Source organism: Podarcis vaucheri, assembly GCF_965113315.1.
Source record: "Podarcis vaucheri genome assembly, chromosome: 5".
Classification (NCBI taxonomy): Eukaryota; Metazoa; Chordata; class Lepidosauria; order Squamata; family Lacertidae; genus Podarcis; species Podarcis vaucheri.
In genome coordinates this window covers 82,386,668-82,594,940 of record NC_138763.1, presented here as the reverse complement: position 1 = coordinate 82,594,940, position 208,273 = coordinate 82,386,668, and the positions used below count along the sequence as shown (strand labels likewise).

At 43.7% G+C, this 208,273-nt stretch overlaps 1 protein-coding gene and 8 long non-coding RNA genes across 20 annotated transcripts; 4 read left to right on the top strand and 5 right to left on the bottom strand.

The window, feature by feature from the left end:
• Positions 1 to 27,617: 27,617 nt before the first annotated feature.
• SH2D4B (SH2 domain containing 4B) lies at positions 27,618 to 121,172 on the top strand. Of its 5 annotated transcripts, none has more exons than XM_082222477.1 (8): positions 27,618 to 27,841; positions 57,523 to 57,682; positions 58,710 to 58,857; positions 69,282 to 69,429; positions 76,860 to 77,070; positions 80,559 to 80,686; positions 113,888 to 114,108; positions 120,027 to 121,172. In XM_082222477.1, the coding sequence occupies exons 1-8, from the start codon at positions 27,814 to 27,816 to the stop codon at positions 120,117 to 120,119; spliced, it is 1,137 nt and encodes a 378-aa protein (XP_082078603.1). In that variant the 5' UTR covers positions 27,618 to 27,813; the 3' UTR covers positions 120,120 to 121,172. The 5 variants fall into 5 exon arrangements, with proteins under 5 accessions (XP_082078603.1, XP_082078602.1, XP_082078606.1 ...); XM_082222476.1 differs by lacking the exon at positions 27,618 to 27,841 and adding an exon at positions 34,197 to 34,505; XM_082222479.1 differs by lacking the exon at positions 27,618 to 27,841 and adding an exon at positions 57,164 to 57,181.
• On the bottom strand, positions 33,887 to 34,192 carry LOC309532310. Its single transcript, XR_014219731.1, has 2 exons — positions 34,073 to 34,192; positions 33,887 to 34,035 (listed from the first exon to the last, which is right to left on the bottom strand). It is a non-coding gene; the product is annotated as an uncharacterized lncRNA (long non-coding RNA).
• LOC309532376 lies at positions 36,983 to 68,273 on the bottom strand. 2 transcript variants are annotated; one of them, XR_014219828.1, is made up of 3 exons: positions 68,116 to 68,273; positions 47,282 to 48,604; positions 36,983 to 37,024 (listed from the first exon to the last, which is right to left on the bottom strand). It is a non-coding gene; the product is annotated as an uncharacterized lncRNA (long non-coding RNA). The 2 variants fall into 2 exon arrangements; XR_014219829.1 differs by lacking the exon at positions 36,983 to 37,024 and adding an exon at positions 40,555 to 41,242.
• Positions 81,928 to 101,039, bottom strand: LOC309532343. 3 transcript variants are annotated; one of them, XR_014219785.1, is made up of 4 exons: positions 100,909 to 101,039; positions 93,520 to 93,671; positions 84,127 to 84,352; positions 81,928 to 82,056 (listed from the first exon to the last, which is right to left on the bottom strand). It is a non-coding gene; the product is annotated as an uncharacterized lncRNA (long non-coding RNA). The 3 variants fall into 3 exon arrangements; XR_014219786.1 differs by having other exon boundaries at positions 84,127 to 84,349; XR_014219787.1 differs by lacking the exon at positions 81,928 to 82,056 and adding an exon at positions 82,567 to 83,103.
• On the top strand, positions 101,172 to 110,258 carry LOC309532341. The gene is made up of 3 exons (XR_014219782.1): positions 101,172 to 101,296; positions 105,494 to 105,542; positions 109,494 to 110,258. It is a non-coding gene; the product is annotated as an uncharacterized lncRNA (long non-coding RNA).
• Positions 121,173 to 128,403: 7,231 nt separating the features above from the next.
• On the top strand, positions 128,404 to 130,325 carry LOC309532816. The gene is made up of 2 exons (XR_014220036.1): positions 128,404 to 128,880; positions 129,507 to 130,325. It is a non-coding gene; the product is annotated as an uncharacterized lncRNA (long non-coding RNA).
• Positions 130,326 to 130,754: 429 nt separating this feature from the next.
• LOC309532361 lies at positions 130,755 to 141,666 on the top strand. Its single transcript, XR_014219813.1, has 2 exons — positions 130,755 to 131,630; positions 141,516 to 141,666. It is a non-coding gene; the product is annotated as an uncharacterized lncRNA (long non-coding RNA).
• On the bottom strand, positions 137,247 to 169,599 carry LOC309532353. Of its 5 annotated transcripts, XR_014219799.1 has the most exons (5): positions 169,410 to 169,599; positions 143,866 to 144,053; positions 143,300 to 143,387; positions 141,392 to 141,601; positions 140,718 to 140,912 (listed from the first exon to the last, which is right to left on the bottom strand). It is a non-coding gene; the product is annotated as an uncharacterized lncRNA (long non-coding RNA). The 5 variants fall into 5 exon arrangements; XR_014219800.1 differs by lacking the exons at positions 140,718 to 140,912; positions 169,410 to 169,599 and adding an exon at positions 137,247 to 139,489 and having other exon boundaries at positions 143,866 to 144,807; XR_014219801.1 differs by lacking the exon at positions 169,410 to 169,599 and having other exon boundaries at positions 141,392 to 141,635; positions 143,866 to 144,807.
• Positions 169,600 to 184,128: 14,529 nt separating this feature from the next.
• LOC309532373 lies at positions 184,129 to 188,863 on the bottom strand. Its single transcript, XR_014219825.1, has 3 exons — positions 188,803 to 188,863; positions 187,785 to 187,885; positions 184,129 to 184,356 (listed from the first exon to the last, which is right to left on the bottom strand). It is a non-coding gene; the product is annotated as an uncharacterized lncRNA (long non-coding RNA).
• Between the last annotated feature and the right edge of the window lie 19,410 nt (positions 188,864 to 208,273).

The window sequence follows — 208,273 nt, the reverse complement described above, 5'->3', positions numbered from 1 at the left end:
AGAGATCCTGGTGCAGCCAAACTGAGGTCCACCAACATGGGCAGTTGTGCAGAGACAACACCTCAGCTCTGCTCCCCTTTTATTCTTTGCATGCTGATTGCAGCATCAGGGCTCGATGAGGCTTATGACCCTCACCTGTTCCAAGCCTACTCCAGCAGAGAAATCACACATTTCCTCCCAGAGCTAGTGAGCTGGCTGTGGGTCCTGGCCTGCCTCAGAGTTCTGGAGCATCCTGCCTGCTGTTCCCTATGCCTCGCAGCCCGCTGTGTTCATGGGTCCTGCTGCTCTGGTTTCCAATCCCCTCATGATCCTCCATCACCCTGTGAGTACTTCTGACACCAACCTCTCCTTCCCCATCCCCAGCTTGCCCTGGTATGTCCTTGTCCGGGCTACACCCCTTGTCAGTACACCTTTCAACCGATGTCAGCGACTGGGCTCAATAACTGGTACTGTCCCGACTGGGCTAGGCAACTGGAGCACTTTCAGAGACCTTCCAATCCTGGAAAGCAGGTTCCAGTGCACTGGACCCACAACTGTGCATTGTGAGCACCAGACTCAGCAGAGTATAAATAATGTGGAAGCTACCTGTGAAGCATAACTTCTTTTATATCTGATAGCTACTACAAACTAAACAAACTACTGGCTTGCATGAGTGTTACCTCTTCCACTCAGCCATCTAGTCACTACATAGATAAGACTCTCTCCACATACAGAGTCAGGCAGTCAGTCAGGAGCGGAAGAGAAGTGCAGTTTTCACCCCCTCCTTTCTCAAAACATCAGATCAGGAGATTCTCGCAATGGGAGGGGGTGAAATTATCAACACCCCTCGCCCAGATCCTCTTCCTCATCTCTGTTGTCCTGCCAGGTCACGACATCCATATGCATGTATGAAGCAGGCCTTTGACTGACAAAGTTCCTCCCACCTTGCTTGCCAATGTTTTAATGAAGCAAGTCAGCTTTCACCCGTCTAGAATCATCCAGATGTTTTGGACTACAACTCCCATCTGCCCCGGTAGCACGGCTGGATGGGAGCTGTGGTCTAAAACTGCAAAGGTTGGTGAAGGCTGAGGTAGGTAGTGCTTTCCCCACTGCTGTTCATTTGTTTTCCCTGTCTTTCTTTATTTGAAAGGATGAATTAGCAAGAAGTTATTAAAGATCTAAAATGCTCTCCTAGTTATAAGGCTTCCAATATAAGCCAAGCAACAATGATTAAGTTCTTACTGTTTTGTTTTGCTTTTTACAGAGAGGGATGTAATGTAATTATATGCTGCTATGAAAACTAAATTTAGGAGCAGAAAAGTAGACACTGTTGCATAATCACTCCTTTGAATGCTGCCTGATTTTACTCACTCTCCTCAATTACTTATGCCAAAAGGTGTTTTGACTGGGTCTCTGTACTCAAAAGAAAGGGGGGCAGAAAACAGATCAGGGCTGAACTAGAAGTTTCACAGCAGACCGAAACCTATGACTGTAATTGTTACCAAACATCTAAATGGTGGTGTGGTGGAACTTGGCTCATGAGAAGTAGCAAGTGTGTAGCATTTCAGTCTCCTTCACCCACTGCTTTCCTCCCTGGACACTCTCCCTCAGGCTCTCTACCCTGCAGTGTGGCTAATGGATCCGGATGGGAATATTAGATAAAACTGGGTCAGGCGCAATACATTTTGCTGCCTGAGGGGAAGCCAAAAATGGCTCTCTGCCCTCCCATCGCGTCAAGTTGCATAACCGCAAGCAAAGTTATTTCGGTACCTGAGGGGAAAAAGAAAATCCCACAAACACTTCTCCTGGCTGTAAAAATACAATTACAACAGATTAAATAACTAACCATTTGCATCTCTCTCGTGACACCCCAAATCTGCTGCCTGAGGCATCTGCCTCATGCTGTCCAGTGGTGAGTCTGGCCTTGTAGGTGGGTGGGAGGTGGCAGGAGAAGGTGAAGAAGCCCCCTCACTTTTTCTCCTCTGCAGACCATGTCCTCTCCTAATAGGTTTTGCAGCAGTTCAGTGACTGGGGTTCATAGACCTGTACCTGCTGTTGTATCTGCTAGTTTAGCCCTTAGGCAACATGACACACACACAAATACAGTTTGAGCACTTGCTCAGGGCGCTGTGGGAAATCACATGTTCTCGAAATGCCCAGGGCTACCATGAATAGTTTTACAATACTTGTTGAGATCTGCCACTGTGTTTGTTTCCATATTTTGGGTGCTACATTTCTATGTCTATGCTCTGAGAGTACATCTACACTCCAAGTGTATATTCATTTTATACCAGATCAGCTGTCATGGCTTTCCTCAAGGAATCCTAGAAACTGCAATTTGGTGATGGAATAGAAACTGCTATTATATTCCAACTCTCTCATGTAGAACTATTTTCCCCATTGTTCCCTGAAGGGGCGGAATGACCCTTTTATCTCTAGTGGAATGTCCCCTCCCTAAGCATATTATTTCACTAGGTGTAAGAGGCAAGTACACCTTTGAAAAACAGGAAACCCGAGCTGAAATGCATAGGCATGGCTGTTTGAAAGTCACTGAAATTTCCGTTGGATAGAAACTAAGCGGTTTCCAGCTGTAATGCTTTAAGAGATATGAAAAAAAAAGGTTTCACAAATGGGTAAAAGTTTAATGGTAAGGATTTGCTGAAGTAACAAATCGAACTGGAATACAAAGAAGGGAGGTATGAGGAGGTCTGAAGAAATAAGTGTATGGAAGTTATGTTATTGAAAATTAATGTATGTTTTTAACTGTTTTTTATTTTGTATGTTTACTTTTCTTTTTTCTGTTATATCTTAAAAACTTTCAATAAATATCTTTTTTTTTTTTAAAAAAAAGAAAGTCACTGAAATTTCCAATTTCACAACTCAGATTTTTCAACATAAAGTTTCAGATGAGAATTTGTCTTGTGAATGTGAAGCTGAATGTAAAATTTTATCTCAGAAGCTAAAAGGCACATGCACCAGACTTGTGGGCATCTCTTGAAGCAGAGGTAAGCTCTGCCAGTGGGTAAAATGAGGCAGCTGCCTCAGGTGATGGAGGCTGAGAGGCAGAAGTGTTGAAGGACCAAAGGTGCATGCTTAATGGCCGACCCTGCACTTCTTAAGCCTGCTGCCCTTGGACGCGGTGAAGAAATCTGTCCCATCACCAATGTTTAAGAAAGATACAATTGCTGCTCATGTTGGCTTCTGCACAGAGTGTGTGTGATTTTTTCCTTTCATCCCAAGGAGCAAAATGTCTTGGGTCAAACCTGGCTTGATTGTTTGGTAAGCATTTCATTATGAGCGGTCACCAGTCAAATACTATATGCTGTGACACTTCAGCAATTGTCACCATATTGTCAAATATTGGAAGCATCAACTATAGGATAAAGGTAAAGGTAAAGGGACCCCTGACTGTTAGGTCCAGTCGCAGACGACTCTGGGGTTGCGGCACTCATCTTGCTTTATTGGCCAAGGGAGCCGGCGTATAGCTTCCGGGTCATGTGGCCAGCATGGCTAAGCCGCTTCTGGCGAACCAGAGCAGTGCATGGAAATGCCGTTTACCTTCCCGCCAGAGCGGTACCTATTTATCTACTTGCACTTCGACATGCTTTTGAACTGCTAGGTTGGCAGGAGCAAGGACCGAGCAACGGGAGCTCACCCTGTTGCAGGGATTTGAACCGCTGACCTTCTGATCGGCAAGCCCTAGGCTCTGTGGTTTAACCCACAGTGCCACCCGCATCCCTTAACTATAGGATACCAGATACCAAATAGTCAGAAAATACCTGGACATTCAGAAAATCAGGCTTTAAAAAGTCAAATTATGGAGGGTAGGTGAACCAGTGACTAATAGCCTTCATACCTAAATGAAACTTCCAGCTTTAAAAGCAGATACATCTGTTTACCATTACTGGGGAGTAAAAAACAGAACGGGGTGCCTTTATTTCCTGTTCATGGGCTTTGTGGCACATCTGACTGATGATTCTTGGAAACAGGATGATGGGGTAGTTGGGCCTTTTGCCAGATACCATTTTTTATGAAGAACATTCAGCATCTAAATTCACCAAACGAAGCTTTGAGAAGATAGTTTTGGGAGCAATTGCATTTCAGCTCTAAAGAAAATGGAGGGTTCTGTGTAAGCCCATTTGCTGAGCACGATGTTTCTGCAGCACAATAGCAAACAGGAGGTAAAGTGTAGGAGTGGGAGCAGAGGGTAACTATTATAGAGGATGAAACCAGAGCTCATGATCACACTTCCAACACATGCATTAAGCACTAAGAATGATTATTTTGTGGGACCTCTTTCTTCTTTTTCTTTGGCTGTCATATCGCAGGGGAGGACAAGCAGGCAGAATGCACAACTATTACCATATAAGCAGCTGAAAGTCACCAAGAATAGCACCTTGAACAGGTTTGCTGCCTAGAAATTGTGTGTCTTGAGGCTGAGGATTCTTCAGTAGCTGAGACCATCTTCTCCAATTAAACAGGGTGAAACAATTCTTCTGGAATACCAGCAGTAAAAAAAGCAAAATGTCTGCTTATGTGTATGAGGTCTCAAGTCTCCCTGCATTTTGAACAACCCCAAGTGTGATGGCATCAGTATTTTATAGAATGTAATTTAAGCTTATTGCTGTCCCTTCTCAAAAAGGGACATAACTGAGAAAGATGCAGAAAGGGCTCACTATCATCTAGGAGTTTTAAGCACCTTTCCCAAGGAAAAGCTAGAGATCAAAGATTTTTAGTGTAGAGTGGGGAAAGTAAAAGGGACATTATAGATACTGATTTGGGCTGGGCTTTATGATTGCATTTTTATTATAGCGTACATATTGCTCAGTGCATTGGTAGCCCTTTCAGAACAAAAATAATTAAACAAACAACTTACAAAATTATAATGTGCAGAGAATTAATAAAAAGAGATTTTTCTCTTCATCTCAGGATCATAGGACCTTATCACCTTTCCCATTTGGGGTATGGAAGGACAGGCTGGCTCCCTTGGCCTGAAAGTGAGATGAGCGCCGCAACCCCATAGACTCCTTTGACTGGACTTAACCGTCCAGGGGTCCTTTCCCTTTTCCTTCTTAGCTTGGTCCCTGTTTGGGGATTCAGCTTGTGGAATGGGGAAGTTGTATCCAGCCCATTAAAATCAATGGACATCATAATATTGGGTTCATTAATTTCAGTGGGTCTACTCAGGGTCTACTCACCTTGAGCAGGGCTAATGGTGGATACAACACAGAGTTTTAAAGCATATATCTTATTGTCCTTTGCCTTCTTTTCACACTGAATTTATGACCAGCCTTGGAATACTTACAAGTGGTTATCTAGAGGCATGGCAACACGGCAGTTGGGAAGCTAAAGAGAGCCAATGCTTGTTGATTGCTGGGACGAACAACAATTTCAGCTTGAGAGGTGAGAATCATCCCTGTTGCAGGGGAATTGTAATTTCCGATGATGAAGATGACAAGTGTTTCAAGAGCAAAGAAGTGACGAAGAGGAATCTGTGCAGGGAGCAGTTTTGATCTGACTTGAATTTAGCTCTTGTCGGGAGGGGTGTACACGATGGTTCAAGGTGCTGGAAGCTGTGAAATGCTCAGCCTGTGTTGATTTCCCCCTCTAAGTGGTGAATCATTCCTTTACAAGGCCCTCATGTTGCCTTTTTCTCAGACTTGTCACAACATTATTCTGAGCCTGACTTGTTGATGTGTTGAGAATGTTACTGAAGCAGCTCAGAGCATCTTTATCAAAGGCGTAAGCATCCTTTGCAACAGCATGTTGGCCAAACTCCCATTCTGAAGACATTTTCCCTAGTGCATTACATTTGCAGTCCTCCTTTCCCCTGCTCATCGGAGCAGGCTTTTCTGAGGCAGCCCAGCAGCTGAGATTTCTTCTTGCATCTGGCTGTATTTTTTTGTTCCCCAGAACTACTCATGGCCATACTAATAGGAACCTTGCTATATTCTCAAATGACTTTTGTGTGAAATTGTCATTGTTGTGATGTCCTTAGGGTCAGAGTTGACACTGCAAGAACATTCGCTTCCACTTGTTGCACTGTTGAGATCATAGAATCATAGAATCATAGAGTTGGAAGAGACCACAAGGGCCATCGAGTCCAACCCCCTGCCAAGCAGGAAACACCATCAGAGCACTCCTGACATATGGTTGTCAAGCCTCTGCTTAAAGGAGACTCCACCACACTCCTTGGCAGCAAATTCCACTGTCGAACAGCTCTTACTGTCAGGAAGTTCTTCCGAATGTTTAGGTGGAATCTTCTTTCTTGTAGTTTGGATCCATTGCTCCGTGTCCGCTTCTCTGGAGCAGCAGAAAACAACCTTTCTCCCTCCTCTATGTGACATCCTTTTATATATTTGAACATGGCTATCATATCACCCCTTAACCTCCTCTTCTCCAGGCTAAACATGCCCAGCTCCCTTAGCCGTTCCTCATAAGGCATCGTTTCCAGGCCTTTGACCATTTTGGTTGCCCTCCTCTGGACACGTTCCAGTTTGTCAGTGTCCTTCTTGAATTGTGGTGCCCAGAACTGGACACAGTACTCCAGGTGTGGTCTGACCAGAGCAGAATACAGTGGCACTATTACTTCCCTTGATCTAGATGCTATACTCCTATTGATGCAGCCCAGAATTGCATTGGCTTTTTTAGCTGCCACGTCACACTGTTGGCTCATGTCAAGTTTGTGGTCAATGAATTTTGTTCTGTTTGGTATCGCATCTCACCTGTAACCTCCCAGTGATGTTATATAAGGATTGTATCCTGTTCCTGTGCATAGTTTGATATTACGAGATATTACTGCCCTGTCTTTTGGGATGCCTAGCCACGGTCTTTCGGCTCTATGCCATTCCTATATGATTCGCCACTTGGTGGTGGTAACTTTACCTTCTCCTGTACTCTGTTCCTCAGATTTGTAGGGATGAGTTTATGCAATTGTGTATAGCATGACTGGTGTGGAAGAAGAAATCCAAACATAAAAGGGGCACAACCCTGCAGAAGTTAGTCATCATAACCAAGGCTCAGTCCACATGAAGCCATGTGGTAAAACCATTTACGTGTTCAGACCCAGAAACCTCCCTCCTAAATAAATTCACACTTGACTCAAATTTTTGGTTTGGTTTTTGGCAGAATTTAGGCCACAACTTTATTGATTACAGAAAGTGACTGGTTGCATAGGCTCTGGTTTGACTAGCTCCCTGCCATGCAGGTAGTGCTGACCCAGGGCACCAGCATAGGTCAGCCAAGGGTGAACTCCTGGATAAGCAGAAAGCTGGGAACAGGCTATCTCCACCACCCAAATGTCCCCCGGACTCAGGCATGGGCACAACCCCCTCTCAGGGTTGACCAAACCATCAAGTCCCTGGATTCCTTTAACAGAATACCCTACACATAGGGATGGCGAGAGCGTTGTCCCATGCCTATCACCTGAACCAGAGCCTATCCACAACCTTACAAGTTATGACGATTTGCTACGTGGCAGGTGAAACCCAAATGTCAACAGCCAATCAGCGAAGGGGGGAAAACTCCTGCCGTGCCCCTGTCCCAATGACAGACAACACACGACGGCATAGCAAGGTCAAGCGCAACAAGCCCTAAAAGTAGGGAGAGGTGGGCGGGTGTTCCGATGCACAAGCCGAAAGAGGAAGTTCTGGGTCACGTGCATGGGCATAAATTTAGAATTTTTGCTTAATGGTTGCCATCAATTTGATTTTAATTAATTTTTATAATGAAACGTTTTTAGAATGTTGCATTATTTTATTGTTGTTAGCCGCCCTGAGCCTGGCTTTGGCTGGGGAGTGTGGGATATAAATAAAATGTATTATTTATTCCAGGCCTTTGGTCAGGGCGCAGCCTGACTCCCTCCTTTGGCAATCTGCACAGAATAAATAGGTCCCTCGAACTGTTTGTACTGCGTCCCATTGGCCAAATTGTACCCAGATTCAAGGGACCTACCAATTGGGTGTTGTGGCTTATGAATTGTACCCACCCACAATACATGGGGTCGGTTGTCCAGGTCTCCCCACAATACGTGTCCTCTTTAAGGGAGGACCCGATTTCTGAATCATTGCCTGCAAGTGTCAGTGACTATCTGTTCCTACCAGGACCAGAGATGGCATGCTTCTGAATATCACTTGCTGGGGAAGAACCGTGGGAGAGGGTTATTTTGTTCTGCTATTGTCTGCTTGTGGAGCTCCCAGGGACATCTGGGCAGAGGCATAGGATGGGTGGGGCTTTGAGGGTGATTGCCCTGAGTGCATTTTTTGGGGAGATCTACTGCTCAAGCTGCCCTCCCTGAGCCAGCCCTGTGCCGCTTTGTGAGGCTGGGATCAGCCTCACAAAGTGGCTCAGGGCTGGCGTCGCTCTGGTGGCATCAGCAGCAAGTGCTGGGCTGGGCCCTGTTCACTCCCTGGTGTGAGTGCCCTGGGCACCATGAAAACATGCTGCACCCGGGAGTCCAGTAGGAGAAACAGGATGCTGTTCTAACAGGGCTTTGGGACTGATGCAGCAAGCATACCTTTCTAATGTTGACTGTGCCCCTTCAGACAACAAACTCTTCAGGTTTTTGCGTGTCTGTGTGGAATATTTGAATATTCCTCCTTGGAAAAAAGAGCATGATGATGAATCCTCTCTGATGTGTTGTGTTTTTTGATGTGGAGCAGCCTTCCCCAGCCTAGTGCTCCCTAGATGGTTTGGACAACATCTCCCACCATCCCTAGCATGTGGAAGGTGTGTGCATGTGCAGAGTGATGCAGTGGTTAGAGGAGATCAGAGGAGATCTGGGTTCAAATGGCCACTCAGCCATGAAGCTCACAGGGTTGTTGTGGGGATTAAATGAAGGTGGTGAAAACCAGGTACACCATCTTGAGCTCCTTAATGGAAAGGTGGGATTAAATAAATAAACAGAGGAATTCAATGGAATATCCTTCACCTAACATCTGAAAGGAGAACTTGCCAGGGGCAACTTTTACTGCATGATCTGTGGTGTATATAGACCAGCCTTACCTTTATAGCACTTAAATTCATTGTTGCTGAATCGTCTTCCATTGCTATCAGTGTAGCACATTCAGTGCCAGATTGTGGTTCATATATTTTGGGGAGTGAACAAGAATTGATTGTGCAAGTGGTAGCTGAAGTCTTGGATTTGGAAAATTTCCCTTGACATGCCTTCTAGCAATGCTGCAATTTGCAGAATGTAAAGTTGACAGCACACCAAGCACAGTTCCCAGGGCAGTGTAGCTGTGCTACACCAGGCCGACACCAATTCCCATATCTTGTCATTGCAACTTGTTATAGGTCAGATCCCCAGTGGCATTTGGGTGAAGCATGACAAATTAAATGGATGTTAACAGATGTCTTGCATATTGCCTGCTAGTGTACATTTGTCTAAGGAAACCACTGGACAGTGGCTGAGTAGTCTATGGTCTCAGGGCACAGCCACCTGGTTGAACCTAAACAGACCTGAGTTGGGTCAGTTAGCAGACCATAGGAAGGTCCATGTGTGATGCCTTAAATTCTGGGATGGAAAAAAGACAGGATGTAACTATTAATAATCACATTATAATAGCCTAGCTTGGATCCATGTTCTGTGTGGAGAATACAGTGTTACCTTGGTTCTCAAACGCCTTGGTTCCCAAATGCTGAAAACCGGGAAGTAAGTGTTCTGGTTTTCGAACATTTTTCGGAAGCTGAATGTCCAATGCGGCTGTCAGCTATTGTTTCCAGGGCACCTGCACCAATCAGAAGCTGCACCTTGGTTTCTGAGCATTTTGGAAGTCAAACGAACTTCCGGAATGGATTAAGTTTGGTGCTTTTGCTATTTATTTTGCATTTTTATTTTTGAGGCTCTTTCGGTTAATTTGTTTTTGTGACTGTGTGGAACCCAGTTCAGCTACTGATTGATTGATTATGTGACTGCAGAAATGGATAAAAGCCCCCCATCCAAACAATGACTATCATCAGTGCAGGTAAGATTTTTTAAATTTTTTTTATCATCTACAATACTGTCTTATTTATTTTATAGTATAGTACATTATTGCTTTTGTTTTATGGATCAATGGCCTCGTTAGATAGCAAAATTCATGTTAAACTGCTGTTTTAGGGGTTGTTTTTAAAAGAAAGTCATTTTGCATAACTTTCTATGGGAAAGTGAGTCTTGGTTTTGGAACACTATGGTTTTGGAATGGACTTCTGGAACGGATTAAGTTTGAGAACGAAGGTACCACTGTAAAGGCAAGAAATATTATGATGAATATTATATCACATTTTACATTATTTATGCACAATCCCAATAATACTTGTTATTGCTCTGTAAGGTAGACTTGTGTTGGACTTGCATGTTATAGGTGGTGTTGTTGCCAAGAAGCTGACCTTGTTGTTTTAGTTATTTCTTTAGCACCTTGACTCTGAAATCTGGAGTTTGCTGGGAAAGTATGCAAAGTAAGAACTTTATGTATATGAGGCAAGAAAGTTGCTGTGCAAGCTGGCTGACCTCTAACTTTGTAAATCAATAGGAAGACCTCACACTGACTATGCATTAGTGCTTGAGTTCCCATGAAAATGCAAATGTCTTCCTGCCTGCCTGAACTGTAAGCTAATCAAACTATCCAAGACACATCAGAGTAATAAGGAACTGCCCTACTGGTAGTCACAGAACCACTCATTAGCATCACTTAAGGATTAGAACCCTCCACTGTGCAGGATGGTAGGTAGGAGAGGATATATTAATTGCCCTTTATCCCTCCACGTACCCATGGGTGTGGGTTGAACTGAGTTTTAAAATCCCACCCAGCAAAAATTAAAAGCATAGGAATTAGGCTGAAGAACTTACTTTGAGCAAGTCCAGCTACGAAGTAAGCTGGCTCCCCTTTCTTACCCCGCTTAACAAAGTATCAGGCACCAACTTGTAAAGTAAGTTTTAAAATATGATTTACAGTCATACCTTGGGTTACAGACGAGGTTACGGACCTGCCGAAACCTAGAAGTACTGGAGCAGGTTACTTCCGGGTTTTGGGAGTCGCACATGCGCAGAAGTGCTAAATCGTGCTTTGCGCATGCGCAGAAGCACCGAATTGCAACCCATGCGTGCGCAGATGCTCTGCTGTGAGTTGCGAACGCTGCGGGTTGCGAACATGCATCCCGCACGGATCATGTTCGCAACCCAAGTGTCAACTGTACTTACTCTTGCCTTGGCTCACAGCAATGACAGCAGTAAAAACTTATATTTACAGTATAACAGAGGCATGTCTGCAACCATTACTGCCCCAAGAAGGAGAGAGAGGAGAGAGGAACAGGAAGTACTATATGCTCCTTCTTCTCCAGTGGTCATCACAGTGATAGTTCCAGAAAGTGCAGCCCCACAAAGGGAGCCCCTGGAGGTTTGACCTGCACTCGCTGTCCCATTGTTAGCTTCCCTCTGGTTGTTTGTTGGCAAGGAGTCAAGGCATTTGACCTCTAAGACTTGGTCAGGTACTGCCTAAGTCAGTGACGGCCAAACTTGGCCCTCCAGCTGTTTTCGGACTACACTTCCCATCACCCCTGACCACTGGTCCTGTTAGCTAGGGATGATGGGAGTTGTAGTCCCAAAACAGCTGGAGGGCCAAGTTTTGCCATCACTGGCCTAGGTAATCCCTAGTGGCCTGGTGCTTAGGACAAACTCATTTACTGTTACTCCTTGGAGAAGAATTGCTCTCCGTTCCTCCCACCTTGGGATATCCATGCTTATATTTCTCTCTCCACCTTCCTTTCCCAGCTTTTACACAGGCAGCTATGATGCACGGAAGCAACATTCATTTCTATTTGAACTCTACTCTCTGTGTGCATTCCTCTATGGTGTCTGTAAATACACTGCCTGCATAAACAACCTTCTATCTGCGTATTAATCTCTGTCTTTTGTAGTAAACTGTACACTTTCCGATTCTAAGCTTTGTTTGCCATCTCATTGCTGAGGACCCCTGAATATGCCATTTACTTCTGGTATACAGTGGTACCTCTGGTTACGTACTTAATTCGTTCCAGAGGTTGGTTCTTAACCTGAAACTGTTCTTAACCTGAAACACCACTTTAGCTAATGGGGCCTCCTGCTGCTGCCTTGCCGCCAGAGCACGATTTCTGTTCTCATACTGAAGCAAAGTTCTTAACCTGAGGTACTATTTCTGGGTTAGCGGAGTTTGTAACCTGAAGCGTATGTAACCTGAAGCGTCTGTAACCCGAGGTACCACTGTACTGTGACTCTTGAGTTAAAGACCCCAAAACACTTGTTTATCCTGTGTACTTGAAAAGTATAATACATGTGGATGAGGACTAGTGACTGAAGGATGATAGGGAAACAAGGAATGTACATGAGTAAATGCAGTCAAATGTATTTAGGCTTTGTTTTGGTTGGGGATGAGGACTGAAAGGGTTAAGATAAAAGGTATTCTGGAGCAAGGCACTGCAGGGAGCTTTGCTGAATTCTATTCCCGAATGCATCTGAGTATAGCAGCAAGCATTATCAGAAAAAATAAGATAAATTCTGCTTCTTGGCAATTAGCCCACTTATAGCTCAAGGGGGAAGTGGCAGCGCAGATGTTTGTTTCTATTGGTCCACATTTATCTCTATCAGGTTCTTCGGAGTCGGGCTTGGCACTCTGGATGTCAGATTCAATTTATTACTATGTCTCTCCAAAGATTCTTTCTCACGATTAGGTATGTAATCTATTAATTACATTTTTGGAGAGGGGGGAAAAACCACACACCCCACCTACATTGCTTCTTACTACACTTTTCTTCTTCAAATAGAGATCACTTGTGGTATTGTCTTTCCTCTGCTATTCACACAGATTGTGTATCACAGTTGCGACAAAGCCGTCTCTGCATATGGATGATCATGCTGCAAAGTTAGCTATGAACCTTCTCCCTGACATTCTAATTCTGTATGCTTGTGGGGGGCATTCAAACCATAACTGTAGTCTCGAATGACACAACCCAGAGAGATGGTCTGCTCCAAGTATCACTAAGGGAGAATTCCTAAATTTGGTAAAACAGGATAAATTATGCTGGTGCAGCTTAAGATGGTGTAAAATACAGTGGTACCTCAGGTTACATATGCTTTGGGTTACAGTCTCCGCTAACCCAGAAATAGTACCTCGGGTTAAGAACTTTGCTTCAGGGTGAGAACAGATATCGTGCTCTGGCAGCGCAGCTTCAGCAGGAGGCCTCATTAGCTAAAGTGGTGCTTCAGGTTAAGAACAGTTTCAGGGACCTCCGGAACGAATTAAGTACTTAACCCGAGGTACCACTGTATGACAGATCCAGACTCTGTTCAGAAGTGGAGCTACAGCCAGCCTATAAAACAGACATTTGCATACACCACTATTTGGGCCAGCATACCATGACCAAGTGGAACAGAGTTTGGCTCTAACAGAGCAGGGCCGGCCCACACATGAGGTAAGATGAGGAGGACGCCTCAGGCGGTAGGATTCACAGGGGCAGCAGATCCAGCTTCTAAGCATTACCTCAAAGCAACAGCTGTGGCACAATCCTTGGAGACCAGATGTGCCCACCCCATGCCACCTCTATGGTGGCCTCTTGGCGAATAGGAGGTGTTGCTGGTCTCCCCCCAGCCTTATTCCTGATGTACCTAACAGGTACACCGGCTTGTTGCAGCGGGATATTGAGGGGGCCCGGCCCTGTAATTGATTTTTTTTTGGGTGGGAGAGGGGACAAGGTCCCTCAGCCCCCCTAGCTGGCACCCCTGGTTCCTGATGTAGATCTTCATCCACCCTTCCTTCCCTGGCTGGCAGGTGTGTGTGTGTGTGGATTTTTTGTGGTATGCCTCAGATGCCAAAATACTTTGTGCCAGCCCTGCAACACGGTAAGTCCCCCCCGTGCCTGGTCTTGCTCCAGCCACTCCCCTGGAGCACCCATCTTTCACAGCTTACACTGGTGTAAATTTTGTCAAGCTCAGCTTAGCTGGCTGGGCCCTAGCTGAGCCAGGATAGGGGAGTTATGCCAGTGTATCTTCAGCTGAAATGGGGCTGGGGGATTACGCCAGCATAGCCCGGCTGAGATGGGGACCCACCAGCGAAGCCAGAGATCCACCACATCTCAACTTGTCCATCCTGAGGGTGAGGCTTGCACCTGAAGTCTGTGTCAAATCCATTCTATTCCTAATGACTTGGTTGCTCAGATTCTTGTTGGTGTTGCAAAATAACAAAGAATGCTCCGAGCTCCGTATGAGGAGAGCTGACCTGTATTCCGTAGCACGTGTTATTTTATTCTCTGACTGTGACAGAAGGAGCAAAAAAAAAGAGAATTTGCTGATGCTGACTAACCTGCAAGCAAATCTGATGAATCGTAAAGGGGGACCGTAAACTGCTTTGTTTCCATTCCTATAACTGATATTACGATGACAAGTCTTATCATTTTATGAGACTAAAATAAAAACTAAATAAAATTACCAGCCCAAGACTATTGTATTATCTCCATCCCCCTTGGCAGTTATTTGCCTTTAAGTGCTGGCAACTGTGTTTGGTGACATCTTTGTTTGAAAGCAGCCTGTCTGCCTTTGGCGGGAGCTTGTTATATTAGGTTAGAGCGGATATATATAAATGCTATAGCAACACTTTAGTTGGCTGGAATATCAAGCCCTGGATATGTTTCAGTTACTCCAGGGACTTATGATGGAGCTTGCACAATTCATATCCCCAGCAACCAATTGTGATGTCACGAGGAGAGGCAGATCTGGTAGTAACATAAATAGATTTTTCTATTGAATCGTGCTGTTTTCAATGGAACATTTGTTACTTTTTCCTGTGGTCAACACTATATAATGAAGAAATTCCACATGCTGTTTAGTGCGGTTTTTGTGATGGACACTTTTACAAATAAGCTGTCTATAGATGTTCATGTAAACAAATAAAATAAAGGTGTGTGATGAGGCAACTGAGGAAAATGAATGAATAAGATTGGTGGTGTGCAGATACGGGTCTGTTGGAGCACATGAACCTCATATATTTCAATGGAGCTTGTGCAGAATAACTATTTATTTATAAAATGTATACTGCTTAATATACGGTAATAATCTTTTAAGCAGTTCACACAAATGAGGGTGGCTAGTACCTATGGGCTATATAATTTGAGCATCCCATGGCTGCTCTCCGCTTATCATATTAGTGGGGACTTTTCTGTAATACTAGGGGTCACAGAAGTATCACCTTCTGGCAATATAAGGCAATATTTTTTTTTGGGGGGGGGGCAGGACAGACGGATGCAGAGGCCACCAGCTATGGAGACCTCAATATGGGTCACAAGTAAGCTGCTTGTGCCGTACCCACTTCCAATAATATTTCTAGCCTAAGGACTAGAAACTTTAAAATTAAAAGAAATAGGAGCTGCTGAAATAACCATGTCACTGAATTATTATGTGCACAGCCCTGACTTTGGGGTGATTGAATTGGAGGAGGAAATAGCTTGAGGCAAGGGTATTATAGGAAATAAGGGCAAAGAGGAAGGGTGTTACTTTCAGAGACATTGTCCCCATTTCAACCTTAAATGAATTTACTCTTCAAGAGCAAGAGTTTGATGAAGATCTGCCTACCCCACTCATAACTAGGTCTTTTCATTGGCAAGGAAGAGGCTATGGGAGCTTAGGCGAAGAAAATCTGTAGCTGGGGACATGACTAATTCAGTCAATGTCTTCCATAAAGCTACTAGGTCATGTTGATTAACTTCCTCTCCTATTGGTGGCCTCTAATCACACCAGCAATCAATTCAGCCTCCTAACACGATGTGAGGCCAACGCAACACAACCAATGCATTATACATAATGTTGCTAAATGGTGCTGGAGAGTGCACTAAAAAAATTATTGCGGGCATAACATATTTTGCTGCATTTAGAGGCAGACAGAAAAGCTATACAGTATCTCCATACCCAATAAAGGAAATTTCCCCAATTCATTAATGGGATATTTGCCCCACGGTAGAAATGTTTGAAATACAGTGGTACCTCAGGTTAAGAACTTAATTTGTTCTGGAGGTCTGTTCTTAACCTGAAACTGTTCTTAACCTGAAGCACCACTTTAGCTAATGGAGCTTCCTGCTGCCGCCATGCTGCGGCGGCGCAATTTCTGTTCTCATCCTGAAGCAAAGTTCTTAACCTGAGGTACTATTTCTGGGTTAGCGGAGTCTGTAACCTGAAGCGTATGCAACCTGAAGCGTATGTAACCCGATGTACCATTGTATATGCAAAGGGAACAGAAAAAAGAGAAAAGACCAGTTACTTAATCTTTGCACAGCACAATGATCACATCATCTTGGCGATCCTGACAGCCCTGTAACCCGAGGTACCACTGTATGCAGTATCGCCCAGGTTACCATTGTGATGTCAGAATTCCCAAGCCTGCCAACAGGAGGACAGAGGAATATAAGGAAATTACAACTCATTTTAACTGTGCGCTGAGCAAGCCTTTTCCTTTACAAGGGAGACATTGCATTTGAAGAAGGGTGTCTCTTTTCCACCCAGGTTGAGAGACCATCAGTTCTCCAAACAGAATCTTAATACCTCCCCCACCTCTCTTTTTCTGTTACAGAAGTCATTCTCCCCCTACTAGCGAAGGAGGAAGATGAGATGGACAGATATGGAGACATCTCAGACAGTATCCTAGAAATTAGCAGAATACCTTTCATGATGCTGGGAACGGATGAAGGACAGAGGGAATATGCCATGGGCCAGGAGTCAGCTTTGTCTGGTGAACAGCAGCCTGAGGGGGGAGAAGGCGGAGTGACTCCATCTGCAACTGATCAGCCTTCAAGGATTCAGAGGAGAAGGTGCTGATGAGAACCAACTAGCTTCTTAAGCAGGGCTTCCAGCCTCACTCAGATGCTGGCAACAACACTTGTTGTTTCTGGCCCAACATTGCTGTTTCTTGCTCCTCTTGACCTTTGAAAATCGGATTCTCTGGACCCTCTGACAATGTGAATTGCTGGTTGCTTGACCCTAGGACTGGACCTGACTTTGGATACGAATTCTGCCCACAGGCAAGTGCACCTCTGAAAGCATGGACATAGCCAGGATTTATTTTAGAGGGGCAGAACCAAGTTATCTGTGACACAATTGGTCAGTTACATTTAAGTATTTTTATTTATTTACTTGATTTTTTGGGGGGGGGCAGCTGCCCCCTCTGCCCACGTCTGAGACTGTCGATTGGCTGGCCTCCCTCTCCCCTGAGATCACTCATTGCTCAACACAAGACTGCGACAAAAGATCACTATTTTGCAGAGCTGTTAATAGAAACTAGACCACTTAGCATTAGGGTGGCAGGATGGTGGGGGAGGAGTGAATTTAATCAGAATTTAATCAGAGCTACTAGTAACTGAGCCCAATTTTATGTTAATAGTTTTGCTTTGATTCCATTTTTTGGACTAGACTGTGATAGAGGGAACAAGGAAATCAAAACATGACTAGAGAAATAAACTCCAAGGCATTCCATGTGCAGGAGAAAATATAGAGCTCTAGTCCTCTTTCACAGATGTTTTACAGATGTTTTACAACTTGTTCTTATCCCAAAACTCACTCTCCCACAGCTCAGTGTTGCTGATATGCTGTTTCATTTTGGTAGTAATGGAAAGCTGGCATGCATTTAGTATTTAGTGTTTTGACTATATTTGATATTCACCATGCAATGTTGTTTATTATCTTACATCATATGGCTTTATTGCATGATGGGTTTTGAAGTAAAATGGCACATTCGGAACAAATTCAAACGTTGAGTGCAAAATTTACTTCAAAACTGAGCAGTGAAATTGTGCCTGGGAATTTAATATGTGCTTACAAAAATAGAGGTATTACTACCCCCCCCCCCAATTTCTTCTACTCAGCATGATACAAAAATGTGTGGCATTATTGCAGTTGTCTACCACATGAGCAGCTATGTTGTGTAGTGTCTGGGGGAAAAAAACACCTACTTATTGTTTAGCCAAGTTCTTTAGTGCAACATGATTACCAGATCATGGAAGCATCCCAGAGGGCTGCTTGTCTAGCTCTGTGAATGTAGGGGTGTACAAATGCTTTTGAAATGTGCAGCAGCTTTTGAACCATTGCAAAGGTTTCACAAAGAAGTCTGCAAGGTAACATGGGAGTCTGCTTTCCTCTAGTGCTCACCTACAAACCCCACAAAACAACTGCCCATAAGCAGTCTCTTGGATGCAGCCCAAGTAGTCCTTAAGAAGTTGCTTTATTACAGAAAAAAGAAACATGTATTCCAAACTACCTGAAAGATAAACCCATTGAACAACAATGAATAAGCCTAATAGAGAAGCATGTCTAATATATAAAATGAAAGTGGAGCCCATCTATCTTGCTATAGAAAAAGAGAAAATTACTGGAACTGGATAAACTACAGTTAGGAAAGTTCGCCCAGTTGTATTAGCCTCCGCCCTTTGTAAATGCGGGTCAGATTTTCAAACACCATCCACCAATTGAAACAAAAATTGGAGTCATGCCCTCTCTGACCAGCTTGTCAAAGCTTTAAGAAATTCTGCTGAACTATGCAGGCCTTTGCCAGACTCAAAAGTAATCATATGTACTACAAGGGCACCAAGTGACACAAATAGACAAACTGAAAAAGTGTTCCGTGTGGCTCAGGTGTCAGCCTGGAAGATGAAACCACAATGCCCTTTAAAACATTAGTCTGGGGTGGTGGGAGGTGCAGTGTTGTAGGTACATCCCACAATGCTAGTTTAACGTTTACAGAACTGTAACCATGCTGACAGAGTCTTTTTTGCGGAGTTGGTCTCAGAGTGGGGGATAGACTTGATTTCTTGCAGCCAAACAGAGGCGAAATCAAATGGATCAGTAGAAAAAGCTACGTTGGAGAATGAACTCTCAAGCTGAAAATAAATGGCATGCCCTCAAACACTTTGTAGACAAAGCCAGGGATGTTGTTGCGTGCTTGTAGTTCCTCTAACTCACACCAAGGATCACTGCCTGAATGCCTTCCCATCTCCCCATCTCAAAAACAAAATCAGAATATAAAAACGTAAACACAGACAAATCTAACAAAAGACAGCGTATCACATCTACCAACGATAATTTAGGTCCATCATAGCCACATATATATAATGTTAAGAACTCATTGTCTCACATTTTCATCGAGTTCTGTTCTGTTCCAGGATCTAAAAATAAAAACACATTTCCCAAGGAATCTCTGTATCTATTGGTGAAGGCTCATTACCTGCTGTGCACAGTAGTGCAGTTAGGTAATTTTAGACTCAGCCTAGACTTAATGGTCTTATGAGGAGTCCCCTCGTTAGAGGTTAATATGTTTTGCTTCCACATGGGGTGAGTCAGCCTCGCCGCATATGGAGGGCCCTCTTCATTCTGCTGAATGGGGCACTGGATTTTTGCCCTGAAGCCCTGCCCTGAAATCACTGCTAGCTGTATATTGCATTCGCTGGCTCCAAAGTTGCCCATCCTGCATTGGCTGAAAGCTACAACAACTGAAGAATGTCAGTAGAATGTTTAATCATTCTATACCTCTGGGTATGGGGTGGTATATAAATTCAAGAAATAATAATGATAATAATAGGCCCAAATTCTATTGTGCCAATGGGAGCCCTCACCTCCCTTGTGTATAGATGTTGTGTGTGCTTCATTCAATAATGCCAGCCTGTTTAGTGTGTTCTGAAAAAGAGGCACAGGTACACCTGGTGAGAGGAGTGGTCCATGAGGTGATATGGTTGATGATACCTTCCTACACTGCTTGTCCTGCCTTTCTTCTTTGCACTGCCATGTTCATGTCCTTTCGCCGAGTACTTTTTAACAGCTGAGCTTCACTGATCACATGTGACAGTACGTTGCCTTCCCCAGGTGTGATGGCAGCTTCCACTTGGCCAAAGAGAATCTCAAAGCAATAGCTCTTTCTAATGACCGACCAAGAGACCACCAGAAATCGGAATGTGGTTCTGGGCATCCTCCTAGCCCAGGCACTGTGAGGGAGGAACTCTCCTCTCTTCCTCCTGCTTTCATTTTCTTCATTGCCATTGAGGAGAGCATACCCTTCTGGCTTCGACAAAGAAAATGAGTTGCCTCAATTCGGTCACTAAAGAAGACTTCAGCCATTTTTTGAGGGCAGCTCATGTGATGCAGGGAGGTGCTTTTTGGGATGTTGGCTTGCACTTTTCTCCTGTTCATTGAGGCTAAATATGATGGCCTGGGATTCGGACTCAGAGGCTGAACCTGAGGAATCCCAGCCTGCACAGGAGTCCCTCCCTCCAGAACCAGCTGAGCCGGGGCTGGGGCCTGAGCCTGAAGTGTCCTCACCTGTGCTGGATCCTCAGGTGCAGGCACCAGCTGAGTCTGCTCTAGCCCCAGAGGTGATGGAGGACTCATTGCCTGCAGGTGCTCCACTCTCGGCCCCGTCAGGGGAAGATGAGGTTGCCTCTGGGTCTAGTAACCCTCCAGCCTCTCCTGTACTGCAGAGGCTCAGGGCAGAGAGGCGGAGGGAACTAAGTTCCTGCAGGAGGAGTGCTCGCCTCCAGGCCAGGAGAGGCGAGTCACCTGTGGACCGGGGCTGCCCTATGCCTCAGGGCAGATAAAAGCCAGTCAGCCCCAGTCCCAGGTTGCGGGAGCAACGTTGTTGCTAGCCTGTTCCTGCCTGCACCCTGACCTGCTCTTCTGCCAGAGTTCCCGACCTCACCCGACTCCCCGCCTTGGACCCAGCTACAGCTTTGACAGACAGCCTCCATACCGCAGACTGGACTCGGACCTCGCCTCTTGGTTAGCCCCCGGGACCAGACACTAACGTAGTCTGATTTCCCATTCAAGGCACTCAACCCCAAACACCGACCTTGGCAGACAACTAGCCATGGAAGTGATGTGGGCTCTGTTTGGTGCCAGAGCTGTATCTCACACCGGCACGATGCTGTAGTGTCTCTCCCACCTCCATTATATCAGCAGCTAGTGACAAAACTGAGCCTGATGCCTTCCTCTCCCTCCCCAGTTCCCAGATGTAGAGTCACTCCTCCTGGGTTTGATTATTCAGGGATGCAGCACAGCATCTCTGGCGCTTGCTCCAAAATAACATGGCAATCACACTTGCCACTCATGCCATGCCAATATCTTCCCTGGGTGTGAACTGCCTTCCTTTCATCCCTCCAATTCTTTTCCATCTGTAAAACTGAGTACTGCTGCTCCCACTGCTGCTCTGACCATTCCAAGCTCACGTGACAGTCAGATATTTTATTTCCACTTCCGTTTTTGTGCTGATACACCAACAAATCCCAAAATTATATACAGTATATATATGGCTGATTTCAAAAATGCCAAGAGGAAGGAGCTGTTTTCCACCACAACCAGATAAAACTCAGGGAACAAGCTGTGCTGTTACAAAGACGAAGGCCTCAGGTGCAAACTCTAGATAATATTTTAGAGACTAAGACCTAAACCACATTTCTAATGGCTGTCATATTCATATGGTTTATTGTCATATTCGATTGTTAATTCAAACTTAATTCTATTGGGCTTCATGTTTGCTTAGTACGGTATGTGAACCTGGTCTGGGACAGTAATAAATTTCATTCATACAACCAGATAACTTTAACCATACCAAATTATTGTGGATTTTAAGGCACTGCAATCTTAAGTGCACTCAGTAGGGAGCAAGACCAGTAGAACCCCATGGAATTTATACCTCAGAAAACATACGTAGAAGGGGATGACAGAGGACGAGATGGTTGGATAGTGTTCTCGAAGCTACCAGCATGAGTTTGACCAAACTGCGGGAGGCCGTGGAAGACAGGAGTTACCTGGCATGCTCTAGTCCATGGAGTCATGAAGAGTCGGACACGACTAAACAACAACAACAGTCTTTCTAGTAGGCTGAACCCCTACATCAGGAAGGTGCCACTCGCTTTAGCTTACATTGTGGCATTGTAATTGGGAATATCGCTGTACATTAGTTCACTTACAATATTGACACTCATCCTTTCACAATCACATCCCCTGCAAATGTTCCAGAAAAACCAGGACATTCCGTTTTTTATCGTGAAAGAATGGCAGCCATTTTAGTTGCCCTGATCTCACACGATTTTGTAGCACGCTTTCCCCCATAAAAAGCGTTATTTTTGGGTTGCAATGCTGCATGGTACACCCAAAATGTGTGTTTTGTGGCACTGTGCCTGGAAAAGCACTTTTTCGGGGGGGGGGGGGAAGAGGCCACGGCGCATAACTGCACAAGATAATGGCACCCAAGATGGCTGCCGTGCTCTCGTGATAAAAATGGGAAGATGGTGCCCAGAAAGATGGCATCCTGGATTTTGTCTTCAAGGCATTGGAGGGTATGCAATCACACTTTCCAAGGCAGTTTACAGCAGATAAGTGGAGCCATAGTTAGCAAGACTCTCCCTTCCCCCTATTTGAAAGCACCATGTGGGCTGGCCATGAGAGGGCACCATAGACTTAACTATGTCCTTTGAAAGGGGAAACGAAATAGAAAATGAAAGGAGACAAACAAACCATCCATAATTAAAGCAGGGTGGGGAGAAAACAGGGTTTCGGTATTCCATTTTTAAGAATTGACAGTAGCGTTTGGGTAGATCGGAGGCAGGGAAGATTTGTTTGGGTGAGTGTTCGCTTGCATTTTCTTTTCTCATTGACGCTTCTCTGCGTGGGAAGACAGCCACAAATAAAACATTGTCGCCCTCACCCCTTTCTCAGGCTGTCAGTTTGCTTCTCCCACTGCTTGATCCCAGATTCCATGGTCTATGGTGACACAACCATTATGTTTCCAAGGTTCACAAAATAATAAATGCTGTGCACACATACAAACAGTATTTATGGGTGCATAATCAAGAGATAATATGACTTTTGTTATGCCTTAACATGGTTTAGCTAGCCGGTTGACTCATACTTATACTTTGAAATTTAATTAGACAAAAGCTTGTGTTTTCCCTCCCTTTCTCATGGCATCATCGCATTGTAGAGTTGGAAGGGATCGTGAGGGTCATCCAGTCCAGCCCCCTGCATTGCAGGTATCTCAACATGAGGTCTCCCATACAATTTGAAATCGTACCAGACCCTGCTTTGCTTTGCAAATGTGCTAGCAGTTTCATTGCTGCATTTATATATTCAGAGTGTGCTTTTTATGAGAGCCCATTTCTGTTTTACATTTTGCTTGCTTTTTTCCTGGCCACGTGTTGGAAGCCCTTTGTGGGAAAAATCTGGGCGCCCTTTTTGCAGCCGATGATGCTCTACATCTGTATTGCCACTTCAGCCTGGGCAATTAGTATACTTGAGAGAGATGTGAAGCTTTATACTGAAGTGTATGCAACAGCTTTTTGGCCATGGTAGGAAAGCCTGGGAACCAGAATTCACTAGATGCTTGTGCTGTAGTGATCAGACACCCCACCCCATCTGAACCTAGCTGTGCATTAGGGTTTATTCACCACCCACCTGTTTCTACCTGCAAGGAACTCTTTCGACCTTGTCTGTTAAGGAGCCCCTGTGAAATGCAGAGGATCGTGGGACCTATTATTCACCAGAACAGGTCTGTTTCTGGGTGTGAGTGGATTCTCAGGTGGGCCTCCCACCTTGGTGCCCCTTTCCTTACCTGGTAATGGCAGGTAGGCAGCAACAGCTGTCATGTTCCAAGGGCTGCAATGATGGCACCCCTCCACGGCGAACCTTTCTGAAGGGGGGACTCAACTAAGTTTTATTCAAAGTGGACCCATTGAAATTAATGGCCACGGCTACATTAAGTCCATTAATTTCAAGGGGTTTACACTGAGTAAAACTGAGTTGAATGCCACTCTATATACACCAGCACTGCTGATACCACTTTGCCCACCTGGCTTTCTAAAGCCAATCTGTTTATCTGGCAGGTGGGTGGTTCTTTGCTAGAGAGAACACTGAGAAAAATTGCTCAGAGCGTTTTATTGTTTCAAATAGTGATGCATTTGGAAGTACATACCTCCTCAAGGTTAGCGATAGCTTGGAAGTTACATAAAGATGGTAGAAATCCAAAATATACATTGTGGAGTATTTTTCTTTGGACTACACTGTTTACAGTGGTGCCCCGCAAGACGAATGCCTCGCAAGACGGAAAACCCGCTAGACGAAAGGGTTTTTCGTTTTTGAGCTGCTTCGCAAGACGATTTTCCCTATGGGCTTCCTTTGCAAGATGAAAACGTCTTGCGAGTGTTCTGATTTTTTTTCTTTCCGCCCCCTTTTTCTAAGCTGCTAAGCCACTAATAGCCTTTTAGCCGCTAATCCGCTAAGCCTTTAATAGCTGCTAAACTGCTAATAGCGCTAAGCCGCTAATAGGGTTGCTTCGCAAGCCGAAAAAACCGCTAGATGAAGAGACTCGCGGAACGGATTAATTTCGTCTTGTGAGGCACCACTGTGTATAAATTGAGTGCATCTATTTAAATAGAGTTCTTTTATTTGAATCCAAAGTTCTCAGGTACATTCCTCACCACCCATGTTATTTTATTTGTTAAATTTATATACCGCTGCTTCATCCAAGGGTGTTTTACAATTGCTGTTGCTGATACTGCAACTGATGCCACTGATAAATTGGGTAGAGGGCTGGTGGGCCACTCTAGAAATTCTTGAAGGCCATTTCCCTACCCCTGATGTAGGGTGCAGAATTTAAACCAATCTGAGACCAAACTGGCATAATTAGCACTAGTTAAGTCAGTACTCACAATTAGCACTAGTTAAGTCAGTACTCTCTTCATTTTTGTTTCTCAGAATTCTGGTTAGAATAGTTGCTCACTGTCAGTAAATATTTCAATTGCATTGTCCTATAGTCCAGGCATAGGCAAACTCAGCTCTCCAGATGTTTTGAGACTACATTTCCCATCATCCCTGACCACAGGTCCTGTTAGCTAGGGATGATGGGAGTTGTAGTCCCAAAACATCTGGAGGGTCGTGTTTGCCTATGCCTGCTATAGTCAGTATTGTCATGACATCACCCTTTTTGTATGATATGTGATTGGTTCTACCATGTGATTTTTTAAAAAAATTATTTACTCATCCTCAGTGATGTCCTGTTTGCAGGCTTCCCATTGGCATCTGATTCACCCCGTCAGTACAGGATATGTCAGTGTGATAACATAATGACATCCAGCTGGTATCTAGTACCTGAGTGACTTGTACACCCCATGATAAACATAGAACCGAATGAGAACTGTTGCCTAAAAATGACACCAAGAGGTATCAATTCAAACATTGACAATTTCAGAAGGTTTGACAAAGGTTTAATTCCCCCCCCCCCCGCCTGCAAAAAGAGCAAGCTTTAAGAAGGAAAACCTCTGAAAATCCTGAATTCTGAAAATTCAGTACCATAGCTAGGCTAACTGCCTAATTCCCTAAAATGGCAAAATACTACAATATGTGGGGTTACAATTTTAATACAGATTACTAATTGTAAATACAGCAGTGGTAGTAATTCCAGGCCAATTAATCCAGAATAAAATGTCATGATCTTGTATATGTCATGTACTTGGTCTAGGATTGAGATTTTTATTTCTAACATCCTCTCTATTTCAGAAGGTCTCCCCTTCATCTTCCTTTCCACATATGCAGTACCTGACTGTTTTTATATAAATGTCACAGCCGAGGTGGGCTTTGGCTATGTCATAAACTCTGAATAAAATTCTTTTTGTGCTGCTTCAGCATTCTTGCGTTTTAGCCAGAGAGCTGTTTAGTTTAGAGAAAGGAAGTTATGTGAAAATATAAAATCAAGGTGAGCGAATAAGGTAGATTACCAGTTAAAGTAGTGCTTCTTAACCTGTTATTGGCTCACAGGAACCTTTGAAAATCTGATGAAAGCTATGGACCCCAGACCCCCCCCCATACAATTTTCAAAGCAATAGGAAGGAAATAGAATGTATCTGTCTGTCTGTTGGTCTATCTATATCTCAAGGTTAAAGGCAACTGAACATGAGATACTAACCTTTTGCTGGGTGAATGATCTGGAGATATGAGGATAAAACTACATTGGCAACTCAAGTACCTTGCCAAGTAAGGAGTTGTGATAAAAGTCAGCACAATCAATTGGTTAGGGCATTGACCTGATGTCCAGAAGTGTCATCTTGTAGAAGTTATTTTCCCTAAGCATCAGTTGTGCTCATATGTAAAATGGGAATTGAGGTCTTCTTCTTCTTCTTCTTCTTCTTCTTCTTCTTCTTCTTCTTCTTCGGCTTGTTATGAAAAGCAAATAAAAAAATACTATATTTTTATCCTACTTTTCAGACAATGGCAGCCTCTGAAATTGACTCTCATCAATTGAAAGAGAGAAGGGTACTGCCATAAGGGTTATATAAAGAGACACAAAGGAAGTGAAGAGGTAGAGGAGAGTGGTCAGTCCTTCAAGGCCAGAACAAAATGGTGAGTTACATGGGAGTTAATGTCCAGTTGCATCCAGGCTCAATTTCCCTCGTGATGTTCTTGCTTGAAGAGCAGTTGGTGGCTTTAATAGCAGTTGGTGCTGTTCCAGAGGTGGGCAACTGGCAGTTGAAGTCAAGTGTTCTTGGAATCAAGACAAGGAAGGGGGCTTTTGGAATCAAGACAGCTCCTCCCATTGAATGGGGCCAGGTTGATCTCTCACTTGCCATGGTATTTGTAAGCTGGATGGCAGGAGGAGACTTCCAAGGATTCCTTGGCTAAAGGTAGAGCTCAGAGTATGCTGTCTTCAAAGCTTCTTCTTCTTCCTTTTATTCATATCTACAGAAGTCTGTGTCACCAACAAATAAACTACATGAAAGTTCACAGTAGGTAGAATCTGCCTGCGATTCTACAATGGCTCCCAGGTGATCTTTAGAGAGGGCTCAGAAGCCACTTTCTCAGAGTGGTGAAGCCACATCAATAATCTCCAGGCAGCAACGACATTAGCACTTAGGAGAGGGGTGAGACAGCAGCAACAATGGAGCTGTGTGGGCTTCCCATTGGGAGCACTGGATTGGCACCACCAGTCTGCCCATGCAACCCCAACTTGGCCACCATCTTCCCCTTTCCTCTCCCAGTAAGTGGCAGTGACACAGCTGCTGAGTGGCTACTGCTTTGGCTGCGCCCCATTGGGCAAGCTGTCCCTGCTGAGGGTCACCAATACATTGGGTTGAATCCAGACTAATTTAGTTGCACTGAGATTCCATGGATTTCAAAGCACAAGTCATAACTAGGTTGTCCTGTTGCACCTAACTTAGTCTAGATCTGACCCATTGACTTTTGGATGACCTGGAGAATATATTGGTTAGGTAGCTATTTTGTGTCTTGGAGATGCTAACGCCCCACCCCTGTGCTTGAAGATCCTGTAACATAAATCTTCTCCAATGACATTTACAAGCTTTACTATCTAAGGCTGCCTAGTGGCTTCTTGCCTGATAAGAGCGAGCTGACACGCATACCTTCAGTTGCTATGTTACACCAACTTTCACTTGAGACAGTTGCACTTCGCTGTACAACTATGCTGTGTCCAGCTTGAAGGCTGTGTTGTTCATCTATATGCAAAATATCTGCTTAATAATAATAGTAATTTATTACAAAAGCACAATAGTTTAGAGGATTTATCCAGGCTTCTCTAACATTTGACTGTCAGACATAAACAGGGCACCTGTACACTATTTCCTGAATTCAATAGGTAATTTTTGTATATGGACAGAGTCCCAAGAGCTTAGCCTTCAGTCTGTGAAAGTGGTATATAAAGAGCTGGTCCGACAAAACTTCATGTGCTATGCAGTGATAGCAACCACGCGCATAGTAATACATTCTGAACTTTGCTCTAGAAAACAACAATTCTGCTCTTATTTGAAGAAAGGGGAATTATAAGGCAAAGGCCTAGACACCAAGTTTACCAAATGCTGAGTGACAACATTAAAGCAGCAGGTAACAAGAGACCTTTAAGTCAAAGATTTGGCTGGCTATTTCAAATCAATATGTGAGCTTCATCTTTCATCCCTTCTACAGATCCCTAGGCTTGTGCGGGTCTCTTTTCTGCCCCCACTCTCTCTTAGCTTTCCTTCTTTCCTCTGAAATTATTTTCCAGTTTTGTGCTTAGTTAATTTCAGACACTGCATTTAATAGTCTTGGAGGGACCCATCCTCCTGCTGTGTGGTAGGTCAGTCCTGTCATGTTTGGTGGCCCCATCCTATTCATTCTACCCCAACCAATTGCCCTGACAGCAGCTCTGTAGATCTTCCTTTTAATTTTCTAATCTAGGCTGCTGCAATTTTGCAGACCACTCTCTTTCCCTAGAGACCTCTGCTTCTTCTGTTGATTCTTCCTGCCTTGCTTTTCTGTAGGATTAAGCAGTCCAGGCAATGATAGCTGGATACACTTCTGCCTACTTTTCCAACCTGTGACATTAGGATAGCTCATCCAATCCCTATTGTAATCTCCACAACTAACCTAAAATCATTCTGTTGAATTCATCTCAGACAAGCATGTACCATAAAAAAAAATCAAAGGGAGAGGTGTGGGGCAAGAAGGGAAGATGTTTCTTTCTTTTATCTTCTCTCTTTACACCCCTCCAATTCCTGTCAATGGAGCTGGCTGTGGGAACAACCCATGGAGCTCCCCTGTTCAAGGAAGTCATCACCAGTCTCAAGCAGAGAGGTTGTTGTGAGTCTCCCCAAATTCTACTCCACTCAATGGAGTTGATGTGCAAGAGGAGCCAACAGGGACTTTGCTGCCCACAAGCAAACTGGAATAAACTGTACGAAAATAGGCATGCATGTAAGTTTGCAAATAAAAAGAAGAAAATACTCTGCCAATGGGTGTCTTCATGCTGCCAATGAGCATTTTTTTAATTAACATTCTTGTGTTACATATGTATACATTGTCATATTACATTACATGACTTATTATAATATGAATTTCAACATGTATACAAAATTTATATACAAAATATATATACCTAAAGAAGGGGGGGGGGGAGAAAAAAAGAGAAAAACTATTCCAAAATCATATATGTACCAACACTACAGACTTCCTGTCAATCACGTTGTATATTCCTTTTTTACAAATGAATGTACAATTATTATTGTATATTTCTTTACATTTTATCAATATGTACCCTTAATCTTATTACTCAACTCAATTTCTCTCCAACATCAATCGAATGCTAGCATAGATAGCGAACCTTTACTGTATTTCTGAACATATATCTTATATCTATCCCTCATGCTGCCAATGAGCATTAGAAGCAGAGAGTGTCTACAGAAGTCTAGTGTTCCAAACATGGGAAGTAATAGTACTGCTCTATTCTGCCTTGGTGAGACCACAGCTGAAGTACTGTGTCCAGTTCTGGGTGACCAAGATGCTCAAGGATCTGCAAACAAAGCCCTATGAGGAACTGTTGAAGGAGCTGTTTTCAAACAGGATAGGAAAATTGGCTTTCAGGTGGAAAAATCAAAATTAGAGACTGAATTGTTAGAACCCAATACTAAGAACTTATCAAGAATGTATAACTTGCTGCTGAAATGGAAATGAACTGTTTCATACACAAGATGAAACAGTTAAATCGGCTATGATAAAATGGGTACAGGACATTGGTCATAACATTATGTCTGCTGACTGGGAATGGTTATGGAACACTGGTATCAAATTTACGGCATGTAATGCCTTAAAGGAAAACATTATGAAAATGGTTTACAGGTGGTACATGACCCCAGTCAAGCTGGCAAAAATTTATCATTTGCCTGATAATAAGTGTTGGAAATGTAAAGAGACTGAAGGTACCTTTTATCACCTTTGGTGGACATGCCCGAAGATTAAGGCCTTCTGGGAAATGATTTATAATGAAATGAAAAAGGTACTTAAATGTACTTTCTTGAAAAAACCAGAGGCCTTCCTCTTGGGCATTGCCAGCCATTTGGTGTCAAAAAGGGATAGAACTTTTTTTATGTATGCTACAACAGCAGCAAGAATACTCATCGCAAAGTATTGGAAGACACAAGATCTACCCACTCTGGAAGAATGGCAGACGAAGGTGATGGACTACATGACATTGGCTGAGATGACAGGCAGAATTCGTGACCAGGGAAAAGAGACGGCGGAAGAAGAATGGAGAAAATTCAAAAGTTATCTTAAGGACCATTATAAACTTCATGAATGTTAGAATGTTGTGGTTTTCAGGAATAAAGGGATACAGTGATATAAGGTCAGAATAAAGAAAAGACTAAGATGACAGAGGGTGGAAAGCAACAATTGGGAGTTGCTATAAAACTTTGGACATTGGGATGCAGAAAGGGGGGGTATGGGTGAGTCCTGGAAAAGAGGTTTATGAAAAAATGTTATGAAATTATACGTGTTTGTATGTCTTTTTAAGTGTTTGTTTGTTCTTAAAAAATTCTGTAAAACCAATAAAAATTTTATAAAAAAAAAAAAGGAACTGTTGAAGGAGCTGGGTATGTTTAGCCTGGAAAATAGATGACTGAAGAGATATGATAACCATCTTCAAGTTTCTGAAGGGTGTCACATGGAAGATGGAGAAAGCTTGTTTTCTCCTCTAGATAGTAGGGACCAGACCAATGGCTTTGCATTACAAAATAGGAGACTAAACACCAGCAAGAACTTTCTGACAGCAAAAGCTGTTGACAGTGGCATGGACTCCTTCAAGAGGTGGTGGACTCTCCTTCCTTGGAGGTTTTTAAGCAGAAGTTGGATGGCCATCTGTCATGGATGCTTTAGTTGAGATTCTTGCATTACAGGACTAGATAACCCTTGGGGTCTCTTCTAGTACTACAATTCTATGATTCTATGAAATGTACCAAAATGCCTATAATAATGTATATTCTAGGAAAAATCAATTTTAGAAATGCATAATTTGAGAGAAAATTTGTTTAGAAATGTATATTTTGTCAGCAACTGTAAATACAAATTTTCAAAATATTTTATGAGGTTTTTTTATATAAAGAAAATAACAGATTAAAGCAGAAATGGAATAGGACAGAATTACAAATGAACACCCGTGAACCTGGCAGAGAGTGATCCACTCATTCCGATGCTGAACTGCTCTGATAATTAACACAAAGCTTTCTTGGTGGTGTAAACTGACTGTAGAGCTTTGCCAAGGAAGCTTCTGCCAAAAAGAAAAAAGAAAGACCTTGACCAGATGTAGTGGTTGGGAGTTACTCGGGCGTAATCCTGCCCCATTTGGGCATTAGATTGCCTGGTTAAACCCTTCGGACTGCACAGCCCATCTCAGCGTGGCTGCCCTTAATCACTCGTAGAATCTGTCTGTGGGCGTTTCTTAAAGCGCTGCCAACATAAGAGCTGTTTGACGCCCAAGCATCTCCGCCTCTCACTGCGCGGGAGTCTCCTGCGCAGGGTGGGCATGGGTAGCGGGGTGCCTGGGCTCTCCTCACTAACTTCCAGCGAAGAGTCCTGGAGCCCCTGCACCTCCTGGTCCCGTTGCTCTCCTGGATCCCTGGTGTTACACTTATTCCCTTCCCCTTCTTCCCAGCTGAGTCTCCCCCTAGCGCTGGGGCCTTTTCCTGCAGAATCAGAGACCCTCTCCTTCTCCCGTGCCTCTGATGTCAGTTCCCTGACACCAGAATAATCATTTAGAGAATTTTGCCCTTTTCTGTTACCTTGAATCATGATCAGTAAATGTCCACCTCTTAAAACAAACAAGTTGTTTGATTTACATCATTCTCACTGACGTTGGGGAAAAGATATGTGAGAAGCTTGGAAACCTTCCATTATGGGGGATAGTTCTATCAGCAGCTACCAGCTATGATAGTTAAATGGAACCTCCAAGTCCAGCAGCAATATATGCGTATGAATGCCGAGTTGTGGGAACAAAGAACAGAGGGGAAACTCTTTCCACAATGCCTTATGTTGCCTATGCAAAAAGTCACACACAAAAATATTTCACCAAGGGCAACTGTAATACAAAGGGTAGTGATGTGATAGCAAAATGCAATACAGTGGTACCTCTCGTTACGTACTTAATTCGTTCTGGAGGTCTGTTCTTAACCTGAAACTGTTCTTAACCTGAAGCACCACTTTAGTTAATGGGGCCTCCTGCTGCCGCCGCGCCACCGCCGCATGATTTCTGTTCTCATCCTGAAGCAAAGTTCTTGACCCGAGCTACTATTTCTGGGTTAGCGGAGTCTGTAATCCGAAGCGTATGCAACCTGAAGCACATGTAACCCGAGGTACCACTGTATTTTTGTGTGAATTTGCATTTTGTTATTATATCACTGCTCTGTGTATTGTGTTGCCTATGGCAGATATTTTGGTCAGTTTATGGGTGGAAATAGCTGCACTTCGCAGTTTTCTTTAGCTGAAAATGGAGCAGAGGTTTTTAGGTCACATTCATGTCATACATGTAGAGCACGAAGCTTCACCCAAAAATCCTGGGAACTGTAATTGCTGGGAATTGCAGCTCTGTAAGGGTAAACTACAGCTCCCAGGATTCTTTGGGGGAATTCATGTGCTTTGGATGTATGATGTGGATTTCACTGTAGATGGAAGTTGGATTACAACCGAGACTTGCAACAAAATGTATTCTTGCCTTCTAAGAGAAATGTTCCTATTCAGAGTACTAGCTAGCCAGCTAAGTCCTCCTCTGGGGTAGTATAAACTATAAGGGGCTACAAAACATCCATTTGCTTCTTATCCCCAACTTTCTGTGGCTACTCAGCACGCTTGGTATTCATCAGGCTGTTTTTTAATGGTTCTTTTAGGTTTTATTGTGAAAAGCCTGTTTTTATATGACTCGGTTCTCTCGAGTATGACGATACCTTCCTTAGAGGCACTGGAATTGTTCCAGTCTAAATGCTATGATGTGGTTAAGGTGTCACTCCACCTAAGACAGGCATAGAGGAATCCGATACAAGTTGGCCAAGGATGTGACTCTCAGCCGATGAAGATCTGAAGTCAGAAAGCTAATGTTAAGGTCATGTAGCCTTTTGAATTAATGGTTCTCTTGATGTTCCAGAGAGACTGCCTTCCCTTAGCATCCTGCTTGACCTTTTGCTCTAATCCAGCAGGACTCTTACATTCTGATGATCCAAAAAATAGTTATCTTTTCTAAAAAGCAAGGGGAAAAAAGAGTAGATGTCTTACAAAACTATTTTGATGATATCTGAATAATTCAAAGAGGCCTGAGCATCTTGTTAGACTATTAACATCTCCATGGCCTTTTGGTGGCCTGAGTTCAACTGGTTGGCAGTTTTGTTATGCATTTAGCTGTTTCAAATGGGATTTTAACAGAATTTTACCATCGTCTATTATGCTTTAAAATCTATTATTACACATCTTAGACCTTAGAGGCTGGACTGATTAGTTGCATATAAATTATTGTAATAGAAACCCCGAGGAGCTAACAATAGTATTTCACGGAGAGCAGGAAAATGCCAGTAAACAGCAAAAGGTCACCATTTGCTTAAAAAGCAATCTCGTCTCTATCTTCCCACTGCAGAATGGAAAACACACCGATGGCAGGAGGGTTAACGCAGTGTGCTTGAACTGCCAAGGCCAGGCTTTGGCTTAATTAATATTAATTAGCTGCCTTGCAAGTTTTCCTCCTGACAGCTTTGGGCTGCTCTTCCATTCCTTTCTGCAAGTTTGAGAGAGGGGAAAAACCCCTTAAAAAACTTTTTAATCCGTTAGTGCTGAATCACCATGTCTGGTGGCAGTAAGTAAACATGACCCTAGACAGAGCCAGGTGGTGGTGTGTGCTCCAGCGACCGGGGAGAGTAAGCAGCGCTAGAGATAATGTGTAAACGTGTGTTGCCTTTTATCGGAAGGGATCAGTTCCCAAAAGGCGCTGGAATGACATAGATATCACCGGTGTAGTTGTTACTTTTCACCATGACATCATAGATTTAAAAATAAACCCCGAGGCACAAATCCCCAGCACTACATCAAGGGGAACACACCACCGTGGAAATGAGAAGCAAGAAACCTGGGACACTGTGCCATAATCGGATCAGTTTTGTAAAATACTGAACTGTTTCCAGGTATTTAAGTGGCAGCTGTCAGGAGTTATCCTCTTTCCCCTTTTGGGGAGCCTTTTAATACCATCCAAGTGGCTCATCCTTGTTTGTACGCCTTCGCCCTGCCAATCTCTCTGTTCCATCTCTCTCTCTCCCCCCCATTGGACACCTCTGTTCCATCTCTCTCTCTCCCCCATTGGACACCTGTTGATAGGTGACACAAGCTATTATTATTGTGGCGATTAACGGAAAGCGATCGGAGCATGAAAGAGAACCCAATCCCTCTCAGTTGTTTTTGAGGAAGTGCTAAAAGCGTTAAGTTGGCTGGACTGGACAGGGTATTTTTCCTTCGGTTTTGAATTTTGTCTTTTCCACCTGGCCACTGCACACGCGTTGCTTTCTTGACCGGATTGCCATGCTGCAGCAAATTTTGCGGGATATGTACATTGACCCGGAGTTACTGGCCGAACTGAATGAAGAACAGAAGCATGTCCTCTTCTACAAGATGAGGGAAGAGCAGGTCAGGCGATGGAGGGAGAGAGAGGAAGACACACAGGAGGGAGAGGCGGCTGGGCTGCAAAGGACAGCGAGACTCAAGCAGAGTAAGATTTGACAGCTTTTCTGATCACCAGTCATTTCTGTGGGGAGTTGAATGTCTCAATGTCTGTGTATTCCTCATATTGTCTGCTCTGGCAGTTGCCCTGTGAAGGATATCTCAAGAAGATGGAAACTGAGACCTCACCCAGGCAACTGCCAGGTGTATTGGTCTTGAACCTAAGCATTCCAAGGTAAGGCCTAGAACTCTGCCCAATGAGTCACAATGGCTCCAGTGCAGAATACGGTAGTTGCAGTTCAGTCACATTGAAATGAAGGGGGATTAAGTCAGCTCTGAATTTTTTCTCCTCTATGGACTAAGCACGACTCTTTGTTTCTCTTTATGCGTGGGGATTTGTGCCTTTCAACTTGCACACGCAATCCATAGACTCATTGTTTCTGTATAATGCTTAACAGTGTGTAAAACTAGCAGAGCAGAAATGTAGGGCCTACTGGCACCACCAGTCCCCCTACTGGGGTGTGAATGGGCTAGATTGGGGTGCTGAGCAATGCCCTCCCTCTCTAAATTGTCCTCTGAATGCCTCATGAGGACATGATTATACATTAATTCAGGCATAGGCAAACTTGGCCCTCCAGATGTTTTGGGACTACCATCATCCCCAGCTAACAGGACCAGTGGTCAGAGATGATGGGAATTGTAGTCTCAAAACATCTTGAGGACCAAGTTTGCCTATGCCTGCATTGTTTCATGGCACACCCTCCAAGTGTCCCTATTTTCCAGGGACAGTCCTGGATTTACAGAAGCTGTCCCAGTTTCTGATTTGATCCTGAATATCCCACTTTTCCTTAAGGCATCCCTATTTTCCTTGGAGAAATGTTGGGCAGTATGGAGTTATTTGGCCCCTGAGTCAAGGAGATAGGTAACTATACAAGCTTTTGAAGACATCTGAGGGCAGCCCTGTATAGGGAAGTTTAAAAAAAAAAAGTTTAATGCTTCTATATAAGTTGGAAGCCTCCCAGAGTAGCTGGGGCAACCCAGTCAGATGAGTGGCATATAAATAATAAAATTATTATTATGGAATAGGACATCCCTATTGTCATTGGAGAAATGTTGTAGGGTATGTCATGGAGGCTGGGGAAACCCACTCAGATGGGCAGGGCATTAATAATAATAATAATTGCAAATGGAACCCATCCCAGAAAAGCCAGTAGCTCAGCAGAGAAATGGCACCCTGGGATGTCTTTCTTAGCTATTTACTTTACTATTTATATTCTTTGAATTTGTTCCATTTTCATTTCATATTTATTTTTGTACCTGTTTTGTTTTTGTTTGTATGTAGGTGTGTGTGTTTTTCTTTTCTTGCCTTTATTTTTGCCAGATGTATGTACGCTTTGCCTTTGCTTTGTATTTGCATAATAAATCAATAACAACAACAACTATATAGTTTTTCCTGTAAACAAAGCAAAGTCTATGAAATAATTGTGTGCTATAGTCGTCTGGGGTCAGAAGCATAGACACACGTCAGTCAGAGGTGTTTTGCAGGCACAGAGTAGGAAGTGCCCCAAATGGCCCATTCACACTGGGACTTTATAATCTCTGATTCGCTTGTCTAAGACCCACTGTTTTTAAATACAGTGTGAAGGGTATCTCTTTGGGAGACCTTCAAGAGCATTCTTGCATTCTTGCAGTTCCCTCCCATGTGCAAATAAAAGCCTGTTCAGTTTGATTGATCTGTCATTTGTTGGGAGTAGGGGGTTCAGAATGCAGCTCAGCTCTGTGCGCCAAAACAACATTAAGAGGATGAAGATTGTCTTGTGCAGAAGATGAACATAATGCACACTAACACCGAAAAATGTAACTGCAACATTTTTATATAGTAATTTGTCACAGTGTTGACAGCTGCATTTCCATATATAAATTATACATTAAACCTATTCTGCTTTTTAGTGCACAGAATTGTTTTCCGGGTAATTAATTTTCTGGTTTACAAAGAATGATGAAAAAGAGGAGAAAACGATCACAGGAAACTTTATACTGTCTTTCTATCTCTGCATGCATGCGTCTCACCTATGCTCAATGTTTTATGACACTTTGCTCCTTCCAAATGACTTGCCCATGTCTTTAGCTGCAGTTTTTTGTGTGTGTGTGGTGGAATTGGGGGAGAGTGACTGGCGAAAGTTGTTTCCATCCTTCATAAAAGAGAAGGACAATGTTTTTCACCTTAAATGGGAACAAAGGCAGCCTGATCAATTCTGAACTCAGTTGGAGTACAATGGAGACCAAGGTTATGCCAGTAGGCTAAGCTGAAAAACTTACATGGGTGACTTTGAATTGGCACTGCAGCTTGCATGGTGAGAAGGAGTCTCACAGCCCTGTGTTCCACAGAAAGCCCTATGCCAGCCAGTGCGCTGTAGTGGTTAGAGTGTTGGGATTCAGAGTGGGGAGACGGGGACCCTGGTTCAAAGCCACAATCAGTTGTGTAACTCTCACTTGGTGACTAACTTACCTTTGTTGTGAGGGTGAAAAGGGGGCTGGAGAGAACTTTGTACACCCCTCAAGGATGAGCTGTGGAAATATAAAGATAATTAAAAATACCTCAAATTACCTAGAGTTTTAGGAATGTCACAGGGCTGGTGCACATTTTTCAATGTTTTCTGGCCACAGCTTGAGCTATTGTAACTTAAACACCCCAGACAAAACTTTGGGCTCATGCACACTCCTGTTTGCCCCATGGCTAGAAAGCACGGGTTCAAATGGCTTTGCCGATTCCCTCCGGAAAACCCGCTCCTTAGCACTAAATCAGAACAAGCGTCAAGCTGCAGAGAACCTGATTGCCATTTGTTCCGATTCAGCGCTAAAGATCCGGTTTCCACGAGGGAAAGCAGCACGGCAAACGGAGGTGTCGCTAAGCCCTTTGATTCTCACTTGCCTCCTAGGGCTTCTCTATGTCTAGAGTCATACAATCCTAGAATTGTACAGTTGGAAGGGACCACAAGGGTCATCTAGTCCACCCCCTTGCAATGCACAAATCTTTTGGCCCAACGTGGGGCTTGAACCCACAATCCTGAGATTAAGTCTCAGGCTCTACCGATGGAGCTATCCAGCACCTGGCATCCAGATTTCAGCCCATTTCAGAAACACGTATTTGCTTTGCTCCTGGTCTTGGAACCCTGTGATTGTGCTAGGGATCTTTAATAAGGCTGAGAATGAGTTTTTGTCCCAGGTAAGTCTTGAACCAGGAGCTTCCATAGCTTGCTTTCTTAAAGCATCATTCGACAGTTCTTTAGCGAGAAGTAGGACCCACAATGCTTAGGTGGATATATATCTCCAACTGAGTATGCCAGGGATTGCAACCCTAGCCTGTACATTATACCATGTGAATCTGAAATTTTTAATCGCATATATCCTCTCGCCTTCTGAAAGGAGGATTCTTACTTCAAATGGAGAAGCAATACTTTACTGCAAAATTTCACTAGAAAGGTCTTTCCATAGAAGGAGGCAGGTCTCTCTATGCCCTATGATACTGTGGTGTTTCTTCAGCACATACCTCTCATCTCAGATCATAAACTTGGGAAATACATATTTAGCCATTTTCCATTTTAAGCCTTCATTAATACACATACGTTTTCATTTCAGTGTGAATTAAATCAACTATACTTAGCTCCACACCTGAAATTACATGATGTCAAGTTGTGGGGCAGGTGAACATGGCTTGGCAAAAATGGCCTCACAGGGCAAATTAGGACCAATTTGTCTGGTGGCCAGAGGTTCATACAGTACCTACCCTAGGTTAATCCAGAGGCTTAATCTTGCCTGTCAGTCACAGGGGCTGAAGCTCACACACGATTCCCTTCTGTGTCTGTAGACCTGCATACCCTCAGTCCCAGCCTTGAACCCGGAGGTTCTCCGTTCAAGCCCCAAAGTCCTTCATAATAGGTTACCTTAGTAGGGCTGGTAGTTAGGCACTTGTGTAGAAACAGGATGATTTTTTCTGCCTAATGCTGGGCTCCCTTGTTGTGCATAAATCTTGCTTCTTTTACTTAAGAGCTAAACGATTAAACAAGTCTTGTAGTAACAGATGTGCCTTAGCTTGGGCTCCTGCCTCCATCAGCTCTTTGCATAGCTGTCAGGATAGTTTTAGATGTTATGAATGGGAGCTTGGTTTTGTTCATAACAGCAAAACCAACTTCCACAGATTCTAAATAAACCGGAAAACCATCCCTGACCTTTGGATATACTTAAAAAGTGTGCGTTAATGCCCACAGACTGGTTAAACCATACAGAAATGGAGTAGGAAATCTTTCACAAGTGAGTACCTTGGGCTCAAGAGAGCTTAAAATTATTTTTCCTTTTCTCTTTCTCCCAGAACACAGTTACGTGTATCTTGGAGCACAATATGGGAGTTGCTCTTCAACATCTTGCAGAGCTGTATCACTTTTCCATTTACCCAGAGTAGGAGGCTAGAATAGATCTTTGCTTCTAAGGACCCCCACTTTAGGGCACCCACAAAGGGGAATTCTCCATTACCCCTCCCCGGGGCCTCCCTGTCAAAAATGAGAAGAGCAAGTTTGGCAGGTGTCTATACCCTGTGATCAAAGGTTGCTGAGAGAAAAAGTAGGATCAATAGGGCCATATCATTTTCCCTTAGTGATTTCTAAGTGAAGATCATTGATCAAAGCAATAGGTGCAGCCTCTGTGCTGTTCCCAGCAAGCAGGCTGAACTAGCAGCACCCGCTTCTTAGCCACATACCTACCATAGAGTTGGAATCATAGAGTTGGAAGGGGGACCCTGGGGATCATCTAGTCCAACCCCCTGCAGTGCAGGAATATGCAGCTGTCCCATACGGGGATCGAACCTGCAACCTTGGCATTATCAGCACCACGCTCTAACCAACTGAGCTATCTGGGACACGAAACAACTACTCTAAAATCACTGAGTGTGAGCCTTTCACTAAGGTTCCTTATATGCCATTTGATTGCTACTGACTTGGGGGCTTGTCCTAAAATAGCAAAATCCAGATAATAGCCTGAATATGCCATTTATTAACCACCCACGTCTTTTGTCAACAAAGCATTTGTGTTAATCAATTATGGATAATGCCTTCCTTCATCAATTATAGAATGACAAATCTGCAGGGTTTTTTTTTCCTTTTTCTTTTAAAAAAATCTGACCCTGAATGGTGAGAAGACTGCCTTCCAGGATGATCAAAGCACCTTTACTGATGAGGGGGAAAACCTGCTGTTCTGGAAAATTCAACAGCATCTGGCTCTGTCCCTTTTGATTATGCAGAAGGTGGAGCCTGTTTAAGAGACCATCTTTCAACTGTACAACTTTTCCACTATGGTTACGGTGGCACCATTTTCAAACAATGTTTCCATTGAAATATTTTGCCTTAGGAGCCACTTATAATTCGGGAATAAGTTGTGGCGTTTGTCTCTTCTGCCTATCAGCTTATAAGTGACAATCTGCACAGAGAATTGATCACTACTGAAAAGCGAAGAAATATTTAATGAAATAAATAAATAAATAAATAGAAAGCTCCACGGCTAAGTGAATATGTCATGTCTCTCCAGGCAAAGTACAATGTCCAGTTTAGTATAGTATATAAGGCAGAAATACTAATTTTAGTGGGAAGCAATGGTGGATTTTTTTTTGCCTGTCTGATTTTTTTGTGTTGTTGTTTGTAGTATGTCAGGAGAAGCCAATTAGAAAAAATTATCATGTACTTTTAAAGCAGCCTAATTAGTATTAGAAGGAAATGGGTCATTTCACCCTCGTTTCAAATCTGCTGTGACGCTAATATTCTATTTGACAGTGCTATCTTTTCCCAAGCTTCTTATCTCTTTTTATATATAAAGCTTGTTGGCCTCTTCTCCACAAAATGCCCAAACTGTTGTACAATAAAACAAATAATTAAAATAGCGTATCTGTTAAAGAGAAGCATAACTTAAAACTAGCAAGGGTTTATAACCTGCAGCAATAAAAACACCTATATAAACCCCCCCTCAACTCAGCCTTCCAGCCGTTTTATTTTAAAAGGCTGTCCAATAATGATAACGATAAGAATAAAAAAAATACAACAACTTGCTGGAGAAGTTAGCACATGGATAAAGAGGCATATTTCATGTAGCTAGCTGTCCCACAAGACCCCTGAAAAGCGCTTTTTAAAAAACACAGTTCCCCCAAATGCACACTTTGGAGCACTGCACAAGATCTCTGCCCTGAATAAAAGCTTTTTTGGGGGGAGGCACAATCTCATGTGAGTCACATGATTCACACGCAGCCCTGAAAAATGGTATCCTGGTTTTGGGCCACTTCGTATTGGAAATTTTGGGAGTGGAAGCATTGCAGCACTGTGACCACTAGGTCCAGCCCATGGAGATGATCCAGTCTTGATGGTATCAAAAGCCAAATAGAAGGAGGAAAAAGCCACTGGACCATACTCCCTGAAAATCCCTTAGGGCAACCAAGGCTGCTTCTGTCCCCGAACAAGGCCTGAATCCAGTCTGAATTAGGCCCATGTGATTTGTTTCATCCAATAACTCCTGCAGGAGAGCAGCTTTGCATATCCCCTCACAAAGTCTTGGCTCCTTTTCCTCACCCTTCTCAGTGGGCGATCACTCGGAGAGCTGCCCACTTGAAGAGGCAGTGAGAGCTCTTGTTCACCTGGGACTCCTGATCAAGGCTGTTTCATTTCCCTTCCTTCCAGGGCCTGTGACTCTTGCACCTTGTAAAGAGGGCATGTCTTTGGGGGAGACCACAAGGGCTCTCGTCCTGAAGTCCTCAGCCCAGGAGGAGCAGCTGGCAGGAGATAGGAACGGTAGTTGCAGCAGTGAATAGAAGGCTTACAATGCATGAAACTTGGGATTATTTTTATGGTAGGTTTAGGCCGCAATCCTAGGCACACTTACTCAAGAGTAAGTACCACTGCAATTGATGCTACAGAACATTGGCTGTGACCTTGTTAACATCCTTAAACTGGGTGTCAAATGTATGAGAGGGTGTTTGGGGGAAGTTGCTAACCTGCCCACCTGCTACACTTTGAGCTTTACTTTCAGCATCACCTGGCAGCAAAAGCCACTAGATAGGGTGCTGAACCCTACTTCCAGCCATGGAGCTTTGGTTGTGTGTTGGCAGAATGCGTGGTACTGATTCAGCATAAGTGTGACACAGTTGTGGAAGGGCTAGGTATTCTCTTTGCCATTGCCTTTTTTCTTTAGTGAGTAACAGTTGGTTTCTCGCCTCCATCTGGTGTGGGTATTAGCTTTCTTAGCAGCTTTTGCGTCCTTCCCCTATGTCTTCTGTATATCTATAGGTAGCTCTTTCAATAGCATTTAGTCCCCCAACCCTTCATTTAGTGTAAGTTAGCATTTCCCATGTCACTCCACTTGCCTGTTTCATTGTTGTTCCCAATTGCCTCCCTAGTTCTTTATCCCATCTGCCATCTTGTGCCTCCTCTCCTCGTCTTTGCCTTTGAAACTCACAAAATACCCCTCTCTGTTTCTTTCCTGTTGCTTCCCATTGGCCAATGAAATCCAAAGCAATGCTTACAAAATCAAGACTCATTTAAACACAATGGCTTTTTCCGGATGGAGTGGAGCTGGTCAACTACACTAAATAGCAGTCTAAAGCAGGGATGACTATCCCACGGCTTGACTTCTGTAAGAACTGCATACCCTCCAACATTTCTCCAATGAAAATAGGGACATCCCGTTCCATAAACTGCTAGAATTCTTGCTCCACGATTGCAGTCATGGGATTGTTGTCTATCACATGACGGTATATGTTTTGACTCCACAGAGTGGGAAGTGATGGAGACAGGATGTTTGTGTTACTGTGTTCCGTGAAGTGGGACTACTGTCCTTTGTTTTTTCTCTTTGCTGTCTGATGCTAGAGAGAAAGGGATCCATGTTGCAGTGTTACGTATGTGTTTATATGTAAATAAAATAGATTAGCCAAAATGCTGAGTTGCTGAGATCTGTTATGTAAGCTGTGGAAACTCTGCGGATCCTTAAGTGTGCCAGTGTCTGTTGGCATCGGTCGCTGTGATGTTCGGGCTGAAGAAAGCTTTTGAAGCTCCGAATCATTGAGACCAGAAGGGAGGGAACATGCCAGTCGGGCATGTGTCTCTGCCAGGGTCCTACTCGAGTGTAGGACGAGCTCCTGACATGAACACCATTTATACCCTGCCCATCTGGCTGGCTTGCCCCAGCCACTCTGTGTGACTCCTAACATACATAAAAACATAATAAAACATTAAACATTGAAAAAACTTTCCTTTACATGGCTGCCTTCAGATGTCTTCCAAAAGTTGTGTACAGTGGACCCTCCAGATATGAACTTAATTTGTTCCGGAGGTCCTTACGTACCCTGAAAAGTCCGCAACATGAGGCGCCACTTCTGCAAATGCATGTGGCGCGATAGAGTGCTTCTGCATGTGGCACGCAGAGCACTTCTGTGCATGTGTGCGTGGCAAAACCCAGAAGTATACATTTCCGGGTTTGCCACATTCACAACCTGAAAGTTATGTTACCTGAAGGTAACGTAACCCGAGAGTCCATTGTAGTTACTTATCTCCTTAGCTCAGGGGGTCACATAACACCATACTGTCCAATGTTTTTTCCAGTAAAAACAAGATAATCCTAAGGAAAAGCAGGACATTCAAAGATCAAATCAGAAACCAGGACAGCTTCTGTAAATCCAGGACTGTCCCTGGAAAATAAGGATACTTGGAGGGTCTGCAACTGATGTTTTAAATGCTTGGAGCAAGTTTTTGAGTCTTTGGCATTGAGTGGTGGTGGGAGAAAGCAATATTACATTATTAGGCTGGGTATTTTCTTAATGTTTCTGTGCTATCTATTAAAACAGAGGACCAAGAAGTTAATGCAGGCATATGGCTATCATTCTGTGCCTGCATTAATTTGGAGTTAATGACATTGATTAGACTCTGTACATCAGTGAGGCCAACACACTGTAGTGCCATTTCATACATTATTTCGGAACCTATTGCCAAACATGCTGATGGCATGCATGTCTATTATCTGCAATATTTGCTGGGAAATGCTTGTAAGCAGGACCCAGGCCCTTAAAGGGGCACTGCTTGCAGGGATTTTGCCAGAAAAGGCCATGATTTATACATGTGTGAGCTGAACCATTCATCAATAATGCTGTGTGTACTTTGTACTCAGAAATAGGTTCCCCAACAGGGAAAATAAAAATGAATTGGCCCTAAGATATGCCTTTTAAAATACAAGTCACCTAGCAACCCTAGCAACCCTAACTCCCAAAGTTCCAGAGGCTCTAATTGGATGATTTTGCAAGTATTCATAAATGATTCCTATTGAAAGAATTTTTTTTACAGGCTTTAATGAACTAGAGGCTAGGCAAGAGTTATCAGCCAGTTTTATAAGAATAGGAAAGGCATTTTGAATCATGAGTGAAAACTGACTGAATTTTCAGCAAGGATGAATGAGAAAACCATATATGATTTCTCACTAGTATAACTGGGATGGGCACAACCTGAACAAGGTGCAAAATTGGCAATAAATATTACATTATCAACACTGAAGTAAAATGATGGTCAGTTGTGCAATGTTTACAGGCTGGAAAGACCAGGTATCAGTATGGTTGGGGAGGGTAGCAGACCAGATGGAATGGCACCACTGCAACTTCTGATTGACTCTATAAAAAGGTAAAGGGACCCCTGACCATTAGGTCCAGTCGTGACCGACTCTGGGGTTGCGGCACTCATCTTGCTTTATTGGCCGAGGGAGCCGGCGTACAGCTTCCTGGTCATGTGGCCAGCATGACTAAGCAGCTACTGGTGAACCAGAGCAGCACACGGAAACGCCGTTTACTTTCCCGCTGGAGCGGTACCTATATATCTACTTGCACTTTGATGTGCTTTCGAACTGCTAGGTTGGCAGGAGCAGGGACCGAGCAACGGGAGCTCACCCCGTCACGGGGATTTGAACCACCGACCTTCTGATTGGCAACTCCTGCTACTGAAAAAAGAAATTATAGGTGGTGATGAGAACACCAGACGTTCAGCACTGGAAGCATTAATTAACAGATTTTGTGCCTTCACAGAGGAAATACCTCATCTGTAACAGTGGATGGTATGGTGGAGCAAACCTGCTCACCTGTTCTCTCTGTGTCTGGCTGAGTCGCTGCAGAACACTGGGATGGGGAGCGACACAGTGGTGAGGTTGGCATGGTGCAAATGCACCAGCACATCCAATCTGGTGCTGCTGCCAGTGTGTTTGCACCACACTGACCTGCCTGCTATTCTCCTTCCCCTCCCTTTCCCAGTATGATGCAGGAACTGAAGGAGTATACCTGAAAGACCATCTCCACCCCCATCGTTCAGCCCTGACACTGAGGTCTAGTGCTGAGGGCCTTCTGGTGGTTCCCTCACTGAGAAAAGTGAGGTTACAGGGAACCAGGCAGAGGGTCTTCTCGGTAGTGGTGCCCGCCCTGGGGAATGCCCTCACATCAGATGTCAAGGAAATAAACAACTATCTGACTTTTAGAAGACATCTGAAGGCAGCCCTGTTTAGGGAAGTTTTTAATGTTTGAAGTTTTATTCTGTTTTTAATACAGTGGTACCTCAGGTTACATACGCTTCAGGTTACATATGCTTCAGGTTACAGACTCCTCTAACCCAGAAATAGTGCTTCAGGTTAAGAACTTTGCTTCAGGATGAGAACAGAAATCATGCTCTGGAGGCACAGCAGCAGCAGGAGGCCCCATTAGCTAAAGTGGTGCTTCAGGTTAAGAACAGTTTCAGGTTAAGAACGGACCTCCGGAACGAATTAAGTGCTTAACCTGAGGTACCACTGTATTCTGTTGAAAGCCACCTAGAGTGGCTGGGGAAACCCAGCCAGATGAGTGGGGTAGAAATAAACTATTGTTATTATTATTACTACTACTCAGCTGATCAAAGGTCACGTGAGCAGCATAGCCTTACCATGCCAGTTGCAGCTGCTCAGCATCGAGAATGTGTCATCTCAGCAACAACACTCATGAACGTGGTTTATGGTAGAGGGCATATAAGTGGCTAGCAGGGGCCTCTCATAGCAGCAGGGAGGATGAAGGCTTGTTTCACAGCACTCAGATAAGGAGGGACTATTTTTGCCTATGGTGTCTCGGCTTAAGCTTAATGGAGAGTGAGAGTTTTTAAAATTCAAAGCTGCCCATCAATTCTTTGCATTTGTGGCAACTGAAAAGGGAGAACAGTTCTTAACAATACTGTATGCACAGAACCAGTGCATGTGGGAAGCATGGGGGAAGATAATAAATAAGCTACAGTGAGAAAACAGAGGCATGGAAACAAGGCAAAAATGGGACAAAGCTAGTATGGCTATCAATGGCCTAAGCAGGTATCATGAATATTACCTACATCTAAGCCCAGAAATGTGGATTGTTGCGTTCGCAAAGTAAAGGAAGGACTGGACCCTGATTTAAAACAAGACACAAGGCTTTGACCAGCAAGGCTCTTGGAGAAAGTGCATAAACCACACCCCTCACCAGGCCATTTTATTAACAAAAGAATCCTTCACACAGTGCTCGTGAGAACCAATCCTATTTCCTCTGAGCATTTCATCAAACCCCACGTGGGGAAAAAGTTACACTACAACACTAATTAGCATGCATATATTTTGGGGTAAATAAGTTGAGAACTACAAAGGGGTGGTAAATAAGTTGAGAACTACAAAGGGGAGCATGTGGCAACCCCAGAGGTGAGAAATATACATGATAAGAAGGATGGCCAGAAAGACAGGATCATTATCACCTTCATGTGAGATCTCTTTCCTGGCTCCAAGATTAACATTTTAAGATTACATATTAGAAAAACACTTCAAAGAAACTTGCCCACTATCTTTATGGCCCAGGATGTCTGCCTGGCGACATCTGGGCTGTGTACGTGACATGTGAGGAGAGAGAGATGGAACAGGGATGCAGGGGTGTAGATTGATCAAGAATCATATCAAAATAGTTTAAACCCAGTTAATGCAATGCTTTCATTGCTGACACAGATGGCTTACTCTATATTTGTTATAATTCCTCATAGCAATCCCACCTGATCACTACAGTGGATGAAGAGCTCAATATGCTCTTATCATGTGCTCCAATGCAGCTTTTATAAGGGCATTATTAGCCCATTGATTATGAAACTGAATAGTATTTATCCTGCAGATTTGACAAATCCATATCGGAACATGTGACAATTCATCAACAGTGAGCATTGATAAAAAATGTAAGTGGTAGTTAATTTCATTGCCCATCCCCTGTGCTAAACCATTCAGTACATTAGGATGCACTAGGCTTCAAAATATGTGGTGGGAGAGAAGGAGGGAGGGAGGGAGAGAAAACAAGCCTTCAAAAGCTTGTCTCAAAAACTACAAAGAAGAATGATTAGGTCTATGGTGGATCACTGAATGCTGATGGAGCATATTTGAAATGTGCAGAACAGCTGCAGCAGAATATAGCAGAAAGGAAACAAATAAGTATGAAATCTTTTAAGCAGCAAGGATGAGAACACAACTTTCTAAATTTAAGGTTAGGTGATTATTTGTTTCAAATAACCTGTCCTGAGCCCTGGGGATGCATGACCTAAGGGTTCAATAAACAAGCAGTTCAAATAAACATACAATAGCCAAATAACGCTTTGACTTAAGGAAAGTGATGAAAATGTGTTATTTTTAACAGATGATGCGTGCCCCACATCTCTGCAATTGCGTGTCTCAATCTTCCCTCATGAATTTTTTTGGTAGCTAAGGATGAGGAAGAAAGTACTAAGCTTTATTTGAGGAACTTACTATATTTCTCTTAGGAGGACCCCAACTGCTTCTTCTCTCAAGGGACTCTACACTGGGACAGGACTGCTTCCTCTTGCTTTAGCAGGAAGTAGCTCAGGGTCTTTGTGACATCAGCAGTTACTGCACAAATCTCCACCGTCAGTTCAAATCTAAATTGCAGAGGAGATTGGTTCAGTGGCAGCTGATGTCACAAAGTCAGCTCTTTTCTTCCAGCATGGCTACAGAGGTGGACTACAGCTGAACAGTATGAGGAGGAGCCAAAGGAAGCAGGAAATCTGAGCTTCAGCTGCAGAGGAAGCAGTGGACAGAGTCCAAATGGACAGCGAGAGGCAAAGAAAGCTGGGTCAAAGCCAGCTGGAAAGGGATGTAGCCAGGTATAGCCAACCACTTGATGGTCCTTCCAACCATCCAATGGGCCTCCAGCTTGTTAAGAACCTTGGTTGCCATGGCAGCCAAAACAGAATCCTGTGCTTCTGAATGAGAGTCTAGGATTGAAATTGAAACTGAAATACTTTATTGTCACTTGTACAACTTGCATACAGTGAGATTACATGAGCACCCCCCACTCAGCTCTCTTAGTCTTAATTCCCCTCGTTTACTGATGCACACCCACCAAACCCAAAAGTCAGTTGCCCTGTTGTTATCTTTTCATTCAACAGCCTAACAGCCCATGGACAGAAGCTGTTCTTTACCCTGTTGGTGTGACTAATCATGCTTCTATATCTTCTGCCTGAGGGCAGGAGATCAAGAAAGTGCCGGCCAGGGTGTGAATCATCCCTGAGAAATTTCCTCACTCTCCTGAGGCAACGTTCTTCTGCTATTTCATCGAGTGGATTCACAGGACAGCCCATAATATCTTGTGCTGTATTCACCACCCTCTGTAGGCACTTCTTATCAGATGGTGTCAAACCAGCGTACCACACCGTGATGCAGTATGAAAGGACACTTTCTATTGTTGACCGGTAGAAGGAGATAATCAAATGTTGATTGACATCCTTCTTCCACAATACTCTGAGGAGATGGAGTCTCTGTTGGGCTTTCTTAACCACCTGGGTTGTACTTATTTTCCAAGTAAGGTCTTCACTGAGATAAACTCCTAGTAATTTAAAGGAAGAGACTCTCTCCACACAGCCCTCCCTGATGTACAGCGGGGCTAGTTCTCCTCTCTTCTTCCGAAAGTCCAATACCATCTCCTTTGTCTTGCTGATATTAAGGTGCAAGTTGTTCCCTGTAGATATTTTTTGGACCTCCCCTCTATACGCTGATTCGTCCCCACCTATTATTAAACCCATTATGGTGGTGTCATCTGCAAACTTAATAAAACTTAATAATAATAATAATAATAATAATAATAATAATAATAACAATAATAATAATAAACTTAATAATATGGGGAGAGCCATAGCTGTGGATGAGCTGCCAAATGCTAATACACACACCACACAAAACAAAATGGTAGAAATCAGGACTGTGCCACAGCAGGTGTTTGTCTTATATTTTAAAATTCTTCCGCATATTAACCAACCCTCCACATGAAACAAACTAGGACCTTAGGAAGACAAGTTTAGTGCAGTCCAGTTTCTGTTATACTAGTTTACTGCATCTAGGGAGCTTTAGTTGTGAGGAACATGTGATAGAAACAAAGGGATTAAACAGGAAATTGTAGTCAGTAGCAAGCAGGATTTGGAAGTACCTTAATGTTACTAAGGTTCCAAGGCAATGATCCACTAAAACGATAATTTAATTAGCAATTAATCTGCCACACAATAGAGTGACTGAAGTACCTGAATATTTCGTTCAGCTGAGTGTGCTGCAACCCTTGTCTAACTAATGGTATTTCTCTGAGATTTGATATCCAATTGGGTTTGCAATGGACTTTCCACACAAAAATGAATCAATTTCAAAAGGCTGTGGAGATGGCAAACAATGGGGAATTGTCAAGGATGCCATAATTGCTAAAAACAATGATAAATGAGCCTGCATGCAATGAGCTGATTCTAGCAATATCCCATCAACTGCAGCCCCAGTTATTTTAAATGGCTTTTAATTAGCAGCATGAATGCAAATGACTTGAGGCCTCAAATGAGAGATGCAGATCTTTCTGTACCTGCCTGACTTCTGCTGGGGCTGGAGACAGATTTTCTTATATATGTTCTTAGGTTTGTTAAAAATGGATGAATATAATATTGGTATGCAGCATCTTAATTCTGGTAGCCATTATCGATGGACCCCGAAAACTGTATTACAGGTTATCACAGGGAATCCTGGATCCAGGTTCTTAGGTGCCAAGGTTTATCCAGGTGAAGGTTTATCCAGACTTGCCTTTGCTGCACTGAGGAAACCCACTCTTTACCATTGAATTGGAGCAAAACATTGATTGGGTTTTCTCTGCTCCAATTTATAGTTAAAGAGTGGGTTTTCTGGGGGAAAGCAGCAAGGCAAGGTCAAAACTGCTTTTACCCATGCTAGAAAGTGTGGGGCAAGGGGAAAACTGCTCCGACACCTGCTTTTTTTCAAGGACAAAGGCAATTATGGATGAGCCCTCAGATTGCTGATCAGACAAGCAGACCTGATGGGGGTTTGGGTGTCCTGGATTTGGGATGGAAAAAGTTGGCACGTACGCTGATCTTCCCTCACAAAAGGAAGGGGGAGAGCAACATGTCAGTGGCTCGGAAGGGAATCTCTCAGATCCCTTCCATTCCAAAGCTCTCTTCCCTACCCCTTTTCTGTCACCGATGGATAGAAGTGAGTAGATCGTGATAATGAAAATTCTGAGACAGTGTGAAAAGTACCTTCAATTAATCACAGGGGACCATAAATGGGGATGCTGACTTAGTTTTTTTTTTGGGGGGGTAGCACTCCCCATGAATGATGCTGCAGGCAAGCATTAATGCCATGAAATTGTTTTTTATTTACTTCATAGTTTTGCAGGTCAGAGGGTCTTCTTCATAAAATTCTTACTGCCTGGTCTATTGTGGAAGGTTCTTCCTCTGCTTCCCCTCCCCTCTTAATGTTCTGAAACTTCTTTTTTCTTTTAGTTTTGTTGGCCTTTTGCGAGCATGAGCCTGGGAACAGCCACTCCAGACCATGGCATACATTAGACTGGCAGTGCAGTTCATTGGAGACTAATGATTCTTATAGGCCAGAGTCCTAAGCTCCGTATTGCTCTCTAAGGCCTTGTTTCCTGAGTTCATTGCTGTGAAGTTCAGCCAGAAGTGGTTTCTATTTATCTGTCATAGAAGGCACTGGAAAAGGACAAGCAAATATTATTGTTCTGGTGCTAGTGCTGCTTGTGTTTACAAGCAATAGTGAGTATACATTTTCAATGTTATATTAGTCACAGCCTCCTGCCTCCTGGAAGGCTGCCATTGTAGTCACTGGCACTGCAAAAAGAGAATGTGCTGTGTACTTACCACACGGATGCAGCCTAGAATGATATGCGTTGAGGATGTAATCCGAACAATTCTTAGGGATGCTGGTTTGCTTAGCACAGGTGAAGCCAAAGGGCCAGAGATGAGTGAACTCTCCAAAATAGCCTCAGATGGACTTGTTACCTATCTGTCCTGCCCCCCACTGCTCCAAATATCAGGGGAAATAGGATATTTTTCAGCCAATTGGAGGGTACCAGGCTGCCTCCATATGACCTATTTATTGAGATTTATCTTAACTTGTTTTTAGAGAGATTCTTAGCCTGAATTTCATTATTCAGGGAACAGTGACACTCTGGGTGGAAAAGAAATGTTCCTGCTTATAAAAGTGATGCCTGTTCTTGGATCTAAAGCAAAGGAAGAAAACTGTTTCTGTTCCAGCTCTTGAGTTTGTGTTTGCTGCAGTGCTACGTTCTCAGTTAGAAAGACCTCTATTTAAGTCCCGATGTGCATGCTCTGTACAGAAGAGTGCTCTGCAGAAGGCCAGCAGTCACATGCATACAAGTGGGCAAGGGCAGATCTGCTATGAAACTAAGGAAGCTCAGACCCTCCACATGTCCATATTTTCCAGGGACAGTCCTGGATTTACAGAAAGCTGTCCCAAAGTTTGAGAGTCAGTAGCACAAATGTTGTATAGGTGTGGTGATCTGTCTTCAACAGGCCCATTGAAGAAGATAACAGTGGTTACCCAGACTTTGTTGCTGGTTGCAAAGGGGCCACCATGACAGTTTAAGCTTCAAGACCCCCAAAATGTAGGTCAGCCCCTGCATGTGGCTGAGAAACATCCAACTCTGCCAGTCTAAACTTATTTCTCATGTAGGAAGCCATCGAAATTAAGGGTTTATGGCACGTCAGAGGTTTTCAACCTTTTTGAGTCTACGGCTCCCTTGCCCAACTACATCATTTCTGCGGCACCCCTGTGGGGTTCAGGAGCCCAGCTATGTCACCCTTTGCCTGCAGAGATGGTAGTCCCTCACCACTTTTCAAATACCCTCCCTTGTGGGGTGTTCCCTCAGCCTCCTCTCCCCTCTTCTTGGGAGTCCTCTGGGCAACCACTGCTGGCACCCCTAGTCTCTGACCTGCTCTCCTGCCCCAAAGAGAGGTGTCTTCACACACTGCTCCACAGGGGCTTAGAAAGGACCCCCTGGCTAGCCCCAGACATACCATTCACCTGCTGAGCTTGTAGCCAGGGCTGCTGCAACAAACAGCTGTGCAAGCCTTTGGCAGGCAGAGATGCAAGAGGGCATCAGAGGATGGAGAGAGGGAAGGAGAAAGGGATGGAGACCAGTGTTGCCTGCAGCACCCCAGACGATCATTCAAGGCACCCCAGGGTGCCACAGCACACTGGTTGAAAACCACTGGTTTGTTGATACAGTGGTACCTCAGTTTACAGACGCTTCAGGTTGCAGACTCCGCTAACCCAGAAATAGTACCTTTGGGTTAAGAACTTTGCTTCAGGATGAGAACATAAATTGTGCGGTGGCAGTGGGAGGCCCCATTAGCTAAAGTGGTATCTCAGGTTAAGAACAGTTTCAGGTTAAGAACGGACCTCCAGAACGAATTAAGTTCTTAACCCAAGGTACCACTGCAGTTGCTGTACAGTCATCTGTAATGGGGAGTAGGAGGGACTAAAGACCTTGCTTAGCCATAAGCAATGTTTTACATAGTGTCCATTAACACAAGAGAATGAACTGCGAATTGAAGTGTTGCCTCCTACCATCCATCATTCACATCACAGTAGTGAATAATGAGAATAAAACGTCCACAAACTCTTACTTGATAGGAGCCTTGCTGTTGATGTGTGCCGATGCAAAACAGCCATTTTCCAGATGTACATCAGGATAATTTTACCTCAGCATTTGTTCATAAAACAAGTCAAGTGCAGCTCACGACAGTCTGTTTTATTTATTATTTTAAACAATTTATATACTGCTTACCTACCATCGCCTCGACTGTGTTGCTGAATTCAGGATCCTAGAGAACATGACCAAACATGGGTTCTTCAAGATGTGGATCCTTATATTACCCTACAGGTTGCTAAATTCCTAACAGCCGTCCTCTCGTATAAGAGACGGAATGGAATGTTAGCTGATTATTGATAGTTATAAGAATTTTCGATAATGACATCAGATATTGATTTTAGCGTAGTGCTTAAATTTTTAATCTTAATCTTAAATTTTTCTTTTGAATTGCCAATATTTGTCCTTGTGAGCTGTGAATTGTGTTATATTATTTGTGGCTTGTACGAGACCGCTGTTTTATTTGATTTGTTTTGTGTGTTGTGCTTTATGATGGGCGTAAAGCCGAATAAATATTCTGGCTGACCAAACATTAAAGTTCACCTTACTTTAAATGTAAGTGTCCCATGTTTCAGATTCCTTCCATCTTTTATTGGTGTGCATGATGCAGGGATATATGAAAGTACCTCAATTGGCTCCATCAAAAAAAATTATTCTGATTTTAAATTATTGGAATCTATTCCAACTGGGACCAAAGGGTGGGTTATAAATGTTTCTATTTTTAAAAAGTACCACATAACTTCATTAGGCCCAGCATAAATGTATGCTGTTGATTCATCCTAGTGTTGGACACTGTCTTCCAAATGTGCTAGATTTGCACAATCATGTGCCTTGTACTTCTTCAAAATTTTGTTTCATGAAAAGCAGCATTTGAACACACGCCAACGTTTATGTGGGTGAATATGTATTAGGTTGTAGGCAGTTCTATTTTTTCCTAGAAAAAGAGGTGCCTGAATGCACCATAGACACCCCCCTTGTTCTCTTTTAATGGCACTAGCGCCCACCTGAGACATGCCGAAACCGAGTTCCGGCAAGTTCTGGCTGAAAAAAAGCCCTAGTTGTACTTCTCTATTGCCTGTGTACAAGCATACACTTCAAAAACCTTTTCCAGTTTGAGGAGTGTTGTTATGCCTCCTCTTTTCATGGCTGATGGAATATTCTTGGGATTACTTTAATTATTCTAGGTCTAAATGCAACATTCTGACACAAATAAATACATCTGAATTCATTTGTTTGATGAGCAAGGTTAAAACAGTTCTTGATTTTCTGCTCATTGCATTCTTAAATCACTTGGTTCTAATATATCTAAAACCGCTCACAAGCTATTCTTCGGGATACAGGTTTGTTGTTATGACATACTGTTCCCTGTATATGAAAACATTATACTCCATGTCCATGTGGAGTTTTAAAATTGGTTTCCACAAAAAAGTGCACTGTTATCACTGTCTTTGCCCTATTGTTTCTGCCTTTAGGGAGACACATAAACAACTTTGTTTATACTTTGCTGACTTGTGAATTTCTCCCATTTTTTTTGGATGTTATATTTATACTGCTTCTGCTTCTTCACACTTTACTCTATGAACCCCTCTACTTGGTTCCTGGTAGGGGTGTGTGCGAACTTCATTTACTTCCTGAATTATGAGGCAGATAGGAGGGATATGGACGAGGTTTCCACATGCCTGAGTTGGAGCATGCTGTTTAACAAGAGTTTTTGAGTCAGATAAGGGGCTCCCTAAAGCCCCAAGTTACTCTGTGAAGTCAGGTGCGTTTTCCCAGCGTTTTCCCAGCGTTTTCAAAGCTATCACTGCGTTAAAATAAAATGAAATACAGTAAAAGCAAAATGAAGCTGATAGCAAAACATCCTGAACTTAAGTGGTGGAAAGATGCAGGGAATCTTTTGTCTAGGCTTTAATCACAGTTAATTATCCCATGGCACTCGAACCGCGGTAATTTGTGGGAGAGATGTTGAGCAAAATATTAAAAAGTGTTTGTTTTTCACACTGATCTGTTCTGTTTTTCCCTACCATCACCCTTTCATGTCTCTCTCCCTGGGAGAAGTGGCAATAATAATAATAATAATAATAATAATAATAATAATAATAATAATAATAATTTATTTATACCCCGCCCATCTGGCTGGGTTTCCCCAGCCACTCTGGGCGGCTTCCAAAAGAATATTAAAATACTATGATACATCAAACATTAAAAGCTTCCCTAAACAGGGCTGCCTTCAGATGTCTTCTAAAAGTCTGGTAGTTGTTGTTCTCTCTGACATCTGGTGGGAGAGCGTTTCACAGGGCGGGTGCCACTACCGAGAAGGCCCTCTGCCTGGTTCCCTGTAACTTGGCTTCTCGCAGTGAGGGAACCGCCAGAAGGCCCTCGGTGCTGGACCTCAGTGTCCGGGTAGAACGATGGAGGTGGAGATGCTCCTTCAGGTATACTGGACCGAGGCCGTTTAGGGCTTTAAAGGTCAACACCAGCACTTTGAATTGTGCTCGGAAACGTACTGGGAGCCAATGTAGGTCTTTCAAGACCGGTGTTATGTGGTCTCGGTGGCCGCCCCCAGTCACCAGTCTAGCTGCCGCATTCTGGATTAGTTGTAGTTTCCGAGTCACCTTCAAAGGTAGCCCCACGTAGAGCGCATTGCAGTAGTCCAAGCGGGAGATAACCAGAGCATGCACCACTCTGGCGAGACAGTCAGCGGGCAGGTAGGGTCTCAGCCTGCGTACCAGGTGGAGTTGGTAGACAGCTGCCCTGGATACAGAATTGACCTGTACCTCCATGGACAGCTGTGAGTCCAAAATGACTCCCAGGCTGCACACCTGGTCCTTCAGGGGCACGGTTACCCCATTCAGGACCAGGGAATCCCCCACACCTGCCCGCCTCCTGTCCCCCCAAAACAGTACTTCTGTCTTGTCAGGATTCAATCTCAATCTGTTTGCCGCCATCCATCCTCCAACCGCCTCCAGACACTCACACAGGACTGTCACCGCCTTCACTTATATCCCCAAAAATCCCAGGGGGAGAGCAGAAGCCCACTGTACCAACAAACCTTGTGGTAACAGGGTCTTTTCTGGGTGCCAGGTAGGTGGGTAATATTTCCCCCACTTCAGAATTTCTTTGGGATCTATACTAATTACTTCAGTATCCTGGTCACCCTATGATTTCTGTTGTAACCTCTCCCCCCCCCCCAGTATGTTCTTGAAGAAGAATCGCTGCACTTATAATTCTGAAATTGGGCAGGCTTCATCTTTTCAACAGGGCTGATCATGCCTCCATTTCTGGCAGAAAACAAGATACAGGTATCAAAAATAATAACAATTAAAGATCAAACTTCAAAGGTTTCTTGCACAAAACTCATGGAATGTGTCTGCCTATGATTTGGCAGGCTTAATCCACTCTGGAGGGGCTTGTATGCCTGCGATTTTCATTCACTTCTGTGAAAAAGTGTGTGTGTGTGTGGAGTTTTAGTCTTTTTTTTTATTCCCCATAATTGAATGTGGGCGGGGAGAGTTTTGTTTTAATCAGATCTAATTTGGTCCCAAACAGGAAGGCACCAAACAGCTCTCAAACTGTCTCAAGCACCCTGATCTACAAATACAAACACAAATCGATTTTTGTGGCCATTGCATGCCCCTAGTTATTGATACGGTTTCAAACAGTTATTAGACAGTATTTCCCCATGATCCCCCCCCCCTCTCACACACATTTCTTTCCCCACACCTAAACATTATTTTCAGTCGATCTGCTTTGGGACTTTTATCATTTTTCTCTGGCTTGACTTAAATTGAACAACTTTTTTCTTTCTCTTCACTGCCTTTTTGTATATGTATGGAAACATCCCTTCATGTTTTATTTATACAATTATATTAACTTTTTGATTTGGTAGCTGTTCTGTTTCTTCAAAGTAGGAGCTTCTATCCACTCCCCCCCACCCGCCGGCCACCCTGCTTTTTATGAGATTTCTGTTTAATTTTTGCAGACTCTGATTTTTCTTTTTTTCATTCAGTTCTGACCACTCAGTGGCAGCTGGTGACATTTTCACTTCATAGGGCTGCAACTTTTAACCTTGCTGTTTCCATCAAAATAGAACTTGTGCCACACTTATTTAGGAACGTGTGCCATTACACATGTGCAGTGCCATTGTCTCATGCTCTCTAAATAAAATAAAATCAATTAATTTCTGCACATATCTTGACAAGGAAGCAGTTTCCATTTAAGAGACCTAAGTATGTTTTTCAGACAAGATTGACTCCATAATGTTAATGACCAGAGCTGTGGGAACGTCTGGGATCATTTGAGGTTTATATTGTATATCTATATTCATTTCACATGATTCTTGCTCAGGAACTCAAAACATAATTTTAACTTCTAACCCAATTCTGTTTGATAGGTTTGGTGTGTCTTGTTCTTCCTGGGTAGCCTGGGCATATATCCTGTTGTAACAGACTCGGGAAAAGGTTATGGGTAGCCTCCTTCACACAGTTCTGCATTTACAGAAAGATTTCACACTTCAAAAGACTGTATTTTTTACCTCCGGTGATGTATTGTGATGTCATCTTGAGTGATCAACAGCCAGCATTATGAAGTCAGCAGTAAACTGCTTTGTTGCACAAAACCAAGTGCAATAGCAGGAAAGGGAAGTTTATATGGGAGCAGGGAAAGGCAAGGAAGTGAGTAAAACAAACTGGTGAAGCTGATGGGAGTCTGCCGCTTTCTTTCTTTTCTTTTTTCTTTTTTACCAAAAGAGAAGTGATGGCTCAGAAATTGAAGCCTGCAGCTTAACTCCCAGGAGGTTAGTTGCTGGTCCTCATGTTCACTCAGAGTGATGCCACAAATAAGCACAGGGTTGGTGTAACATATTAAGGTTGGCTTCACTTCTGTGAAACAGCTCATGTGCTTAGGTCCATGATTTGTATTTTGATCCTCGTGCCGACTGTGTGTTATTGACTCTTGAGAACATCATTCCCTTGTCGTAAAGCCTTTTTGTTGTGTATTTTGACGGCTGTTGCAGGTAATGACAAACGAGTGCAGTGGCTCTGTGGGACTGATGGCGAGGTCTGGGTTTGGATTATGGGAGAAGCTCCTGGAGACAAGCCTTATGAGCAGCTTACAGAGGAACTTATTGCAGAAAGAGCCAGACAACAAGCCCAGAAGGAAGCAGAAGAATTATGGTGAGCATTTTGCAAAACCAAAGTTACTCATGTCAGTGATGTTGGATAAGGAGGCTCACATTTCTAGAACACTGTCTCCTCAAAGTATAGGACAATGCTTTCATTTCAAAACCGTTTTCAATTTTTAATCTAAAATATCAAGTATATCCATCTTTGCTTTTGTTATAAATAACCCACTTTGGTTAGGTCAGCTATGACATCAGTGCTAAACAAAAACAAAAACCCAACCAACAAACAAAGCCATAATACCTAATCAATTTGCTTTTAAGTTTTAAAAAAATCTTAAGAATATTATGTCTCTTGCTTTAATCAGGAATCTCTTCCAGTTTTTCCCATGATCTTTGATACCCACAAAAACCTCTATATGGATGAAGAGCTTGTAAACACACGGACCTCTGTGTTTCCATTGTTGTTGGGAATCATCAGAATCCATGGAGCTTTAGTCTTCAGTTCTGAGGTTTTGTCTCTCAGACAGTAGGGTGGTTGCTTGAAAGAATGCCAATAATTACCATTCTCAGTGAGATCTTGCTGTGAATTACAGTCTGAGATCCTGCCCCCACTCTCATCACACCACAGGCAACCTATTGGGAGTGAAATTTTATCCTTGGTTGGCAGGTATATATATGGGTATAGAGAAAGGAATTATAAACAGTATGCAAAAGCTTATGTTGGGGAACCTCTACCCTGCAGGCCAAATTTGGACCACTAGGTCTTCCCATTGGGCCCATAGCAGATGTCATATGTGGGGCAGGCAGAGATGTAGCTGGATCCTGCAGCTGGAAAGCAGGACTCCCTGCACATAAGTTCATGAGTGTGTAATTCAATCTTGCTTAGTCTTTATCTCTGTCCATCCTGCAGGCCAACTTTGACTGGTGGGTGGGGAGGTAAAGAATCTGGCCCACCAAGTCTATGTGTTTCCTAATCCCTGGCATACCTCAAAATAAACATGTGAGCTTTTAAGGAGTCACAATCCTCTTTGCTGCTTTTACTTTTTTTTTACGTGCCTACCTGCTCCTCTTTTTTAAAGGAAGCAAAAAGAAGCGGAAATCACAAAGAAATTTCGAGATGCTATGGCGAAGGAGAAAGCTCGAATCGTGGCAGAGAAGTGGAAGATAGAGACAGAAGATCGCAAAGCAGCCAAAATGATGGAGGAGAAAATCCAGGAGGAACTAAAGGTTTGTTGACTCCCTGAACTTATATGTTTGCATTCTGCCATCGATCTTCCTGGGATGGCAAGACTCTCTCGGAATATCACAGCATTTTCACTTATGGTGAAGGCTCTCTTTAAGGTGATATGTACAAATGGAGTTGGCCCTTAGGATGTGTGGTAGCTGAAAAGAGCAGCCCTGTGTAATATTCTCCAGCTTATTTCCCCCCAGATTTACCTGTGGCACTTCCCAAAGTTTTTTGCCCCTGCCAGTAGCAGCCACCCAGTGATGGTGACCAGAGGTGACCCAATACATTTTGCTGCTGTAGTTGAAGGACAAATGTCCACCCTTCTCCATTCCACATACAGAAGCTGACTGGACTGGCAGCTGAGGTTTTCATCATTACTGGACTGGACAGTGTAATCCAGTCACTCAAGGGTAGCTGACTAGCTTAGGTGGACACAGACAGATCATGTGGAATGTTCTTCAACCTCTCGCTACCATTCTTCATTTGCTGCTTGAGGCAGCTGTCTTACTCTGCCTAATAAGACCTATTGACTAAATGTTCCAGGAAATGGGAGACCTGCAACAAACATCAAATCTAGTTTCATGCCCAGGATATATCAAAAATTGAAAGTTAACACATGTTAGGGACTTATGGCACAAGGCAGAAGTTCAGATTTGATAGGAAAACTAGCACTGGGGAAGAGAGCACTTAAATATTTTTCTTTTGGTCCATTTCTGAGCAAGACCACCTACACTGAGTTGTTTTTCTACATGTGTGTGTATTGGGGGGGGGGGAGAAATATTGGCGTCATTTGAAAACTATTGAAAACCATTGGTAACATGAACCCCAACCTACAAATTCCAGATTTGTAAGATCCTAAAAAGTTCTTATTATAGGAACCAATTCCTAGGGACCGAGATCCCTTCTCCCCCTCCAATAAGATATTTGAGGGGGTGGGGCCCCCCAAGTTGAAGCTGTTTGTGCTCCATGTCTTGTATTTTATTCAATTCCAACTGAACCAGAAGTGTGTGGGGAAAAAAATGTACTTGTGTGCATTTTCTAGTTGGCTCCACAGGAATGCATTTCACATAATAATAATAATAATAATAATAATAATAATAATAATAATACCCCACCCATCTGGCTGCGTTTCCTCAGGCTGTATTTAGTGTGTTTTCTATAGCTTCTTTTGAAAGATTTGGATTTGAGCTCTTCTTTACTGCAGCAAAGCTGTGGACTTTGTAGGCAGAAGGCGGGGATCTTGGCGCAGGGATGGGAGGAAGTGGCTGCAAGGATAATGTGGGAAATGGAAGAGCCACCAGGTTGGATCTGGGTCCTGGAGACTTCCCTTGGAACTTTTTAATCTGCCACTCAACCAGAAGATGAAGCAGGCATTTCTCCTCCTCCTTTCCCCTTTGATGTGATTCTCTTCCTCCACTCTGCCTGTGGTTTGACATAACCAGAGCCCTGTTTGCTATAGCTTGCAGAGATGAGATATGGATGAAAAAAACCAGGGAGCAGGAACACATGCAGGAGAAGCCGCAAGTGCCTTATCTCCCAATTAAGTTAGAAATTTAGAGGTCCAAGGTTGCAACCTAGCAACCCTAGTAGAAGATGGAAGCCGTTTTTCTCCTGTTTCCTACAAATAAAAAACTGGAGTCTAGTTGGTGGAAGACACATGCAGAACAACAGTTTCTTTATCTGTTCCCTTCTGCACAACCCCTTTTTTTTGGCAGATTCACAATTAGTCTTCCTGTGCTTCATGAAATGAGGTGCTCTGCAACTCCCCCCCTTTTGTAAGGGAGCAAATAGCAGTGTCCCCCCCCCCCATACGAGTGGCTTTGTTAAGACTGTACTCCAGATTTAATGAGCAGTTATAATACACCTCTGCCCCCTAAAGTGCAAAAGCCTCTTGACCTTGGATGACCCACCTGCCCTCAAAAACAGCTGCTCAGCCTGTGTGCTAGAATCAAACGGCACTTTCCACAAGCGCAATGGGTGGAAATGTTTCATATGTAGCGATCCATACAGATAAGCTGTAAGAGGTTCAGCAGAAAACTTCACAACAGCTTCCTTGGCTACTAAAGTGGATGGGTCAAATGCCACCTCCACTAACATTAGTATAGCTTCTGAATCAAGGGAGTTACCCCTCCTCTCTGGGGGTCATTAGTCTTGCTTGTATTTTGCAACCCCCAGTTTCAAATGTCCATGTGAAGACATTGGGCATTTGGCTTCTTGTTTGTTTGGCTTCTTCTATACATGATTCAGACAAGGAAAACTATAGCAGAATTTGTAAAAAATTAAAAATAAAATTTGGTGGGATTTAAATTTTTTTTTTTTTGTTCTCTAGGATTTCCACTCCCTGCCCCCCTCTCCCCCTTTAGCAGGAGTTGACCAGAGTACAAATGATTGAGGTCAGGTCTGGTTACTTTACGAAACGGTGGATTTGCCCTTTGAGATGATGCTGGTACAAAGTGCCAATTTTAAAAGATAATCTATTCACCGCCCTTTGTGCAAACCACCGGGTGGTTTGCAACAAGCAATCAGGTTCTTAAAAATTTGTAAAATAATGCAATTCTTAGAACAAATCACAAACTCCCCCTCCAAAAAAAAAAAAAAAAAAAAAAAAGGAAAAGGAAAAGGAAGAGGAAAAAAATTAATAGCAGCAGCAGTCAGGTCTCTCCTTCAAATGCCAAGAAGGATGCAGCTAGTCACCTAAAATTTTAAAGAAATGAGATCAGATATACCTTAGTAGGGGGGGAAGTTCCACATACAAGGAGCCACCATGATAGGTGTTCTGGGTACTCCAGAACAACCACAGTTTGTTTGTTCACTTTTACAGGAATCTACTTGGTGTGACCATCAAACTGTTGTTCTCCTGTGTTTTTCCGTGCTTACTGTCTATTTTGAGAGCTTACAAAAGGTGATGTTGTGGAAAGAGCGTTGTAGGGTCTGCAACTGTAGACATTTCCATCTTTTTAAAGAGTCATGGTTTTGATGTGTGCAGTGACATTTTGAGTATATGAGCATATTGCCACGTATGCACACATCTTCACTATTACCTTATTAGCAGTGTTTATTTTTTAAAAAACTTTTAATTTGTGACAAAAAAATGCTTTTTTGCCTTTTGAAAAAGTAAAATAAAATCCTGCAATAGCACTTAAATAAGAAAATGTTTAGTACACATATAAACTTTGATTTAAAAAAGAATGTGTGTGCTCCAAAATAATGTTTGGGTGTGTTGTTGTTGTTGTTAGAATTTATATAGCATCTGTCAGGGAACTGACATCGGAGAGAGAGGCGAAGGGGAGGCTCCCAGATGATGCTGGCGAAGGACCCAGCAGCAGGGGGAGAAACAGCTCAGTAGAGGGGGAAGCCAATCAGCGCAACACCAGGGATAAAGGGGGGAAGACGGGGGAATTGGAGAGAGGGCTCCAGGACTCTTCACTGGACATCAGTGAGGAGAGCCCAGGTCCTCCGCTACCCACGCCTTCCCTGCGCAGAAGACTCCCGCGCAGTGAGAGGAGGAGCAGACTGGGTGTCAAACAACTTCTATGTTGGAAGAGGTTCAAGAAACGCCCACTGACGGATTCTGCCAGTGACTGAGGCAGCCACGATGAGAAGGGGCTGTGCAATCAGAAAGGTTTAACAAGGCAAATTAACCGAGAAAGGCACCAGTTTACGCACGAGTAACTCATACCTATTACAGCACCCTATACCCAATTGTCTGTCTCATGTCCACATGACTATAGCATGGCTACTAGGGTTGGATAGAACTTGGCTGGATGTACAGACACAAAAATTGCTATACCTCCTGACACTTGCAATTCCACAGACACTAGTCTGGAAGCACCCCCAGATCTTTCTTCCCTCTACAGGAGACATTTCCAAAGTCTGCTTCAGTCGGTTTAATCTGGCCCCTGTAGCAGTTTATTTCATGGGTTAAAATCCCCAAAAAACAACTTCAACTCTAAAAAAAGGTCAATAACCTTGGTTGGCCCTTTGGTCGGCCCTCACAGCCCTTCATTTCATCAAATCTGGCCCTCTTAAAAAAGTTTGGACACCACTGCTCTACAAGAACAAATGCTATTACAAGGATGCACATGGGTGCTTCAGTTAAAATCTGTTCATGCTTGAAGAAATGAAGAAACGAAACTTTAATGAATGGTTCAGCAGGGGTGGAATAGTTGCAGACCAGTTAACATGCTCATTTTACAATGCTTAAAATATTTAATACACCATTAATATATATTTTTTTCCTGGAAAAATGACCGGGGCAATCTGAAACAATCTTCAGAAGAGAGAGAACAAAAACCATGAACTCCATTAAAGTTTCATCATCTGGAAGCATTTTGATTTGGGAAATGAAAGTGTGCTGTCCATTGTGAGAAGGTGTCCAACCATTAATCACACAGTATTATCAGACCCCTCTCTCAAAAAAAATCACTTTTATTCCTTCTGCTATATATCAGGATCCCAAAGTTGGCCAGATGAGAAAAATTATATCTTCACTTACCAAAGTGAATAGGGAATCCTTCTTCCTCTTGGCAATATTGTAATAATGATAGCTGGAAGAGGAGTCTATGAATGGACTCTACTGGAAAGCAAGAGATGATGTAATAATTCACTTTTGGGATGTCTCAGGATAGTTCTGGGTCATTTGCACACCCTGTTGTTGTAACCGAGTGATGGAAATTCATATGTGAACCAACCCGTAGAATTTTGGGTGTGAATTTGGAGTGTGCTGTTTGTGGCAAAACATCAACAAACACCAATGGATTGTGTGACGTTACCATATATGAGAGAGTGCTGGAGGGGAAATAGTTAAATAGGCTGCACAGACAGGACCCGGGGGGGTGGAGTCAGTGGGTCTATAAAGGAGTTCTGGGAGGAGTTCTGGGGGGTTAGTTCGTTGGGAGTTGTGGGTGGGTGGGTGGTCGGTTTGAGTGGGTTGGCTGGTTGGGAAAGACAGTTGGTAATAGAGAGACAGTTAGGGCAGTTGGTCCCTGAGTGTGGGGTGGTAGCAGAGATAGAGAGAGGAACATAAGACTAAGAAAGTAAAGAGGAACACTGTTTGGAATGCTGTAATAGTTGTGTTTTAAGTCTGAAATAAAATACACTCTTCTTTATGAATTGAAAAGCTGACTGAGACTGAAGTGATTTTACCAGGGAGGACCTGGTTGGTGGCAGTGGATTAGTGGTGTATGGGTCAATAGTCCGTGAGACGACCGGGGGCTCTGTACGAACGCCACAGATTGCATGTTCAATGTTTCTCTGTTATATGTACTAGCTGTCATAGACAGAAATGAAGGAACTGGCACAGACAATTTAATATGGTATTTTGCTACCCTAAGCTGAATTCCAGTGTGTCTCAGGGTGGTAAAATGTTCCATAACAAATTCATGCATGTTTTGTCAAAGAAAAAGCACTTATCTGTTTCCATGGGCCCCCACTTTTTTTTGCTTGAAAAAACTACATGGAACATTTTTACTCCAGTGTATTAACTTTAACTGATACCCAGCAAAAAGCACCCCAATTGCAAAAATCAACAGAGTTCATTAACTAATTTTTGCCTCAGCACTTTTTGTTTATAGAAGGAAAACTGTAAATCGTAGGTGGCTGAAGTGTGGGGATATTGTTTACCACTATGCAGGTGACACTATTCTAGAAGTACTATACTGTAAGTCTACTTCTGTGCAAATTCTGTAATGAAAAGTGAACCTGGGGTTGATTTCAACCCTGGTTTTGGTAGGAAGGCTAGAGGAGGAACAGGAAATTACTTCTTATAGCATCAGAACTGAGCTGTGCATTATAAAGGACAACTTTTTTATTATTATGCACATATCTCCTTTGACTTTAATTAAAACTCTCTCCATGCTTGAAGAAGGCAAACAGTTTTCTTACTAGGAAATAATTCTCTTCCAGCCCTCTCAGGGCTCCACCGTAGTTTTTGCTGGTATGCCGTTACTTGATTAACATAACAAATATAAGAGGATCCTGTAGAGAGGCATCTATTATGTGACAGGTCCCATTACCATTTGCGGTAGATGACATCTGTTTTATGACTGTAAAATGGGCATAACGTTCACACTCTATGAGTAACAATGTCTCAATGGAACCTCAGTAATGAAAAAGTTCTGCTAACACAAATGTATGGATTCCAGCTCCAGTGCCATGGAAAAGTCCACACCATTGTTCTCTTTCAGACTTGTGTAGAATAGAAATGTCTTCCAGGGGCCATGCCACATTTTTAAAGGAATTTTTAAAGCACTGATTTCTAAACTGTATTCAGGGCACACTAGTTAGGGGAGCTGAACATTTTCAAAATGAAACTGCCATGTTGACTACAAGGGTGGACTTAGGTATTATGGCACCCTGTGCAAGGCCAAAATTTGGTGCCCCACTCAGCCCTCACGCTGCCTTCCCAAAGGTGGGTAAAGAGGCAACCGGCTTTGGGAAGAATGCATGAGGGCTCCGGCAGGATCCTAGTGCCCTCCTACTTCCTTCTCAAGGCTGGGAAAGTGCTAATGAGGTTTTGGGAGGGGGGGACTATAGGACCCTGTCAGAGCCTCACACCTTCCCAAAGTCCAGCGCCTTGCTTACCTGGCTTTGAAACAGCAAGTTCTTGGCTCAGTGTCTAAATCTGCCCCTGTTGAGTACATCTGCCACTATATCTACAACTAATCCAGAATGCGGCAGCTAGACTGGTGACTGGGGGCGGCCTCCGAGACCACATAACACCGGTCTTGAAAGACCTACATTGGCTCCCAGTATGTTTCCGAGCACAATTCCAAGTATTGGTGTTGACCTGTAAAGCCCTAAATGGCCTCGGTCCAGTATACCTGAAGGAGCGTCTCCACCCCCACCGTTCTGCCCGGACGCTGAGGTCCAGCGCTGAGGGCCTTTTGGCGGTTCCCTCATTGTGAGAAGCAAAGCTACAGGGAACCAGGCAGAGGGCCTTCTCGGTAGTGGCGCCCGCCCTGTGGAACGCCCTTCCATCAGATGTCAAAGCCATAAACAACTACCTGACATTCAGAAGACATCTTAAGGCAGCCCTGTTCAGGGAAGTTTTTAACGTGTGATATTTTAGTGTATTTTTGGTCTCTGTGGAAGCCGCCCAGAGTGGCTGGGGAAATCCAGCCAGATGGGTGGGGTACAAATAAATTATTATTATTATTATTATTATTATTATTATTATTATTATTATTATTATTATTATTATCTGTAGGAGCAGATAAGCCACATGCAGCAACCACTGTCCCATGTTAGGGGAGGGGAGGGACATAACCTTTAGGAAGGATGTTCTGTAGGCTTCCTTATGCAACCTGTTCTATGGCTGTTGCCCAGAAAGTGGAGGTTGTCTCTAGACCATGACTAACTGGAAGGCTGAAGGCAATGAACTGGGCTATCCCAAAATTGTGAGAAGGACGTCTACCTATTATTCCTAGAGATGATAAAGAAGCTAACTAAGTTTTGCATTGTGTCGAGTATGCCTCAAATATTTTTCCCCTGGGCATTAAAAGGTTGAGGAACAACTACTTTAAAAGGAGAGACCCTCTTAGGGTTTGGCCTGGAAACTCTGCAGGGTCTTGTTAACTTTCATGGATCTCATCAGGCACCAACATCCTCTGTAAAACAAGTTGCCGCGTTCCCAACTGATATAAACGGCAAGTACGAAATTTCATGAGGCCTACTTAACTGAAGCTGAACGAGATGTCGCCCTTATAACGGTATTCAGACCACCTGGAAAAACACTTTGATTACCCCCCAAAGGTACAAAGTTGCACTCTTTCTAATTTTATATTCCTTGAATATCATAATTGCCTATAATTAGCAAATTGCTTACTTTATTCCAGTCATTTTTGAAATGTCATTGGGCAGAAACCATCTAGAGAAACCATCCTTGTGAAGCCTGAGACACCTGCCTTTGTTTATTTTCTTCCCCTCTCCTTACTAATAGAAAGTGCCAACTCTCCTTAACTGTATTCTTAAATAAATAAAAATGCTTGTCTCTGAGCAGTGAAGCAACCTGAGCGCTTGCTGGTATTTTAAAGGTCAGGAAGAAACAGTGTAGCATCTTCTTTTGAAAGATCTTTGAATGTTGACAGTGCTAAAACTCCCACTACGCACCCATCATCTCTCAAGGTGCAACAGCGCTGAGAACCAAGCTGTAGAGAAACAAAAAGGCAACGCTCTTCATAGAAACAAAGCGATTTCTTAAGTCTCCTGTATTTCTCTGCTGTCAACAGCTCATCTGGTTTGTGTGGATGAGCAATTAGTGGGAACTTTTATGACAAACTGCGTAAAGAGTTAGGGCACACTCCTGACTTTACATTTGCACAGATATAAATGTAGCTCATTTATTTGTCCTTGTTTGAAGCAAGGCCCTGTGTCTGTCTTGTCTTTACTCAGTGGACTGCCCCCATCTTGTGCAATGGGACTTACCGTATATACTCGTGTATAAGCCGACTTTTTCAGCACATTTTTTTTATGCTGAAAAAGCCCCCCTCGGCTTGTACTCAAGTGAGGGTCCCACCCCTTTCGGGCTGCTTGTTCTTCCTCCACCGCTGCCGCCACCAGCCTCTGCCTCTCGGTAGCACCCTAGGTAGGCAGGGGGATGGGCTGGGGGGGGAGAGAAGCCCCCTCTGCCGTGTGCGCATGTGTGCACACACTCCAGCCCACCAGGAGGTTTGTGGTGTGGTGAACCGGCTTATACACGAGTCAATAAATTTTCCCGGTTTTTTGTGGCAAAATTAGGTGCCTTGGCTTATATTCGGATCGGATTATACTCAAGTATATACGGTGATTTCCAAACAATAGGATTGTTTTCTCTCCAGAAAGTCTTGGACAATTAGAGAAGTGAGAGGCTGCATACTTCCTTTCCAGTATTTATTTATTTGCTCGTTGTTCTCATTTCCCCCTGCTTGGACTACTGCAATGTGCTCTACATGGGCTACCTTTGAAGGTGACTGGGAAACTGCAATTAATCCAGAATGCGGCAGCTAGACTGGTGACTGGGAGTGGCCACCGGGACCACATAACACCAGTCCTGAGAGATTTGCATTGGCTCCCAGTATGTTTCCGAACACAATTCAAAGTGTTGGTGCTGACCTTTAAAGCCCTGAATGGCCTTGGTCCTGTATACCTGAAGGAGCGTCTCCACCCCCATTGTCCAGCCCGGACACTGAGGTCCAGTGCCGAGCGCCTTCTGGCGGTTCCCTCATTGCGAGAAGTGAGACTACAGGGAACCAGACAGAGGGCCTTCTCGGTAGTGGCACCCGCCCTGTGGAACACCCTCCCTTCAGATGTGAAGGAAATAAGCAGCTATCTTCTCTTTAAAAGACATCTGAAGGCAGCCGTGTTTAGGGAAGTTTTTAATATTTAATGCTGTATTGTTTTTAACACTCGATGGGAAGCCGCCCAGAGTGGCTGGGGAAACTCAACCAGATGGGCGGGGTATAAATAATAAATTATTATTATTATTATTATTATTATTATTATTATTATTATTCTCCCCCAACAGGACTAGACTGGTATGCCACCAACTACTAACCGTAGAAATTCCTGCCCCACAGGTAGCCAATGTTATTTTGGGAATAAGCAAGAGGAAGCCTACGCATCCCTGTTGATGGGGACTCATACCAGAGCAAATTCTCCCCATAATAATACAAAGCTGCATTACATCCCTTATTATTTTGTCCCACAGGCAGCAGGTCTCCAGCATCTTAAACTGGGACTTCCCCCAGTCCTGCTATGCAAATGGTTGAAACTGGGATTTTTGGCATGCCAACTGAGAGCTCTGCTATGGAGCTATGGGCAGCATTCTGGACTGAGAACATTTAGGGCAGGGATGGGGAACTGGTGCACTTCCACCATCATGGCCATGCTGGCTGACGGGGATGGACCACAGGCTATCCATTTTTGATTTAGGGTTTTATAGGGTATTGTGGGCACTTTGAACCAGTTAAAAGTTTCTAGATGTTCTTCAAAGGCAGTCCCATGCAGAGAGCATTGCAGTAATCCAATTTGGAAGTTACCAAGGTATGTATTTCAGACAGCCTAGTGAAAAAATTAAAAAATTGTCCAGTAGCGCCTTAGAGACCAACTAAGTTTGTTCTGGGTGTAAGCTTTTGTGTGATTGCACACTTCTTCAGATACAGTCAGCCTAATGAGTTAACTAAGGGCAAGATATGCTGTTAAATGGGTTAGCCACTCACACTTGATCAATCAGAGCACCAACAATTATTATTATTATTATTATTATTATTATTATTATTAAAAAATCTAATGTGTCACCAATCATAGTGCAGGATGGTTTGGCTTCCCACAGTAGAGTTGTTAAGAATCCTGCCAATGAAATGCTTTGGGGAGTCATAGCATGTGACACAGGAAGTTTCCTTATTTGCTGTTTGATTCCCTCCATCCTTTTTTTTTGTTTTTTTAGAAAAGAGAGGAAGAAGAGAGGCAAAGAGGTGAAGAGCAGATACGGCAACAGGAGGAACGCAGAGCTCAAGAGCTCTACCTGAGCCTCAAGCAAGCCCAGCAGTATAGCCCGCAGAATGAAAAGGAAGACCATGAATGGGAAGAACAATGTGAGTCAATTTTAACCGGCAGAGGGCTTTAAATGATGCCGAGATCTTGGTTTAGCCTGAGAAAATGGCAGTGTGATGCCATGCGATTTGTGAGCTGGGCCTCGAATGGAAAGCATTGTGATCCGGAAGAACTGGTAGGATTACGAAGGACAAAAACACGGTGCCTTTCTAAATGGCTCAACAGGAAGAAAGAGCTTTGATAGCTTAGATCAGGGATGGGGAACCTGTGTCCCTTCAAATGCTGATAACTGCATTTCCCGCCACCTTGACCTTAACACCATTGGTCATGCTAGCCGAAGCTGATGGGAATCTGGAGTCAGACAACAAGAGGAGTGGGGGGTTAGAGGAGCAACACCTCTCCTGTTGATCTTACAGGAATTTTAACACAAACACTTTGCTCCAGTATTTGAGCTTTCAGTGTTGTTTTTGCTGGACTGATGTGATTTTCTGCGTATTTTCCATTTTCCTTGGTGAGTTCTTGTTTATGAATCTTGTGCTAGTTTATTGCTACTTACTGGGTCTCAAAGAATACAAAACAAATTAGTTGGCCCAATAAAATGCATAACCACCTTATCTCATTTCATTTTCATTTTTTGGTTTATGAAGAATGCTAATAAAAAGCACCAGAAAAAAGCAATATGAAAGTGAATTCTATCTGCATCATCACTGTATTCCCTACTTTAGTCCTGGAAGATATATATATTGGTGTGTTGAGAATCCTATTCAAGGACACTGAAACTAGTAGTAATAAGTGGAATTTAGTGGCTTTAAACCTCAAACTCTAGCCTAATTATTTAAAAATTATTAAAATTATTTAATAATTAAAAATTATTATTAAAAAAAAAACCAACAGAAGATGAGTAAACTTTTGTTGGGGCTGTACCACTTCAGACTGCAGGTACGGTTCACATGGTTGAGAAACCATGCAAAAAGATATTAATCCTGCATGGTTGAGAAACCATGCAAAAAGATATTAATCCTGCACTTTATTCTTAGTATTTCTGAGTTGTCTGTATCTAAGGTCCCATCTGCACTATACTTTTGAAGCAGTATCATCCCACTTTGTACAGTGGTTTCTCTTGAGGCAGGCTTCCTCAAACTCGGCCTTCCAGATGTTTTTGGCCTACAACTCCTATGATCCTTAGCTAGCAGGACCAGTGGTCAGGGATGATGGGAATTGTAGTCTCAAAACATCTGGAGGGCCGAGTTTGAGGAAGCCTGTTGAGGAAACATAGGAACCGTAGTTTCTTAAGGGGGATGAGAGTTGTTAAGTGACCCCTATTCCACTCACTGAGCTATAAATCCCAGAGTGGTTTAATAATTCCACCTATCTCCACAGTAGTGTGGTGTTGAGGAATAGGGCCAGCCCACTGCCAAAGCAGTCCCTGTGCTGGGTCTTCCCACCAGAGGGAGATGTAACAGGCCTTTCCCTTTGGCTGGAAAGATTCCAGGTGAGCCTGCCGGCCAGATTGGCCAATGGATTGGTTGCCTGATTGACCCCAGGAATAAAGGTGGGCCCACTGCATATCTTTCTTGGGTCTCCCACCGTCCCTCCCGATTGTTGTGCTTCAAACACCCACTTCAGTGGGTAGGTTGGATCTGATCTTGCTATAGATGAAGTTGGTTGCCATATTCAGAGCACCAGGGAGGAATTTCACTACCTCTGGCAAGGGAGGAGTAAGGATGCATGCAAAATGCCAACTTGATTGTTTTTATGTGCTTAACAAGTCCAAACTGGCATTCCCAATATATAATGTTGTGCCCCGAGGCCCCCAAGCCCTTTCCCAGTAAATAACTTCAGACGGACACATAATTTTAGTTTAAGTTTTGGGGCAAAATTTAGGCCACAGCTTTATTGATTACAAAATAAATTGAGCAGTATTGGCCTAGGCATTGGTCAGGGACTATAACTGACTCCTGCCTCTCTGGCTGGCAGTCTGAAATGGTAAACACCAAACGAGGGGGCAACATCGGTGAAGATCGATTGAAGCTCACCCTGGGGTTCCTGTGGTCCTGGCATGGCCCTAGCCCCTCAAGCGGACTTTGGACGAGATCCAGGACACCCAGATTCCTTTAACCTATTTCTGGAGGGGCAGGTGATGGACACACCTCCCCTCCCGCACATTTCTATAAACCAATGCCTAACCGCCAAACCTTACAAAGTTCTGACGATTGCTAAGGGGGTAGGCGAAAACCAAGTGGCTAAAGCCAATCTGCCAAATGGAAAAATTCCTACCCAGCCCTTGCTCCAAAGCAGGAGACCCAATCCAAAGCAAGGCCAAAGCAGCAGCGCCTAAAATAGGGAGGGAGGGCGGGTGTTCAGCAGCGTGAAGCAAGTGCCCCACCCCCATTGTGCTGCTGCATTTATAGGTCCCCAGGATCGTGCCACTCACCCCATTGGCCCAAACAGCCAAGCGCGATCCCGAGGCCCAACAGATAAGGCTTGGGCCACGCCTAGCAACAACACAGCCCGTGGGGGTGGCTGAAGGGTCCCAAGCGCAACCACGACCCTCGATTTAGGAGGATCCCATTTGTCGTCCTTCTGATTCCCTTTGTGTCGTATTTGTTTAGACTGCAAACTTTTGGCCACAGGCTCGTGATTTGTTTTAATTTTCTGCTGTGATCTGGTTAAATGTTAAACACTTTACAAAGTAACAACCAAAGTAACGCTGCCTTGCGTTGAGTGCCGTTGTGAGTCTCAGTTGTGTTATAGCAGGGACCACATTATCTATGAATACAACCTTATTCATAGAATTTGGAATAATTTATTGAATGTCAATTACCTAAGGACTGTGACCTGCCATTCATATGAGATCAGGTCACTTTGAACCAAATTAATTTTGCATGTGACAAATGATATTCCCATTAACTATGATTGTACCTGGCTTCTAATCAATGGGGGTGGGGGGTGGGATACTGATTATTTCAGGAATAATTCTAAGCCCTGTTGCTGAAAAGGAGATACTGTCTCTTGAAGCAGACTTGGAAGGAACCTTAGTATTGGGATTGCCTGATTTCTGTCATTGGGGTTACACAGAATAATAGGGTTGGAAGGGACCACAAGGGTCAATTAGGCCAGCCCCCTGCAATTCAAAAATCTTTTGCCCAACGTGGGGCTCAAACCTGTCACCCTGAGATAAGGAGTCTCATGCTCTGCCAACTGAGCTATATCTGCATGTCACGTGATTTCTGCCCTTTTATAAGTGATCCTGTGTGGATATATGGGGGAGTGGGGAGACAGGAACTTGGTAACTGTAAAATAAAATATATCTTCAATAATAGTAAAAAGCCTTATCTCATTACTTGAGAGAAGTGGTAACTTTTTATCACCACTGAAAGGGGAGGTCTAGACCTAAATGAGAGACCACTGACCCATTTCTCCCTCCTAAGAAAGAAGGATGGCCTTCTTGGAGGCTGCTCCCAGATCGTGGAACTCCCTTCCATGGGAAGCTAAGCTGGTATCGCTCTGGTTTGCTTTCAATAGCAGGCAAAGACTGTTTTGTTCTGACAGGCATTGGCAACTAACTGGCAGAGTCTTCTGAGGGTGGGTGTTTTATTTTTGTTTGTGTGTATGTTTTTGTGTTTTGTAATACAGTGGTACCTTGGTTCTCAAACACCTTGGTACTAAGACAACTTGGAACCCAAACACTGAAAATCCGGAAGTAAGTGTTCCGGGTTGCGAACTTTTTTTGGAAGCCGAACGTGCTCTGTTTTGAGTGTTGTGCTTCCAGTTTGAGTGTGATGCTTCCATTTTGAGTGTTATGCTAAGGTTTGCCTGATTTTACTATTTATTTTGCGGTTTTGTGGCTCTTTTGTTTTGTTTTTGTGACTGTGTGGAACCCAGTTCAGCTACTGATTGATTGATTGTGTGACTCCAGTACATTGTTTATTGCTTTCATTTTATGGATCAATGGTCTTGTTAGATAGTAAAATTCATGTTAAATTGCTGTTTTAGGGGTTGTTTTTAAAACTCTGGAGCAGATTAATCCATTTTGCATTACTTTCTGTGGTAAAGCACGCCTTGGTTTTGGAATGCTTTGGTTTTGGAATGGACTTCTGGAACGGAGTAAGTTTGAGAACCAAGGTGCCACTGTAGAATTTTATTAGAGGTTTTTAACATATTAGGAAATCAAATCCAAGCTCTCTTATACAAAGATAATAAAAGGATCAAAAGAAAAGAGTAATATAGAAAAAAAGAAAATACGAAATACAATATTCATGATCCTCATAAAACACAGTTATATCTATCTATAGTTCTCTATCACCATTTTATATCAATCTCCCATCCATGTTTTCAATGCTGGTTTTACTTGGGTCACACTTGTTTTCTTTTTAATCTATCTGTTTATTGTGTTTTAACTTATGCTGTGAGGAGTCTTGTCCCATTACTGAAATAACACCTCTGGTCCTTGCTTGTATCTCAGGCTTGTGCCGTCTTATGATCCAAGACTGTATGGACTAATCATGCCCTGTTGTTACCCCTCAACTGTATGGCAATGCCAACCTGGCTTCTGTCCACCAGCATCAGAGGCCAGGAAGATGCAGCGATGTCAGTGTTTGCGTCGTTTTGCTATTATGTGCTGACTGCGGGAGCCAAATTATCCATTAGGAGCAGCGCCAAGTCCCATCATGTCTTGCCACCACCAAGTCAGCGGCTGTGCTCAGCAGTGCCAGGGGTCGGGGGGGTCGAAGAGGTGCATTGCTAGCGCAGCTGCTGTGGAGGGTGAACGTTGCAATGATATTGATGACACTACTAATTTATTTAGTAGATGGAATTTCCAACAGAATGGGGATTCATCTCATCATCCCACCGCTATTTATTGCCAAGTCAATAGGCGAAGCATTACTAATTTTAGTGTTCGGTTTAATTCACTGCTGTGGTTTCTTTCGTCATGCCAAACAAAGAACAACACCATTCTTCTATAGGTAATTGAAATATATAGCCTGCTAGTGCTAAAAAAAACCCTATGTTACATGGGCATTTCTCAAACGTGGACACCAGCGCTTCGTTTCATTGCTGGGTCCAAGCAAGGTCTGGCATGATAACATTCGCCCAGCCAGATTCTTCTGGTTCTCACAAGTAAGACGTGGTGGTGATGGCTTCCCTCTTGACCCCAGTAGGGAGCTTATAGATGAGACCCAAGCCCACTGTCCTGAGGGCGAGATGGCCCCCTGGCCACAAATGGCTGCCTTATGCTTCTTTGGAGAAAAGCAAAACATTGCACTTGTGAGCACGCTGGTGTGATCAAGGCAACACCTGACTTTGGCTCTCACTTGCACTCCTGGAGAGATGTGTCTGTTCGTAGATCGCACAGAAATGCATGGTGGTGTGCAATTTCTTTCCTCTGCACACATGGCACCTGTCATAATGATGGGCATTTTGCCAGTGCACGGATAATAGGCATGCACTACTTGAATTTTCATTGATGCGATCTCAGCTTGCGTGTTTTCCTGTTTTCCAAGAATTATCCCCCCTTCAACTGAAGAACAGAAACATACCATGCAATGTTTGCAGTCAAATACCATTTCTATCTTGAATATTTATTGTGAGTTGTTCCCAAATTAGCTACAGACCAAGGACTATTAACAAGCTAGCAGCTGGAGCAAATCATTAAAAAAATGTGATGCATATTCATGTGACATTCTTATAATATACATCCAAGCCTAGCCCTGTGACTCACTGCTCTTCAGAAAAGCAAAGGAGGCCATAAAATATGGAGATCTCCTAATCTGTCCCAAATGATGCGACTTGCTCAAGTTCATTCCCAACACAGTAGGAATTCGTTCACATCTTTATCAAAGAACTTGCGGTTAGAAATCCTATCAGAGCAGCCAATATGTTTTGCTGTTAGGATTATTCTGCACTTGTTTTTCCTGTGCCAGTAATGCATTCTCCATTTTGGACCCTAGCCCCAATTTCTGTCTACATTTTTTCCCCAATGAAATTTTGCCTCATTTACTCATTTATTGCATTCATACACTGCTTTTCTGCCACGGCACCTAAGGTGGTTTATAATTATAAAATACCAAAGCAAATATTTGGGATAAAATATACAGCAACAGAATCCTCTCAGGATGACTGATGGTCCCTTCAGGACCTGGTAGCAACATTCAGAGAAGTGCCCGTTTCATAGCAGAGCTGCAATTTGGTATGTGCGTTAGTTCAAGACATGTGAATTAGGCAGGTTCATATTGAATTGAAAACAGATCCCCCATTCCCCCCAATAGGAAAGATGCATCCTGGTTGCTAAGGGAAAAGGAAGGACAAACTATGGTGATCCCAAACACTATAAAATAAAACAGAAGCAGGAAAAATGTACTAAAGGGGAGGCAAAGATGCAGCACTTTAGCACCTCAGGCAGTGATGTAGCATGTGTTGCTGGTGCCCAGGGCAGGCAAGCTGCTGACATCTGCAAAGCGCCCCTCCCACCAGAGCCAAGTGGGGGGTCTGTCTGTCCTGGGAAGGCCCCAGCCAGCTTCTGCAGCCCTTGGTGGGTGAATCCCTCCAACACCCACAGAGAGGAGCTCTGGGCTGGGCTTGCCTGCCTTTCTCTGTCCATGCCCACTCACTGTGAACCTGGGCTGCTCAGCTGCCTTCACCACAGTGGGATGGGGATCCCTGCAGAAACCGGCACTTGCATGGGGGCACCTGGTTGTGTCACCTCAGAATTTTGCATCTGGGGCCATGGCCCCCTTGGCCCCACATGCTATGCTACTGACCTCAGGAATTCCTACTGACTGGCATTAAAACAATTCACTTGTGAATCACAGTTTCTGACTTTACTCACTGGCTGAAAACACAGGTAGAAGCAGCCAGGCTGGCTCATTTTACAGAATAAATCATTTAGAAAGGCGCTTGCACATTTTGGTTCCATAACTTTATCTTTAGGAGAGCTAGAGGCTTACATTTTTTTTAATGGAAGAACAGATTCTTGAGCATCTGCCCATGGGTGCCAATGAAGGTCTTTTTAGTGCCCACGTGCACTGTGTTGGCAACTCCTGCTCTAAACCCACAGTTATATTAAAAAGTCTCTGTACGGAAAAAAGCAAGCAAGCTGGTAAGGCGAGGTGAGCATGTCACTGTGGCTTAGCCAAACAATATAGAGTTTGACCCTTGGTGCCTTATTTGTGGAATGTTATGTGTTATTTTTCTATTAGGTACAGAAGGTCTTCCAGCCTCACCTTGATGTGTTGGGATTCGATGGCTTTCCATGTTGCTGACATGTTATCACTCAACTTAGAACTTGAAATATGGGTCCCCCCAACAAAATTTAAAATTTGGCTTTGTAATTCGGAATTTATGTGATATGATTTAATTTGATGTGATTGGCCAGTTAATAAAAATTATTTTTTTAAAAAAGAACTGCATGTTCTGGCTTGCCGAAAAAGCAAAGACACTCTGACGAGTCTCTCCTTCCTCATCCCTACAGTACGTCGCTCAAAAGCTGCGGATGAGGAAAGGAGCCATAAAGCACGCCGGGCCCGGGATGAGTACCGGCGGCAATCCTTGCGGGCAATCCAGAAAGGAAAAGTGGCAGGTCTCAGTAACCTGTTCCAGGCAGCTGGTCTGAATATCGAGCCAGAAGCAAAGCTGAATGACGCCTGTCCCATTCCAGCATTCACCATGACGGTATCAACCAGGTTTGTTTGTATTAATAAGGCGACCCAGGCCTGATTGACATGTTATGACTCCTATATGGAGGCTGTTGACTCCTATATGGAGGCCTTTTCTGGTTTCCCCTTGGGAAGGGGCAGCGGAGGAAGCAAGATTCTCGACAACACTGCTCTGGAATGCACTCAGAATTAAATGGCAAACCAACAATTTTAAATATCAGTGCATTTTAAGGTAGTGGTTCCTTTTTGCAGAGAGTTGATCATGTCCATATGTTACAGCATAAACAATCAATCTTGGGACACCTGAAAAACTAACTAATGTATTATGGCATAAGGTTATGTGGATTCCCTTTAGATGCCTCTTAATTATACCAATGTCATCAACAAACTGGCACCTTGTTTATTTTTATTTATTTTTAAGCAGAGGGATCTGCTTAACATTAAGGAGTAACAAGCTCTTCATGTTGGCACATTGTGTTACCTCCAGCTATGACAATGCCAACAATAGTCACTGCTTCAATTTTTTTAAGCAGGGGAATTTACTTAACAGCAAGGAGGTATAAATCCTGTACATTCTTCAGACTGGTGCACGGCCCGACCTCCAACTAAGGCCTTATCATTTCTGCTTCTCACATTCCAGGCAGAGAGACTTTTGTATGCTTAAAGAAAGACATCAATGCCTGCTTAAACCACAATCTAGAGTTCCTTGAGTTTGCTTCCACTCCATAGCTGTCGTGTCTGCCATACATACAGTAGTTCACATACCGCACCACCAAGCAAGCTGAGTATTAGGAGTGGACCACAGGCAAATGTAGCTTTGCCAATACAGGCTGTAAAGCACCTGGGTTTTATGGACAGAGTCCCTATCTGAGGGCCCTTGTACAGTTCAGTACTTTTGCACCGTTTTCCTCTAAAACTAAAAAAATCAGAAATCTTTGTAATCAAGAATGCAGCAAATGAAGCAAGTCAGGTTGTGGTTGAGAATTTCTTTACAAAATCCATTTCAACTTAGTTGTGAGTTCTCTTTTGGCCAAATTAATGCCCCCTCTGATTGTATTTTTATTGATCCCTTGCCTGTCTGGTAAGTTCTGTGGGTTTCCAGCAGTGAAAAACAATCCGACATAGCAGATGGAGTTAGGCAAAGTTTTATCAGTGGCTCCTCTTGGGTTTACACAGCACCATATGATATTATTAATTAGTCTTGGTGTTATGAACAAGCGAGTGGAAACCCGAACATGCTGTTAGTTTTTTTTTATAATGTGCAACGGCATACACCAAAAGTTCCACTAAGTAAGTGCAAGTCTCTTTGCGTCGATTTGTATTTTCATTTTTAATACCGAGACTCTCAATTGTCAGTCTTTGCTCCTGTGAAGTCTGGCAGCTCAGTAGGGCAAAAGGAACCCTAGTCCCTTTCTGCTCGGCATTTTGCGTTCCGCTTTGACAAGCAATCCCTTTGTCTTGCTGTGTTTTGATATAGAATTGTGCCTCTAATGGTTGCTGGCATTCCCAGCTTGATTAGGGAATAAAAAAATGTAGCCTCCAAAAGGCAGTGAATTCTCTATGTTTTGCTGGTGAGTTGCTTCTTGTAGCGATACTGTGGTTATTTTTGTTATTCCAAGCCACTTAAGATGAAGGAGGCTCTTCCAAAATAAAGTCATAAGAACATTAAGAAAAGCAATAATTGTGAAGGGCTATTAAATATTATTCAGCTTTGAGTTCTAAGCCTTTTAAGTTCTAAAGTGCAACTGTTTAGTGTGGAATTCAGCAATAATTTAGATGCGAATGCTTTCTTAATACTCAAGTGAGACCAAGAAGATCCTTACAAGGCTATGGCAATTATTCCGTACTTACCCAAAGCTGTTTATCCATCTCTTAAGTGATATTATTGTATGATCAAAGAGTCAGGTTGCCTTGCTATCTTCATCCTTGTGGAGAGCTAGAAAGTTGATGCTCACAGGAAAATACACTTAGATCTTTAGATCATCTTAGTGGAATTTGAGGATTGCAGCACAATATCTCCTGTATCATTGCAGTAGCCTTATTTGTGGATTCAGAAGAATGTGAGGAGGTTTGGGGAGGGGGAGCAGGCACATGCATGCTGTCCTTGCCCTTATGCCCCCATGTGCTTTGGGTGTGCCCACTCCACCCACCTCAACTTCCCCATATTGCATGGGAAGGTATAGAAGGGGCTTGACAGCATGTTCAGCTGAAAATGCTTACAAGCACCTTTGCTACCAGGAGCCCTGGTAATTCAGGATTTCCCATCACAGGAAGGCTTGTGAGCATGTTCAGTCAAATGGATGAATACGTTTACATGGGAATGGTTCCACGCTATAATTCCTGTGAAGGCATCTCAATGTGTGGATCAGCTTTCCCCACATGCCTTACCATTCTGGCTTGGGCTCTCTGAATCGCCTTGTATTTGACAACTTGCTTGGTCACCACAGGTGACAAGGGATTCTATGCAGGTGGCTGAGCAATGTTCCAACCCTCCACGTAAATGCAGTGGGCTGGTTAAGGAGGGTTGGAACAACAACAGCAACAATTTATTACTTGTACCCCACCCATCCGACTGGGTTGCCCCAGGCACTCTGGGCAGCTTTAGCCAATGATCCAATGTTGACTTTGGAAGAATGAGAGAACACACCCTAGAGCAGCAGTAGGGAACCAAATCCTTGGGCTGGGCTGGGCTGGACAAATGTGGTCAACCAGGCATCTTTATCTGGCCCCATGGACTCCCCTCAATCACACTCATAATTGACTGCTCCATTCCCCCCCCCCCCCGGCTGGAACGTTTCATTGAACTGTGAGGATGCCTGTAGCTTATACACGTACAGGCTTCAGTTTTTGTCATGGTTGGACTTGCATCCATTACTCCACCCACTGCTAGCATCCAGGCCTGAGAAGGCTGCCACTTAGGCAATCTCAGACTGAAAATGTTCCTCATCACTGCTGTAGAGGCATGAATGCAGACAAATGGTGCAAACAGTGCCCTTCCACATCAGGAGCTCTGGATGGAGAAGATGGGCAAAAGATAAGGTTCTGTTCCACCTCCAGGATGAAAGCCAACAAAACAAACTAGGCCTGGTTTTTCCATAGACTCACGTTTCTTATCACTTTTCAGGAACTGGGAGAAAAACCTCAAAACCATTTTAGTGTGCTGCTTCATTGTACTCTGAAAATTACTCTTTGCTTTGTCTCTTCGCCTTCTTGAACCCTGGGTGGGTGGCTACTATGGACTTTTGGGTGGCAGCCCCCTGGTTCTGAAATGGCTTTGGCAAAAAGACTTGCCTGGTGCCTTCTTTATGCACCCCCCCATGTTTAAGTAATCAACCCTCATGTTTAATTAGCCTGAAGAGTACTATAGAAAGTGGGAAATAGCATTTTCCAAACCATAATTGCCTCATTGACTGGTTAGAAAAGAAATCCCTTTTATTCCATAATGTGCAATTTCATTTCGGCACAGCAATCTCCGTGTGACTTTAACCTTCTTCTTTTCTTTTCATTTAATACAGTAAAGCCTGGGAACGGCCTCTGAGGCCTTTCTCCAGAGAAGTTATTATTCAGTGGTTCAAAGAAGAGCAGCTTCCACGCCGTGCTGGATTCGAGAGGAACGCTAATACTGTGGCACCTTGGTTTCATGGTAAAACTGTTATTTGTTGGCGTTCTTAAGGCTGAAGTGCTTTTCTGGGAAGCTTATAGTGGCGGGGGTGGGATGCTCGAGAGGTTTGTTTATTTCCTGGAGGAAGCTATAGCATATGAGACGTGCTCAGCCTGAGCCCCAAAACACAGATGCCTTTTCACAGATAAAAAAGGGAACAGCTACATCTCTCTCAAAACACTATTTCGTTAACCTCGCTGACGTTTAATAGCTGGTGCAGTGCAGTGGTCAAAATAGGCATGGGGCAAGGGCATCAGTGAAGCCAGTCCAGTGCTCCCACTGTTGTGTCCACACCGTTCCACCATTTTCACCTGCTGGTAAGCCCAGCAATATGGCTGACAGGAGGCTAGGTGTTCTGTGGTGTCTTCTCCATGGGCATTCCGTGTACCACTTCAGAATGTGCAAACACGTATGAATTAATGCTGTCCTGTACAGGCAACTCCCCATGTACGTGTGTTTGAGGAACATGTGCACATGCATGTGCCCACTGCTGCTAACCTGGAAGTGCAAAAATGGCACAAAAATAGCATCTAGCAATCCCATGAGCCTTTGCAAGTACAAGCACCGAATTTGACACCTGTGGAAAGTTGGAGTTTGAACAAGGAGGGTTGAAGGGAGGGATTGCCATGGAGTTTAGTTTTTTTTTAAAGGATTTTTCAAGGGTTTCCAGGGGTATAGAGGGTGTTTGCAGGCTTTTTCAATGGCGTTCCCAAAATATGTGATTTCACTTAAACGTGCGGTGCTTTGGAATATGACGCTTGCGTAAATGGGGAGTTGCCTGTACTGTACTGCACTTAGAAAACTAGCACGTTAGGGAGAAAGCTAGGCTAAATCCTTTCTCCCTGACATCTAAAGTTCCATGTGCAGGGACTATTTATATCAAGGAGATTTCAGGCGTGTGAACTTTCACCTGCAGTCTTAGGTAGTACAGCCCAGTGAGCAATGGGTTGACCTCTGAGCTTGGAAGCTGACAGCTTTCTGGTTCTTAATCTCACTTTAGCTATAAGCTCTCTAGGTGATTTTAGGCTTGCCATTTTCTGGCATTGTCTTAGTCCTCTGGTCTGCTCATAATAATGATAATGGTACCGCTGGCCTGCCTTAGAAAGTTGTTGTATTACTAAGGTGTTAAAGGTTAGATATTCAATAGTCGCAAAGTGCTAAGAATGACTGTTATTATATGATTGTTCCGTTGCTTTTCTTTCTCCCTAATATTGTAGCTCACAGTGCCGCGACTCTTGCATTTTTGTTGCTGTCTTGATTAATTACTGCATTGGTTCCAGTGACAAAGGTCCATGCAAGCCAGCCTTTTGGCGGAAGGAAACATAACCTGCCTCAAACTGAACTGAAGAAATCTGAGGGGGGGGGGGGGAAATATTTTAATGAATCAAAAATACTTTCAGAATGCTGTTAATTCTGGTCCTGAAAATCTATCCTAAAACGTTTAGTCTTATTTAGAACAGTGCCAAATATTTATCAGCTTCACTTTTCAAGCAGTATCAAACAATTTTGATATGGTAGAAATTTTCTATTAAAAAAATACTTAGGTTGTGCAAATAATTATCATTTTCAGTGATATCTTTGCAGCTTGGTGGTTGTTGCTTTGATTGCCTTCTTTGCATGCTAGGCAGGGCCATTCCTACCATTAGGCAAAAGGCAACTGCCTCAGGTGGCAGATCCAGTGTGTGGGGGGGAGCAACAGCATTCACTTTTACCTCTGCCCAGCTTGTCCTAAGTCCCCTATTCTGGTCTGCTGTCTCAGATGTGGTAGAGGATGCTACACCTGTCAGCAGTCTCAAAGTGAAGATTTAGCTGCCAGTCTGGTGGGCTTCTGTGTGTGCAATGGGGAAAGGGGTATCGTCTTGGGCTGGTCAGAGGCTGCTTCTTCCTCCCTTTCTGTATGAACTACTTTGGCAATCCCACCCATCCAAGGATCACAATGTAAACAGAGAAATGTCTCTATTCTGTGTGGCCAGTCAGATTTGCCTATCTGATGCTGTCACTGATAGCAAGCGATTGTGCAAGGAAAAGTAGGAACACCAATAAGCAAGTAACAGCAACGAAAGGTGAGTAGTTTTAGCTTTCCTGTGGTTTTATTGGATTCGAGGACAGATCTGTGCAGGCAGTGTAAGGTCAGGCCTACTGGCAGGCAGAAAGCATTGACAACAGGCCTGGGTGAAATCCCTTTGCTCATGAAACTGCTGAGTTGTCTGAGAAGATCTGTAGAGCACTTGACTTAAAATATCAGCTGCTTCTGATGACCACTTGAGCTGCTCAGCCGCTATCGACTGAGCATCACTTTTTTGCCTCTGTCTCAGCAAAGTGCGAGAAATTCCTTAATACAAGGACTGAATCTGGCCTCCACTGCGTTCTGGCTGAAATGAAGCCCTTTGGAATCAAGCCTACATTGGTGAAGAAAGTGTAGTTGAATAGTGCTCTCAGAGTCTCTTTGCCCCTTCCCACCCCCCGCCCTGCAGAAAAGCAAGATTTAAGTATATATAATGGATGAACTATTAAATCAATAGGTTGTTGTATTAGAAATAATGGTAAACCTGCTCACACTCGCATGCAAAGTGCTTTGTGAGGTAATGCTGCATTCATTGAATTTTATTTTATTTATTCATGGCATTTATAGGCAGCTCAGTTGGTTAGAGTCTGAAACTGACAATGCCAAGGTAGTGGGTCCGATCCCCATTTGGGACACCTGCACGTTCCTGTGTTGCGGGGAGATGGGCTAGATGACCCTCGGGGTCCCTCCCAACTCTACAATTCTATGATTCTGACTTTTTCTCCAAAGGAGCTCAAGATGGTGTGAATGGCAAAGCTCTGTTCACTGTGGGGATGGAAATTGTGGTTTGGGCATGCCTGTAAACCTTGATTACAAGGGGGAAGATATTATTGCAGGGCCGATGGGAATCAGTAGGATTGTTCCAGTTGACCTGGAGGGGCTTTGAATGGAGGCTGACTGAACTGGTGAACAGCAGGAAATACTTGAATCAAAAGCCCCTTTGTGCGGTGTCACAAATCGCTGACATATCTTTGATAAAATAAAATAGATGAAAGTTCACCTCCATGTATCTGGGTTTGTGAAAAAGAAAAGAAAAATAGAAGAGGTCTGAGTGTTTACAAGATGCCAAAGAAAGTCAATTTCTATGTGATTTAAATTCAAGCTAGTCATTACACAGAGTGAATAGTACAGATAAAAGGGCTGTATTGTTATGATGAAATGAATGCATGCAGAACAAGCTTCCTAAACTTGAAATAATATTTAGCGGAGTTGGCTAAAACACACAATTTTTAAAAAATTGGGAGGGGATTGTCTGACATAAGGATTCCCCCCCTTTCTTTCCAGAAGCCCTATCAAGGTGTAGAGATCCTACTCACTGAAATAGATTTGCACAGGGGAAGTTCTTAGTGGGTTATACCTTAAATACCCAGTGTCATGAGTGAGGTGCTGCAGTTGTCCAAGGACACATTTAGAGTACTGGTGGAGTGGATACAGCGTTGGAACAGGGACATGTGAATTCAAATCCTGGCCAACAAGCTCATGAAGAGTGACCATGACCCAACTGCAGTCTTTTAACTTAAACTCTCTCTCAGGTTTGTTGTGAGCATACCGTGGGATAACTTCCTATGGGGCCTGCTCTGCTGCTTGGAGAACAAAGAGGAAAATGATTTTCTAGATCCATCTCAGTTGGGGTTTAGACCTAGTTTTGGCACAGAAAGTGCTTTGGTCACCTTGTATGATGACCTCTGTTGGGGGAGAGATGGGTGAAACGTGTCACTGTTAATCCTCCTTGACCTCTCAGCAACTTTTGATACCATCAACCATGGTATCCTTCTGGAGCCGCTGTCCAGGTGGGTGGCACCGCTTTGTGGTGGTTCTGCTCTTACTTGGACGGTCATTTCCAGAGGGTGATGCTTGGAGGAGTGAGCGCTTTTTGGCCTCATATCAGACTGAGGCACTCTTAGTTGGCAGTTCCCTAGACTCGATGGATGGGAGGTTGCTGTTTTTGATGGAGTTACACATCCTCTGAAGGAGCAGCTACACAGCTTGGGGGTACTTCTGAATCTGCTGCTATCACTTAGGTGCCGTGGGCTGCCTTCTATCACTAGTGGACCAACTACATCCCTGTCTGGAAGGCCTAATTCTGCCTTCAGTGCTCTGGTAACCTCTACGCTAGATTACTGCAATGTGTTATATGTGAAGCTGCCTCTGAAGTTAGTTCAGAAACTTCAGCTGGTGCAGAATTCAGTGACCAGGCTGCTCACCGGGGCAAGGTGCTTTGAGCATATACTGGCCCATGTGCACTGGCTGCCGATTAGTTTCCTGGCCCAGTTCAAAGTGTTGGTTTTGACCTGTAAAGCCTCAGATGGTTCAGGACTGCAGTACTTCAAGGACCGCCTCTCTCCATATGAACCTAGACCCTGCAAGCATCATCAAGGCCTTCTTTGTGTACCTCCTCCATGAGAGGTCTAGAGGGGTGGCAACATGAGAACAGGCCTTTGCTGCAGTGGCTCCCTATTTGTGGAACGCTCTCCCTAAGGAGACCCACCTGGCACCTTCATTACATATCTATAGGCGCCAGGGGAAAATGTTTCTCTTCTCCCAAGCCTTTGGCTAATAAAACAAGCTGGCCTTTTAATCTCTCTCTCTCTCTCTCGGGATATTGTTATTGTTTGTTACTAAGTTATGTATTTTTGTGTCTTTATATTGTAATTTGCCCTGTGATCCTTGAATGAAGGTCAGCATAGAAATTTAATTAATAAACAATGATAAGTTTCATGGGCAGGGGATCACCTAAGAATGATAAGTAGGCCGTTCCGTTCAGAGGAAGAGTGAAATGTATTGTGAGTTGTAAGACAAACCTTTGTAGGACAGAGCCTTCTGTACCTATGGAGATTTAGAATCCTGGAAGAATATTACACATGCTAGACATTCTAGAACAGTTGGGGGTATTATTTCCTTAAGGACCATTGTGTTGCATCATCATGAAGCTGAAGCAGAACAAGGGCAATGCTTCCTTGCTCTCACTGGTTTTGCCTCCAGTCGTGTGAGAGCAGATGGCTAGACTTGATGGGCCATTGCTTTGATCTAGCAGGACTCTTCTTACATTCTGGAGCTGCTGAGTTAAAAATATATATAGAGAGAGAAATGGGACCCAGCAGAAACAGGGAATGTATTTGCTGCCACAGTAAATGGGATGAGAACGTTTCTGGTGCCAATCAGGGGGTTGGGAGTGGGAGAAGAAAAATGAGGCAATCTGCAGAGGGCATGAGAAAATCAAGCAGTGCTTGGGGGCTGAGGGCTTACTGGAAAAACTGCAGTGGCTGTTTCTTTTCTTGCTTTTCTCTGGCTGTTTTAAGGTGGCCACATGGGCCACCGTGTTCACCACAGATGTCTCTGAAATTATGTTTTGTCACAACTTAGTGCCTTTCTGAATGAGGGATCTGGGGGATCTGGCTGTGTTATGTAATTTTGTTTCTCAGCATCCCAGATGCGGCATTGCAAAATCATGGACAAATCACATCAGCTGTGTCAGACAATTGGATTAAACATCAGTGTGGGGAAATGAGGCTGACAACTCGATGGTGAGGGCATGGAGGAAACAAACCTGACATTAACAGCCGCATAACTGAAACTGCGCAAATGTATTTTCAGTGTGTGCCATCAAGAAAAAGCGAGGCACTTTTGGACACTTAGGAAAATGTAAGTGAAATGAAGTAAACAGGTTCAGCTACACCATAGCTGCAGTACTCTTGAGGTGAACGATTAGACAAAAATAAGGAAGCATTTGGTCGAGGGTTCCAATGTTCATTTGTAATCAGTGCCTCTGTGGTTGTAGAATACTTGCATTAATGTTTGGTGGCGTACAAGACTGTCTCCAGGTGATTATGGCTGTTTTTCAAGGTCAGTCAGTCTTCAGCAGTACCAAGGGGGGAAAAGTTGATTGCCTTGTTGACTCCAATTCACCTCCCCTGGGAAGGCACCGTGGTGGTTATTTCCCTCCTTTGTTCTCACAAATAATTTGATCCTTCGTACAACATGTCACCTCACTTTAGTTTTTAATAATTGTTGAGAAGGCTGCCCGTCCTTTTGAAGGCCTTGTGATTGTCATTCTAGGGCCATTGTAGTTGAGAAGTGTCTGCACCAAGACGTTATTAGCAAACACGATAAATGTTTTAGAGCCGTGGCCTCCTGGAGGAAGAAAGAAGAGTATCTAAGGGAGGTAACGTGATCTGGGGCATATGGCAAGGAGAAAGGAAGCGAAAAAGGCCAGCACTGCTGTTGCTCTGAAACCGGAGAGCCAGAGGGCTGAATAATTCATGCCGACGGTCTAATTGTCAATGTGGAAATAGGCCTTGCTAACCCTCCACAATGCACCGAACATCTTTCCTTTGTGTTTAACTGGGAGTCAAGTGCTTATGCACCAAGGTTGTAGATGATGGATGGAAAAAAGATTGCTTTATTGGAGAGCTGCTACTGATTCAAAAGAGGGGGGAAATGTGATTACATCAGGTGCTAGCACAGATGTGGAAACAGACTTGCTTGCTGAAGCATGATGAAGGCTTAAGAAATAGAAGCAGCCCCCTGTACTTTGGAAACGAGTTGCCCTGGGCATGACAATGCTCAGTATTAATTTAAAATTTTAATCTAATCTTGAGGCTTAAGCAATGAAAGACCAGCCATGTCACTAATTAAGGATGTGCACCAATGCCAGGGCATGTGGATTTGCAGGTGTTTTTGCTTTTGATTCCAGTTTTGTTCTTGTCTGACTGTTGGTGAATCCTAGCAACTGCTAATTAACATGTCCAAGAACTTCTCTTTGTGTACAGAAATGGAAATGGCAGCAATAGCCAGTCATGGGGGGGGCGGTTTCCAGACATTTCTGAGTCTGATGAGTGGAGCATGATAGCAAAAGTCAGGCCAGGTCAGAATCCCACACATATACTTTTGCAGGACCCCAAAAGGGTGTGTGTAGAATATTGGTGGCTTTCAAGGGGTGGGATGTGGGTATATCTTTCAAGATAATAATAATAATAATAATAATAATAATAATAATAATAATAATAATAATTTATTATTTATACCCCGCCCATCTGGCTGGGTTTCCCCAGCCACTCTGGGCGGCTTCCAAAAGAATATTAAAATACTATGATACATCAAACATAAAAAGCTTCCCTAAACAGGGCTGCCTTCAGATGTCTTCTAAAAGTCTGGTAGTTGTTGTTCTCTCTGACATCTGGTGGGAGGGCGTTCCAGAGGGAGGGCGCCACTACCGAGAAGGCCCTCTGCCTGGTTCCCTGTAACTTGGCTTCTCGCAGTGAGGGAACCGCCAGAAGGCCCTCGGTGCTGGACCTCAGTGTCCGGGTAGAACGATGGAGGTGGAGACGCTCCTTCAGGTATACTGGACCGAGGCCGTTTAGGGCTTTAAAGGTCAGCACCAACACTTTGAATTGTGCTCGGAAACATACTGGGAGCCAATGTAGGTCTTTCAAGACCGGTGTTATATGGTCTCGGCGGCCACTCCCAGTCACCAGTCTGGCTGCTGCATTCTGGATTAGTTGTAGTTTCCGGGTCACCTTCAAAGGTAGCCCCACGTAGAGCGCATTGCAGTAGTCCAAGCGGGAGATAACCAGAGCATGCACCACTCTGGCCAGACAGTCCGCGGGCAGATAGGGTCTCAGCCTATGTACCAGATGGAGCTGGTACACAGCTGCCCTGGACACGGATTTAACCTGTGCCTCCATGGACAGCTGTGAGTCCAAAATGACTCCCAGGCTGCGCATCTGGTCCTTCAGGGGCACGGTTACCCCATTCAGGACCAGGGAATCCCCCACACCTGCCCGCCTCCTGTCCCCCAGAAACAGTACTTCTGTCTTGTCAGGATTCAGTCTCAATCTGTTTGCCGCCATCCATGCTTACCACCACAGCTGCTTGCCCATGAGGGCTGTTCAGAAAAGCTTCTTTCCTTTCATTTTAAGCTCCATCACTTGATTATGAATTCTCCTGCACGCGAAGACAGTTTTCAGTGGATTGAGTGGCCAAACTAATAGTGGGTCCAAAGGTCAAGAAGGTGCTTTCTGCACCTGCTGTAGAGGGAGATGCGGGGCAGATGGGGCTCATCAACCTGGGAAGAGAAGGAAAACTCTGGTCCTAAACATCTGCTGCCTTGTAGGGTATCCTTAGGAGAAGAAAAGACTAAAGAGTAAACCCTACAAAAATCAGGAGTGGACTCCCTAAGATGGTTGGATGGTGCCTTTCGGCAACACCTGCAGCCACACTGGTGCCAATGTATTGCTCTGCTTTCCTTTGGACCCAAAGGTCTTGTTGTTTGGGCAGCCCAGGACCTCCATACACACTGCCCAGGCTTGTGCCCCAGGGAAGTCACTTCAGTGCTGCTAACACAGTGTTTTGGCTTCACCCCTGGAGGCACACTCCCTTGTCTCTTGACGGATGCCAACAACAGCTTAATTATCCAATGCTTTCATGTCATCAAGATTGCTGTATGATGCTTACTATTATTTATAGTTATGCTGGGACAGCTTTCAATACCTTTTCCCAACATACCCTAGCAGGGCAAACCTATATCTCTGGGAACTTATGTCTCTGAACTGCGTCTCTCAGCATCCCTTACCATTGGTCATGCTGGCTGGGGCTGATGACAGCTGGACTCCAACATCAGGAGGGCTGCAGGTCCCACTGCTATGCATGTGTACTCAGAAAATCCCATTGAGTGCTACAGTTTCAGCCTAAAGAACACTTCCTTCTTTAGATGAATTTCATGTTCAATACTATTTATTTATTTTATGAATCACTTCCTGTGAAATATTCTGAAGTGAATTAACAATAAAGCATTTATAAATTCATTTTCTGGCCAATGTAGATAAAGGCAAATTCCATTTAAGAGCTATTTCAAAATAACTTTAAATGGGTTAGTAGATGACTATCTGATAATTAATCCAATGTTTTGACTCTCATATTAAATATTTCTTACATAGATTTTGGCTCAAGCTCAATGTTTGCATAAAACTACTAATGGAATTGGACACAATGCTTGCTGAAAATAGATTCCACAGCACACATTTTAAGTCTAACATGTGATCAGAACTTGGGAAAATGACTTGGCTTTCCCTTTTTATTTTATTTTATTTATTATTTATTTACGGCTATTAGCCCATAAAATATATACAAACATAAGAGGACAGAGGCATAAAAACCGATATATTCGGCACCAGAAGGAGAACATCACGATGCAAGGGTGGGTCATTGAGCAGAGCCAAATAACAGCTTGGGGCCCGGGGAGCTCCAAGGGACGGGTCGCAGAAAGAGGAAAACTGAAGACGAGATCCGACATGCACTCTCATCATAGCTGTCCGATTAGTTTTGGTGATGATGTTGTTTTTTTGTGGTTTTTGTGTGAGAGATAACCGCGTTCAGGAATCTCGCCACCTGCAGAGTTACAGAGGGATCTGTGTCCTGCAAAAGTAGTGCGGCGTGTGACTCAACAGGCCTGCCAACCAAGCGCAATAAAACAGGACCTAGGAATTTAGTCCTGGCTATGCTGTGTAGGGGACAGTTGAACATTATATGTGGAAGAGATTCAACAGTTTTCCCGTCACACACGCATAGCGGAGACACCAAACCCTTGGAAAATCTGTGGCTCAGCAGGTTCGATGGAAGGACATTGAACCTTGCACGAATAAATGCAAGTCGGTGTGGTACAGATGAAAGAGATGACATGTATGATGGAAGGCCAAGTGGTGGGGTTATTCCATGATACCTGGGGGAGCAGACACCCCCACCCCAGGCGAGGTTGTGTTGATTTTCAATGTCTGCTAATCTTTGCTCTATAAGGCTTTTGGCTGAGCGTAAGTTCGTCTTTAAGGAGTCCGCTGGGGAAATTCCGATGCTCAGAAGTTTGGCTTGGATTTTTCCTACCCACGGATTGACAAAGTCGTCCCGCCAGAGGCACTGGAAAAGGTAATGGTCGGGAAGCCTATGCCAGCTAGACAGCCAATAGCCAAAGACTCGCTTCCAGATGACAGTCTCCAATGATGCAATCCTTAACTCCAAACGTATGGCTGCGTTGCTCACACACATGGGGAGTTTCAGGAGGCGACGGAGAAACTGACTCTGCAATGTCTCAAGCGATGTTAAATTGGACCCTGGGGCCCAGAGCGGGGCAGCATAACAGAGGGTGGAAACCACTTTTGCGTGGTATACCTTCAATGCAGAAGGGATGTGGGAGGCTCCATCGGCCGCAAAAAATTGGAGTAGAGTATAAAGTATTGTTCTCCCTTTGTTTAGTAAATACTGTATCTGTGGCTTCCAGCTTAGGTTGTAGTGAAAGAAAACTCCCAGGTATTTAAATTTGAAAACCTGTTCTAATTGGACTCCATCCAGCTTCCAGCTGTAAGTTTTCCGAGACCTGGTAAAGACCAGGACTTTAGATTTCTCATAATTAATTGTCAGATGGTTAAGTTTGCAATAAGCCGCAAAAGTCTTTAGAGCTCTGCATAAACCGACTCTAGAGTAGGAAAGGATCGCTGCATCGTCAGCATATAGGAGCAGAGGGCAGCAGAAATCATCTAGGCGGGGGGCATGAATGTTGGCTTGAGACTCATTCAGAAAGAGCTTCATATCGCTGATAAACAAGTTAAAGAGGAGTGGGGCCAAAATGCAGCCTTGGCGCACACCTCTATTTATTGGGACCTCGTTGGATAGGTTTCCCGCCGGTGTGAGTCTCACTCTAGCCGACGACCCGTGGTGTAATTGGGCTATAAGCCATAACAGCCTTCTATCTATGCCCCATCTCTCTAATTTCTTCCATAGACAGTTTCTTGGGAAACTGTCGAAGGCGGCCTTTAGGTCTATGAAAGCGACACATAGGCGCCCCCGACTCGGGGCAGAATATTTTCTGGCAAGATGATACATAATTACCATATGGTCAGTGGTCGAATAATTGTTCCTAAAGCCCGCTTGCTCATGGCCAATCAAATTTGAGTTGTTTGCCCAATGGGATAGCTTAGCTACAGGGAACCAGGCAGAGGGCCTTTTCGGTGGTGGCGCCCGCCCTGTGGAATGCCCTCCCATTGGATGTCAAGGTGATGGACAACTACCTGACATTCAGAAGACATCTTAAGGCAGCCCTATTCAGGGAAGCTTTTAATGTATGATATTTTAGTGTTTTTTGGTTTCTGTGGAAGCCGCCCAGAGTGGCTGGGGAAACCCAGCCAGATGGGCGGGGTACAAATAATAAATTATTATTATTATTATTATTATTATAGACAGCAAAAATTTTGCATAGATTTTCCCGATGATAGACAAAAGGCTGATGTTCCGATAGTTCTCCGGGGCAGCAGGGGGACCCTTTTTATGGACTGGCACGATCACGGCCTCCTTCCATGACCTAGGGATAAGCCCCGTAGAATTAATTGCGTCAAAGACTTTGGCCAGGATTTCAGCCCACCACCTCGGATGCGCAACAATAGCCTCAGCAGGGACTAGATCCGGCCCAGGGGCTTTGCCCGTTTTCAAATCTAATATTAAGTTCATTATCAGGTCTGGGTCGGTAGAGGGCCACAAAGGTAGATGGTCAGCTCGGAATTCCGTGGGTGAGTTGGATTCCTCTGCCAAGGAGAAATATTTACTCAAGAATTGTTCCCATGTGGGCGCGGGGATAATCGTCAGTGGGTACTTCCTTCCTCTTTGGTTTATCAGAGCCCAAAATTCCTGTGGTCTGCGGGATCTAGAAGCCGCAATCAAGGCTCGCCAACGCTTTAAATACCACTCACGTTTGGCCAGCTTTAAAGTCTGTTTGTATGTTCTTTTGGCTTGTAAGTAGGAGGATGGTAGAGCCTGGGCATTAGAGTTTTTATATTCATTATAGATGGAACGAAGAAGGGATCTTGCTTGTTTACAGGAGGTGTTAAACCAAGGGGCCCCAGCACTGCAATGTGCTACTTTCGCCTTTTGAGGAGGTGATGTAAAAAAGGCGGTAAGGTTTGTTATAAGAAGGTTGAAAAGTTTCAAAACCGAATTGGAATCTTGTAAATCAGTAGTTATTTGTGGTAGATAGGCAGTGATTTCCCTGTGGAAAAAATCTTGGTATTTTTGGGCCACAGCCTCGGACCATTTGATCCCTCTTATTTTGATCGCTGATGAGGTTTCCAGAAGGACTGGGTGTTTATAGTCATTCTGGCACCGGAACAATGACAAAGTGGTCACTATAGGGAGGTGATCACTGAAGTGTTGGTTTTCAACTTGGAAGGAAAGTACATTGACGGCCAAATTTGCGGAGATCAAGAAGTAATCGATAACACTGTTAGATGCTGGTCCCAGGCGAGTGAACTCCCCCGGTATATCGGGGGGGAAGGTGCCGTTCAAGAATACTAAATTCAGGCGAATGGCCATTTGGTAAAGGGTCACTCCAGCTTTGTGACTTGGCTTTCTGCATCTCACTCTCCTGCTTCAGGGAATGTCCCTTATAGAGGCGTGCAAAAGAACTGATCCCAAATCAGGAACCAGGTGGATCCACTTTGGGTAGATTTGGGTCTTGTCTGAGCTGAAGTGGGATCTCTCCAAAGCACCACAAATTGAAATAAGGATTTTAAAAGTCCTTTGGGGTGCTTTGGAAGTTTGCATATACGGTAACTCTTTTATGTGTCATTATATTGTGAATTGTTTTGTGATGCTTCATGGGAAGCCATTCATAAAAGAAATAAAGAAATTGAAGAGAAATACTGCAAATATAATGGCAAAAGTACTGACGCTACAGGTAACTTTTTTGCAGACGACCTTCCTACTGACCTACCTTCATAAGACTACATCCTTATCGATTTCAGCCTCTAGATGGAAGTCGCTGAAGCTGTCAATCTGAAGTTTCTTTTGGAACCACAATATTTTTGAGGCTTGACAAGGCAAAATTATGCTCACGAATGGGCTCTCAATGGGGTTGCTTGCACTCTGCAATCATGCCAAGGGAAAGCACGTGATTACAGAGAAATATGTAGAGAGATCAGACTGCAAAACGTTGTCACTCAGGAAGCAGTGGGAGACAATACTTAACCTACTGACATTACAATGGAGAAATAGCAGAAGGATTATTAGAAAATAAAAAGCAGACTTTGGGGGGGTAGGTTTCCATTAGCTGTTTTGTACACACATAAAAATTTTGAGTTTATTTATGTGGACCAAAGGGGTCAGGTAAGAAACCGTAAGCCTGTGGTGAATATAAATTAAGGCACTTTCTTTGTAGCCTCTCTCAGACGCTCGAGAAAGACTTTAGCCCCATTTCCATCCTTAGCAGTTATATGGCTTGCATGTTTACCTACAGTAAAAGCTTATAAGACACAAGCTATCTATTATTATTATTATTATTATTATTATTATTATTATTATTATTATTATCATTAAAAACCCACATACATTCCCAGGTGCATACAGTTCTGAAGGATGTAGATTATGCAGATGCAGGGAATTTCAGGCCCCACCCCTACCCACCACCACCAGGCAGAGGAACAACAACAATGGGATGTGCAGAGACAAATTCCAGAGCACTGGTGTGCTCCCCTCCCCACCTATCCTGTAAAAGTACAGTGGTGCCCCGCAAGACGAATGCCTCGCAAGACAGAAAACTTGCTAGACGAAAGAGTTTTCCGCTTTGGAGGTGCTTCGCAAAACAAATTTCCTATGGGCTTGCTTCGCAAGATGACAATGTCTTGCGAGTTCCTGCTGGATTTTTTTCCTCCCCCCCTTTTCTAAGCCGCTAAGCCACTTATCAGCTGATCCGATCAGCAGATAAGCCGCTAAAAGCCGCTAAAAGCCGCTAATAGCGCTAATAGCGCTAATCCGCTAATCCTTCAATGGGCTTGCTTTGCAAGACGAAAAAACCGCTAGACGAAGAGAATCACAGAACGGATTCTTTTCGTCTTGCGAGGCACCACTGTAGTCCAGAAGAATCCCATGGTATCAGAAGCTGCTGAGAGGTACAGGAGAAACAACAGGGTCACAGATCCCTTGTCTTCGAGCATAGGTCTTCCAAAGTGACTGAGTTTCAGTGCCGAAAGTTTGCCCAAACTCTTCAGCTGGAGCTTTAGTGGGCTGGCGCTCCTCCCTGCCCACTGTGATCTGTTGATGTAGGTGTTGGAAAAACGTCCTGGGGGTGCTTGCAAGCTCCCAAAACTCTGAGCGTCCTCCGGTACGTGCAGCTCTGGAAAAGGCATTTCAAATCGTCTGCAGTGCGCTCAGCGACATATACCAGCTGGTAAAAGGTAAAGGTAAAGGTACCCCTGCCCGAATGGGCCAGTCTTGACAGACTCTGGGGTTTGTGCGCCCATCTCACATCTATTGGCCGGGGGCCAGCGCTGTCCGCAGACACTTCCGGGTCACGTGGCCAGCGTGACAACGCTGCTCTGGCGAGCCAGAGCCGCACACGGAGCGCCGTTTACCTTCCCGCTGGTAAGCGGTACCTATTTATCTACTTGCCCCCGGGGGTGCTTTCGAACTGCTAGGTGGGCAGGCGCTGGGACCGAGCAGCGGGAGCGCACCCCGCCGCGGGGATTCGAACCGCCGACCTTTCGATCGGCAAGCCCTAGGCGCTGAGGCTTTAGCCCACAGCGCCACCCGCGTCCCCCTGGTATATGCACACTAATCTTCTGACATAACGCAGCAAGAAGAGTGAGACATTGTAGATCTAATCTACTACAGTCATACCTCATGTTACGTCCGCTTCATGTTACGTTCTTTCAGGTTACGTCCTGCGGCAACCCAGAAGTACCGGAAAGGGTTACTTCCGGGTTTCACCGCTCGCGCATGCGCAGAAGTGCAAAATGACGTCACACGCATGCACAGAAGCGGCGAATCGCAACCTGCGCGTGCGCAGATGCTCTGCTGCGGTTGCGCTCTTTTCATTTTGCGAATGGGCCTCCGGAACGGATCCTGTTCCGGACCAGAGGTACCACTGTATTTATTTATACACTATGTACAGACAAAAGCATAACGGCGTCCGTTCTCTCCAGCTCCGATAGAACAAACGGAACAAGTAAAAGTGAAAGTACATTATGGTCTTCCATTTCCCACACTCTCCCCAGGCAGGCATGTGATTTACAACAATCTCATCTGCAGCATCAGAGGAGTGAAATTGCTAACAGGAGGTCCCCTTTGGATGGTGGGGTTCAGCTTGCTGCCTGTGGAAGGGGATTCTACCCGCTCACATTATTGGCCAATTGTTAGCAGGCAGTTGACTATTGACTAATAGACTATTGTATTTTAATATTCTGTTGAAAGTCGCCCAGAGTGCCTGGGGAAACCCAGCCAGATGGGCGGGGTATAAATAATGAAAAAATATTATTATTATTATCATTATTAGCCAATTGCGAGCAGGCAAGGGGGCAGGCTGCTTCCGGGGGGCAGACCGAACTGGGCTTGCGGGCTTCGCTTGGGTCCACGACCTGGGAATTTAAGGGACCTGTGGCCTACCTTCCTGGGGAGAAACAAGGTGAATCATGGGAAGTGGGTCCTGGGACTTGAAAGAGTATATTCCTTTGCTATCAGCTTTCTTTCCCCCAGCATTACCGTGCCTAGCTACCACTTCCTTAGTGTTAAGAAGACAAACCTTTATTCTAGCACCCATTAAATAAAATCAATATATAAATGCATCAGAAGCAACTAGACAAATATTAAGTTCACTTTGTTAATTAGAAAGTTCTCACTTGAGCTTAAGCAATTTAGAAGAGGGGGGGAGGGAACTGTTCAAATTCCCTGGAGCTATTTAATCTTTAATTGAAATGTGGGTTTCTAAGGAAAAAAATTATTTCCAACTTGTGTGCTTTTAATGTGCTTGTTTGGGCAGAGGGGGGACCCCTCTGTGAAGGGTATAACATTCACTTTGTGGTGGATTTTGGACCTGTTTCATTTACACAAAGCAACTGATCCAAAAAGAGATACCATGTATTTGTATGTGGCAAATACGAATTCATATATTGCAAAGAATTAGTAGAAGTGCACTGATATTTGGTTAGGTTTGGCAGCAGTTCCCTGTTGTTTGTACTTTCTACACTGTGGCTACTGTAGCACTGAGACTTAAGGCATTGCTTCTTAGGATGGCTTTAAAGAGAGTTGTGATTTTAATTTGTTCTGGTTTCAAAGTCCTCTTATTCCTTGGCTTTGTAGTTAAGTATAGACGGTAATTTGGAATGCGTCGTAAATATATATTTTAGTAACGCTGCTCAATAAGCTGCAAAGAATGATATCCGCCTGCCCCCCCAGCTGGGCAGCATACAAAATTAATACCCTATTTTAAACAACAGTTTTCTTTTGCAGCAGTGTCACTGAAATTAAATAATTCAGATTAAGTGGTTCACGGGCTCTAGACGAGGTGCTTTGAATCTGAGCTACGATCAGAAATCTGTTGGAAGACATTAGGAAGCCAGTTCCGATTCGGTTGCATTGCTGGAAAAGGCTGGTTCCTTGGCCATCAGGGATGATGGCAAACTGAGAAACAGGTGAGCAGGCAAACAGGGAAGTGGAGACAGGCAGCCTGGGAGCAACTCCGAGAAACGAGTTGGTTACTAATCTCTTTTGTTTTGTTACTGCAGCAGCCTCAGAGGGTTTCCAGACCGTTGCAATTTGGGATGGAGGGGTGAGAGTCAGTCACATTCGGGCAAATTCAGGTTGCACAATAAAGCTGATTTGGTGCTCTTGTGCAAAAACCTGCTTCCGCCCCTCTGCTTTATGCAATAAGGAAAATGGTGGGGAAATGTACCAGATAGTGTGGGATAGTAATTGCTTGACACAAGGCTATCTAACCTTCATCTGAGGTCCTTTCTCCATCTCTCTCCTCTGAGAGGTGGCTTGGAGGCTGATGACTAGGGGAGGTGGCCTTCTCAGTTGTGGCTCCCCATCTGGCACTCCCCAGTGAGGATCACCTGGTGTTTTCAGTGACATCTTTTCAATGCTGGTAAAGTCTTACCTGTTCCCCCAGGCCTTTGATGGACTGAGATGGTTCTGTTTTATCGTGCTGCCGAAGCTTCTTATGGCATTTTACATGTTGTATGAAAAAGGAGGATTTTCGCTTAGGCCTCTTCACATGTATTCTGCAGTGGTACCATTCCAAAGGAGCTTCCCTATACGTTTTTCCTGAATATCTGAGATGGCTCTTTATGTCCTGTTTTGGGCTCATTTGCCATCTCTCTGACACACAGGCTGAGCTTAGCTTTAACTGGCTTCTACAGCAAACAGTTATTTTCACATTAGCAACAAATTGCAATTAGGGCAGGCGAGACACAGTTCAATATGAGTTGCCACCAAAAGGAAAGCAGTGAAGGGTGTGTGTGTGAGAGAGAACAGCATCTCTAGTAAATTAGTAACTTCTCAATGACAGTAATACAATGTTTGGTCTTCTTTCAGGCTGCCCAATTAACCTTTTTGACTATTCAATACGTAAAAGCCGGACCAATCATTTTACTCGTCCATCATTAAATAATTGAAGTCATGTCAAAGATGGTGTATCAATGAAGAACTGAAGTTGTTGACAAAACATTTACACTCTGTTGATGGTGAACTTGAGACGGAGATGAAATGAAGCCGATCAAATCAATAATAGACCTTCGATACTTGTTGATTATTGATTGTGGTCATTGGTTTAAAACCAACGAAAGGAAAGACTGCTTCACGTAAAGTGTTTCTGACATATGGAATCATTACATTCAAGAACTGTTGATGGCCTCTTGCTTCAATGGCTTTTGAAAAGGGATTAAATTTATGCAATGCTTTTTTTCGTGGGAGATGCAGGGCTATACATACCCCTAAACATTTTGTGTATCTAAGTTTGGCCTCATTGAGGGGCAGTATTTCAATATGAGTAGGAAAATGAGAGTACTCCTAATTATTTATTTTTTTTAGAAAAAACCCACACTGAATTTATTTATGGCAGATCTAGGTCCAAGAGATGGGATCTTTCCCCCCTTTTTAGGACTTCTCATTTATTCTAACTTTCAAAACATTTCAACATGAGAATCAGTTCAACCCAAAGGCATTTGGTGCAGATTAAAACAGAATGCTGAGCAGACATCTAAACAGAGTCTTATTAATTCAGAATTGCACAACCTACTAGTAACTACTGGAAAAGGGTCAAAACTCAGAGAGCAAAATTGGTGAGACCCCTTGGGGATTCTTTCATATTCCATTGAAGGCCTTGTAGACGAAAAGATCAATGAGTCAATATGCAATGACTCAGCCTATGTCACAAAATTCATAGTTCTTTGAGTTAATTCATCATGGTGCAGCACTGCTGAGCAATAATGCAACCCTGCAGTGTTAGGAGACAGCTGCTGTGACATACATTTGTAATACTTTAATATGTCCCAGAGGATCCCCCCCCCAAAAGTGTACTGCGCTCAGCAGGGCTTCCTAGATGAAACTTCTCAGAGTTTTTGAGAGTTAAGGCTGTGGTTTGTATACGTTTGGTTCATAGCTGAGGAGACTGTCGTTCATCATAGTGCACAGTAATATTTTGAGGCACTTGGTGATAACGAGAGGACCAATTGCATTTGTATATAGTTTAACCTGATGGGTGATGTTTATAATCCAGGCCTGCAGCATTCATATGAAGAGAACTACTGAAAACAAGCCCCAAGGGTGGTGGGGGTGGTGATACATGGACACACTATTTCAGATTTCCAATTGTCTTACAATGTCTCTTTAGGTTTTATCTATTAATAGTTACTTGTTTAATTATTTTCTTTACTATGAATTGTATCGCAAAGTCGCACAAAGAGAAGGCGGCTTGTGAAAACAGCCTTTCTTTTCCTTTACTCCTACAGTCTCCTGTACTCACACTCACACCCACACCCCAAAACCCTCTCCAGACAGTAATCCCTATCCAAGAGAGGGAGGTGTCTCATATAAAGCTGCATTGTAAGAGGGGAATTGCCCAAAACTGGGTGAAGGGATCTTCTTTCTGGTTCAATTTTTTTGCTCAATTTTTTTTTTTTGGGGGGGGGATTTCTCCTTCCTACTGCAGTCCTGTACCACACAACTCCCATTGCTGTGCATGTGTCTCTCTATAGGGGGGTAGTCGAAGAATCAACATTTATGATTTATTTATGTCTGTCCTGAATTTCCCACCATCATGCAACCCTGATAGTAGCTTTGCAGATCTTGAACTGCAGCGCTCTAGTGTTTATATTCCCACTTGTGGCAGAGCTGTCCTAAACATGAACATCAGAAGGGAGTCCGCGTGCAGTCAGTTGAACACTTTCCTGGGAGCAGGTCTGATTGTCTGCTAAGATGAGCTTTCCAATATACCACTTTGTGATGCAGTCTTAGGTACCACACCCAGAACACACAATTCATAGAATCATAGAGATGTAAGTGTTTGCTAATACCGGGGGCTTATGTTGTGTTCCTCTTTTGTACCCGCAAAATGTATCTTCCAACATTCCACCAATGGAACTAGGGATGCTCCCTTGCATGAGATCATGGGGTGGGGCGGGGCTAGCAAATGTCAAATCAGGGAAAATACAATCCAGATCCATCTGAAGAAGTGTGCATGCACACGAAAGCTCATACCAAGAACTAACTTAGTTGGTCTTTAAGGTGCTACTGGAAGGAATTTTTTTTTATTTTGACTATGGCAGACCAACACGGCTACCTATCTACTACCAGATCCAAGAAGATCTACTAGATCAGGATTCCTCAACCTTGGCCCTCCAGATGTTTTGAGACTACAATCCCCATCATCTCTGACCACTGGTCCTGCTTGCTAGGGATCATAGGAGTTGTAGGCCAAAAACATCTGGAGGGCCGAGGTTGAGGAAGCCTGGACTAGATCTACCCCATGCCTTGGAGGAAACAACTGCAGCATGTCCACACACTTAGGGTTGAAGAGCAGGGATACTAAAGCAGCTGGCAACACCCAGTTTAGAAACAATGCTACCTTAGAAATCAAGCATTTCCTCACATTAATCTGGTGCCTCTTTTGGATTCTGATTGAAGCACCCATCAGTTAGGCTGAAACTATCCATCCTCAACCCTGCTCTGACCTACTCCCATCTCTTGGCTCCTCCGTCCCAGGGAGATTCCATCTGCATCCAGACATAGTCAGTTTCAACCCCACCCATGACTGTGTCTTTTACACAAATCCAGCCATCCTTCTCTTGCAGATTTTCAGCCCGCCTGCTGCTGCTCCCCACCAGCTTACCTCTTCTTATGCATCCCTAGTCCCCACAGGTACATTAAGGAGACATGAAGAACATTTGTCCACCCACAAAGGAGACAAGTTTGCAGTATGGCAGCTGATCTATCAATAAAGGCAGCCAAAGTCCAGCTCAGTACAGGAACCTCTGTAAATGTAGTTGGACAAACAGACCAGTGATGTCATAATGACCGTATCGGCCAATCAGGAGGCATTTTCATTTTCTTCTAGCTATTGACTATGTAACTGATGTAGTTATAACAGACTGGCAATGAAGTTCTAGATTTAGAAAAACTTTCTAAAGACTTCTCTTCAGACCAAGCTCATTAATTTTGCCTGCACAAAAAGTAAGAAAGTGTGTTGCAGTTGAGACACCCAATTTTATCTATAACAAGTAGAGTGAGCCCTCAGAAACAGCAAACCATTAATATAATTATAATCAAGTAGAGTTGTGTAAAGGCTGGATTGCGGTAGCAGATGCAATGCACAGAGCATCAGAAACAAGGAGATACAGAGTTCTGCTTTTCCTAGAGCCAAGATGGGGAACTTGTGGCCTTCCAGATGTGTTGGACTCCAGGTTCCATCAGCATGGCATGGGGTTATGGGAGCTGTAGTCCAACAGCATAAGAAGGTCCATAGGTTCTCCCTCTCTGAGCTAGAGTTTAGGTATGTTTACATTACAGCTTTTTCTGCATCCAGTGCACACCCACTGCTAGTTTTTGAAACCTCATTTAGCCACAGCCCATATCGATCCTGTAGTTTCTTGACAAATACCGCTTTTTGATGCATTTCCCCTCAAACCAGCTTCAATTCAAAATGGATGTGGAGTAATTGGTAGTGTGAACATTGGAGATAGCTGCCACACGTGTGCATATGACTCTCTGTGTGTGTTGCAGTGGGTGGGAAACCAAACAGTTCATGTGTCAAGTGAAGACATCCCTGACCCCTCTCTGATGTGAGCAACAGTGTGTAAATGTGACTTGAAATGCTGCTGGTGTGAATATACCCTATATGACAATCAAGGTATGGAGCAGCTGCTTTTAGGTTATGTGCAGATTAGCACAGCAAAATCTACTGCTTTTGCTCCAAATGTATGAGCATCTGAAGGAAAGCTGAGGAAGCAAAAAGACTGCCTTTCCTCTTCACAAACTAATTAGCTGGAACAAAGGCTTTCACAGCTTCCCACAAAGCATAATAAAGGCAGCACCACAAATTACCTATCTTTCTTTGCAAGCATGCACAACACAATATGCACAATGGGCCACATGTTTTAGGTTAATAACTGGTTTCACACTTTGGAAAGAGTTGTGAAGTGAACACCATCTTGCTTGCTTGCTTCTGCATATTGTATTACATGGGCCAAATGATGTTTGCTTAGAACTGAGATCTCTTTAACTTGCTTGGCTGTCAAAGGCTTTGAATCTCTCTCTCTCTCTCTCTCTCTCTCTCTCTCTCTCTCTCTCTCTCTCAATGGTCTGTTCTATATGAGTGAAGGGACGCGGGTGGCACTGTGGGTTAAACCACAGAGCCTAAGACTTGCCAGTGTGGTGTAGTGGTTAAGAGTGGTAGTCTCGTAATCTGGAGAACTGGGTTCGTGTCTCCGCTCCTCCACATGCAGCTGCTGGGTGACCTTGGGCCAGTCACACTTCTTTGAAGTCTCTCAGCCCCACTCACCTCACAGAGTGTTTGTTGTGGGGGAGGAAGGGAAAGGAGAATGTTAGCTGCTTTGAGACTCCTTAAAGGGAGTGAAAGGCGGGATATCAAATCCAAACTCTTCTTCTTCTTCTTCTTCTTGCCGATCAGAAGGTCGGCGGTTTGAATCCCCGTGATGGGGTGAGCTCCCGTTGCTCAGTCCCTGCTCCTGCCAACCTAGCAGTTTGAAAGCATATCAGAGTGCAAGTAGATAAATAGGTACCGCTCTGGCGGGAAGGTAAACGGCATTTCCGTGCGCTGCTCTGGTTCACCAGAAGCAGCTTGGCCATGCTGGCCACATGACCCGGAAGCTGTCTGCGGATAAACGCTGGCTCCTTTGGCCAATAAAGCAAGATGAGCGCCGCAACCTCAGAGTCAGTCACGACTGGACCTAATGGTCAGGGGTCCCTTTACCTTTTTATATGAGTGAAACTGAGGGCTTGCCATGGCACTCTCCTTCCTGTTTACTGCTGAGTTGGAGCAAATGTCAACCAGGAGAAAACCTGAATGGCATTTGCTCTGATTTAGCACTAAAGTGTGGGTTTTCCAGGGGAAAGCAGCGTGGCAAAGGCAAAAGAGCTCAGACCTGTGCATTCTAGGCGCAGAGCAAGTGGAGCTGTGGACAAGCCCTGAGACAATATTGAACAAATCCTGATTGAAATTTGGTAGGGCCATGAGGGGCCAAATAACATTGCCTCATGGCTAGATTATGTTCACAGGCTACCAGCCAGAGATCATTCCCCGCCCCCTTTTCTTTTTACATAGATGACATTTATATTCACAAACCTCTTTTGCTGACCCCCCCAGGCTGTCATGGACTGGTTGGATGCAGAAGAATGGTGGGGGGAACTAGTTGGGGAGCCATCAAGAGAAGAAAGCTCAGACCCCAGTGATTGGTGGTGAGATGATGATGAGTGGTCAGAGGGAGAAGACTGGAAGGAGGGAGGAGGTGTGAGAAGCTGAAGGGGTACCATGGCTTAGTGAGCTGGGAGAGTCTGTGGCAGGGAGAAGTCAAGAATCGGAAGGTGAAGCTGGCAAGTGGGAGGAGGGAGGCCAAGAGGCAGAGGTGACTCAGGCTGTTGAAGAGTTAAGGTCCCCCCTTCTTTCTGTGATGAGTTCCCCTCCTCTGTCTCCCAGAACCAGAAGAGATATGAAAAGGGTGGAGTATATTTAAAGTATACTGTAGTTCCTGTTTTCATAATTCCCCCGTGGATTATGCCCAGTGTTTTAGGAGACATATACCTCCAGCATGGAAAATGCATTTGTATTCCAGCTCATAAGATTACACTATACTTGCGCTCCATTATTCCAGTGAAATTTAATTTTGACACAAATTATGAGCAATTTTTCTGCAATGAGGGAACATCCAAAATTATCATGACAACCATTTGTTAAAGTTTTAAAATGATTGTATAAGATGTAGGCAAATGTCATCGTCTTGCTTCTTTCTTTTTGAATTTTGCAACGACTTCCATTTTTCTTTTTCCTTTTCCAGACCATTTTCTCCCGGTAACAGTGCAGATCCAAATAGATAGGCAGCTTCCTATGAATGCTGATGAAATGCATAGGTGCTTAAGAAAGAGCTGAATAAATGAGATTAGGTTTTTGGTGTGTTAGTAATTAGATTTTTTTTCCTGGAATGATGAAAGGGTAGCAGCGCTTTATGATACTACTGGAACAAGGCCACCATTTCATCATATTTATATTGCGGTAACGTCTAGTGGCTGCACTTTTGATCAGAGTCCCATTTCATTTGGAACTCTGCATGCAAATGAGTTCATGTCTTTAGTTTACAATTTGGAGGTGGTCTTGAAATATATAGGACATATCAAATGCAGCGATATCCTAATATGAGGTGGCTGCTTCGGAGCAGGACTCTTTTTCAGCCAGAACTCACCGGAACTCAGTTCTGGCACCTCTCAGGTGGGTGCCATTGCCATTATAAGAGAACAAGGGAGGCATTCATGGTGAGTTCTGGCACCTCTTTTTCTAGAAAAATAGCACTGGTAGGGAGAGTTAAGAGGTCAGGGTAAAAGGTGGGCAGTGGAGCTGAGCAGAGACAGAAGTGTTTTGAGAGGGCAGAATGGGGAGACCCATTGGCAAGGCAAGACAGCCGTCATCGTCAGAAGCAATAAGAGAACTGAAACAGAGGGAGTGGAGTGTAGTGGTTTAATATTTTGTTGGGAGCTGTCCAGAGTGGCTGGGGCAACCCAGTCAGATGGGTAGCAGTTGTTGTTGTTGTTGTTGTTAGATTGTTAGACTCAGAGCTGGGAGACAAAGGTTCAAATCCCTACTCAGCCATGAGAAATGTAGTAGCACTACTACTAGTAGTAAAAAACAACAATAACTGCAAAAGGGGCAGGTAAATATTTTCATGGTAGATAAATTCAGAAGTGTAAAAAAAGAGAGAGCTGTGTTTCCTGTTTTTCTTATCTGCATTGTGAAATAAATTACGGCTCTGAGATCATGAAATCTCTTTGTGCAAACTGAAATAAAAGACAGAGGAGGGGAGAAATGAAAGGAAGCAACAGCACAGTTCAAAGAAGCATTCATTTGTGGCTCTGCGTTACAAGCAGTGTGCTGTGAGGAGTAATACTGTGGCCCACCTTTCTTGTGCGGCACAGAGCTTGTTAGGGAACGTGGGGGAAATATTTTGACAGCAATCTGAAAAAGGTTTACAGTACTTGAGAGCTTGAATTCAGGAAGAGGCAGGGGGAGACAATGAGAGTTTTAACCACGACTCACAGCAGTGGGTGTAGCACATCTAATTTGCAAGGAAAGCTGGTGGGGAATTCATTCCTGAGCTGCGGAATTCATTTCAGAGAGATTCTGGTGTTCAATTCGTCCTGACACTTCAATATTATTTGGGCAGATAATTCTGTAGAGGTTTCTGTTTCAGAAATCTTGAGTAACAAAGCATGGGCAGAGCTACAGTGCTCTTTCAACAGGTAGGTAAAAGGTTAAGTCCAGCTCAATCCTGGATGGTTGTCTAGTCAAAGGCGACTATGGGGTTGCAGTGAATTCTGGAACAAGATGGAGACAGATTAAAATTGCAGAGCTTTGAAAAATTGAAAAACAGAGTGCGAGATTGGCTCCATTATTATCAAATAATGGAGGCATACAATCTGGACAAAAATGTTGGTTTCCAGGTGGAAAAATCAAAATTGGAAACAGAATTGTTAGATCCAAAAATCAAGAATTTGTCAAGAATGTATAAATTGCTGTTGAAATGGAACACTCAGGATGAAATGGTGAAATCAGTTATGATTAAATGGGCACAAGATGTTGGACATAACATAATGATGGCTGACTGGGAACAGTTATGGACCACAGGTATGAAATTTACGGCATGTAATGTCCTAAGAGAAAATTTAATGAAAATGATTTATAGGTGGTACATGACACCAGTCAAGCTTGCAAAAATTTATCATTTGCCCGACAATAAATGTTGGAAATGTAATGAGACTGAAGGTACATTCTTTCACCTTTGGTGGACATGCCCAAAGATTAAGACATTCTGGGAGGTGATCTATAACAAAATGAAAAAGGTATTTAAATATACCTTTCTGAAGAAACCAGAGGCCTTTCTCCTGGGCATGGTTGGCCAATTGGTGTCAAAGGATAGAACTTTTTTATGTATGCAACAACAGCAGCAAGAATACTCATCACGAAGTATTGGAAGACACAAGATTTACCCACCCGGGAAGAATGGCAGATGAAGTTGATGGACTACATGGAATTGGCGGAAATGACTGGCAGAATCCGAGACCAGGGAGAAGAGTCAGTGGAAGAAGACTGGAAAAAGTTTAAAGACTATTTACAGAAATACTGTAAAATTAATGAATGTTAGAAAAATGTTGGAATGAAGTTATATGGCCTTAGTAGAAATGCTATAAGAAATTAAGTATAAATAGATTAATAGAGTATTAAAGGAAAAATAAGGTTAGAATGTGTTAAGATAATTAATAGGATAGAAAACAGAGGAAGATGGAAAGGAATTGCTGAAACAATTAATAGAAGTGGAATACAAAAAGGGAGGTGTGAGGAGGTCGTTGAAATAAGTGAATGAAAGATAAGATATTGAAACTGTTTGATGTGTTTTAAACTGTTTTTGTTTTGTTTTGTTAGTTTAATGTGTTAGTGTTATGTACTGTTTTTGTATTGTATTGTATTGTTTATTTTTTTGTAGTGTTTAAATTGTTGGAAAAGTAATAAATATATATATATATTTTAAAAAGACTATGGGGTTGCAGTGCTCATCTTGCTTTTGAGGCCGAAGGAGCTCACGTTTGCCCACAGACTGCTTTCTGGGTCATGTGGCCAGCATGACTAAACCGCTTATTGTGCAACGGAACACTGTGATGGAAAACAGAGCGCACGGAAACCTCATTTATCTTCCCGCTACACTGGTACCTAGCGGTATTTATCTACTTGCACTGGCATGCTTTTGAACTTCTAGATTGGCAGGAGCTGGGACAGAGCAACAGGAGCTCACTCTGTCTTGGGGAATTCGAACTGCCAACTTTCCAATCAGCAAGCCCAAGAGGCTCAGTGGTTTAGACCAAAGCGCCACCCATGTCCCTTTCAACAAATACCAGTCAACTGAGGGCAGAACTAGGGTGCGATGCTTGATGCAAGACTGCTACCAAAAATGGTGGCTCATTTTTTTTATTCCACAAAATTTATATACCACTTACTGGAGCAAGCAGTTTATGCTAGTCTGAAACAGTATTTAAAAGCAAGTTCCATATGAAGAAGAAATCAGGTAAAAAAACCAGTAAATATAAAACACTTTTACTTCCAAAGCCCACACATCTAGTTTACATGCTGAAATTACATGCCTGGGTAGACTTTCTGGAACAACCCAGTTTGAAGTAAATGCCCAAAATAATACAGTTACAGTGGTATCTCAGGTTAAGAACTTAATTCGTTCTGGAGGTCCGTTCTTAACCTTAACCTGAAGTACCACTTTAGCTAATGAGGCCTCCCACGCCACCACGCCATGATTTCTGTTCTCATCCTGAAGCAAAGTTCTTAACCCGAGTACTATTTCTGGGTTGGCAGAGTCTGTAACCTGAAGCGTCTGTAACTTGAAGCTTGTGTAACCCGAGGTACCACTGTAATATAAGGAGCTCCTCTCCCCCTGCAAGCCAATAACATTTAATCTGATTTTTTAGTGTTATTTCTGCTGCTTTTTGCTGTCTTTTCACGCCCCCCCCATGAAGCACAACAGAAACAACATGAGGTTGGGTTGCAGCCCCATTGAATTGTCATATATTGTGAACTCACTGGAGAATGTGTGCAGCCAATGAAGAAGCTTATATTTTGAAATTGGATCCTAAGACAGAAAATGGGAAACCTGCACCCCAAACCACAACTCCCACCATCCTTGACCTTTGCCATGCTGGCTGGGGGTGAAGGGTGTCCAATACCAGGAGGGCCACTGGCTGCCTTTCCCTTTCCCACAATGGGGGATTTTGGGTGCTCCTTTTTGGTCTTGTTTCCAAGCTCTTTGTTACAACAAGATTTCAGAGCAAATAGACTTGGAAGTGGAGAATTGTGGTTCGGCACAAAGCACAGGAAGTAGGCCGCACAGGCGTTACCATATCCAGACCTACTTTGGAAAGAGTATTTCCCTGACAGCTTCCACCCCCTGCAGCCATACAATTTCCATTCTGAATTTTCAGTAAGCCAGCTTTCCTTACCTTTGATGTACTATGACACTCCCCATCTTGCTCAACCTCTTTCCAGATCCCTTTCCTAAGATCTCCCTCTGTGGTGGCCCTACAACCACCCCAGTTGCATTAAATGGATGGAAAGCAGCTTTGAAGTGAGGGACAGGTCTCCAATCAAGGCCCGTATAACTAGATGATGCACTAAATATGTCATTGTATTTAAAGTAGGGACGCAAGTGGCTCTGTGGTCTAAACCGCTGAGCCTCTTGGGCTTGCTGATTGGAAGGTTGGTGGTTCGAATCTGCGCGACAGGGTGAGCTCCCTTTGCTCTGTCCCAGCTCCTGCCAACCTAGCAGTTTGAAAGCATGCCAGTGCAAGTAGATGAATAGGTACTGCTGTGGCAGGAAGGTAAATGGTGTTTCTGTGCACTCTGGTTTCTGTCACGGTATTCCGCTGCGCCAGAAGTGGTTTTGTCATGCTGGCCACATGACCCAGAAAGTTGTCTGTGGACGGTTCCCTCGGCCTGAAAGCGAGATGAGCGCCGCAATCACAGAGTCACTTTTGATTGGACTTAACCATCTAATTGTCCTTCACCTTTTTACCATTTGTATTTAAAGTATCTAATTTTATTCCTGTTAATAATTGCTCTGGATGCATGGGTGGTCATAACTGGGGCTGTGGGGAGGTTGAGTTAACCCTTCCCCCCCTGGTGCAGTCCTGACAAAGATCTCACCCCTGAAGCTGGTCTTCTCTTTGATAAAGCTCTATTGGCAGCATTGACAACTTCTCTTCTGGGGCAAATAGGATCTTCAGAAGGGGTGATTTTTGGTGGGACAACAGCAGGTGGGGGGTGAAGAGGGAGGAATTAACCCTGTGTGGTGTGGTTAATTCCTCCCTCCTCACCCCCTGCCTCAAAGCTGTTAATCTAAATGGGAAACAAGAAACATTCAATGCAGCCATGGCATTTAATATATTGTCTCGTATGTCCTGTACTTGAGCCTTTCAACTTGGATTGTGCAGGAAGAATTAAATTACTGCTAAATCTCCAAGGAACTGCCCACACCTAGGGTGATTCACATTTTGAGCACCATTGAAGTTATCCTTGAAATATAGCAGCTTTTTCCCTGGGAATCACTCTCTAATTTATATATTCTCACACCTGGGAAGATTTGTTTTCTTTTACCTTTTATTCATGTCAGTTAAATCCTTATTGCTTGTTCCCAGCTGCAAAATTGTGCTTTTGCTACCAGCAGTACAAGCACGTCTGGTGCGATTTCTTGCGAGCGAGTCTGTGAATTCAGCCTGCAATACCAGCAGATGGTGAATCCCTCCAGCAGTTTAGTTTCTAGGTCCAGCTGTCTTTTGATTCACTTTGCACTGCATTTCAATATATATTAAATAATGCTCCGAGTTAAACAATGGAAGAACTGTAGTATTTGCAATTATAGCCATTCACAGTGCGCTACACCTGGATCAGGGAGACCTGGGTTGAAGTTGTCTCATCCATGGTGCTCAGTGCTGAACAATTGCAGGGAGGGCAGTTTTTGCTGGGTTGTACCATACCAGCGGACAAGCGAGGGGAGGCATGTTTGAAATCTTCAGCACATTAAAAACTGTGATGCCACACCTCTGCGTGTACAAAACAAATCCTTGCAGGGACAAGGATGAATGGAAACTGTCTTTGCTGGTATGTTAGTTCTGTATGCTTAGGAAGGTTTTTGTTGCACATTCAACCATATAATTCCCCCCCACCTTAACAATCTGAAATTGCCAAGTTTGTTCTGACAAGCTCAGGGATATCTCCCAAACTGCTGGTGCTTCTCTTAACCATATCCCGTGAGCCTGTAACTCAAAGACTACAGAGCTCTCCAGAGCCTTAAAAACCAGCCTATTGAACATAGTATTTTTAGTGTTCAGGACTTCAGCAAAGAATAAACAAAATTTCAGAGGTGGAAGGCAGCATTAGAAAGCACACCAAGATGGAGATATATTTTGGCCACGAGAGTGCAAATAAAACTACAAATGTTTTCTGCTCAGCTTTTGCTATGAACGCAGTTTTGCTGTTTTTCCCCGACCAGTTGCATACATGGTCTTGTGTGTACCTTTTTCAAATCCAAAGAAAAGAGGTGGGAACAATGGAAGGGGAGAGGTCAGTGCTATGGATTTCTGCAGATAACATAATATCTCAAATCACACTAATAAAGGCATCAGTGATTCAAAACAGGGAGCCTCAGGAGAACGAGATGGGATGCCAGACCACTTGACTTGAATTCAGACTGTTTCAACTGGTTTTCTACAGATGTTGTTTATTTTCCAATAACTGTCCCGAAGTGAGTGGCTTCTTTAAGCCCCCACCCTTCTCTGTTTGCTTTCTTGTTGTCATGAGAACAGTACGGTATTTTTTTTTAAGGCAGAAAGGATGAGGGCTTCCATTTCTCTAATTAACACACACTTGGCAAATGACTGGTTAGATGCAAACTAAAACAAAGAGGTGTGGGAGAGCTGAAAAGAGAAGGTACAGCTCTTGACGATATCAGAAAACTAAACACAGAAATAACAAGAAAGCTTCCTGAGAATTCTTTCCAGCTCTTTTTTTTTGGGGGGGGGGAGAGAACTAAAACAAATATGAGTGTTGCCCTAAGCTAGCTAAAATGTTATACCCATGAAATAACACCCGTGCCTCAGAACAAAGGTATGCTCTGGCAGGAGAAAAGGTAATGTGGAAGCCTGCTATGTTTTCCTTCCAGTGGTGGGTTTGGGGAGGAGGTGAACAGCTTGTTGAAAATGACCGCATTTGGTGGTGTGTGTCTGATAATGATGGTCAGTGAAATGCTGGATGGCTGTCAGCTCAGTATTTCTGTTGTATATGCAGGGTCCAATCTGCTGTCCAGCTGGAATGGATTGCTCAGATCGCGTCAATCTCAGTGGGCAGCCTCAGAAGAGTGATGCTGCAAAGATTATAAAATCAGAGAGCTGGTGTGTGCAAGGTCTTGGATTTGAGCAGGAATAGGGCCAGCTTCAAACTCTATTCAGCCATAAATCTCACAAAATGATTTTGGTTTGGTCACTGTCCATCCACCTAACCCCGCTCTTAGAATTGTTGTGGCAATAAATTGGGAAACACCTGGGTTCCTTGGAGAAAGGGCAAGACGGAGGTAAAACAAGTAAAATGCACCTTAAGTTAGAAAACACTGGCATAGTTGCATTGTCCTTGCCACCCTTTCATCTCCTTAGCTATGTGGGTTTTTTGGGGGGTGGGGAATTGTCAAGGACATCACGATGGTACATCTCATATGGCAACACCCTGGACATTCATAAACAAAATCATGTGGATCAACGCAGCCTTTGGGATGATACAGCAGGTTGAGTGAATGAAGCCAAAGGCAATGGGAGCAGAGAAAAGCGGAAATGGTGCAATAGCCAGATGAACTAGGGGACACCAAATAGCGTCAAAACAGCACGTGTGTTTGGTGACGTGAGAATTTTTTCTGTAATTTGCCTGTAACACGCATGCTACTTTTGAATTGAATATTGAAACCGGAGAATATTTGTCACAGCTCTGACATTAAATATGTGGAATACATGTGCATAGATTTGCACATTGCATCCTCTCCAGCTTTAGAGGGAATATACATATTTAAAAGGGAGGTGCACAGCAGGGAAGTCTACTTCAAAACCTGAGGATCAGCTTTAATATTTCTCTTTACAATACAGTCTTCTTCTGCTTGCCACTCTGTATGTATTCATACACACTCTGAGCTGGCTGCTTCCCTATAGGTCCAGCTGTGCTTTCCGGATTGCAGTTATCCTTGAGTGAGCATTGCTTAGCTCTGTCTACCCAAGGCACAGGGAACCCTTTTCAATTCATGGACCACATTCCCTTGTGGACAACTTTCTGGAAGTCACATGCCAGTGGTGATGGGCGGGGGGCAGAAGCAGAACTGGGTGGCACAATGGATGTAAATTTTACCTTGTACAACAAGCTAATTTATACATACACTCACATACATACACTCCTGGTTTGGAGGCAGGATTCTAGCTAACTGCAGGCTAGAATGCAGTAGCTATATTTTGGTACCGCCAGCCAGCTGTTAAATTGCGTGATACGGGGAACGGTAGAAAGGAGCCAAACGAGATAGCCACTGGGCCAGTTCAGCCCTCTCTAATATCTGTGATTCCAAGAGCTGTTTGACATTTGCCCTGTATGGACAGCGGTGCATGCTGCTTTAACACAATTTGCCTGGTGGACGAGTAAAGGCTCCCTGATGAGAGCATCACCATTAGAGAATCACAATGTTGTCAACTAGAAAGCCAGCCACTTCGAAAACCCCAGCAGCTCTCTGTGAACTGATGGCATTACTCTTGCCAGTGCAACCCTCTTTACCGAGGACAAACATGCCTGATCTGTCTGCGTGGTGTTTAAACTGAGGTGGTAACCATCAGTAAAAGGAGATACTATATAAGCACTGCCAGCCCTTCCATTTGCATATTCAGAGAAGGCCAGAAAGGCAGAGATGTGAAACCTTACCTATGCAAACAGAGCTCTTATTTCCAGTATGATTCTCTTTGGCACATGGCACATTGTATTAGAATCTAATGATGCCTCTTCAGACAATCTGTGTCACACGGGGGTTCAATCTATCAGCCTGTGTCCCCCTGCCTTCCTTGCAAATGTGTAACCAGAGTTATACAGATCTAGGTACTTCTTGTGCAATTCTGGAATGTTTAACAATTGACTGCTTTGGTGGCTCTTCATCTATTTATTGTTATCTATTTATTTTTAAAATTTCTATACCACTTTATATTTTTAATAAAAACCTCAAAGCGGTTTACAGCATATTAAATCAATAAAACAATAGCCGGGCGATGTTCCTCTAGCCTCATGAGGAGTCTCTTGAGTAGGGCTGATGAGTCTGGGCCCTGTCCTCTAGGCCAGGTGGAAAGGGCCTTGCAGGGAGCGGCCTTCACAACTCACATCCGGGCAATGTAATTGTCTATTTACATGCCATGATGAAGACTGGCTGTTGTCTTTCCTTCCTGAAGAAAAAAAAGCCCAATTTGAAGTGCTTCATACCACAGTGCTGTAATTTACATATGTACTTTCCCAGAGGCTCCAAAATGTTTGCCTGATACTGTAGATTCATCATTTGGACATTTAAAAATTCCTCAACCTCACAATGCTCTTCCACAATTTATATTACACCTCCAGATGTTGTTGAATGCCAACAATAGCCCCGTCACAGCATGGTCTGTGGGAAGGGATGGTGGAAACTGTAGTTCAACAACATCTGGAGGTTACAGGTTTCCCATCCCTCTCTTAAAAACTATGTCATTTGATGCATTTTAAGATTTTATATGAAACAGCCTGCTTCACCTGACGTCTAAATGCCTTTATTTAATGGGCTATGCATATGTTTCTGGATCTCTAGGGCAGGCTTCCTCAAACTCAGCCCTCCAAATGTTTTGATACTACAATTCAGATCATCCCTGACCACTGGTTCTGCTAGCTATGGAACATGGGAGTTGTAGGCCAAAAAATCTGGAGGGCCGAGGTTGAGGAAGCCTGCTCTAGGGAATACTAGCTGCTTGATACAGTTTTTTTGCTCTGTTTTGGGCAGGAATTATTAGTCGCCAGGAGGCAGAAGAGCTGCTGATGAACAAGTCCGAGGGAGCATTCCTAGTGCGGGTCAGTGAGAAAATCTGGGGATATGCCCTGTCCTATCGCCATCAGAGTGGATTCAAACATTTCCTGGTGGATGCTTCCGGAGACTTCTACAGCTTCTTAGGGGTGGATCCCAACCGACATGCCACACTCACAGACCTTATCAATTTCCACAAGGTATTACTTGCTATGTGCACAGAATATGAAAAACTGAACTTGATTGATGAATATTTCAAAAGGAAGAAGCAGTGTGAGCCCGGGTCTTATACAGAATTAGTCTTTACAGACAGGGCTGGCTCCAGGTTTGGGGAGTGAAGGCTAGCTCTAGGCATGGTGACTGGGGTGGAGCATTATCTGAAGCACCAGATGGCTGAGTCTAGTTACCATTTTCATTTCCCATAATGCCTCAATGGTGTTGTGGCAAGGGCATTGTGGGAAATCAATATAGCAGTTGGATTCAACTGTCCAGAGCTGGTCCAAGTGCTGAACCTCCCCCTCCCCGAAAATAAAATTCAAAAACAACCATTCTAGTAGGGGAAATTGTTTGTAAAAATGTGTATATTTTGGGTAAGTGTGCACTAAACTGTTGACAAATGCAGTGCAGCCCAACCCATGCAGCTCCTATCACTTGGGAGCATGTGAAATAGGGGAACATGCTTAATCCTCTCACAGTCTCCATATACATACTAAATCAGACTATTGGCTCATTCTCAGCTGCTCCCCAATTCCTCTCATCAAGGTTTTGCATGGCCCTGCTACCTGCGTGCCTTTTTAACTGGAGCTGTCGTGGCCTGAGTCAGAGGCTTTGTGAATGCAAAGCACATCGTCAGGCAGTGTAGATAGAGCTATTTTTCATTCTGATGTAATGCTTCTGGGAGAAAGAAGATGGGGAACTGGTAGTATACATGATATAGCAAGGGACCTGTGTATTTTGTGCAAAAATGGGGAGGGGAAGAGCCCATCCTTATTAAAGTTTTGTGCCAAGGCAATGCGAGTCCCATATCAGGAAAAGCTCAGTTCATCAAAATAGATGATGCAAGTTTATTGATTTTGTGTGATTTCTTTATTTCCCCATAATTTATTATATGGCATTCTTTCCTTCTTCATTAGCAAGCAGGGGCAAGAATTATGAGTGCCCTTACCCTGCACCCAAAGGTTGGTAGTCTCAGTTAGACACCCTCCTTTGATTTCTGAGAACCCAACTAGATAGGCGTTTGTTTGTTTGATTTTAAAAAGACTAAACAACCAGTCAAGAGTTGGGGGGGCATGGCCCCCCATTCGGAACCAGTCTTCCCTATGTGCCAGCTATTTGAAATGGGAGGAAAGCTGACACAGGCGCCATTGGAAACTTTGCTTCCATTGCAAATAGCAGGCTTCTGGTTTGTGATTCCAGTTTGTACCATGGCAGATGTAAATGGTTAAAGCTCTCTTTCCCCTATACAGTGTTACCTCGGGTTACAGACGCTTCAGGTTACAGACCCAAATGCTATGGGTCCCCCTTGCAAAGGAAAAGGCTGCCTCAGCACACAGTTAAAATGAGTTGTGATTTCCTTATATTCCTCTGTCCTCCTGTTGGAAGGCTTGGGAATTCTGACATCACAATGGTAACCTGGGTGATACTGCATACAGTGGTACCTCGGGTTACAGATGCTTCAGGTTACAGATGCTTCAGGTTACAGACTCCACTAACCCAGAAATAGTACCTCACGTTAAGAACTTTGCTTCAGGATGAGAACAGAAATTGCGCCGCCGCAGCACGGCAGCAGCAGGAGGCCCCATTAGCTAAAGTGGTACCTCAGGTTAAGAACAGTTTCAGGTTAAGAACGGACCTCCTGAACAAATTAAGTTCTTAGCCAGAGGTACCACTGTACCTGTTTTTGCGGTGGAAGGGATTGGTCACCTGCACTAGCAATTGGTTTTGATATTTGTTTGTTTTTGTTTTTTAAAAAACTTGCAATGCATATGTAATGACATCACTGTCAGCTTGGCCCAAAAATTTCAGCTGATGTTGTCCACATATTTTCAAGCTTATGTTTGCAGCCACAAAAGCTAGAACAAAGATGGGAAGGCTGGGACCCTTCTGCTATTGTCAGCTCCATTCAGCCTGGGCATTGCCCGGGTATGATGGGAGTTGTAGTCCAACAACATCTGAAGGGTCATGGGTCTAGAATCTTGCACTAAAAAGACCATAAAATAATAAAATAAAATAAAATAAAATAAAATAATAAAATAAAATAGACAGCTGAGATAGTCTAGAAGCTGAATTGTGGACTCACGCTCACTTTCTGCAAGCTTCCAGATAGGGATGCACAAATCTACCCATTTTGCTTTATCTTAGTTTCTCATTTTTCCAATCTGAATTTTAAGTTCTCCACATTTCTGTTGGTTTGCAATTTTTTTTAAAGTTCTCATGAAAATTGACCAGTGTGAATTTCTCCAAATGTACACATCTTTGTATGCAATCCTGCCTAATTCATATTTTTGCAAAGCAGTTTACCTTAAATTAGTGCATTTTGGGGCGCCATTTTCACTAATATATGCATTTCTATGCACAATTTACCATAGTATACAATTCCCCCCCTCCATCTTGCCTGGCGAACTGAATTGCAAAATTCAGAGAAGTGTGAATTTAAAAAGAGAACAGTCGTTCAGTTTGAGCATTGCTTCAAAAAGTGCATATTAGGTGGGCTAATCTTAAAATGGGAACTGAATTGCCTTTCTCTCCCACTGCTCCTTGCAGAATCACAGCATGCACACAACCCTGGGCATAGTTACAGAACCAGCGACAAAAAGTCCTACAAACTTCAGATATAGGGACTGCGGCAAGTTCAGTATCCACCTTCTTTCCCTAGAGTCAAGCTTGCACGAAAACTTTTGTATTTCTCTTCCTCCCAGCTTGCTCATCATAGGCAATAAGAGCACAAGAAAAGCCCATCCATCCAGGGAGGAAGCACAGGGACACCTGTCAAAAGCAAAACGTCCATTAGCCTCTGACATTCAAAATAAAATAGATTGGGATGTCCCCCGATGAGAAAAATCAATGGCTGCAGCTATGACAAGCTTGTTAGAGGACTTGCTTGGCCCCTGAAGTGAGCAGGCAAGTCTCGCTTAATTGTCTGTGGTCAAATGGGAAAGAGATTTAACAGCGCCGTCTTGGGATGTTGCCCCTTCCTTATCTCCCCAGCCACTAACTCCGGTGCCTTTTTCATCTGAGTGCACTCTTAACGATAAATACAGGAAAAAAAGTCAGAGCCAGCTGTGGTAATGGCAGAAAAATGCAATGGTATACAGGCACCAGCCAGTCTACCTGCTATTATTAAATCTTATATATATATATAAATATATACAGAGAGAGAGGGTTTATAAAGATCCCAAAGTCAAGTTCATGTACATTTAAACACAATACAGAAAATGCTACAGGTAGCCCTCCTGAACCAATGATGTGCAGGTTTGTAGATACAGTGGTACCTCGGGTTACAGACACTTCAGGTTACAGACTCCGCTAACCCAGAAATAGTACCTCGGTTTAAGAACTTTGCTTCAGGATGAGAACAGAAATCGTGTGGCGGCGGTGCGGTGGCAGTGGGAGGCCCCATTAGCTAAAGTGGTACCTCAGGTTAAGAACAGTTTCAGATTAAGAACGGACCTCCAGAACGAATTAAGTTCTTAACCCAAGGTACCACTGTACATTGGTTTTGTATGTGGATATCCTTCAGATGTGTGCTAAAAGCACTTTGCAGAAGCAGGGTTGTGGTTAGGGTCATCATTGGCTGCGTACACACACTTAAAGCACATTCGCCCACCACCTAGAATCCAGGGAACTGTGGTTTGTTAGGAGTGCTGGGAACTGTCACACTATGAGAGGTATACTACATTTCACGGGATTCTTTGGAGGAAAGATGTTCTTGAAATGTATGGTGTGTACGCAGCCGTTGCCAGAACTGAGAGACTCCAGTACTTTGCCTGCCTCAGATCTACAATCCAGAGTTCCGTGGGGAGAGGGAATGGCTCTTAAACCAGTTTGTCAGTGGTGCAAATGCATGCCCTCAGTGCCTTATGTCAGTTTTAGATATGTAAAGAGCAAAAGATGGTGTTTCTGGCAACCCACCACCACGACAGCACTGGGGTAGGAGAAGGAATGCTGCCCTTTAGTCTCCCTCAGCAGCTGGAAGAGCACTTTATTTCCTGATTTCATTGCTGAGTGCCACAGCATTAAGAACAGGAGATTAATCTGTGGGGACTAGCAAGCCACTTTCTGTGGCTTGTCCAGCCAGAGGTGGCCTGTGAACTAGCCAGGCCTGTCACAGAGACATATTGTCACCATGGAGCCAAGCAAGGGATCCATATTACACCAGGCAGCTGTGATCATTGTGCCAGAGTCAAGAGTGGCTTTTCCGGGCCATACAATTACATATGCAGTGTATTCATGTAACTTTACTCCAGTTATCCAGAAACTACACTAGAGAAGAAGGAACTCTTTTACAAGACCCTTGGCATCCTGACATAGGATTGCCTCTTTCTCCATGAAAGTCAGTTTTGCTACTGATTTAAATAGGCTGCACCCTTTTGTCTTTGGTTTTTCCAGGGCCAGATTTAGGTTTGATTAGGCCCTAAGCTGCTGAAGGTAATGGGGCCCCTTTTATGCCCAGCTGTCCTTTGTCAACAATAAATTGTCAATTTTTTTGTGTTGAATATATGCTATATGGTAATTTGTGGACCTAATAGGTATCTAAAGCCATTTGCACATAACAAAATATGTATTTTTATCAAAGTACATCCTGTTTTTCCCCCTTTAAAATTTTTTAGAGGCCTCCAAGAGAGTGGGGCCCTAAGCTATAGCTTGTTTAGCTTATACGTAAATCCAGCACTGGGTTTTTCTGATCTCTGGCTTTGGTTGTGTGTGCATGCACAATATATATTTGAACAAAACAAACTATACCCCCCTCCTGTTCACACACACAGACACACAGAGACAAAACCTTTTCCGTTCTCTTGAAGCATCTTAATGTACCAGACATGGCAAAAAGTGAATCTTCAATGAGTAATGGCCTGTAAGCTAGGGCTGTCGAAAATAGATTCATTTTAGAAATGTTTCAGATGATTGCTGTTTATGTACAAGCATCAGATGATCTAGATACAAGCGATTCAATTGCAAACAGGCAGCAGGCAAGAGAACATGCATTTAAAAGGAGGTGGGGCTGGCAGAGGGTGGGGAGGAAGAAACTCATATCCAAGGCAAAGATGAATAGGAATGGGTGAATAATGCATCCTTCGACTTCTGCATGATTAGACAGTGCCACATCCTAGATGGAGAAAGATAATAGCTGCTATTTCCAGACTGAAAACAAACAGTGGTAAGTATGTACATGAGCCCCAGCGAGTCTCTTCTCATTGAGCTGAGCTGAGCTGGAATGATTAATCATCCTAGCCGTGGTCCCACCTGCATCCCATGTTTATTTGTTTAGCATGGAGGTAATGAGGTTTTCACGTGAACCTTAGGAGCTGTGCTACACGATTAGCAGGCCGTTAATGACACAGCCCCTGCTTAACTGCAGCACCTCAAACTGCAGGTGAGGGATTAAATGCTCGAATGGTCCCTCATCTCAAAAATGACAACAACATAAAACTTGCCAGTTAAGCTTTCTCCCCAACATGCTAGCTCTGCGTGTGTAGGGAGAGCTTTTTTTTATCATCTATTTTAATATCGGAGTGCATTTGAACACCCAGTTGCTATGTCAGAAATAGTTCGCTGCAGTTATAGATACATTATATCAGTCTGCTAATCATGTGGCTGTGAGTCTGTGCATTCCCTCTTTCCTCTTTAGAAAAAAATCCCTTGCTGAGCTGTTAGAAGGCAGAACAGGATGATTAATCACGAAGATCTGCCTCTTCCCCCCACCCCAGATATTAAACACCATGCTAATATGTCTCCTGTCAACTGGTTTAATATGAACCATCAAAAGAATTAAAACACCTTACAGCATGAACCTAGATGTGCTTATGGGACTTCATAAGTGCAGTATATAGTAAGCCATATAGTCATTTCAACATGATTATTTTTCACACTGATGATGCAATTTATTTTCTCTTTCTAGGAAGAAATAATCACATCCTCTGGCGGAGAGTTGCTGCTGGAGCCTTGCAGACAAACAAAGAACCCACCTGATTATAGCCCTTTATTTGAATGACTGTGGAGACTATAGTAAATATTTCTGGAGAACATTAATAATTAGTGAAATGACTCCACCTTGAGATATAAGATAGCAGCTTATCACCAGCTAATGAATGGCAAATGTTAACCAAGAAAAAGTCTTATGTAGGCAATCCAATTTTTAATTCGCAGCCATTATTTATCTTATTAGCCATTTAAAACTGGAAGCACGAGAAAGCAATTCCTCTACAATTGTACTTCAGAATAGGGTTAAACCACCAGTGATGATCAAAAATCACCCCCCACAAAAATTTCCCTAATAGCTGTAGCAAGAGAGATGGTTGGTAATGGAACTTATTTAGCATATAGTGAGTTGTGGAATTCTCAAAATGGTAGGATTCAGGAGCTAGATGTATGCGACTGAAAAAGATGCAGATTAATGGTATGGCTATGTAGAGATAGGTCTTTTCTAGTCTTCAAACTATGCATGATGTTAGCAGCCCCATTTGCTTAAACCTCGTCTTCCCCAGGTATGCATAAAGTGGGGGTCTGATTTTTATTTTTACCTCAGTAAGGAGAGCAAAACCATTCCTGCGCCCACCACTTTCCTTCCCATAACCTTTCTTCCAGCCAAGCTCAATTCTGGCATCACAGCTTGGTTGAAGAGAAAAGTATTGGGGGTGGAGTCAAAGGTAAGCTATGGGGAAGGGGTTAAGTACCCCCAATCATAGGGGCAGCTCCTGGCTGAAACCAACGTGGCAGTGGCTGTTACATGTGCCTTGAGCCTATACAGAGAGTGGAAAGGGAGACCACCGTTTATACATTTCACAGTCCTTTAGCAGGGGTGTTAACAGCCATTAGACCCTCCTCCCCTTTCCCAGAATGACTTCCTCACACTGCTTGCCTACCATCCCATTATAAAGAGGGATTTCCCTTTCAACAGGCCTTGACTTGTATGCAGGATTGAATTGTCAAGTGTAAAAGTGTACATATTGCCACCTGGCAAATATTGGAGGATAAAACATACCGACTTCTAAGTTGCACTCATTACCAACTTTTTATAAGGCACAATAAACACTTGTGAAACATCGACATGTTATGGATATTTTTGCTTTTGTTTTTATTTAGCTAGGAAAATCTCTTCCTTTTGTCCCTCTGTTTTCAATTACAAGCCTATATGGGCAACTATACTCATGCATTTTTATACTTTGTACCAAGCCTCAGTTATGATGACAAATAACATTATGACTGTGTGATACTTTGGTGAGTTTTTCATTGGAATATGAAAGGATCTGATTTATTTCCATCTTCTCCCCTCCTCAGATTTACCCTATAAAAATTGTTAGAACAATCTGACTATTAAAAACTTGAGAAAATAATAAGACTAAAACACTGGCAGCACAAATGCAGAGAAAGGACTGACACTGCAGCCTAAAAGATAGCAGAAAAAGGGGCTTTAGCTTGTTTTCTAAAAAGTCATCAGCAGGAACTAACATTTTGGACTTCCAAGGGAAGGCGTTTGACAAGGGAGGGGTCACTACAAAGAAGACCCTTCTTCTGCCACACAGCCTAAATCTGGACAAGAAATGCACCTGCAGCAAGAACCCACTTGAGAATCTCAAAATCTGTAAACTCATGGTGGAAAAGGCAGTCTATATTTTTTCCAGTTTTAGGCCATTTAGGGCAGGAATAGGAAATATGTGACCCTTCAGATGCCGCTGGATTGCAAATTCTACCATCCCTGACCAGTGGCCATGTCTAGCATCAAGAGAGCTACTGGTTCACTACAACTGATTAGGTCTTAAATATTATTTATATCTCACTTTAGGGTTTAAATAAAGGCCACCTAGGTGACCTGCATTAAACATTAAAGATAAAAATAACATTAGGAACAACAAGCAAGCATCTCTTATATCAAAGCATTAAAAAAGAAGAAATAACAGTAAGATGTTAACAAAAACCGTAAAATCATAATGAAAAGTGGACAAATCAAACTTCTGCTACTCCCAAGGTCCCCCCCCAAATAAAAAGACTTTGACCACCTTAAGCCACAGCTGAAGAAACCTCCTTGAGCACGAGTCTCCTTTCTGAAGGCGGAGATGTTCAGAGCACTCCCTCATAAGATGGCGTGAGTACATGGGAAGGGAAGTATTGAAGGGGGAAAGGCAGGAAGATGAATGGGAACCAAGTTGTTGCATATGAATTCCTCTCAGCCCCAGCCAGCATGGACAATGATGAGAGATAATGGGAGTTGTAGTCCAGCAACACCGGGAGAATCAAAGGTTTAGAAACTTGACGGTCAACACCAGAGCAGTTGGCATTGGGCTAAGAAACCAACTGGATGGCAGAGGATCTTCAGACTTGATGCTCCAGGCTTCCTGCAGCCAATCTTGGTTTATAATTAGGCATCTTCCTCATTTTGGATGCTCTTCAGAGATGGCTTCATGTAGCATACTTCCAGCAGGAAGAAACCAAAGGATGCATGACACTGACCGGATCGTTCTCCTTCAGGAGAGGGCACTGATGATCACTCAACTGAAAGCAGTGAAAGGCATCTCTACCAACAGATGCTTGTTGACGTGCCATGATCAGAGCAGAGGTCAAGAGTAACCCCCAAACAGAGAACAGCTTGCAGAAAGTTTGGTCTCCATCCCATCTTCCTTGCCATTTCCTAATGAACATATATGGGAGCGCAGTGTGATTTTTCATTTGGTAATCCATTTTCATTTTCCCCCAGTCTGCATTTCATGCATGCCTCATATTTTAGGTTTTACCTGGCTTTAAAATAAATTCCTTGTAAGTTCTCTGGCAAATGAAATTACCGGCTGGAAAACTGCAATTTCATCTTGAGAGTTTTATTATGCTAATAAATGTCAGGATTCTCAAATAAAGGAATAGCTTTTTTTTCCAGAGTCCCAAAGAATTAATGAAAAACAGTCAGCCAACTCATAGAGTACCAGAAAGGAAAACCTCGACAATATATAACCAGAAACAGCAGCCGTATAATAAAGTGGAACTTAACCGAAGATAAATTTCAAAGGAAACAAAAAGAGATCATAGCAGGGAAGAATTTAAAACAGCAGCAGCCTTACTTGGAAAAGATGTAGAGCCACTGCTAATACTCTGGGGGTGGGTTGGGGAGCAAATTAGAAGGGGGTGCATTTTACTAAGATTATATGTGTGTATTGTTGAATCTGAGAAAACAAACAAGCCTTTAAAAGCTAAACAGTGTGTAGGAGGTAGACAGGGAGGAAAATGATTTTGCAAAGTTTTACCTGAGTTTACCAGAGACTTTGTGATATGTCTCTCTGTGATATATATACACACACACAGAGAGAGAAATGCACACAGTGCTTTTTGTGATGGTACTCACCTGTGCGGAATTCCTTCCTTCCTTCCTTCCTTTTACTGCCATTGGCAGCCATTTTGTACTGGCGCCCACAGCACTTTTATCAATAATTACTCTGCTTGAGAACCTTACAGCTTACGGCTTCTGGAGGAGGACATAGCTGAAAGCTGTCCTGAACAGGAGGGCAAAGATACAAAGCAACATTTTGTCGCCAGTCCCAGTTGTATACTCCACTAGCAACCTTTATCCCCAACCAGGAAGAAAGCCACTTCCCCACCCCTCTTTATCATATTGGTGAGTATAACTGCTAGTTCTACTTTCTGTCTGGGGTGGAAGGCTTTTGAAGATTACATGGGAAAGTTACCCAGTTGCCCTAGTGTGGTTGCACTCCATAGATTTGCTTTGTGCTGCTCGCCACAAATTTCAATAGAACCTCAACGGGTCATAGATGTCAGAAGTTTGGTTTTTCAAACACAGAAGTTAGAGTTCATCACCAGGGCCCTGAAAGAATCAGCTGCCGTTCCATGCCCTTGCATTGAATTATGTGCCTACCTGTTCATTGTTGTTTCATTTCCTTCATTGTCTGGGTTTAAGATATTACGGCAATGGCCAATGCATCCATGTTCATAATTTACTACCCCAGCTATAGTTAGCATTGCATTCAAGGGGCTTTGGATTTCCATTAGGCGCCTCCCTGCCAAAAGAGCTTGTCGCTGAGATCTCTGGGAATTTATTACTAGACACTTTATGTAGTTTTATTTTTACAGGAAAACAGGCCCCAGTCATAAAGGGAAATTTGTTAATTCTTATAGGCACGGACCATCCACTTCCAATTTTATGTGTGTAATAGGAAGCTCGCAAATATAAAAACCAGGGTTGCACCACTGACATGTACGCTATTGTGATGTGTTTTCAATATTTTGTTGGGAGCCACCCAGAGTGGATGGAGGCAACCCATTCAGATGGGCAGCATATAAAAAGAGGAAGAGGAGGAGGAGGAGGAGGAGGAGGAGGAAGAGGAGGAGGAAGTTGTTGTTGTTTACTAGGGTTACAGCAGATGATGGTTAGCAGCTCATCCATGTTTATGGCATCTTCTGTATCTGTGGGGCAATACCTACTTGGGCAAGGGAGTGAGAAGAAGCTCTGCACTTATGTAAATCTTTTTTGGGGTGTCTGTGTGTGGATGATTAATAGCTATTCAGCTTCATCAGCTAACCAGCCTATATAAAAGTCAGTTCTGGCATCTTATTTCCTGTACCTCCCACAGGCCAAATTTGACAGATGGGTGGGGCTGCTCACCTGTCAATCCTTAACATTACAATGACATCACCTAGTTGTTGGACTTCAAAACACAGTGCAAGGCTCTTTGTAAGCTGGCATGACACTTTAAAGTCCTGCCAACCAGCTGATCGCCAGAACTTCAGAAGCATCGTACACGGGGCTCTTGAAGATTGACAGCACTCCAAAAGCTCCTCTTGGCCTGGCCTAGCTGCCTTTTTATCTGCCCACATATTGGCAGGTAGGCATAGCTTGGACAAAATGGCATAGTGGTCCAAATGGGGAGGCCTGGCAATGAGGTCTACAGGCCAGAGGTTCCTTACTCTGATCTAGTACAACCCAGAATCAGAACTGAGTGCAGAGCTATTTAGAAACGCAGACCCTCCAAGAGTCCTTATCTTCCAAGGACCGTCCTGGATTTACAGAAGTCATCCCAGTTTCTGATTTGATTCTGGAATGTCCCGTTTTTCCTTAGGACATTCTTATTTTCATCAGAGAAATTTTTGGAGGGTATGGAAAGGAGCCAGCTCAATTCTCAGTGTCTTTCACTGAGTTCCACAGACTGGCTTCTACTGACAGAGACTCATGTGGGGGGTCATTGGAAAAGTTTTAGATAATCAGCCTTTGATCCACCCATTTTAAATGAATTAATGAAAAATTGATTGATTGATTTATTGATTGATTGACTGATATATTGAATGAATAAGAAAACAACACACTAGAGCAGGGGTAGCCAATGTGGTGCTCTCCAAATATTATGGACTACAACTCTCATAATCCCTCACTTTTGGCTATGCTGAATGGGGCAGATGGCAGTTGAAGTCCAATATCTGAAGCACTCCACAGCGGCGACCTCTGTGTTAGGGCTTGGGTGATGGCAACCTGGTTGACAGGAAAATAACAGCCTCCATGTGGACAAACACCACATGGACAAAGTCCATGTCCCAGATTAGAACTGGGAAATGGAGACAATAGAACTGGGAAACAGAGACAATAGATCCACAACAGCAAAGCCATGGAGCCAAAGAAAAAAGATAAAAGGATGCATTCACAATTGATGTAAATTCGCTTACACTTCCTTAACTTATAGCTGAAATTACCTCAGCTTGAATCAAGTGAGTGTCTATAGATAATGGTTTCTGTTATGCAAACACAGGCCTTTATAGAGTAATACATTCTAATGGAATCCCCATATATCATTGTGGCTTTAAGTCTCACCTAATAAATCCTTCTCTCCTAAGACTTTATATTCTGTTGCATCACAGCTTTGTGTTAAGGTGAAAAGTGCCTCTCTTTAATTTTCAAAGAATGATCTCTTCTTTACTCTTATTTTTTTTATAGGTATGTATTCATTGATATCATTTATGGGCTGGTACCTGTTGTTCCCAGGACTGCAAAAGCTTGACATTCTTTTGTCCCATGTACACACTATACCTTTGAACCACATCCTGGGCACTGTAGTTTATCCCTCACAGATTTAGCACTCCCAGCAAGCCTTAACAAACTACAGTGCCCATAATTCTTTGAGGGGGAAAAGTATTAGAAAATTTTATATGCCATATGGTCTCAGAATGGGTTACACACTCAGTTAAAATAATAAAATGGCAAAATACAAACAACATATCCAATTCAAATTAAATAAACCAGCGTTGTTAGGCAGAGGCCTGGATAAAAAGAATGGTTATCACCCACTGTTGGAACCCACCTGGTGTCTGTGATTATCTAATCTCAGGGAACAACACATTCCCACATTCCAGAGCTGTGGTGTTGCTATCAAGAAGACCCTACATAGGATTTTTCTGTGTGAGAGCTTCTCATATGCTATTTAAATGGGTGTAGGTAAAAAAGGTAAAGGACCCTTGGACAGTTAAGTCCAATCAAAGGTGACTATAGGGTGTGGTGCTCATCTCAATTCAGGCTGAGGGAGCCGGTGTTTGTCCACAGAGAACTTTCCAGGTCATGGGGCCAGCATGACTAAACCGCTTCTTGCACAACACATCGCCGTGATGAGTGTCAGAACACATGGAGACACTGTTTACTTTCCTGCTGCAGCGGTACCTATTTATCTACTTGCACTGGTATGCTTTCGAACTGCTAGATTGGCAGAAGGTGGGACAGAGCAATGGGAGCTCACCCAGTTGCGTGAATGCGAACTGCCAACCTTCTGATAAGCAAGCCCAAGATGCTCGGTGGTTTAGACCACAGTGACTAACTAAATGGGTGTAGGTTGCAGTGATGCCATCAAGAGTGTCAGAATTTCAGCCCAGCGTGGGGAATCAAGTCATCAATTTAACAGATGTCTGGTGAGGTTTCAGCATGGGTGCCATTCCCAAGCCCTGTAGAGAACTGCAAAGAGACCATCTGCTATAGTTCAAGAGACCTCCTTGCATCATTAAGCCAGAGTAGGCCATGTGATATTCACCCCTGTGAAAACTTCCAAGACATGCTTCCTCAATGGTTTGAGATCTGGTAATAAGAACTGTACATGTGTAGGTTCTGTACATGTAACCCCACTTTTTGGGGTTCCTTATGGTGTAGTCTAGTTGTACCATTTGCACAAACACACACAGAAGAATAGGAACAAGACAGGAGCACAAGTCTGTTTCCATCACATTGTAATATATGGCAGATCATTATAAAAGGCCACGATTCCTGGAGCATGTTCTTGTTGGTCACTGTACTCGCTGAGAAACTTTAATTGGTGGTGTGTGTGATCACTCACACACATTTGCAGTATGCAAAATTAATTTCTCCCTGGGGTTCCCTGTAATAATATCAGCTGGCAGAGTATGACTAGACAAACTACATTATTGGTTTGCAGATGAAACATAATAATAAATTAGTATCTGTGTACTCGTACACATTAGACTATGTTTGGAGTTCATGACTGCTTCGAAATGCCTGGGGTGGGTGTGGGTGTGTAACTGCCAAACATAGACCATCAGCCACATATTGTATCGTCTGTGCTTCTTTTTCCTTTCTTTTTCTTGCAGATCCAGGAAGGCAGAAGAACAGGAAGTTAATACTCTCCTGGTGGTCTCCATACATAGGTGGTGAGCTGCATATTTGGCTTGGTGGGTCACAAGTTTACTGGATTAATATATCTTGTAGAGTTGGACAGGGGTTTCCAAAAAATTGAGGCCACTGGGCACATCTGGATTTTTGAAAAGGTGCCTTGGGCAACAGTCACAAAATGGCTTCCGTGGAGGTGTGGTGTTACACAAAATGAATGCTCTGGGGTGCATATGAGAAGCTGAGCAAGTGTTCACATGAAACGAGCAGGAAGGAAGAAACAGTCTCTCATGCATTCTGGATATTTAGCCTATTTATTTTCATGGGTGCTATATTAGGTACTGGTGGGGGGCACACTGGTGCCTGCAAGCACTGCATTGGTGGCTCCTGTGGTCATGTTGTTGTTGTTTAGTCATTTAGTCGTGTCCGACTCTTCGTGACCCCATGGACCAGAGCACGCCAGGCACTTCTGTCCTCCACTGCCTCCCGCAGTTTGATCAAACTCATGCTAGTAGCTTCAAGAACACCATCCAACCATCTCATTCTCTGTCGTCCCCTTCTCCTTGTGCCCTCCATCTTTCCCAACATCAGGGTCTTTTCCAGGGAGTCTTCTCTTCTCATGAGGTGGCCAAAGTATTGGAGCCTCAGCTTCACGATCTGTCCTTCCAGATGTCCTTCCTGTGGTCATATAGCTTCATATTTCAGCTGGGATTGAAAGAGCTACTTAGGAACACAGGCAACTACTTTATACCATGTCAAACTATTGGTCCATCTATCTCAGTATTGTTGACACTAATAGCTGGCAGCTCTCAAAGGTTCCTGGACATGCAAAGTGTGTGCCCTATCACTAGGCTGTGGCCCTTCATCTTTATCGACATCAGGGTTAGCCATACCATGTTGAGGTGATTTGTTTTGGATGGCACAACAAAGGTGAAGGAAAAGATGAAGGCTGGCATGTATGTCTGAATTGCATCAAAATATGTTTTAATGAGGAGAGGCCTCTGTTACAGGCACCAAGATGCCTTGGACCCCCACCATTAATTATCCTCTGCCACAGCACTCTTTGGCAAAGGTCCTAATCTGGATATCACCACCAGCAAAAAATAGAGCCTTTCCTGCTGTTTTTAGGAAAGGCAGAAAAACACATTTGTCAAGAAAGGCTTTTGGCCTGCAGACCGGGATTTCATATTGTAGTGATGGTTGTAATGCAGCTTAATGATGTGATTCAATTTTTTAAAAATATTAAAAAACGTATGTATTTAACTATGTTTTGATTTTTTGGTGGAACTTTTTCAAGCTGATGGAGATGTGGAATATATATTTGGTCCAGTACTTGAGGACATAAGCCTGCAGTTTGCAGAACTTGTTGAGAGTCAAATAGCCTAAAAATATTCTAGCTATCAAGGAGACAGTCAAGGTGGATTGGAAAGGCTTGGCTGCATGATCTGTAGGTTACGATTTACAGATGAATTAAGAGACATACTTTCTATCCCTCTCTCCCAATCTATTAATAATGAAAGACGTTTACAACAATAAAGGAGAAACTTGCCTGCTGGCTAATATACAGTTTGTAAATGTAATACTGTCTTTGCCTGCCTGCCTGAGGAACTTTTCACTTCTTTCTTTTCTCTCTCTTTTGTAATTGATGATCACTTGCATTGTCTTTTATATTTTTTTTTAAGAAATCAATTTCCTGCATGTTTCATTTTATATCAACAGTGAATCGATGGAACGTTAATGCAAGTGAAGCTTCAGTCTGGATTAATGCCCTTTCCTCTGTTTCAGTATGAAGCCCACACTTCCAAGCCTGGGAGCAGAAGAACCTTTGCAAGCTTGTCTTCAGATGGTAGCAGTGTGGTTGGACTTCCTGTTAAGGTTCTAGGCCAGGGATGGGGAACCTCAGGCCTGGAGACCAAATATCCCTGGAGACCACTCTCTGATCCTCACGACTCTCCACAGGCCACACCATTCACCTGCCCTGCTTTGCAACTTCCTTGAGTTCTTTTGACTGGCTGGAATGTGTCCCTGAACTCAGATGATATTATGGACTGGCTGGATGCAGAGGAGTGGTGGGAGGCACCAGCTGGGGAAGCCCCAGGGGAGGAAGGCTCAGACCCAGGGGATTGGTGGTGGGATGGCAATGAGTGATCAGAAGGAGAAGAGGAAGCAGACTGGGAGGAGGAGGTATCCAGTGCTGAAGAGGCAACAGGGTTGAGTGAGCAGGAAGAGGCTGTGGTAGAGAGCAGTCCAGGTGCAGAAGCGGAGGCTGGAGAGGAGGGGGGGGCAAGAGGCAGAGAGGAGGCAGGTTGCCGAAGAAGCCACAGAGTCTCCTGGTCCTGCTTTCACCAGCTCCCCTCTACCCTGGTCTCACACAAAAACAGAGAGGAATGAAGAGGGCAAAGCAAGGAGAGACAAGATGACGAAGCCTTAGGCTGATGGGGAAGGAATCAGCAGAGGAGCCTTAGAGAGTGGTGGGAAGGCAGGGGACTTCAGTCCTTGAAACTGTCTCATTGGGGCAAGACCTACTGGGAAAGTCGCTGTGAGTACTAGGCCTGTGTTGTTTTTGGCTTCTTTGAATAAAGAGTTAACTTCACTGACACCAAATGGTTTATTGCTCACCCGGTTCCTGACAGCTGATGCTTCTTGCCTGAATGGAGATGGGGGAAAATGTCTGAGTGTCAAGAAACTAGCCTACTGCACAAAGGCAAAATTCATATTCATTGCTCCATCCACTTTTACCTCTGGCCTCAGCCATCAATGGTATGTGGCCCTCAGAAGGTTGGCCAGGAGGGAATGTCGCCCTCAGACTGAAAAAGGTTCCCCACTCCTGTTCTGGGCAGAGAAGTGCTAGCAATATGTTCAGATTCCCAATGCTGTTGTGGAGACCTACTGCTTTGTGCAAAGTGCCGTTTCTCCTTGTTTCCTGTCGTTAAAGTTCTCCCTTGTGGGCTCTTAAGTGTATGTAATCTGAGGTTGGAGAGATATAGTTCCATGTTCTCATCTGAATTGTACTTCCCACCCCGTATACTTATGGTGGTGGTATGTGATTGTGCATTGAACACTATAAGGCCATCACAGCGATGCAAACAGGGCAATGGCCAATACAATAATTTTCAAATCACCTTTGTGCCCAGTCTAGTTCTGGTGTAAAAACTGCACTGCCAATACACAGGGAATCTTGTCGGACTGGACGAAACTTTGGTTTGATCCAGCACTGATGCTCTTCTGAATTAAACCCAACTCCTAAGATGCTCTAGCTCTCTTCAAACATCTAAATTCAACACATTCTCGATGTCTTCCAAGGCCATTTAAATGTTGCATTGAATAGGTTTTTTTGTAAGCTTTTAATATTGCTAATGGGCTAATAGACAGGTAGAAGTGTGTTAGCAATAAAAATGAGATCGGGCCAAGAATATTATATTCATGTATCCTTCAAATCAAACTCTCTCTTTAAGTTTTAATTCCCACACCATTCTCTCCCTCCATTCCATTTTAACATTTCATGAGCAAAAGAAAGCCATGAGAGGAAGCATGGAAAATTTAAATTAGGCTGCACTAATTCAATACAAGCAGGGCTTGGATGAAGTTGCTTGTGAAAATTATTGCCGTTATCAAGAAATGCTTTAATTTTTCACCCCATTTTTTTTTTAGCTAATTGGACTTGCCTATGTGACTGATAAAAACAACAATATTGTTTCTCAGTTGCCACCCTGTTGCTCTCAATGACATCATAATGTAGCCCAAATCTGACTGGATACAGTTCACCATGAGGTTATCACATTCACTATGTGAATCCTGATTGGAATATGGGTTCATGTGACAGAGTCAGGAAGGACAAAGCATCAACAGCAGCCAGGGAGAAATGGTGTCATAGCAGTAGCCAGTGACAATGATCTGGATGAAAAGTAGGTGAGTTTTTACGTAATTTAGTCGTTTTCTACCCCAATGAAATCTCTATTTTCAATTTGAAAACTCTGCAGCTGTGGGATGCCATCCATTGAATTTGCTCAAGTTCAATCAAACACTTTTGGTTGTGTTGTTCAAGATGCATTTATGACTGAACAAGAAATGGCAAAAGCAGAAAATGTCAGCTGAATGCCTGCTTCTTCTGTAGGTCTTTATAGCAATTTTGCTAGATTCAAGAGGCTTGTAGTTTTTGGAGAAGTTTCTAAGAAGCATCTGTATGGTTTTGTGAATAAATGAACTCATGAACTTTTGGAGATTAACTAGACTCTAATAAAAAATGTCCTTCTATAGTTTTTAATCTACTCTGGCAGAAGTGTGGAATAAAGATGTTAAGTTCTTAATATCTCTTGAGAAAGCATCCAAATGTCAGGTTGTACAATACAGTGCCTTTCTTTGTAAAACCCTGGAAGCCTAGTTTACAAAAAGGAATGTAATACAGGGGGAGATCATTGTGGATTACAAAGCAGCTTCTGAAAATGTCAGTGGTAAATAGCCAGCAAATCCCTTATTATCAATATCATGGCATTGATATACAGCACAAAGGCATATATGATACTTGCAAATCCATATCGCATCAAGCATTTTAGTCAGTAGCAATCCCTCAGACCCAAGCGAAACACAGGTCTAATACATGTGGGATCTTGGGTTTTATTAATGATGAAGTTACAGGGACTCCTCTTGCACAAATGAACTTGATTTTAATTGAGTTCTATGAAAATGTGCCTGGGGTGTTCCTTGCTTTCCTTATGTCTAAACATCACAAAAGAGATTAAAACCCCTTTTTGGGAAATGAGTCTTCATTAGGAAGGAATAAACTGCTTCTACATTAGGTTTCCCATGAAGTGAAAAGTGTCTCGCAGTGGAACACAGGCAGTTATTGACCTCAACCTCTGTGGACTAAATCAGATGTAACCTTCATGCCATTTGAGCTCACGCACAATCTGGTACAATCTGGTCTAATGCTACTCTGATCACCTATTGTAACATAAATGCTATCTTGTGGCGTCAAGTGAAAAGACAGCTGTCTTCTGTTCACGTCAATTGCTTACTAATGAGCATGGATGGTCATCTGATGCTTTCCAGACTTAGCTGAAGGTGCTTGGTTTTTGATGGCTGTTTCCTCATTGACCATTGCTAAGGAGCTAGGTGTGGCCTGAGAAGAGGGGGAGTGGCTGAGGAAGAAATTTGGCCTGTAGAGAGTCCCAAAAACCACACAGAGAGAGGCCTAGAGGGCCACATCTGACCTGTGGGTCTGAGGTTCCCAAGCCTGGTCTGATATTCCTGTCAACCATGAAGGGATTAATCAGCATTTATGGTTTTGCTTAATTAATTGACTCAAAAGCCTGAAGGATAAAGAACATTGAACAATTTCCCACTAAAAATCATGATTTATTGCAATTAGACAATTACATAAAAAATGGTAATTTTGGTGCAAAATCCTTTTTTTTTTTTTAAATTGACAAGGCTCATCAGTTCCAAGCAGAGATTGATTCATGTTGCTTGGAGGTCTTGTTAACCAATCCCATTATTGTTATATTTTTTAACTTCTCTGGGCTGTTTGTAAGAAAGCATATTCGCCCCAAATGGTAATTTGCCATCAAAAATAGATAAAATATTGCAGTGGTAACTAACCAGAAAGAATAAAGACTCTCCTCCCTGAAAGAGAGGGGAGGGGTTGTGGTCGGGGCCCGAGCTCCGGCTAGCAGGGGGCATGGCCCCCTTCCCCCCCCGCTCACCTGGCTGGCGCTCACGCCCCCTCGGTGGCCATCCAACCAGGAGCCACGGAGGGGGCGTGTTCAGCAGCATTTTGCTGCAGCGCCAGCCTTCCCCGGCCTCATTCTTCCTTCGCCCATCGTGAGTCACCCACCCTCCACTCCCTTTTAGTTAGGGCTTAGGTTTTTGGCCTTGCTATGGACCTTAGGTTGGTCACCCTGGTTGCCTGGGGGGCCTGGTAGGAGTTTTTCCATTTGGCACTAGGCTTTTTGGTTTTTTCGCCTACCTCGTAGCAATCGTCACAACTTTTGTGGTATTGGTGGGTAGGTTAGGCATTGGAATAATGTGTTGCGGTGTGTGGAAGTGCTAGGTGTGGCCATCGCCTATGCCTTCAATTTTTAGGGGTATTCCGTTAAAGGAATCTGGGGGTCGTGTATTCCGTCCGATGCCTGCTTGGCGGGAGGCCTTGGCACGACCCTCGGTGACAGCAGGGGTGAGCCTATAGTTGGATTAGCATCAACAGGCTCCACCTACTGGTGAATAACCCACTTGTTTCGATCCAATGCCTAAGCCAATACCTTTTCAATGCTGTAACCAATAAAGTTGTGGCCTTTTCTAGCCCATTAACCTTATATCACGTGTCCTTGTGTCTTTATTTCACTTCGCCCGGGGTCGGGTCCTCGAACCACAAAATGACAATGGAATTGAGAAAGTTGTACTTGCCCAGAAAGCTTTCAAGATCAGCATCCTCAGGCTTGATTAACATGAATGAAAAAAAAAGAAACCTCACATAAATAAATAGAATGCTATCTCCTACTTTACTTGTGGGCTCTGCGGTGTAGGGAGCAGAGGGTGGGGTGCTCTAGGGATCTGAGGCAAGCAAGGGCCCACAGCCCAGCTCCCTAGCTGGCCAGGTGGGGCTCGCTAGCTCTGGAAGGAGGTGTGTGATAACTCAGGTGGAGTAGGCTTAGAACAGGTGAGGGTCACACGTCTCATCAGGCCCAGATGCTGTAACAGGCATGCAAAGTACAGAAGGGCAGCAGAGCGAAGGTTCTGTTTCTGTTGACCTGCCCAGCTTGTGAGACTCTGTTTCGGTATGGACTTTGGACACTTGGATTGATCCTGGACTGGGAACTTAACATATTGACTTGTTGCCTGGTAGGCCAGGGGTTCAGGACACAGGAGATGGTGAAAATTCAACTCTTGATTGCTTAATCACTGCTAACAGGAGGGGTTGTAGCTCAGTGGTAGAGAATATGCATTATGAGGTTTGATTCCTGGCATTGTCAGGTAGGGATGGGAAAGTCTTCTAGCTGAAATTCTGGGAAGTTTCAGTTGGTGTAGAACAGTGATTGCTAAACTTGGCCCTCCAGCTGTTTTGGGACTACAATTCCCATCATCCCTGACCACTAGTCCTGTTAGCAAGGGGTGGTGGGAGTTGTAGTCCCAAAACAGCTGGAGGGCCAAGTTTGGCCATCACTGGTGTAGAAGATCACACTAAATTGACAAGTGCTCTGACTTGGTTCCTATGTTCCTAAACCAGAAAATGGGTCATGGGATTATGCCATCCCTCCTGGAATATGAAATCTCATAAATTTGAATATGGTTTCAAACCCTGACTAAGTAGTAACCCAGTTTAGTTCTAACTAAGTGCTGACATAATGATCTACTGCAGATAATTTATGCTCTGCGAGAGGTATTGGAAAGATCATTGTTGAACCATGTTAAGCAATTGGCAGTGTTACATCTCCAGAAATATATTTCTTTTGAAACAGGTATAAGAACTCATGTGTTAGAAGCATGACATCTAGTGCGAACTCATGTGTTAGAAGCATTCGCATCTAGTGCGAATCACAACGCCTCTTTGCATGCTTAACAGGGGTGAATCGCTCCAGAACTTGCCACCTTGGAGATATGCCTAGCATGAGGCTGTAAATCAGATGTAATTCTCTGCTTTAGTGCTGCTTATATGAGTATTGGCAAAAAAGCGGTCTAGTCTGTTGATACAGCTTCAGTCAATTAAAAAAAAAGCCGAATGAATTATTAGAGATACAGTTAATTTGGCTTCTCTGTGAGTGCATAGATAAATTCCTTGAATCTCATTAATTGTTTTCCTGTAGTGAACAGGAAAATGTATTCCCAGAGAACTGAGCTGAAAATGGTATCTCATATTCTTAAAATTAACTGGGGGGGTTGGTGGTGGTGGTGGTGGTTAGAAATGTATAACCTAGCGGATAATGTTAGTGTTTAATACAGATGGGAAATGGTGTGTGTATAAAATCCCTGGTGTTGAATTAATATAAAAAGTGGCAGTTCTCTGCTTTAGCATGCTGCAGCCCCTTAGATTTTGTTTCTTACACCTGGCTAAGCACCCATTCAATATGAGTAATCATTCAGAATGATACCTATAGACTAATAATGCTCAACAGACCTCTGGTTAATTTTGTGGTTAGTGAGTTGGGAAATTGTGGAGGTACACCATGAAAACATTGCTAAGCAGTAAATTATCCTAGACTTGGTTGCTGGTAAAACCTTGAAATCAAAGCATGTAATACACAGAGGAACGGCTTTCAATCTGTCTTCCATAGGCTTTCTCAATGAGAAGATCAGAATGGTAGGCAAGGATAGGTGGGCCACCGCTGACAATCTTCCCTTGCCGTTGTTCACTGTAGCATGGGTTTGGGCAATGCTTGCTGTATGAACCATGCTACTAGAACGTTCCCCAGAGTCCTCTGCAACAAGCAGGGGGTTCCTGGCAGGTATTCCACAGCAGATAAGTTGAGATAGAAAGGATTTCCCGAAGCCAGGCAGTTTGCAAATGACTAGTATAGACCTTACAATGGAGCAATGGGTATTTGGACTCTACATTGAAATATATTAGTGTGGTTTTGCCGGGTGGGGAAGAAGTCCCTGCCCTGAGGAGTTTTCATGAAAAGGGAGGACAAGGGAGAGGGGGGGATACAAATGAATGCAGTTGCACAATGCTTGGGAACAAGCCAACCAAAGTTACTTGGATTTACTTATGAGTAAACATGCAGAGGTTGGCACCATGGGGGTGAGGACTAATCGTTAAGTCAGACTTTCCATGGAAAAGGTGGGTTTTGTTTAGGGATTTTCCTCTATTTATTTACTCCTGTCATATCATTAAAAAAGTTATCTGGGCATCTTATAACACCATAATAAGTCAAATTAAGAATGATAAGCAATAAAATAAAAGGTAGCAATAAAAAATAATGCAGCTTGAAAACACATGGAGAAGACAAGGCTGAAAACAGGTCAGGTATGAAAGACTTGGGGAAAAGAAAATGGTCTTTGATGTCAGGAAGGTGGGCTTTCTCTGGAAAGGCCGGCACCGAAAAGAGCAGAATGGGCGCAATACATGGTACTGCCACCACCCCATTGCTGCTCCTACTTACTTTTAAAGAGTTTTGCCTCCACTGATAATGATGTTATGAGAGGCTCTTCCCTCAGAGCAAAACATTATAGGCAAGGTGGCCCAGAAGAACAGTGGCACTGCCACAAATTTTCTATGGCAGTTAAAAATGACCTCTAAATGTTGAAGCAGGAGTTGTGTCCCCTGGATGTTTTTGGATTCCAACTCTCATCAGCCCCAGCCATCATGACCAATGGGCAGAGATGATGGTTTTATTTATTCTTGCCATCTCATTTTTGACCACATCCAACTTACCAAGGTTCATGGTTCTTACATTCCAGGTTCCTATGCAATACGTTTCTTTACAGCATTGGACTTTCCTTTCGCTTCCAGGGATATCCACAACTGAGCGACCTTTCGGCTTTGGCCCAGCCACTTCATCAGCTCTGAATCTACTTATACTTGTCCTCAGCTCTTCCTCAGTAGCATGTTGGACGCCTTCCGACCTGAGGGGCTCATCTTCCAGTGTCATAACTTTTATATGCCTGTTGTCTTTGTCCATGGAGTTATCTTGGCAGGGATACTGGAGTGGCTTGCTGGTTCCTGCTCCAGGTGGATCACATTTGGTCAAAACTCTCCACTATGACATGTCCATCTTGGGTGGTCCTGCACGGCATAGCTCATAGCTTCTCTGAGTTATTCAAGCCCCTTCACCACGGCAAGGCAGTGATCCATGAAGGGGATGGTAGTTGTAGCTTAACTCCAGCATTACAACACACCACTTGGAACGCAGAAGAGACAATGTGTGTGAACAGCCTAGACATGCAATGTTTAAAGCAGGACCCTATGAGTGTTTACTCCCCCCCCACAAGAACACAGGCTCTGTAATGTATTTTGGGATAAAAGTGTTGCACAAAACAGGAGGGGGAAGAAAAGGCTAGCAACTTCTGTTTTTAACACTAGCTTGTGAGTGACTCGTCTTCCTACTTAGAATGCTGAACATGTAAGCTTCAGCATCCATAATGCCACACAACAGATTTGAGGCCAAGAATTTAAAAACATAATGTTTTCCCCTTGAAGCTAAAGGAGGAATGATAGGTAAGCAGAATTTAATAATCGCTCAAGTTGGGATTTGTACAGAAAGAATCGCTTTTGCAATTCCATTGGTATTTCAGTGTTTCTGCTGCCAGAAGATTAGCAACCTTTTTTATATTTATTTAATACTATGGATTGTTTATTTGGGTGGGAGAAAAATGAGATGTAAGGGGCAGGATATGATCAGGGAAGAATGCTCTGTGGCTCATTTGAAAGTGTTCTGAACCACTCGAAAAAAAAAAAGAAATACTCCGCTGCAATTCCCCCCCCCCCCAGATACTAGAATCCAGGAGATCAGCATAAGCTCCTAAAATCTGTGACTTGCACGGCATTTCATGATACTTCCTGTCCCCATTAGGTCACTCAGTGTTTATGATCAGAGCAACAGCACGGCAGGAGTTTGCCAAAGTTCTGTAGAAATGGCTTGCTGTATTAATTGAAGAAAGAGCATCCTTCTCCTTAGAGATTACTCTAGTTTCCTGCTCCCACACTCCCCAGGGAATCAGGGAGGGATTATATTCAAACCCATAAGAATACATCCAATGTATAAATTGGGACAGCAGCAATCATTTGAAATTTGTAATTAATTTGCACACCAGTCCGTGGTTGCTTGTAGGCATTGATGGTCAGTTAGGTCCTATATCTGGCTTTCCCTTACCCTCAGATCATTTAGGTTGCAAACCTGTACACACCTACCCATCAGACACAATGGGTTTACTTCTGAGTTGGCATACATAGCATTTCAGTGCTAGCTGGCTGGACAAACCAACACCCAGTGTGCATTGTGCAGGCTACTCAGATTCTATGAATTCCATTGCACACATGTGACACTCTCGGCATTGTGGAAAACATTGTTCCCCTGTTCTTTCAGGTAGTCTGAGCTTCCAAGCAGCAGGTATATCATTTTTGCCTCAGTCCCTACCCCAGATTGTTCTGCAGGGCTCATGAGATTGATGGGCAAGACTTAATCGAACACGAAATAATATATAAAAAAACCCAACAGACTTTTCAGAGGCTTGCATCCCATGACATACACTGGTGATCTTGCTGGCTTACAGCAGGGTGATGATTGTGCCTGGGCCTACTGTATTCATTTCATACCTTCCATAGATTCTGTTAATTACAAATTACCTTCAACATGCCCCTACATGGGATTGAGGAGGGCACATGAAATCTGCCACCAAACATGGCTTCTCTGATCGCCATCTTTGCGAATTAAAATCAGGATTGATGATTGCGTTGATTTGGTGCTTATCCTAAGTAATTCATTCTCTTGAAAGATGGGTCTTGGTATCCACGACTGAGCAGCCCTATTTAGGATCCACGCTGCTCACCCCCAAAAGGGGGAGGTGCTAGAAAAACTGCCCTAAATATAGTCTGCCTCTCCCCCCCCGACTGGGTTATCATGCCCAGTGGGGTCATCACCCAGCGGTCATAAAAGACAATCCCACCCCCGGAAGGTGAAATTCTTTAAAAATAACAATTGACAAGTCATTTTGGAAAACTCTCACTATTATTTAGAGCCTGATTTGAAAGCCAGCTTCATTGTATCACTGTAGGTGGTATGTTGACCTGTTGATGTTTGCCTGGTCAGTTTTATACTCCCTTCCTGTACTGTAACCTGTTTTTCATAATAGAAAAGTGAGTATGGATGCAATCCTAAAGGGCACGGTGGAGGAAACCAAAGCCATTGAGCCACCTCATCCAATGCTCTACCAGGCTTTCATAGAAGTACTTGCGGGTCCCTTTCTCTTTTTCCATATTCTCTCTCTCTATATTATAATTCCCATTGTTCTCAATGGGAAGGAAATAAACTATGCCAGCTCAAACTGGTGTAGTTTGGGCCCTAGTTTAGGATCCAATACTTTTCAGTAGCCAGGCCTGAGCATGTCCCCTTTTCTGCCTTACTGACATCAGAGCTCTGACATTAGCAGGGCAGGGGCCACATATATTTTTTGTAGTGGCCGAGATGTAGTGGGTCTCCCTCTCAAAGCTCAGTGCAGCCCATGGTTCCTCCCAAACAAAAGATAGATAAAAAGAAAAGTACAAAAAATTAGCTGCGGCTTGTGCAGGCAGCTCTTGAGAAGATGAGCGGGCTTCTATTGTGATGTATCTGAGATAAGGGATGGGCAAATCAATCAATTTCGGTTTCTCATTTTTCCACCCTAAAGAACAGTTCTCCATATTTCCACGACAATTTGCATTTTTTAAAAAAGTTATGAATCCCCCCCACATTTTTGTGTAAGTTTCTGCTAATGCACTGATTTTTGTATGCAATTTACTTAATATACACATTTTTTTGCAAAACATTTTCCCCAGAACAATGCATGTTTGTTATTTTCATGAATATCTGCATTTTATCCTAACGCGCTTCACCCTCTCTGCCCTCCCTTTGTTTAATGTTTCTTGTTTGCAGGTTAACTTTTTCTTCCTGTTTAGTGGGCGCTGCTACAGTGTTTGACTGGTTGCTGTTGAAGGACCAGGAAGAAATTTTCCTGCATTGGCAGGTTTTTGTCTTCCCCATAGCAATTCGTCACAACTTTGGTGGTTATGGCCTTGGGTAGAATCCTTTAGTCTTTTCTTCCCTATATGGGGGGGGGGTGTTGAAGTGGTGACTCACCCCCCTGCGGCGGTGATTCCAGGGTCCCCCTCTTAAACGGGTTACATAAATAGGTGTCACTGGCCATACACTGAAAGGTTGTCAGTGAATTACCCTGTGTGCAGGGATATGGGCTGGGTTGTCTGCCTACAATTATGTCTCACAGAGCACCCCCATATCCCATTTACCCTGTGAGCCTCAATTCCCCCTGGCTGGGGGGCTGGGAGGGATACAAGCCCAAGGCCTAAGCGAAGGTCTTCCTACATTCAGAAGTTTAATAAAGTTGTGGCTTAATTTTAATTCCATAACATTGTCAGAGTCTTTATTTCCTTTCCTATGTTCCCTGGGAGTTGGGGCTGTCGAGCCTGGTCATGCAATACAAGTGGCAACCATTTTAGGTGTGTCCGATTGACATCCAACTGCCAATGTGTGGCTCTTTTTGGACCTGGAATAGGGAGAAATGGGGCAGGATGGGCTTATGCACACTTGGCCAATGCATGCTTTGACACAAACTCCATGAAAAAGGGCAATTGCCTTTATAACACATTTTGTACACATTACTTCATGGGAAAACTGCATTGCCAAATGCGGAGAAGCATGAATTTTGAAGGGCAGCTGTGTTTGGGTCCACATATTAGATCAATTTGCATTTAAATGCAAACTGAATCCCCTATCCCTAACCCAGAGAGCAACACATGGATGATAAAAAGGAGCCCTTTAACCATTCCCCTTACTGCAGGATTTAATTCCAAAGCTCACTTCTCTTCCCTCCTTTGTGACCTTGAAATCTTGCCTTTCATTGGGTTTTTTTTCTGGGGGGAGAGGGTAATATTACAGCTGCATGCTACATATACTTGTGTTAAAATGGTCCAGAAACAAGACATATTGGGAGGGGCAAGCTTTTTTGACATGAAAGCATCCCACCTGTGTAGAGTGAGCAGGATTTTTTCATTAGGCATGCCTTGTGGTCCTTTCAGTTTTCCAAGTTTGACAGGGTAAACTTCCGTGTCTGCTTCCCTTCCTCTCTTCTGCTCCCTCCATGCTACAGCTCACTCGCTTTGTCTCTCAAATGGCTCGATTCTGTGGGTTGCGGTGACGGAACAGACAACATATTCCTGGAGCCGTTGGTGTTTACTAATCGGAGATGATAGAAGCCAGAAAGGGAAGCCTTCTCGCCAATAAATAAAAAATGATCTGCAGTTAGATCACTTAAGCCCTTCATTGTAATGTGAGGAAGAAAAGGGGGGAGGGTATATACCCTCCCATAAAAGCAGAACTGCTCTCCTTTTTCATTCCTCAATACAAATGCATCCAGGAGGCAGCCTCTCACGCTGTGTCTTAACCTGCCTTTTGCAGCTATAGAAGAATACAGATGACGGTGGCTTGAGACATTTTCCTTTGTGCAGTGCGTCTTATGCAAAGTGGGGATAAGGAGAGAGGAACGACGGCAGCAAACTGCACAGGCAGTGTAAAGAGAGACATTCTAACACAGAATGAATGTCTTCCTGATTGCATTGAGGTTTATAACGCTGTGTGCTTTTGTCCCAGTGGGTGGTGCAATTGAGCTAACCTTCCCAGAAGACTAGTTTTATTACAAGAGATACCTTATTAATTTAAGGGGGGGGGGACATAGAAAGAAAAAATATATAATAAACACCCATATTACAAATTGCAGGTCATTATTTGATACAGCTGCATGGCTTTAAGAAAGGATGGCAGCTGGAACATTAAAAGGGAATGCCACTGCTAAACTTGCTCTGGCCAATTTGCTTCTCATTAACTCTCGGGTTTTGCCCCCTCTTTTTACAAACATGAATTATGCCTGGATTTTCCATGATTAACGTTTTTTTATAGAGATCACAGTTTTTGTACTCGGCTGCAGTACGTGCAATGTTTTCTTTACTCTCAAAAACAAGCCCTCACCCCAACACTTCTTTCTGATTCCCAAAGCAGGTATGGATTTTGAGCTTGGGGTTCTTCAATGTGTTTGGATGGGTCCACTAAAATTCTGGAACTTTATCTGCATAAAAACTGGTTTAATAATAATTCTCCCCCCCCCCAGTGAACTCTGGGAATTGTAGTTCAGGGGTGGCTTAAGGATAGCCAACAGAGGATTCTCAGCATGCTTGAATTTCTGTTTGCTTCTTTCTTTGTGGGACTCTAGGACCACATATGCACCTAGCAGAGTTCTCCATGAAGTGGGACTGGTTATTAAACCACTCTGGAATCTGTAGCTCAGTGAGGGGCACAGGGGTTTCCTACCAACACTTGGCACTCAACAAATTACAGGGTTTTGCTTTGTTTATTCACTTTCAATTTTAGTTTGTTCAATTGAAATATTCTCATTTTTTTTAAAAACACACACACCCCAAACTACAATTCCCAGGATTCCTTTAAGGAAGCAGTGACTGTTAAAGTGGTATATGAGAGCAGTGGCAGACCTTGGGGTCTCAAATTTCAGCAGCACCCTGTGCAACACCAAAATTTGGTCTCTCTCTCTCCCCCCCCCCGGCCTTTGCTTCTGCATCACAGTTGTGGTGCCCCCAACTCTCTGTGCCCAGTGTGACTGAACCAGTTGTGCTCCCCTAAATCCACCTCTGATGGGAGCTTTATATGTGTGGTGCAAATGTGGCTTATGACAGCTGAAATGCTGCAGAATTGGTATTAGCTGCTGATGTAAACAGACTTATGAACTGTATTACATAGTTATAGTGCCCATCAGGTTATGTGGGGTTGTTGTTAAGCTTTGAAAAGGAATCACACTCTACCACAGTCCAGGTCTGATCAGCGTAAGGCTTCCGCTGTCTCTAGTTCCTTGCAAAGATAACTTACCAGGGAGTTTCACAGGAGCTGTCCAAGGTACTCAATGCTTGACAGGGAAAGTGCCTGCGTCCATTGTGAGCCTCATGCCTCTACAGACCTGAACAAGTCAAAAGAAGAAAAAACCCCCATTAAATTGTGGGGTGATGCTGAGGAGCTATGCACACCCATTTCTTGCAGTAGGGGTAGCCTGGTTGTAGGGTTGAAACTCAATGGTAGAGCATCTGTTTTGCATGCAGAGACTTCTAGGTTCAATCTCCAGGTGCAGCTTGGAGAGACCCTCTCTGAGTTGCTGCTGGTTAGTGCAGAGACACTAGCCTAGATGGACCAGTCACCTGATAGCTTCCTATGGCAGCTTCCACCCACAATTCCCTGGCCAGAGGTGGCTTGCTTTGTAAATAAACATCTCCTAACCATCAAGTGCTGTTGAGAAAGCATCTTCAGCCAGCTCTAGAAACACTATCAGTATTCCCTAGGGAGAAAGAAAGTGATCCAAAAGGCAGCCATCTCTTCACTTGATCCAACACTAGAGGATTTCTGTGTTAATAGATAGAAAGTGGGGAGAGTACTCTTCTTACCTACTCTGCATGTATGCTAAATGGGTAGTTAATATGAATGGATGGAAAGAGTACACGCCTCCTGAAATCTTAACATTAGAGGATGGTAGAGCGATGCTCCCATCTGATTAAGCAACAGGATTCCATTGATGGTGTGGCACAAACTGATAGCAAACCTCAGAGACCAACATGAATTGTGCAGGAGATATCTGTGGGACAACAAATATGTTCTGTGAGATTGAAATCTATGCTCCACACAAAATAGCATCTGTAGTGTTACACTGGATGACTCTGTTATCTCCTGCCCTCTTGGGTACTCCTTGCTCCAGAGAATCTCCTACACGATAGTGGCATTATCTTGTTCCCGTAAAAGTAGTCAGCCTCACCATTGCCTGTGTGTCTGTATGTGAAAGAGAGAGGAAGAAATGGAAAAACAGAGTGCCCACAATATATCTTGATCAGATTATGTAAAATGATGGCAGTTCCATCGTCTACTTTTCAGATCTTATGATGTAATGTCCTGTTACAACATGCAGAGGTGTGTGTAATAAATGCCTAGATCAGCTCCCCCCCCTTTTCCTTTAGGAGTGAGGAAGGGGCTATGGCACAGAGGCTCAGTAAATTAGGTTGACTTAGAAAAAAATGGTTGCAGGTAAGTTTTATCATGAAAAAGTTAGTACATGGTTTCTACTGTCCCTCCAGATCAGCCTTGCCCTCCAGTTGCTTCCCTGTCCTAGGGGCTGAGGCTCCCCCATGTCTTTTGGGTAAAGAGATCTGCTGGGCATGAGATCCAGCAGAAAGGAGCTGACAGGCTGGAGGCAAATCTCCCTGCTTGGTTTCCTTTCCTGGCCAGCAATCTATCTCTGCTGTCAGAGATTTTTCTCTTCAAGTGGGGATATATTCCCTTCTATCCATTGAAAGGAGAGAGCTAATCATGCCACATGGGCATTGGGCTAGCCCTCTGCTTTTGAGGATGAGCTGCAGAACTTGGACCGTACTGTCTTATTGCTGTCCTCACCCACCAGGTTTGTAGATGTCCCCACAGGTTGTCAGCAGAAGCACTGAGCATTCTTATTGCTAGGTACAGAGATGCTGTAAATAACCAGTGGTGGTGGCTGGATATTGTTGTTGTTGTTGCAACCATTCATCTGTCTTGAGAAACAATGGAGTGCAACCCCGGGAGTGAAGTCAAAACTGCTGTGTTTGCAGCACTGAAATGACCTCTCTGGGGCACAAGCCCATGCCGTATTTATGGAGGTCCTGAGCTGCCTAGATGACAATACCCTGTTCTCAATCTCGCTCGTGTAGTTTAGCACCAGCTTGGCCACAGGAGTTGCTGGAAGGAGGTGTACAAGGCATCATCCAACTGTCTTAGGCACTCTACTCCAGATTTGTGTAGGGTTTACTCCTTAGCATTTTCTTCTCCAGAAGATATCCCACAAGACAGCGGAGGTTTGGGAGCAGAGTATTCCTTCTCCAAGGTGGGCTACCTTCCCAGGTTGACGAGCCCCATCTGCTTCCCACTACCCTCTGTATCATGTGCAGAAACTGCCTTCTTGACCATTGGACCCACTATAGGCCTTGTCCACTCAATCCATCAGAGCCTGTCTTCACATGCAGGGGAAGTCCCTGACTCACCAAGGGTTTGAGACCATTGGCTACCCTCACCTGGTTTAGCCAGCCAGTCAAAGCCATTCCTGGACTGTGACCGCTGTCATACGCTGACAGCTTCTGGAAGCCACAGGTGAGAGCTAAATGCAGGGTAGAGACCAAAGGTGTACAAACTTCCTCAGAAGGAGGACATGTCCCCTATCCTCTCCCCTAACACTCCATACACACCTGATGTACACCATCAGGATCATGCTTCCCAGTAATGCTTGATCTCCCAAAGGATTCATGTGTACTTTTGAATAAAGAACAACAACGCTGATTGTCATGGTATACTACTTTGAGTCAAATGTATAGGATAGTAGCCTGAGACGCTTTTCCTTCTTAGTTTAGGGTGTGGAGGGAGCATCTTACTTACGGAAAAGTCAATTGACAGATATATCTGTTTTTCCCTTTGAGAGGAAAAGGTATTTGTCTGGTTTTTCTCCTCCATACTAATATGGTCTGAGTATAAGAAATAGCCCAGCCCAGCAACAAATACAATCCACGGGTCTTCCACTCATTTGTGTTAGCTCTTAGGCGGGAAGCGTCTGTGCTTGTGAAAGGGGAGCATGATGATGAGCCATTAAGCCAGCTGCAGATAATGATGCTTATACAAACTGCAACAATCGTTTTGATCACTGCGCTGTGAAAACCACATAGGTGGAAATATCCATAGCTATGCTTTTACCTCTCTGTCTACACATACACGCCAGCAAGCTCTGTTTCCCATGAAAGGTCATTTTGCCTAAAGCATTTCTTGATTTCTCGAGCGGGTGAAAAATAATCATGCACTTAGCAGGGATGTGATCCTTGCAAGATGAGATTTCCAAAGATGGCTGTGACAATCACAGCCTGTGTCTTCCAGGCATTTTGCACACATTAAGCCTCTGCCACAGCTAAGCAAACCAGTTTGCGCAAAGAAAGAAAAGAAATCGCCCAGACTATGTTGTCACTCACTCTTCACTATCAGGCTGCAGCTGAAATGGGCACAGAAGGCCAAACTCTCAGTTTGATTCGGAATTGGGCTCAGCTAAAGCTCTTTTTAACGGGACGCGGGTGGCGCTGTGGGCTAAGCCTCAATGCCTAGGGCTTGCCGATCGAAAGGTCGGCGGTTCGAATCCCCGCGGCGGGGTGCGCTCCCGCTGTTCGGTCCCAGCGCCTGCCCACCTAGCAGTTCGAAAGCACCCCCGGGGGCAAGTAGATAAATAGGTACCGCTTACCAGCGGGAAGGTAAACGGCGTTCCGTGTGCGGCTCTGGCTCGCCAGATGCAGCTTTGTCACGCTGGCCACGTGACCCGGAAGTGTCCCCGGACAGCGCTGGCCCCCGGCCAATAAATGTGAGATGGGCGCACAAACCCCACAGTCTGTCAAGACTGGCCCGTTCGGGCAGGGGTACCTTTACCTTTACCTTTAAAGCTCTTTTTACATGTTAAATACGCAAAGGTGGCTTCAAGTGATTATTGGGCATCTGGGCTGCACCACTGCCCCTGCCTCCAAGGGCACACAATGTCATGCAGCTGCTTTGGACACACATTGAACAGTGGTGAAGCATATGCTCATAGACTTTCCACATGAGGTGGGGCCCTCTAGTGTAATCTTCACTCCTGCAGACATTCACAGTACACGGACATTGGAGGCAGGGCCATTGAAGCTTTATAATTTGAGTGGCAGGAGCAGTGGTGTGGCTCTGTTTCCCCTTCATCATGGGGTTTCCTCTCATGTGTGAAGGGTGTTTAAGGCTCTGATCTGGAGTGCACTTACTAGGCAGCAAACTGCATTGAGCTCAATGGGACAGTTATCCAAGCGAACAAGTTGTTTTTTCTTCCAGAAAAATGTTTCTGGTTTCCTCCCCAAGCACACTTCCAAAATCCAGAAACTCTATTGCATTCTCAACAAAATTATTGGTAGCATGAGGGGACCTTTATGTGTCTCTCTTTTGTTTTCATTCTTAATTATAAACGCTGTAAAATGACTACGTACACATTCAATAAAGCAAAGAATACAACACATTGCAGTTCCAAAGCAGCTCAAAAAACCATCCACAGTGTGTTGAGTAAAACCCAAGAAAATAAAATAGTTTTTTAATCACCTGCCTATATTATATGAAGCTGGTGCTAGGCAAATGTCATTTTACATGGTCTTAAAACACTTGCAGTCCTTTATGTGTCTCTCAATCCCATTGATAATAATAATAATAATAATAATAATAATAATAATAATAATAATAAATTTATTATTTATACCCAGCCCATCTGGCTGGGCTTCCCCAGCCACTCTGGGCGGCTTCCAAAAGAATATTAAAATACTATAATACATCAAACATTAAAAGCTTCCCGAAACAGGGCTGCCTTCAGATGTCTTTTAAAAGCCTGGTAGTTGTTGTTCTCTTTGACATCTGGTGGGAGGGTGTTCCACAGGGTAGGCGCCACTACCGAGAAGGCCCTCTGCCTGGTTCCCTGTAACTTGGCTTCTCGCAGTGAGGGAACCGCCAGAAGGTGCTGGATCTCAGTGTCCGGGTAGAATGATGGGGGTGGAGAAGCTCCTTCAGATATACTGGAGCCTCTGTCCTCACAGTGCCACCTTCCCTTCACGCAAAACACACCTAGCAGTGAAGGCAACCAGGAGGCCTCCCTGTGAGGCTTCTCTTTCCCTTTGGTACCTGGTTAAATGAAATGGCAGGGTGCTACGCTGGAGATCCCAGTTCATGCAATTTCCCAGGACATCTGAGTAGTAAGAATCTGAGACACCCTGGGAGCGATACATCCGAAGACTCTGTGTATATGGAATACTGCTAAGCATGCTCATAAGTGTCCTGGATGCAAGGTTTCCAGGAACATGCACTTCCAGGATGCCTAATAGCCCTATTTAAAAACTTAGGTACCCAGGAAAACATCTTCCAGAGCTCCTTGCGCATGTTTAGAATTTGGTTTCCATTCTAAGCCAGGGAAGGATTTCTCATTAAAATTGCACTCTATTTAATGAGTGGGCCTAGTTTGTCTAGGACAAGGGTGCAGAATCTGTGGCTCTACAGACACTGCTGGACTAAAACTCCCATCATCCCAGGCCATTGTGTATACTAGCTGGGGCTGATGCAAGTTGGAGTCCAATCACATCCTAAGTGCCCCAGGTTTCTCATATCTTGTCTAGGAGCTTCATAAATCCCTTGTAACAGAGCAGGTGAGATAACGTGGGCCATGACATGGGCCACAGAAGCCATGACTTCAAAGCTGTCCCTTTGATATTTTAGTGGCACAGTAATAGAACAAGCAAGGTTCATGGCAGCGCTTGTGTAGCCCCCATGATAGTTTTCTTGTCTGTTTTCTTTTTTAGGGAAAATGCTCATGCAAAGGAGAAAGATGAAGCAATTGTGCTTTTGAGTTTCTTTTAAGAGTCAGCCTCCTTGAGCTATTTCTACAGCCACACAAGGCTTCTGGAAACTGAAGAGTGCCAATCCAGATGTGTAGGGGTTCAACTTTGCAAATATTAACATGACCTCTGAAAAGGTGCTCCCTTTTGCAACTTCCTTCTGGGAGGGAGTCTGGAACAGTGTGCAGAATTGTTCGTGGTGGAAGGGAAGGAAATGCATTGGCTCACTGCCAAATAAAACAAGGCTGGTACTCTTTGTAACCACTGCAGAAATACAGGCACTTCAGCCAGGTGGTTTCAGCAATAGATGAATATGTTCCCTCTTATCCCCTCTTATTCAAAGAGAGGGCTTTGTTCACAACGTGTTCCCTTATTGGCTGAGATCACACAAAGAAGACAAACTGTGCATAGAGGCAAAGCAGTACTTCTGAACAGCTAGCAAATATGTACATTTGATGTCAGGCATTGTGGGACCTCTGGAAGCCCCACTGTCAAGACATTTTATCAAAAAAACATATCATCCTTAATCTCCCCCGTTTTCCCCCTCCCCATTAGGTACCCCTTCCGACTTCCCTCAGCTCCTCTCTCTGGTTTATCAACAAATGTTATTTTCTGCATGTTACAAAATTGTATAGATCCTTAATTTATCTAACTAGCTATTGTCAATAAAAAGTTTGTAAGTGTTTATTCAAAACCTGCCAAGGAGTCCAGTTCATTTTGTTGTTTCTTTAAGTACTTTGTAAAAGGTTCCCATTCATTTCTAAAGTCACAGTTATACTTGTCCTGTAGTTTGTGTGTCCATTTTGACAATTCTGTGTAGTCCATCAGTTTCTCTTGCCATAGTTCTTTTCCTCGTTCTTCTATCTTTGTGCTATTAAGACTCTTGCCACCGTTGTCGTATACATGAAGATATCTTTCAATTTCCTTGGCAGGTCTTTTCCTACAATCCTAGCATAAATGCTTCGGGGTTTTTTAACAAATGTTAGATGGAACATTTTCTTCAATTCATTGTATATCATTTCCCAAAACTTTTAAATTTCATTACAATCCTACCACATATGGTAAAAGGTCCCTTCCTTTTCTTTACACTTCCAGCACGCATTTGAACTGGTTTTATACATTCTTCCTAGCTGCACTGGTGTTATATACCATCTATACATCACCTTCATATAATTTTCTTTCAACAAGGAACAATCTGTAAATTTTAAGTCAGTTTTCCATAAACTTTCCCAGTCTTCCAACATAATATTATGCCCTATATCTTGTGCCCATTTAATCATAACTGATTTCACCCCGTCGTCTTTCCTCTCCCATTCTAGCAGGATGCTATATGCACCCTTCAATAATTTAACTTTCCCTTCTACCACTTCCCTTTGAAACTTGGATATTGTATAACTGAATCCTTACTGTCTTCTTTGCATGTTTCATGTAATTGTCGATAGTGCAACCGACTCTGAAAATGATCTTTTATCTCACCATAATCTCTTAATTTCCATTTTCTGTCTTGGTCCTTTAACAAGTCAGCATATGTAAGCCATTTTCCTTTCTTTCCAAGTGGTTTGAGCAGTAACGCTTCATGTGGTGAAAGCCACCAAGGAGTATTTTGCTCTAGCAAGTCTTTGTATCTCTCCCATACTCTCATTAGTGATTTCCTAATTATATGGCTGTAAAAACTTCTGTGTACCTTTCCTTTCCCATAGCTTCTGGTTCATTTATGACTGGGCTACTGAAGAGAGGCTAACCCGCTCATGAGCTTAAGTGAAGGCTCAGGTTGTAAAAATGCTCAACTCAGTGCAGAACCTAGGTCAAGAACTACAAAGCAACGGGCCAGCCTGGCAGCTTCCTGTAGCAGAAATAGCAGGGCTTTGAATTCTCCGAGACTTCCTGACCTCCTTTGTGGCAGAAAAAGGGTAGCTGGGGCTTACTGCTATTTCCAATCATCAAAAATAACACAGAAGAAAAATGTCTACAAAAATGTGTGTGTGAGAGAGAGTCACCCCAATTGGTGGTATTTTTACATCTGCTAGTAAAACAAAGGGATGGGATGGTAGTAGGGAGAAATAACAGAGTCTTTGGAAGAAGCAGGAGACCTTTTAGCAACTGGTGGTGGTAGAGATCAAGGAGTGAAGGTCAGAGGCAGGGGTATATTGAGAATAAGACTGGGGAGATGAGGGGAAAGGGTATGGAAGACTTTGAAAGCAAGGACAAGGACCTTGTACTATAGCAGCGTTTCTCAAACTTGGGTCTACAGTTTTGAACTACAGTTTTTGAACTACAGTTCCCATCATCCCTGGCAACTGGTCCTGCTAGCTAGGGATGATGGGAGTTGTAGTCCCAAAACAGCTGGAGACCCATGTTTAGAAAACACTGTACCACAGGGATAGCCAGGATGGTGCCTCCCAGCTGTTGTATTACAAACTCCCATGAGCCCCAGCCAGCATGGTCTATGGGCAGGATTTATGGGAGTCATAGTCCAACAATATCTAGAGGCCCTCATTGGTGATTTCTGTTGTACTTGGATCCAGAAGCAGTCAGGAAACCAGTGCAGGGATTTATTCAGGGCCAGAGGGATCAGAGGGAGATGGATGATTTTAGCATGAGAGGGCTGGATAATCAAAAGGGAAGCAAGACAAGAGAATGGAAGTCAAGGGAGGAGAAACTTGCAGTAGACTAAATGAGAGCAGAGCTCTTGCTGATGGGGCAGAGATGCAAGGCCATATTCTTGTCAATGCTTTGGAGGAAGATGCAACATTGCTTGTTGAAAGGTTGATTGTGAGGAACACAGGAGACAGAGGTTGAAAATAAAGCCAAGCTACATGTTGAACAGGGTGGGTGGTAACATGGCTGGTGAATAAAGGGAACAGGTTCATCTCTGTGGTGGTCGCTGCTTATGAAATTCTCACCTGACACCTACATTGCTATCTATTCAGTTGAATACCATTTATTCTTCCAGGCTTTTTAAATGTTTAAACTCATTGCTGCTAGCTTTTAATCTCCTCCTTTATTTTTATTGTTTTTTAGAGTTGCTAATGTTTTCTGTTATGAAATTTGTTCTATTCTTTTATTGCATAAGCTGCCTTGATGCTTATTTTGCAAAGTAGCATAGAATAATATTAAAACAACACAAACAATTATCCTTTCCTTCTCTTTGGCTTCTCCTACTACTTGCTTACACCCCCTAATGCTGACAGCTTAAAAATAAATGTGTTATGTAAAATATAAAATAAAAGCAACTTTCCAATCAAGATTCTGCCTTCCCATTCCATCTTGTCCCATTGAAATGAAAAGGCCACACTCCCCTGATCTCATGCACTCCGAATAACCTATCAAATAACCCCTCAAATCTACCCAAACTCTTTCTCTTCCAGAGGGGAAGCCCTGTTGTGCTAATGGGAGTCCTTGCACTGGCTTCTGCTAAGGCACCAGCTGGTTGAATCTGGTCCTAAGTATTAAAGAGCCAGAGTAGCACAGCGACAAGAATGTTGGACTTGAATTGGGGAGAACAAGGTTAACATGGTAAAAAGGTAAAGGGACCCCTGACCATTAGGTCCAGTCGTGACCGACTCTGGGGTTGTGGCGTTCACCTTGCTTTATTGTTTGAGAGAGCCGGTGTACAGCTTCCGGGTCATGTGGCCAGCATGACTAAGCCACTTCTGATGAACCAGAGCAGAGCATGGAAACGCCGTTTACCTTCCCGCCAGAGTGGTACCTATTTATCTACTTGCACTTTGAAGTGCTTTCGAACTGCTAGGTGGGCAGGAGGAGGGTCCGAGCAACGGGAGCTCACCCCGTCATGGGGATTCGAACCACCAACCTTCTGATCGGCAAGCCCTAGGCTCAGTGGTTTAACCCACAGGTTAGCCATAAATCTGACTGGTTGATTTTGAGCAAATCACCATCTCTCTTGAGTTCTGTGTGAGATAAACAGGAGTCTGGGGATAGACATCAAGCATGCTGCCATCAGACATCAAGTATGCTGCAGGATAAAACTAACAAGGTAACACATAAATTGAAAAAATCACTTTTAAAAAAAAAAAATCACACATTCTTAGAAATGTAAATATTTTTACAGTTAGGAGGTAGGAATAATTGTTTCTCTATTTCTGCCTTTCCTTCCATTATCAGGAAGTACCAAAAGCATATTTTGTCATCAAGGGACAAAGCTGAAAATAATGTGAATAGTTGGGCCTCTGGTGATAATTCGCTTCCAATTCTTCTTGTGAATTTTAGCCCTTCATACCAGGCAAGAGCTTAACTATAGTGCTTTGCTTCAGAGATGTTCAGGAGCAATGGAGCATGCCAGACTATATTGGAAATTGGAACTCGGCTGTTGGCCTCTTTCTTCTTTTTCTTTTTTCCCCCTTTTCCCCTCCTGACGCTCGTCCTATTCAAACAGTAAATTTACTATCTAATCACAAGTTGCCATGTCATTCTAAACAGACTAATGCAGGGGCTTCAAGCGATGTATAAAATCATCTAACAAGACTGGCAGCCACTAAAATTACCCTGTGTTTACTTTGTCATTACTGAGGCAGCCTTTGATTCTGAAGAATTAGAAGCCTTATTTGCAGTTCAGCACCTCTTGGCGTGAACAGCTACAGAAGGTGCACAGCAATTGAGGTGTGGGTGAGGAATGGATCTCTCCGGTGGAGAGGGTTAAATCTGGATTCTGGAAAGTGAGCCTTGCTGTTGTGCTGATTGCTTGACCAGGTTTTTGAAATGCAAGGCGATGCTTATTCTCAACAACCTTGCACAAGATCATATGTGTCCCTGGCATGCGGCTGAAAGTGAATATATGGCACCTGAACAGGAATCCTTATTCACTCACGAAGGTGAATAATTTTTCATGCTCATTATTTTACTCTGCCCAGCAGTATGTAGCGCTGCAAGACGAAACAGGAAAGATTCACACCCATCTGGCTACTATTAAAGATGAACTAATGAAGAATTTTCCACCAGGAAGTGACCTTGTAGCTAGACTTCCACATAAAAGTAGGTTCATGAGAGTGGACGTACATGAGTTATGAAAACCCAAGGCTTACTAAATACAAGTTAGCACATTTTTATCATAATATCATTCCACAAGGAACTCTACGAAGACCCCATTGCCTTTCCCTCCACACACTGACATGGGACCCCTTCCTCAAGGTCGAGCTTCTTGGAATTGTGCATGAATGAATACAGGTACGGCAAATCACCTGGGTCATTCTTGCCTAACCAGCACCCTCCCGACGGATGGGTGATGCTTATTGGATGGGGAAGTCACATGTAATTCACCTTGCGCACATGGTTATTTACTGATTAATACATACTCCCCTAGTGGACTGAGATGGAGACTAAAGAGGTTTCCTCTTTTTTTGGTGTAGAAAATTGCCAGACCATTTCATCTTTTCTTTTTTTCAATTTCACAATATAAATAAGTATTTTGTTTTGGTAACGAGAAAGAAATGAAAATTTGAATCAACGACTGAGACTGGTTACAAAAGAGAAACAAAGAATAATGAATGGGGCGTGTCTCTGTTATCCTATTCATACCCATTCAGCATTCGTTGGTGGAGGTTATTTTCTCAGAAGTCTCTCAAGAGCTTTATCCAGTTTGACCTGAAGTCTTACATATTAAGGGGTGCAGGACAGGACTTGGCTTTGGAAAAACGCATTGTGGGAGAAAGATATCTAATAAAAGTGATTGTGAAATCTTGTATACAATTTCATGAGAATAAATTCTAATTAGTTCAATGGCTTGGGCTGACTTCTGAGTAGAGTAGACGCATAAAGGATTGCATTGGGAATGTGTTCCTTTAAGAATATTGCATAAGCCTGAGCACTGACTTAAAAACACATTTAATTTTTAACAGAATGACACGTTACTCTCTATTACATGAAATAAATCAAGCCTGTATAAAAGATGCATAGGCTGACATTTCCCTACAAGATTAGTATTTGCATGACAAAAGCCAGCAGCAGTGGCAAAAAATAAACATTACAAAACTGATGTTGAGAGGAATACACACACACACACACACACACACACACACACACAATTGACACAAAGCAGCAATTTTAGACAAAATGAGGTTTTCCCCTATCACTCAACCATCAATTACCAGTTTCCAATTAAGTCTTCCCATCAAGAAAACAGTTTTTATCATTATTTTTTTCTGATATGTCAAAGCAAACATTTGTTTGTTGACCAAACTTCAGCATCTTAGATAGAGAAATACCGGTACTTTACAATGAATCCAAATGCATAATCAAACATTCACTTCAAATTTCACTTTAAACAAAAATTGTTCACAACAGAGATGAGCTATTCCATCCTCTGCAAATAAAATTCTATCACCTTTTAAAATAGAATTTCTATGGATGGCTCACCTCAGCAGGGGAGCTTAACCAAACATTTACATGGGCTTTATCATCATCACCACCCTCACTCATTGCATCACAGTATAAACTATTGTTTCAACTGGCCATCTACACCAATAGAATATGCCTAGTTCTAAAAGTGGCAGAAGGTGGAAAGACACTATGAAGAAGCTCCTTATAGCCCTATAATATCATACCATTAGCTGATAGAGTTTGGGGTTGTTCGCATAATTCCCCTAAAAGGTAATTTAAAAAACCACAATGGCATGTGATTTCTTTCTTTACTTTCCTCATTGAGTGGCTTTAAATACTTCAATAGGAATACTGGATTTATTTGACAGCGACAAATGGATTTGTCATTCAGAAACATACCAGAAAGTAACAAAGGTAGCTAAAAATCTATTATTGCACTGACTGACATACGAGGAGATTATTATTGAGTGTTGCAGCTGTAAGTTAACATTATGTACCTAATAGGAAAGGTCTAGTTTAGAACCACAAAAGCCAAGAAAAATAACCCTGAACTTTGGAAGTAATTGTGGCTTTTGGATTTCTCCCCCCTGAACCAACACAGATTTTGATCTGTGTGTAATTTTTAGTTTCCATTTATGTCAGGGTTGGCCAGCTGGAGGCCTCAGGTAGTGATTGTTGTTTCTTCTTCTTCTTCTCTCTCTCCCCCACCCCATTTTTTTTTATGACACACATACATTAAACATAAAAATAATAATACATAATCAACACTAAAACTTACAAAAAACAAAAAACAGAGAAATACAACTAAAACATTGTTACTTACAAAAATTTATACAAACAAATGAACATCAATATATATATATATACCATACTTCATTCCCCCCCCCCCACATTGACTTCCTTCACCCTCAACACAGTTCTCTTTTCGTTTTTGGTAAACTGTTTCCTTCTTAATTCCTTTCTGTTTTTCACTTACATACCTTCATTTATTTTGCGGACGTTAATTGAAACAAGTCAAAGTATTAATTTGAGGGCACTGCTTTTTAAGATATTCTCGATATTTCTCCCCGTCTTTTTGAAATTTTTGTTTGGGCTGATCCCTGATAGCTTCTGTCAATCTGGCCAATTTGATATAATCCAATAATTTATCTTGCCATTCTTTTTTTGTCGGTGTTATTTCTTTTGGCCAATTTTTGGCAATTAATGTTCTCGCGGCCCCTGTAAGCATAATCCCCCCCGGCTAGTGTTTGAGCACTGGTTGGGGTGAATGACCACTCCCCACATCAAATGGGGTTGCTTTTTGTGTGGTTGTGCGCAGCCCACCAGGCCCTGTGTGGCTCCTGGCAGTACAGCCTGGCTTCGCCCTCCCCAGGCTGGATACCTGGAGGTCTCCGCCTACCTCAGCCAATTGCCCAATCCCACCTGGGGAGGCTTTGCCAGGGGATTGGACCAGGTAGGCCCTGCCCACACAATAGAGGGTGGATCTCCTTCTACCAGTCCACAATAGAAAGTGTCCTTTCCTACTGCATCACGGTGTGGTACACTGGTTTGACATCAACTGATAGGAAGTGCCTACAGAGGGTGGTGAATACAGCACAAGATATTATGGGCTGTCCCGTGAATCCGCTGGATGACATCGCAGAAGAATGTTGCCTCAGGAGTGTGAGGAAAATTCTCAGGGATGATTCCCACCCTGGCCGGCACTTTCTTGATCTCCTGCCCTCAGGCAGAAGATATAGAAGCATGATTAGTCGCACCAACAGGGTAAAGAACAGCTTCTATCTGTGGGCTGTTAGGCTGCTGAATGAAAAGATAACAACAGGGCAACTGACTTTCGGGTTTGGTGGGTGTGCATCAGTAAACAAGAGGAATTAAGACTAAGAGAGCTGAGTGGAGGTGCTCGTGTAATCTCACTGTATACAAGTTGTACAAGTGACAATAAAGTATTTCAATTTCAATTCAATCTTACCTGGGAATCATCAGTTGGCTCCAGAGTGAATGTTGGGGTGAATATGTATCTGCCAGATCCAAAGCTCTTGCATTCCCCCCACATGCTCAAAGAACGAACCTGACAATATACCATCCTTGGGGCTGAAGCAGGCACCGTATTTTTCACTCTATAAGACGCACCAGACCACAAGACACACCTAGTTTTTGGAGGAGGAAAACAAGAAAAAAAATATTCTGAATCTCAGAAGCCAGAACAGCAAGAGGGATCGCTGCGCATCTGGCTTCTGGGATGGCTGTGCAGCCTTGCATTCGCTCCACAAGATGCACACACATTTCCCCTTACTTTTTAGGAGGGAAAAAGTGAGTCTTATAGAGCAAAAAATACGGTATTTGCTCCCTCTCTCCCACCCACCTACAATGGCTATTGCAAAATGGCAGGACACGGTGCAGCAATCACTCTGCTTGCTGACTTTCCTCTCATCTTAATGCCTTAATGGTGAATTAAGATTACTCTGCTCAATCCCCCCCCCCAATCTGTTTGAATTAAAACAACAACAGCCAACTGCGGGAGTGCAATTATGCACATGAGAATTAAAAATATAAGCAATTAAAATCTAGTGTGTTGGCAATCAAAGGAAAAATACAGACATCAAGGAAAGAGAAAGTCACCTATTTGGAGAAAAATAATAACAACATTTTAGATTAAAGACTTGGATATCAGCAATCAAAGAAGGAAAATGATGTTTCTTTTATTAAAAGGATGAACTTGCTACAGCTCTTAGTGAGGAAATGGCTGCTTCTAGAAAGCATTTTAATTCAAACGAATGCTGCCATTTTAAATCACTCCTCCCACAATATTCTGCTTGAAGTTCCGATCCCTTGGATTTGAATATTTTATTTTATTCTCCTGCAGGATCACAAATGAGCTTCTGTAGTAAGATCCAAGGAAAGCCATAAATTTGTTTGAAGAAACATGGTGGGGGGTTGTTGCATGTAATTCCTTACCTGCATTTAAAAACCAGCAGCTCCTGCCAGAAAATATACAAGGGATATCCCCCAAGGGATGTCAGAATGGCAGAAGAACAATAGAGCATAGCTGGAAGAATACATTCACCTGGGATTGTTGTTTTGTTTTATCGATGGTAATTTGTCTATATGCAAAGGCGAAATATTAAGAAAGCTATCAGAAATAACTACTGGAAGAAAACCCTCTTTATACAAAAATTATTTTGTACCAAACCTATAAATAACAGGCTGTGTGATCACGGCAGTTAGAGCTCTTTTTGTTAAACATTAGAGGGACTATTGAACTCCCACACTTGAAGAATGGGAGACAAGAATGCAGCAATGTGCCATTATGATTAAATGAACACCCTTCATCATGTCTAAGGAAAGGAGACAAAAGTGTAATCTCTTTAATGAAAATTGGCATTTTTTGGAATTGATTACTGGCGTAGCGATGCACATGCATCAACTAATGTTCATCAGGTATTTAATTTGTTATAAATCATCAGCATTATGGGAAATAATGGTTTATTCTTGTATATATGTTTACTTATGCCTAAACTGTAGCCTGTGTTGTAATTCTACAAGAACTTGCAGGTTGTGAGAGGAGCAAGTCCGACACACACAATGCAACGTTTCTCTTTGGGTGATATTCAACACAAGTCATATTCAGAGTTGATCTACTGAAATAAATAGATTGGAGATATTTAAATCCATTGGTTTGAATGGGCCTGCTATATGGCTTGGCTAGATATCACCATTTAGTTTTTCTGTGGAAAGACACAACATGAGCTACTTCATAATTCCAAAGTCCTGAATTCTAACTGGCATCACCAACTTTACTATAGAGCATGTTCTCTAGATGGCAGTTCATATGTTGTTCAACAGCCTTCGGGCCCAGGCAGAATGACCAATGGTCATTGGTGATGAAGTCAATGCCTGGATGGTCACAGGTTCAGCATCCTTCTTTTAATAATAACAATAAATTATATCCCACCCAAAGAAGCCCAGGGCAGCATGCAACAAGTGATAAAGCAATAAAAGTATATTAGAAACAGTTCCAGTTCCAATGCAGACTGGGAAGAATCTCAACTTGTTGGAAGAGGGAGGTTTTCAGTAGGCAGTACAGTGGTACCTCGGGTTACAGACGCTTCAGGTTACAGACACTTCAGGTTACAGACTCCGCTAACCCAGGAATAGTACCTCGGGTTAAGAACTTTGCTTCAGGATGAGAAGAAAAATCGTGCAGCGGCAGCGTGGCGGCAGCAGGAGGCCCCATTAAGTAAAGTGGTACCTCAGGTTAAGAACAGTTTCAGGTTAAGCACGGACCTCCGGAACGAATTAAATTCTTAACCAGAGGTACCACTGTAAAAAGACAACAGAGATGGTGCCTGTCTAATATTTTAAGAGAGGCAATTATATGGAGAGGTGCCACAGTGCTAAAGGGCTGATTGCTACATTGTGCAGAATGGACTTTCTCATCAGATGGTTTCTGCAAGAGAGGCTCACCTGCAGAGCACAGTGACTGATGAGTATATAGAGGGTGAGATGATCTTTCAGGTTATATAGCATTTAACCACTCATGCTACGGGACTTGACCAACAATGAGGTCAGTTTCAGTGGCAAAACACATTTTTGGCTCAGGGACCAATGGCTGGAGGAGAATGCTCCCCCAAGAATGTGGAACCTGGCAATCCTGCCTTAGATTAAAGCCCATTAAATGAAGCTGATCGCTCCAGGGTGTGAATTATTTCAGACTGGTGACAATAATGCCACCTACTTGGGCAACCAGAGTTAGTTACTTTCTGGAGCCTATAAAGAAAGACCCTGCTTGTCAAAGATCCCTTGTTCGATTTATGGTCACACTTCCCATTGTAATAGAAAAATCAATACAGCACAAGTAAATGGTGATTCCCACCTCATCCCCTTAGCCTGAAAAGGATATGATTATTAGACTTGCAGTCCTTTCTTTTTGGACAGCAGCTCTGTGTTTTTAACACATATATTGCAGTTGGTGGTAGGGATTCAGTAGGTGCAATGCTCACAGTGGGCATCTTCTTACCCGATGAAAGCAGCACCTGTTTAATTTCAACCCACCATGCAGCTGTTCTGACCAGAGAGCTTTTGCCATTAAAAGCAACAGCAACTGGTTCCAAACTCTTGGAATTATTAAAGGCTTCTTCCTGCCTTGCTTTCAGCTATTTTGGTTGTATGCTGTTGTCAGTTAGTATCATACAGATTGGAACAGCCAGAGTCTTTCTACGCCTTTCTCTGATTGCTTCAGGGCCAAAACAACCCTTTGAAAGAATTCAAGTGTCTCCAACCCATCAAATGTAGCTAAACTGCTTGTCTAGTGATATTTGGGATTGATCTAATTGGTCCAAACTCTTGGGTGTGATGCAATGCCTTCCTATTATCCCTTCAAATATTGCTGTAGACAACGAATGCACGACCAGGGCTGTTGTACTTTGAAGTCATTGTCAAGACTAGGTATGAGTGAATCTGTCAATTTTGGTTTCTATCGGTTTCTCAGTTTTTACCAATCTTAAATTCAGTTCGTTACATTTGCAAATCAGCTTGAGATTGAAAAACATCACAGGGAGATTTCTTCTGGATATTGTTAGAAAGACACAGATATAACATATAGAAATTCTTACTACCTATGAGCAACAACAATCCTGCCCCATGCTCCTATTTCCACAAAATTCTTTTACCCCTACTTTAATGAAAGAAATTTCTGTTGATCAATGAATTACTGTATTTTTCAGTGTATAAGACGCCCCCTACTTTTGGAGACTCCAATTTAAGAAAATGGGGGCGGGGGGGGAGATGGCCCAGAGTTGTTGAGATTTTTGGGGATTGCCACAGTTGCGAAGCTTTTTTTGGGGGGGAGGATTGCCCAGATTTGTTGAGTTTTTTTTTTGCATAATAATAATAATTTTATTATTATTTAACATTTTCTCTTAGTGAGTGATGAGATTTTATTGTTACCAGTCATACTACACATACTGTAGAACCTTTGGCCTTCCAGATGTTCTTGAATTGCAAGTCCCATCAGCTCCAGCAAGAATGGCCAGTGACGGGGATGATGGCAGTTGTAGTTCATCAACAACTAGAGGGCCACAAGTTCCCAACACCTGCTAGAGAGCTTAGCATTAGCTTTCTTGTTGTGCGAAGTTACCCTTGCCTTCCTTTGGCAAGTTTGTTTTGATTAGCAATTTGCATTTGAATGTTAAGGATCTGCTCATTAAAACAAATTATCCTGTGGGTTTGCAGACTGTTTTGCTTGACAGCACGTTGTGGAATTGCTGCTTGCATGATTTGATTGCAATGAAATGTTGGGTATGGTATCTCAGGGTTAGTATGGTTAGAAATAAAACTGATGTTTGAATCGAGAATGGCATACTTTTGCCACAGGGATCACAAGATAGCTGGCATGGCTCTTTATGACTCTTTTCAAGCCACTCCATTTATTGCTTTCCCATTCTCTTATCCTGGATAAGAGGAGACTGAGAGAAGATATGATACCCATCTTCAAATATCTAATGGGCTGTCACATGGAAGATGCAGCAAGCTTGTTTCCTCCCACTCTGGAGGGCAGGACTTGAACCAGTGGATTCAAGTTACAAGAAAGGAGAAACTGAGGGTGTTGTGGTACTGTCTTTGTTTTCTAAAATTGCAAATCATGTTCAGAAAGCTGCTCTGTTTTGCTATTACATTTTGCTCCACTGGCCTTTTAGGCAATGTCTTTGGCTGCATAGATACTGTACCTTCAAAGCTCACTCAAAGAACAAACATTTCCCCCTCAAAGAATCCTGGGCACTGTAGTTTAAGGGTTGCCGGGGATTGTAAATCTGGAAGGGATAAACTACACTGCCCAGAATACTTTGAAGGAAATAACGTGCTTTAAAAGTATAGTGTGTATGCAGCCATAGGCTTACTTGAAAGGGAAGTTTACAAAGGATTTATAATTAGGTAATTGCGCACTGTGAAGATCGCATGGAGTTTCCAGAGAAAGTATCGCATGCCAGTTCTTGACGGGCTTGTAACCAGGCGTTACTGCTACTGACGGAATAAGGATATTGTCAGAGCTGCTTGAAGATCCTAGCTCACAGAGGATCACGCTAGCCAGCGATCATTTAGTAAAAGTCTTTATTGAATTACAGTTTCCATTCTCACGCTGCTGCGCGCAACTCTACGTCTAGTAGCTAGATCGACGAAGCTCCGTCTGAGTCTCCGCCCCGTGCGCACCAACTTAATATCCTAGCCCTGCTCCACCTTTTCCGCCTGACTGTCCTCCTCTGGGTCCCTCTACCCCCCGGGGCTTCTTCCTTCCGGGATTCTTCTGACGCTGACCCGGACCCTCCTGCCTCCTTGCGCCGGGCTTTAGGACCTGGCTCCCTTTCCGGGCTGCTTACTGCGCCGCCTTCCTCTGCATTTGAACTTGGCGCGCGCGCCCAACCTTCCACTTTCCTCTTAACCGTTTCTTCGCTCCCCGATGGAGGTGTGGCCACTCCTGACTCATGCCCTCCCTCCTGTGGTGAGCTGCCAGCGCTTGCCCCCTGGCTCCCTTCCTCTTCCCTGCTCTCTGGCGGTGACGCTGGTCCCGATTTCCAACTGCTCTCCTCTGAGTCCCCTCTGGCTCTATCTTCCTGGGGTGCCCCCCTAGACTCCCCCCTTGCCCTGGCCACTGGTGCTCCTTTCTGTGAATCCTCTGATTCACTGGAAAGACTCGGAGATCTCGGGTCGTCGTCATCACTCATCTTTTCTTCTGCCTCCTCCCCTTCGCTCTCTGTTTCCTCCCTTGCCCTTGCCTCTGCTCCTAAACCCCTGACATCCATCCCCCCCTCGAAGCCCCCCATTCCCCCCTCCCCTCCTTCCGGTGCTGGAGCTGGGGTGTGCTGTTGCAAAGGGACGAACGTCGGATATCGTTCGCTTCCCGTGGCGGGCCTCCATCTGAAGTCTCGCGGGTCTTCCTCCCTGCTCTCGTCGACGACGGTCACCTCCGCTTCCATCTCTGTGCCGCCGTGCTCGAAACCAGGGTCGTCCCCGAAAACGTCCATGTCCGACTCTCCCTCACTTCCTCCTGGCGGCGTTGCTCGTCCTGGGCCTTCCAGCCACCTTCTGCGGAACTGCTCCTCTGGTCTATCGTCCCACCAATACGAGGGTTCTGATGCAGATCCCGAGGGTGACCCCTCCGGGGAACGGACGTCTTGTGTCGGGTCCTCGTCCGAGTCGAACCCCCGGAAAGTGCTGGCCGAAAGCGTGGGCGTGAAAAGCCAGTCGTCGAAAAAGTCTGCTGGCATAGGTCTATGTGGGAAGAGGGCATGAAACTCGTCTTTGAGTAGAGGTTCGTCCAAGGCGTAGCCCGGCACCCAGCTGTTCGCACTGGCCAGGGTGCCCTCCTTGGCGAGAAAGTATTCTACCCCCTCTTCCCCCCATCTGGAGTCCAAAATCTCCGTGACGTCATTGATGCGCTCCTTCTGTGCCACTCCCGCGTGCCCCGTTCTGTCTCTGACTGGACTCGGCGCCGTTCCGGGTTCCTGGAACCTGTGCGGTGCCTTGTAGGGAGTGAGCACCGATCTGTGGAACACCGGATGCATTCTGGAACCCTCCGGAAGTGCCAGTCTGAAAGCTACCGGGTTGACCTGCTCTTCGACTTGGTAGGGTCCCAGTTGTTTATGCCCTAGTTTCTTCTTGGCCAACGACCTGGCCGGCACTGCGTGGGCTGCTAACCAGACCCAGTCTCCCACGTGGAGCTCTTCGCCAACCCTTCTGTGCCTGTCCGCTTGTACCTTGTATGCGTGTTTGGCCAGCTCCAGGTGGCGCCTCAGCTGATCGTGGACTTCCTGCAGCTCCGACGCGAACGCATCTGCTGTCTGCGGCTCCCCCTCCCCCATTCTTTCCAGTCCCGGGAAGGTTCTGGGGTGCCTCCCGTTGTTGGCGAAGAACGGCGTGACCCCCGTGGACACGTGCTTCGTGTTGTTGTAGGCGAACTCGGCAAGCGGCAGGTAATCCACCCACGTCGCAGGCTGTTGATTCGCATAGCATCTCAGGTACTGCTGCATGATGGCATTGACCCGCTCCGCTTGCCCGTTGGTCTGCGGGTGTCTCGCCGACGCCAGGTTGATCTTGACGTTTAGGAAGCCCATCAGCTTCTGCCAGAAATTCGAGATGAACTGCCGCCCGCGGTCGGACAGAATAGACCGTGGCAGACCGTGAACCTTGAACACGTGGTCTATGAACAGTTTGGCGGTTTGCTCCGCCGTGGCCACCTTCGCACACGGAATGAAATGTGCCATCTTGGAAAACAGGTCCACCACCACCAGCACTGCCGTCTTGCCCCTCGAGCTGGGCAGATCTGTGACAAAGTCCAGAGCCACCCTTTCCCAAGGTTCGACCGGAGTTTGCAGCGGTTCCAACAGTCCTGCCGGCGGTCTGTGCACTGGTTTGGCCCTCTGGCAGGTGTCACACCTCGCCACGTAGTCTGCGACCTCCCCTCTCATTCCAGGCCACCAGAAATCCCTGGCTACTAATTCCACCGTCTTCTCCTTGCCAAAGTGCCCGGCCGTGGGCGCGTCGTGCAGCTGCTGCAGCACCTTGGCGCGAAGGTCGTCTCCCGGCACGTAGATGGCCCCTTTACGGATGAGCAATCCATCTCGTAGCTGGAAACCGTCAGCCGCAGCCTTGCCCCTTTGCACCTCTGCCATCTTTGCTTGCGCGAAGGAGTCATCCTGCAACGCTCGTCGCACCGCCTCCAGGTCCACGGTGGCCGCGGCGCACGCCCATACTGTTGGTGCGAAGATGTGCATGGCGGCCGCTGGCGTTGCGTCCTCCAGATACTGTGGCTTACGGGAGAGGGCGTCCGCCATGATGTTAGTGTCCCCCGGGACATACTCTATGCGGAAGTCGAAGTTCGCAAAAAACTCAGCCCAACGTATCTGCCTCTGGTTTAGGAACTGTGCCGTGCGCCAGTGCTCCAGATTCTTGTGGTCCGTGCAAACCTGCACCGTGTGCTTGGCGCCGATCAGGAAGTGCCTCCACGCTTTGAACGCTGCATGAATGGCCAGCAACTCCCTGTCCCAGATGGTGTAGTTCTGCTCGGACTTGCTGAGCTTCCTGGAGTAAAACGCTCCCGGCCGCCACACCCCCTGCTGGTCCTTTTGCAGCAGGACCGCCCCCACGGCTCTGTCCGAGGCGTCTGTCTCCACCCTCATCGGCCTGCTGGGGTTGACGTGAAGCAGCTGCTCTTCCGACGCGAAGAGAAGCTTGAGTGCCTGAAAGGACTGCTCCGCCTCCTCTGTCCAAACGAACTTCTTTTTCTTGGAGCTAAGCGCGTCTGTGATGGCCGCTGTCTGCATAGCGAAGCCCTTGATAAACTTGCGATAGAAGTTCGCAAAGCCGACAAACCTTTGGACCTCTTTTCGGTTGCGTGGACTCTTCCAATCCAATACCGCTCGAACCTTGGCGCTGTCCATGGCGAGCCCCTTGTCAGACAACTTGTAGCCCAGAAAATCCACCTCCGTCACGTCAAATTGGCACTTCTCCAGCTTGGCGTAGAGCCTATGTTGCTTTAGTCTGGTCAGCACTTCCTTGACGTGTCTGTCATGCTCCTGCTGCGATTCCGAAAAGATCAGGATGTCATCTAAGAAACAGACGCACGTCTTGTAGAGAAGTCCCGCCAACACGTGATGCATGAAAGCTTGAAAAACGTGGGAGCCATTTTGCAATCCAAAAGGCATAACTCTGTATTCGTAGGTACCCAGTGGCGTGAACATGGCCGTCTTCCACTCATCTCCCTCCCGCATGCGAATGAGGTTGTACGCCCCTCGCAGGTCTAACTTGGTGAACACTTTTCCCTTCCGCACCTTCGCCAGGAGGTCGTCGATTCGTGGCATGGGGAAGTCCGACGGCTTGGTCCCATTGTTTAAAATGCGATAGTCCACGACCAGTCTTTTTTGGGGCGTGTCTCGCTTTTTAACAAAGAATACAGGACTGCCCCCCGCTGCCTTGGACTCTCGGATGAAACCGCGCTCCAAATTATGATCTAAGAACTCTTTGAGTTCCTGCAGCTCGTCCTCTGACATGGAATACAGCTTCCCTTTGGGCAGCGCCGCCCCCGGCAGCAGGTCAATTTTGCAGTCATATGGTCTGTGAGGGGGTAGCCTGTCCGCCTCCTTCTCGCAGAAAACTTCCAAAAATTCTGCGTACTTGTGGGGAATCGCTTGCAGCGTGCCTAGCTGCAGCTGTGACTCCTCTTGCTCCCCTTCCTGCTGGGGCATGATGCAGTGTTCAGCACAAAAGGAAGAGCCGAAGGTCAGCTGCCTCTGGTACCAAGCCAGCGCCGGGCTGTGCTTGTCCAGCCAACTCATGCCCAATACAATGGGCGTGTCCGATAGCTGAGTGACGTTGAAGCTGATGATTTCCCTGTGATTCCCAAGTCGCATCACCATTGGCGGCGTCTGCTTCACCACTTGCCCCCCTAGCAACTCCCTTCCATCCACCGTGACAACCTGCAGGGGCAGTGTGGCAGGCAGCAACTGTATAGCGTGCTTGTCGACAAACTCCTGCCCTATAAAGTCCGCGTTGCTGCCCGAGTCGATGGTAATTGGCACGTCCATGGTGATTCCATTGGGCAGCTGGAGAGATGCGGTGAGCCTCACCACTGGTTTGGGCGGGAGGGGGTTCACGGGCTGTAAAATCTCTGGGGACTGCTTCACTGACATGTCTGGCTGGGCCCCAGTGCCTCTTCCTCCAGCCAGACATCGTCGTTTCCCTGCTGTGGTTCTCCTTGCTGCGTTGCTGCAGTCACCATTGCTGAGGCTGCAGTGAGCTTGTGGAGCCTCTGGGGACACTCTTTCGCCATATGCCCTGGCTCCTCACAGACGTAACACTTCCTGTTCCCTCTAGGAGGCTTCGCTTTCACTGCTGCCGGTGCTAGGGCTCTGGTTGCTGACTGAGCCCTTGCACCTCCAACCTCCATAGGTTCGGCTCCTCCTCCTGGCGGAGGCGTGGATTGCGCCCGCGCTGCTTCTCTGGGAAGGAAGGAGGGGCCCCTGGCTGATTCGCGCCCTCCACGCCCTTCGTCCCTGCTCCACGGACGTTCTTCCAGCCTCACCCCCACTGCCAGTGCCCTCTGAACGACCTCCTGGGTGGTTCGGGGTCTCTCCCCCCTCGCGATCTCATCTTTAATCAAGCTGTGCAACCCCTCCCAAAAGAGGTCTCTTATAGGGGCCGAATCTCTGTCCCATTCCAGGGCACTGACCAAGGCGAAAAAGCGTGCATGATACTGTCTGACGCTGGCCCTCCCTTGTCTTAGCCCATGCACCTCCTTCCGGGCAAGATCCACGTCAATACTTGATAAAAAACACCCATCCATCGCTTTAATAAAGGCATCTGCATTCTGGAGCGCCGGATCCTTATCCCTCCATAAATTGCGTAGCCATGCTTTAGCATCCCCATGCAAATGGGCCATGATGAATCCCACTCTCTCTTGCTCATCTCTAAAGTCTTTATGCAGCAGTTGCAGTGCGCACAGTACGTCTGCTCTAAAGTTGGGATACTGTTGCAGGTTCCCATCGAAGTGAGAGACCAGCCCGCCTGTTCGTCTCGCCAACCCAATTCCCTCCTGCCGGGGTGTCTGCTTCGTCAGCACGTCTAACCTGATCTGGAGATCCCTGCAGGCGGCAGCTGCCTCCTCCTCTCTCTTCCTGGATGCGAGAGCCTCGGCATTCAGTTGTGCCACTGCTTTTCTGAGTTCCTCTATCTGCTGCTCAGCCGTCATGTCGTCTGCTGTTCGTGAGCTCACTAGTAGGCACCTGTTTCTCTCCCCTCCTCGGGGCTGTAGATGCCCACAATTTGGAGACGGAGCTTACTGTCAGAGCTGCTTGAAGATCCTAGCTCACAGAGGATCACGCTAGCCAGCGATCATTTAGTAAAAGTCTTTATTGAATTACAGTTTCCATTCTCACGCTGCTGCGCGCAACTCTACGTCTAGTAGCTAGATCGACGAAGCTCCGTCTGAGTCTCCGCCCCGTGCGCACCAACTTAATATCCTAGCCCTGCTCCACCTTTTCCGCCTGACTGTCCTCCTCTGGGTCCCTCTACCCCCCGGGGCTTCTTCCTTCCGGGATTCTTCTGACGCTGACCCGGACCCTCCTGCCTCCTTGCGCCGGGCTTTAGGACCTGGCTCCCTTTCCGGGCTGCTTACTGCGCCGCCTTCCTCTGCATTTGAACTTGGCGCGCGCGCCCAACCTTCCACTTTCCTCTTAACCGTTTCTTCGCTCCCCGATGGAGGTGTGGCCACTCCTGACTCATGCCCTCCCTCCTGTGGTGAGCTGCCAGCGCTTGCCCCCTGGCTCCCTTCCTCTTCCCTGCTCTCTGGCGGTGACGCTGGTCCCGATTTCCAACTGCTCTCCTCTGAGTCCCCTCTGGCTCTATCTTCCTGGGGTGCCCCCCTAGACTCCCCCCTTGCCCTGGCCACTGGTGCTCCTTTCTGTGAATCCTCTGATTCACTGGAAAGACTCGGAGATCTCGGGTCGTCGTCATCACTCATCTTTTCTTCTGCCTCCTCCCCTTCGCTCTCTGTTTCCTCCCTTGCCCTTGCCTCTGCTCCTAAACCCCTGACAGATATGTTTCTGACACACAGTGTTGCTTTGTATGTCAGTGCAGCTTGGAAAATTTGAGAAACATTTGTATCTAGCCATTGAATTAACCCCTGTAAGACACATTATATCTCTTTTGTGATAACCACAGGTTTCAAATTTATAAATGGAATAAAACTTGGGCAAACATGGTAGTATTCTCTCTCTCTCTCTCTCTCTCTCTCTCTCTCTCTCTCTCTCTGTGTGTGTGTGTGTTTAATGATCACTTTGAGCAGACTCAAACATCAACTTTCTTTTGGCGACTTTTCAGAGATTGTTCTGAAAGTGTTTGTATTGTCCTCACTCTTTATTGACTTCATTTGCCTTTAATGATATAATCACATAGCCAAATGTGGCTATATATGACATTTTGTCATATCCTATGACCTGCGGGTGTAGGGCAGTATACAAATTCAATCAATCAATCAATCAATCAATCAATCAATCAATCAATAATATTCACTATGTGATAGTCACATGTGTGATTTCAGCAATTTGGATAATTCAGAATGTGGCAAAATCAGCAATTAAAAGTGGGGGGGGGGCATCCTTGCAGCTGAAGACAGATGAAATAACGGTAGCGAACAGGATTGTAAAAAGATGAAACCTACTCACCGTTAATTGGCTTTTAAAAATTAACAGGGTTTCAGGAAGTATTTCTGTCTGAAAGCACTACTTTGAAAGATCAAAATGGGAGGATATTCAAGCCTTATTCAGGCATTTCACAGAACTGTGAGGGCTAACTGGGGAGGAGAGGGTGGATATTTGTACCCTGTGCCCAATGCTCCAGGTCTCATGTTCACATGTTCTTTGAAGGGCTGAAGTGGGATTCTAAGAATGTTCAGCTGACAATGCTTAGAATCTTCCCTGCAACAGGGAGCCTGACTAAGACAGATCTCTGTGCATGGAGGTCTGAAGCTTCTTCCTGTGAGGTGGTGGAAGTAGGGCTAACTTGTGTACTCCCGAAAGGGCATGCCATGAACAAAACAAAAGAACACATGGCGATGACATGCTCTTTCCAAAATCTGCATTTGACCATGTCGGATTGGTTGTTTGGCTTTTTAAGTAAAGAGAAAGCAGTCTTCCTCCATCAGATTCAATAACCTTGTTTTAATAACATTTTAAGAGCATTTTGCTGATTAACAAATGCAATATAACTCTTGTCAAAATCATCTTTGATCAAAGCAAATGCAATCAGTGTTGTAGTACATCATGCAAAGAACTCAATTTTGACTCTCTTTATTGGTGTGTGTGTGTGTGTGTGTTTAGTGTGCACAAGCAGATGGAAGGCAGGGTTTATATATTAGCCAGTCATAAGAATCTGCTTTGAAGTATTGCATATGGTACTCAGGAACAATTTAAAATATACTTGGCTGATATCAGGTGAGGTTTGGGGGAGGAGCATTTCTGGAAAGGACTCCATCAAAATGTTGTTGTCATAATAGACCACACTTCCTTAACCAAAAAGGAAGTGTGATTTGAAGCTATGTACATATATTATTGGCACATTTACTTTTCATCCTTCTTCTTTACATAACTGGGACAGAGAACTTCCAAACAATAAAACATAAATTTTAATCTAATTAAAAAAGGAAAAGCACACAGCTCAGCTCATTGTTCTGTCAGCTCCTATAGAAAGCCATTGCATAAAAGTCAAGATGGAAGTCTCTGATAAGTGGGGAATTCACTCTCACAAGGTATTAGAAGTGGAAGGAGCACTAACAGTAACTCACCCGGTACCTTAAATGAATTCTATTAGACTGTGAAATAAGACACCTTTCCTAGGTCATCCCAGGGAAGAGATCGCTAGGCATTTCATAAATTACTTTTAGAGGTACAATGTTTTGGAAAGGGGAATAAAGCAAAATTGGGTTGTGAGCCTAAGAATGCTTTCTTGAGATTAAGCTCCCATTGAAATTGATGGGGTTCGCTTCCAGTAAATCTATTTCAGCTAACATGCCCTTCAAATGTCAAACATGAAAATATTATTTATTATTTCTGTTTACATATCACAGAATGCTTCACAAATATAAGTATAAAATGCATGCTATTTGTTTTTTACAATCAATGCATAAAAGTAACGTAACATCAGCAGCAGCAAGAAACAACAGCAGCCAAAATGGGACACTCTTGTGGACTGCTAATACACTTGACTGCCATGCCAACGATCACTACTCAAGCCACATATTCCATGATTAGACATTACATTCACAGATAATAAAATAATTGAATTGTAGAGTTGAAAGGGACCCTGAGGATCATCTAGTCCAGGTTTCCTCAACCTCGGCCCTCCAGATGTTTTTGGCCTACAACTCCCATGATCCCTAGCTAGCAGGACCAGTGGTCAGGGATGATGGGAATTGTAGTCCCAAAACATCTGGAGGGCCAAGGTTGAGGAAGCCTGATCTAGTCCAGCTCCCAGCCATGCAGAAATCTTTTGCTCAACATGGGGCTTGAACCCATGACTCTGAGACTAAGAGTCTCATGCTCTACCAACTGAACTATCTACAGGGTGTAATCTATATGCATTTATTCTCCAGTGGCTTGTTTTCCATAGGCTTCTGAAGCAACTTGAGCTCCATTTTGAAAACTACAGCAATTGGTTTGCAATTAAGCACAACAACCGTCTTGCAATTTTTAGTTCAGATTCTTGTATGGTAGGGGTTTGGACTGTTGGGGTCCTACCCAGCTCTGCAATTCTTTGATTCTATGATTCTAAGCACTCACCTAGTCATCTTTGGAGAGTAACTGCCTCCAGCGATCAGCTAGTCTCTAAAACCAAGGGAGTGGACTTATTCATTCATTTCAGGAAGTGCCCAAAATAATAATAATAATAATAATAATAATAATAATAATAATAATAATAATAATTATTATTATTATTATTATTATTATTATTATTACAGCCATACCTTGAGTTACAGGCTCTTCAAGTTGCGTTTTTTCAGGTTACAAATGCGCCAAAACTCGGAAGTACCGGAACGGGTTACTTCTGGGTTTTGGAGGTCATGCATGCACAGAAACGCAACCCACGTGTGCACAGACGTGGTGCTGTGGGTTGCGAATGTGCTTCCTGCACGGATCACATTCACAACCCAAGCATCCACTGTAATAATAATAATAATAATAATTAATAATAATAATAATGAAATTTTATTTGTACCCTGCCCTCCCCAGCCACAGCTGGGCTCAGGGCAGCTAACATCATAAAACTAACACAGTATACACTGTTATGCATGAGCAGAACATTTTCGTGAGCCAGTATGTTCTGCAGATTTTTTTTTTGCAACCCAATTCACTCCAAAACAAGAGTGGCAACAACCCGAAGAATGTTTAATCTCACAATGGATGCGGCTGTATGGATCAGATTCAGCTCAAAACATTTAGCAACATTTAGTATCTGGAAAGGCAGTTATTCTTCGATGGAAGTGAAGCAGTGCTCTGGGATTTTGTGTTCATGAGCACACATTTACATACATATACACACTAGAATCAAAATGGATCCAATGTAGAGATTGAGGTTCCGGAGATTTTTCAGGGAGATCATAGTCCCGAAGACTAGCAACTCGACCAGTTTAGACTAATGGTATTTTATTTTATTTTAAAATCCCCAATCCCTCCAAAATACAAAATAGAGCCAATAAATTAGCAGGTACAAGAAAACAGAGACTGTGCCTGATACAAGCAGTTGAGTAAAGGGGACAAGAAGGAAATTTCAACATACCCAGCAAGACACAAGTTTGCATACTCTTTTTCTGAAACAGAGTCATATTGCTGTTTCATATTCAGATTATAACCTGGAAACCCTGGAACCTGTTCTTTAGATTCTTTTCCGCATATATTCTAATTTATATTTGTTAGATATAATTTGGCTACTGTTTAGTGCTCCAGATTAACGCTGGCATTTCATCTCCAGAATCCATGCATTTCTTTCAAAATCTGTATCATCCACACATTTTGATGGACACATCAACGATCCACATCATTTATGAGGATGTTGAGCATCACTGGAGTGGAGCACCACTCTTTATCTCTTCCCTGTCTGACATTGATCCATGAACTAGCACTTGCTTCTGGCAAAGTGAGCTCTGGGGTGATGTGGTACTTTGCGCCTTTCTAACCAAAGGGATAAATAGTATTAAAAGGCAATTAAAATGGTATTACCTCCCTTTTATTGGTTTCCCAGGTGAGCAATTGCAGTGGATAATTCAAGAAATGTTAAGAGCTTATGAAAGTAAGAATCGATGTTCTATCTGCTCAACAACTAAAACAAAACAACACACAAATGCTATCTGAAAGCTAGAATTATTCATCTCTCCCTGTCCCCAAAGGGGGGGGGGGAAATAGAACTAAACTTGGGGGAGGGGAGTTTTGTGGACATTTTTGTTTCCCATTTTTTTCTGTGAAAAGAGAAGGGGGTTGTTTGTGGTGCTGGGAACTTTGTTGTAGTATGGGCTCTTGCTCACAATGATCTCAGGGGCGGGAGGGGATCCTTATGTTTGCCATTACAACTGCCAAAATCCCAAACTTTAGCATCACCAAAAATCTATGATGACAATTTGATAGCTACACATTGCAGTAGGACATTGTTAAAAGGGGTGGAAAATTATGATGGGCTGTATCTGCTCTCCAAACATATGTCTTCCTTTTAAATGGAGACTAGAATGCTACTGAATTATTATTATTTTTTAATGAAATTTGGCATTTTCTCATCAGGTGAAACCAAATGATTTACAATGGCTGTGTTGAAGTGTTGTGGTTGACTGTGGTTTAATGAGCCCAGGGTCCATGCACTCTCTTTCCCCATCAGACGCTGCCACAAGAGGAAGCTGTAGGCTTCTGCTTTCAGTTAGCCATGTTATTCTTACCAATGGAACTGTGGTTAATTTTACCCGTGGTTTATTGGGAAAAACCAGTTTTGAATCTTGGTTTAGTGGCCAGCAGGGCAGAGTGAGGTGGGGAACTGTTGCTCACCTGACTTTCCAACATGAAGGTTTCTGCCAATAACTGAAAGGGGGAAGGACGAGGCAGCGGAGAGGTCAGTGTAGTGTGGGCACAACATCTTATTCCCCCACTGCTCTGCCCATTCTGTGCCAACCGCCCTGCAGCCTTGCCCCTCCTCCTCTCGATCAGTGACAGCAACCATGTTAGGAAGTCAGGCAAGCCATGTCTCCTCACCCTGCCGCGCCCTGCCACCTGCTACTGCTTCTGAAGAAATTGGAGGGCAGCTTCAAGTCTTGGGCTGGCTAAATGTCAGAGCGAACTCTCAGACATCTCTAAAATTGTCCCAGTGGCACATCCAAAGTCAGATAGTTCCAGCTGTTCTGCTGTTCAGGGTTCCTTCCCAAATCTTTCAGTGGATGCCTGCTGTTGATGTGAGACATCGCTTTATGTTTCTGAGGCTGGAGTCACATATTTCCCAGGGAAGCAGTGTCTTTCTGACAGCTGTCCCAACATTTTCAACATTTTTGGGGGGTGGGGGTGGGTGACGGGCAGAAAGAAACCACCTGATAAAAGTAGAGGTTGATGTGAGAACTATGAAGCAATTTTTGAGTGGGGATGGGGGGTTTGTCTCTTGCTCTTGCCTTCCAATATTGAAGTGCAGTCATAGGGTGTGTAGTCTTGCATTCACTGTTTAAAAAGATACATGCAGGTGCTTCACATTGGCCAGCTTAATAACATCTCTGCGCTTTTTTGTTAAATGAAACTTTTACATTTTAAGGCATGGAATTTGCCTTATTTCGCAGCCACTGCACACTGAGTTGAACCAAAAAGAAAATCCATTATCCATTCAACACAAACTATTATATTTATACAGTATCAAAAATGTCGATATCTGCAGAAGCGTTTTCAAATACATAGACTTGTCTGTAGTTTCCCCCAATACTATAACTCTGCACCATGAATTATAAGAGAAATTCAACTGCAGATAACTTGATATAATCTTTCCTGACTTTTGGCCTTGTTGGCTGAGGTTGATGGGAATTATGATTCCGCAACCTCTGGAGGGCCACAGGATACCCAGCTCAGAATGACATTATGGAGACAGAGGCTTCTAGAATGCAGTATGCTTCTTCTGCTTTAGAATTATACTAGCTGTCTGGGACACTTTAATAGTAACACTCTCTTCTGCAAAAGTCATTGTAGTCATGTATCATTGAATAAGGATGAGATAGATGAGCACAAGAGGTTAATCTGTCTATCAGAGATTTTAGTAATCCCAAATGTGAAAGAGAAAGAGAGAGGGGGGGAGCATTGTTCTGTGTAGGAGTGGAATCAAGCTATAAAAATAAAGGGGGAAATAACCTTATTCCCTCTAATGCTAAGAGTAATCAGTTTATTAAGGAAATGCATGGATAGGACTAATGTTGTGTTAAGTAAAATGGCTTGGCAAGCAATAATAGGGGAAATCATTCTCTCTATGTGTCCAATTTAATACGCAATGAAGAGAGTTTATCTAGGGCATCATTTGATAGCACCATTCAGATGAGCTGCACAATGGTTCCAAGAACTGGTAATGCAATCTTACAGATATTCATCTTGTCATCTGCAGCAAGCAGCTAGCCTGGGTGGTAGTAACTGAACGATCCCGTCTATTGTGTGACCTGAAAGAAGCTGATTGTAAAATAAATCTTGGGACCTTTTTGTTTTAAAAGTAAAGTATGGTGGAGAAGGTCACACCACAGACGGTCAGGAGTGCTTAGAGTGGTAGTTTATCGGTATCCTTGCAGGGACAATAACTTCTGCCATGTTTCAGATATGTGGGTCTTTCAGTATCAAAATACTGTTATCAGTGAGGGGTGCTGAAGGGGAGTGATTTTTTTAAAAAATGAAACCTAAAGCCCACACAAGTACATATTGTAAGTAATAAATCTAATTTACTGAGATTAGTTCTCAAAGATCTAAATAGCAATGTGATTGGTAGATTCTTTCAGGCAGACTTCTCTTGTTGACATGGCAAAGGAAGGAAGGGGTACTTCAAGGGAGTGTTAAGTCACAGCTCCCAAAGCATCCAAATAAGAACAGGAATGCAAAAACTTGCACCTTTCAACCTAAAAACTTTATTGAGGCCTGTATTTTTGTAGGTGAAAGTCTACTTCGATCAGATGTGTGGAGTGTGCAGGGCAAATACTAGATACACATATTCACTCTGTTTCAGGCCTGGGGAGGAAACTGTTCTGAAATATTAAACTATTTTAAAATCAGATATGCCATACACGGAGGAGTGTAGGAAGGGGGGTGCGTCACGCCCTGGGTGTCATCCTGAAGGGGGGTGACATTTGTCATGCCCCCCATGACTCCCAAGCCTACAGTGAGTGGTGTCCCCAGCAGCCCATTGGGGCCACCAGCAAAGCAGTTGCTGCACCACTTCTCCCAGCTCACTGTAGCTGTAGGCTTGGGAGTCATGGGCAAGGGGGCGTGTGGTTGCCCCGCCGCACACACTCCTGGCTAGAGGAGACAGGCAGGGGAGAGGACAGGCGTCATCTCAGTGGATGACATTTGGCGCGCCCCCTGTGGGCAGATCGGCGCAGTGCTGATGGCACCCCCGGGAAGATCAGCGCACCCCAGTGGGCTGACTGACCCGCCCCCTGGGCAGATCGGCCCGCCCCCAGGTGCACGTCATGCTTACCACTCTGAGTGCCCATGGCTTCCTCTGCCACTACATACATGCATAAACAAGATTAAGTCACATGGTATAGAGGCTTACAGATGCATCCAGCCACTGCAGCAAACTCAAAACTCATATTAAAAGTTGATAGATGTCAGACAACCAAAAATGGTTCAGCTCCCATCCACCCCCATCCAAGCAGGTGAGGGAGAACACAATGTCCAGTAGTTGGTGTAACCCTCAGACATCACAAACCTTCCTATCATCCTCCATCAAGGGCTAGGCTAAAGAAAATCCCTAGAGGAAAATGCAATCCTTCATTCTCAAGGAGCACGTTTACAACAATATGTAAATCACAGCAGCGTCTGCAGACATATTGACTTGAACTTTTAAGAGCAAAAGGAATTCAGTCTATAAAATATTGCTAGCTACATGAATAAGTCATAAATTGTATTCTGCAGTAACCGTATTTACTGCTGAGACTGAGAAATTAATGTGATCCCCCCCCCACCCAGTATTTACTCACAGAGACATATATTATTTAATTCTGGAAGTTGATTCCTTCTCAAATATTGAATTAATGTGACATCAGTTTGAGGGATTTAATTGATTTGTTAGGTTTCAGTTATTCATTCAGCGGCTGTCTTGGAAACACCCTGACCTATAGAAGAGCACAGTGTGCTTTAGCTGTAAGAAAACTCAGGGTGAAAGAAATAGAAAAAAAATCAGGATAGTTAATGTAGGGGACTCCTAAGCAGATAATAGATCTTAGTTTAGACTAAACTGGAGATTAATTGTACTGAATTTCTCTCTCTCTTGTTTTATTGTGATCTGTGTGATTGAAATATTATATTGTCTGAATGATATTGAGGTCAGTGCCTAGTACAGGAAAGTTGATCACTGACTGATCTTGGAAAAATGGGGGGGGGGTCCTCTCTCTTTTGAATTTTGATCGCTCAAAACACATTTCATTCATGTTTTCAAGTTGTATTGAGCTGGCAGCAGTGTGGGCTAGAAGCCTGTCTATTCAAAATTGAATTAGGTTTTTCAGGAAAACTGCTGTGCCCAAGCATAGCCTTTGCTGTTGCACAGATGTGATGTGTGACCAGAGTGTTTCATTAGCTCATCTGATGTGTTGTGTTCACACTGTTAAAATGGATTCAGCAGATCAAGGGGTGTGTGAATCTGCACCCCTCTGTTATGTTGTTGAATTGCAGCTCCGACCATACCTAACCACAGGTCATGCTTGCTGGGACTGATGCGAGTTGGAATATAACAACATCTGGAGGGATACAGATTGCCCATCTTTCAGTAGCAGATAGGCTTGTTTCTGATCTTAGCAGAAATCCTGGTGCATAGTGGTAGAATTTTCATTTGAAAATCTATTCTGGAGGACTTCCAGTGAAGCTATAAGGCCATCTTCCCGAATTTCAGATCTGTAACAGATCTGCTCAACAATATTTGTATTGCTTTTTTAAAGGGCAGATTCTACCAGTTGTCTCCCCCTTTAGGGAAAATAAAATTTAAAACCTGCATGGTCCTTTACACAATTGGTTTAACATCTTTAGAAAATGTCCAGGTGATATGCTCAAGTGGTATAAGGTCATCATCAGAGATGGGCTGAAGCAGTAACAAACTTTTTGAAAGATGTCCTAATTGTATGTGTGTGGGGGGGGGGAGTTTGACCACACCTCCCTTAAAACAGGGGAGGTTCCTGAAGGGAGGTTGCTGAAGGGACGCCATGTTGTTTTGGGATATTGATTTGGACCTCAGGCTGTTAAGTGGCCATTCATGGCCTAAACTATGGTGTGTAACATTTCTATGGTGTGTAGCATATCGACTTTGAACAAACTTTTCCACAGCTGTCGATTTGATCAGAAGGTTTGCAAATGAGCTCCCCTAATCCAGCAATATCTACCTATTCATTCCTTTTGCTGAATTGGCTTGATAATATCTGTAGGAAAGTGCTGTGATAAAATACAAATTCATTTCCTCCCTCCCCACCCCATCACTCAGCTGTGATTGTTCTGTTTTTGCAATGCAAAATCACAGCCGATCCACCAAGGGTGACAGCTTTGTTTATGCATTAATGCTCTGTCTGCATTATTTGACGGTGCTTTTTGAGATAACATTTTATTAGTGAGAATACTTTTCCAATGGGCTTTCTCATTTGCCTCTCTTGAGAAAGCACATAAAGGGAAAAGATTCCCGTTTCAGATGAACAGCATGTTTTGGAGATCACCTGCTGTTCCGAATGCCCGGGCAAAGTTTTCAGGGAGGTATTTACAAGGTAAGAGGAGACGTGTGTCTTATATGGTACAGATAGAGATCTGAATGAGCTATTCAACATAGTTGGGGCCCAGAGATTAGGCTGTTTGGATCCCAAAGTTTGAATACTTTATCTGAATTCTGCCACTAATTACCTTTGGCACTCTTTGTAAAACTGTAGTACAAACTGCAGAAAAGGAATAAATTGTCTTTATGATATTTTTGTCACTTCTGCAAGAGCATACTGTGTCTTTACTGTCTACTTAAACTACCATTTCTTTTGCCCAGGCTTGGAAAAATATAATAATAATCAAAAGCATTATCTGATGATACGATTATTATTGCTTTTTAAATGTTACACTGTGAAGAATTTCAGACCAATTCAAAAATGGAAAGGCGTGGCTGGAGGCAGAAATCTGTCAGTACAGAAGCTTAGAGGGTTAGCTTCAACTCCACCAAGCCCACCTCCTCCCACCCACAGCAATGGAAGCAGTGGAAGTTTTATTTATGACAATTTTCACCCAATGGATTTATGGGTCTGTGATGCCCTCCTTCTGATGGTTCTGCTAGGTGCTTCTTTTACTGAAGGATAACCTGCTTAGATAACATTAGCTACCACTGGAGCTGATTCCAACATCAGCTAAACCTCAAGAGAGATCCTATTACAGGACCCTTCCTTACTCTCAACTTTTGTCACTCTTGGATTGACCTTTTTTGACACATTGGAGGCATGTTCCAACCAGAACCCACAGGGCCTGTGTGCCAGAAGAACATAGGTGACCTGCAAGATAAGATGCACGTATAGCATACCACTAGTCCTCATGTGCAACCACAGTCTGAACGATAGCCGAAAAATAGCTCTCTTTTGAACTGTTCCCGAACTCTTGGAGATCTTGAGTCATTCCTGAAGAATATTTAGCAAAATAGCCACCCCAGTTTCATCATCTATATATTTCAGATGCAACCGTGGATCCAATTCTAATATTGTTTGGATTTTTATTTCAGTTTTGTTGAAGGAAGCTTGGCTCCTTCCCAACCCAGTTCTTCTCTCTTAGCCCGTAGCTTCCTCCCTCCACTGAATAATCGAGTTTCATTCAACATCAAGTGAGCCGAAATTTCATTAGTGGAGACATTTCTGAGGAACAATTATAGTGGACCTTCACCCTGCCCCATTTTACCACCCACAAATACCATGGAGAACATTAGAAGACCTCATTTTTGCTCAAAATCCCCAAAGCTTTCTCTGGTGTCCCCAAAGTTTCATTTATCCTTCAGTGAACTGACTTCCTGAACATTACCCCTGGCTTATTATTATTGCTTTAACATATAGCCAACTTCCTGCCACAGTTGCTGAGTTTTGTCCCTCTTTCAAAAGAGAACAAATGTGACACATGTTCCATAATGACACCAGATATATAGAGGTTGGCCACCTCCACTTGAACCACAGGCCAGGGAAGAGCTACCAGCAAGTCGGGAGGGAGTGGCAAATAAAATATCATATTAAAGAAAATCATGTCATGTTGACCTCTGAGCTCTAAAGCTTGGGAGAGACTCTGCTAATGAGGAACTGTAATCTTTTGAGAAATACACAGGCAAAGATTTTCCCCACTGTAGTCAGCAGGGAGATTCCACAATAGTTGTTACAATCATGGTAGCCATCTTTGTTCTAATGTAGGGTCACAAGACTGGGGCAGCACATGTCTTGTGGCATGGATCCTTTTCCTCAACACTGCAAGAGAAGGCCATGGAGGTACATCATGAGGGAAGAATTGAGGCCAGCTTTCAGCACTTTTGTTGGGACCCCCAATGAGCTTTTAATGCAGCTCTTTGTATGCAAGACCATGTTTCCGCTAAGTAACCAAAGAACGATAAATAACTTTTCTGGCTGTTCTTGCAGTTGTGTTTTGGTTTGGCATCTTGCAGACACTCCCAACTAATGGTATCATTTGTAGAGCCAATAGCCTCTTAAATAGCTCTTTAAGAAAACAACACATTTGTTTGTACACTGAGGGCCAAGGAGCCTACTGATGACTTTTACGCTATTATGCTTTTAGAGCTAATTATATTTCTTTAATGCAGCCAGCTTCTTGACTTCAGCAAGCCATGTTATTAATGAAACCTTAATGTGTTCTAATTCTGCTGAGTGTGGCTATTGTGCAGAAGACTAGGACAGTAACTTCCTTTTTATATCCTTTACATGAAGTCTGTGTGACAGTTTGGAGGCAACTGACTTCCACAGAGGAATCAGTTCATGAGTGAAGTCACATTATGCCGTGGTGGATTACAAATTCATAAGGCATTTTAAAACATTTGTCAACTTGTGATTTCAGAACTTACCTTCTCCTGCCAGGAGGAACAAGGATGTGGAGTCCAGGGCACTGAAGCCATGTCAGAATCTGCCAGAACCAGAGAGGATCTGGCAGGTCAGGGGAGCCAGATGAATCTGGTTTGTCAGAAGATTGAGTTTACTGGTTTTTCAGACCTCAATTGTGGATATATGTCAGAACACAATCTTAGCTATGCCAGAGTGCTAATTAGGCCTGCCAGCCTCTCCATTTGTCTCATGAGGCTGTTTGGGCCAATCTGCCTTACACCAAACATCCTATATGGCATCAGATGTAGGGCAGGTAAAAATGGCTGGGCCGAAAGGTGGTTTATGGCACTGCCATTCACCAGCACCCAAAAAGCCTTCTGCAGGGTGCTTTGCAAACAGTGACTATCAGCTGATCATCAGGGTTTGCAAAGTGCTGTGCCATTACCTAGACAACTTGATTTCAAACTGAATAGGCAAAAACTGCATCATTGTGATGTCAGGTGATTGACAGGTGGCTGCCCCACCCATGTCAAGCTTGGTTTGGGAAGGGAGGATGAGAAAGATAAGGATCCAGTTCTCCAAACCTGTTGGATAGACCAGCAAAGTGCTGACTAGTTGGTTACTCTAGCCAATGACATTACGTCAAGAAGGGGTGCTGATTTCTTGCACAAATACCCTTTCCCTATCTAGTAAATAGATTTTACCTTCCTGGGCTCCATGATCATGGCAGATGGTGACAGCAGTCACAAAATTAAATGACTCCTGCTTCTTGTGAGAAAAGCGATGACAAACCTAGACAGCATCTCAGAAAGCAGAAACATCACTTTGTCGACAAAGATCCGTATAGTTAAAGCTATCCGTATAGTTAAAGCTATGGTTTTCCCAGTAGTGATGTATGGAAGTGAGAACTGGACCATAAAGAAGGCTTATCGCTGAAGAATTGATGCTTTTGAATTGTGGTGCTGGAGGAGACTCTTGAGAGTCCCATGGACTGCAAAAAGACCAAACCTATCCATTCTGAAGGAAATCAACCCCGAGTGCTCACTGGAAGGACAGATCCTGAAGCTGAGGCTCAAATAGTTTGGCCACTTAATGAGAAGAGAAGACTCTCTGGAAAAAAAAACCTCTGGTGTTGGGAAAGATTGAGGGCACAAGGAGAAGGGAATGACAGAGTACAAGATGGTTGGACAGTGTTATAGAAGAGACCAACATGAATTTGATGAAACTCTGGGAGGCAGTGGAAGACAGGAGTGCCTGGTGTGCTCTGGTCCATGGGGTCATGAAGAGTCGGACATGACTAAACGACTAAACAACAATAATCTAGTAAATGCAATGATGTCAGGGCAAAAGCCTCCTTCAACCAAGAGGTGGCCAGGCAGACACAAGCAGAGATGTCTACTGCTTGTATTTGGGTCAGAATGCTTTATCCAGAATATTCTGGTTCCAAGGAGGTGGAAAGACTATCCTGTTGCTTCACAACTTTCAGGCTCTTGCTGCAGATTGATGGCTATAAATGTGAAATAAAAGTTGTGGCCCTCAGTTAACCCAGTACCTGTGCCTTTACTCTTTATTCCTGGTTGAGGTACAGTTTTGTCAAGTGGCCTAGATATTTAGTTCAGCTTTCTTTTGAGAATAAGGTCTGGTGCAATGTTTAAGGTGATGATTATTTACTGATATATTTGAGACGACATGATGTCTGCCTTGCTTAGTTTTCATTATTTATTCATTCAATTTACAACCCACCTTTCGTTCTGAAAGCAAACTCAAAGCTGCTAACACTATCAAAATGGCAATTTAGTTCCACATGAAGCATTAATTCAGAGAATAAGAATAAGTAAAATATAGAGGATGCATCAGTCTGGTTTACACCTGCTCAAGCTCAGAGGGTGCAGAATGAACATCCCTAGGTGGATATGAAGACCCTTACTTAGATCCATTCAATGTTGAGAGCTTTTTCAAAGGTACTGCAATGAATTTTGCTGTTATGAATGTGATGTAAGCTGCCAATATATTCCTGAACATTTTACCAAAGTTCTCCTGCCTGCCCCCAATTTTCAGAAATTTCACAATTTTGGGGGAATTGGGGTGGGGGAGGGGACTTGACCAAAATCATCAGAACAGGACAAACCCAGTTGTAAAATTTCTTGACTGCCTTGAAACTGATCTGCACCCATAAATATCAAACAATATAAAGCCATTTCCGACCTGGGAGGAGAGGGGGTTGCGGGCAGAAATCCCTCCCACATCCCACGCAGGGGCTGGCCTTTGCCCCCATGAGATTAGGGAATCCCCGGGTGTGTCGGGGACCCAGCCCGCCAATCGGCGGACCGGGGAGGTGTGGCCTAGCCTATTTAAGGCTAGGCACGCCCGGGGACCGCCCTCTTTGCCCCTTACCAGCTGAGCGGTTTTTTCCCATCCCACCCACCCCTTAGGTTTTAGGTAGCTTTGACCTTGCTATGGACTTCGGTTGGTCACCGCAAGGGGCCTGGTAGGAATTTTTCCAAGTCAGCACACTTTGAGCCTTTTGGTTTTTTCACCTACCTCGTAGCAAACGTCACAACTTAATCGGTATTGGCGGTTAGGCATTGGCAGGGGTCAATTGGTATGCAAATAAAGGGGGGAAGGAAATGCCATCACCTTCCCCAAAAAGAAAAGGGTAGTCCGGTAGAGGACTCCGGGGGGCGTTGCCTTGTCCGAAACCTAGGGAGGTAAGGGCCTCCAGCACGCCCCAGAGCGGTGACACCCATTGGGATCCTAGTTGGCATACTTCAACAGGACTCCCACGGCTTGTGGACAACCCTTCCCGGTCCCCATGCCGGGTAGTCGATAGGAGCCAATGCCTAAGGCCAATACCTTCCAATTCTGTAATCAATAAAGTTGTGGCCTTTTATGCCCATTAACCTTAAATACTGTGTCCAGTGTCTTCATTTCACATGGGGGAGGGGACTTGCCACGCAACCACTTTCTCTGAGCAGAAATCCAAGAGATTCTTTTAAGCGTGAACAGAAGGAGCTTGTCCCCTCTCACCCAATACTTCAGTTGTAGAAAGGCAAAATATGCTGTATTTCATAGGTAATCACTGCAGCAGCGGAGTCAGACAGGAGCCAGAGAGCTTGGTAATTTTCATGACTCTGGCATTTACTTTGATCCCAAATACAAATTGCTTTGCTCAGCTGAAGACAAAGAATAAGCTAATCTAACGAAACTATAGTTTGAAAATTCTCGAAGCTTATATTTCAAATGATGTATGGGGTGTGATTGATTTTTCAGATTACTACTTCAAACTAATCCCCAGAGGGCTGAGAATAACAAAGAGAGGCCCATAAATGTATTGGTTCTTACCTGGATTACTTTATCAATGAGCTTCATGTCTGTAAAAGTGAAAATAAGAACATAAGAATTGCCTGCACAGATTTATATAATGGCATTTATGAGCTAAAACTGTGTTGCTAGTTGATATAGAAAGGAACAATTTGGGACTGAAATTCATTCAATCTACTAAATTGTCAAATACAACTGAGAAAGTTCAGGAGGATATAGCAGTAGTGCATGTAAATTGCAGGTAAATAAAAATAAAAATACCTACAGTGGTACCTCAGGTTACAGACGCTTCAGGTTACAGACTCCACTAACCCAGAAATAGTACCTCGGGTTAAGAACTTTGCTTCAGGATGAGAACAGAAACCGTGTGGCGGCGGCAGTGGGAGGCCACATTAGCTAAAGTGGTACCTCAGGTTAAGAACATTTTGAGGTTAAGAACGGACCTCCAGAACAAATTAAGTTCTTAACCTGAGGTACCACTGTATTTCTCAAATTAAATATTTTCCATGCATTCATTTTCTAGGAGTTAAACTGTGACTGTAAAAGTTTATTTATTTATTTAATGATTCTATTTACAGTTCAAATTGGTTCCAATTTTGCCATGGAAGGCTTAGAGGACACACTAGTCAGGAAGCTAGATGGAAATTTCATTGTTTCCCTTAGCAGAATGGAATGGAATAGAAATCTTCCAGCCAGATAAAATAAGTCCAATGCTACCTAGCAACTAAGCTACCATCCACACAAGTCCAGTTTCTTAAAGCTGGTACCAGTGGCGTAGCGTGGGGGCTGCAGGGGGGGCCGGCCGCACCGGGCGCAACATCTGGGGGTTAGGGTTTCGGGGGCGCAAATCCACGGGTTCGGGGGCGCAAATCCACGGGTTAGGGGGCGCAAATTACTTGCCTTGCCCCGGGTGCTGACAACCCACGCTACGCCACTGGCTAGTACATATGTCTAAACCAGAACCAGACTGGATAGTTATATACTCATGAACCTGAACTGAAACAGAACCCACCTTTTAAAGTTTGATTCGCTATCAGTTTTTGCCAAACTTGTCCCCTCCAGATGTTTTGGACCGCAACTCCCCTCCACCCTGGCCGGCATATGGGCTGGGTCCTAATCCTGAATGGGTTTCCCACATGGATCAGGGCCCTGCACCAATTCACTGCTGGAAACCACTTCTTCCCTGTCTGCTATTTGAATCTGAAGGTGCTGTTTGCCTTAATGCATGCCTTCAGGATGGTGGAGAAAGGGTTGGCAGAAAGCTGGCGTGGGCCTTGATCTGGATTGAGGTCCCACAGGTGCTTTTTCTTCTAAAGAAATATAGCCATGAATGAATAACTGTAATATGTAGTTTGGGGCTCAGTAGTCTAGAATGGCCCATGTGTCTTGGCTCCCTGAATAATCCCATCTTAGAACTTTTGGTTCCCTAGTGCGTGATGTCTAGCCAATCATCTCACATGGTAGCTTGATAAGTCACTCAGAAACCTTCTAACCACAAACATGGGCTCCAACCCAATAGAAATAAATACATGTGCAAATAGGTACACACATGCTGTGTATCTGTGTCATGGACAAAGAAGTCTAGTCTAGCCTTGGCTCATAGAATCATAGAACTGTGGAGTTGGAAGGGATCCTGAGGATCATCTGTCCAACCCCCAGCAATGTAGCTGTCCTATGTGGGGATTGAACCTACAATCTTGGTATTATCAGTGCCACACTCTAACCAACTGAGCTATCAAGGCATTATTATATCCAGGCTCAAGCCTTTTCAGCTCTGGGGACATGTATAGATCACCTGTTGTATTAGCATTTACCTCTGTTGGATGAGGCAACAATGCCTTTATATGGAAAAAATGGAGACCAAATGCCAATTATAGACAATTCTTGGGTGGGTGGGCCAATGAATTAGCCTATCAGAAGGCAGTTCCATATGTTCCTGTCCTGTTCTGGGCAGCACTTTCTATCATTAAATTCACCCAGTCCTATTTAGCATACATATGTGAACTGAAAGGGTTTGTGGAAGCAATGCTATTAAGGCAGCCTGGCATTTTTGTGTGTGCTAACCTGAGATGGGCTTGTGTCTATTGTGTTTTGGTGCACACAGAAGGAGGGCTGTACCACGTGGAAGACAAACAAACAAACGGCCAAACCAATTTCTGCAAGAGGATTTGTTTACAAAGTTGTCAGATTTACTGACACATTCCGAGTACATTTTCTGTTCTTCCCCAGGGAAAACTACTCAACAGCTTAGAAGAGGAGTAACATAAAAGAAGTTAAAGCAAACATTCTGGTAACATTCAGCTTCTAGCTGCTACCACCAAAGGAACCATTTTGTTCAACATTTAATCAGTAATCCAGTATCAGAAATAGCTGCTGTCTCCAAGCTGTACTTTGAGGATCAGCCCATCCCTAGGGCAGGGTGCAGGGGCTGAAGAAATCTGGGTAAATGTATGAGGGAGGGCTGGAGGAGGAGACAGTGGACAGTCATAAAAGCAGTTCTTTGCTTAACACATCCTGCCCACTTTCTGTTGGGTCTTGCTTGTGGGCCTTCAAAATCTTGGAGCCAGCCCAAAATGTCTGTCTGGCTTCTTCTATTTAAAGGCATTCAGCCTGGCACTCAGCCGCGCACTCGATGCTCTCGCCACTAGAGCAAAGCCAAACAGATAGAGGAGCTAAGAGCTCAAACAATTCTCCATAGTGTTCTTTGAAAGCTGGAATTTAAAGGGCAAGAGGTTTTCTAATCTCCAAAACTCCAAGGAGTGGATCACTAATATTTTGTCTTGCTATTATTTTGAAATAGATTTTCCCCTTTGCGAAAACAGTGTTATTTCAAAGATCTCCTGGCAGTGACTCAGACTGGAGAAGCAGCCCGCGCACAGTCTCCCTATGCCACCAGAATTTAAGGGATGTAGAAGTGATGCCCTGGTTTATGGGAATCAATAACTCCTTTTTGCACTTGAGAAGGGTTTGAAGTGAGGAGCTTTGATTTAAATCCACCCAAATCGCATTTGAATCAGAAAAGGTTTTATGATGTCATTTTGATATAGATAGCAATAATCAGCAGGTCTTGATCATAGAGAACATAGTAATATAAATAATCCAGGGGTCAAGGATTCAGGTGCTTCAATTTCCATTGTAAATCTTTTGTGAGCTTTTGCTGGCAAGTTTTTTTATTTTTTATTAATCCCCTTTGAAACACCTACAGTACAAATTTTAAACTGGATTTGCGTAATGCTTCCCATAACTAACCCTGGGACTCTTTGGTGTATGGGGCAGGTGGGTAGGGCAGGGGATCTCTGAAAATGGTCCATTTGAGAACCTTAACTTCATTGGAGAACTACAACTGTCCAGGTTCTTTGAGGCTGAAGCAATGGGAAACTTTGATGCTTTCTAAATGATGGACAAGGAACCTGTCACCATTCAAGTGCTAGTGAATTATATCTTACAGGGTTAATTTACAAAGCCCTGAACAACTTACGTCCAAGCTACCCTAGTGACCTGAAGCCTTATATTCCAGCTCAATCACTGATAGCATCTGCAGGAGTAGCGCTGGTCATTCCCCAACTTGGTGAGACTCATCTGATAACAACAGGAAGCAGAGACTTTAGTTTCATTTGTCCAATATCATGGGACACTCTGCCAATAGAGATTCAGCAGGTGCTTTCTGTTTCAGCTTTTAAAAGCTTGTTAAAAACTTCTCTCTTCCTTCAGGCCTATGCAGGCAATTAAGAATACATATTTTCACAATAGTTCACTGGTCTCCGTTTTTAACTTCTTATATGGTTTGAATTGTATAGTTTTATGTGCTATCATAAACCACTTTTTAAATGAATAGCAGTATACAGTTGTACCTTGGAAGTCAAACGGAATCCACTCTGGAAGTCCATTTGACTTCCAAAACATTGGGAAACCAAAGCTCCTGCAGCCAATCAGAAGCCACAAAAGCCCCGTCAGATGTGCGGCTTCCAAAAACGTTCACAAACTGGAACAATCACTTCTGGGTTTGCAGAGTTCGGGAGCCAAAACATCCGAGTACAAAGGAGTTTAGGATCCAAGGTATGAATGTATAAAAATGTTTTTTAAAGAAAAAAACACATTAATCCTGGAACAAAGGATGTGGCTGGAAATAGATGTGACCTTAGGAGAGACATAGCAAGGGATGCGGGTGGCGCTGTGGGTTAAACCACAGAGCCTTGGACTTGCCAATCAGAAGGTTGGCGGTTCGAATCCCCGCAACGGGCTGAGCTCCCGTTGCTCGGTCCCAGCTCCTGCCAACCTAGGAGTTCAAAACCATGTCAAAGTGCAAGTAGATAAATAGGTACCGCTCTAGCTCCACGGCGTTTCCGTGCGCTGCTCTGGTTCGCCAGAAGCAGCTTAGTCATGCTGGTCACATGACCCGGAAGCTGTACGTCGGCTCCCTCAGCCAATAAAACGAGGTGAGCGCCGCAACCCCAGAGTCGGCCATGACTGGACCTAATGGTCAGGGTTCCCTTTACCTTTAGCAGAGACATAAACAAGTGGGTTGTACCAAATCCTGCTCCTCTCCTGGTGGCAGCCGGTTACAAATTCCTGATAGATCATAGGAAAGTGGAGCTTCTCAACTGGTTTCACAATAAGGGAGCTGAAAGCTACTCTCGGGGGAAGGTGTTGTGTCCCTGTGATATAAGCTGAAAGGCAATCTGTATGACACTCTGCACCTGTTGAAGAATCTGGCACTGATTAGCTGATCTGAAGTGATGTCACAGAACACAGAGGCTCCACATGAGTCCCATGGAGATGGAATGTAGTGGGCGGTCAGATGAGAAGGTGGGAGAAGATGAGGGAGTTGGAGGAGCCTGATTCAGGGGAAGGTCATAACATAGGTTGTTTTTTCCCCCCAAGACTGTTTTTACTACAGGATTCCCCAAGGGCACAGGTGCATCTCTTCCTTTGCGGCCCCATTCTGGTTCCATTTCTCTTGGCATTTGCCAAGAGAGTAACTGGGAACAATGGTAAGAACTGACTGGGCAACAGTACTATCACTTCTAGAAGAGGCTAGCTGGGTAATGAGCTGCTTCATTAGCTTCTCAGCAGGTGGGTCACTGTTGCTCACCTGGAAGTGGAGGGGTTGGTGGCAGGGAGCTCAGTGCGATGGGAATGCATTGGCAGAGCTTATTTAGCACTCCTGCTGGTGCGTTTGCACCTCAGCAACCTCCTTGCAACCGCCCAGTAAACAACAGCAACCCATCTCTGGGAAGGTGGCTCCTCTGACTGCTTCTGTAGGAGCCCTCTTCTTGTTTTGGGTGGCTGCACAAACCCAGTGCTTCCATTGCTTCTGTCGCATCAGCCACTTTGAGTAATATGGATGTGGCTTCTATCAGGCAGAGGTCTAGAAAGGTATTTGATGGTTTGTTAGAAGTCTCCAAAGGGGCCTATGAAACTGTAGAGCAGAGCCATCTGCCATGTGGAATTAAGATCATTCCGCGAGGCTACGTCCTGGGTATACGAGCTACATTGAACATTTAGCATATCCATAAAATGTATCTGGAGGAGGTAAAATTTTTCCCGTAAAGCTTGGTTTTTCACCCACACGTGGATTTAATTTTGATGGATAAATGATGGCAGCAATACTGGCTGCCTTGAAACCAACTCTGGATTTATCTTTTGGAGAGTGAGGTTTTCACTGTAACTTGGTTCTCGTGCAAATATTTACTTATTCAGAAGTGTTACCGTAACATCAAAGAACATCATAACCTGGAAAATAACTTCAGAGCTTTTTTTCACAACCCCCCCTAGGCTATTATGCATTGAAAAATTGGGCACATTTTATTGGGGCAGGCAAAATGTTGAACAGCATATATACAGTGATTAGGCCTGGCGTATTGCAAGCCTGATCTGTGTATAAATAGGCAAGAATGAGTCAAAGATGGTAGCTGAGCATTCGATGGTTATAGAGCTGAAATGAAACTGCTTAGCTTTTTTAATAAATGCTGAAATGCCCTGCTTGCTTTGGAGTTTTCTGAACTCCTTATCACATTTTTTGTTTTCTCTCTTCTTTGCCATCATTCTACTTGACTTCATTTGAACACATCGTTTTTTGATCGTATTGACTGTGATGAGCCATATGATTTTATCAGTGCCACAATGTACATTTCACAAATGATGTCAAGGGCATGCCTAAATACTTATTATCTGTTTTCTACTCCTGATAAATGATTTTGCCAGGCATAACCATCTCTACTCACTGTTCATGTGATCTTGAACTCAGGAGCATCTTCTCCTGTACCCTCAGGTGGTGCAATGGGTCGATGTGTTTGGCTGTTAACCAGAAGGTTGGTGGTTCAAGTCCACCTAAGAATGGCTGTGGGCAGGATTCTTGCATTGCGAGGAGTTGGACTTGACCCTCTGGAACCCTTCCAACTCCACAAATTTAAAATAATTGATAAAATAATTGATTTTAAAACAAGTTAAAACCAATAAAAACTAAATTAAAACCACATGATCTGCGGAGCCCCGGAGCCAGCTATCTGACCGGTTGCCATCTTAATCAGAGTGGTCCAGTCTTCTTATTTTCACATCACCCATCTCTATAATTCTATGATTCTATGTTCCTCCCTGCTATTTGAAACCTATGAATGAGGCCTTGCTACATATTCTTTCACACAATGAATTTAGATTGTTTAGGCCCATGGAGCAGGTCCTTTTCTGTGGTGGCACTGACACTGTGGAAAATTCACAGTGAAAATTCATTAGCCTTAACTCCTACTATTCAAATGGAAAAGGGCTTCTTTTATTCCGCAGAGCCTTTTAGCTACCGTGACATGATTTTGAGCAGCGATTTCAGATTGCCTTTATTGTCTTAGCTGAAATTTACAGCCTTTTACATTTTACATTTAGTAATGAAATATAATTCACATTGATATGTGTAGCTTGATCTGTGGTGGTTCATCCACACAGACAATACATCATTTGATGCTATAGTCAACAAGTGATGAATGTTGCCTGTATGAACCAGCCCCTGGTTTCCCTTTCTCATCCTCTCCTTCAAGATCTGAGAAGGCAGGATACTTTATGAAAGAGGAACTCAAAACAGAGCAATGCAAATGCTGTTTCATTATACTGTAGTATTGAACGACAGCTGGCAGAGCAAGAGGAATAATTTATTAGGATTACAAAATTGCTTTGGTGTCTGTTATATCTACCTTTTGATACCATACTAACATTTTATGGATGTGGCCTTATCCCTTTTTGCAAATTTGTAATGGCACACCATAAACAAGTAAATTTACAAACTGTAAAACAATACCTGGCTCAGCAGTTTGATTTCCCAGCCCCTAGTTCCCCAATTTTCTGTGAATCAAACTTTGGCAAGCATTGCTAAGTGTGTGATACTGTTACACATAGTAATGCCTTTAATGGGCTTATTTCTCTTACATGTATTTATTTAATGTGACTCACTGTGATTTTATGCACAGTTTGATTCCGAGATTATGTTCTTTAATCATTCCTACCCCCATCTCTCTCTCTCTTTCAACAGGTATCTTCAGGCACACTTGTTAGAATTTGATTACATTTGCATTACAATTCTTTCCTTTATAGTTGGCTTTTTTATGATTAAGGCTCCTACTCAGAATGGCTCTTTTCATGTATTTTTCCCCAAAATAAAGATTTCATACCCGGGCACTTGGACAGAATTATTTTTTAAAAAATGCTTCTAGACAGTGGCTATCTTAAATCTATTCCGTCACACAGCCTAGCTGCACAGATCTGGTTTACTGGATCAAACCTTTCAGGAAAGAATGACAAAGCACATGTGATGGAGAACATGTTTTGTAGCAATGAGTGAAGCCCTGTGAGCTATGTACTCCATTTGCAGACCCTACAAAGGAAAGTGCCTTTCGTAAGTTTAAAAGGAAGAAGCCTCTTAACGAGGCACATGACAGAAACATTTCTAAACTCCAAAACTACATGTGTGGGTGGTTTCGTTTGTAATTACAGCAATTTTATGAAATGCACAGGAGCATTATTACCTTCCCAGACACTTGTGGATTTCTGTTAAAAATCCCAGATGTTTATGAAAAAGTAATAGGCTTTGTGTTTTTCTACTTCTAAAGATGGATTTTCACAAAATGCCACGCCCCCTTTGAGTTTTTGTCTCGCTTCTCAAGGGAGCTCTCTGGCCCATCTTTTCTACTGAGACAAAAACTGTGAAAGCCTTTAGGCTGTCACTGTGCCCATTCACAGAACTGTAGGTGGAAGGGATCACAACAGCCATCTAGTCCCCTTGCAATACAGGAATCTTTTGCCCAATTGGGGGCTCAATCCCATGACCTTGAGGTAAGGAGCGGGGTAGAGAATTTGAATAGAATGGCATTCTGAACACTTCACATACGCAGAGGTGTACCTAGAGTCCCTTGTGCTGTATCAGTGGTGCCCCCGGGGGGGGGGGAATGCTTTACTGCTATAGTCATATTACAAATTATTACATTTTGTGTGATCCTAGCACTCAAAGCATTTGTGGTGAGGGCAAGGCAAAGAGGAAGGGCAGAAAGATTCACATGCTTTTGTGTCATGATGTTAGAAGGGCAGGAAGCTTCTCCCACATTCGATCTCACTGTGACAGTGCCGGCATATCACAACACACATAAATACACCATACACTCCATAGCCTGACTGTGTGTGTGCATGTGCGCGTGCATACACACACTCACGTACTGGACCCGTGCCCACAGCGGAGGCCAGTTTCACCAACCCTAGGTAAGCCTCTGCACATACATTATCTCAGCAATCCATACAACAAGTTTATAAGGTAGGTGAGCAGAGGGCCAAACCTCCCATTAGACAGAGTGAGGTGACCACCTCAGGTGGCAAATTCTGAGGGAAAGTAGTGTCATTGCAAGGTATTGGCAGACAGTACAATGCTGCATGTGGCCTACTGTACATCTCCTAAGCAAGCCTGGTGCCCTCAAGTACGGTGGAGGATGTTGTCCTGTTGCTCTTGCTGAAGGAAGATTCATCTGCTAGTCTACTCGGTTTTCCATTTTCTTCCTTGCCTCAGGCAGCAAAATATTCTGGGCTGACCCTGGATCAGTACTATCATTAGAGCATGGCAGATGGAAAACTGAGGCAGAGCTAGTCAGTGAAAGAGAGGATTTCAAGGAAACGGTGAATGCATCATTGAGGCAAGACTGAACTTGGGATTTCCCTCAAGACGCATAAATGTATTGCCACTAAAGACTTGGAAAAGGCCTAAGAAAAAGTATTTTTAAAAGACTTTAAAAAGGCGAGGAATAGTGCCAAGAAAGACATGTACCGTATTTTTCTCTGTATAGGTTTTGTTATTAAAATATGTTGAAATTTGGGGCTTGTCTTATACACGGGTAGTGCATTGGGGGGGGGGCGTGTTATATGTTGCTTCCAGAAGCCGGAGAGTGTCTGTGGCTATTGGGCATGTTATTGTTGGATGTGGCAAGGGCTGGGCTTGATTGGCTGTCACTGTGGCACTTGGACGGGCACTTGGCGGCTTCTGCTGGTGAGGGGACAGTGGATAGGAGGCGTTTGTGATGCGTGCAAGTGGCATTGTAAGTCTGGCGGCTGAGTGATTTTTGGTAATCCGCCCTAAAAAAGCTTGACAACTCTGGGCCACCCCTAGAGGGGTCCCCCAAAATAGGGGACATCTTATACATGGGGGCATGTTATACATGGAAAGATACGGTACCTCAGCACCATATGCTACCAGAAGATATTCTGCAAGTCTAATATCGAAGACCATATCCTCTTGTTGCTTGAAGCGACAAAGCAACCTTCCTTCCGTCTTCATTTTGCCCTCCACCATTCAATTGCAGGCATGCATACTTTCTATGGGTTTATTTATTTAAACATTTTATATACCACTTTCCATGTCTTGAGCACTCAGAATTGGTATACAGATGTAAACTGAATCAAATTCGGTTCAGTTGAAATTCAGACAATGACTTTAAATAAAGTCACATCAATATTTACAAAAACTACCTTTGACAAGAAATCCACTTTTTTTCTTTATCAGGGAAGGTTCTGTCTTCCAAGGTGAAAATGATGACTGACAAAGAACCCTTCCACGGAGGGTAGAATTTGGGGACATGGATTTAATGAAATCAATGTGCGCATTTCTATTTTGCCTATTTACATTTGTTGACCATTCAATCATCAAAGTCCTCTGGGTGGTCAACACAAACAAAATGCAATTAAAACATCAAAACATTAAGTAGAACTTTAAAAACCAATCAGTGCAATTTCTTGCTTAAAAATCAAGACAAGCAGCATTGCAGCATTTAAAAAACTAGCAGACATTATTCATTACAAGGACAAAAACATTGCTTTGAAAGACCTGAGAATGTGTAGACCAATAGGTGGTGACCGTTTCTCTTGTATTCAGTGGGCCAATTGAGCAGCAAATATTGGTGGTGGTGGAGTATTCTGACTATAACTCTAATCTGAATGCAGTATGGTTTACAAGTGTTAATTAAAAGAGTTAATGTGATGGTTAAATTGCAAATCAAATTCATTATTGGCAGTTCTTTTCCCGTTTGATCTTCTTTTTGAAAGGTAGATGGTACCGCAAAATGTTTGCCCTGTGTGTGTGTTTTTAATGTAATTGTAGTAAATCTGGTCTCTTCTGTTCCATGGAGCAATTAGGGATTCAGAAAACGGCTCCTGCTGAGAGCCTATTATCAGAAATCGTCTGTGACCAGATGAGAATAATTATTTGTGATGTTAGTAAACTGTAGGGCTCAAAAGAAACACAATCTTCAAGCACTCACACGCTCTTCGGTTGCAAGAGTCTCTGTTGATTCCTAGTTGATAGATTTACAGAGTAACCTTGAACGTGTGTCTACTTGGAAGCATGCACCATTGGGCTTGGTGAAACATACTCCCAGGTTAGTGTACACAAGATTGTAGCACTATATATTTCAAAGTACATCACTTTGGCTGAGGTTGCTCAAAAATGCAATTAAGAGGAACTGCTGCAGTATGCACATCAGTTCCGTGCTACTTCAGTCCACTTTGAAATAGCTCAGTCGGTAGAGCACGAGACTCTTAATCTCAGGGTAATGAGTTCAAGTCCCACGTTGGGCAAAAGGTTTCTGTATGTCAAGGAGTTGAACCAGGAGACCCTGGTGGTCCTTTCCACCCATAGCCACTATCTGACTTAATCAAAATCAGAGTTCATGTTTGTAGTTAAAGAAGCTCTTGCATTCAGCATCAAACAAGCGAAGGGTATTGTCCTTGAAGCTCCTATACCACTGGGACTTTTCTTCCATTTGGCTCCATTATATGAGCAGCTCCTTCTCAATATTGTTTTGGTGGAGCAGTGATGATGTGGCACAATTTGCAAGCAGTCTCTGGAATTACTTATTAAACCTTTAACCTGGAGCTTAAGCTTTTACTCCAATCAACAGCTGTGTTCTTATAAGGGTGGCCCGCACAAAGAACCAATTGTACAGCTCTTGGTGGCTGAATGTATAGAAATTGCCTGGTAGGAAGATAGCAGCACAACGTGAGCTAAAAGACCAGTTCTCTCATATATGGCATCTATCTCTCCTATAGAGGCTCAGTGCAGCAGAGATTTGGCCAAGCCTGATATCTTCTATGCTGTTTGGTTTCTCTTTATATCAAAGGTGGCATCTTTTGGCCTGCAGGTTGAATACAGTCCTCCAGACCTCTCTGTCTGATCCTCTAGACTTTACCCCAGGCTACACTCCACTTGCATCTCTTCCTCCTTCTTTTCTACCATTTCTTTGGCCTCTTTAATTGTGCCTGTCGCATCCTGCATTGCACATGCCTTTGAGTTTTCTCATTCTTTTGTTAAAATCCATGAAACAATATGACAGCCAAGGAAGCTAACCCTATTTTGGTTCTAGGTCATTTGTTTTCTCATTGAACACAGCATCTTTCACTCTGACTTGCTCTGTTTGAAATTCTGTAAAGAGCAGGTAGGACAAGCACAGAACTCTTCTATAAGGGAAAAAGTTGGTTGCCAGGCTACTAATGACTGGAAAGGCTGGATTAGTTGAGCTTTCTGGTGACTCAGGTGAAACAGGTGAGGGAAAAAGGGAAGTCACAGACACAGGAAACAGTGTAAGAAGCCCCAGGAACTTTCAAGAGAAATAACATTAAAGAGTGAAATTCTGATTTGAAACTGGTTTGGAGCCTTAATCCAATTTTAACAAAATATTTTGCCATGATGCATATCATTGTTGTTCTGCATAGAATCAGTTTGATTTCCTTTTTCCCATCATGGGATGACTAATCCATTACCTGTTTCTTTCCCCCTCAGATGGGAGCAAGGTTAGGTCTCTGTATAGTTGAATAAAAGATGTCCTATTTTTATGTAAAATGGTTTCTTGTTGTCTGCTCAGTTTTAACCCTTCTTTCAACCCAAAGTCCTGCGGCTGATTCACTTTTAGAATTGGGTAATGCAACACAAATGACTTGTGTTTCAATGATCCCTATTTGCCTAGGGGCACTCCCTAATTTTGAGGGCATGCCCCTAGATAGCTCAATCTTTTGGAGAAGCTTTTTGAAAAGGCATACTAGAGCACTAAAGGCTTCAATCCTATGTGCATTTACTTGGGAGGAAGCCCTATTGAAAACAACATGCCTTACTTCTGAGTAGAACTGTACAAGATTTTGTTGTAAATTTCCAAGACAAAGTTGGGGAACCCATATTCCCCCCCCCACTGTTGCTGGACTAGGTACTGATGGGATTGAGGGTCCTACAACCTTGGGTGGGTGGGGCACAGATTCTCCACCCCTGTTCTAAGTGTTTGTTGAGGCTAGATTGTTTATCCAAAAATTTATGAGCATATTACTGCATCCAGTGATAGTTGGTGTCCATTGGGACTGGTAGGGCACCAAGCAAGGAGGCCAACAGTAAGTGAAGCCATTGCCAATGAAAAGCCAGTGAAACCATTGCCAATGTCACTAATCTCTTTGCTGTGCTTCTCAAGGACAACATTGAGACTATGGAGAAGGGAGCTGAGAAGTGGTACCTCTACTTGGACTGGTTGCAAGAAAGACAACAGGCAGCTGAGAGGCTGATAGCAGACTGAGGTTGATGGGGGATGTGCCCTATTTGCCTAATGGGCCAGCCTCCACTAGATGTGTTTATGCCTGTGGAGGCAAAGCCATGAAGTCAGGCACAGCGTACCATCTCACACACTGTAGCAGCTGTTAACTTTGAATGCCAGGGCACTGTCGTCCTTGGGTGTTGAAAACCTTTACAACGATCCTTCAATTCTGTGCTTTCAACAGCAGTTTGATTGGTAGCAAGTGATAATACTGTCATGAAAATCTCACTTGCTGATCTTTGCAGTTCAAGCTGCTGTTAGAGGGGCAGGAGCTGGCAATCCTGCTTCCTCTCCCCATAACTGCTAGCCGTGTCTAGCTTATTGAGTGGCCTTTTTCATATGTAACGCTAAGTAACAGTTTAGCACTGTGCCCTAGAAGTAGCAAATCTCAGCTATGAAGAGGCACTCTGAAGCTTCTGCTTTGAAACTAACCAGACTTCCTCACTACATCCAAGCTGGTTTGTTCAAACAAGCCAGGACTCAACAGCAGTTCCTGACAGTGGCTTGTTAACAAACCATAGTTTAAAGTATATAGTATAAACTATGTAATTCCCACACAGCTTAGATAATAGATGCCACCTTCTCCAGAGGATTTAGGGAGCTGGGCACGACAACCTGGAGGCCCCTCTGAACATTGGCTTAGATATAATTAGTAGATGGTGGCCATATGTCTTATTTGAAAGTAATGTTAATGGATCCTGTTAAATACAATTCAATTTAAGTTGTAGTAATGTCCACCATGAAGAGAAGGCTATGGTTCAAGCAAAACGGAGAGAGGCAGGCCAGGGATTCTGGAAGGGAAGTTCAGAACCTTGGACAAGGCCAAGACTGTGGCTCAGGACAGTGGTTAGCAGTCTTGCAGTGAAAGCTGTTTCAGCAGAGATATGAATGAGGGGAACTGTGTGAATGGGGTTACAGGAAAGTGCGGATATAGGGTTTGAAGATGTATGTGAGAGAGAGAGAAAAAGAAAGAAAGGAAGGATCTCAGAGAAAGAGAATGATTGGAAGAGAAAATGAATAGATAGATAGTAGAGAAGAGTAGTGCCACACCCATTTTGGGCTTTCACCCCATCCACCATCTTGAGATCATGTGTTCCTCAACCACCAAAAGGTTGACCACCCCTGGCTTTAGAAGTTAGAGCTGCACATATATAGATGAATGGAGAGATCCAGTTTTAGCATAACTGTCATTGGGCAGCAGGTGTTCCCCCCTACCTTACTGAGGAAAACCCCCAAATGATCATGATCATTCAGTCTTATCCAATCATTGAAATGTGACTTGTTTTGGATTTTAAACATTTTATAAACAGCTCTGTAATAAAGGCTCCCCATAACCTCTCAGCTGGGCATACTACCCTGATATATGCCTCCTGTCTCCATCCTTATCTCCTTACCTAACATTAGACAAAGGCAGGGGTCAGCAAACTTTTTCAGCAGGGGGCCGGTCCACTGTCCCTCAGACTTTGTGGGGGGGCTGGACTATATTTTTTGGGGGAGGGGAAAATGAACAAATTCCCACAAATACCCCAGAGATGCATTTTAAATAAAAGGACACATTCTACTCATGTAAAAACACGCTGATTCCCAGACCGTCTGCAGGCTGGATTTAAAAGGTGATTGGTCCGGATCCAGCCCCCGGGCCTTAGTTTGCCTACCCATGGACAAAGGTCTCTGCCACTGAGTATGTAGGGAGGCTGAGCTTAAAGCAGGGAAGCAGGCTTCTGGAAAGATTATTAGGTTTTAATGAAACCCAAGAGGTGAAGATATATGGAGTATGAATGCACACAGAAAAATACCTCTTGGATATAAGGATGTAATAGCATGTCCTTTCCCTAGGGCGTGAAACCTTAGGCACAGGCCCCAAATGCATCTCTCCATCCAACCCACCCAAAAATGCTGGGTTCCATTTCTCCCTGCTGTCCCTAAATACTGGATCCTAGGCTCTTTCTCCAGCTCTTGCCCACTAGCGCACTGTTTATTTTCAGAAGCTGGCAAACCTATCTGAGCTGTCCCTCTGCTGTAAAAAGTGTCCAGTGAGTCAGACATTCACAATGCAGGCTGGAAGCTGAACTTATTTGGGGCTGGAGGAGGAAGGGAACAAAACACGGTGTGCCGGTGAATTTTGATGTGGGAAGTCATTTGATAACTGCACTCCTCTGCTTTGGCACTGGCGCGATAAGTAGGAGAAACTGCCGAGTCAGGCTGCTTTGCAACATCGTCAAACAATGCAACAAACACAGGGAGATAAAGTTTAAGCTCCCACGTTTCTCCAAGTCAACCTGCCAAAGTAATTCTCACCTTTGGGGAACTGTGTCCAGGAATGGGTTTTTGAAATGCCAAGTCGGAAGGTGTATAATCGCTTTTCTATGAAGTTGTCGAGAGCACTACATTGTCACATTATGTTTCTTCCGCCTCCCGAGTACTTTCCATATTTTTCATTATCTAAGAGTACTCCCTGCTTATCAGATGAAGCAAATGAGGCTCATTATTTAAAAGTGAGTTGCAGGGGCAGAAGGGGGAAAAGAATTTAGCTTTTTTAATTTGATATATCCTCTTGAATCTCAGTTTTACCTATGTATTTCTTTCACGTTTCCTGATTGAGTATTTTAAAAGGTATGGTGGAGAAAGAAATATCAAGAGACTCTTTTTTAAAAAAAAAAAGGAAGAGGAAGGGGAGAGTTTACATGGAGTCAAAGTCAAATTTAAGCATTTAATCTCCTTTGGCAGTCCATGACTTTCACTGGACTCCAAGTTTCTCCTCTAGGTACATAATTCTAACCAGCTGATCAACTGGGTTGGGATAATGTATCACATCCTGCAGTTGAATGTTTTTGTTGCTGGATGTCCTGCTCTCTCAAATGGGGTATAGGCTTTATAAAGACAAAGTGCTCCCTTTGGATCTGATGTTCAGTGTTGAGTGCTGCTGCTTATATAGTCCAAACAGCACCATTCACATACAGGAGAGAGGTGTCAGGAAACTCAAAGAAATAAAAAGGTTTCCAGAAATGCAAAAATGTTTTTTGTGTGTGAGAGAGGGAGGGGGTGGGAGAGAGGGAGGGGAAAAAAGCAACCCAATAAGGCAATAAGGACTGAGTTGTCAGGAACCATGGAATGCTGATTGTGTGTAGAAATGGAGAGCTGGTGGGGGAATGGAATGGAATATGCTGAACAAGAACATTCCACATTTCAATGTTTAGTTCTAGGCCAGGGCTCAGCAAACTTTTCTAGCAGGGGGGCGGTCCACTGTCCCTCAGACCTTGGAGGCGGGGGGCAGACTATATTTTGAAAAAAAATATATGAACAAATTCCCAAGCCCCACAAATAACCCAGAGATGTGTTTTAAATAAAAGCACACATTCTACTCATGTAAAAGCACCAGGCAGGCCCCACAAATAACTCAGAGATGTATTTTAAATATAAGGACACATTCTACTCATGTAAAAACACGCTGATTCCCAGACCGTCTGCGGGCCAGATTTAGAAAGCGATTGGGCTGGATCCGGCCCCTGGGCCTTAGTTTGCCTACCCATGTTCTAGGCCCTGCTTGTAAAATAAATAAGCTATATATGGATCTCTCACTGATTAGCTCACCAATGGTAGATAACCTTTCTAGAGGGACAGCTTGTCCACACTACTGAGATTTCCCCACATATTTGCAGGGTAATTTTGAGGGTGTTCTAAGGCATCCTATTGTGGTTCGAGGACCCGAACCCCGCGCAGTGGAATGAAACACAAGGACACGTGATGTAAGGTTAATGGGCAAGAAAAGGCCACAACTTTATTGATTACAGCAAGTGAAAAGGTATTGGCTTAGGCATTGGATTACGTCAGCTGACTCCACCCCCTCAGAGAGGGGTGAGTCTAAGACAGGGGGGTTTATTCACCAGTAGGTGGAGCCTGTTGATGCTAATCCAACTATAGGCTCTCCCCTGATGTCACCGAGGGTCGTGCCATGGCCTCCCGCCAAGCAGGCATCAGACAGAATACACGACCGCCAGATTCCTTTAATGGAATACCCAAAATTGAAGGCGCAGGCGATGGCCACACCTAGCCCTTCGGCACCACAACACATTATTCCAATGCCTAACCGCCACCCGAGCGTGCACCTTAAAACATGCCCCAGCATGAAGGGATTCCATGGTAGATGCTTAGGAGTTCCACAGCAGATATCTCAAGGTGGAAAAGCTTTCGTAAAGAGAGAAATGTTTGCAAATTTCAGTTAAGCTATTTGGGTTGGGATGTTGACCTCAGCAATAGCTCAGCTGTAATGGTTTTTGCTTGCTTGCTTGCTTGAAGAGATGGGAAACCTGTGGCCCTCAAGATGTTGTGAGCCTCTAACTCCTATCACCCCTAACCATTGGTAATGCTGGCCAAGGCTATTGGGAGGCCAACAACACCCGGAGGGTCCCAAGCCTTTTACTTCTTTCTTGTCATCTAATGGCAGAGAGAGCTTTGCTTCAGGATAATAAATTTGAGCTGGGGCAGGAAAAGATTGCAAGTCTATGTTGGCAACGGAAGCTTTTCCTGAGAATTGTCTGAGGAAGCTCAGAAAAACTGAGCAAATTATGGCATGAGGCAGGAGTGGGCACTTATCTAACGTTTAGTACAGAATCTTCCCTATCACTGATTACGTCAGGATTGTTTGCTTGCTGAAGTGAATCATATATTCTGTCCTGAACTGACTTCAGGGAAAAGGTTGTTGTTTTTGAAATAAAAATAAAAATAAAAAGCTGAGCCTTCTGAATGATGATCAGAACTTCTATTACCTTTTCCTCCTAGAATCTAAATGACTTTGAGCCTGTATCAATTCAGAAGGGATTAAAAATTACAAACCAATCAGAATGATTGCCCTGCAAGACTACATCCAACTGCCTCTCTGAATTGTGCTGCTTTTGCATGTTACATATTTGAGGGATGTTGATGATGCTAAATATAAGTGATGGTGACGAAAATGTCAACCCAGCTGACCGTGTCAGAGGAAGCAGGAATGTGATGATGCTAATAAGTTTAAATTGCTGGATGGGAGGGAAACAGGTTAGGTGTTAGGAAGAATGTCCAAACTCTGGAAAAGTTAGACAATAGAAGGAGGCACCAAAGGAAATGTCAAGTGTCTTTTGATGCTAACAAGAATATTCATGAATGCCCCCCCCCACTTTAAGTTCAGCACTAATTTAAAGGTCCAGAATTCCACCCCCTCAACTATTTCTTGCATCAGGTATCTCAGGTATTGGTCTAGCTGCCTGGTTGTGGCATACGTAAACAGCCTACTGGTGGTTTATAGGTTAAACTATAGAATGTTACCTTAATAGCACCTCCTGGCCCCTTCCAGCTGTTTTGGACTACAACACATTGGCAAATGTGGCCTAACAGGCATTACTGAAATCTGGTGGGATGAGATTCATGACTCGAATGCAGACCTTCCAAGTGTCCCTATTTTCCAGGGACGTCTCTGATTTAGAGAAGCTGTTCTGGTTTCTGATTTGATCACGGAATGTCTCACATTTCCTTAGGATATCCCTCATTTCATTGGAGAAATGTTGGAGGGTCTGGAGTTATCCAAACCCTGAGCCATTTGAAGGAAATTATTTTAATGATTAGTATTTTATTGTGTTCTTACATATGTGGGAAGCTGCCTAGAATGGCTGGGGCAACCCAGTCAGATGGGTAGGATATAAATAGTAAACTTATCATTATGGAATGGGACATCCCTATTTTCATTGGAGAAATGTTGGAAGGTATGTGAATGTAGAAATTGAGGGGTATATCCTATTCTAAAGAAATAGATTGAACAGGAAGGGAATAGTAGCAGCAATATATATAAAGGATGTGAATGATTGTGTGGAGATCCATGATTTGGAACATGGAAGGCAGATTGAGAGTATGTGTGTAAAAACTATAGGGGAGGACAGTAGGAGCTGTTTAACAGTGGAAAGGTCTCCCTCGGGAGGTGGTGGACTATCCTTCCTTGGAGGTTTTTAAGCAGAGGTTGGATGACCATCTGTCAGAGATGCTTTAGTTGAGATTCCTACATCACAGGGACCAGGACTCGAGACCCTCAGGATCCGTCCCAACTCTACTATTCCATGAACTCCCATCAGCACCAGCCAGCAAGGCCATTGGTCAAGGAGGATGGGAGTCATAGTCTAAAATGTTTGGGGAGCACTAGGCTGGGGAAGGTTGTTTGAAAACGTGCAGATTCTGTAGGTCATATATCTCTGGAGAGATATTGAGATCCTTTGCAGCCATCCAGCTCCACGACGTGCAATAAATTCCTTCATGAAACCCATGAATTAAAAAGCAAAATCCGTCCATGCTGCCTGCCCTTCCTCATGTCTCCCCTGTTCACCTGCCATAATTTAATTGTCATTTATCAAATGGAGTGTTTTGTGCCATCAGAACCAATTAAATGCTCTTTCTAAGGTCCATAAACATTCCACCCCCAAGAAAAAAGTAAAGGAAGCACAAACAGGAGATAATAGCTTCGTGCAATGTGCTCAGCCGTATTCTGAGTGGAATTCTCTAATGCAATTCCTGTGTAGTGTACTTAGCAGCAACAGAAGCCACTCTAAGAGTGTGATTATGTATATTTTATGTTTATTTTTAAAACTATAGGGAACATAATATTATTATTTTTTTCTGCCACGGAACCATATAGCTGAAGGCAAATGATTGTTTTTCACTTCTCATGTAGGATGACGTGTCCCCAGAGAAGTGCTTTTAAAATAGCTTTTAAAAAACACAACAACTTCTCGAGATTTAGCGAAACTTTGTGGGTGAAGGAAGAAAGACTATGGTTTCTAGCCAACACTGCCGATCTGCTCATGCCACAGTTCTGCTTGCACAATGGAACTTCCCTTTCCTCTCCAACTCCAATACATCCTAAAACTTTATGCCAGAGGGTTGGGGACCCTCTGGAGCAGATTTGGGGGGCACATGGAGAGAGGAAGAGGCAGTCCCATTGCATGAACAGAATGCCACCCATACAGTGTTGGATGCAACCCTACATTTTGATAATGCAATTTTTGGTTAGTCGACGCTGACTACGCATTATGTGTCTGAGCCGGGTGATGAGCTGGCCCACATGAGCATAATAGGGAATGGGCCTTGGTTACTGTGGTGCAGGTAGAACTGGACTTTCAAGTCCAAGAGCCCAGAGCCCCCCGTCAGGGAGGATTCAGAGGAGCAATGGACAGAAGAGGCGGGACAGGGGCTCAGGGATGCTGAAGAGCCCTTCAGCCAACCAGAGACAGAGGAGGTGGAATAAAGGGCAGAGAGTAGCCAGGGAGAGCAGGCGCTCAGCGATGCTGAAGAGCCCTTCAACCGTCCAGAGGCTCGGGAAGGAAGTTCAGACTCAGGAAGGGAGGGGACTTTCAAATCAGCACAGACAAGGAGGGAAATGAAACATAAGGATCAAAGACGTCTTGCGCAATTCCCATGCCTACTTTGTTGGGTGTGGGAATCGTAGGAAGCCACTCCCTGAATCTGACTCAATGGGTTTGGATGAGTAATTCTGAACAGTAGCTGTTTCTTGTATACATGTAATAAAGACTGTGAATATCAATGCTGACTGTGCCGGAGTGTTAATGTGTAGGGAAAACACCACCTTTACACCCCCAAATGGACACCCAAAGAGCAGCTGATTTAAGTGGTCCATGGCAAAAAAGCCCAAGATCAGCATTTCAGTCAACCTGACCATGCCCTGCTTGACCAGTCCTGAAGTTGGTTGCTATGGCATTCTTTCTACTATAGATCTATAGATCTACAGATCTAGATAGGAAGGGGTGGCTGCCTGGGCATAGTTTTCTGGCTGAAAAATGGAAATAAGAGTTCATTCATCTCTCTTGCGAAGGCAGAGTTGTCTGGGTGAGCAAAATTCAATCAGCTGTGTCGTCAGGTTAAAAAATGTGGGGGCTGAGGGAGAAGGAATGGAAAAGAAGTAGAGAAGGAAAAAGGGGGGCAGTGTGCTTTTTTAAAAAAGAAAGAAAATAGGGGAACTTGTATGAAAATACATCACCATCAATTTACAAAGCACCTAAAACATTTTGAATTCTGTATGGATATAAAGAAACAAGGCAGGCCTTTCCTGCAAGCTCACAATCAAATAGGCATGACACAAGAGAAAAAATGAATGGGGAGGAAAGAGAGAAAAGAGAAACAAGTAAATGCAAGTACCAGTTCTATAAAGCATAACATTGCTATGTAGGATATTAAGGAGTTATGAGGACCACTAAGCACCTGTATCCTGCATTCCCAACTCCAACATTTAACCACAATAACAATGAATAGGAAGTACCTAGTGTACGACAGTCAGTCATGCATCACTGAAAAGAGGCACATCTGTGCATAACATTTTCACATGCAAATATATGTGTGTTGTTGCAAAAAACTGAACCAAGCCTATAGTAGGAGCAAAGGGTTAAAGATCCCACATTGCACTGAAGGGCAGAACCATGAGACTAAGACCATATGCAATTTGGCCATAGAAAAAGTATGGAATGAGACACAGTCCTGAATTTCTGGTTCTGAACTGCAAGTTGCCATTGGAGTGGCAGTAACATGACACAGACAGTGTGGAGTTGCCTTGCCACTAAAGGTTTATGCTGTAAGACCTGTTTGTTTCCCCATGCAGTTCATTTAGAAATAGGACATTGGGATGCAACTGTTTTGGGACAGGATTATTGGGGGATGGGGTACAGATGGGGGATGACAACAATGGAGGGGATGACCCATGCAGTAAGAAAAAGTAAGGCCCTGGCTGCCTAAGTACCCACAAAATTCCCCATGAAGGGGCCGGGCACCCACAAATTTCAGTGCCAGGGCCATGCACGCTGCATGGCACCCATGGCCCCAGGTACCCATGGTTGCGGGGCCAAGTTGGCACTCCTGATCAATCATCTACTCAGGGCAGCAGAAGGATGGAGGCCCATTACCTATCAGCACCTGTAGTGGCTGTTGAAACTGGTGACCACTGCAGGTACAGGGAGGCTTCTCTACACTTGTTGCCTCAAAAGACTAATACATTAATTAGCCCAGTCTGAACCATAGGGCCATTTTCAGATGCCTGCTAATTGGCTTTGGTTATTTCTCCACTACTGGAATTCTGGGATAGGGCTTCTACACACATATTCTGCTCCACACATATTGTGCAAAGAAAAGATCGTTAATACATTTTTTTTTTTTTTTGCAGGATCAATAATGCTTATGAGGAATGGATTACTCGCTCACTGAGGCAGTTAAATTTTTGTGAGCTCTGGGCAAAATTAATAATTCTAATAAAGCCTAGGGAGAATGAGTGTGTTGGAATGGGGGGGGGGTATTTCTCTGATATGCCAAGTATTTTTAAAGGCCTCCCCCTAAAAAAACAACACAATTTTGGATATTTGCAGAAGTTCAATCAGCCCTGTTTGGAGCAATTTACCTTCCTGGCTAATTGCTACATGGGTCTTCTCATTTGCTTTTAAGAGATCTTTGGAGCTGTAAGTACTTATTCCTCCTTATCCCTAGCTATGCATACATAAAGTTATATGATCCTGGCAGCCTTTTACTGGATATTACACTGCACCAAAGGCTAGCCTCTTAATTAATAGAGTTTCCCTCTGCTGAAATAATTTGTTTTTTCTTACTTTGCACTTAGCTCACAATATGCATCACTTTAAAAAGGCCCTGAATAAACTAAGCATTCATTCTTGAATGGGCAGAAACTTGAGGGTGACTATTACTTCCTGCCAATCTGAAAATGATGAAGATCATTACGATATGCCCCATACTCCAATCCTAACCTGAAACCAGTGTGGCGAACTAGAATCCAGGAGGCTCAAACCCTCACTCAGCCAAGAAGCTCTCTGGCTGACGCTGGGCCAGTCACCAACACACAGTTTTATTTACTTCCCGGGGTTGTTGCATGCAAAAGCACCCAAGCCCCAAAGTTCCCAGGAGAACAATAATTCACACTGACACGGAATATTTGGTTTATGGGTTCAAATAAGTCACAACGTTGTTGGTTACAGATGTGAACGGTTTGGCTTAGGCATTGGGGTGATGCCAGGCTATAGTTTGACTCCTGCCCATCTTCAGGGAGTCTATGGAAGGGTAAACCACCAATAGCGGCATCAGATAGCAGCACCCCATGGGGTCCCTGTAGGGTCTGTGGCATGGCTGTAACCCACGCCCAGGCTTTGGACATTATTCACACCCCAGATTCCTTTAACAGGACACCCTTACTGAGGAGGGGCAGGCGAAGCAACAACCTCCCCTCCAACCAACCAAAGGCTTACCCAAAGAAGAGTGAACCGGCTGGCTGCACCAAAATTAAATGGCCTGTGGCCACACCCTCCCTGACAGCAGATTGGCTGGGGCTGTTCCCAGCACTGATAACGCAGCCGACTGTGACACAGGGGGAAGGGGAGCCCTACGCCAGAAAACTGTTGCGGCCCGGCTGACTGCCTGCAACACCGTACACCAGATAAAAGGTGAATGGACTTGTGAGGATAAAATGTTCAGGGAGAAGTAATGGTCCTGATGTTGAAGAAGACAAATGTGGCACTTGAAAGAAATATGAATGATAGGAACTGTATTGAATCCTTTGGTTAAAATTTAAGCAATTTATAAAGCAGATAAATACACATTTAGTTTGGGAGGGAAATTCAGTACATCTAAATAATCATCTAAAACAAATATGGGCACAAGCCTGGTAAATGGAAGAGTTCCAAGATACCCTATGAAACAAGTTTGGGTTGAAATCCTATGCACACTTTATTAGGAATGAATCTCATTGACATCAGCAGGACTTACTTTTTATATATAATATTTTTTATTAGTTTTCAATTACAAAAATCCAAAACAAGCCTCATTATATGCATATCGAATCATAATACCAAAT

Excerpts from the sequence above, each read along its gene's own strand:
- SH2D4B (XM_082222476.1), top strand. The coding sequence starts at position 34,319 with ATGCTGCAGCAAATTTTGCGGGATATGTACATTGACCCGGAGTTACTG. Across the intron at positions 34,506-57,522 it reads GACAGCGAGACTCAAGCAGA|GTAATGACAAACGAGTGCAG; the intron begins GTAAGATTTGAC and ends CGGCTGTTGCAG. Across the intron at positions 77,071-80,558 it reads ACCATGACGGTATCAACCAG|TAAAGCCTGGGAACGGCCTC; the intron begins GTTTGTTTGTAT and ends CATTTAATACAG.